This window comes from Schistocerca cancellata, chromosome 6 (assembly GCF_023864275.1).
Source record: "Schistocerca cancellata isolate TAMUIC-IGC-003103 chromosome 6, iqSchCanc2.1, whole genome shotgun sequence".
In the NCBI taxonomy this organism is placed as follows: Eukaryota; Metazoa; Arthropoda; class Insecta; order Orthoptera; family Acrididae; genus Schistocerca; species Schistocerca cancellata.
The window spans coordinates 576,731,010-577,006,186 of NC_064631.1; the positions used below are offsets into that span (position 1 = coordinate 576,731,010).

General features: G+C 39.3%; 2 protein-coding genes across 7 annotated transcripts; both read left to right on the forward strand.

Moving 5' to 3' along the window:
* The first annotated feature begins 4,074 nt into the window (after positions 1 to 4,074).
* On the forward strand, positions 4,075 to 129,397 carry LOC126190696 (putative methyltransferase DDB_G0268948). Of its 6 annotated transcripts, none has more exons than XM_049931158.1 (7): positions 4,075 to 4,385; positions 69,155 to 69,287; positions 97,130 to 97,287; positions 116,382 to 116,592; positions 117,982 to 118,097; positions 118,172 to 118,312; positions 129,233 to 129,397. In XM_049931158.1, the coding sequence occupies exons 2-7, from the start codon at positions 69,177 to 69,179 to the stop codon at positions 129,321 to 129,323; spliced, it is 828 nt and encodes a 275-aa protein (XP_049787115.1). In that variant the 5' UTR covers positions 4,075 to 4,385; positions 69,155 to 69,176; the 3' UTR covers positions 129,324 to 129,397. The 6 variants fall into 6 exon arrangements, with proteins under 6 accessions (XP_049787115.1, XP_049787114.1, XP_049787111.1 ...); XM_049931157.1 differs by having other exon boundaries at positions 4,373 to 4,510; XM_049931154.1 differs by lacking the exon at positions 4,075 to 4,385 and adding an exon at positions 4,470 to 4,626.
* A 70,277-nt stretch (positions 129,398 to 199,674) lies between these two features.
* On the forward strand, positions 199,675 to 222,458 carry LOC126191430 (tetratricopeptide repeat protein 19 homolog, mitochondrial). Its single transcript, XM_049932307.1, has 3 exons — positions 199,675 to 200,071; positions 200,162 to 200,424; positions 221,889 to 222,458. The coding sequence occupies exons 1-3, from the start codon at positions 199,811 to 199,813 to the stop codon at positions 222,394 to 222,396; spliced, it is 1,032 nt and encodes a 343-aa protein (XP_049788264.1). The 5' UTR covers positions 199,675 to 199,810; the 3' UTR covers positions 222,397 to 222,458.
* Positions 222,459 to 275,177: the final 52,719 nt, after the last annotated feature.

Consider the following 275,177-nt stretch of genomic DNA (forward strand, 5'->3'; position numbering starts at 1 on the left):
AAAGCAAATCATAATAAGCTACTGCTACGTCACGTTCTATAAACTCCAATCTCATGCGAAACCATCACCCACAGAGGCCACCCACACTGTGCACCACATGAACATTTTAAGTTAATAACAGTTTAACTAAAGCCCGGTCCACACGCAATGATCTGTCTGCGCAGACATCGGCGCAGATGTCTGTACATACAAAAGATCGGTGCAAATGTGGTGTGTTCACACGACACAAACCCCAATCTACTATTGCCCGCCATCTGTCGATGTAGAAAAGAAATATCAGTGGCAACCGACTACGCTCCCCGTAAACGTCAAAAATTTAATTCAGTTATTTTGAATTATAGAAATGGAGGAAGTTCTGTTGTGGTCTGTTTTCGCAACTTGTGTTGCAAAAAACATTCAGAGCAACCGCAGGAAACAGAGAAAGCGGTCAAAATGGTGTAGACAGTGGCTGCTAAAGCGAAAGCAGTTTTCTCACGTAAATTTACTGCGAGATTTGCAGGGCGAACCTTAAGAAAGCCAAGCAGATCAAAATACCATAACGATGGCTGGTATACTTGATCTACTCCTACACCAGATATTCTAGATTTCTGAACTTTGGATTACTCTTTTTTTTTAATTACTGTTTCTCTGTTTGCCTAGGCGTCAACTGCCTGCAATTTTTCAATTAGAGCATTTTCAGTTAGAGGTTTCTATACGAGGTGCATTCAAGTTTTAAGGCCTCCGATTTTTTTTCTCCGGACTGGAAAGAGATAGAAACATGCGCATTGTTTTAAAATGAGGCCGCGTTCATTGTCAATACGTCCGAGAGATGGCAGCACCATACGGCAGATGGAATTTTACCGCCAGCAGCGAGAATGAGAACTGTTTTAAATACTTAAAATGGCGACGTTTTCCTTACTTGAACAGCGTGCAATCATTCGTTTTCTGAATTTGCGTGGTGTGAAACCGATTGAAATTCATCGACAGTTGAAGGAGACATGTGGTGATGGAGTTATGGATGTGTCGAAAGTGCGTTCATTGGTGCGACAGTTTAATGAAGGCAGAACATCATGTAACAACAAACCGAAACAACCTCCGGCTCGCACAAGCCGGTCTGACGACATGATCGAGAAAGTGGAGAGAATTGTTTTGGGGGTTCGCCGAATGACTGTTGAACAGATCGCCTCCAGAGTTGGCATTTCTGTGGGTTCTGTGCACACAATCCTGCATGACGACCTGAAAATGCGAAAAGTGTCATCCAGGTGGGTGCCACGAATGCTGACAGACAACCACACGGCTGCCCGTGTGGCATGTTGCCAAGCAATGTTGACGCGCAACGACAGCATGAATGGGACTTTTCTTTTCTTTGGTTGTGACACTGGATGAGACGTGGATGCCATTTTTCAATCCAGAAACAAAGCGCCAGTCAGCTCAATGGAAGCACTCAGATTCACCGCCACCAAAAAAATTTCAGCTAACCGCCAGTGCTGAAAGAATGATGGTGTCCATGTTCCGGGACAGCGAGGGTGTAATCCTTACCCATTGCGTTCCAAAGAGCACTACGGTAACAGGTGCATCCTACGAAAATGTTTTGAAGAACAAATTCCTTCCTGCACTGCAACAAAAACGTCCGGGAAGGGCTGCGTCTGTGCTGTTTCACCGAGACAACGCACCCGCACATCGAGCTAACGTTACGCAACAGTTTCTTCGTGATAACAACTTTGAAGTGATTCCTCATGCTCCCTACTCACCTGACCTGGCTCCTAGTGACTTTTCGCTTTTTCCAACAATGAAAGACACTCTCCGTGGCCGCACATTCACCAGCCGTGCTGCTATTGCCTCAGCGATTTTCCAGTGGTCAAAACAGACTCCTAAAGAAGCCTTCGCCGCTGCCATGGAATCATAGCATCAGCGTTGTGAAAAATGTGTACGTCTGCAGGGCGATTACGTCGAGAAGTAACGCCAGTTTCATCGATTTCGGGTGAATAGTTAATTAGAAAAAAAATCGGAGGCCTTTAGAACTTGATTGCACCTCGTATATTCCAATGAATTCACTAACAAACTCTCGAGAACACTGACGAGTATCAGCCATTTAATGCCCTGTGCACACAAATACAAACATTAGACTGAGCAACCAGCTGTTGCGCCAGATTTGCGGCGATCTCCTGTCCACACGCTCCAACTGTTTGCGCAGATGTGGTTTGAACCCAAAGATTTGAGAGGTTTCGCTCAAACCTCAAACTCCAACTTTCAGGTTTGCACACACCTCAGGTCGGTGCAAATGTTCTGTCCACACGCAACGATCTGTCTGCGCAGATGTGATGTGCGCAGACATTTGCGTAGACAGATCGTTGCGTGTGGACGGGCCTTTAGATTGACTTGAAATCGCCTCAGCCTGAGTTAATCCGTTTGGTAGCTCGAGTTGACCCATCTCCAGATGGCACTACAAGTCCACCAGTGTATCTGGTGAACAATACTGATTAAATAAAGTGTGCCTGGCGTCTGTGAGATGCCGCGTGACCAGTCCAGGGTTAAATATTTAAGATATTGAGCTTAAGTTGACCTGTCCTATATTACAAGTACACACTCTGTACATAATGTAATCAAGTAGGCTCAAATAAAAATCAGTCAATCACTCAATGAAGTTTGTTTTGGTCATTAATAAACTTTATCGTTGTTGGTTTCTCAATTCCGATATTCTACTCTGTGTCTTTGTAACTGTACTGGTGTCTCATAACCTCACTTTACCATACAGTAGCAGGCTTAAGTGAACTGACCTGATGAGACAATCAGTGTGAATACACCCTGACATAACGGTGATGTCACGTAATGATTCGTTAACGAGTAGTGTGAATCGGCCAATTGTGTGGTCATGAAAATCAGCATTGGTTATTAAACGAAATAATACTGTGTTGTATATCAGGATTATTATGAACTCTCTAAAGGAGCCCTCACACGTTCAGTAAGATTGTCCTACTGTCAATGTATTGATCGTCTGAGGGCGTGTATAGAAGTACCGTCAATAATAGAAAAATTGACGTGCAGTACTGATGGACTTCAAAATATTCTCAGTGTTGTTAATACATACTAGATATGTAAGGCCAAATATTACGGTTTGAATTATTCTCCATTCAGATGCTGACAGAGCTTTAGAAACCAGCCACTCGGCGTTAGTGCACACCATTTTTTTTTTTTAATACGCTGCTGTGTATATCGTACCTCGGATTCATTTTTTAAGAAGTCTTTTAACACGAAAGAATGTCAATAGGCCTATGCAAGGGAAATCATTGGGTATACCACTTTAGGATGGTTAACGGAGGATTCCCTGTGACACTGCTTACTTCCATAATTTGAAAGTATAGTCTAGATTGGTGTAATACATTGTGGAAAAACTATGCCATTTCGAAAAAATACGTCATATATCTGCAGTGACTAAATAAGAGGTCTGCGTAATACACCTCAGTTTCGCCAAATTATCTGCTTCTCTGTTTTATTAACGCTAATAACTTGACGTACGCTGGAGAGCTCACCGGAAAATAATTTATGAAATCTTTCAGGTCTGTGGTTCTGACTTTAGTTTGTAGTGGCCGCGGCTAGCAGTTCTGTATAGTGTAGTGGGCGAGTGTTTGGCGCATGTGTCGTGACACGAGTGTTCGATTTCGCGCCAAATTATTTCCGCGACGACCGGCCAGAGCGCTGTTTTTTGTCTATAAACTCCGTGCCGTTACTCTTCGGTTGTAACAATTTATATGTTCCTGTATACCATAAGTTTAGTTCAGCGATTTTGCATATCCCTTAGTAACATGTCAACAAGAGGCTTATCCGTTCTCTCTCTCGACTTTGTGCAGCATTTAAACGACGTTCTGTATTACCACAGTCTAACATATGTTAGATTGTGGTATTACTTGAGACCAACGAGTTAAAATAATTTTAACTCGTTGCTTGAGACCTACGAACGAAGAAAGTCATTGTCATCCCAGCAAAGAATATATAGCTTATGCGTTCTTTACTTTTATGTAAACACTAAACAGGCTGGCTAAGGGGTTGGACTCCCCACACACCCGAAAGTGAGAAAATTAACACGTGACGTGTCGCTGTGTTGAGTTGGTTGTACAACGTCTTAACCTTGTAAACTCGCGTTGTCAGCTGACAGTTTTGTCAGTGTTTTTGATAGTGTGAGGTCGCTTCAATATATTGAAGTTTTGACAAACTAGAATTGTGAATAAATATTGAACGTGTGCAGGTTCCTTTTAAATTGACTACTTGTACGTCCGTCACGTAAAAAAGGACGTAACTGTACACTGAAACCGTGTTGCGAAAGTAATGACATGTTTCAGATATGCTTCGAATAATCTGTCAGGCGTAAGGGCCACGCGTTTAAGTACCATAAAACATTTAATCTCTCTGTAAGTCTATAAAAAGTACACGTACACTGTAGTAAACTGAGCAAATTCATTTGGCGGCTTCTGTTCAGAGCGACGATAGTCTGGGTTACGTAAAGAATTTACGTCACTTAAGAATCTTTATCAAGGTACGGCTTCAACTCCATTGAATTCAGAAAAGCAACGCGGACCTTGACGAATCACGTTGTAAAGTGTTGTCACTCCCGTTACATTGAAAACCAAACCTTAACATCGAACCAAAAAGGTTCGTCCATTTCAAATGTTACGGTCTTCATACTTCACGGAAGTATTGTTTCTTAATGTAATGTAAGTGTCTTTGCACCGAAAACTGAAATTCATTGGACTTTGATATTACCGCCACGTTACATGTTACAGCATTTCCTTCTAGTTTCAGTACTTTTCTAATGACCTATCTTGTGCCGCACTTCTTTGAATAATCGCATATTGTATGTTTTTGTATGCTCCTGCGCAGCTGCCTTCCTATTCTCGATTTCCCGGAAAGTTATGAATGCAACCCGTGTATTGGGAAAGTAGCGATACTTGCTAGATGGCGAATTTCCGAACAAGTTAAGGGCGTAAATCTAGTCGAGAATGCTTTTTTGCTACTATTTCATTTAGTGTGTTGCATAACATCTCATGCCACGCATGAATATCAGTTTATAACGTACTAGAAGATCCAGATGGGGAAGAAGTTTTTGTCGCTTAGAATTGCAACTGAAATTATATAAATTATACTTTAGGAAGGAGACGTTCGCCAGGCAGTAGTGTTAAACTGAAAAAACTGCAGTCGAAATTGTTTTGTATTTCTCCATACGCAGTATGTAGCTGTAGCTTTAAATATTATTCCAGCAAGTGTCTACAGAATGTGGTGTTTTGCCCGAATTTATTTAAAAAAAGGCAAACAATGGCCAACCCACTGATTTCGGAAGGGGAGAGTTCCTCGATTTGAAGGATACAGCCATTAGATTGCAGACCTGGTTTACATTGGTCAGTTTTTTGCTTGAGGTAATGATCCTCATTACTTTCTTTTGCAATAAAAGCTCATTCTTGCAGCCTGCAGAATGGCTCCGCAGTAACAGTCCATAGCTGATGTGGCTGTGGAACATTATGTAGTATTCTGTTAGTAGATCCTGTTGTGATATTTCGCTTTTTAGTTTCCTCAAGAGGTATAAAACCTGTGAGAGTTTGGAATGTACATGGTCAGTGTGTTGTTGCCAGATTACCTTGGCATCAACGAAAAATCCACAGAAGCTTAACAGCTGCTGTGTCACCCAGTGCTCCAGTATCACTGAGGTTGCGTATCATTCTCTGTGTTTTATCTTCAGTAATGTTCATCTTGCTTATGATAAACTAGGCCTTGACCTCACCGAATAGGACATCTGCTTGTTGAACAGCCCGAACTACATTGAGAACATAGTTATCATTTGCAAACTGCAAGGTATACTCATTGGAGACTGTGGCATTAACGAAAATCAAGAGCAACAGAGACCGATTATGGATCTGTGTGGCACACTGTGTTTTAACTTGATTTCACTTTAGACTGCTCCTGGCACCAATACAATCTGCCATCTGTTATTTAGGTAGGATTCGAGAGTTTGTAGAACAGCTCCCTCAGTGCCATATGATTTTAGCTTGCTGAGCAGGGCCTTAAGTGGGATACTATCAACTGCCTTGATAGGGACACAAGAGTATCAGTGCTACTGACTCCTCGTCTTCAAAACCCTGACTTGTATTTGTAACTTAGTTAAGTACTGCTGTTCTAGTTAACTTGCCCTTCAAAATCTATACTGCTTATCACAAAACAGGTTATTTCCTTCAAAACAACTTAACAGCTGATCTCGCATTATAGACTCCCATCACCTTAGGTAGCTCTGGTATTGTAGATACAGTCCTATAGTTTGACACTTCATGTGGGTTACCTTTTTTCATAAACTGGTAGCGGTACTTCAGGAAGTCTGGAAATTCTCCAGAATGGAGGCACTTCCTTGTTGCTATTGCCAGTGGGCGAGCAATTTCAAACATTACAGTTTAATGTAATTGGATAGATAGAAAATGTACACATTAGGCAGTGGTAGAACTCTCACACAAAAGGAGGTTATAGTTAGGCAAGCTTTCGGAGCCAGTGGCTCCTTCTTGAGGCAAAAGGTTTGGAGGGGAAGGAAGAGGGGTGAACGAAAAGGACTGGAGAGGTCAAGGAAAAAGGGGTGGATTTTGGGAAAGTCACCTGGAAGCGCAGGTAAGGGGAGACTTACCAGATGGGGCGAGAAGGAAAGACTGATTGTAGGGGACCACACCACTCAAGATTTGAAAACCTGAGAGCTTAAAGGTCGAAGACAGGGTTACATTAAAGACAGTTATTACTGCTTAAACATGGTGCACAAGTTAATAAGAGTGAAGAGCTAAGTGTATTGTATGTAACAGAGGTGGGAGGGGGTGGCAAAAAATAGCCAGGTAAGAAAATGAAAGATGTAGAAAATGAAAACAGAATGAAGAAAGGAGTAGTTACTGTGAAGAACTGCTGAGGTAGAAGACATTAACACAAGTTAAGGCCAGGCGGGCAGTGAGAACCAAGAACATGTAGTGATAGTTCCCACCTGTGGAGTTCCAAGAAAGTGGTGTCTGGGGAAGAATCCAGATGGCCCATTTGCTAAAACAGGTACCAAGGTCACAATTGTCGTGTTATAAAGCATGCTTTGTAACAGAATACTGTGTGTTGCCAGTATACGCCCTCTGCTTATGCCCATTCGTCTGAACTGATAATTTGGTGGTAGTCATGCCAATATAAAAGGCCGAACAGTGTTTACGTAACAGCTAGTATATGATGTGTCGTTTCACCGGTGGCTCTCTCTCTGATAGTATGCTTTTCATCGGTTAAAGGGCTGGTATAGGTGGTGGTAGGAGGGTGCATAGGGCAAGTCTTGCAGCATGGACGGTCACAGGGTTAGGAGCCTTGGTTCTCACCACCCACCTGGCCTTAATTTACGTTAATGTCTTCCACCTCAGCATTTCTTCGTAGCAACTACCTCTTTCTTCACTCGGACGTTTTAGTTTTCTATATCTTTCATTTTCTTATCTGTCTATTTTTTGCTGCCCCCTCCAATCTCTGTTACATACAATACACTTAGCTTTTCATCTTAATAATTCGTACACCATGTTAAGCAGTAATCTCTGTCTTGCATATTACCCTGTCTTCCACCTTTAAGAGCTCAGGTTTTCAAATATCATCCGGTGCAGTTCCCAACAATTATTCTTTCCTTCTCAATCTGAATGGTAACTCTCCCCTGACCCTCACTTCTAGCAGACTTTCTTGAAATACACCCGTTTTCGTAGACCTGTCCAGTCCTTTTCCTTCACTCCCTCTTCCTTCCTCTTTAACCCTCCTGCCTGAAGAAGGAGCCACTGGTTCTGAAAGCTTGTGTAATTATAACCTCCTTTTATGTGTGTGTTCTGCCACCACTTGGTGAGTAGATTTATTATCTATTCAGTTACATTACTTTGTAAAAAATTGATTGCTTTCATTATTATACAGACTATACTTTGTAATGTAGTATGGGATGTGCCATAAATACCTGGGATCCCTGAGTGTTTGTAGTTTTTACTTGTTTTATGCCTTTTGGATACTCTTTTTTCCACATTACGATGCTGCATTTGCTTCCAAATTTCACAGCAAATGCCGTATCTGTGCCAAATATAGGAGTTTTTTTGTACTGTGCTTTCTGCTGTGTTTAAAACATATTCATTAAATCTGGACTGCAAGAATTAGAGCAAGAGTTGGGCTTTCGCCTGTGTTCATTAACCAGGTACCACACTACCTTGCAAGGATAATGAGCTTTTTCAATAAATCTGAAATTGCTTTCTTTTTTTGCTTTCTCTACTTCTCTTCTGTACATCTTTTTGGTCTGTAAATAATTGTAGTATAGTCTTTTTGTTAATGTTAATACCTTCAGTGGCTTTGACTTTATCCTTTAATAGTTGTATTTCAGCTAATCTGGAGGTATACCCGCTCTTTGGTGTGACAGATTTCTCTGTGTATTTTGATTTGGCAATTCGGTACCTCGTGGGTTTTAGTGGAAAACTTTCATAAAATTTCGCTTTAAGAGTCTGGAAATTTGAATGCATCATTTGGTGCCAATACTTTAGACATTTGATGCTAATCTGTAAAAGACACTTTACTTATGGAATAATAATCATTTTTCTGTGTAATAACCCTAATTCCGATTATGTAATTTGAATGCCAACTGGAAATTTATTGTGTATGTATTGAGTTTGTCCATAGCTTCATGATTACAGCAGTTTTAGCTGCAAGCATAGGATCAATTACACTAACTTTGTAGTCTCAACTATTTAGGTTTGTGACAATTGTACCAAGGCAGACACCTCCTCTTGTCAGTTGATATTTTACCACAGATAGTCCATAGCTGCTTAATAAGTACATCAAAGTGCTCTCTTCGTCACTGCCTTCCCCCGTATGGATGTTGAAGTCTCCGTATAAGACAATTTTTGCTCCTAGAACCAGTAAATGACAAGAATAGCTTTCCAATTTGTTCAAAATTGCCATTTGGGAACAGTGCGTAGAAACAACAATTAAGTTAGTGTCTGGCAGCCTCAAAGTTGCCAAATCTAGATCGAAGTCCACACAGAAGTTATTTATGTCAATTTTCTGAGCACTGGGCTTACTATTTGCATACGCAGACACACTACCACGGATAGAAGTTTGTCTACACCATGGTCTCACTTCCTCAACACACAGTGATGATGTATCGAGTTTTGTTGTCAGGCACCGCTCATGTGCACTGGCTGTAACTAAGCCCATTTTTTCAGTGGTGACATTTCCTGTTCTACTGGAATATTCTTTGCCGTGGGAGTTTATCTCACTGGAGCACTGGGCATCATCTGGAATGAAAAACATCATAATGCTCTTGGGTCATACATTGCTGTCCATTATTTTATCTTGTATGTCGAAATGAACACAAAGATTGAAGCTGTTATTTAATTCCTTTGATTACAGTTTATCAACTATAAAATTGTTATGTGTTTTGTCAGAAGTTAGTTACAGAATCAGTTTTGGCTAGAACTAGACTCTCTTTTTTCCCCATACAGCATTCCATTTTCTTTGCCAGTAGTACCTATTATGACATTACTTCTATTTTTAGTACTGACATTTCCAAGAGTAGGCTTCAAAGTAGGCCATTCTGTTCACCAGCTTTCCTATTTTGTAGCACAGCCATGTATGACGGTTTATTTCCTTTTGCTGTGCCTGCAATGGTTTTGACCAATTTGTTTCTTCTGCCTCTCTACTTGTTGTTCACTTCCTGCAAGCCTGTATTTTTGCCTTCTATAGAGTTAATGTCCAGCAACTTTTTAACATCTGTATTCAGTTTGTTGTCATTGACAGATTTTGTGTTACTGACGCACTTGTTGTTTACGCTTGAAATGGTTGCCGCTGCAGAAATATCTGGATCTTCATCAGCATTTTTTCTTGGAAAATTACCACCTGATGATTTCGCAGATTGTTTACTAGCTACTGTTTTGATTGCTGCTTCTATGATGTCCCTCAGTCATAGAGTAGTGAGGTTTACCTGTTCAGTTTCACTCATCATATGTGGCTCATTATTTTATTTTCAACAACCTTTAAGCATTGTTTTTCCATGCTTCTTGAAGATCATTCAGAGGGCGTTTCTCGAAGACCCCTGAGAGGGCTCATGGCTCTTGTGTGAGTTTGTGTATGGCACACACAGACCCCGAGCTATTGTTGCACTTTCTTCCTTCCAGGGCTGCATTCACTTCCACGTTCCCCTCCCTATTTATTCTCACTCCGGAGATACGGAAGTGTCTAATCCGCCCATTTGCTTTGACCCATGACGTCACAAATATGGCGGAAACGACCATAAACCACGATTCCAATATGGCGCATATAAAGTCGTTACGTACACATTATGAAGACGAAAATACATCGAAAAATAAACACACACACGTTCCACAAAAAGCCTAATGACACTAATGGGACAAGCGTGGAAAATGGGGGTTTTTGGGTGGGGACAAACTAAATATAAACAAATTGAGACACCCACCCCCATACAAAACCTCGCAAAACGACGAAAAAAACTGACATCACAAAACTCCCCAAATACCACTCAACACAATATCATCTGGAATCGGACACTTCCCTTGACCTATATAGCTCAACAGCAGCTTCTGATCACAAAAATTGGGATCGAACACTTCCCTTGACCTATATAGCTCAACAGCAGCTCCCGATCCCATAAATTAGGATCAAACACTTCCCTTGACCTATATAGCTCAAAAACATCTCTCAATTCCAACTTTCACAGCCACACATTGGTATCGAACACTCCCCTTGACCTCTATAGCTCAACAGCAGCTCCCGATCCCATAAATTAGGATCCAACACTTCCCTTGATCTATGTAGCTCAAAAACATCTCCCAATACCAATACCAGCGTTCACAGCCACACATTGGGATCGAACACTTCCCTTGACCAATATAGCTCAAAAACGTCTCCCGGTACCTGTTCTTTACTCTTCCTGCCACTTCAGTGTTCCTTTTGCCTCTTTGTTTGCCCATTTTCCTTTCCCATTGACTGAACTATGATGTTTGTGTTGTTCCTCCATTAGTTTCTGTCACCTTAGATCGTGAGACCGATGACCTCACTGTTTGGTCCCTCATCTCCTCCCCCAATCATCTGACCAGTCAACGCTTCTTCACTTAGTGGCAACAACATTTCTAACCTACAGTTTGTGACAATCACAGAATCAAGTTTTTCTTTTATTTGTTTATAATGGTAAGTTGTTTCACTATTTAAGTAAGATTACTCACTATTGCAACTATGTCACCACCAACTTGCTGTCATGAACTCCATTAAGACCTCACATAAAGTATAATCTTAAATAAAGTCTCATATGATGCACAGGAATGTGTTGTAATATGAATTTTGCTGTAGAACTCTTTACCAGATACTTAAACAGCTAGCTATTTCATTGTTTTTCTGCAAAAGGAAGAAAAGACCATTTACTGCAGCTAATCATTCAGTAGATTTGTTTCTTTCTTGCTTAAAGCAATTCAGAACTCTGCACAATGGATTGCATTTCCCACTTTTCTCATGTGAGTGATAGTCAATGCTTTATTTCCTAGAAGGCTGTTATATGTAATAGTATTATCTGTGTATTACACAAGAGGCCAAATATTTCAAATTTAAGATCATTCGAATTTTGCTTAGTCTGTGCAGAAATAGCAGAAAGAAAGAATTCCACTTCTGTTAGTAAGAAATATTCAATGTAATAATTGTAGTGTTGAGCTATTAATGTGGACCAATTTATTATTTTTTTTCACTAAGCAGCAGTACAGCATGTGTGGTGCTCGAGAGAGAACTATGATAGACTTAGATTTGCTGTAAAGTCAGTCACGTCATAGAGTTATTTTAATTCAAATATAAGCACTTATCTGAACCTTACAGTATGGCTTTTTCTGAAATTTATATGTATTCTTGGAAAGTAGCTTAATAGCTACTCCAGAAAAGTCACCACTTTTCAAATGTTTTGTCTTTTGCTGTCCTCTATTATGCATCATATGGTCATACTGTTGAATGCTGCCACTGATAAGAATCCAATATTGACAATATAGTCAATTAAAATGGCAAACATATAACAGCTGCTTGGGGCACCAAACTGAGAGGGGCATTAGAGGTGCCCCTAGAGCAAAACCTGTATATTCGTACATCAAATTAACACTGAAAACAAACATTTTCCAAGGTCGTTAGACTTACATTTATTTTTAAAGGAATGGCAACTAATTTATGAGGGAGGAACACAAGGGGCTGGGGGGAAACCAAATGATGCGTTGCTTGTGTGACATAATTTAAGTGAGAGTGCCAAATTATATGTTGCTTGTATGGAAAAATGTTCTTGAACCAGCCCTGGACAGAAGAGATGCACTGCCCTAAGGCTTAACCACAAGTTTGAGTGTGATCATGACTGCTAGTTGTCTGATTGGAGTGAATCCTTTGCCTGCTCTTCCCCTTCGGTTTTAATAGTAGTATTATTTCTGCTTTGAAGTGACTGTTGGAGTGGGGTGAAGGGGAGAGGGGGGGGGGGGAGAGAGGGAAGTCAGATCAGGGCTCTTTGTAAGGGAAGGGTGATGTAACGATCATGGAAGATGCTGTCTTGTTTGTGGCATTATAAAAAATTTAAAATTAATTAAATAGCAGTCAGCTTGTGCTATAAAAAAGACAACAGTAGAAACAAGATATTATAAATGTTTTTTGTTATTGCCCTCTTGATACTAAGGCCAAATAACATTGGTATTGGTATGAGGCCTTTGAATAAATTAACAATAAAAACTTGAAGGTAGCAAAACTGGGCGTATAACATATGACTATTTCACAGTCTTCATCATACGTCGAAGATATATGCATTTTTAAAATAAAGCATTCTATTCTGTCTAAAATTTCAGCAGCAGTTACTTGATTTTTGTTTGTTTGTTTGTTAGTGGAGTCATTCTGTGTAAAATCATTCAGTCCATCTCATCCGTCATTTCAGATTTGAATGAAACTTGGCATATTTATTCAGTCCATACTGAATTTTTGCATTCTGTCTCTGTTTTCATTTTAAGGCACTACCAAGCCTGGAAGTTTTCCTGTTGTTAACATTACGATGGCACAAAATGACACTTGCTAACATTTTGAAAAGCAAATTAGCATTTTCTTTTTCTTTATTTATTTATTTATTTATTTGTACTTATCATCCAAACTGTGTGTATGAAATTTGGTGGTTATACACTTCATAGTATAAAGATTTTAAAAATAAGCAACTCTTATCTCTAAGTAAAACCATTATGAGAAAAAAGATGCATACTTACATCTTTTTTATTTTTTTTTTTAAAATCGCCATTACATTGAATACTGATAATACCAGTACCGCATAAAGGTAAAGAGACATGGACTATTACCTGGGAAAATAAAATTAGTAGGGATTTTCTTCCTTTATTATGTTTTTCCTGCTGTATAGGAAATTTTAGCTCATTCCTCATTCAGTTGTTTCATAAAATATGTTGTTAAAATGTCAGTAAAAATATATTTTTTGTACTTTCTCATTCTTTCCAATGTTGTATTATTTCTGGTTAAACATATTTTGTTTGAAAAACAAGTACCAGTAACAATTGGTGTAGTGTGGCATGTTGTTCATTCAGAATAACAGGTTACACTTCTTTCCCTCAAGCTGATGGAACATGTTCTTGTAGAAACATTGTTTAGGTAGTTAGTATGTAGATAACTTTCCACTGTGCACATGCTGGTTTAATGGGTGTACAAATGTGGAGGGAGACATGCAAGCACTGAATGTCACTGAGGTGCAACTGCGATTGAGTGTCTCCACCTTCTGTGAAGGGATCAGTTATTCTTTGACATTGTGGCTTGGTGATGTTTTGGAAGACAGAGAATAAGAGGTGCTGCCAACAGTGACAGCAACTGGAAAATAGTTGATAGTGGCTTCAAAGAAATGCCATTCTATTCTGTTTTAAGAGTCTGTTCAGAGATGTTCTGTTTTACTGATTAATAAGAGAGCTGTTCACCCAGCATTATAGTTGTTAAATTGGAGCAAGAGAAGAGTTGATGAAAGACATTTATGTCATTCAGCAGCTTGAATACTTTGAAGCTCTCATCCAGCCCTCAGCTCTCTGCAAGGATGGGAGGAAAGAAGATTAGGGTTTAACATCCCATCAACATCATTATCATTAGAGATGATCAGCCCTTTTCAGACAGAGGAAGAGTCACATGGCTTGGTGGCACAGCATAACAGGTTGCATCAAAAAAATTCAAGAGAGGTGACTGTACAAGGAAGTAATTAAGGTAAAAAGTATCCAAGATAACATCAAGGTGGCAGATTGTTTGGAAGAGAACATTGAAATTACATTCCATTGGCTAAAGGCATCCTAAATGTCAGAGCAATTGGTAACAGTTGTTTCTATTCAGAGAGGTGTGGCACAGGATTTACCTAGCTTCTGCAGAGCTGCCTATGTGACAATGCTTAATTGTGCTTGTTTTTGTTTGGTACTGGAGTTTTTGTGTGGAAAAGTTGTGTGTGTTATTAAGCATCCTTGATTGAGTTGTGTGACTGGTGAAGACTGAATTCACATGTTGCAGTAATAACTCTTTGTTTATTAATCTTGAACTAACCTCAGTATAGCTTTATTGGACGACAGTCCACACAAGAGTACAACTGAAAAATCCACCTTGACAACATACAGCAGGTGCCTACTGTGGTGAGGTCCACATTCATCGGATGTGGTTGTGAGCAGAGAGGTATCGTGGATGATCAACGGCATTGTACCACAAGATTGTGAGCTCTGGGCTGTTATGACAGAGGTCCAGGCACAGGAGTGACCGATGGATGTCCAGCAGCTGACGATCCTGGTAAATGCGCGAAATGGCGCTATCTGATGGTAGCAGCAGTGGCAGGTACTGTGGTCCAAAGCATAAAAGTGTGGGTGGCAGCAGTCAGTCCGGAGCCCAGAGCATAACTCACTGTCAAGGAGCTGAGCAACAACCTAAGTACTCATTGGCATAGGAACACAGTTGCGGAGTCAAATGGACATGTGACTGCATGGAAGCAAATAGGTGGCTGTGGCTGCGACACTGATTACAACAACCTGTGCACCATTCATTGGCATGGTTTGTGCCCACAGATTCTATTGTGGCTGCAGGAGGCTTGATGATAAACAGCCTAGCAAATGTTTTGTTGACAAACAACCTCCTGGGGTAAAGCTGGGCCCACACTTGGCACCTGGCCTTCAAATTACAGCCATGAGTGTGATGGCTGAATATGCAGGGCTCTAACCCCGCATATGCTACATTTTAGTTTCAGGTTTTACATACAGATATGGCTGTATATGTTTTTTGTTCTTCATTTCATGTTTGTCTGCTGTTGAATATAAGTACTCTAGAGCTTCTATCTCATTATATCTCAAATGAATGATGAAAAAATTACTACTTTTGTCATCAGAGCACTAATGTATAAAAAATTCTTTTTGCATCAAAACAATTAAGAGATATATTTATATATGTGAGATGATTCTCTGAATTATGAATTTGTATTTGCATTGTCCATCATCGAAGATAATTGCATCATGTGGATATCGACACAGACCACATGTCTCATAAAAACTTGCGCTAAAAAAAAGAATGACAGAAAATTAAGTAACTCATGTGAACAAGACATCAATGTATTTAAATTATGGACAGATAAAGATGAACTTTATTTCTAAAAAAAATGAAATTCTACAAAAAATGTTGTGACCCATACAAAAAAATATAAACCTGTTAAGAAAACAGTAAGAGTTATTCTCTCTACAACAGAACCTGGGTGCTTTTCTCTCAAACTGATTAAAACTATAATGAGGAGAAACATTTTATGCATCTTGTCATAAAACATTGTTTAATACCAATGATGATGATTACGGTATTGATGAATACTTTGAGGAGAGTGACAACACAGAAATGACACTCACAAGGAGTAGTGATGGATACTTTTAAATACTGTTTTCACATACCTAGTGTGCTCAGCTATGATATTATATGCCCTTATTGAGGACTGCAAAAAGGAGTATCCAAAAGTTAAACTTTAATACTTAGAGGAAAAATAAAATTGCTTGAAGTACAAGGAGGACAATAGAAGAGAAAGCTTGGTGCTTTATAACATAGGGAACAATTTTCACCAAGCTCCAAAGCAGTAGTAAATGCAGTTGGTATCCCCACAACACTGAACTGGTATTGACAAAAAATTTAACCCTTTCAGCCCCTCTGGCTACAATTGTGTACATTAGCTTTTAATGTGTCTTTTCTGCTACCCGTGGTCTAGGGGTAGCGTCTTTGATTCATAATCAAAACGTCTTTGGTCCTGGGTTCGATCCCCGCCACTGCCTAAATTTTGATAAATAATCAGCATTGGCGGCCGAAGACTTCCGGCGTAAGAAGTCAGCCTCATTCTGCCAACGGCCTTGTCAAAGAGGGCGGAGGAGCGGATAGAGGTTCAGGGCACTCTCTTGTCCTAGGGGTGGGAAATTGCCTCTAAAGGCGGAAGAATCAGCAATGATCAACGACATGAGGATGCAGAAGGCAATGAAAACCACTGCATTAAAGACACGTAACGTGTATCCACAGGACATGTGGCCTGTATTTGAAGAAGTGTCATGATGATCTCTCCATTGGCAAAAGATTCCGGAATAGTCCCCCATTCGGATCTCCGGGAGGGGACTGCCAAGGGGGAGGTTACCATGAGAAAAAGATTGAATAATCAACGAAAGGATAACGTTCTACAAGTCGGGGCGTGGAATGTCAGAAGCTTGAACGTGGTAGGGAAACTAGAAAATCTGCAAAGGGAAATGCAAAGGCTCAATCTAGATATAGTAGGGGTCAGTGAAGTGAAGTGGAAGGAAGACAAGGATTTCTGGTCAGATGAGTATCGGGTATTATCAACAGCAGCAGAAAATGGTATAACAGGTGTAGGATTCGTTATGAATAGGAAGGTAGGGCAGAGGATGTGTTACTGTGAACAGTTCAGTGACCGGGTTGTTGTAATCAGAATCGACAGCAGACCAACACCGACAACGATAGTTCAGGTATACATGCCGACGTCGCAAGCTGAAGATGAACAGATAGAGAAAGTGTATGAGGATATTGAAAGGGTAATGCAGTATGTAAAGGGGGACGAAAATCTAATAGTCATGGGCGACTGGAATGCAGTTGTAGGGGAAGGAGTAGAAGAAAAGGCTACAGGAGAATATGGGCTTGGGACAAGGAATGAAAGAGGAGAAAGACTAATTGAGTTCTGTAACAAGTTTCAGCTAGTAATAGCGAATACCCTGTTCAAGAATCACAAGAGGAGGAGGTATACTTGGAAAAGGCCGGGAGATACGGGAAGATTTCAATTAGATTACATCATGGTCAGACAGAGATTCCGAAATCAGATACTGGATTGTAAGGCATACCCAGGAGCAGATATAGACTCAGATCACAATATGGTAGTGATGAAGAGTAGGCTGAAGTTCAAGACATTAGTCAGGAAGAATCAATATGACAAAGAAGTGGGATACGGAAGTACTAAGGAATGACGAGATACGTTTGAAGTTCTCTAACGCTATAGATACAGCAATAAGGAATAGCACAGTAGGCAGTACAGTTGAAGAGGAATGGACATCTCTAAAAAGGGCCATCACAGAAGTTGGGAAGGAAAACATAGGTACAAAGAAGGTAGCTGTAAAGAAACCATGGTAACAGAAGAAATACTTCAGTTGATTGATGAAAGGAAGAAGTACAAACATGTTCCGGGAAAATCAGGAATACAGAAATACAAGTCGCTGAGGAATGAAATAAATAGGAAGTGCAGGGAAGCTAAGACGAAATGGCTGCAGGAAAAATGTGAAGACATCGAAAAAGATATGATTGTCGGAAAGACAGACACAGCATACAGGAAAGTCAAAACAACCTTTGGTGACATTAAAAGCAATGGTGGTAACATTAAGAGTGCAACGGGAATTCCACAGTTAAATGCAGCGGAGAGAGCAGATAGGTGGAAAGAATACATTGAAAGCCTCTATGAGGGTGACGATTTGTCTGATGTGATAGAAGAAGAAACAGGAGTCGATTTAGAAGAGATAGGGGATCCAATATTAGAATCGGAATTTAAAAGAGCTTTGGAGGACTTACGGTCAAATAAGGCAGAAGGGATAGATAACATTCCATCAGAATTTCTAAAATCATTGAGGGAAGTGGCAACAAAACGACTATTCACGTTGGTGTGTAGAATATATGAGTCTGGCGGTATACCATCTGACTTTCGGAAAAGCATCATCCACACAATTCCGAAGACGGCAAGAGCTGACAAGTGCGAGAATTATCGCACAATCAGCTTAACAGCTCATGCATCGAAGCTGCTTATAAGAATAATATACAGAAGAATGGAAAAGAAAATTGAGAATGCGTTAGGTGACGATCAGTTTGGCTTTAGGAAAAGTAAAGGGACGAGAGAGGCAATTCTGACGTTACGGCTAATAATGGAAGCAAGGCTAAAGAAAAATCAAGACACTTTCATAGGATTTGTCGACCTGGAAAAAGCGTTCGATAATATAAAATGGTGCAAGCTGTTCGAGATTCTGAAAAAAGTAGGGGTAAGCTATAGGGAGAGACAGGTCATATACAATATGTACAACAACCAAGAGGGAATAATAAGAGTGGACGATCAAGAACGAAGTGCTCGTATTAAGAAGGGTGTAAGGCAAGGCTGTAGCCTTTCGCCCCTACTCTTCAATCTGTACATCGAGGAAGCAATGATGGAAATAAAAGAAAGGTTCAGGAGTGGAATTAAAATACAAAGTGAAAGGATATCAATGATACGAATCGCTGGTGACATTGCTATCCTGAGTGAAAGTGAAGAAGAATTAAATGATCTGCTGAACGGAATGAACAGTCTAATGAGTACACAGTATGATTTGAGAGTAAATCGGAGAAAGACGAAGGTAATGAGAAGTAGTAGAAATCAGAACAGCGAGAAACTTAACATCAGGATTGAGGGTCACGAAGTCAATGAAGTTAAGGAATTCTGCTACCTAGGCAGTAAAATAACCAATGACAGATGGAGCAAGGAGGACATCACAAGCAGACTCGCTATGGCAAAAAAGGCATTTCTGGCCAAGAGAAGTCTACTAATATCAAATACCCGCCTTAATTTGAGGAAGAAATTTCTGAGGATGTACGTCTGGAGTACAGCATTGTATGGTAGTGACACATGGACTGTGGGAAAACCGGAACAGAAGAGAATCGAAGCATTTGAGATGTGGTGCTATAGACGAATGTTGAAAATTAGGTGGACTGATAAGGTAAGGAATGAGGAGGTGCTAAGTAGAATCGGAGAGGAAAGGAATATGTGGAAAACACTGATAAGGAGAAGGGACAGGATGATAGGACATCTGCTAAGACATGAGGGAATGACTTCCATGGTACTAGAGGGAGCTGTAGAGGGCAAAAACTGTAGAGGAAGACAGAGATTGGAATACGTCAAGCAAATAATTGAGGACATAGATTGCAAGTGCTACTCTGAGATGAAGAGGTTAGCACAGGAAAGGAATTCGTGGCGGGCTGCATCAAACCAGTCAGTAGACTGATGACAAAAAAAAAAAAAAAAACTGCAACAAAAATATTTTTTTCCCAATGGAAACTTGAGGTACATATTTATGAATGTTCAACCATTTCATCGTTTGCAAGTGCTGCCAACTGTTGGACATCACTAAGAAAATATCAGCAAGTCAATGTAGTAGTGCGCAGCAGCTCGTGTCCACAGAATACACAAATGTGGTTGGTTCACTATATTCCACTGCATAATTAGTTATTTTAGTTCTTAAAGTAAAGCCAAGTGTACAAAGTATGTTTTGATAATGGGTACATATTTTTATATAAATCTTGCATTTAAAATCATTAAAAAATCATGCAAGAGCATTACTACATGAAGAAAAGTTTCCTTCCTCCAGAAAAAATAGGTCTGAAAGGGTTAAATTACATTCAAAATTTCTGAATACTCAGCACAGCAAGCACAGAATCTTTTTAAAGAAAAGCATCTGTTAGTGAAACCAAGCCTGAAAAGAGAGAAGAAACTGCAACCTTAAGTAATTGATTTAGTCACAGTAAAGCCAACCAATGCTCTTAAATAGGCAAGGAGTCCCTTTACCAGTTTTTTGTTAAACACAGTTTCTTCAGGTCTAGTTCTCCTGAAGATTCTGTATCTTTTGCTTTCCAATGCCATGCATTTGAAGATTAGATGTGATGTAGTTTCTTCACCCTCATCACAGATCCTAAATTTAGGGTCTTCTTCCAGTACACCCTTTGTGTGTAGGTGTTTTTTGAAATTCCCATGGCTGGTCATCAGTCCAGTCATGAGTTGTATCTCTTTCCTGTTCAATCCCAGGACTACAGAGCTTCTTTTTAAACATGGCTGAGGCATCATTACCTTACCATTTTTTGTTTATGGAACTTGGTCCAATATTTTATGTGCTGTTTCCTAAGCCATTTCCATAGTTCTAGTTTGATCATTGCCTTGGTGATTGTCAGGACAAGTTCCAGTCCAGTAAATGGAGTTTTTGCCCCCATCCTGGCCAATATGTCATCTTGTTCATTGCCACAGATCCCTGAGTGGCTAGGGACCCACACAAGGTTTACCCTGTTGCTTCCCCCTAGCTCCACCAGAGCCCTGTGGCATTCTGCAATAACCTTAGATCGTGTTGCAGGAGCTGCTAGTGATTTCAGGGCTGCCTGGCTGTCTGAATAGATGTAGATGCTACAGTTCTTGTAGCACCTACACATGTTCTCCTCCACACATGCCCTGATTGCAGTAATTTCAGCTTGGAATACCAAGGCCAGTTTCCCTAGAGAGATGATGCCCTCCAGTCTTGGCTGAACCCAGTACACTCCTGCCCCAATGCCGCGGTCTGATTTTGCCCCATCGGTGAACCAAACAGTGTCCTCCGTACATCTCGAACTGTTTTTTCCCACTCCTCCCTGCTTCCAGTTGTTGTATTGTAAGGCTTGTCGAAGCAGTTGAGAGTTATTATACAGTTGGTCGGCATTTTGCCAGCCATTCCTATATTTACCTCACTCACTATCTTAGTGTGTAATTCTGGATATCCCAGTGAGATCCAATTTTTACCATTTTTAAGTCTGTATGCCCCAACTGCTGCCTCCATCTTGACCCAAAGATGTAGTGGAGGTATGTCCAGCATGGCTTCCAGCCCAGTGGTTGGTGTGCTGCTAATTCCGACTGTTATGGCTAAGCAGGCCAGTCTCTGCACCTTAGCAAGCTCCTTAGCTGCAACCTGCTGTACTATGTTCTTCCACCACACTACGGCCCTGTAAGAAATCCTAGGTCTAACCACCATGATGTATATCCAGTGCATACCTCTGGGGCTTAGGCCTTCTAGTACTCACTAGAGTACCTTTCGCCTTCGAGCAGATGCTGTTAATGTGAGGGGTCCATGTTAGTTGCTCATCTAGGGTTACCCCTATATATTTCACTATCCCCTTCACAGGTAGAGTTTCATCGAAGAGCTTCAGATTCCAACTTGAGTGTTGGCTATGCCTCTTTGTGAATGGCATCACAACATTCTTATTTTGGATTAAACCTATGATCCTGTTTAATGCACCAGTCTTGCACAGCATTTTATGAGGTATGAATGATTTGATAAACACAAGGAAAAATGCAACGAGAAAGAAAATTGTTAATTTTTGGCAGTTTACACAGAATTTTTTAAATTTTAAAAGTGAATGTCCAGAAACTAAATAGGTTTTCTAAATTTTGTCCTCTTTGCCCCAAGTGGTGTGTTTCAGCAGGTGGTAATGGTACCCATTCAGAACGTGTCTGCCCCATTTATTGCAACATAATTTTATTAATGAATGTAGTAGAATTTGAAGAAAACTATAAAGATCTCATAGAATTAATAGTATGCAAAAACCGAATCCCAGTGTGTATGTTACAGCACTGCATTGAGTGACCTCCAGGAGAAACTTTATTATGTTACCTAGAAAAAAAATATGAAAACTGTGGTGAAGATGAAACCAATTATTTTCAGCTGACAGAACACAAATATACTGCAAACATTTCGACTGTAGTTAGCACCTTTCATCTAAATAGAAAAAGAAAAGAAAAAACGCAAGTTCCACATTCTTTCATTGCCAAGTCTCAGTCAGAATATTACAAGACACTTAAAGTTTCATTTGATGGAAACATTGCTACAGTATCAATGGACGTAAGTGAAACTTACTCTTTCACTATACAAGACAAAGCCCAAAGATACCATTGGACATGACTCTTGCATTGTGCATTCCATTGTAATTAGTCTAAAAAATACTGAAGATGAAAGATTAGTTTAGTGTATTTGTGTTATATCTGATGATATGAAATATGACGTCTATATGGTCCACAAAATTCAAGAAACAGTAATGTGATTTATCAAAGGAACATACTCACATGTTAAAAAAAAATGGTTCAAATGGCTCTAAGCACTATGGGACTTAACAGCTATGGTCATCAGTCTCACATGTTAAAAAAGCTTCATTATTTTAGTGATGGATATGCAGACCAGTACAAAATAAATTTAATTTTATAAAGATGGAAAAAGAATTACAGTTAAAAGATTAGCATGAAAGGAAGATTTACAAAGTCTCTTGGAAATATTATCTGTGTCAAATTTGTTTCAGTTTCGTAACGTTAACATCACCAATGTTAAGTTCCATTTTGTGTCTGAAGAGCTGGTAAATTGGACGCATTCTGAGCTTGTAGAACTTCAAATATTTCCTTTGACAAGAAGTTTCCATAACTTTAAGCCGTCAGATCTTCTGCGGATCTTGGAAGCTAGGAGGACCAGTAGTGAAGCGGAGAACACCTTGAAATAGAACTTAATGAATAAATTGGCATCCTTTGTGGGAGAAGAAAATTTGATCCCATCAAGATATGTAGCTTGTAAATACTCCAGTCTGTGGGACTTTGGGATAATCACTGAACCAAACACAACAATACTTGAAGTGACATCATCATTTGTACAGAAGAATCTCCTGTTTCTTGGTGGCAACTCAGTGGAAGATGGAAGACAGCCTGTAAGAAGTATTAAGACTTTTTTGCACCCCAGAAGAAGGAGAAAGCCAACTCAACACCACGCCCAACCAGATCTCGCAGAAAGGAGCAGGAAATCAAGTAGGCCCCAAGTTTCAGAACTAAGTGCTGACCTTCTAGTGTTTCACCAAAATGTGCAGTCACTGACAAATAAAATTGATGGATTTCAAATACTGCTAGTAAATGAACTTGAAGATGTTTCAGTTCTGTCTTTAACTGAAAACTCGCTGCAGGAGGACATACTGAAAATGATATATCTTCCATACTTCTGCAAGAAAGCAAAAATGTATGGTGGCAACTGTGTCTATATTAAAAGTGGCATCACATTTGACCACTCAGTTCCCAGAAGACATTCCCAGAGAAAGAGCTATCTGGAAATATCAGGTCTTCAACTAGTAACTGAAAATACAGCCATAATTTGTTTTTACAGGATCCCCAACAGCGATGTGAACACAACTACAAAATTTAGAATATCTCCTCTATAGTTTTCAAAGAAAACAGATGTCAGATTATTTGTGTTGACTTTAATGTCATTTTTTCTGTGAAATCCAAGCAATAAACTGACATACTGAACCTCCTGTTGACATTTAACCTGAACCCTACAATAGAAATAGCAACATGTGTAACAAACATAACAATATACGAAATGTAAACTAGTGTACTCATAAAATCTAACCCACGAAGTTTCATCACAGGCTTTGAGAGATCACACTGCGCAAATAATTTCAATAAAAATATATCACCCTCTATACTCAAATAAATCATTAGTATTTACTGTTTGGAAATTCAGAGCACAAACCCCAAAACATAAATACATTTATTTATTTATTACACAACTAAACAGACATGGGAAGAGATATACACCTGTAGGAAGACAAATGAAAAATCCAATAAATACTTAAGCACCTCCCAGTCTTATTTTGAGCTGTGCTTCCCACTCAAAAAAAAGAAAAAATCATGAAAAATAATACAAAAGGTAGTAGTTGGCTCACTCCATACATAGAAGTTTCATTGAAGGAAAAAAGATTTCTCTATTGCATAGCCCAAAAAATCGAAACAGATACAAAATCTGTTGCTTATTTTAAAAGACACAAACAGATCTTAAATAAAATTTCCATAAGGCAAAAAAACTAAGAAAAAATAATTGCAGGAAAAAACTCTGAAAACAGAGACCAGCAAACAATCTAATTTGTATTATATCCAACATATGAAAAGGAAATACTAAATATTATGAAGGAATTAAAATCAAAATTTTCTTCTGGCATAGACAAACATTAAAAAATGTACAACAGTACTGACTATGTCCTTAGCTTATCTTTGCAACTCCTCATTTTGTAGTGGTATTTTTGCAGAATAAACTATAAATGGTGAAGGTAAGGCCTCTGCTCAAGAAGGGAGACACTATAAATGAAAAGAATTGGGGAAAAAGTATTTTAATACTTATTTCATTCACAGAAAAAAATATTTTTTTTTTATCAAGTATCCAACATTGATTCAGGAAGCACAAGTCAACAGAAGCTGCTCTTTTTATTGTTAATAAACTTTTGATTGCAATAGACCAGAATAAACATGTACTGGCAATATTACTGGACCTCTCAGAAGTCTTTGATGTGATAGTCCACAACTTACTGCATCAAAAATTGGACTAGGCAGGAATTGAGGGGTTGGCACACGATTTGTTGGCATCATACCTGAAAATCATAGAGGAGCTGGTAGAAATCATGTACTAGGAAGAAAGAAAACTCACAAAAATATATAAAATTTGCGAATGACAGAAATGAATCGATAGAAGTCAAAACTGTTGCAGTACCACAATATGGAATATGTAATTGCACCTCTCACATTGCAGAAAGGTTCACCACCAAGTATTCTTGTTAACGCAGAGAAAACTGTTGCAATACACCTTCATACCATACAAAACAACCATCCATTAACCCTCAATATAAATCTAGTTAATAAACAATCAGAACTGTAAACTCAACAAAATTTCTAGGAATATGGATTCAGGAAAACATGAGGTGGGTTACCCACATCAATTACATCAGCAAGAAGCTAAGCACAGTATGCTATGGCATAAAAATTCTTGCTTGGTCCACATAAAAAGAAACATTAAAAAATGTGCACTGTGTCCAAGCACAATAATTGCTGTGAAAAGGAATGATTTTTTGGGGCAACTCATCAAGAATCAAAAGCTGTTTCAGAGTCCAAAAGAGGATTGTAAGGACACCCAGAAACTCCTGCAATCCCATTCTAAAGTACTGCAGGTACTACCATTGCCATGCCTGTATGTTCATGAAGTAGCTGTGTACATAAAGAAAATTTCAGAGGCTAAAAACAACTTAGTAGGTGCAAGTCAAGCTGTCCACATGTGACACCAGGCAGATATTGGAATATCACAGTGAGTACGCAAACATAATTCTCAGACAAAATGGACCACCGCAAACATGCAAAAAACTGTACAATAAACTTCCCCGCCACATCAAGGGAGAGGAAAAAAAAAATATCAAAGTGGCTCTAAAAATTCACCTTTAAGAGGGACAGCTCCTCAGCCATGATGGCATTTATAAAACTTTTATTTAGAATGACCGGTTTTGGCAAACAGAGTTATCATCATATGATCTGTGATGGTGTACTTAAAGTGTAAAGCATATTGCATTATGAAAAGTGCATACATTTCATTAATATGATACAGCAAGACCATGATAATCTGGTACTCGATAATCCAACAGACCTGATAGTCTGGCACACATCAGAAATTTTTCTGTATTTTTAGCTCGGCATGGTTGGCAGTGGTGTTGGACAGTTTCAAGAAACATCTGCATCTGCAAATGAACCGAATGCATGTTCAGCAGTAGAATTTGACGAATAGATCAACGCTGACAGAAATTTAGCTATCGAAGAAGAGCTGACTGACGATGTGTTTTGACGAAGTGTGTTCAACCCACAGAAGGCACCAGAAATTGAGAGGGATGATGGAGTGCCTACAACTCATATCTCTTGCAATGAGGCTCTCAGAAGCCTTGCACATGTGAAATTCACTGAGAGCAGTGAACAATAAAACACTTCTGAAGTCATGAATCTGCACATCATACAAAACAACTTTTGTCAAAAAGGAACTCAATCCAAGACACAAGCATTCTGCATTTCTGTAATGTTCCAAAAATCTCAAAAGAAAATTTCTGATAAACCACCTGAGGTAAATACCAGTCTGACATATTCAAAGGTTTCGACGTCAGATATCTGTGCTATCCCTGAAGACTGTGATTCCAATTAAACTGTACCAAATTCTTGATAATAATTTTTATTAATTAGTCCGTTCCTTGTTTTCAATTTAGTGGTGCTTATTTTATTTCATGACTGACAGACAAAAAATTATTTATGTATATTGATCTTTATTAATACTTTGGGCCATACACTGATTTAATAGAGAAGTATAGTTTTCATCTTTTAATTCAATGTTTTTTACAGAAAAGCAATACATACATTCACTTTAGTCATACTGTAATCTCTCCTGTTGAGTTTAACAAATAACAGATTCTTGGTTTCATATATTAACCCTATAGGTTTTGCTTCTATGCCGTTTTTTAAAACATTTTTTAAAAAATGATCCTGATAATCTGCCATATTCGATGAACTAACATTTTCTGATCCCCAAGCATTCTGGTTTATGAGGGACGTACTGTACATAGATAAAATTTATATTACACATACCTCTGTACTGGTTAGTAAATTGGCCCCTTTGCAATATAAATGTACTCCACAAATTAATTAGCTAGGCAGTTGATGTAAGATGCATTGGTATGTCAAAGTTAAAACCAGTAGATACAATATGTTCAAAGTTTAAACCAATATTTACAAAATGTTTTGCCAAACGCATCCATCCCATATTACAGATTATGAAGTACGTTACTGATGCAGAATCGCTACGGAACTGACACACAGCGAAAGTCACTACAGAATATATTCACATTTAGCATCACTAGAGGTCGTTTGTGTATTCCTGTCATCATCAGTTGCAAATATTAATTTGTCAGGTTAATAAAAATGGGGTAACTGGTATACAATTACAGTATTTTTGTAGCAGATAGAAGCTAAAATATATTCTAAAAACAGCAGTAGATACGTAACCATATGGAGGTAAAACAGTAAGTTGAGAAAGACCACATGTGATTGTGATCTAAGTCGTATTTCAGAATCTTATTCTTATACGATGTTGATATAAGATAGAATGATCACACAGTAACATTTATTGACAATAAGCTTGCCCAGCGGAAAACTAGTTTATGAAAAGATTGCTCAGTATAGAGCCCCATATGTAGCTCATGATGTAGGTGACAAAGAGGCAATCCATTATTAAGCAATTTTAATGTCACTGTCCCCAGCACTATCCTGCAGTTGAAAAAACATCATAGGTGTTCATAAACACTACCCGCTAGATTGCCACATGATATGTAGCCCAAGGTCTGTGTATGGTTGTGGACTCTTAACAACCATTACATAGGGAAAATAATTAAAATCTCAAAACCAAAATAGTAATCTGACAGTGATAACAAAGGAATTTAATTAAAGACATTTAAAGATTTGGATAAAATAGGGATACAGTCATAAGTGTGAAGTGTAATTACACAGTATATTGCCTATGGATATAACCAAGGACAGAGCAGTGATGTAGGTACATAAAGATCACATCAAAATAAATAGCCTATTCATGATCTGGCTTAAGACAAATGAAATATGATGACATTCAATTCTAAGATAACGTGAAATGTCAAGTATTCAACCCAATCAATAGCTCCTGGTCTACATGTGGTGGCATTAAAAAAAAAAAAAAAAAAACCCACACACACACACTTCATAGGCCACAGAAAAATGATTACTCCACGCCTAATCCAGCTTAAGATTGGTGAAACAGGGTGATGTTCAGCTATAAAATAATATGAAATGTCAAGTAAACAATGCAGTCCGTAGCTCATAGTCTTCGTGTGATGACATTTGAAAAATGGAAAACTGCTATGTGGACTTCAGCATTTAATCATGCATTTTTTAGCTATGTTAGATGTGAAGGCTAATAAAAGAGGCTTAAAAATATTTCATGATATACTGTAGTTGCAAATTTTTGGCTTTAGCTCATTTTATGAGACTTTATGATAATACTGCTAAAATTTATTATTAAATGCTGAAGGCTACTTAGCAGCTTTCCATTTTTCAAGTGTCTTCACTTGTAGACAATGAGCTATGTATTGCATTACTTAGTTGGCGTTTTGCGTTACCTTATAGCAGAATGTCACCTTATTTCACTAATCTTAAGCTGGATTATGCATGGAGTAATCATTTTTCTGTGACCTATTTAGTGGCTTTGTTTATTGGTTTTAAGATGTCATAACACATAGACCATAGATTGACTACTTTATATTTCATGGTACCGCAGAGCTGAATGTCAGTAGTTTCACCTAACGTAAGCTGGGTCATGAATAGGCTGTTTATTTTGCTGTGACATCTATGTACCTACACCACAGATTTGTCATTGCTTATATCCAAGGGCAGTATACCATGTTATTACATCTCATACTTGTTACTATATCCCTGTTGTTATAACATCAAGTTTAACACATATAGCAAGACATGTGTACATGTTAGCATTCGAATGAGCACTGAGTCCCAGTCTAGCGGCTGCTGCTCGGCTGGCTGCTTAGGTGGCGCAGCTGCTGCATGGCTGGCAGACAGCGCCGCACATAGAGGACGCGCGTAATTGCGCGGCGGCGCTTTGAATGATCGGTGAGTCACAGCACTTTTCCCCACTTTGAAATTGTTGCACTGGTCTTGATGGAGGTGTCCTGGAGATGGCTAACGTCCATAGGCGTTGTTTGACTCGCCGTAAAGTCTCGAGGAGGAGGCTTCTCGTACGGACGGAAGTGTCCCCGATGATAACGGGTCGAGATGACAGGAGACGTAGGGGTCGAATCTGCTGGGGCCCCATGCACTAATCTGCCCGTTGCGGCAAGTCCAGTTGATATGACAGGAGATGTGGGCGATGTGTCGGCGTCCGTTGGAGGAGGAGGCGAGTAGATTTGCTCTGACAGAGGATGGTCATCCGGTTCCTACATGGGCACGTCTCCTGGTGGCGTCCGTTCTTGTGCTGACATTGCAATGATGGTGAGAGGGCTGCATTGTGAGTATTGAGAGATGCCAAGATCCCGAGTGTCAGGTAGAGCCAAAAGTGGTGTAACGGCATTCAGAACAGACGTTGCTGGCACACGAGGCCGAAGCTGGTCCGAATGATCACTGCAACACCCGTGTCCGTCTGGATTTCATACAGGCGTCTGCCACGGTGTCTTAAGATGCGGCCCGGGCTCCATTTTGGCCGCCTGCCATATCCCTGTACCCAGACGAGGTCGTCGGCGGTGAACCGGCCAAGTGAAGGTACCCGCGGCCGTGAGGTGGAAGGCCGCAGAAGATGAAGTAGCATGCGGGGCTGTCAGCCATGTCAGAGCTCAGCCGGGCTGTGGTCGCCCATGGGGGTGAAACGGTAAGATGCCAGAAACTGGAGAAGCGCATCATCAGCAGCAGAAGAAGTTAGAAGTTTCCGCATCTGAGCCTTAAATGTGCAGACCAGTCGTTCAGCCTCACCGTTGGATTGTGGATGGAGCAGCAGGGCCGTGACATGCATAACGCCGTGACGAGCACAAAAATCCACAAATTCGGAAGTGGCAAATTGCGGACCATTATCAGTAACAAGAGTAGAGGGGAGGCCTTCCAAAGAAAAAATGCGGGCGAGAGCAATGGTGGTTGCCGCGGTGGTAGGCGATGTGCAACGGACAATGAAAGGAAAGTTAGAGTAGGCGTCAATTACGAGGAGCCAATAAGTACCTAAAAAGGGTCCCGCAAAGTCAGCATGAATGCGCTCCCAGGGCTTCTCAGGCGAAGGCCACGGTGACAAAGATGACTTCGGGGCAGTGGCCTGTGACGCACAAGAGCCGCAGGCAGCGACTATGTGTGCTATTTCAGAGTCGATGCCAGGCCAGTACACATGACGGCACGCCAGAGATTTTGTGCGAGACACACCCCAGTGCCCTTGGTGAAGGAGGCACAAGACCAAAGCACGCAAAGACGCAGGTACCACAACACGCGGCGAAGCATTGTCAGTGGAGAGGAGGATAACACCATCCCTAGCCGTGAGGCGGTAGCGCAAAGCGTAGTAGTTCTGCAACGGTTCAGAAGTCTTAGCAGACGGGCAATCTGGCCAACCCTTCTGAATACAGTGTAAAACCCGGGAGAGGGTAGGGTCAGAACCCGTAGCAGACGCCAGCCTGTCCCCAGTGATGGGGAACCCGTCCACAACCCGCTGCTCGGCAACATCCAGGTGGAAACACAAAAGTTCGTCCTTATCGAATGCCTGATCAGGACCAATGGGAAGGTGAGACAGCATCAGCATTTGCATGTTGAGCCATTGGCCGGAAATGAATCTCATAATTGAAACGAGACAAGTAAAGAGCCCAACACTGGAGGCGGTGTGCAGCCTTGTCGGGAAGTGACGTTGATGGATGAAACAAGTAAACAAGTGGTTTGTGATCTGTAACAAGATGAAATTTTGAGCCATAGAGAAAAACACCAAAAGTATGAAGAGCATAAATAATGGCCAAAGCTTCTTTCTCAATTTGAGAATGCTTTTGTTGGGCATCTGTGAGCGTTTTGGAGGCATAAGCAATGGGTTGTTCCGAACCGTCAGAAAAACGGTGTGCAAGGTCTGCACCGACCCCGTATTGAGAGGCGTCTGTGGCAAGAACAAGATGTTGGCCAGGTCGATAAGTAGCCAGGCACAGGGCCTGTTTCAGCATAGTCTTCAATTTCTGGAAAGCTGCTTCGCATGACATGGACCAGTGAAAAGGCACGTTTTTATGCAACGGCTGAGCCACCGAAGCCGCAGACAGTAAAAACTTGTGATAGTATGCTATTTTCCCCAAGAAGGCCTGCAGTTCCTTAACAGATGTAGGCCGAGGAAGGGCATCGATCGCAGCGACAGTTTGCTGAAGCAGATGAATACCATCCCGAGAGAGTTGAAACCCCAAGTACGTGATAGATGCCTGAAAAAATTGTGATTTCTGAAGATTACACTTAAGACCGGCAGTCTGTAAGACATGAAAAAGTGTGCAGAGATTTTGAAGATGTTCTTCAGTGGTGGAGCCAGTGACAACAATGTCGTCCATGTAATTGATACACCCAGGGACAGGGAGCAATAATTGTTCCAAGAATCGCTGAAAGAGAGCAGGGGCGCTAGCAACCCCGAATGGCAAGCGTTGGTATTGATAGAGGCCGAAAGGCGTGTTAAAGACCAGAAGCTGCCGGGAAGCAGCGTCGAGAGGAAGTTGATGATAAGCTTCTGACAGGTCAATCTTAGAAAAATACTGGCCCCCAGCAAGTCTAGTGAACAGTTCTTCAGGATGGGGCATAGGGTAAGTGTCTACATCTACATCTACATCCATACTCCGCAAGCCACCTGACGGTGTGTGGCGGAGGGTACCTTCAGTACCTCTATCGGTTCTCCCTTCTATTCCAGTCTCGTATTGTTTGTGGAAAGAAGGATTGTCGGTATGCCTCTGTGTGGGCTCTAATCTCTCTGATTTTATCCTCATGGTCTCTTCGCGAGATATACGTAGGAGGGAGCAATATACTGCTTGACTCTTCGGTGAAGGTATGTTCTCGAAACTTTGACAAAAGCCCGTACCGAGCTACTGAGCGTCTCTCCTGCAGAGTCTTCCACTGGAGTTTATCTATCATCTCCGTAACGCTTTCGCGATTACTAAATGATCCTGTAACGAAGCGCGCTGCTCTCCGTTGGATCTTCTCTATGTCTTGTATCAACCCTATCTGGTACGGATCCCACACTGCTGAGCAGTATTCAAGCAGTGGGCGAACAAGCGTACTGTAACCTACTTCCTTTGTTTTCGGATTGCATTTCCTTAGGATTCTTCCAATGAATCTCAGTCTGGAATCTGCTTTACCGACAATCAACATTATATGATCATTCCATTTTAAATCACTCCTAATGCGTACTCCCAGATAATTTATGGTATTAACTGCTTCCAGTTGCTGACCTGCTATTTTGTAGCTAAATGATAAAGGATCTATCTTTCTGTGTATCCGCAGCACATTACACTTGTCTACATTGAGATTCAGTTGCCATTCCCTGCACCATGCGTCAATTCGCTGCAGATCCTCCTGCATTTCAGTACAATTTTCCATTGTTACAACCTCTCGATACACCACAGCATCATCTGCAAAAAGCCTCAGTGAACTTCCGATGTCATCCACCAGGTCATTTATGTATATTGTGAACAGCAACGGTCCTATGACACTCCCCTGCGGCACACCTGAAATTACTCTTACTTCGGAAGACTTCTCTCCATTGAGAATAACATGCTGCGTCCTGTTATCTAGGAACTCCTCAATCCAATCACACAATTGCTCTGATAGTCCATATGCTCTTACTTTGTTCAATAAACGACTGTGGGGAACTGTATCGAACGCCTTGCGGAAGTCAAGAAACACGGCATCTACCTGTGAACCCGCGTCTATGGCCCTCTGAGTCTCGTGGACGAATAGCGCGAGCTGGGTTTCACATGACCGTCTTTTTCGAAACCCATGCTGATTCCTACAGAGTAGATTTCTAGTCTCCAGAAAAGTCATTATACTCGAACACAATACGTGTTCCAAAATTCTACAACTGATCGACGTTAGAGATATAGGTCTATAGTTCTGCACATCTGTTCGACGTCCCTTCTTGAAAACGGGGATGACCTGTGCCCTTTTCCAATCCTTTGGAACGCTACGCTCTTCTAGAGACCTACGGTACACCGCTGCAAGAAGGGGGGCAAGTTCCTTCGCGTACTCTGTGTAAAATTGAACTGGTATCCCATCAGGTCCAGAGGCCTTCCCTCTTTTGAGCGATTTTAATTGCTTCTCTATCCCTCTGTCATCTATTTCGATATCTACCATATCGATGAGGCATTGAGCATTTACAGTGGCTTTGAAATCGCCACAGAGACGAATATCACCATTTGGCTTAGCAACGACAATGACAGGAGAGGACCACTCACTGGAAGTGACAGGAAGCAAGACCCCTGAAGTAGTGAGACAATCCAACTCCCGTTTTACCCGATCACGAAGGGCCACAGGAATGGGCCGAGCCCGAAAAAACTTAGGCCGAGCAGTGGGTTTGAGCGCGATATGAGCTTCAAAGTCGTTTGCACGGCCTAACCCAGGAGAAAAAAGGGACGAAAATGTCGTCGACAAGGAATCCAGTTGAGCATAAGGAATAGCATCAGAGACAATATTGACAGAGTCATCTATGGAGAACCCAAAAATGCGAAAGGCATCAAAACCAAAAAGATTTTCTGCATTGCTCTGGTCAACCACAAATATGGGAACAGTGCGAACGACGGATTTGTAAGATACCTCAGCATTAAACTGTCCAAGAGAGAAATCTTCTGTTTATTGTACGTCCGTAATTGCCGAGTGACAAGTGACAGGAGTGGAGAACCCAACTGAAGATACGTCTGAGAATTAATTATAGTGGCAGCAGAACCGGTATCCACTTGCATGCGAACATCTCGACCAAGGATTTGGACAGTGAGGAATAACTTCCCTGAAAGGGAAGAAGTGCAGTTGACAGACAACACAGAATCAGAATCAGTGTCATGTTCATGAACATCATGTATGCGGTCGGATTTGCAAACGGAAGACACATGACCTTTCTTTTTGCAATTGTGACACACAGCCCAATGTTGGGGACAATCCTCGCGTGAATGTTTCGTAAAACACCGCGGACATGAAGGACGTTGCCGGGGGTTTTGCTGCAGTTTCTTAGCAGGTTGTTTATGGCCAGGCCGAGGCTGCGTGTGGGAGCGCACCGCGGCCACGTCGGCCGGCGGAGACGTGCTGCACGCGTCGTCAACAGCGCACAGAGGTTGTATTTTCCCGACATCACCCCACGCCTCTATTTGCGCCCCAGCGGCGCGAGAAATTTCAAAAGACTGCGCAATGGAGAGAACTTCATCTAGAGTCGGATTCGCCAACTGAAGGGCACATTGCCGAACTTCTTTGTCGGGCGCTGACCAGATAATAGCATCCCGTTCCGTGGAATCGGCATAGGATTCTTTGTGAACGTCAGTAACAAATTGGCACTTTTGACTGAGGCCGTGAAGTTCAGCAGCCCAAGCGCGATAGGATTGATGGGGCTGTTTTTGACAATGATAAAAGGCAACACAAGAGGCTACCACATGCATTTGCTTTTGAAAATAGACAGACAGAAGTGAGCACATTTCAGCAAAGGACAAAGACGCAGGATCCTTCAAAGGAGCCAATTGTGACAACAACCGATACATTTGAGGTGAAATCCAGGAAAGGAACAGAGACTTACATGGTTGTTCGTCCGTGACATGAAATGCCAAGAAGTGCTGTCGAAGATGTTTTTCATAATCAGACCAGTCTTCCACCATCTCGTCGTAAAGAGGAAAAGGAGGTATAGCCAACGACGAGAAATGCCTCGCATTTGACGCCGCGACGAAATCACGAATTGCCGCTGTTAGAAGCGTTTGCTGTTCAAGGAGATTTTGCAATAGTTGCTCGACAGTAGCCATGGAACCCTGTGGGTCAATGGTAAAAAGGAAAAATCCCATCCTCATCGCCAATTGTTATAACGTCAAGTTTAACACATATATTTCAGAACGACACAACACATATAAGTCACAGAGTAAGTTGCCAAGCAAGACATGTGTACACGTTAGCATTCGAATGAGCACTGAGTCCCAGTCTAGCGGCTGCTGCTCGGCTGGCCGCTTAGGTGACACAGCTGCTGCATGGCTGGCAGACAGCGCCGCATGTAGAGGACACACGTAATTGCGCGGCGGCGCTTTGAATGATCGGCGAGTCACAACACCTGTTTTATTTAAATCTTGTAGTGTGAATTTTCTTTGTCACAGCTGTCATATTACTATTACTATTACATATTACTATTTTGATTTTGAGATTTTAGTGTTTTCTGTTTTTAATGGATGTTGAGAGTCCAAAATCATACATAAACCTCATGCTATGTATCATGTGGTATACTTGGCAGGTGGTGGTGCGCAGATGACCACCTATGGTATTTTTGCAACTGTGGGTGTGTGCTGAAGACAGAGATGTTAAAATTGCTTAATGAGGGGTTGCCTCTTCGTCACCTACATAATGAGCTTCATATGGGGCTCTGTACTGTGTAGCCTCATTGTCATCTAGTTTTCTGCTGTGCAAGCTTATTGTCAATAAATATCTCAGAGTGATTATTTTGTTTTATATCTGACACATCTGACACTGTACAAAGATAGGATTCTGAAACACAACTTAGGTTGTATTCTTAGTGATATGTTGTCTTTTTCAACTCACTGCTTTACCTCTATATGGTTACATATCTGCTTCTGTTTTTAGAAAATGCTTTAGCTTCTATCTGCTACAAAAAATTGTAATTGTATACCAATTACCAGATTTTTATTAAATTTAGATATTTATACTGCCAATTGACAAAGACATGAATATACAAGCGACTTCTAGCGGCACTAGACATCAACATGTTCTCTAGTGACTTTCACTGTATGTCAATTCAGTGGCACTCTTGCGCCAGTGGTATACTCCCAAATCTTTAATATGGGATGGATGCAGTGGGCAAAAACATTTTGCGAGTACTGGTTTGAACAATGAATATATTGTATATAATGGTTTTAAATTTGGATTGCCAATGCATCTTATGTCAGCTGCCCAGCTAATAAGAAAATGGAGTATGTTTATAGTGCAAAATGGCCACATGTATTAATCTGTACAGAGGTGTATGTAATAATAATTCAGTATATTTATTATATTAACGACATGTTTACTAGTTTACATAATGTAATATGTTCTACAATTTATGTACACTATTCATAGATCAGATGATGGTAACTCTGGTTACCAAAACTAGTCATTGTAAATAAAGATTTCACAAATGTGATCTTGGCTGAGAAGTTGTCTTTTTTCAAGATGAATATTTACATATCACCCCTTAGTACTCAGTGTGGCTCTAAAAACACTTTTGCGAGATAGGTGATATAACGTTGTAAGTGAATATCTGTTGCCATAAATTTAAATTATTTCTTTTTTTTCTATTATGTATCTAATATTGTTTTTGTTATCTTTTGTACTAGCCTATATATTAGATTGTACTATTATTTTAATGTATCACATTGCCATGCTTTACTGTACTGTATAACATGCTTAATATTATTTATGGTATTGAATCAATTTCACTGTAAAGTATTATGTATTTACAACTGTGTGTTGATGTACAAGATAAGCTACATCCTGTAAAAAGACAGGATGAATAGATATGTAATAAATGAATAAAAAACAAAGTTACTGTAGAGTTTATGTATCCTTGAGGACATCTGCTGCCGTTCCATTGGCTCAGATGAGAGGGTATTTGGTCTGTTTCAATTATTCAAAAACTTGATTTTGTTCCTGAAACATCAGTGGAAGATTATACCAGTCTTCAGATGAGCAAATATTCTCTATTCAGAAAAATGTTACTGTTGTAAATTATGTCTACTGTATTGAGTGTTTTCTTAAAAACGGAATTAACTTGAGCATCTTGTTTTTGGTTAAGCCCATTTCATGTATAAGTTTAATCATAAAGAATTTGAGTTTTGTCAAAAGTATATTGTTCAGGATGTTTTAAATTTCAACAGTTTATGATAGAGTCTCAAAAAAAATTAGAAACTATTATTTGTTATACAAGAAAAATAACAAATGAACAAAAAATCTCGTAATTTTATTTTACCAAGTGACAGCTCATGCTTCAAAGAGTATTTCGTATGAAAAAAAAAAAAAAATTAAAGATCTTACCTTTCTCTTTATGTGATGTTTGGTGTAATGATGAACCATGTTTTTTACAAAATAAAATACAAAAATGTAAATATACATTTTTTCCTGTCCTTGTGGTTTTGCTTAAAGGTACGAGTTATTTATTTTTACAAACCTTACACTGTAGAGTATATAATCAGCAAATTCCACATACTTTGGATAATAAATAGAAGAAAGTTGTAATTTATATTTCAAATATTAGCAAGTGCTGTGTGCCATCAGAGTGTTAAAAATGGTAAAATTCCAAACTTGGAAGGGCCGTAAAATGGAAACAGAGAGATAAAAAAATAAATTTGGTATGGTTGCTTATCTCTGTGGGGAGAATAAATAAGCCAAATTACATCTGAATCAGAGATGAAGGGTGATAAAAAAAATTTTTGGTGGAAAAGGCATGGAATGGCCCATTGATAAAACCTGCTTCTCAGTATTGTCTTTGTGACATGCACCATATATACGCTATCACAGCACTTAAAAGATATTGTATTGACTTACTGCTGACTTCTGAAAGCTTTCCATTCCAAGCACTGTTATATTGTTAATAAGGGAGAGAAATTCTGGTATCTTACCCTGAATGTTCCTGAATTCCACTGTAGGTGGCTTTTAATTCTCTTGCAGATGAACATGGGGCCTTGAGCCATTGTAGTACTCCTTCTTCTTTATATTGCAGTTTCCATCTTCCATTCTATTTCCCCACTCACTCTATCTTTGCCAGCTGTCTTGATGATAACCTGACTTTCACATCAGTCATGTCTTGGGTTATTCTCATGTCCTCTTATGTTACTTCTTATCTTTCTTAATGTCTTTTCGTCCCTATTGAGGTCTGAGCTCTGTTATTTTCTAAATTTCTCCGAATTGTGCAGGGAAACACACTTATTATATCTGCTTAAGTGTGACTGTCCTGATACCCATTTCTGGGGACACTACCTACCAAACCATAAACCTAATATGTTAGTAGCTAGTCTGTTGTAGGCATGCCACCATGAACCACATGTTTGTAGCCCCCTGATAATGCAGGGATTGCGCTACTGATATCTGCACTGTCGACATTGCATGCACGGCAAGGAGTAGTGCTCAAGTATTTGTGTTCCGTACCAGGTCAGATTAAAGGAAGACATTGAAGCAATTTAGAGATGGGTTGCTAGATTTGTCACTGGTAGGTTCGAACAACATGCAAGTGTTATGGATGTGCTTCAGGAATTCAAATGGGGATCTTTGGAGAGAAGGTGATGTTCTTTTCAATGAATACTATTGAGAAAATAGAGAGAAGAGCAGCACTTGAAACTGATTGCAGAATGATTCTACTGCCACCAACATACATTGCTCATAAGTAACATGAAGAGAAGATACATGAAATTAGGGCTCATACGGAGGCATATAGAAAGTCGTTTGCCCTTGCTTTATTTGTGAGTGGAACAGGAAGGGAAATGACTAGTAGTCGTATGGAACACCCTCTGCCACACCCTGTACAGTGAATTGCAGAGTATCGATGTAGGTGTAGATATAGAGCAAGTGTCAAACCCTATTCTGCCTCTGGGACTCCTGACAACACTCATTATACCATTTAGTTCTTGTCATGGCAGGATGGTATCCATGGAGTCAGTCCCCAATTGAAGTGGGTGACACCAGACTGGACAGCCTGCCATGAAGTAACTCAAACATGAAGCCCTTGCTCCAATGCGACGAAACCTCCTTGATGTGAGGCACAGTTGACCATTTTATCCTCCCCTATCTTACCAGCATCAGAAACCTAGAGACCCCATCCTCAGCTGGAGAAGCATTCTTCTACTCTGGTGTCACTGGGTAGAGGGTCCCGTTCAGGGGAATCCTTTCCTGAAACCATGCAGGCTTGCAGACCAGCACTGGTCATTGGCCTAAAGAACTGTAGGCTGTGGGTGGTAGAGCCATCCCATCTTCTTCTGACCCCAGTCTTAAACTGGGAATTTTCACAGACCTTTGAAATCTCAACAGTGTCAAAAGACAAGCCAATGTAAAATCCAAGATGAAGATGATTCTGGCGGGTCCGTGACCCCAGATTCTCCTGCTATACCTTAACTGAAACCTGCATTCCTCGGCATGTAACCACCATAGGTGCTGGTGAGTGAAGACTCTGAAACATAGTTTGATACTCTGGCCTATTCCTCATCGTCCCCTCTTCAGGCCCCCCCCCCCCCCCTTTTTCCATAGCAGTTATATAGTTTGACTGAATGGGTATTACTGTCACCTCCTTCAATTATGATGACTTCTGTCATGCTATCCTAAAATCTGTATTGTCCTATTGCCCTGATAGAAACCCATATTTCCAGTAAGAGTGAAACTCAGTTTGGACTATGATAACTGTAGGAACTGTACCAGCCCTGAGAGATTTCCTGCATAGTCATTCACACTCATTATAATGAATGGGTTCCCCTCTTAACATTGTTAGAGGTGGTTGCTGTGCAGATTCAAATGACCATTGCAGTCATAATTTGCAAAATTTACCTGCCGCTAGGCACTCATCCTCCTCCTTGGGGATTTTAATGAGCTTAACTCCTTCAGGGGAGTTCCAGGTAGTCTGGTAGGGTCTCCATAATGAACCTCCATGGCGACATATTCCCTACCTGTTTCAGCGCAGCACAGCACAGTACATGGTTCGTTCTTGACCAGTGATTTTACACTTTGCTTACCCAACTTATTTACCTTATTACAATGGGCTGCACATAATGATCTCTGACAGTGGTGTTCTAAACCACCCTCACTTCTTAGAACATAGATTGCTCTGCTCTGTCACCATTCTATAAGGTTTTTGTTTCATCACAATGGAATAGTAGATGCCGGGCATATGTTTCAATGACACGGTGAGCATTGCTAGATACAGTTCACTATTGTGAAGTAAGACTTGCCATCTGTGCTTTCCAAATGAGCTCAATGGACAGGCTTGTGCCAAAGCCTAGGATTCTACTCTTGGAATTTCAGTGTTACAAAGTACGACTCAACTGTGCCTCCACTGTCCACCAATTCCTTCCACCCGAACTATCATATTCTTTTTCCTCCACAGGAGTTATGAGCCCTGACACTGAACCTAGGGGCAGGCTTCCAAACTGTCATTTGAATGGGAAACCACCATAGAGGTCTTCTCCCCCCCCCCCCCCCTTCCTGCCCCCTGTTTTGACAGTACCCATTGGATCACCTCACATACCTGTCATTGGTGCATACTTAGACTATAGGTTTGGCTACATCTATCCCATGGCCATAATGTTTCTGTTTCTCTCATTGTCCACCAACACATTTTTCTCTATGGTACCTGTGAGTACTAAGGAGCCTAAATCGTCTATTCCAATGGCTCTAAATATTCTGGAAGTAATGGATGCACTTTCACATATACCAACAGTCAGGAATTACATTCTCTGCCAAGATACCTATAGGCTATTCTTGGTGGAACTGATGGCTATTGCCATAGCTGTCCATTTTATCAAGAAGAAAGACCACAACCAATTTTTGACATGATGTAATGAACAGTCTCCAAGCTATTAGTTATAGTGTCCACTATCCATGATCTTATACGTGATCTCGACCACATTTGCCAATCAGTTGTCTTCCTCTGTGGGTTCCCTGAGAATGAGATGGCCTTTTACCTAGCCCAGGAAGCAACCTTGTGACTTACTCTGCTCTACAAGTGTATCTACTCTACTAATTCATCTGGAACTGGGAATAGTGGGCTATCCCTCCCACTAACAAGCTATGTAAAAATAGGGGGACTTCTGCTGTGTGGTGCGTCCACCTTCCATATGTCTCAGAGGAAGACTACAACTTTATGACAGCTCTGTGTTGGGAATAATCAACTGACCAATGGATTCACCCTGCATAATGATCATCTTTTCCTCCCATCACAATCCCCCCACCTCCCCTTCCATTGTAGCTGTGGTGTTTTGCTGGCAGTTACTCACGTCCTGGTTTTACAATTTTTTTTTAGAGATTAGGTTTTATTTCCACCTTTAAGTAATTAATTACTTAATTAATGTATTTATTTATTTATTTAGCAGCTTATGATGTGCATCTATGGAGTAAGTTCAAGTACATATTTGCTTTGTCAGTTTTCCAATAAAATACATTACTTTTACTGATTATAACTATAGTTTTGCTAAGATAACTAATAAATTTTAGCCACAACATTTCTGGAAATTTACATCATAGTTACGAAATTTTAAAAACTGTAAACTGAATGGATTTTATGAGGCATACATAATCTACATACTTAAATTAAATAACATTTAATTGCAATAATTCTATATTATGGGTCCATCATTTTATATATACAGTATAATACAGTCATATGGCATATACATATTCTAGATCCCGTTTTATTTACATTTATAAAACATTTGACAGCAATAATACTGTAGAAAACAAAATATTTAGATAAAACAATGCTGTTAAGAAGTTAACACATTTTACATTTTCTCTTTACCTGTGTACATTTTTTTTAGTCTACTATGCCTGTTTGCTTCAGTAATTTTTGTTTGAAAGAAATTCTCTCATTGAATATAAGTGGGTTTCTAATATCAGTTGTTTGATTGACTGTTTAAACTTATCCTTCGATTTGGCATTAACAATGTGTGGTGGTAAAGAGCTGTACAACTTTACTGCCATATAACCACTGCTGCTCTCATATTGAGTTGTGTTATGCTGCGGAATTCTTCATTTCTTGGTGTTTCTGGTGTGCTGCTGGTGTACATCTTCAATTTTGTTGAATTTATCTTTATGATCCCAAGCACAGAGCAGAATTTTATATATGTACAAGCTGTAGAATGTTAGAATCGTATATTTTTTGAAAAGAGGCTTGCAACTACCTCTTGTTCTTTTGTTTCCTATTATTCTAATTGCTCTCTTTTGTAATTTGAATATTTTAATTGCCTCAGTTGAGTGGCCCCAGATTTGTATACCATAGTTCATTATAGCACCGAAGTATGGAAAAGTACGCCATGTGCACATCATCTTCAATTATTAGTGGCTTAATTTGTCTCAGAGCAAAAACAGCACTGCTAAGTTTACTGCTTATATTGGAAACATGATCTTTCCATCCTAAACAACTGTCCACCGGTGATCGCTAAAAATTTAGCACTTTCAACTACTCTTACATCTAGCTCTTGCAAATTTGTCACTTCACTTGTTTTTCTTTTGTTGTTCCTATATAGGATTTCATTAGTTTTCTCATTATTGAGAATTAACATATTCACTTCAAGCCAGTGGATGATCATTTCAACTGTTTGATTACTTTTACTTATGGCCTCCTGTAAGCTCGGTCTCACGGTTATGCTTGTTGTGTCATCTGCAAAGTGTGTCAATTCACTGTCTACATTACAAGGTAAATCATTTACATATACAAGGAAATGGAAGGGTCCTAGAATATTACCCTGTGGCACCCCATGTTTTATATCTTGTAGTTTTGATAGCTGTTTCCCTTGATTGTTTGACACTTCCACTACTTGTTTTCTGTTCTGCAGAAATGACTTTATGATATCAAGAGCAGTTCCTCTAATTCCATAGTGGTGTAACTTCATTATTAATATGTGGTGATTGACAAGATCAAAAGCTTTAGATAAGTCACAAAAAACACCAACTGGGATTTGGCCTTGATCTGGGCCTGCAGAGATTATATTAATAAGTTCAAATGCAGCTGACTCTGTAGATTTTTCCTTCTGGAACCCAAACTGTCTGCATTTATGATACAGTTTTTATCAAAAAATGCCATTAACCTAACAAATATTATTCTTTCTAAGATCTTTGACAAAATGGGAAGGAGGCTAACTGGTCTGTAATTATGTGGACACATGTGATCACCTTTTTTTGAATAGTGGTAGTACTCTGGCAATCTTCATTGTATCTGGGAAGATTCCTTTTTCGAGACATGAGATGACTAAGTGCAAGAGGGATTTAGCAATTTCGCTAGTAGTTAGCTTCAAAATTTTACTTGTCAGGCCATTTGTGTCTGTGGATGCTTTACGTTTTAGTTTCTCTACTATTTTTCTTATTTCTTGTTCAGCTGCTGGATACAGGTAACATATGTTACCCTTACCAGATCACTGGTGGGGCAGTTATGGAGTGAGTGCCTCTCATTGCGTAGTGAGCCTCAGGGTGGTAATGGTGGTGGTGGTGGTGGAGGGGGGGGGGGGGTATGATGGCTCTGTTATGATTGTTATGTCTGCTATCACCAGTGGTGTACGGCCAGTGTAGGAGATCGCTCCCCACACCATGATGCCGGGTGTTGGCCCTGTGTGCCTCGGTCGTATGCAGTCCTGATTGTGGCGCTCACCTGCACGGCGCCAAACACGCATACGACCATCCTGATTTATTCCTGCAAGGTGTTGGTTGAATGTTTTGTGTGGGAGTGGTGTCTCTACCATTACCATGTGCCATGGCATTATGACCAGTTGACCTTATCTGCATGTATATACACACTCCACAAGCCACCAAACGATGCGTGGCAGAGGATACCTTGAAGAACAACTAGTCGTTCTGTGATGAAGCAAGCTGGAATATTTTTACTTCCCCTCTTGTTTCGCCATCTGCCTCCATGAAATTCATTTTTTTCAGTTCTGACTAATTGCCATTGTCATAGTGAGTATATTCTGTATTTTCATAAAAGTGAAAGGTTGACCCTCAGTTTTAAAGAATATAACACCGGATCTAATTTTGTGCTTGGTTTTATGTATACAATTGATTTTCTAAATTATTTTCACAATTCCTAGTTAATGCTTTTGTTATAATGTGAAATCAGTAATTGTTTCGTAACTTAAATTCTATTGTTGACTTATAAACAAATATAGATTCCGTACCGATCATAAACATTTGGAGGAACAACTAATAGTATTCTTAAGGGATCTATTTGGCTCTATTTGAAAACATGTTAGCAAAGCCAGCTCTTAATTAATTCCAAAGTAATTACCACTTTTGTCAAAAGTATTGTTTGTGTAACTGTATCTGTTAATTTCATGATTTAAGCAAATAATTTGGCTTAACTCTTGTAGTAGAAGAAACTGTTAAAAAGACAGAATTTTTTGGTGTATTCAGTTAATTTAATGAGCTAAGTTTTAATTGTAATTTCTGTAAATTAAACTCCAAACAATGTGTAGTTTCAGTGCCTATTATTGTGATGATATATAAGGGCCTGAATTTTGGTCCCGAGACAGTCATTCCATGGCTGAGTTTCAGACAAGAAACCTGTTGGTTAGAGCAACAACAATGCATCAACTTAACCATGAAATAAGTGTTACACCAACAGGCCATGTGTTAAAGTAATGGCAGTGTCTGTTCAATTTATTTGGAAGACTGTGAAATGTGTGGTTAGGTTTTTACTGCTTGTAGATGTTCAACAGTAAATTATTGCAGCAGTATGTTGATGTTTGCCTGCCAACTATTAATTAGGCTTATCGAAAGTTAAACAATAGTTCAGTGGCCATATAACTGTGTATTATTCAGGGGTTGTGAACAGTGAAAGTAAAGAACTGTGAAATACTAATGTGCACTTTTCATCTACAGCATTTAAAGTAGTCAGTGTTGAACTTCCACCCCCCATCAATGAAGAAATAAAGCAGGTGAACGTCACATATGGTGCCCTGGGTGAGGACTCTTTTATGTGGGCACAATAAACTAGGACTTGCGAACTTTGACTGTGAACTCAAGCGGTTTACAGTGATTTAAATGGATGAGATGCAACATCCAATCAGCACTGGGGCTTCATGGCCACAGTATGACAGCAACCAATCAGTGAGCAGGTTCTATGGAAGCAGCCATTGAGTACAGGAGCAGCTAATCAGCACACAGGTGGACACATCTAAACAAGACACGTTGCCAAGAGAACTACACCTTGCAGCAGCCATGCAGATGACACATCAAGATGACAACCACAGCAGCAGTAGCAGCAGCAGATGAGTAAATAAGAATAATGTAATATCATAGCAAAACCCATTTTATATTAAGTGATACGTAATGAGTGGTCTTAATGAAAAATACAGTGTGATGGGAGACAAGGGACAACAGGAGACTGGTTCTGTAGTCAATGATAGTTATAAATCAGACATGAATGTAACTTTGAATGATGGGGACGAAAGTCCTATTGTAGATGAAATGACTAAAGCACTATCTAAATTGTGTGGTGATGTGAGTGAAATGGCTGAAAACAGTATTGAAGTGGGTGAGATCATTAAGGTCAAGGAGGTGGAACCTAGTATCGAAAGTCAGCTAGGGCAAAATTTTATGCAGATGGAAAAGTGGAAGCGATGTTAAGGCAAGTTATAAATAGTTTGAGTGCTATGTATACGAAAGAAGACATAGTAGGCTGGAGAAGAAAACTGATAGCATTAGAACTGACATAGTTAGCTCAAAGGATGAACTGAAGAAATAAATTAAAAAGGAGATTCAGGTAGTCAGCTCTAATCTTTCAGAATTAAATAACAAGGTTGAGGCAGTAGCTAAAGATTGTGATGAAAAGATAAAGAAAGTAGTACATAACACTGATGAGAAATTAACATTAATGAGTAGTAAATGTGTAGAAGAGAGAAAGAAGCTTTGTGATGACTATAGTAGGAGGGTAGAGTCTTCTGAAAAACAGTGTAAAGATGAAGTCAAAGCTGCCAGGAAATTTTGTGCTGGAAACCGATTTAAACTTGAGAACCAGATTGATCAGATTAAAAATGATTTTGAAACTGAGGTAGAAACCAAGTGTGCAGTAGTGGTAGAGGAAAAACTGGTAAAAGTAAATGAAAATGTAGATTCAAAATCAACTGAAATACAGAAAGAGATGCAAGAGATACAAGATCTAAAGCATAGAGTATGTAGTGTTCCAAACAGACCTTCATTTGCTAGTCATAAGTAACTTAATAATTTTGAACAATATGGGGAAGTGCATCTGCTGGATTTCATTAGGGAATTTAATGATTTGCCTGAAACATGGAATGACAAAGAGAAAATGTTGTTTGTGAGAGGTTTTTTGAAAGGGGATGCTTATAGATGGGTAGCTCTGGTAGCTGATAGCTGTACTTCATGGCAAAGCTTTGAGAAAGCATTTTTAGATGATATTTGTCCAAAGAGAAACAGCAGAGAATTTTGAGCGAATTTTGGGGAGGAGAGAGATTTGACTCTAGGAAGGGTACTGTGAAAGGTTTCTGTCAGCTTTGGATAAACAAACTGAAATATTTGGACAAAGAGCTACATAGTGAATGAATAATTATGGGTTTAGAAACTAAACTGCCTCAGAAAGTTAGATAATTGCTTGTACCTGCCCCTGTGGCTGAGGAGAACCACCTCCAAGGGAACTAATAACAGTGCATTTCCTTACTAACTGCCACTTGGACCTGTTGAAGGCCTGGACAACTTGTTGAGAAAATGTGTAGAAGTTCATTAAAGGTGTAAAAGTGATTGTGAAAAATACTAAATATTGGGCAAGTGAAATTTTCTGTCTAAAAAGTGAACTGCAATGTGCAGTGTAATTTAAGTTATTGCAACCCATGAGGATTAATTGTTTGAAGCATGACAGGGCGTATACCAAGTGGCATGTATCTTAGAATCTAATCGTTGTTTATCCAAGAAGGACATCACTTATGATGAAGATACCTATTTTTATTAAAAATATAACTTGTGTATATTATGTGCTATTGTACAATACACTATATCTAAATATTTTGTATGGGGATTTTCGTATGGCCAGTTCATATAAGTTGGAGTTTGAAAAACATATGTGCTTTAGTTTTTGATAAGATCTCTCTTTTTTTTGTGTGTGTGTGTAGATTTTTAACCCACTGTTTGCGGTCACTTGTGCTCGTTGAATTGCTCAGCTATTTGCAATATCTATCTGATCAATCCAATGAGGGAATGATGTGATGAAGCAAGCTGTGATATTTTTACTTCCCCTCTTGTTTTGTCATCTGTCTCCTTGAAATTAATTTTTTCATTTCTGACTAATTACCATTAACATACATGAGTATAATCTGCATTTTCATAAAAGAGAAAGATTGGCCCTCAGTTTTAAAGGATATAACACCATATCTAATTTTGTGCTTAGTTTTATATATGTAATTGATTTTCTAATTTATTTTGACAGTTCCTGGTTAACACTATTGTTATAGGGTGAAATAAGTAATTGTTTCGTAGGCCCGCCCGGTTGGCTGTGTGGTCTAACGCATGGCTTTCTGGGCGGGAAGGAGCGCCTGGTCCCTGGCACAAATCCGCCCAACAGATTTGTGTCAAGGTCCAGTGAACCGGTCAGTCTGTGGACGGTTTTTAGGTGGTTTTCCATCTGCCTTGGCAAATGTGGCTGGTTCCCCTTATTCTGCCTCAGTTACACTATGTTGGCAGTTGCTGCGCTAACAAGTTCTCCACGTACGCGTACGCCACCATTACTCTACCATGCAAATGTAGGGGTTACACTTGTCTGGTGTGAGACGTTCCCTTTGGGGGGGGGGGGGGGGGTGTCCACCCGGGACCAAACCGCGCAATAACCCTGGGTTCAGTGTGGGGCAGTGGAGGAGTGAAGTGGACTGTGGTAGTCGTGAGGTTGTAGACCACTGTGGCTGCGGCGGGGACGGAGCCTCTCCGTCGTTTCTAGGTCCCCGGTTAATATACAATACATATAATTGCTTCGTAATTTAAATTCTATTGTTGACTTATAACAAATATAAATTCTGTACTAATTATAAACATTTGGAGGAACAACTAATAGTATTCTTAAGGGATCTGTTTGGCTCTATTCGAAAACATGTTAGCAAAGCCAGCTCTTAATTAATTCCAAAGGAATTACCATTTTTGTCAAAAGTATTGTTTGCGTAACTGTATCTGTTAATTTCATGATTTAAATAAATTATTCAGCTTAACTCTTGTAATGGAAGGAACTGTTAAAAAGACAGAATTTTTCGGTGTATTCAGTTAATTTAATGATTTAAGTTTTAATTGTAATTACTGTAAATTAAACATCAAACAGTGTGTAGTTTCAGTGGCTATTATTGTGATGATATATTAGGGCCCGATTTTTGGTTCTGAGACTGTCATTCCACGGCCGAGTTTCAAATAAGAGACCTGTGTTGGTTAGAACAACAACAGTGCATCAACTTAAACGCTAAATAAGTGTTACACCAATAGGCCATGTGTTAAAGCAATGACAGAGTCTGTTCAATTTATCTGAAAGACTGTGAAATGTGTGTTTAGGTTTTTACTGCTTGTAGATGTTCAACAGTAAACATTGAAGCAGTATGTTGATGTTTCCCTGCAAACTACTAATGAGGCTTATCGAAAATTAAACAATGCTGCACTGGCCATATAACTGTGTATTATTTGGGGCTTGTGAACAGTAAAAGTAAAGAACTGTGAAACACAAATGTACCCTTGTCAGCTACATCATTTAAAGTAGTCAGTGTTGAACTTCCAGCCCCCATTTTTTAGCCAGTATTGCAGTGCAGTACATCGACACCGAGGACCATCAGTGAAGAAATAAAGCAGTTGAATGTCGCAATTCCGTTTCTAGTTTCACATGCACATAGAACATAGGGAAAAACAAATGCCTATATGCTTCATACAAGTCCTAGTTTCTTTTTGCTTGTCTTCAGAGTAGTCATACGGAAAGTTTGTCTGTAACTGTAAAATTATTCTGCAGCCAGCCACAATTCCAGTTCTCTAAATTATCTCAACAGTGTTTCACAAAAAGAACTTCATCTTACCTCCAATGATTCCCATTTGATTTCACAGAGCATTTCCATAATACTTGTGTGTTGATTGAACATACTGGTAAAAAATCTAGCAGCATGCCTTTGAATTGCTTTGATGTCTTCCTTTAATCCAACCTGTTGGGTATCCTGAACACTCAAGCAGTACCCAAGAATGGGCTGCATTAGTGTTCTATATGTGGTCTTCTTTATAAATGAGTTACAATACCTAGAATTCTCCAACTAAACCAAAGTCTACCATTCGCCTTACCCATGTCCAAATTTAGGTGCCCATTCCATTTGATATCACTTTCCAGCATTACGTATAGATATTTAATCAGCATGGCTGTGTCAAGCAGCACACTGCTGATAGTGTATTTAGACATTGCAGATTTGTTTTTTGTACTCGTCTGGATTAGCTTATATTCTTCTACATCACACCTATAGAAATACTGTATGAATCATCCTTTGTCCAACTATAATCACTTAACAATAACAACACTTTCCTGCTATCAGCAAACAACCACAGATTGCTGCTCACCCTGTCTACCAGATAATTTGTTTATCTAGAAAACGAGCAGTCATATCACACTTCTCTGGGGCACCACTAACAGTACCCTTGTCTCCGATGAACATTTGTCGTCCAGAACAACACATTGGGCTCTAAGAAGACTTCAAGCCATTAACATATCTGAGAAGCTATCCCATATACTCGGTCCTTTGTTGTCAGTCTGCAGTGGGACACTGTGTCAAATGCTTTTCAGAAATTAAAAAATATGGAACTTTCCCTTTGTCTTTCAACCAAGGGTTGCTGGATATCATGGGAGGAAAGAGCAATCAGAGTTTCACATGAATGATGCTTTAAATCCCTGCTGATTTTTGGACAGAAGGTTTTCTGTCCCAAGGAAATTTGTTCTATTTGAACTTCCAATATGCTCAAGAATTCTGCAGCAAAAAAGTATTAAGGATATTGGTCTGTAATTTTACAGATCCATTCTTTTATCCTTATATACAGGAGTCATCTACGCTTTTTTCTACCTGCTTTGGACTTTGTGTTACCCAGGAGATTTGCAATAAATGCAAGTTAAATAAGGGACCAGTGCTGGCAAGTACTCTTTCTCCTGAACTGGCAACTTGTTTTCAACTCCGTCAGTTGCTTCTCAATAGCAGGGATGCCTATTTCTATATCCTCGACATAGGAGTCTGTATGTCAGTCATATGATGGTGTGCCTTTATGATACCTTGCTTGAATGACTTTTTAAATGTGAAATTGAAAACTTCAGCATTACTTTTGCTGTCTTCTAGTGCCACATCAGACTGGTCAACAACTGACTGAATAGAAGCCTTCAACCCACTTGATGATTTAATGTGAGACTAAAATTATCTCAGGTTCTCAGCAAGATCTTTTGCTAATGTGTGACAGTGGAAATTGTTGTATGCTTTGTGCACTGACCTTTTTTGTAGGTGCGTTAATGTCTGCTAACTTTTACCTTTCAGCTTTCCATGTTCGTTTTTGATCCAGAATGCAGCTATCTCAGTTTCCTCAGCATTTTCCAAGTTCTGTTATTAAAAAAAGGTGGGGCTCTTTTGTTGTTGTTGTTGTTGTTGTTGTTGTGGTCGTGGTCTTCAGTCCTGAGACTGGTTTGATGCATCTCTCCATGCTACCTTATCCTGTGCAAGCTTCTTCATCTCCCAGTACTTACTGCAACCTCCATCCTTCTGAATCTGCTTAGTGAATTCATCTCTTGGTCTCCCTCTATGATTTTTACCCTCCACACTGCACTCCAATGCTAAATTTGTAATCCCTTGATGCCTCAGAACATGTCCTACCAACCGATCCCTTCTTCTAGTCAAGTTGTGCCGCAGGCTCCTCTTCTCCCCAATTCTATTCAATACCTCCTCATTAGTTATGTTCAGCATTCTTCTGTAGCACCACGTTTGAAAGCTTCTATTCTCTTCTTGTCCGTACTATTTATCATCTATGTTTCACATCCATACATGGCTACACTCCATAAAAATAGGCCTACTTTCAGAAACGACTTCCTGACACTTAAATCTATACTTGATGTTAACAAATTTCTCTTCTTCAGAAACGCTTTCCTTGCCATTGCCAGTCTACATTTTATATCCTCTCTACTTCGACCATCATCAGTTATTTTGCTCCCAAATAGCAAAACTCCTTTACTACTTTAAGTGTCTCATTTCCTAATCTAATTCCATCAGCATCACCTGAGTTAATTCGACTACATTCCATTATCCTCATTTTGCTTTTGTTGATGTTCATCTTATATCCTCCTTTCAAGACACTGTCCATTCTGTTCAACTGCTCTTCCAAGTCCTTTGCTGTCTTTGACAGAATTACAATGTCATCAGCGAACCTCAAAGCTTTTGTTTCTTCTCCATGGATTTTAATACCTACTCCGAATTTTTCTTTTGTTTCCTTTACTGCTTGCTCAATATACAGATTGAATAACATTGGGGAGAGGCTACAACCCTGTCTCACTCCCTTCCCAACCACTACTTCCCTTTCATGTCCCTCGACTCTTATAACTGCCATCTGGTTTCTGTACAAATAGTAAATAGCCTTTTGATCCCTGTATTTTACCCCTGCCACCTTCAGAATTTGAAAGAGAGTATTCCAGTCAACACTGTCAAAAGCTTTCTCTAAGTCTACAAATGCTAAAAATGTAGGTTAGCCTTTCCTTAATCTATCTTCTAAGATAAGTCATAGGATCAGTATTGCCTCATGTGATCCAATATTTCTACGGAACCCAAACTGATCTTCCCCGAGGTCGGCTTCTACCAGTTTTTCCATTCATCTGTAAAGAATTTGTGTTAGTATTTTGCAGCCGTGACTTATTAAACTGATAGTTCGGTAATTTTCACATCTTTCAACACCTGCTTTCTTTGAGATTGGAATTATTATATTCTTCTTGAAGTCTGAGGGTATTTCACCAGTCTCATACATCTTGCTTACCAGACGGTAGAGTTTTGAGTTTTGTCAGGACTGGCTCTCCCAAGGCTGTCAGTAGCTGTAATGGAATGTTGTCTACTCACAGGGCCTTGTTTCAACTTAGGTCTTTCAGTGCTCTGTCAAACTCTTCATGCAGTATCATATCTCCCATTTCATCTTTATATACATCCTCTTCCATTTCCATAATATAGACCCTCTGTATACTGCTTTCCCTTCTTTTCTTCGAACTAGGTTTTGTACCTTTTCCACACATACTTCTTCAGATGCAATTTACAGTTAATTTAAACTTTACCCATAATTCCTCTATGTCCATCACATTCGAACTGAATGATGTCCTTTCATTGGGTAAGAGGACACTAACAACTGCTTATCTGCTCTTTCCAGTGCAAAAATTTTCCTACCCTTCTTGGTGGATTTATCAACTTTAGTAATCATTGTTGCTATGGTGATATCATGATCAGTAATCCCTGTCTCTGGACAGACAGTATAGATAAGGTCAGGTCTGTTTGCAGCTACAGTATCAAAAATATTTTGATTGTGTGCAGGTTGTCAATCTAGCTACTCAACACAATATTCAGATGTGTTCAACACTACTTCAGAAGACTGACTGACTGTACCAGCCGCAATCAATCCATCGGCATCCCAGCCTGTATGTGTTAGGTTAAAGTTGCATCCAACTAAAGCTGCATGAATGGGGTACTTCTGCACTACTATATATAGACTTGTTTTTGCATGATTCTACAATGGTCATGAACAAATTGGGTGGCCAGTAGAAACATCTGATGATTAATTTGACTTCATCTAGACCATTTATTTGCATCCAGATAATTTTGCAGTCAGACTCAGCTGTGACCTAGACAAACACAACATTTTTGTTGATTGCAATGAACACTTCCCCTTCTCTGGTGTCTAACTTGTCTTTTCGATATATGTTCCATGATTTGTTACATATTTTGGGGCTTTATACTTCATATTTTCTCCAGTTTTCAGTTCCAAGTATAATTTGAGTGCAACAACTTTCCATATGGGTGGTAAAGTTGAGGACTTTGTTGTGAATGCCTCAGCAATTTATTGTTAAAATTTACCACTAGTTGAAGACAACAACTTTTCAGGGCTTGTTTTCTGAATGAGGGTCTGATGAGATTACAGTTTGGTCCCTTAACCTCCATACAAAAAACCATTCTCTAGCAGTTTAGTACTATGTACTTAGATTTTCTCTCTGCAGTGGTTGATTATCTCCCACTTAATTAATGTAGGTAGCTTACTTATCCATCAGAATGGTATTTCACAAGTATTCATTGGACTGACAGAGAGCTTTCTCCAACATAAAAAATCTCGTGTTAGAACCCAAGCAATTGCTTTCTACTCTCTTACGATAGAGCAACAATATAAGATCTTTGGCCAAATAATAGATGGGTACTACAGTGTTGCTCACAGTCAGATAACAAGGAACCCTATCATTGTGGATCTTTTGTAGGCACTGAAGGGAAGGAGTCCTAATAATACAGCTTTGAGGGGCACACTTCTTAAGGAGGCAGGTCTTACTCTGAGCCTTGTGACACTCAGAGTGCAACTATTAGACCTATTACATAGTTTTGATACAAAGTGTCCATCTATATGGGGAGGGCTTCTACTGCTTAAGTGATAGACAGTGTAACTTGAGGCCTGTGCTATCTGTTCAGCATAAGCAACTACACAATCTGTCTTTGTAAATCCATACTCATTCCTAATGCATTCCTGACACCTGAATCAATCAGTACTCTCTCAAGTCTCTCTTATATTACTACTTCATATTTCCTAGAGTTGAGTTGCAGAAAAATGTCCTTTGTACTCAGGTTTTGAGTTAGTAAAATGTCTGTAGAAGTAAAGTGATATATTTTATGGTCTGTATGTACTGGTTATTCTTGCTAAATAGTGTCTCACTGCAGAGTGCATGTGCCAAACAAGTACACATGCCTGCACACACACAAAAGCATATATGTGAGTGCAGCACCCCTTGTGCATGTGCCCCTGCCCTCATCCCTCCTCTCTCTCTCTCTCTCTCTCTCTCTCTCTCTCTCTCTCTCTCTCTCTCTCTCACACACACACACACACACGTGCGATTGTGCGTGTTCACCTCCTGTGGCACAGAGTGTCTTGTTGTCTGTGCATGTTCCACAGGTAGTGACTATGTGTCCACCTGTTCTGAATAATTACATATTTATAATACTCTCTCATATTGTATTCTACTGCTTATTGTACTGTCAGTGTTGGTTGCTCACTTGAATGTGGATAAATGAACTTCTGTTCTTAGTGACCACAGTACTGGTTGTGTCTAGCATTACAACACAACTGGGGATGAGTGTGATGTTCATTTCTGTGTGCTCATTGTATCTGGTTGTTTCATTGGTTCTCATGTCGATGGAGTAAGTGATCAAAACCCTCCTCAAGCAGCAGCAGCAGGCTATCACAAATTTGTCAGCTACGTTGGCTATGCACACTTCTAAGCTGTCAGCATAGCCGCCATCCTTTCCTCCTCTTATGATGAAGTGGCCAAAGACTGGGAGGCTTATGCGAAGGGGTTTCAGCTACGATTCCTCACTTTTGGTGTTGCTGATACGAACATGCTTAAGGCTTTTTTCCTTTCTTGGATTTACCCTTGGGTTTACCAGTTTTTGTGCCAGCTATTCCTGCTCCAGCAATGTGCATCATTTTGGTTTGACAAAATGTGCAAGTTGTAGTTCAGTTGCAGATGCATCTCATTGCACCATGTCCTGAGTCATACTGTTGTCATTAACAGCCCTTCCACACCTACCGGGCTTGGGCGGCTGAACTCCACAGCCTCATGTCAGTTTGTTACCAATGCTCACAATGACTCGTATTGATCTCTCTACTGATGTTATGACCCCTGACACCGCCATTCAGCTGGCTTCTGGCAAGGATGTGCATCAACATTCACTAGAGTCGAGGAATGTATTTTTGGCTGAAGTGTTGAATATTGCTAAATCTTTTGAGGTATCTTGTGCTGCTGAGGCTTGGAGTGACACTGCTGCAGTGGCTCCTATTTCTGGTTGGCAAGCATCACTTATTTATTGCTTGGGGGGAGTGGGGGAGGGGGGGGGGGGGAGGATGCCCTGACAGCCATACAAATGGGACCACCATGCCACACTGAACAGCAACATGTCAAACAACAACAACAGCAGCAGCAGTGGTCCCATCTTGTCCATACTGTTTCATGCAACATGGCAGGACCATGTGCCCTAAACACTGGGCAGCTTGAAACAACCATACGAAAAAAAAGGACATACAGTACCTGTGTGTCATTCTGAGCCTCCTTATGAGAACAAGGACAAGTCAACATGGATTTAGAAAATGTCCATGTGAAACACACTATCTATATAAACAATTTAGGAGACAGTCTGAGCAGCCACCTTAATTTATTTGCAGACGATGCTGTCGTTTATTGTCTAGTAAAGTCATTAGAAGATCAAAACAAATTACTAAACAATTTAGAAAAGATATATGTGTGGTGCAAAAATCAGCCATTGACCCTAAATAATGAAAAGTGTGAGATCATCCACATGAGTGCTAAAAGGAATCTGTTAAACTTCAGTTACATGATTAATCCGTCAAATCTAAAGGCCATTAATTCAACTAAATACCTAGAAATTTCAATTACAAACAACTTAAATTGGAAAGAACACACAGAAAATGTTGGAGGAAGATAAGCCAAAGACTGCATTTTATTGGCAGTACACTTAGAAGATGCAACAGATCTACTAAAGAGACTACCTAAACTACGCTACTCCTTTGGAGCACAGCTGCGCAGTGTGGAATCCTTACCAGATAGGATTAATGGAGTACATCGAGAAAGTTCAAAGAAGAACAACATGTTTTGTATTACCAAGAAACAGTGGAGAGAGTGTCATTGGCATGATGTGGGATTTGGATTGGGGATCATTAAAACAAAAGCGTTTTTTGTTGTGGTGGAATATTCTCACAAAATTTCAATCATCAACTTTCTCCTCTGAATGCAAAAATATTTTGTTAATACTGACCTAGACAGGGAGAAAATATCATCGTAATAAAATAAGGGAAATCAGAGCTCACACAGAAAGATATAGGTGTTCAATTTTTCTGCGCCTTGTTCAAAGTTGGAATAATAGAGTATTATTGTGAAGGTGAAGTTGGAATAATAGAGTATTATTGTGAAGGTGGTTCGATGAACCTTCTGCCAGGCAGTTAAGTGCGATTTGCAGAGTATCCATGTAGATGTATGTCTCCAGTGCTTATGAAAAATAACAAACTTTTTATTGAAGTGTGAATGATGGACAAAGCGCTCAGACTGCAAATGGGCAGGTGTGCTGTTATGACATTGCAAAACTCACAAACTTATGTGGACTTCGGATCTCCGTCATTATCTCAATGTTTGATGAATTACATTGAGCACCATATCTCAATGTTGGTACAATTTGTGGCTCTACCTATACCTCTGTGGTTTGTTCCTTGACTCTTCTGGCAGTGGATGATGCTGGCGGTGACAATTTGTTTGGTCTGGATGCTATCAATGCTTTTGGTTTTCCGTTGCAGAAGTGGTGCACCTTGTTTCCAACAGGGTCTTTTACCACCAATTAGATTCTCTCTGTTTTGAGTTCTTGTGTCTCTTTTTCAGATGGATTAGGTTGTGCCACTAATTTTATGGTCCATATTACCTTGAAACCTACAGTGTGGTCACACTTTTTCTGTACGTGCCCTATTCCAGTGGCTTTGCATGTTTAAGTGAAATACAGATTGGGGATGTTGACAGCCTATTACATCAAGTGAGTTCTCTATACCCCTCACGATTGTTAAAAAGCCAAATCGTCAGCTTCACCTCTGCGGTGACTTTAAAGTTCCCATTAATGCTCAGTCTATCACTAATACCTACTCTTTGCTCTGTCAGGACAATAAATTGACCAAACTCACCAAGGGTGAGATTTTTTCTCTAAAATTGATTTATCTGGAGCCTGTTTGCAAGTTCCACTGGATGAGAACTCTAAACAGCTCCTTGTGATTAACATGCCGTTCAGGTTTTACGAATATCAGTGGCTCCTATTTGGTGTGACTAGTACCCCTGCATTGTTTCAGCATTTTATGGAACAATTGACAATGTCTCTTCTGAGGTGCACAACTATCTCAGTGACATCGTCATGATGGGTGCATCCTTGGAAGAGCATGTACTCAACTTACGCTCCTTGTTCACGGTCTTAAATATTGCAGGGTTGAACTGCCACTTAGACAAGTCTCACTTTTTTCAACCATCCATTGTGTATTTGTGGTTTGACATTTCTCGGGGTGGTATAAAATCCTTAAGTCCTTAAAATCCTTAACCACAAGGCACTGGTTTCATTGTTTAAATCTTCTGCTTCATTGAGCAACAAGGCAGCACATCCCCTCCCACTGGGCCTTGTTTCTGTTTCATTACAACTATAAAATACATTTTTGGTCTTCCACACAGCTTGCCAATGCTGTTGCGGCTTCTGATGGGGCTGGATCCTACATTTGATCAAGATTTGCTCCTTGATTTCCACTTAGATATTGAGGTGCAACATGCAGTGGAAGGGCTTCCTATTATGGGCTTACGAATCACAGCTGCTGTTGTTGCTGATCCATTTTGGCACCAAGTTGTTCACCTAGTTCAGCATTATTGGCCAGACAGGCCTCTAGGTAGGGCTTCTGATCCTTAATATAACTACACTCCTGGAAATTGAAATAAGAACACCGTGAATTCATTGTCCCAGGAAGGGGAAACTTTATTGACACATTCCTGGGGTCAGATACATCACATGATCACACTGACAGAACCACAGGCACATAGACACAGGCAACAGAGCATGCACAATGTCGGCACTAGTACAGTGTATATCCACCTTTCGCAGCAATGCAGGCTGCTATTCTCCCATGGAGACGATCGTAGACATGCTGGATGTAGTCCTGTGGAACGGCTTGCCATGCCATTTCCACCTGGCGCCTCAGTTGGACCAGCGTTCGTGCTGGACGCGCAGACCGCGTGAGACGACGCTTCATCCAGTCTCAAACATGCTCAATGGGGGACAGATCCGGAGATCTTGCTGGCCAGGGTAGTTGACTTACACCTTCTAGAGCACGTTGGGTGGCACGGGATACATGCGGACGTGCATTGTCCTGTTGGAACAGCAAGTTCCCTTGCCGTTCTAGGAATGGTAGAACGATGGGTTCGATGACGGTTTGGATGTACCGTGCACTATTCAGTGTCCCCTCGACGATCACCAGTGGTGTACGGCCAGTGTAGGAGATCGCTCCCCACACCATGATGTCGGGTGTTGGCCCTGTGTGCCTCGGTCGTATGCAGTCCTGATTGTGGCGCTCACCTGCACGGCGCCAAACACGCATACGACCATCATTGGCAACAAGGCAGAAGCGACTCTCATCGCTGAAGACGACACGTCTCCATTCGTCCCTCCATTCACGCCTGTCGCGACACCACTGGAGGCGGGCTGCACGATGTTGGGGCGTGAGCGGAAGACTGCCTAACGGTGTGCGGGACCGTAGCCCAGCTTCATGGAGACGGTTGCGAATGGTCCTCGCCGATACCCCAGGAGCAACAGTGTCCCTAATTTGCTGGGAAGTGGCGGTGCGGTCCCCTACGGTCTTGGCGTGCATCCGTGCGTCGCTGCGGTCCGGTCCCAGGTCGACGGGCACGTGCACCTTCCACCGACCACTGGCGACAACATCGATATACTGTGGAGACCTCACGCCCCACGTGTTGAGCAATTCGGCGGTACGTCCACCCGGCCTCCCGCATGCCCACTATACGCCCTCGCTCAAAGTCCGTCAACTGCACATACGGTTCACGTCCACGCTGTCGCGGCATGCTACCAGTGTTAAAGACTGCGATGGAGCTCCGTATGCCACGGCAAACTGGCTGACACTGACGGCGGCGGCGCACAAATGCTGCGCAGCTAGCGCCATTCGACGGCCAACACCGCGGTTCCTGGTGTGTCCGCTGTGCCGTGCGTGTGATCATTGCTTGTACAGCCCTCTCGCAGTGTCCGGAGCAAGTATGGTGGGTCTGACACACCGGTGTCAATGTGTTCTTTTTTCCATTTCCAGGAGTGTATTTTTCCCTCTATCATCATCTGTCTTAGCTATGGACAGGCTGTCGCTCAAGGTTATGATCCTGACCACCATAGGGCGTGATGTGCTTCAGCTCCTACGTCTACGACATTTGGGGACAGCGGGGATCTCTCGTGCCAAGTCATTGGCCTGTCAACACATGTCTTGGCCCAGCATTGGCATTGACATTGTACCTCTTGTCGTGGCCTGCTCTCAGTGTGCTACACAATGAATGATGTCATAGGTGACACTCTCTCCTTGACCTGCACCACATCATCAATGGAAACTCATCTGTGTTGATCTGTGAGACCCGTCCTAAATTTTTACTGGTTGTTGGTTGTTGATGCTTTCTTGAAATTTCCATACATTATCAACTGCCCTTTTGCATCAATTGTGACTACAGTTTGTGCCCTCTGAAATTTTTTCTATTGGAGGACTGCCTAATATGCTTGTGATGGATGACAATCCACAGTTTGTGCCTCAGACCATCCTTGATTTCTGCACCTGTCAAGGCTTTTGCCACATAACTGCTCCTCATTTCCTCCCCAAATCTAATGGCAAAGTGGAGCAGCTCATCTGCACTTCAAGGTTCAGATGAAGAAATACGTTGCGGACTCTTCCACAGACAATGCCTTGACATGGTTCTTTATTTGCTACAGGTTTACACTGGTGGTGGGGATCGGAGACCAGCTGAGATGCTCCATGGTTGACAGCCCTATCACCTCATGCAACTGCTCATGCTGCCCTCCAACGTCTGTCAGCACAGCCCTAGTTGCAGTTCGCTCCTCTTTCTGTGATCTGGGCTTGGGGGCTTAGCCACTGACCAAAGTAGATCTCGGCCACATTTCACAGCTTCCGTGGTAGCTGCCTCTGTATAGTGTGCATCAGTGAGGGGTGATGGTGCACCACCCTGATCAGCCACCATGATCATGCCTGCCTCATGTGGTCGGCACCACGACCATCGGTGCAGTTCCACCACATTGAGGAGCCAGATGTCGAAGTGCTGTCAGTGCCCTTATTGTCAGTACTCCCTTATGGTACTTTGCAGAGGGCAGCCATCACATTTGTCTTTGGATGCACCACTTCTGCCCCTGATCACCAATTGAGACCCAGAATCTCCTTTTGCTGCCTCTCTCATACCACCTGTGGTACCCACTGCAGAGGCCCTGGTGCTCACACTGGCGTAGCAACTTTCCCTATGTAGGGAGGGGTGCTGTAGCCCTGTATGCAACATCTGGATACGTGCCACAGCCCCAGGCTGATGAAATGCCACACTTCAAATAGTCTGCCAACAGCAGCTGCAGGGGCCGGACACCAGAAGCTGCCTGCAGTGGTCAGAAGACTTGTGTGCACAGTGTGACACATGCCACACCACCTACCAGAGCCCTCCTCTACATAAACACAGCACATTTGGTGCACCATGTAAGATTGTGTTTTACTGCCTATTGCACAGTTTGTGTGTTGGTTGTTTACATGAATGTGGATAAATAAACTTTTGTTCTTAGTGGCCGAACTATTGGTTTTGTGTAGCATTATGAACTTGCATTAATTGTTCCAGCTTTTAAATTTATATTACTTAACTAAAATTTCATAGTTTCTCCTTTTAGTTATCTGTTAGTAGCAATTACTATGCTTAGGTTGCTAAATTTCTTCTAAGCATCATCACAGTGTGTATACATCTTGAAGATACTTGGAAATTATTCCACAAAAGCATACTTACAAATTTTCAAAAAGCAGTACTATGTAAGAACCTAGACACATTCTTCAGTTCCCCATGTATCAGTTTCATAGGGTCTGGGAAGACAAAATTAGCCTAATATGAGCAAGCAGAGAGGCATTTAAGCTTTCATTCTTAATGCTCTCCATACCTAGTTGAAATGGGAAGAATCCTTAACATATGGTACTGTGCTAAGTACCCTCTGCCATGCAGAGTATGTATGTAGATGTAGATATCAAGGCAGGTAATATGCAGAAGCAAAGAAAAATCAAATGAAAAGGGGCCATATGGCCATATCCTTGAAGATTTTCAGTATTTTATATAGTGCAGAAAGAAAAGGAGCTCTAATAATGTAGCCTAAAGGGGCACACTTCCAAGGTGAGGCATTTCGCACCCAGGAAAGTCCATTTGCAACCGTGCCATTGTGTGGGATACCAGTGCAGTGCTGCAATCTGCATGTGGTTAGAGAACCCAAAACTTTTTGCACTCATTAATTAAATCAATAGCAGAGTTGCGTATTAACTGTACATAATGCTGACCTCCTTATACTCTGTACAGACACAGTCCCACAGTGTATCTAAGTTTTGGGGACATGTTTTACATTGTGTGCACTTGTAGGTAAACAGTATACATAAGGATTCCTTGTAGGAGCGCTGTTCCACAAAAATGATGAATGGGAGAAAGAAAAATGTGATGAGCATAAAACTACAAATTCAACTCTGACTGAAGAAATTTGGAACCAGAAACTAAAGAAGTTGGTACTACACTAGAAGAAAGCAGGAAAACATTTGACCTTTTTTGTAGACAACACTCAATGTCTATTTCCACATAATTCATGGTATAATCTCGTGAAGTAAATGTGACAATGAAGAAACCCTAACACAATCTATGTCGCAGTACCAGCCTAGTTCAGGGGATATAGGGAAAATCTGAAGGGCAAAGAAACAATCACAGGCCTGAGGATCAATAATGTATTTTCAGTATCTGTATCCAGCAAACCAGAGGAGGGGGAAGGTGGGTTCTGAAGTGTCCTAATCAACAGGGATAGGTTTAGGGACAAATAATAAAATATACTGTGTGATAAAATGGATGTAGAGTTCCTATTCAGTTAGTTATTTGCATGCGCCATGAGTCATAATGGTGAAGTCTCACTATGAGCTGGAAAGAGTCAGTTTTACAGTTATAGAATAATATAAAATATGACAACCAGCTGATCAGTTAAATGGTTCCCTATACATATAGTGATTTATATTTCACGATGTTCAATATCTCTCTCTCTCTCTCTCTCTCTCTCTCTCTCTCCTCTCTCTCTGTCTTCTTCAAGAAGCTCTGGCATGGAGTAGTAGGAGTGGTCAAGCAGATATGATTTCAGGTTGTGTTTAAAGTTAATTATGTTATTTACTAGCTTTTCCCCAGCTGCTTCACCCGCATATGTGTTTGACACATATATTGAACACACCACCTCTTCCCTACTCTATGTCTACTTCTTCCACCCCATCCACCTCATTCTCCCTCCTCTTTCTATTCACCCTCCCCACTCTCCCTGTCTCTTCATCTCTTTCTCCTCCTCTTCATCCTTCACCTCTCTTTGTCCATTTACTCCTACCCCTCTCTCTTTCTATCTCTGCCTCCCCCTCTTTCTGTTCCACTCATCAACTCCCCTCAGCATCTTCTGCCTGCTTCATGCATCTCATCTTCCTCTTTCTCTGTCCATTTCCTCTTCTTCCTCACTCTGTACACCTTGTCTATCCGCCTCAACCTAGCCCCGACCATGCTCCTTGGCATGTATAGCCCCTGCAGTACAGTTCGATAAAGCACGTCGATACTACTTCCACAACATGCCTGTCATGAAGGGCAGGCTACACGCTCGGGCCTTGAAAATAATTTGCCCCCAACGTATATGTCACTGTGCGAAGCAGGTTGATAAAGCAGGCCAATACTAGACCAACACAACACACCTATCATGTAGGGCAGCACACATGTCGAGGCTGTAAAAGTTTTTCTTGCCACTGATATGTAGGCTGCCCCACGGTGCACATTAATTTGCATATCGGTGCTGTTCCCATACAACATGATTTTCATACTGGGCAGCCTATCTATACATCAGAGACTAGGGAAAAAATATGTTTTTGTCCATATTTCCAATCCTATTAGAGCTAGGAGTTTATAAACCATAAAGTGCTGATACTCATTATGCCTGCCGTTTCTTTGTCACATATGGTTTAAATTAATCCCAGGGTTTTGGAGGAGACCGTGGACACACACACACACACACACACACACACACACACACACACACAAACACTGTACTTTATATATGTATAACAGATCAAATTCTATAAATTCTTTACATCACTAAGTATGTGATAGAAGAGTTTTGTGGCTGAATACTTCCTCTTTTCTGTGCCACACTATGGCTGAGTGACAGCAGGTGTAAATAATTTCTCCAGTGACATGTTGGGCAATTCAGTTGCTTCCTTGTGCTCTTCATGCTGTTGCTAGATGACTGCAGTTTTTCAGATGTGTGTGGTGGAGATACATTGTCAGATGTATGTAGATACCTGTTGCCACCCTTACTGTGTGTTATCTGTGTGGAGTAGTCATAAAGTTTTAATTTCTCCCTGGAGAAAATAAAATTATGTAGTTAATTTTTTGTTTGCTTGCAGATAAATGTCTGCATATCTGATACTCTTTGACATCCCCTTGCCACAGTATCATAGCATGCCACTAGAGGAGCTAAAACAAAATTATGCAGTCCATTACCACTTTATTAATATGGATGTGGAGAAGGGATGTACCATTCTATTTTATCTCCTCAAGTGAAATACTACAGTACTGTGGTGTATGGACTTCTGTTTCACAACAGCAGACATGTACATTTGTAGTTAACACAGAGTGGGGAGGGGGGGGGGGGGATAAAAATGCAACTGAAATGAATAATAAGACACCAAAGTCATTCTGTCCACGTGGGTGGTGCCAAACTGTGGCCAAAAGACAGCTGGATCATTCAGATACTGGACATGCTGCCCATCGTAATATGCTTCACTTTAATGACTGCTTTACAGCCTGTGCCATCTGGATTCATCCCACCAACTCCAGCTTTTCTGAATGGTACAGGTGCATGCTCTCTCTACGACCTATCCTTCATTACTGTAACACCCATTGCCTTAACATTTGCTAGCCCCTGCCCTACATCTACCTATTCCCTTCCCTGTTCCCATTCCAGTACTACCCACACCTTCTTCCCACCAATGCACCTACATAGTTCTTTCTCCTCCTCTACTCCTCTCCTCTTCCTTTCACCCTCCTCTCTCAACCCCTCTCAGAAAAGCCTCCCGATGCTGAACCTAACAGCACTTTCCTGTCCCCATCATGTCCCAGCACTCTTTCACAGACAGCAGTAGTATGTTCACCCACCCCTACCCTCTCTACCTATCCCAGATCTCTTCCTTATCCCTATTACTCACCCCAGCTGGATTACTGCTCACATCAGATGAAGTTGCAGTTTGGCCCTAGTGCCTGCTGGAGACAGTGGCTCCATGTGTGTGTGTGTGTGTGTGTGTGTGTGTGTGTGTGTGTGTGTGTGTGTATTTCCTACTTCGGAAGAAGTACTTTGTTCAAAAGCTTCTGTATTTTAGCTTTCTGTTCCATTGTGCCTGTCTTTGATGCCTCTTCTACATGATGAATAGAAATCTATTCTTTCCATATTGTTGTTATTCCATCCTGGACTTTCCATTGTTTGAGTACATTATTCTAAAAGTTTCTTTCACAATAAAATGCATGTTATTGTAAAATATTAAGTCCAAGATCTTAAATTATAATACATATCTACTTTTATCTCTGTGAGCTCAACTTCTCCTTAGTATGAGAGGAAGTAGGCTCAAGTTTTTCCCACATATGAAAGGGGAACCACAACAGATATACTAGAATAACAGCAGTATCTCCATGGCCTTTATGTCAGCAAAAAGTTTGTAACTATTTGTGTGCAAGTGTACATGTGCAATGCACGCAATTGTATTTAGTATGTACAGTGCATAATAGTGAGATACGGAGGGTGGAAAAAAGTATTGAGACACCAAAAACACAACACATTACCATTCCTTAAATGGTGTAGGAAAAGTGTTGGTGATCAAAACAGCTTCCAATCGCTCCAGAATGGATAAATATGGGCCTTTGGTGTTTTTTAAGGGAATCTTATACCATTATTCCTGTAAAACAGTGGCAAGTTCCAGTAACAATGATGGATGTGGATAGTGACAACATACCCTTCTCTCCAAAATAGATCACAAATGCTCAGTAATACTGAGATCTGGTGACTGTGGTGGTGAGGGGTGATGTGACAATTCAGCCTTGTGTTCACAAAAACAGTCCTGGATGGTGCTTGCAAACAGGGTCGCTGTAGTTTTGAAACATAGAATCACCATTGAAAAACAAATATTGTATCAGGGCTGGACTTGATCAGTCAAAATGGTCACATAATTGTTGGCAGTAATTTGACCTTGCAGAGTAACCATGGGGCCCATGGAATACCATGATATGGCTGCCCAGACCTTAGCTGAACTCCCAGCATGTTCCACTCTTGGCAGCAAGCAGGCTGAATTGTAGACTTTGGACAGCATATGCCAGACATAAACTCTACCACAAGTTGGAAACAGAGTCGAATAAGACTCATCCATCCAAATGAATTTCCTCCTTTTCTCCATAGTCCACATTTCATGGCTTCTGTGCCATATTTCCTGATATGGGCATTTGGATCATTGATGTGTGGTTTTGGAATCCCAGCTCATCCTGCAATCCGCAGCTTGTGGTGCTCCCTTCATGTTGTTTTGGTGCTGACAGTATTCATGCATGCAACATTTAGTTCTCAGTGAATTTTGCAGCTGTTGCCTTTAATTTTTTGTGACAGTCCTCTTCAGTGACCATCAGTCATGAACACTCACCACACACTTTTGTCTGTGTTGACACTTATCGAAGATATTGTCCCTCTTGCCCTGTATAGCAGTATAATTCTTGAATATGGTACCTCCTGAACCAGCAAACACCTTGGCTATGAAAGCATCTGCCATGTGAACACCAGCAACTGGCCAAGTTCGAATCCAATTAGCTCTGATGTACTGCACTCACAGCTACACAGAACACTGTTCTGACTGTGACTGGCACTTGCAGTGTACAGAGGGCATTGCACATGTGTCATTCTTGGTAAAATACGACAGTGCCACTTGCAGCCTTGGCTAGCACCCTCATTTGTCTTCAAGTATGCATTTTTCACATTGTTTCCTTTTTTTCCAACTTCTGTAGGAGTGAATAGATGACTAACGTAACATTATTTCACCAGTATGAGCTTAATTGTCTATGTGTTTTTGTATATGAAAGACCCTTGTGCACAATATATGAGTTACTATTAAGCTAGACAAATAAGTAAATATATGCCTATACCTGTATGTATGAATTAGTTAACACTTGTAATATGTAAAGAGGAAATTGATTTGCCACTTGTCAGTTGAAGGAAATCTTTAGAAAGATGTAAATTTACTAACTTTCCAGTGTAGGGGCTTCACCTTGTCTTAGGAGGAAGTCATGATGGAAAAGATGATGATGAAGGTTACGGATACAGAATGTGTCACCCGGGACAATTTCTTTTCATCGTATATGCCACATTATTCTACCTCACAGTACAGTTCCTCTGAACTGCGCACATCAGAACTTCCTTTATGACATAAGCTTGATTTTCATCACCCATGTAGCCTCAATTTTCAGTAATTTGAATGGTCTTGAAGTTCTCTGGTCTCTCATTGTTTCTTTTCCTTGTCTTTTTTTTATGGTTTTCTTTATTTATCAGTCCATACCATGTTTCCTGCACTTAGGTTTTCTTCTCTTTGGCCCATTTATGAGATATTTTATCTCATCTCTGACTTTCCTACTGCCCCTCTGCCAGTATTTAAGACCTTAGCTTAGGTATTGAAATCTCGTTTAGTGCCAACACTTCCTTTTTCCCTCTCATCAAGTCCACTAAGTCACCCTTGTTCTGTGTTCCTGGTTGACTTTTCGTGTATACTTACAACTTGCTAGTCTCTCTTCCTTTAACCTTTTCTTTTCGTCAGCCAGAAGGAGAAGGACCCACTTCCAAATGCTAGCAACTTTATGTCCATTGTTTGTTTTCATCTGTTGAAGCTTAGTGAGTAGCTATTCTGTATCTACCTTATAAATATTTCCAGTTTGCTGTTCTGTTTCTTAGTTAACTTTTAACGATGTTATCTCTCTGTATTAAATTAACATTTTCAGTACCATAATAAAAATGATCTGTGGATGAATAAACAACCAACTTTTAAATAATTTTGTGCATGTCAAATTCCATTAAATATTTATTGAAATATATCTGAACTATAATTACTTACTTGTTATATTTCTGTATTTATCCATTATATTAGTTGTACGATTTTTTTAATGTGAATGTACAAACCTAAATCATGTTGTAAGACTGTAAAATTATTATGGGCAAATAAAGATGGTGATGATTATTAGTATTAATGTCATTATACACATAAGTGCAGGCTATCCGGACAATGTTTTTTTAATTTGCAGAGGCAAGGGAAGGAGGTTACATTTTAATGTGTACCAGAGTGTGCGGAATTCAGAGAAATAAGACCACATATGTAACAGCAAGGGGAAATTGGATAACAGATATGATGGTCTGTCCTGCTACATTTTTCTCCTCCCTTTTGAGGCACAATATTGTAGATCACTGAGAGTAAGAGTGGTTGAAGCAGGACAAGAAGTTGTCATCAGTTATGCCAATAACTGGCTGCAAATTTTCTCATTTCAACCATTGAGATCAGACAAGGCAATTCTAATGTGCATCCAAATACATTACAGCCCTGTGATGCATGAGTTCCTTCTCTGTTCCGAGGACATAACAATATGTGGTGCTTGTGATATACAAATTTTTTTATGCATATTTGAATTGAATGTATTCTTTTTTTTTTTTTTTTTTTTTTACATTGTGACAAAATGGCTTTAATTGATTTACCATGTAATATTCCTTCTATTTTAGGTGACAGTGATACAAATGTGATAAGTTTCTGTGCTGTCTCTGAGCTTTTATCTAAATTGCAATAATGGAAAATCTGGAGTGGAGTATAATATCCAAATGAGGATGGATTGCTACTCGCCAAATAGAGTAGGTGATGAGCAGTAGACAGGCAGGAAGGAGGAAAAGTTGCTTATTTTTTAGGGAAAGGTCTTGATCATAACTAAGAAACGTAATTCACACACACACACACACACACACACAGAGTCATTATTGTGTCTTAGTGTTGCCAACACTGAAGAATATCAAGTGTGGTGACACAATGATAAGAAAATGGACTTGAGTTCAGGAGGAAGGCAATTCAAATCCAAATCTGTATACCAAAATTTAAATTTTGTGTTGTTTCCCTAAATACAAGCTTGAGCTCCACTTGTAATCTTCCTTCCCTCATTATCATAAGAGATTGTAGTCTGTTCTCAGTGTGGCTCATCCGTTTGCTATGCTGCTGATCATGTAGAAAGATATTTCTGATTGTTGCTTTAGTGTTTTCTATCTGTGTATTAAGATTTTAACTATATTTTTAAGAAAGTGACGGAGATAGTAGTTTCAGTGTTGAGGATAAATATGTTTATGAATGTGAGACTGACAGAGAAGGATGGGTGGGCTTTTGACCAAGACTTTATCCTATCAGTTTCTGCACTTTAAAATTTTTAACCTCATTCATCGTGGAATTATTAGCAGAGGGTTAATAACTGCACTGTTGAGCCAACAAAGGCCACCAGCACCACTATCACCTCAAGCAATTTTTAGGTGGTACAGTAAGTCCACTGAATCCCTTCCCTGGCCATTTTATGATCACAAGCCATCAGGTTTGTAATATCCCATGAGTAGTCTAGTATGCTAACCATCATACTGTGACTGTGGTCATCATATAATGTGAATGTTTAGGAAGGTTTTGTGGGAGAAAAACAAAGAAATAAACAAAGAAAAGGTGGTAAAGTTGTCGAGGAAAGCAGGGAATGCAGGAAAACAAAGGAGAGAAAAAAGCAAGGGAAATAATAATCATTGTGAGTATGCTAAAATCTGTAAACTTATTTTAGATGTCCTATGTCAGAAGAAGAATATTTTACTGATGCTGTGAACATTTGTTAATGCCCTGTCATTGTCTTTGGTACATAGGCAACAAGTTCAACTATTAACATAGTTCTGAGACTGGGCAAGGTTACAGAGTAGGTAAGATATCAGGCTCTGTTCAGTCATGTTTGCTTCACATTTTCCACTCCTGTCTCCACTCCCTCCTACAACAGCCTCCTCACATCCATTCCTTCTGTAAATCAGTTCAGGCAGATTCTGTGATAGTTCCTTCATCAAGATTGTGGCACATTCCCTGCTCATTCTCTGTTTTTTGAGCTATTGCTCCGTCTCTTATCACCTCAATGTTAACAGAAAAACAATACAAGATTTGTGAGGCTGCATTGGTTATCAAAATCGCATATTGTTTTTTTCTGTAGACATGGGTCAATTATGAGAGTAGCCTGTGTGTAAAATGATCATCAAATATTATCAAATAATATTTTTATTTATCTGTTTTCTATTCTATTTATGCATGTACAGTACTTGTATATTTTTAAGATAAAACTGTAGAGAGTTAATATGATCAATTTATTTTCTTATTTCTCAACAGATTTGCAAGTTATTTTTGAGACATGAGTTATCAGTACTTTGAAATCCCTGATCATGCTATTGTTTATAACAAATTCAGACCAAGCACACCAAAGGAAATAGCAGAAAAAATTGTTGATTATCTGAAACAAGAGGTAGGTATGATTGTGTTTGTTTGTATCTTTATCAGAATGCTATATATGTGTGTGTTTTTCTGTTTGTTTTTGTATAATTTGGGGGTGGAGAGAGAGAGAGAGAGAGAGAGAGAGAGAGAGAGAGAGAGAGAGAGAGAGAGACCAGCATAAATTTCACTGTTGGAACAAATAATTACTTCATGTGGAAGACTGTAATTAGTTGCTTAGACCATATTTAATTCTGAACCACTAGACAGTAGATTGAGGGAGTAATGCATGTAGCTACTGTGGGAGCAAAAGCAGTTTAAAGAGACTTTAGGCATGCCATCAGTCTGGCAGTGAGAAACTGTGAGCAACCTCATTAACAAAGTTCTTGTAGACATAAATGAAAAAACTCTCCTATTGATATTTCTGTGGCTTCGACATTGGCTTCAAGGTAGATCGTAAAATAACATTACGAAATTCTGCAAGCTTCATGGCATTATTGCCCCAACGATGACAGATTACCTCAAAAACAGAAAATACACAGCCATGTCAACAAACTGCATAACAGGAACAAATTATATACTTACTGGACAAAATACCAAATTAGACAATGTCATTTCAAATACATGTAAATATGATAGTCACTTTGATGCCTGTGCCATCTGATCGCAATGGCATATTTATGGGACTGTCTGGCATTGAGAGTAATACCATGCTCTATCCGATCACCCTGATTTAGTTGAAAATGGTTTTCCCAAATTGGGTGATCATCATTCTCGTATCATTAAACATTTGGAGTATATTACATTTCTTGACATGTCTTTCCTAGTATAACGCTGAACATCTCCTACATCATTATAAAATGATCCATTGACTACTTAATTGTTGTTGTTGTTGTGGTCTTGAGTCCGAAGACTGGTTTGATGCAATTCTCCATGCTATTCTATCCTGTGCTAGCCTCTTCATCTCCATGTAACTAATGCAACCTACGTCCTCCTGAATCTGTTTACTGTATGGCTTTTTTTGGTCTCCCTCTACATTTTTTACCCCCATGCTTCCTTCCAGTACTAAGTTGATGATCCCTTGATGTCTCAGAATGTGTTCTACCAACTTATCCCTTCTTCTAGTCAGGTTGTGCCATAAATTTCTCTTCTCCCCAATTCTATTCAGTACCTCCTCATTAGTTAGGTGATTACCAATCTAATCTTCTGCATTCTTCTGTAGCTCCACATTTCAAAAGCCTCTATTCCCTTTTTGTCTATACTGTTTATTGTCCATGTTTAACTTCCATACATGGCTAAACTCCATACAAATTCTTTCAGAAAAGTCTTCCTGATGCTTAAGTCTATACTTGATGTTAACAAATTTCTCTTCAGAAACACTTTTCTTGCCATTGCCAATCTACATTTCATATCCTCTCTATTTCAGCCATCATTAATTATTTTGCTGCTCAAGTAGCAAAACTCATCTTCTGCTTTAAGTGTCTCATTTCCTAATCTGATTCTCTCAGCATGTTGTTGTTGTTGTTGTTGTTGTTGTTGTTGTTGAGGTCTTCAGGCCTGAGACTGGTTTGATGCAGCTCTCTATGCTACTCTATCCTGTGCAAGCTTCTTCATCTCCCAGTACGTACTGCAGCCTACATCCGTCTCTCAGCATCACCTGATTTAGTTCAACTACATTCCATTATTCTTATTTTGCTATTGTTGATGTTCATCTTATATGCTCCTTTCAAGATACTGTCCATTCTGTGAATTCTCAACTTTTCATGGTGTGAGAATAGTCCATTCTGTCCAGCTGTTCTTCCAAGTCCTTTGCTGTCTCTGATAGAATTACAATGTCATCGACAAACCTCAAAGTTTTTATTTCCTTTCCCTGGACCTTAATTACTACTTCAAATTTTTCTCTTGTTTCCTACTACTACTTTATTATATACAATACTATATGCAAACCAGGACATTGAGACTACTAACATATATGCACATAACAAATAGTGATCGAGGCTTGGATTATTTATTGGAGTTACATGCTCTTCCAGATTAGTCTCCTTGTGAAGCACTTTAAAATTTTTTGCATTTCTCAGTATGTATCTTTAAAGAATGCTTTCCTATCACAGATACCAAGAAAGCATACTGAGAAACAAAAGGAAGCAAGAGCACAATTAAATAATCTGTTCCTCCTTATGTAAACTTAAAATGATGTGCTCCAGAAGTTATGTACTAGTCAGTCAATACAAATACAGTTAGTATCATTACAATAAACATCAATTCATGCTGTAGATTTTGCTACCAAGATAGCAAACTACTCCAAAGTAGCTACTGATAAAATCTCTATAGCCAGGTCTACAATGGACTAAACTAATAAAATTCTCTCTCAGACCAAGATATTAAATACCTTTTCTCGAATATTAATACCAAGATACAACAAGCCTCTTTAACGGTCACTTTCTAAATGTAAGTGAGAGGCTCATTACAGCCAGCTCGAAAGAAAATCAGGACAGTCAATATCACAAGCCCTCAATCAATTTGACAACACTTTTAGGGAAACCAGAAAAATAAACTTAATTCTCCTAAAAGCAAAATTTGTCATCGGATTGACATTTCAAGTGAAATATGAAAAGCTTGTTCTTTTGAAATGGCTGCTGTGCTCAGCCATATATTTAATTCATCATTTTCATAAATTATATTTCCAGACAAAAGTATGCCATTACTAAACTCCTCTTTTAGGAAGATAGTTGGACAGATATTAATAGTTATCAAAAGATTTCACTGTTAGCTTCATATACAAAATTTCTGGAAAACCTAATATGTTTCAGAACAGTTGAGTATACCTGCAAATATAAAATTCTGAGTGAGCCATAGTTTGATTTCCAGAAGGGCCTCACCATTGAAGATGCCATCTTCCTGTTTCACTGACCATGTATTAAAATACCTGAATGACAAGATTCCACCTACAATGATCTGTTGTGATCTGTCTAAGGTATATGACTGTGCAGATCAAAATATTCTATTGTAGAAACTTGGAAAATCTATAACTTTCAAGGCACAGTGAGGAAGTGCTTTACTTCATATTTATCTGAAGGGAAGTGATGAGTCATGTTGGGTAGCTCATGCAGTTCTAATGATCAATCTTCCTCTGATTGGAGACAAAATACTACTGGGATTCCATGGGTTTCAGCTCTGGGAGCACTCCTGTTCTTGCTACATATAAATGACCTCCTATCTTACACTTATAAAGCATATGTACCTTTGATGACTGCACAACACAAAGTTTTACATCTCATTTGGATCCATCAACACTGATATTGGACTGTTGATGACTGGAAACACATCGCCTGATCGGATGAATCTCACTTCAAATTGTATCGAGTGGATGGATGCATAAGGGTATGGAGACAGCCTCATGAATCCATGGACCCTGCATGTCAGCAGGGGACTGTTCAAGCTGGTGGAGGCTCTGTAATGGTGTGGGGTGTGTGCAATTGGAGTGATATGGGTCCCCTGATATGGCTTCGACAGGTGACATGTAAGTAAGCATTCTGTCTGATTACAAGCAGCCATTCATGTCCATTGTGCACTCCAACGGACTTTGGCAATTCCAGCAGGACAGTGCGACACCCCACATGTCCAAAATTGCTACAGAGTGGCTCCAGGAACACTCTTCTGGGTTTAAACATTTTTGCTGGCCACCAAACTCCCGAGACATGAACATTATTGAGCATATCTGGGATGCCTCACAATGTGCTGTTCAGAAGAGATCTCCACCCTCTCATACTCTTACGGATTTATGGAGAGCCTTGCAGGATTCATGGTGTCATTTCCCTCCAGCGGTACTTCAGACATTAGTTGAGTCCATGCCACGTCATGTTGCTACACTTCTGCATGCTCATGGGGGCCCTACAAGATATTATGCAGGTCTACCAGTTTCTTTTTATCTTCAGTGTATATCCTTATTCACAGTCACTTCTCCTTTGAAGATATAGCCTACAAATAAATGTGTGGTTCATCAGTGGGCACTAATGTGGCATCATCCTACACCAACCTATTTGTGGGCTGTCTAGAGAAGTCATTCTTGTCCTCTCAGGATCCCAAACCCCTTACCTGAGGATGGCTGTACCAGTATCTCAGTCCACATCAGTCCTACTGACCACCAGCAATACCTTCATTTTGATAACTGCCACCTATTCCAGACTTAGAAGTCCCTTCCTAATACCCTAGCCACCAATGGCCATTGCATCTGTAGTGAAGACCAGCCTCTCTCCAAATATGCTAAGGGTCTTACTGAGGCCTTCAGAATCTGAAATTACCTTCATAATCATGCACAGAAACAGATCTCCCATGCCTTGTCTCTCCAGTCATCTACCACCTCCCAAAGTCCCACTGTCTAGCCACAAAGGAGCACTCCCTTCATGTCTCAGTACCATCCAGGACTGGAGCATCTGAATAAAATTCTCCACCAGGGTTTTTGACTACCTCTTGTTGCATACTGAAATGAGGAATATCCTACCCACTATACTCCACAGCCATCCTACAGTCATGTTCTGCTGCCCACTGAATCCCTGCTCCCAACTCATTGCCTCATGGCTCATATACCTGCAATAGGCCTAGATGCAAAACATCCTCCCACTACACCTCCTCCAGTACTCTGACTGGAATGTCCTATGCCATCAAAGTCAGTGCCACCTGTGAAAGTGGCCATGTGGTCTACAAACTAAGCTGCTACCACTGTGCTACTTTCTATGTGAGTATCACAACTAACAAGTTCTCTGTCCATATGAATATCCACTGCCCAACTGTGGCCAAGAGACAGCCGGACCACACAGTTTCTGAGCATGCTGTCCAGCACAAGGTGCTTTACTTCAACAACTGCTTCAAAGCTTGTGCATTTTGGGATCTTCCCAACAACACCAACCTTTTGGAACTGTGCAAGTGGGAACTCTCCCTGCAACTCACCGTTTGTTCCTGTAACCCCTCTGATTTCAACCTTCACTATCTCCTGTTTTCCAACTGTCTCTATCATTTTTCCTCTTCCCACTCCCATCCTGCACATGCCTTCTATCCCACCAGTGGAGCTGCATAGTCCTTTCCTCTTCTCTGCTTCACCCCTCTCCTCCCCCCCCCCCTCCCCCCCTCCAAATGATGCTACACCTAGCAGCCAACTATCCTGTTTCTGTCATGTCTCTTGGCATGCTTCCACAGGCAGTGATACTAGCCTATCCTCACTCTTATCCTCCTGTCCCTCTGTTGTGACTCGCCGATTATTCAAAGTGCCGCCGCGCAATTACGCACGTCCTCTACGTGCGGCGCTGTCTGCCAGCCAGGCAGCAGCTGCGCCACCTAAGCGGCCAGCCGAGCAGCGTCCGCTAGACTGAGACTCAGTGTTTAATCGAATGCCGACTTGTACACAGGTCGACTTACTCAGTGACTTATATGTGTTGTTGTGTTGTCCGAAATACATGTTAAATTTGAAGATATAAAACCCTCCTCTTGCCATCCTTTGCTTCTCCTCTTCTGTACCCCAATATCCACCCCAGCTAAGAATGCTGCTACCCCAGACGTGCTTGCAGCCTGGCCTTAGTGCCCTGAGATGACAGTTGCCTTGTGTATCTGAGTTATGAGTGTGTGTGTTTGTGGCAGGGCAGCTGAAAGAATAGAAGGAAAAAGGCTGTGGATGTGTTGGTGGAACAGAGGACTGTCTAGTGCTAGATTGGGAACAGGAAATGATAGGTGGGTGTAGGACAATGACTGACTATGGTTGAGGCCAGGAGGGTTACAGGAATGTAGGATATACTGTAGGGAGAGTTCCCATCTACACAATTCAGAAAAGCTGGTGTTGTTACAAAGGATCCAGATGGTGCAGGCTGTGAAGCAGTCATTAAAATGAAGAACATTGTGTTACACAGCATGCTCAGCAACGAGGGGGGGGGGGGGGGGGGGTCCGGTTGTTTCTTGGTCACAGTTTGCCAGTGGCCATTCATGTGGACAGACAGCTTGATGGCTGTCATCCCCATGTAGAATGCAGCACAGTAGTTGCAGCTTAACTTGTAGATCAAGTAATTGGATTCACAGGTAGCCCTGTCTCTGATGGGATAGTGATGCTTGTGAATGGACTAGAGTAGGTAGTGGTGGGAGGATTTATGGGACAGGTCTTGCATCTAGGTCTATCACAGGGATATGAGCCATGAAGCAAGGGTTTGGGAGCAGGGGCTGTGTAAAGATGGACAAGGATATTGTGTAGGTTTGGTTGGCAGCAAAATACCACTGTGTGTGGGAAGGTGGTGGGGGGAGGGGGGGATGATAGTGGGTAGGACATTCCTCATTACAGGGCACAGTGAGAGGTAGTCAAAACCCTGATGGAGAATGTGGTTTAGTTGTTCCAGTCCTCGGTGGTATTGAAACATGAGGGAAATGTTCCTCTGTGGCCAGACAGTGGGACTTGTGGGTGTTGGGGGTGACTGGAGAGATGAGGCATGGGAGATCTATTTCTGTACAAGGTTGTTAGGGTAACTACAATGTGCAAAAGGCTACACTGCCATAACCCTCCTGGCCTCAACCTTTGTCAGTTCGTTAGTCATTGTCCTAGACCCATCAGTCCCCTTCCTTGTTCCCACTTCAACACTACACAGCCCTCTATTCCATCAACACAGCCACAGTTTTTTTTATTTCTCTCCTTTTCCACCACCCCCAATGCCAGCCCTCCATATAACCTCCCAACTACACCTAGCTACCTTACTCTTTCTCCATCTCACCCCTGTGTGGTCCCACAAGCAACACTTTACTATCTCCCACCCCTACCTTTATATCCCTGCCCACCCCAGTCTTTTTGTTGCGCTTATCTGTCACTCAACATTTTGTTTGGTTACTCTATTAGTAAAGTACAGTTTAAAAGGACCTCAAGTGTTTACTGATTGCCATCTCCTCCTACTCCACTGATGAACTTCCCAGCAGAGGCAATAGATGTGAATGTTATTATGCAGTGATGTAATTAGTGTAACCAAGCCTGAAACAGTTTTTGTATTGACAATGGTTGGCTACAATAAACTCCAGATTCTTATTTCTCAATTAGAAAACAATTGAGGTTACCTTCCATTAGGAAAGTGGGTGCACTCAGCAACTGTTATGTGATTTATAAATTATAGAGCGCAGCAATCAGTTGACCTATTTTTTGCAGGTTTTATTAAGAAAAGTCCAGATTTCAGCTGGTGCCTAGGCATTATTAATGCGATTGGAGTGCATGTTAGTTCCATGTTATTCGGGCGTCAGTCACAGTTCTTTGAATAGTATTATTCAAAGAACTGTGACTGACACCCGAATAACAGGGAACTAACATGCATTGAGATTAGAAAATACTGCATTACTAATGGCTAGGCACTAGCTGAAAACTGGATTTGCGTAATAAAAACTGCCAAAAAAAAAAAAGGTTGACTGATTGCTGCGCTCTATAATTTATGGAAAACAATTGTAACTGACTTAAATAAAGAAACTGTAGTTTTCCAAACACGAAAAATGGAGTACTCAAGGAATTTGTATTGTGGTCTATTCTGCTTATTATCAAGGTGAATGATCTGAGTTGTGTTTTATCTTTCAAAGCAGTGATGTATAGTAATGATCCTACGTCTCGTTATATATATATATATATATATATATATATATATATATATATATATATATATATATATATAGTTATAATAGAAGGAAACATTCCACGAAGGAAAAATACACCTAAAAACAAAGATGATGTGACTTACCAAATGAAAGTGCTGGCAGGTCGACAGACACACAAACGAACACAAACATACACACAAAATCCAAGCTTTCGCAACAAACTGTTGCCTCATCAGGAAAGAGGGAAGGAGAGGGAAAGACGAAAGGATGTGGGTTTTAAGGGAGAGGGTAAGGAGTCATTCCAGTCCCGGGAGCGGAAAGACTTACCTTAGGGGGAAAAAAGGACGGGTATACACTCGCACACACACACATATCCATCCACACATATACAGACACAAGCAGACATGTCTGCTTGTGTCTGTATATGTGTGGATGGATATGTGTGTGTGTGCGAGTGTATACCCGTCCTTTTTTCCCCCTAAGGTAAGTCTTTCCGCTCCCGGGACTGGAATGACTCCTTACCCTCTCCCTTAAAACCCACATCCTTTCGTCTTTCCCTCTCCTTCCCTCTTTCCTGATGAGGCAACAGTTTGTTGCGAAAGCTTGGATTTTGTGTGTATGTTTGTGTTCGTTTGTGTGTCTGTCGACCTGCCAGCACTTTCATTTGGTAAGTCACATCATCTTTGTTTTTAGGTGTATATATATATATATATATATATATATATATATATATATATATATATATATATATATATATTTAAAAACAAAGATGATGTGACTTACCAAATGAAAGTGCTGGCAGGTCGACAGACACACAAACAAACACAAACATACACACAAAATTCAAGCTTTCACAACCAACGGTTGCCTCGTCAGGAAAGAGGGAAGGAGAAGGAAAGACAAAAGGATATGGGTTTTAAGGGAGAGGGTAAGGAGTCATTCCAATCCCGGGAGCGGAAAGACTTACCTTAGGGGGAAAAAAGGACAGGTATACACTCGCACACACACACATATCCATCCACACATACACAGACACAAGCAGACATTATATATATATATATATATATATAATAGAGGGAAACATTCCACGTGGGAAAAACATTTCTAAAAAGAAAGATGATGAGACCCACCAAACAAAAGCGCTGGCAGGTCGATAGACACACAAACAAACACAAACATACACACAAAATCCCAGCCCTCGCAAGCAATGGTTGCCTCGTCAGGAAAGAGGGAAGGAGAGGGAAAGTCAAAAGGATTTGGGTTTTAAGGGAGAGGGTAAGGAGTCATTCCAATCCCGGGAGCGGAAAGACTTACCTTAGGGGAAAAAAGGATGGGTATACACTCGCACACACACACATATCCATCCACACATATACAGGCACAAGCAGACATATATATATATATATATAAATGACTTTGATAGAGAAGTCATGTGACTGATTTCAGGCAACAAGTCAACTACAAACAACTGAGCGAGGTGGTGCAGTGGTTAGCACACTGGACTCGCATTCGGGAGGACGACGGTTCAATCCCATCTCCGGCCATCCTGATTTAGGTTTTCCGTGATTTCCCTAAATCGCTTCAGGCAAATGCCGGGATGGTTCCTTTGAAAGGGCATGGCCGATTTCCTTCCCATCCTTCCCCCACCCGAGCTTGCACTCCGTCTCTAATGACCTCGTTGTCGACGTTAAACACTAATCTCCTCCTCCTCAACTACAAACAACAGTAGAATGAGTATGTAATTTTCTTTGTGAAAGCTGAAGGTAAATATTGTGTTGACAAAGACTCTGTCATATTGTTATTTATCCATCCTGACACCAAACTGAACTGCACTCATAGGTAAAATCTTAAACAAACTGTAGTGTGTTGTACGTCATCAAAGATGTAGAGTTTTTTATTAATGGAAAACTTCTACTTCTTGGGTAATATGTCTTATCATGCACAAACATACTCTGTAGTATAGTGATTTGCAGTAACTTTGTCGGATCCAAAAAAGTTCTGCACTGGCAGAAGAAAGTCATCCAGTGAGCATATGATTCCAGTGTCACCACTTCTTGCAGAACATATTTAACTGAAAACAGAATTCTAACTGTCTTAAATCATGTACATTTTCAGATACTGTTGCCTGCTGAAGTCAGTTGGTGTGAGTGTTAAGCAAATCTAGAGACAGAAACTCCTTATATGGTACTGGGATTAATGTATCAAAAACACAAAATCTTTCTGCATGTTGGAAAATCTTTTTCCTAATGTCTTGAAATCCATCAAGCTGAATTCAGAATATCAAACAATTGACTGGTTTTGTTGGAGCCTGTCACACAATCATCTCTCTGTTATTGACCTATTTAAGTGATGCAATTAAAATACTGACTGAAAGCTTCAACTTCGTGATACCAAGTATTATCAGAGCAATAGCTCATTTGTTTGTCAGAAAATAGCCAAAATCATGATCTTCTAAAAGTCTCTAATGTGATCACAGAATATAAAATCAGCTAAAGTTGTTTGTCAGAGGACAGGGAATTTGACATAATAAGATACATATATGACTCTCTATAGATAATGCAAATGAATTTCCTTGACTTTTGACAGCAATCTATTGCTCAGTGTAACAACAAAGAATTCAAGAGTTCCAGTTCATTCCAATGTCCTTCGACATCTGAAAAGTGTTCAGTATGCTTTTGGACAGTCGACTAGTGAAGCTCTTATGAGCTTACTGGATATTAGACCAGCTTAGTGACTGGGTTCTTGACTCCCTAATGTACATGATGCAATGTCATTCTTAATTAGATGAAACGGTAAGATGTAAAAGTAATTTCAAGAAAATCTCAAGGGATTGTTGTTGGGCTATTACTGTGCAAAATATTTGTAAATGATTGCTAACACAAATCAAGAACAATAAGGGCTAAACAGGCAGAGTCATGAGGGAAACAATGGTGAATAACTCCTGTCTTGTATGCAACGGCTCTCCAACTTTAAACAACACCATCTCAAAAAACTCTCCACCCTGCTCACTTCCTAGTCCTGCCTTGGAGTAACATTGCCTACCACCTCTACAACAACCTCCAAACCTCCCCCATGTCCCCTCATAGCTGACAGACCCTGTCTTGCAGACTTACTACATTTACCCCACCCTCCAAAACTCCCTCCCATCACCACATAGAATCCAGAACCTGAAACACTGTCATGAACCTTTCCTCCAGTAACCTTATCCCCACAGGAATATCAGTCCTTTCCAAAGGCCTCAACTTTTGCCCCACTACCAAATTCAATCATACAGGACTTGTTAAACACCTTCTCCCCTTCTCCCAGTCCCTACAGTGGAAACAATTTTTCACCACAAACCCCCCCCCCCCTCCTCCCCCCAATCAGACTCAACAAAAGAACTATGTTGAACCGTGACACATTCAGTTCACTCCTCCATCCAACCATGATCCACCACCACTCCCCCAAATCACCCCCCGTTAACTTTCCAGAATTTCTTGACATCAAACCTTGCCTCACCATCATTCCCCAAATCCCTCAAAATGCAAAATAACCTTAAATCCTCAGAAAGAATCACAGTCCACCATCTGAAGACTGATCCTGACCTTATAATCTTACCTGCAGACAAAGGCTCCATCTGTTGTAACCGTGACTGTTCTGGTGGCGAGGTTGCTGAGAATGAAGCACGGCGGGACCAAATGGGAGCAGCCCGTGAACAACAAATGAATGGGAAAGGACAGACACGATCAACAATGGATGACCGAGTGAGACCTTATGATGACAACACGCAAGAAGCAACGGGATGACAAGAGACAACCAAACGAATCCACAGCATCCACTAGTAACGAAAACAAAGTACTGTAAGCATGCTGTATGTTGCCGAGATGTCAATAGACTCCATGAATTTCAGACTGCCTAGCTGAGTGAGAGGCAGGCACTTATATACAGGATATGGTCATTGCTGTTGGCTGCTGGGACCATGTGCTTCACTGTGGCACCCTCACATTAAACCAAAGCCAGGAATGTATGCAGCCACAGCTTACAGTGCGATGGCTGTAGAGACCTCTAGTGGTAATCGAGGCCCATGCCATCCGGCACAGATTCAAAACCCACAGCGCTCAGTACCAGACCACCACTGTTGTTTTGAGCTGCAAGGATTACCTGGAAGAAGGACTCTGCCAGCTGTCAGATACATCCATCTACAAACCTTGCCACAATGACCCTATTCCAGGAACCCAGCAGGATCTCATGTCACTCCTCGAATCCTTAGGCCCATCCCCCAAAGTCCATCTCTCTGCTCATTCCTACCACTCCGTGCACCTCTACCTTCTCCATGCTTCCTAAAGTCCATAAACTCAACCACCCAGGTTGCCCCATTGTGGTCAGTTACTGTGCCCTCACTTAGAGAATCTCTGCTCTCATAGACAAACACCTTCAACGTTTTACCCAGAACCTACCCTCCTGTATAAAAGATACCAACCAACTCTTCACTGTTCCTGTACCTTTACCACAAGGTGCCCTGCTTGTCACTGTTGATGCCCCAATGCCCAATTGTTTCCAAACCAGCAACCTCCTTCCTAGTCACCATGACCAACTATATCCTCACCCACAATTACTTCTCCTTTGAAGCCATTACCGACAAACAAATCTGGAGTACAGCTATGGGCACCTGCATGGCACCATCCTATGCCAGCCTATCCATGGGTCATCTTGAGGAATCTTTCCTAAACACCCAGAATCATAAACCCGTCTCCTAGTTCAGATTATTTGATGACACCTTTGCCATGTGAATCAAGGCTGAGGCCACCCTATCCACATTCCTCAAAAATCTCAACAGCTTTTACCCCATTTGCTTCACCTGATCCTACTCAACCCAACAAGCTACCTTCCTAGATGTTGACCTCCACCTCAAAGATGGTTACACCAGTAACTCTGTCCATATCAAACCTAGTAAACACCAGCAATAACTCCACTTTGACAGCTGCCAGGAAGTCCCTTCCATATAGTCTAGCCAACTGTGGTTGTCACATCTGCAGTGATGAGCAGTCCCTCTTGAAATATGCTGAGGGTTTCAGTGAAGCCTCCACAGATTGCAATTATCCTCCCAACCTTGTAAAAAAACAAATCTCCCATGACTTATCTTTCTAGTTTCCCACCACCTCCCAAAGTCTCACCACTTGGCCACAGAGGACCAATACCCTTGTAACTCAGTACCACCCAGGACTGGAGGAGCTGAATTACATACTTTGCCCAGGTTTTGACTACCTTTCATTGTGCCCTGAAATGAGAAATGTCCTGCCTACTACCCTTCCCACCCATTCCTTAGTGGTATTCCACTGTCCACTGAACCTACACTGTATACTTGTCCATCCTTACACAACCCATGCTCCCAACTCCTTATCTCATGTCTCATATCACTGTAATAGACCTAGATGCAAGACCTGTCCCATATGTCTTCCCACCACCACTGCCTACTCCAGTCTGGTCACAAACATCACCTATTCCACCAAAGGCAGAGCTGTCTGTGAAATGATTCATTTGATTTACAAGCTAAGCTGCAACCACTGTGCTGAATTCTATGTGGACATGACAACCAACAAGCTGTCTGTCTGCATGAATGGCTACCAACAAACTGTGGACACCAAACAAGTGGACCATCCTGTTGCTTAGCACGCTACCTAACACAACATCCTTCATTTCTATGACTGCTTCACAGCCTGTGCCATATGGATCCTTCTCACCACATCAGATTTTCTGAACGGCACAGGTCGGAACTTCCCCTGCAATATATCCTACATTCCCGTAACCTTCCTGGCCTCAACCTTCATTAGTCACTATCCTCAACCATCCAGCCCCTTGTCTGTTCTCATTCCAGCACTAAACAGCCCTCATTCCATCATCGCACCCAGTCTTTTTACTTGTCTCCTATTCCATTGCCCCTCTCCCCCTCCCCACCTCACCCCTGCCTGCTGTCTAACCTCCTGATTGCACGTACTTGCCCTACCCTCTCTTCACCCCTTCCCTGCCTGCTCCCCAGCAGCATTTCACTGTCCCCCACCCCTACCGTACTATCCCTCCCCCACCCCACGCCAACCTCCTCCATACCCCCACCCAATCGCCACTCCCTTCATGTACTGGTGCTGCTGCTCCCAGTGCGACTTCAGTTGCCAGAGACTGCACTCATGTGTGCGTGAGCTGCATTTCTGTGAGTGTGTGTTTGTCTGTCATCTATTTTTGATGAAGACCTTTCTGGGCAAAAGCTTATTTGTGACAGTCTTTTTGTTTCGCCTATTAGCAACTCAGCATCTCCGTTATGCAGTGCGTGACCACTTTTCTTTTCATAAGATTTTTACCAATTAAATACTTATACCATCATGAAAGTCATTCTCTACAGTAATTTTGCTTTTGACCAGTAGCAAAACATACCTACTGACTTGCTGCTGTTGTTAAGGGAATCTGCAATATCATCGACAAGGACAAAGATAGCTTTAACAGTTGATACAATCTTCTGGAAGCCAAATTGCCTTTTTTTTTATTAATTATAAAATCGTCAGTGTGTTTCACAATACTGACATGAAACGTTCTATTGAATGCTTTGGAAAATACAGTTAGAAGTGAAATTAGTTTTTACTAGTTTAAATTTATAGCAGCCACCCTTCTTTGGCAGTGTTTTTGTGATGATATAATTAACTGTTTCAGGGAACACCTCTTAATACAGTGTTATGTTAATGATGTGACACAATCCTCTACATACTTCACTAGTTCAGGTTTTCAATAGCGGCCTCAGGAGCTCAGTATTCGTTTGCTGGGTACAGGCTTGGCGACCCCAGGACCCTGCGCTGAGGACCGGTAAGTGCTGCCAGTCCTCCATCACTGTAAGCTCTTGGCATGCTTCAGTGACCAACACGTGGTCCGATCGTGGAACTTCGCGTGTCACAGGGAATGAGGATCTTGACTTAACTGCCCAGTTCATGAGTATGGTAAAAACCTCTATAAAAGGCCTCAATCTCAAGGTGTACTGGGACAGTAGGATTCATGGCATTTGAGGTAGACCCATCATTAGCGGGAAACCTTTGGTGAAGTTGCCATACCTGAGATGAAACCCTCAAAATTTCCTCTTCCTCCTCCTCCTCCTCCTCCCAGCAGAATGGGTGGTTTACTAGTGGGTACCAACACCCAATCACTCAAGAGGCATCATGGTATGAGTCCTGCTAAATGTGGATTTGTTCAAGTTAATTCAGTAAATGCTGCAAACCAGAATGTGTTTTTATAGTTAAAAGAAGAGAGGGAAGTTTTGAGAAAGTTTCACCATTTTACATTGAGAAGGGTTTAGAGGGCATAGCATGTATGTTAAAATCTGTCAAAAGATTGCGCAATGGGATGCTCATGATCAAAAAATTTGCTTCCCATTAAGCAACAAACGCGCAGAAAGCAAAAAACGTAGGGAGTATGCCACTGAAACTGAGCTACACATCACCTTGTGCTACAACAAAGTTGATGTGATGTGTAGGGATCTGGTGGACATTACCAAAGAAGAACTGAAACATGAATGGGCTGAAAATGGTACAGTCAATGTGCAAGATATCTTGAAGAGGGTGGATGGGAATCTGGTAAAATCCAATTCCTTTATCTTTACCTCCAATAGGACAAGACTCGCAGAGCATGTCAAGGCACATTTCCTTCATTTAAGTGTGCAGCCCTACATCCTCAACCCAATGCACTATTTTAAATGTCAGCACTTTGGGCACAACCCCTTAGGATGTAAGGGAGAAGCTACATGTAGCAAATGTGGTAATGCCACCCATGAAGGAGTTGGTTTGTAATGTAGCAAGTTATTACCAAATAACATTCATTGCAGTAAAGCATGCAGCCGTATTATAGCCCGGTGGCTGCAGGATTGTGTCTTCACTATGACTCACAGCGCAGCTGATGCTGCCAGCCATGAGAATGTTCTCAAGTAACATCTAATAGGAACGTAAATTCATACCCCCTATGAATCTAAATAAACCATAGTAATTATCATCTGATTTTGTTCAAACTTGGTACTCAGTCTTTTCTTATTAAGTAAAGGATCATGTAAAATTTTCAGACTTTTATCTCATAAAGTTCTGGAGATAGAGAAAATTATTTAAATGTCCAAAAGCCAACACTTATGTTTCAAAACTCAGTTAGGAACAATAGCAGTTTGTCTTTTATTATCATCTTAAGTCATAACCAGAATTCTCAGTGTATAGAATCACTTAATTGGAATTTTTCTTGTCAAAACTTTAATTACTCTGAATTTTGTAGTCTAAAAATCATTCAAAATCATTATCTGCTTATTATTTTGTTGTGTGAATACATGGGAGTGAATAAGAGAGTGTCTGTGGGACATACAAAAAAAACTTAATACTATTTTATGTAAAAACTTAAAATGATCTGTGGGGAATATAGTGTTGTAACCATGAAGCTGATGATGTATGTCGATGTGTGCTTGCTTTTGTAAGAGAGCAGCCAGAATAATAGTCAGAAGTGGAATAAGTTTCTAAATTAATTTGAAGATTATTTTGTTTTTTGGTCTATTTTATTAAATATTATATTAGAAACTGGCATTGGAATGACGTAAATGATTTTCTGATTAGTGACTGGCTCAGGCAAGTTTTGTTGTGAGAATGATCTAGAAGGATGATTCTGATTGGTCATCCAAACCATTAGCCAATCAGAATTAAGCTGTTCCTGCTTGCAGAAAGTTAGATAGGCATAGAGTGGGGTGGCATCGAGAGAGTCGCTCGCCAACCTTTGTACATGTAACATCATACTAAATGTTGCCGAGAAAGTTACTTGTAAAATGAAGAACTGTTGAGTTCATTGCTGATAGGAAGTGTCGTGACTTAGGCAGTTTAAGTTATGAACATTGTGTGGACAATTTAATTAATTAATTGATGTATTATGAGCGTGTGATATTTTGGTCCTAGAGAAATTCTGCATGGCCTATTCCGTATACTTTATGAAATACTTGGGCGAGCAATTCTAACTTTGAAGACCACTGATACAATCGAAGTTTCAATTCACTGTAGTAGTGGGTCAGTAACTGTCAGATCAAACATTAATCGGGTCAGACTGGTAGTTATTCTGGCTGCTTTTTTCGTGTGAGAACATTTTGTACAGAGTGTGAGATGGGAATAGTAGAGCAGTTAAAAATAGTAAATTTGGACCTGATCTCAAATTTATGTGCCTCCTTAAGAATAAAAACCAGTTTACTAAAATTTCCGAAGGCTTACTGCAGGTAAACTGCATTTACCCGTCACCCAAAATTTGTTAAATGAACTCGCAGGAACTGATTCGCAACTTATGTGCAACTTGAGTTATGCAGCCTCTGTGTGGTAGGTATTAGGTAGTGGTTTCATCAATGCTGCTTTACACGGCCTAGTGAGTATCTACTACTGCAGAGTGAAGGGACATCATAAGGAAGCCGTACTGAGGTAGGTGGACAATGAATGAGAGAGAATGTGCAATCGAGAAACGACGACAAAACCCTGCCCCGCCGCAGGTTGATCATCTCCTCCGAAGTGTGTGAATAGCTCTGGGGACCACCCTATCTGGAGTAGGGACTGTAGCATATATCTTGAAGAATGGAAATATAAGTGCTTAAAACTATGAAACACAACCTATATCTATGAGGCCATGCTGTCCCCAGTGCTTGTACATCATTTGCTTCAGCTCTTGAAAAGCCTGTTCAGAAAACCGATGCTGCTATGCGAATGGAGATTCCTGGTGTCAGCACTAGTACCTGCATTTATCAATGCGCTTGGGCTGCTGCAGCTATTCCGAAGACTGTAACATTAGAAAAGGTTGTGGTTGCCAACATTGCAGAGTTTTTTACCCCTCCCAAAGTTCAGTGTGGTTCACAATTGAGCAATGACACTACCAGTGCCACAGTTGTGGCTCTGAAGCCCCCCAGGCCAAAAAATCATAGGCAATGTATCAATCACTGACTGAGATGGAAAGTGAACAGTTTGATGATGTCAATGTTCTTCTGGATGATGTCTCTGATGGTTTATCTTCTGAACTAGTGGCAGTTGATGTCAACCTTGGGCCTCATCTCATCCCAAGACTGAGCCTCCGCGTGTTGTGGGCTCTCCTTCACCAGTGGAAAGACATGGTGAAAGTGCAACCACATGACAAATAGCTCCCCTGTTGCAATGGAACATTAATGAATTCAGGATACACGTGAAAGAACTAAAACTCCTAGCACAGGAAGGCTGCCTGTGCGTATGTGCAGGAAATGCATTTTAAAGTCCCTTGTGCCCCTGTAATATGGAGTTATACACTCCATCGCAATGATGACCAGACTGAGGAAAGGACTTAGGAAGGGGTTGCTTTGTTTGTCAATAACGAGCAACACTCCTCTTCCCTTCTCTTGGCTATTGACCTGCAGGCAATTGCAGTTGAAACTCGTGTATCAGAAGATTACTGTTCGTTCACTGTATTTACCTCTGCAAGATTCAATCAACTGTGAGAATCTCACAGATCTTATAGAAAAATTCCCTCATCCATTTCTCGTATGGGGAGACTTCAGTGCTTTTGGAGTTGGGTTTTGGAGAGCGTCATGCTGTCTCATACCATTCATTTGTCTACTGTTGCTGGGCCATTTTCAGCCATCGATCTCTCTTTCCACTCTCCAACTCTCGCAGATTCTGTTCAGTGGGAATTCATTGATGACCTTTATTCCAGTAACCATTTCCCACTGAGGACTCACCTCCTTCAGAGAGCACTCCGTGAAAGGATGCAGCAACGATGGTTGACTGGCAAAGCCAACTGCAAGCCATTCAGCCAGTTGGCTGTGTTTGAACACTGCAACAATATCCAGGAGTGGATGGACTACATCAAATGAGTGATTCAGCATGCACCTGGTGTCTCCATCCACAAGTCCTCTGGTTATCTTCATAGCCAGGGTCAGCCATGCAACTCTACGATGGTTTAAATAATGCCCAACAGTGGAAAACCTCACAGCCTGTTGAGTTGCAAGACCTGAGGCATTTGGCAGCAGCATGAAAGCCAATTCTCCTCAAATGTTTCAATTTAATATGGGAAAGAGGCCACTTTTCCTACTCATATAGAGAGGCCATGTTGATACCTCTCCTGAAACCAGATAAGAACCAAGTGTGTCCCAGTATTTATCAAAATGTCTCCTTATCCTTGGAATGAATGGTTAACTGCCCTCTGATCTGGATGTTAGGGACCAGCTAACTTCTTAGCCACTCTTAGTTTGGATTCTGGAGATTTCAATCCATGGTCGACAACCTGACCTGGCTAGAGGTGGCTATCCAGTAGGCTATCCTACATAACCATCACTGATAGGTGTATTTTTTGATATCAGTTAGGTATATGATGCTACTTGAAGACACAGTATTCTAGAGCAGCTCCAGCAGTAGGACTTCTGTGGCCACTTCCCCATCTTTATACAGTCTTTTCTGTCTAAGCACCTTCCTGAGTTGGTGTCGTGCTATCGAGTCATTTTGAGTAGTAGAACGATGATCCAGAGGGCAGTGTTTTAAGTGTTACTGTCTTTACCATAGCCATAAATAGTATCATATCTATGGCAAGGAGTCCTGTACAGTGCTGCTTATATGTGGACAACTTTGCAGTTTTCTGTCCCTCCCCCAGCATTGCAACAGCAACTCCTCAGTTGCAATGTACATTAACGTGGGTTGGGGAGGGGGTGGGCTGCAAAGATTTGTTTTACATTTTCTGTAGAAAAATGTGTGTGTGTGTGTGTGTGTGTTTTCACTTCAATCAGTCTTGTCATATTTTTAATGTACCTGACTTGCATATGTGGAATACCATTCTTCGTTTTAAAGTCTATGTGACATTTCTGTGCGTCATTTTTTACTCCGAACTATCATGATTACCACACCTAAAGGACCTGAAGGCAAGGTCCCAGAAGGCACTGACAATCTTAAAGTGTCTTAGCCACAGGTCCAGCAAAGCAGACAGGGCATGTCTGCTCCAGTTTTATAGGGCTTTCATGCGACTGTGGCTAGACTACAGGTGCATAGTGTATGGCTCAGAGAAACTTTGTAATCTGATGATTATTGGTGCTATCCAATGTGAGGGAATTAGACTGGCAATAGGCTCTTACAGGACCACCCCCATACCCAGTCTCCATGCTGAGGCTGAGGAACCACCATTTATCATCCAGCAGCAACTCCTCATGGTGCGTCAGGCCTGTTAATTTCTCGCTACTCCAAATTTACCAGCGTACCATTCCATAGCTCATCCAGCTATGAAATGCTCCTTTACCAATTGTCAATGGGCAACTAGACCATTTGGGATGATCCGCATGAAGTGTGAACTAGCATCACTTGGTATGGAGCAAGTTCAATCCCAATCCTGGTTTTTAACTGCCTGCCATCCTGATTACTGCAGAAGCCCAGAGAGATTTTAGATTTGGTGCGATGCAGTAGAGGTTGCACCCCTGCATATGTTTTTAGTAAATTGTTTTATGACATTTTAACTGAGCACCACAACTTTATAGTTGTATTTATGGATGGGTCTAAAATGAGGAATTCCATTGGTTGGTTTGTTGTTTTCCCTGATCATCTCCTCAAGCTCTAATTTCCTCACAAGTTTACTGTATTCAACACTGAATTGTATGTGTACTTGCAGGCACTGAAGCAGATGAGATGTGTTATGAGTGGTAAATTCGTTGTCCATTCAGTTTCCCTGAGTGCCCTTTGTTCTGTACAATGCTTGTACATGGCAGATAAAGTAGTCCAGAACATCCAGGATACCTTCCTCCAACTACAAAGGCTGGGTAAAGAGATGTCTTCCTACTGAGTGCCAGGACATGTGGGTATTGCAGGGAATAAATGGGCAGCTGTAGCAGCCTAGGAGACATGTTGAGATCCTTAGTTTGTTCAGTGTGCCATTCACCTGCATACTATCACCTTGTTGTTGAGGTATAGTCATACATCAGTCAGAGGAATGGGGCTAGAGTCGTGGACAATAAGCTGCACATAGTAAAGTTCACACCATAGCCATGACGTAACTCCTTTCAGCAATGCAAACAGGATGTGGTCCTTCTTACTCATCTTCGCATGACACATGGCTTCTTGCTCCGACGAGAAGACCATACAATGTGTGATGCTTGTGGTTTATGAATCACTGTGGACCACATTTTATTAGACTGCATTTTGTTTTCAGGCCAGAGGACAGTGTCAAATATGCCAACAGTTCTGCCCCCTATTTTCAGTGATGTTCAAATGAATGCGGTGAGAGTTTTAATATTTTATAATATGTCCAACTTGTTTCCTAAAATTTTAGGAAGATGTTCTTAATGTGTTAGCAGGGTGACTGGCTCACCCACGTTTTTTGTAAGTGATCAACCTGTCACATTTCCCTTTACCATTGTTTTAGCTCTTCTATAGCTTTACTTATGTCTTAATTCCAGGTAAAGTACCTTTTACACTTTCTCTGCTGTCTTAAGGCATATGAGATAGAGTGATTGTGTGAGTCAACACAAGTGAGGTGGGATTGAGTGTCATTTTGTAGGTTTACTCTTCACTGGTTGATAACATTTTTAACCATTTTATCCATGTTATTTCCTTTAATATTTGTAAGGGCACTGATAACCTCACTGTTCAGTACCTGTAAACTCCAAACACACACACATTTTCAGTAGCTTACTAGATATGTTGTCAATTCCAGAAGAATGTTTACTCTTTTGTGAAATCCCAGTTTTCTTCTCTTCCCTATTTGTTGGTGGAGATAACAGTAATTTTGTGAATAGTAATAGGGAGTTGATTCTTGAGGATATGTACTGGATGATTTTACCTAAAGTGCAGCTGCTCATGAAGGTCCACTGTGGGCTGTAATTGTTGTCAAAACTTGATAAATATGCTGATGTGTTAATGCGTAACTGATTTTTGTTGAAAAACAAATGACTTCCAGTTGTGGCTATGAGGAGCTGTACACTGTTTGTATGATGATAGGACATACGTGCTGTCATTTAATAAGCCATAACATGAGTGAACAATGTTGCTATCGAGAAGAGAGGCTGTGCGCTGTTAGTGAAACCTTTTTATGTTAACGGTAGTAATTATATTGCTACATTGAGAAATTATTGCTTACTGAATGCTATGAGAAGAGACTAAATGCCATTAAATGATTCAAAGGAGATTATAGTGAAGTTCAGAAACATAGGTGAGATTGGCATGGCACCTGGAAAAGACATGTCTTTTATCCCAGAGGAAGTTATGGAAGAGGTTGTTGTTGTTGTAACTGACCACACAGCACATGCCCTGGGTAGTGCTAGTACTTGTGCAGTGTCACAAGAATTGTTTATGCCATGGTCAGCAGTAGGGAAAGTGTTACGGTTTATTTTATACTAGTACCCCTGCAAAATCCAAGTGGTGCAGCAACTGAAATCTCATGATCTGCAGCAACGTTCTGAATTTTCTCTTCGGCTTTTGACACATATTGAAGTTTGTGTCCTCAGTGTTTTTCACAGTGGCATTAGTGGATAAAATCTTCTTGGTTTTCAAGGTGCATCAAGTCCAATAAAATTCTTGAGCTTTCGATTGCAAGCTCCACAATCACCATCACGAGTAAAACTACTGACTGCCACTATTTCCCGCTTACACAAGTATATCTGTGATTACGGCCACTGGCACAAATCAGAGAGAGCCGAAATGATGCATGCATGGAAGTCGAATTGGGCAGCTCATAGCATCTTTGACCCGCTGCGGGATCAAGTGATGTCAGATGGCATGAGGGGCCGGCACCATGTTTGAAACTGCCACTCCCACCCCCCTACAAGCATTAAGCATCCACCATTGCTTCCTTTCGGTATCCAAAGCCCTTACCCACACCCTACTTAGTGTGTAGCCTTGGTCTCTGTTGAAATTGTTGCTGTTCATTCTAATGTTGGTTGCCTCTTTTATAATAGAGTCCGAGTTTGTTGACATAAGAGCCAAGATGCTTGTGTTCTCAAACTATATTTTGTGTCCATTTTTGACGCAATGCTCAGCTATGGCTGACTTGTCGAGCTTCCTTTGCTCAATATGTCTCTTGTGCTCAGTACAATGCTCCGAAACTGTGCGAATCGTCTGGCCTATATAGCTGCTGCTGCACTCGTAAAGGACACAATACACACCAGTCACACAAAGAGCTATGTCATCTTTAATATGGCACAACATACCTCATATCTTGGGGACAGGCCACAACACTGGTCTCAATCCATGTCTCTGCAGTAGATGTCCTAACTTGCTGCTCATTGTCCCACAGTATGGCAGGAAAGCCACTGTCTTGGCTTCTGGTGCCAGTCCTGGCAGTCAGTAGTTTTACTCCTGATGACGATGGCAGAGCTAGCCATTGAAAGCTTGAGAATTTTATTGGAATTGACACAGCTTGAAAACAGAGAAGATTTTATACATATTGAAGTTGATGACAAATGACTGGGCAATATTCTGTGGAGAGACAGTGCAAATTTTACACTACAGGGTACAGTGAATACACAGAACTGCCAAATTTGGGGTTCTATCAAACCACATTTTGTGCACAAAGAACCATTGCACTCGCTACATGTGACTGTCTCGTGGATTCATGAGCATTTTTACTCTCAATCCATTGTTCTTTGAATTTAATTATAATCACCTGGTATTTCTTCACATGCAGGTGACGCAAAGCTTATCTGTTCAGTTACATTACAGAAGTGTTCATAGAATATCTTGGTAGTTTTTCTCATTGTCAATTTCATCATCATCAGTATTTAGAACAACATTTGGGGCCCTAGAAGGTGTTTAACCTGCCTTGCTTTTTACTACATTGCACACAGTTTTAACATTATTTCCAGAGTTATTAATTTTTCCCAATAAAACATATTTTAATATCACTTTATCAAGAATTTTATAATGTTTTTGGTGCAAGGAGAGTTTTGATGTTCATATTGCCAATCCAAAGAAAGAAATAATGTACAAAATCTTATTCCATTGGAAAACAGTGTCTTAAGTATGGTGTACCACAAGGCTCCACCATAGGATAATTTCTAACTTTTATCTTTTGTAGCAGAGTTAGAATCATATGTCCTATTTTCCCATAAAATAAGTACATTGAATTTGCCAGCCAATGTAAATGTGTTAATGAAAGGAACAACCAGAGAAGAGCTGCAGGTTGAAAATAAAATGTATATCAGGCTATGCACAATAAGATCTACCAACACACACACACACACACACACACACACACACACACACACACAGTGCTGGTAATCACAGTTCAAATAAAGCACCTACTAACTCTGAGTACCATCACTTATGGCCTGAAAATTCTTTCTGTGTGCATGCACAGCTAGAGAGGCAGTAAAAATATGTATTTTTGCAAAGAAGAATCATTATGTAAAATAGTGTAATCACTTGAGGAAACTCTACAGCCAATAAAACATAATTCATATTCCAAATGAGAATTTAAGAGCTGCAAAAGCTCTGGGAGACCATTATTTAAGAAACTCCATATCCTTCCATTACCATGCTTATATATTCATTAGGAAAATCATAGATAGTTGTAACAGTTTTGTATATGCAAACCAGAACATTCATTCTGGGGGCCACAGCACTAGAACAAAATGCTTAACAGCACCATGTATAATAACTGTTCATAACTGCTAGCTGCAAAAATAGTATTACAGCAGAGATGAATACCTTGCAATGTAAAGATTTATATCAACTTTGTTACTGAAAAAATGAAAAGATTTTATGTGTACAAATTGACAGCACCTTTTATAAACTATTTTAATTTGCTGTTGAAAGCTGTATAACTGTTGCCTGTGTGCTATACTGAAAGCTTGTGGGTAATTTATTAAAAATACCTCATAGAGCGGCATCATGAAGTTAATGAATCTGTAAACAAAAGGTTTCGAACACTAGGCATATTTTTTGATTTGACTAAGGCTTTCGATTGTGTTAATCACAAAATATTGCTCCATAAGTTGGACCATTATGGAATACGGGGAGTAGCTCACATTTGGTTCACCTCTTACTTTAACAACAGACAGCAAAAGTCATTATTCACAGTGTAGAGAATGTCTGTGATGGGGCGTCTGAGTGGAGTTCAGTGAAATGGGGTGTGCCCTAGGGATCAGTGTTGTGGCCACACATGTTTCTTACTTATATAAATGATATGCCCTCTAGTATTATGGGTAATTCTAAAATATTTCTGTTTGCTGATGACACTAGTTTGGTAGTAAAGGATGTTGTGTGCAACATTGGCTATGTTTCAAATAGTGCAAATTTTTTTTGTTCTCTATTTGTCTGTGTCACATGTAATGAAATAGGCTTTATAATGATGTCAAGATACATAAGAAGTTACTATACTAATTATTTTTTTACATTACAAGTACAAGTTATTTATGCTACATTAATCAGTTGTGCAGTATTGCAATCACCGACGTAAAACTCAATTTCTATGTTAGAAGTATCCAAGAATTCTGTAAGACTGTTGTATGGATTGTCTATTAACCCAGTATGGATTGTCTAGTGCAGTTCATGACATAAGTTCATGGCTTGTAGAAAATAATCTAATGTTAAATCACAGTAAGACTCAGTTTCTAACACAGAATTTAAAAAAACCTGACATTTGTATGTCACAGAATGGGCACTTATTTTCATTCACACATGTCATATGGTACTATATCTTGGGGTTAATATTCCCATTCTAAAAGGCTATTTCTGGCTCAGAAATGGGCAGTTCGGGCAATAAGTGGTGTAAGGGCACCAACCTCTTATTGACCCCTGCCCACTAGTCTGGTTATTTTAACATTGGATTCTCTCTCTCTCTCTCTCTCTCTCTCTCTCTCTCTTTTTAATCCACATGCTTTGAAATCGAAACTGAAGAGTTTCCTCATATGGCACTCCTTCTGTTCTGTTGAGGATTTCCTTTAAAAAATTAAGCTGATCTTATGTTATATTGTTGATTGTGTTTACTTAAGTTATGGCTTGACTTTTTTGGGTTCATAAACATTTTATTTTACTTGTGATTACTTTTATGTTGTAATTTCATGTACTGACATATTCCATGATTTTGGATATCTGCTCCTCAATTTGGTCGTATGGAACTATTCATGTAAATAAATAAATAAGTAATCTCCTTAAATATTATTGTGTATTTCACATGTGTTTATGATTTTACCATCCTCTCATTATCATATAACATGTCATCTCATTATGCAATATGTTCCCCTCTATGTTGTTTTTATCATACATTGACTTATTCGGCATCATTTTGTACTCATCACTGATCTTCAGCTCCAAGATGTCTGCAAACCCTCAACTCATTGATAATTCTTCTTGTGTCTGTAGAAGAATTCAGCTTCTACCAAAGCCAGTACTCATCAACTCTGATTTGTTGGAATATAATGTAATTGGATAGATAAAAAAATCTACTCACCAAGTGATGGCAGGAAAACACACACATAAAAAAGGTTTTACTTACACCACCTTTTGGAATCAGTGGCTCCTTCTTCCAGCAGAAGGGTTGAAGGGAAAGGAAGAGGAGTGAAGGAAAAGGTTTGGAGAGATTTAGGAAAAGTGGTAGAATTCGGAGAAGTCACACAGAATCCCGAGTCAGGAGAGACTTATTGGATGGGATGAGAAGGAAAGCTCTAAATGTAGAAATATGTAAGCTAATGTTGATGGATAGGAAAAGCAAACACGTAATGTTTTGATACATCACATCATTTACCTGAGTGTAATGTTGCAAAGTGATATGAAGTCAAGTCAGAGTGTGAGGATCATGGTAGGGAAGGCAAATAGTTATCTTTAGTTTATTGGGAGAATTTTAGGAAAGTGTGGTTCATCTGTAAAGCAGACCACATACAGGATAGTGGTGTGACCTATTCTTGAGTGCTGCTGGAGTGTTTGAGATCCACACCACGTTGGATTGAAGGAAGACATCAAGGCAGTTCAGAGTTGGCCTCCTATATTTGTTACCAGTAGGTTTGAACTACACACAAGTATTACAGGGGTGCCTCAGGAATTCAAATGGGTTTTGAAATTTTAAACATTTGAGTAGCTGTGATCCAGCAACCACATGCTATTTAATTACAGGATGTATATACAGCCACTTCAGTTGCACAAAATTTTGTCAATTGACCATGGTTTCAACTGCGCTAGGGCAATCTTCATCAGAATAAAGAATTACTTTTGCTCAGACATTTTAAACGATGTTGTGATTACATGTATTCCATGCAACAGTCTTCATCAGAATAAAAAGTTATCTTTGCTCAGACATTTTAAACCATGGTGTGATTATATGTATCCAGTGTAACTTTTTATTCTGATGAAGAGTGCCCTAGTGCAATCGAAACCATGGTCAACTGACAAAATTTTATGCAACCGAAGTGGCTGTATATACGTTCTGTAATCAAATTGGTATCCCTGGAGGTAAGGCAACATTCTTTTCAAGAACACAGTGAAAAAATTTAGAGAACCTGCATTTGAAGCTGACTACAGAACGATTCTACTGCTACCAGCATACATTCCACATAAGGACTGCAAAGGTAACATACAAGAAATTGTGGTTTGTATGGAGGCATAGAGACAGTTGTTTTTCCTTTGCTCTGTTTGTGAGTAGAATAGCAAAGGAAATAACTAGTAGTGGCTTGTGGTGTATGTATGTAGATGTAGATAGGTCCATTTTGATTGATTATGTTATACAAACATTTTAAAACTGCATAATAATGAATAATAAATAATAAATGGATATTCTTACTCATCCAATTGGACTCAGTGTGGTAGAATGTCGTCATTCCAACAGTTTTGTAAATCATGTTCAGAGTTAGTGAAACATTTTGTTACTCATTAAAGTTTGTATACAATTTCATCTAAAGTGCAGAAACACATGAGATGTTAAAAAAAAATAAAGTGATGATTTGCCAGCAACATTATAATACATACTGGAAACAGTTGCAAAAATATTTAATCTCAGTATACTCTTGTCTCAGTCATTATACTTTTGTTTATTTATCTGTATATTCTTACTTCTGCAGTGGAGAAAATTATGTTTCCTAATAGTCCCAGACGAAATAGATGGAAGATATATTTGATAATGGAAAATCCTGTGTGGAATATAAATAAAGAAGACAGCAAAGATAATCATTCATAATACATTTAGGGCATCAAGTGGTCAACAGACATACAAAAGAGATTGAAAACTTCAATTTCTGTTGACCACTCTTTGATACATCTATACAGTGGGTACTATTTCTCATGTTAGTGACTGCTGTTATTACTCTTGTTAATTTTGTTATTTTATTATTTGTAGGTTACTGATTTAGCTCTGGCTGTAGATGTGGGCTGTGGTTCAGGTCAAAGTACTGAAGTACTGGCACCATATTTCCAAACAGTCATTGGGATTGATCCAAGTGAAACTCAGATTGTTGAAGCCCAAAAGAACAATACCATCCCAAACATTGTTTACAGGTATGGCTGTTGTTAATTACAAAAGTTTCTGTTAATCTGAAATATAACTTTAAAGCGAAAGGCCATTAGTGCTGCAGTACAAGCTTGGTAAAGTTGGGGAAAGAACTCCTATTTGTTTATTTGCAAAGGAATCATCTTTACATCAAGGAATTTTGAACATATTTGTCATCTTCATCATGCTATTTTGTATTGTTATAACAGTTGTGTTAGGATGTTTGGCTAAGAAAATTGAATGTCATGTTGTTGTTGTTGTGGTCTTCAGTCCTGAGACTGGTTTGATGCAGCTCTCCATGCTACTCTATCCTGTGCAAGCTTCTTCATCTCCCAGTATCTACTGCAACCTACATCCTTCTGAATCTGCTTAATGTATTCATCTCTTGGTCTCCCTCTACAATTTTTACCCTCCACACTGCCCTCCAATGCTAAATTTGTGATCCCTTGATGCCTCAAAACATGTCCTACCAACCGATCCCGTCTTCTAGTCAAGTTGTGCCACAAACTTCTCTTCTCCCCAATCCTATTCAATACCTCCTCATTAGTTATGTGATCTACCCACCTTATCTTCAGCATTCTTCTGTAGCACCACATTTCGAATGCTTCTATTCTCTTCTTGTCCAAACTAGTTATCGTCCATGTTTCACTTCCATACATGGCTACACTCCATACAAATACTTTCAGAAACGACTTCCTGACACTTAAATCTATACTCGATGTTAACAAATTCCTCTTCTTGAGAAACGCTTTCCTTGCCATTGCCAGTCTACATTTTATATCCTCTCTACTTCGACCATCATCGGTTATTTTACTCCCTAAATAGCAAAACTCCTTTACTACTTTAAGTTTCTCATTTCCTAATCTAATTCCCTCAGCATCACCCGACTTAATTTGACTACATTCCATTATCCTCGTTTTGCTTTTGTTGATGTTCATCTTATATCCTCCTTTCAAGACACTGTCCATTCCGTTCAACTGCTCTTCCAAGTCCTTTGCTGTCTCTGACAGAATTACAATGTCATCGGCGAACCTCAAAGTTTTTACTTCTTCTCCATGGATTTTAATACCTACTCCGAATTTTTCTTTTGTTTCCTTTACTGCTTGCTCAATATACAGATTGAATAACATCGGGGAGAGGCTACAACCCTGTCTTACTCCTTTCCCAACCACTGCTTCCCTTTCATGCCCCTCGACTCTTATAACTGCCATCTGGTTTCTGTACAAACTGTTAATAGCCTTTCGCTCCCTGTATTTTACCCCTGCCACCTTCAGAATTTGAAAGAGAGTATTCCAGTTAACATTGTCAAAAGCTTTCTCTAAGTCTACAAATGCTAGAAACGTAGGTTTGCCTTTCCTTAATCTTTCTTCTAAGATAAGTCGTAAGGTCAGTATTGCCTCACATGTTCCAACATTTCTACGGAATCCAAACTGATCTTCCCCGAGGTCGGCTTCTACCAGTTTTTCCATTCGTCTGTAAAGAATTCGCGTTAGTATTTTGCAGCTGTGACTTATTAAACTGATAGTTCGGTAATTTTCACATCTGTCAACATCTGCTTTCTTTGGGATTTGAATTATTATATTCTTCTTGAAGTCTGAGGGTATTTCGCCTGTCTCATACATCGTGCTCACCAGATGGTAGAATTTTGTCATGACTGGCTCTCCCGAGGCCATCAGTAGTTCAAATGGAATGTTGTCTACTCCGGGGGCCTTGTTTCGACTCAGGTCTTTCAGTGCTCTGTCAAACTCTTCATGCAGTATCTTATCTCCCATTTCATCTTCATCTACATCCTCTTCCATTTCCATAATATTGTCCTCAAGTACATCGCCCTTGTATAAACCCTCTATATACTACTTCCACCTTTCTGCCTTCCCTTCTTTGCTTAGAACTGGGTTGCCATCTGAGCTCTTGATATTCATACAAGTGGTTCTCTTCTCTCCAAAGGTCTCTTTAATTTTCCTGTAGGCAGTATCTATCTTACCCCTAGTGAGACAAGCCTCTCCATCCTTACATTTGTCCTCTAGCCATCCCTGCTTAGCCATTTTGCACTTCCTGTCGATCTCATTTTTGAGACGTTTGTATTCCTTTTTGCCTGCTTCTTTTACTGCATTTTTGTATTTTCTCCTTTCATCAATTAAATTCAATATTTCTTCTGTTACCCAAGGATTTCTATTAGCCCTCGTCTTTTTACCTAATTGATCCTCTGCTGCCTTCACTACTTCATCCCTCAGAGCTACCCATTCTTCTTCTACTGTATTTCTTTCCCCCATTCCTGTCAATTGTTCCCTTATGCTCTCCCTGAAACTCTCTACAACCTCTGGTTCTTTCAGTTTATCCAGGTCCCATCTCCTTAAATTCCCACCTTTTTGCAGTTTCTTCAGTTTCAATCTGCAGTTCATAACCAATAGATTGTGGTCAGAATCCACATCTGCCCCAGGAAATGTCTTACAATTTAAAACCTGGTTCCTAAATCTCTGTCTTACCATTATATAATCTATCTGATACCTACTAGTATCTCCAGGATTCTTCCAGGTATACAACCTTCTTTTATGATTCTTGAACCAAGTGTTGGCTATGATTAAGTTATGCTCTGTGCAAAATTCTACAAGGCGGCTTCCTCTTTCATTCCTTCCCCCCAATCCATATTCATCTACTATGTTTCCTTCTCTCCCTTTTCCTACTGACGAATTCCAGTCACCCATGACTATTAAATTTTCGTCTCCTTTCACTACCTGAATAATTTCTTTTATCTCGCCATACCTTTCATCTATTTCTTCATCATCTGCAGAGGTAGTTGGCATATAAACTTGTACTACTGTAGTAGGCATGGGCTTTGTGTCTATCTTGGCCACAATAATGCGTTCACTATGCTGTTTGTAGTAGCTAACCCGCACTTCTATTTTTTTATTCATTATTAAACCTACTCCTGCATTACCCCTATTTGATTTTGTATTTATAACCCTGTAATCACCTGACCAAAAGTCTTGTTCCTCCTGCCACCGAACTTCACTAATTCCCACTATATCTAACTTTAACCTATCCATTTCCCTTTTTAAATTTTCTAACCTACCTGCCCGATTAAGGGATCTGACATTCCACGCTCCGATCCGTAGAATGCCAGTTTTCTTTCTCCTGATAACGACGTCCTCCTGAGTAGTCCCCGCCCGGAGATCCGAATGGGGGACTATTTTACCTCCGGAATATTTTACCCAAGAGGACGCCATCGTCATTTAATCATACAGTAGAGCTGCATGTCCTCGGGAAAAATTACGGCTGTAGTTTCCCCTTGCTTTCAGCCGTTCGCAGTACCAGCACAGCAAGGCCGTTTTGGTTGATGTTACAAGGCCAGATCAGTCAATCATCCAGACTGTTGCCCCTGCAACTACTGAAAAGGCTGCTGCCCCTCTTCAGGAACCACATGTTTGTCTGGCCTCTCAACAGATACCCCTCCGTTGTGGTTGCACCTACGGTACGGCCATCTGTATCGCTGAGGCACGCAAGCCTCCCCACCAGCGGCAAGGTCCATGGTCCAATGTCATAGAAATTTTAAATATTTTATTACAGAATTGTTGAAAAGGAGAAAATTGTTAATCCAACAAGCAGAAAATACATTTAAAAATGATGATATTTGTACCAAATAAATTCCAAGAAAATAGTTTTTATGGTACATTTTTATCAATGCCAATATCTTTATTTTTGGCACATCACAGATCAGGTTTATGATGTATAGTGCACCTTGCAACAAGACACCTAAAAAATCTAAATGCATGTTAACACCAACACAGAGAGAAGAGATTCCATCTCCCTGATGTAATGCTCCCACTACTGCCCCACTTTGTACTACATATATATCTTCTTCACAGCCGGTTGGTGTGGCCGAGTGGTTCTCTAACCGAGCGAGGTGGCGCAGTGGTTAGCACACTGGACTCGCATTCGGGAGGACGACGGTTCAATCCCGTCTCCGGCCATCCTGATTTAGGTTTTCCGTGATTTCCCTAAATCGCTTCAGGCAAATGCCGGGATGGTTCCTTTGAAAGGGCACGGCCGATTTCCTTCCCCATCCTTCCCTCAACCGAGCTTGGGCTCCGTCTCTAATGACCTCGTTGTCGATGGGACGTTAAACACTAATCTCCTCCTCCTCCTCCTCCGAGTGGTTCTAGGCGCTTCAGTCTGGAACTACGCGACCACTACGGTCGCAGGTACGAATCCTGCCTCGGGCGTGTGTGTGTGTGATGCCCTTAGGTTAGTTAGGTTTAAGTAGTTCTAAGTTCTAGGGGACTGATGACCTCAGATGTTAAATCCCATAGTGCTCAGAATCATTTTCTTCTTCACATGTTGTGGACAGTGAACTTTATTTTTGAAGGTAGATTCGTAGGTAGTTTCCATGATGATAAAGAACTGCTTCATCCCTCATTGTAGCACAAGCAGTTCAAATGAAGCACAACAAAATGAAGTGTAGCAGTAACTATGGTTACTACAATGCTACTGCAAACAGTATGTTTGATCCCCAGTGTTGGGACGGCATTGATAGAAAATACTATAAGCTCGAAATCTTGTCTTCCACTACCCCAAACACAATATGAGTCATAGCCAGGATAGTATCTGCCAAGGCTTACAGTGGATTCACAGCCAATGACTTAAATCGTCATCTTCCAAAAAAGCTATACTATGCAATTCCTGGTTAATAAAAATGATGTACAGATTGCCAAAATAGAGATAAATGGGCACACATTGAATGAAACTTCATGTGAAGTTCCTAGACATCCTAAACATGCATAAATGAACCAAAAAGCTCAGTTCTTTATGTGTTACATTTAAAAATCTCCCTAATTGTATTGCCTTGATGGACCTTGCCGTTGCTGGGGAGGCTTGCGTGCCTCAGCGATACAGATAGCCGTACCGTATGTGCAACAACAACGGAGGGGTATCTGCTGAGAGGCCAGACAATCATGTGGTTCCTGAAGAGGGGCAGCAGCCTTTTCAGTAGTTGCAGGGGCAACAGTCTGGATGATTGACTGATCTGGCCTTGTAACACTAACCAAAATGGCCTTGCTGTGCTGGTACTGGAACGGGTAAAAGCAAGGGGAAACTACAGCCGTAATTTTTCCCAAAGGCATGCAGCTTTACTGTATGGTTAAATGATGATGGCGTCCTCTTGGGTAAAATATTCCGGAGGTAAAATAGTCCCCCATTTGGATCTCTTGGCGGAGACAACTCAAGAGGACGTCATTATCAGAAGAAAGAAAACTGGCATTCTACAGATCGGAGCGTGGAATGTCAGATCACTTAATCGGGCAGGTAGGTTAGAAAATTTAAAATGGTGAGTTGATAGATTAAAGTTAGACATATTGGGAATTAGTGAAGTTCGGTTGCAGGAGGAACAAGACTTTTGGTCAGGTGAATACAGGGTTATAAATACAAAATCAAATAGGGGTAATGCAGGAGTAGGTTTAATAATGAATAAAAAATAGGAGTGCAGGTAAGCTACTACACACAGCATAGTGAGTGCATTATTGTGGCCAAGATAGACAAGAAGCCCATGCCTACTACAGTAGTACAAGTTTATATGCCAACTAGCTCTGCAGGTGATGGAGAAATTGAAGAAATGTGTGATGAAATAAAAGAAATTATTCAGGTAGTGAAGGGAGACGAAAATTTAATAGTCATGGGTGACTGGAATTCAGTAGTAGGAAAAGGGAGAGAAGGAAATGTAGTAGGTGAATATGGATTGGGGGGAATAAATGAAAGAGGAAGCCGCCTGGTAGAATTTTGCACAGAGCACAACTTAATCATAGCTAACATTTGGTTCAAGAATCATAAAAGAAAGTTGTATACATGAAGAAGCCTGGAGATACAGACAGGTTTCAGATAGATTATATAATGGCAAGACAGATATTTAGGAACCAGGTTTTAAATTGTAAGACATTTCCAGGGGCAGATATGGACTCTGACCACAATCTATTGGTTATGAACTGTAGATTAAAACTGAAGAAACTGCAAAAAGGTGGGAATTTAAGGAGATGGGATGTGGATAAACTGACTAAACCAGAGGTTGTACAGAGTTTCAGGGAGAGCATAAGGGAACAACTGACACACATGGGGGAAAGAAATACAGTAGAAGAAGAATGGGTAGCTTTGACGGATGAAATGTGAAGGTAGCAGAGGATCAAGTAGGTAAAAAGACGAGGGCTACTAGGAATCCTTGGGTAACAGAAGAAATATTGAAGTTAACTGATGAAAGGAGAAAATATAAAAACGCAGTAAATCAACCAAGCAACTAGGAATACAAACATCTCAAAAATGAGATCGACAGGAAGTGCAAAATGGCTAAGCAGGGATGGCTAGAGGACAAATGTAAGGATGTAGAGGCTTATCTCACCAGGGGTAAGATAGATACTGCCTACAGGAAAATTAAAGAGACCTTTGGAGAAAAGAGAACCACTTGTATCAATATCAAGAGCTCAGATGGAAACCCAGTTCTAAGCAAAGAAGGGAAAGCAGAAAGGTGGAAGGAGTATATAGAGGGCCTATACAAGGGCGATGTTCTTGAGGACAATATTATGGAAATGGAAGAAGATATAGATGAAGATGAAATGGGAGATATGATACTGCATGAAGAGTTTGACAGAGCACTGAAAGATCTGAGTCAAAACAAGGCCCCAGGAGTAGACAACATTCCATTAGAACTACTGACAGCCTTGGGAGAGCCAGTCCTGACAAAACTCTACCATCAGGTGAGCAAGATATATGAGACAGGGGAAATACCCTCAGACTTCAAGAAGAATATAATAATTCCAATCCCAAAGAAAGCAGGTGTTGACAGATGCGAAAATTACCGAACTATCAGCTTAATAAGTCACGCCTGTAAAATACTAACGCAAATTCTTTACAGACAAACGAAAAAACTAGTAGAAGCTGACCTCAGGGAAGATCAGTTTGGATTCCGTAGAAATATTGGAACATGTGAGGCAATACTGACCCTATGACTTATCTTAGAAGCTAGATCAAGGAAATGCAAACCTACATTTCTAGCATTTGTAGACTTAGAGAAAGCTTGTTGACAATGTTGACTGGAATACTCTCTTTCAAATTCTGAAGGTGGCAGGGGTAAAATACAGGGAGCGAAAGGCTATTTACAATTTGTACAGAAACCAGATGGCAGTTATAAGAGTCGAGGGGCATGAAAGGGAAGCAGCGGTTGGGAAGGGAGTGAGACAGGGTTGTAGCCTCTCCCCAATGTTATTAAATCTGTATATTGAGCAAGCAGTAAAGGAAACAAAAAAATAATTTGGAGTAGGTATTAAAATCCATAGAGAAGAAATAAAAACTTTGAGGTTCGCCGATGACATTGTAATTCTGTCAGAGACAGCAAAGGACTTGGAAGAGCAGTTGAATGGAATGGATAGTGTCTTGAAAGGAGGATATAAGATGAACATCAACAAAAGCAAAACGAGGATAATGGAATGTAGTCAAATTAAGTCAGGTGATGCTGAGGGAATTAGATTAGGAAATGAGACACTTAAAGTAGTAAGGGAGTTTTGCTATTTGGGGAGCAAAATAACTGATGATGGTCGAAGTAGAGAGAATATAAAATGGAGACTGGCAATGGCAAGGAAAGCGTTTCTGTAGAAGAGAAATTTGTTAACATTGAATGTAGTTTTAAGTGTCAGGAAGTCGTTTCTGAATGTATTTATATGGAGTGTAGCTATGTATGGAAGTGAAACATGGACGCTAAATAGTTTGGACAAGAAGAGAATAGAAGCGTTTAAAATGTGGTGCTACAGAAGAATGCTGAAGATTAGATGAGTAGATCACATAACTAATGAGGAGGTATTGAATAGAATTGGGGAGAAGAGGAGTTTGTGGTACAACTTGACTAGAAGAAGGGACCGGTTGGTAGGACATGTTATGAAGTATCAAGGGATCACAAATTTAGCATTGGAGGGCAGCGTGTAGGGTAAAAATTGTAGAGGGAGACCAAGAGATGAATACACTAAGCAGATTCAGAAGGATGTAGGTTGCAGTAGTTACTTGGAGATGAAGAAGCTTGCACAGGATAGAGTAGCATGGAGAGCTGCATCAAACCAGTCTCAGGACTGAAGACCACAACAACAACAACATCCTCTAGCATAATATTCAGTTGCGCCCTTCTTCCTCCTGCCCCCCTCCCCCCACCACCATCACCCACCCACTTTCGCAGTCTTGATGGTCTCACTCTCCACTATTCACTGTCTCTCAAGCCTCTCTGTTCTTTCTGAGCCCCTGTCTGTACTCCTGATCCCACCCCTAACCCTATCTGCCTATCTGCACACCCTTCCCCCATCCTAACGGATTGCTCCCCACTTTCACATTATTAGCAACATTAATGTTTGTATTTGTGTTTCAATTTTTTTTAAACTCTGGTTTTCTGAAAATTGGTTACTGTGGCTTCTACATATTTAGTTGCAAACATTCTGTAACTTGAAATGCCACATAATACAATTTCAACTATTTCTTGATTTCACACTATGTATGGATTGACTTTTCTTTGCTTTTCACTACAACCAAATCTTCAATGTGGTAAGTTACAAGTTTATTTGAAGTGTCATATTGCTTCTTCTGCTCAGCTGCCTTTTCCATCTGCTTCCTAGCAGTCATGTCTCTTTGCTGATGTCATCTCCTGTCCCGGGAGGTATTCAGTGCAGTCACCTCAAGCAGGGATATGCCTGTTGCAATACTCTTATTACTGTTCAGTTCATCTGCAAAATAAGGAAATTGTTCCACGCAACTGGCATACTTCGAACTTGTGTAAGACCAAAATAACTGAACAATTTTCCGCATGTAGTGCTGAGTTGGATTGTTAGCCAGGTGATGTACAGATATTTGTACATATTTGATGCCGTGTTTTGCTATAAATGCCTCCCATGTGGTTGAAATGAACTACGGTCCATTGTCAGATAAGATCCTAGCTAGCCTGGCAACATTGCAAATGTAATCGTTTTCAAGTTCATCAGTGGGGCAAGCAACTTGATATATTTTGGGAACACTTGTCCATTAAAATGACATACCAAAACTTTGGGAAGTAGTCCAAATAAATCCATGGCTAACAGTTCACTTGCCTTGTTGGGGGTGCTTGCTTCCCATTGAGTTCACTGTTATCAATTTGTATGACAAGTCTTTGAGTGGGTATTTGAAATCATCTACCCAACTAGGACTGTGTGATAATATCTCTACATAATTACACAACATGCTGTTTAGTTTGTCACATTGTGATAGATATGTTTTATTGATCCTCTTTATGCACACAAAGCTCCTCACATTCTTCATGCATAGTAATTATGTGGGCTACCTGTGCCTCACCTCTTAATACTTCTTTGGATTGTATTCATTTGTAGCTTCAACCACTGTCAAATTGGAAATATCTTTTTCTATATTTCAATGAAAATAATCAATTATTGATAAATAATGTAAATGGACAGATAAAAAATCTACTCACAAAGTGGCGGCAGGGGAAAACACACACACACACACACACACACACACACACACACACACACACACACACAAAGAGTTTAATACTTACAAGCTTTTGGAGCCAGTGGCTCCTTCTTCTTTCAGAAGAGTTGAAGGGAAGGAGGAGCAATGAAGGAAAAGGACTGGAGAGGTTTAGGGAAAGGGGTGCAGTTCAGAAAAGTCACCCAGAACCCCGTGTCAAGGGGAGACTTACCGGATGGGATGAGAAGAAAACAAGCTGTTACGTAAACACTGTTCGGCCTTTCACATCAGCATGACTGCCATCCAGTTATCAGTCAGGATGAATGGACATAGGCAGAGGGTGTATATAGGCAACACACAATATCCTGTTGCAGAGCATGCTGTACAACAAGACAATCGTGACCTTGGTGCCCGTTTCACATGTGCCATCTGGATTCTTCCCCCAGACACCAGTTTCTCAGAGTTCTGCAGGTCGAAGTTAGCACTACAACATGTCCTTGGTTCTCACACACACCTGGCCTTAATTTATGTTAATTCCTTCTGTCTCAGCATTTCTTCACAGTAACTACTCCTTTCTTCATTTTATTTTAGTTTTCTATATCTTTCATTTTCTGATTTGACTATTTTTTCCAGCTCCCCTCCCATCTCTGTTATATACAACACACTTAGTTTTTCACTCTTATTAACTCATGCACAATGTTTTAGTAGTAATCTCTGTCATGCATATTACCCTGCCATCCGTACTTAAGCTCTCAGGTTTTCAAATCTCATCCGGTGCAATCCCCAACAATCAGTCTTTCCTTCTCATACCGTCCAGTAATTCTCCCCTTGCCCAGGGTTCTGGGTGACTTTTTGGAACTGTAACTCTTTCCCTAAACCTCTACAGTCCTTTTCATTCACCCTCTTCCTTTCCCTTCAAGTCTTCTGCCAGCAGTCCCCAAAATCAGTCTTTCCTTCTTATTCCGTTGGCTAAATCTCCGGTGACCTGGGGTTCCCGGTGACTTTTATGAACTGCACCCCTTTCCCTAAACCTCTCCAGTCCTTTCCCTTCACTCCTGTTCCTTCCCCTTCAACTCTTCTGCCAGAAGAAGGAGTCACTGGCGTCAAAATATTGTAAAGTTTTGTGTGTTTGTTCCCCTGTCACTGCTTGGTGAGTAGATTTTTTATCTATCCTTTTTCTATATTTTGTATTTCTTTGATAGTGCATCAAAAATTGGTATATAAAATTATGTCATTCACTTGATGTGGGACAATTAGATAACCTGTATTAAAATCACAAACATCACTTTAATTCTAATAATGTCCCTCACTCGCATCTCCTGTTGCTGTATTTATCCCCCTCACACCATGAAACATCACAGGTTTTTGTTCCTTTATACTTCACATAAAGGATTCTGTTAAAGATAACACACAACTGCCAGAGTCCAGAAATGCCATATCTTTACCTCATTTATCTTAATTTTGATGAATGGTTGTACATTCCATAAATATCATTGCCTACAACAGTTTATGTATCTCTTCATCATCACAGAACAATTTATAGAAAATCTTGGTCCCTGCTTCACACTTATGTTGCTCCAACTTCCTTGCTACTCAGAACTCATTCTGCTCCCACCAAGCTGGGATAAGCAATTTGTTCATAGCCACATGACTTCAACCAACTGAATTCATGTTCTTCAATAACACAACCAGCTAGAATCTATGTTACAGTCCAAAGATGTGAGGGTCACTTCACTCCACAGAAACAAAAGTGCAAATACCTTCTTCTGTGGTGTCAAATGCAGGGGCTACAAAATCTGAATTAACATGAAATACATTATTTTCAAGTTCTGATCCTTACAGTGACCCACCATTAACTGTCCCTGTCACCTTTCCCATTAACTACATGCATTAACAGTCTCTGGCTGACATACGTGACTCTATCCTGTCAACTTCAAGCATCAATTCTGTAACCTGCCTTCCAATGGGTGTGCCTTCAGCTCCGCCACTTTTCATTGCACAGTGGACAATATCACTCACATTAACATTACCGTCAATACTGCATCCCATCTTTTTCAATGTCTCCTTAGACCTGATTTTTACATCAGTTAGTTTCATTCCCCTCTCTGCTTTAGGAAAACAAATTTCCACACTAATTGCTTCCATCCAGTTCTCACAAACATATTCTGAATTATTAAATAGCCCATCAGTCTGAGAAACATCTTTAAAATTACAACCATTTTGTACTGATTTCTTCACTCTCCAATGCACATGATTTATCCAGACTTCCCAGAATAGCTTGTTAGTCAAAATTGCGTCAATAGCATATGCCTGCGCTGGTTGCACACTTCTGCACTTATCCTTTTCATAATCCTTTTTCTCATTGGTTTATTAATCCATTTCAGTTCTAAAAATGCAGAAAATATTAGTTTTTCAACTGCCAGTGCCTGTGATTGTCATCATTTTCTTTCACACTTGTTTCCCAGACTGTTACTGTTACTGCCAGTAGACTATGTATTGAAATTCTCTCTCCTCCATGGAGAATTGGATGGGCTGTGTTCACAGCTATTGTGCACTGGAACTGCCTGATTATTCACACATCAGCACATGTCGTTCTCACTACACCCATTACTCTTATGTCTGCTCAGAGTATATATTTCTGTTAAGGCACCATGTTCATATGCATCTGATTTTCTTTTCCATACAAAATTATTTTATAGTGGCCTGACAATTCCTACATAAAGCCCCATTTAAGAGCTAATTTTGCAGGTGAGTCTGCCTCACATCATCTTAAAACTTAAGTTTAAAACACCTCATATAAGCCTTATCATCTATAAATTTGTCAGCATTCTAGTTTACCCACAACAAAGTAATGCCATGTTAAATTTATCAGCATTCTCATTTGCCCATGACAAAGCAATGTCATGCAGGGACCACTTCATTTATCTTATTTTTGCTGCAGCAGACATCTCTGCAGCAAAATTATCATTACAAGCAGCAAGATGATATCTATCCTGTTACATATTTGCCATTCTCGAGCGGACAAAACATAGTACCAAGAAAGTTATCACCTGACTCAATTGTCCTGACTGACTGCATTATATTTAATAATGGATGAGTTGCTTCACTCTCATATGTCATTACTAAGAACTGCTCAGCTCCTCTGACCCACAAACACTTACTTAGTAATTGCACCCCCACAATCTCTGCCTGTAGGCAGCTCTGGAAACCAAGTTACAAATACATTTATGCTATCAGTGTAATATTTATCTGTTCTGTCATCTGGGCTATCTCTGAAATGTGGAACTGCTGCTGGCTGGATGTCAGCTGCTTCTGTCACACTCTTCAGTGTCTTTGTATCACTCAAACACATCATACCTGACTTCCGGCATTCACTACACAATTGCTACACAATATGCTACCACTCATAAGCCCCCATGCAAGAGACTTCAACTTAACCTGTGGTGGAGCACTGTGAGATAACCTTACCTCAGCCCAGAGACTCCCCAAATGGAAGCTAAACCCTTTCTGTGAAACATTTAAAGGCCTATGACATCAGTGTTCTCAAATCAGTATACGTAACAAATATGAATGTGTTTTGACTGTGCATGGCGTGATATAGCTCTACAACCCACTATTGCAGCCCTGTGGTGACTATACGATATGGTAGCCCTCCACCTCCTATTCGTGAAGAAGGTTTCAGATAGCAACTGCAATGTTATGAGTTTCAAAAGGGCACATTTCACCAAAAAGGCTTCTTGTGGGAAGGCAATGCAACAGTCAGGAGTCGAGTGCTGGAGTGGCCAAGACTGGCCAGGACCTTGTAGAATATTCCAGTAAATTATAGAATCTTCCAGAACGTTTGAGAATGTTCCAGAATCTTCCAGAAGGTTCAAGAATGTTCCAGAAAGTTATAGAATCTTCAACAAGGTTCAGGAATGTTCTGGAATTCTCCTGAATGTTTAAGAATGTTCTTGAATATTCTTGATGTTCTATAAAGAAAAGAGTAAGTAAGTGACAGAGTACTTTATTCCAAATTAGGATTTTATTGAATACCTAAGAGTATGTTTTAGTATTCAAGTGTATTTTTGCTTGTGAAATAGAGTCTTTTTGAGTATTCAAGAGTATTTTTATTGTGAAATATTAACATTCTTAAGATTTCTTTGAATATTCACATGTACAATGTTCTCGGGTATTCTTGAGTGATCTGGTATGTTTTCAGAAAACAAATTAAACTAAAGACCAAGCAAAGGATCTTGTTCAGACTGGTAGAACTTTATTGGGGTTTGGACTAGTCAATAAGCCCTAAGACAGAGTGTGGTTCTGCAGTCTTAGTGATGGGTCTTGCACTGCTGTACATATGCCTTAATAACAGCACCAGCCACCATAAGTAGGTTTCATCAGGCAAGCACTAATTACATACACAGAGTTTGGCATTTATTGCATAAATAAGTTAAAAATGTATGGTAATTTAGTGTAAAATGCCAATAACCAAGTCCTGGCTATGTATTAATTCATCAGTGATGTTAATTCACCATCTGCAAAAGTGCATCATGAAATAGAACTATCATTCAGTCAGCAAGACCCTCAGCATATTTGGAGAGGGACTGCTCATCACAGTGGATGTGACAACTGTGGATGGCTAGGTGTGTGGAATGGTTGCAGCAGTTGAAATAGATGTATTGTTGGTGCCTAGTAGGTTTGATGTGAATAGAGAAACTGCTGGAACACTCCATGAGTGGAGGTCATTAGAAGGAAAGTAAATTGTTGCGCTGATGAGTATCAGGTGAAGCAAACGTTTAAATATGTGTTGAAGTTCTCAAGGAATGTGGGTAGGATGTCCTCACATTCAGTCTGGATCATGAAGATGCCATTAGTGAATTGGAACCAGGTGAGGGGTTTTGCTTAGGATTCTGGGTTGCTAGGAAGGATCCCTCTGGATGGCCCACGAATTGACCGGCATAGGTCGGTACCATGAGAGTGCCCATAGTTCTACCACAGACTTGTTTATAGGTTATACCTTCAAAGTAAAAGTAATAACGAGTGAGGATATAGTTGGTCATGGTGGCAGGGAGGAAGTTGTGGGTTTGAAGTCAGTCTGCCACTGAGAAAGGTACTGTTCTATGATGACAAGTTCATGGGCATTGGAGATGTTGGTATAGAGGGAAGTGACAGTGACAGTGATGAGCAGGGTGTTGGGTGGTAAAGGGAAAGCAACTGTGGAGAATTGCTGGAGGAAATGTTTAAGGCATTTTCTATAAAAAGCTAGGTTACAGGTAATACGCTGAAGATGTTTGACAACAAGGGTGGCGCAGTATCCATCCAATGGGGTGTCCTGAGTGGTTGGTATTATATATTTTAGGAATCATGTAGAAGGAAGGAGTCCAGGGAGTGGTGAGTCAAACTTCCTTCTCACACCCAGCACTTTTTATGATTTAAGCAATGTCTTGGTCTTACATTTCCAGAAAAAAAAAACTTTTATGACTTTAGAGATAATGGCCTTAATCTATTAAAATCTTATTTACAGAAATGTAAGCAGTTTGTCTGTGTTGTCAAAGAAGAATCCAGTGTAGTATATGTTAAAGTAAATATTCCACAGGGATCTTTGCTGGGCACGTTTTTGTTTCTTATAGTGATTAATAACCTGCCCTTGCTGTTGTCATGCCCCTCTAGTGGTGTGTCTCCATTTATTTCAAATTAACATTTCAGTGCATGGTGGATAGGAATTATTAACTCACATCTACATATTTAATAATAATGATTTTAAAAAAATGAAAAAAAGACATCTAAATGTTCATCATGTAGCCACATGTACAAATTAATTTGTTATGTGAATGTTAGATGACTAGTTCCACATCGTTGTTGTTGTTGTTGTGGTCTTCAGTCCTGAGACTGGTTTGATGCAGCTCTCCATGCTACTCTATCCTGTGCAAGCTTCTTCATCTCCCAGTACTTACTGCAACCTACATCCTTCTGAATCTGCTTAGTGTATTCATCTCTTGGTCTCCCTCTACAATTTTTACCCTCCACGCTGCACTCCAATGCTAAATTTGTAATCCCTTGATGCCTCAGAACATGTCTTACCAACCGGTCCCTTCTTCTTGTCAATTTGTGCCACAAACTCCTCTTCTCCCCAACTCTATTCAATACCTCCTCATTAGTTATGTGATCTAGTCATCTAATCATCAGCATTCTTCTGTAGCACCACAATTCAAAAGCTTCTATTCTCTTCTTGTCCAAACTATTTATCGTCCATGTTTCACTTCCATACATGGCTACACTCCATACAAATACTTTCAGAAACGACTTCCTGACACTTAAAACTATACACGATGTTAACAAATTTCTCTTCTTCAGAAATGCTTTCCTTGCCATTGCCAGTCTCCATTTTATATCCTCTCTACTTCGACCATCATCAGTTATTTAGCTCCTCCCCAAATAGCAAAACTCCTTTACTACTTTAAGTTTCTCATTTCCTAATCTAATTCCCTCAGCATCACCCGACTTAATTCAACTACATTCCATTATCCTTGTTTTGCTTTTGTTGATGTTCATCTTATATCCTCCTTTCAAGACACTGTCCATTCCATTCAACTGCTCTTCCAAGTTCTTTGCTGTCTCTGACAGAATTACAATGTCATCAGTGAACCTCAAAGTTTTTATTTCTTCTCCATGGATTTTAATACCTAATCCGAATTTTTCTTTTGTTTCCTTTACTGCTTGCTCAATATACAGATTGAATAACATTGGGGAGAGGCTACAACCCTGTCTCACTCCCTTCCCAACTGCTGCTTCCCTTTCATGCCCCTCGACTCTTATAACTGCCATCTGGTTGCTGCACAAATTGTAAATAGCCTTTCGCTCGCTGTATTTTACCCCTGCCACCTTCAGAATTTGAAAGAGAGTATTCCAGTCAACATTGTCTAAAGCTTTCTCTAAGTCTACAAATGCTAGACCGTAGGTTTGCCTTTCCTTAATCTATTTTCTAAGATAAGTCGTAGGGTCAGTATTGCCTCACATGTTCCAACACTTCTACGGATTCCAAACTGATCTTCGCTGAGATCGGCTTCTACCAGTTTTTCCATTCATCTGTAAAGAATTCGTGTTAGTATTTTGCAGCTGTGACTTATTAAACTGATATTCATACAAGTGGCTCTCTTTTCTCCAAAGATCTCATTAATTTTTCTGTAGGCAGTATCTATCTCACCCCTAGTGAGATAAGCCTCTTCATCCTTACATTTGTCCTCTAGCCATCCCTGCTTAGCCATTTTGCACTTCCTGTTGATCTGATTTTTGAGACGTTTGTATTCCTTTTTGCCTGCTTCATTTACTGCATTTTTATGTTTCCTCTTTTCATCAATTAAATTCAGTATTTCTTCTGTTACCCAAGGATTTCTACTAGCCCTCGTCTTTTTACCTACTTGATCCTCTGCTGCCTTCACTACTTCATCCCTCAGAGCTACCCATTCTTCTTCTATTGTATTTCTTTCCCCCTTTCCTGTAAATTGTTTCCTTGTGCTCTCCCTGAAACTTTGTACAACCTCTGGTTGAGTCAGTTTATCCAGGTCCCATCTCCTTAAATTCCCACCTTTTTGCAGTTTCTTCAGTTTTAATCTACAGTTCATAACCAATAGATTGTAGTCAGAGTCCATATCTGCCCCTGGAAATGTCTTACAATTTAAAACCTGGTTCCTAAATCACTGTCTTACCATTATATAATCTATCTGATACCTTCTAGTATTTCCAGGAGTCTTTCATGTATACAACCTTCTTTTATGATTCCTGAACCACGTGTTAGCTATGATTAAGTTATGCTCTGTGCAGAATTCTACTAGGCGGCTTCCTCTTTCATTTCTTACCCCCAATCCATATTCACCTACTATGTTTCCTTCTCTCCCTTTTTCTACTCTGAATTCTAGTCACCCATGAGTATTAAATTTTCGTCTCACTTTACTACCTGAATAATTTCTTTAATCTCATCATACATTTTATCAATTTCTTCATCATCTGCAGAGCTAGTTGGCATATAAACTTGTACTACTGTAGTAGGCGTGGGCCTCGTTTCTATCTTGGCCACAATAATGTGTTCACTAAGATGTTTGTAGTAGCTTACCCGCACTCCTATTTTCCTATTCATTATTAAACCTACTCCTGCATTACCCATATTTGATTTTGTGTTTATAACCCTGTATTCACCTGACCAAAAGTCTTGTTCCTCCTGCCACCGAACTTCACTAATTCCCACTATATCTAATTTTAACCTATCCATTTCCCTTTTTAAATTTTCTAACTTACCTGCCCAATTAAGGGATCTGACATTCCGTGGTCCGATCTGTAGCATGCCAGTTTTCGTTCTCCTGATAACGACGTCCTCTTGAGTAGTCCCCACCCGGAGATCCGAATGGGGGACTATTTTACCTCCGGAATATTTTACCCAAGAGAATGCCATCATCATTTAACCATACAGTAAAGCTGCATGCCCTCGCGAAAAATTACGGCTGTAGTTTCCCCTTGCTTTCAGCCATTCGCAGTACCAGCACGGCAAGGCCGTTTTGGTTAGTGTTACAAGGTCAGATCAGTCAATCATCCAGAGTGTTGCCCCTGCAACTACTGAAAAGGCTGCTGCTCCTCTTCAGGAATCACATGTTTGTCTGGCCTCTCAACAGATACCCCTCTGTTGTGGTTGCACCTACAGTACGGCCATCTGTATCGCTGAGGCACGTAAGCCTCCCCACCAACGGCAAGGTCCATGGTTCATAGACATCATTGTAACTAGTTCTGCAAATGATCCATGCAACATGAAACTAGCTAACTAACTACATAACTCTTAATGTCACAATAACCTCTGCATATAAACATTACAAATTTTTAACATTTTCAGTTCTTTTAAAAACATTTAAAATTATTCCTTTCTTCCTATAAGTGGTTTCAGGAGTACATATTTGGTTAAAAATTAAAATTGTATCCACTACACTATTGTATTGGCAGCAGCCACAGACACTGGCACAACAGACAGGAAAACAGGATACATGAACACATATTGAACACTGATGGTGTGTGTCAAGTACATTCAGCAATAGTTGCTAAGTTGACCTCGTGTATGAAAGTCAGTTGTACTAAGCACAGACAGTTTGAATGTATATTGTAAGAATAGAACAAAACTTTTATATATTTCACTGGAATTATTTTACAATTGTGTGATAAAGACACAAGTATGTCATAGTCATTGTAATGAACTTCTGTGACCTTTACATATGGGATGCTAGAGAAATTCTGTATATTTCAATGTTTTATATTTATACTTTCACGAATGATGTATTTTTTGGACTAGGCAGTGTTTCAATAATAAATGGACTCATTCTCATTCCAAACTAGTTACCATTAAAGAATATATTTGCAACTGTGACAGGAAACTAAACAAAAAATGAAGTTGGCAGTCCTTTATGCCAACACAATGTTCGAGTTAGACAAATAAAATTATAATTATAATTGTTATTTACTCCTGAAGTTTATTTTGATAGTACACAGCGTTTCAATTTTCACTTCGGTTTTATGTTGCTGTAACCATTGTAGAATTTTGAAAGATTGCTTGTCTTAGTATTTAAAAAGTTGAAAGAGTCATATTTTAAATTCCAATCCTTTTTTAAAGGGTGGGCTCAGCAGAGAAAATACTAAGTCCATCTGGTAGTGTTCAACTTGTAACAGCAGGGCAGTCATGTCACTGGTTTGATATGAAAAAGTTTTATGCTGAAGTGGAGAGGCTCTTGGTACCTGGAGGAGTTCTAGCTATATATGGCTACTTTTTGCCAAGGCCACATTTCCCAGGAAAGTCAGAAGACTTATGCAGTGTTGTAGACAAGGTGAGAATTCTGTTATTTAGTGTTTCTGTCCTCGGTGCACACTGCGCAGCAAAATGTATCAGTTTTTTGAAACCCTCTATTTGTCTCCCATTGGAATACATAAGTTTGAAATTTGGCTCAAAGGTGCCAATAACCTTCCCCTGTAAATGTGAAAAGCATAGTGCCCCGTGATGTCACCCTCAGGCTCATGACAGTTCAAACACAGCTCAGAAGGTCATGTGAGGTGTATTCTGGCCAATGCCCTGTGGATATGTCACATGATGGAAAGGTTGTTACACTGGCTCTTGCCCACATTTCACTGATTCTTGTGACACCTCTGCTACGTAGCTCAATACTGCGACACCCAGCTTTGAAATCAAATAGTTTTTGTATGGGTGGTGAGGAAAACATTTCACACACACCACCTCTCAGAACTGGCACAAAAGCCCTTAGGAGGTAGTGTAAAAGTCAGTAAAACCACCCCTTTCCCTGGGATGTTGATTCCCACACATTTTGCAGTTGAAAACGACAATTTGCAATGCATTGAGAAATGGGGCAACATTCTTGATAACTTTTAACTTTGTTGAGAGTGCCCCTCCCCCCACCCCCACCCCCACCCCCACCCCCACCCCCCTCCATGGACAATCCAACCCTGCTCTAAGGACAGCATGGGGTTATATTCCATTGAACATGATCTGACCTCTTGGAGTAAAGCGCAATTGCAACATCTGGTCTGGTATTCAGGATGGAACCAGTAGGTTCTGTTCATAACCATTTGATGAAATTTGAATGTGATCTGAAGCAGCAATGGTTGCTTATGCTTTTTTGGCCCTCCTGTTTCACACCATCCTGTCGCATGATCACAGAGGGGTGCAACATTGACAAATGAATGAATAAAATGGCAAATGCCCCCTCTAAGACACCACAGCTTGACAATACCATCTGTGCTAACCACACAGTTAAGCTGATCTTGTTAAAAATGTACCTGTCAAAAACTTTGACACTTATTTAACTGAGTGGTGCCTTGGAGTTGCTCTAGCTTCTGAGGACAGGCAACCCCATCTAAGGGTTATCGAAGGAGTTGCCTGCTAGTTCATTTAATCACATGACATCTCGCAAGGTATGACTTACTGCGACAAGAAATTACTCCCATTGAGCTAATTTCCTCTTTCCTGTGAATATTTTGATGAGGCTGTGACCATCTTACAATGAACTATATGAGAATGAGTCACAACATCCTACTGCATTATGTTTTATTTTTATCTTGACAATATTCAACTAATTACTAATTAGTGTGAGTATTTAGAGAATGATGATGTACTGAACTGCATGAGAACAATTCTCAATACCCTATTGCATTACATAAAATTTTATTTTGGTCAATGTGAATTAAACTCTTATAATTTTCAGTTTTACAGTGATGTTCTGGGGAAATATGTGCTTCCAGAGAGTAAGAAAGTATACATTGACAATTACAAAGGAGGTGATTTTATGCATTTTCCATTCACAAAACAACCAGTTATGAGGTGAATTTTTATCTAAGACTGTATGTGTTGTGTATAATATCCAACTGTTTTGTTGATGACCTCTTTTTACTTAGGGATGAATCTGTCACGACTGAAACTGATGCTACTGTTGCTGATCTTGTGGGATATATAAGCAGTTGGTCAGCATTTCAGAATTATGTGAAACTGGAAGGAAAGACCCAGGGAACAATGGTCCTTCAGAAATTTGAAAAAGAGTAAGTATTTAAATGTCGTAATGTCAATGTCTGTAAGTAAGTGAGCATAAACACGCATCCACACCTTGGTTTACAATGTCAGTTTGGTTTATAGGCATTATTATTCCATTTTCAACACCACTACTAAAAGTTGGAGATTAGTGATGCACACATATTTCCTGTTGCAGCTGTTATATATATTCAGAATTAATCTGAAGCTTTGTTACTGAATGTAACACTGAATTAACTTTTTTGACTGATTAGCACTCTGTGTGTACTGGAACAGGGCACAAATGTGGGCTGTGGTCTTACTAACTGCTCTATTGAGGTATGTCTCATACTCCAAACCCAAAGCATCAACCAGCCAATGCCTTTGTCCTAGCCTTTCTCCGAAGACACCCAAACAGGAAAGAAGTCAACAATCAATCGCAATTCGGTGTGTACTTGATTGTAGATGAATTCAGCTGCAGTATAGCTCTTGTCAGTGCATATGAAGTGAATCATGTAGACTTAGCAGGCTTGTAAGTGAACATCTAATAATACATGCATTTAGTAGCCTCTGGAGTTTATATGACTCACATCATATGCACTGATAACAGCACCTGATAGCTGAAATCTAGATCTGCAATCAGGTGCACATTGAATTGTGATTGATTGCTGACTTCTTCCAGTCTGAATTACATCACAGCCACTGTGCGCAAAATTTCTGATGGACTCCAGCCTGATCCAAAGACACTCTCTTGAACACATATGGTTTTTCCTGAGTGGCTCTCTTGATAAGAGTGACGTGTCTAAAAGGAAAGGCTCTGGCCACAAGTCCTAGTCTAGTTAACAGTTTTGAATTGCTGGAGTTTATTGCTACTTCAGTTAATGTTAATCAGAAAAGTATAAACTTAATTGTGACTGTTGTTGTTGTTGTTGACTTCAGTCCTGAGACTGGTTTGATGCAGCTCTCCATGCTACTCTATCCTGTGCAAGCTGGTACTTACTGCAACCTACATCCTTCTGAATCTGCTTAGTGTATTCATCTCTTGGTCTCCCTCTACGATTTTTACCCTCCAAGCTGCCCTCCAATGCTAAATTTGTGATCCCTTGATACTTCATAACATGTCCTACCAACCAGTCCCTTCTTCTAGTCAAGTTGTACCACAAACTCCTCTTCTCCCCAATTCTATTCAATACCTCCTCATTAGTTATGTGATCTACTCATCTAATCTTCAGCATTCTTCTGTAGCACCACATTTTAAACGCTTCTATTCTCTTCTTGTCCAAACCATTTAGCGTCCATGTTTCACTTCCATACATAGCTACACTCCATATAAATACATTCAGAAACGACTTCCTGACACTTAAAACTATATTCGATGTTAACAAATTTCTCTTCTTCAGAAACGCTTTCCTTGCCATTGCCAGTCTCCATTTTATATTCTCTCTACTTTGACCATCATCAGTTATTTTGCTTCCCAAATAGCAAAACTCCATTACTACTTTAAGTGTCTCATTTCCTAATCTAATTCCCTCAGCATCACCCGACTTAATTCAACAACATTCCATTATCCTCGTTTTGCTTTTGTTGATGTTCATCTTATATCCTCCTTTCAAGACACTGTCCATTCTGTTCAACTGCTTTTCCAAGTCCTTTGCTGTCTCTGACAGAATTACAATGTCATCGGCAAACCTCAATGTTTATATTTTTTCTCCATGGACTTTAATACCTACTCCAAATTTTTCTTTTGTTTCCTTTACTGCTTGCTCAATATACAGATTGAATAACATTAGGGAGAGGCTACAACCCTGTCTCACTCCCTTCCCAACTGCTGCTTCCCTTTCATGCCCCTTGACTCTTATAACTGCCATCTGGTTTCTGTACAAATTGTAAATATTCTTCTTGAAGTCTGAGGGAATTTCACCTGTCTCATGCATCTTGCTCACCAGATGGTAGAGTTTTGTCAGGACTGGCTCTCCTAAGGCCTTCAGTAGTTCCAATGGAATGTTGTCTACTCCCGGGGCTTTGTTTTGACTCAGGTCTTTCAGTGCTCTGTCAAACTCTTCCCGCAGTATCGTATCTCCCATTTCATCTTCATCTACATCCTTGTGACTAGATGGAAAAATTTGATTGGTATGCAAGCATTTGTGAGAGAAAAAAATCATAGTTCACTTCTGAGCTTGAGAACCCAGGGATACATAGACATATGAACCTGCAGTTATAGCAGCAATGCATTGAAGGTTTTTGTTCTTTTTCAGAGTAGAAAAGAAATTTACATGGATAGATTACAACACCCTTATAATGCTGTGGCATTTGTGATACAAAGGACTGAGAGGGTGATGAGGAAAGGAGGAGGACTCAGAAAAATACATCCTTTTCAATGATGCCCACATTATAGTAAGGCAGTTGGTCATGAACACAAAGATATCGATATGCATTTTAAATTGTCACAAACTCACAGCTTTGCATTATTTGGAAATGCTGTAGACAGTGGAACTGCAGAGACATAGAACAAAGAGGTAGAAAATAATAATACTCACAGAAAACAGAGAACTGAAACCATGAATTATTAATAATACTGAAATTTTATGATTAATAGCATAATACTTTGATACATATGACAAGATGTAAAATTTATAGTAATGGAAAATGCATAAAATAAAAATGTGTTAATTAATCTGATCGTAATCTACAGAAATGAAGAAAAATTCATAGAAAGTGTTATCTTTGCAGTGATAAATCTGAGGGGCAGAGAAGGGGTTCATTGATGTATTTCCATAAGGTTGGATCATATGTCTGCTACTGTTCACACTTGTAAATTATGCTCCATTTAATGTACTACAAGCAGAATCTGCATACAGATGGCAGAGGTAGTATAACTAGTCATAACAGTTACATCATCAAAACAATAACATTTTTTAAAGACTTATGAAGTAGTTTTCTGCAAATTGTCCCTGCCTTTACTGTAAGGAATCATACTCAGTTTCCTACATAAATGGCTGCATCAGAAATTATACATCTATCAAAATGACAGTGAAAAAATTGTTGAGCAACAACAAAAATTCATGTCATTCTTTAACATTATACATGTTACAAGTTTGTAAATGAAATCCATCATGGAAAAGAAAGAGTTTTCACTTTTTTTGCGTTTTAAATGTGAGAAAGATTCAGTGACATTATCAAAATTCATGAGAGGGTTTTTTACACCTCTTGAGTTCTGAAATAGTGTCAGGAGATGATGCTACCCTAGCTGCACTAAGTCTTTGAAGATCCTTAAATATTAGTGTGCTGTCCAAAATTCGGATAATCTGCTGTGACTTAGCTATAAAACCAATAGGCAATGGTTTGTCTGGCCATGATGCTCAAATGTCAACAGTAAAATATGCTGAGCAGTTAGGTGCAGATCATAGAAGTAAACTATTGTATTTTAGAATCATAAAAAATGACTTAATAATTGAGTTTAGAGAGAAATTACAGAAAGACAACTGGGGAGAAATTTATGAAGCAGACAGTGTAGATGGAAAATTTAACTCTTCCTTAAACATTCTTCTACATCACTCCCTAATTAAGATGACAAAATACCTTCAATGTTTGAAACTCTGCTACATCCATCATTGTAAAATCCTGAACTGTGTTATGCTCCAAAAATTAAACACTTTAAGAATGAAATGAAAATGCTTTGTAATGGAAAACAAACAAAAATGGTAATCCAAATGAAACTGAGCTCTCAGAAAATAGCTCAAGCAGGATTGGTGATATGTTGAATGATTAGTTCCTCACAGTAGCAGCAAACGTTGCACCTACTAGTAAACAAACATTTATAGCTTCCATGCATTACTTGTGCAATCACTTGCATGCACCACCAACAGACTTTTGTTTCAAAAGTACAAACCATAAGCAGATTACAAAATTCATTAAGCCACTAGAAAGTAGTAATTTTGGTCGATTGATTGCACTTCTGGCTGAATCCTCAGATCTTGCATTGATTTGATTTGTTACTATTAAGTTATCTTTGTAATAACATGGGTATATTTCTTGACAGACATAAGTATACCATAGTAACACACATCTATAAAACTCTAGTTAAAGATCCAGTTCACTCCTGCCAATCTTTTCCAACTTCTTTTTTTATAAAGTGACATATGATAGATTACTGGGCATTTAAATAAGTAGTACTTGTTAAGTGCTTCTCATTTAGGCTTTCTGAAATGATTCACCACAGAGAAAGGAATACAAGACCTCAAAAGTGAAGTCCTTGTGGAACAAAATGAGAAAAATTATGATGTTGGTAAATTTTGTAACCTTGCCAAATCCTCTGATTGTGCTGATCACAAAATTCTACTTGTCAATCTAAAGGATTATGGCATTAATGACATCCCTCTGTCATGGATTCAGTATTATCTCCATAATGGAAAACAGAGGGTCTCACTGACTGTGTCATGTCATAGCAGTGGAACTAACCTTAAAATGGGGGAACCTAGCAAATGATGTCCCACAAGATTGGCACTGAGCTCTCTCCTGTTTTTAACCTACAGGATGATCTTTCAATTACTTTTAAAGAGTGATTCAAAAACTATAATGTTTACTGATGACAAGCTCAACCTTAGCAGGCACAGCTCAGATAAAAGCTGAACAAGCCTGCAAGTGGTTCAGAGCAAGGATTCACCTTGCCTATTGCAGCAAAACACATGCCATGACATCCAAAGTGAATAAATTCACACCTATTTCTCATGACACATAGCATCTCATTGAGCAGCCTACACTGATGCATTTGTCTGTTAGGTGGTGCAGTATTTTCTGCTGTGCTGATGTTTGCTTAATGCAGACTGGATTTTTCACAATGCTGCTGTACAGCTGCCATGTTTCATAGAGCATATGTTCATGATGTCCACAGAGAAACTAATTCTTTCTCAAGCTGTTTTGAGGAAACTGTTTGGTTAAAAAAAGGTGATTTCACATCTTGCAGTCTTCCATCCTCACATACTAAAATTATTTTTAAAGTTGAAAGTAGTCATATCTAGTTCCAGTAAAAACTAAATGGGTTTTATGTAGTAGACGTATGTTACCCCATGCAGCACTGAAAGCTGCAGATATAGACTATCGCATATTTACTTTTGCGATAGATATTTCATATTTTTGTCAGCAGTGAGAAATTTTTATTCACAAGACAATACCTACAAGGTTTTATTTGCAATAATATGTTAAAATCAAATTAAAGTAAGAATAAGTGCAAACATGTCTAATAATGTTCAGTATTTAATGTGACAGGAATGAGTGGCTTTCTTTCTTTGAGTGATATTAATAGACAGGGACAAGTACAACTTTTTCTTTTATTGAATTTATTTATGCGAAATAAATTCAACTTTGGACTTAGTGATGAGTGAGAAATTTGAGGTGTCACAAGGTAATGACCAGTGATTCAGGATAATTCATATTCTATTTTTCAGTGTGATTAATGGTATTTTAAATCAAAGAAAATGATGAAAGGCCATTCTGAATTAAATATAAAAGTGTTTTTGATCCAGATGAACCTGAACACATGCCTTTAGTAATGGTAGCTTTTTAAAGGTATGTCATGCCCCTACCTACTTGTTTTTCTGCATATGTCTTTAACTTTAATTGATAAATTTTTTAGCTTACCCCAGCTGTTTTTCATATGAGGCATAAACATCTTTCCTATGAGTGATTACATCTTTCTACTTCTTCTTCTTCTACTACTACTACTACTACTACTATTACTACTACTACTATTACAATTAATAATGTTATTTCTTCCATCCATAGAGTATTTCATTCCTAGCATTTCAATTTTTCTCCTCAGCTGTAGGCCTATGTGTTTTTGTGGACATCTAGGATCTTGAAATGTTGAGTCAGCATATTTTTCTGTCTTCAGCGTGTTCACTACTATATTTATTTTCACTTACTGTCGCTTCTCAGGAATCAGTAGTACTGGCATTTTTCACCGTGACAAAGACGCCTTACAGTGACTCCGGAATTGGTATATTCCACACTTTTTTTCCACTGTGATTCCAATAGAAATAATGATCTGAACTCAATATATAGAAATATTTGTCACGATGCTTATTTTAATGTCTCCTGACAAAATTGTACTTTACTATAATTATTTTGAACTCATATTATTCTTATGTATGTAAAAAAAAAATCATCTTTAACACTTTCAGGACTGAGCAGCCAGTGTGTAGCTCAGTTGACAGACAGTTTTAGTTTTTGGGAATTTTGTGTGACAGGTTCTAATGCACAGAATATTAGTCAGCTGTATTTCATTTGAAAGAGGGGTCTTTTCTCTATGACCTGCTGCAAAGAAACATAGACTTACATCTGTGTCCATTTTATTACATGGGAATGAAAAGGTTGTTTCTGCAGCAACAAAACGGTTTTTGGCTTTCGTTTTCTAAATGGAGATAGAATTTGTTGGTCCTAAAAGTAAAACTTTTTGATTGTGTAGTTTTTTTATTGAAAATCACCTAGTTTCATTTGAAAAATTTTGGAGCATTTTGGGGGAAAAAAAAGAGTTCTGCATTACATTCTTCCCATAGTGCCTGGTATCTTTTCTTGCTATTTTCTCAGATTTTGCCTTGCTTTGTTCTGGATGAGCCATACTTCTTCTCAGAATACATATTGACATTTCTGTAGGCAAAATCAATTTAGGGTAATGTTTTTCACTAAGTTTGTACGCAAGTGAGCTATTGTGAGTCCCAAGTTGATTCAGCCACGGCTCCTGTGTTCATCAAAGACAGTGCCAGTTCAGCGACAAATTCAACAAGATGCTTACTTGTAGGCCTCAACTTGTTATATAAAACATACAAATTTACAATCCACCCTGATGAAAAAAGTATTTCTGCCACCATTTTATTTGCTTCGCCTCAAAATGGTAGTAGCCCTTTAGCTGGTAGGTAGCTGTGGTCCATACCAGCCTTGTTTTTACTATAATCCAAAATTCAGGGAAATTTCATCTCCTCCATCTTCCCTAATTTTGTTCTGACACTGACATTTGATGCAGTCATTTTGAATTTTGTTGTCAAAGGAATACATTCCTAGTGTTCTCCTGATCCACAAACAGCAAATAGTTTCATAAGTGAAATGAAAGACTTTTTTTTCCAACTTCTGTGCAATTGATTGTTAACAAGCCTTTTTTCTATTTTTCAGTTGTAAGGCCATCTAAAAGAAATAAAAATTGGGTAGCTGACAACAATTGATGCCATTTGTACAGTGTTTGATATCTTGAGGCATGGCATGTGGCAATAAAGGGGAATGTGAACAACACAAAGAAAGTTACACACAGTGTTTTCTGTATTTGTTTTCCACAAATATGAGTGCAACGAGATGCCATTTGTGTCTTTTCATGGTAGTAGAAGCATCATAACATATTTTTATACAGAGGTCAGATGTAAGAAAAAAGTTGGAATACATTTACAAAGCTGAAAAGCAGCTGACCTACATTACTCATCTTCTTTCAGTATAATGTGTGCAATATAGGAGCTATGTCACTTATTTCCAAAGTGTTAACTCAATTTTTCATATATAGGTAATGGAAGTGTGCGTTTAAATCCCCCATTACTATCATATTCTTCCTTCCCATCTGCTTCTGCATTTCCTTTTCAAACTCTTTCTTCTCCTCAGAAGTGCAACCCACCTGTGGTGCATACACTTGTATGACCTCTGTGGTTGTCCCCTTGAGTGATATTTTGGTCTTCATCATCCTCTCACTTATTCTCTTCATTTCCTCTTTTAATCCATCTCTTACTACTATTCCGACTCCATTTCTCCTTCCCTCCTCATTTCCACTCCAGTACAGTTGGTAGTCTTTTCTCAGTTCTCTCCTTCTTTCTCCTTTCTATCTCATTTCAGCTAACCCAAATAGGTCTAACTTCCTTCTTTCCATCATGTCCACCATTCCTCCACATTTCCAGTCAATGTTTGTGTATTTAATGTTCCAAATCTTAGTCCTTGTTTATAGCCAGTTAGTCGTTAATTAAATCTGTCCTTTCTGAGGCCCATTCTATTTTTGAAAGCAGAAATCATAATCCACAACTGGCTAAGAGAAGACAAGGCTGCAAAAGTGTGCTTGGACCAGGGGATTGGTGCTGCTGAAATGAGGAAGGTGAAAGACTATTGGAGTTCTGTTAAAGGAATGGCTTGCTTGGTTGGGAACTCTTGGTTCAGGAAAAGAGAGAGCCACAAGATTACCTGGTACAGTCAAGACTTAAAGAGGAAGTCGATAGTTGACTGCGTCCTGTGTGATAGTGAGATGAATAGGAACATCATTGACATTAAGGTTTCACTATCAGAGTCCTTGGATAGCGACCACCATTTGCTGGTAATGAACCTGAGAGGGACTAAGGATAATAAAGGGACAGAAAACCAGGAAAGATGTATAAGGGCATATAAGTTGAAGGAGGAAGAAAGCAGGCTATATTACCTACAAGTAGTAAAGGAAAGCATCCCAAAGGATGAACCAAAAACAGTAGAAGAGGAATGGGGTAGATTCAAGGGAACATTAGTAAGTGCGGTGGAAGCAATATGTGGGAGGACAAGCAACAAAAAGAGATGGAAAGAAACACCCTGGTGGAATGATAAAACAAAGGATATAGTACAAAAAAAGAATAGAGCCTTTAGGGTACGGTTCCAGGAGAGAACAGTAGAGATGAGAAGAGTACCAGGCAAGAAAGAAAGAAACAAAAAGAGTGGTAGCAGAGGAAAGAAGAAAGTGGATGGAACAGTGGACCAGAATGATGGAGGCGGATAGTGAAGGTTCAAAATAGGTGTTATATGGGATGATTAAAAGTAAGAGGAAGAACGGTGTGACAGATTATGCTCGAATAGTGAACAGAAGTGGACTAGATGTAGAGAATAAGGAGGAACTCACACCAGGTCTGGATTAGCTAAATGTTGAGATGGTGAGAGCAGCAGGAGAGGTAGGGATACTATAGCTATACTGAGTAATGAAAATTGTGTGGAGACCGAAGATGACCCCAGAAGACTGGAAGAAGGGAATAATTGTCCCGATCTTCAAGAAGGGAAATAGAAAAGAGTGCAAGAACTATCAGGGGATAACATTGATGAGTCACTGTGCAAAGATTTTTGAGAAAATTTTGGAAGCACGAATTCGGGCAAAATTAGAAGGAAGAATGAGGGAAGAGCAACATGGCTACAGAACAGGAAGGCCCACGATGGATCTAATTTTTGCTTTAAGACAACTACAGGAACAGCACTATGAATATGGAATAGATCTACTAATGTCCTTCCTGGACATTGAAAAAGCGTATGACAGTGTACGTAGAAGCAAAGTGTGGAAAGCCCTGGAGGACAGAGGAGTAGCAAAACAGATTATTTAGAGGATAAGGGAAATGTACCATGGAAGTGTGAGCAGTGTGAAAGTGGGAGGAGGGAGATCAGCTTGGACTGAACAGAAGAATGGCTTGAGGCAGGGAAGTGCACTTTCACCATTACTCTTCATTGTAGTGATGGATGATATAATGAGTGCAGTAGCACAAGTAATTCATGAAAGTAAGATGAAAGCTATAGTGTTTGCAAATGATCTGATGATATGGGGCAGTAAGGAGGAGGAAGTTCAAGAGCAGTTGGACATTGGGAATGAACAGTACAAGAACATGGGATGAAATTATGAAATTTAGTATAAGTAAGAGTGAGATGATTATCACAACAAGAAAGAAGGAGCGAGGAACAACTGGAATAACAGTTGGTGAGGAATGATTGAGGAGAGTGGAGAGTTTCAAGTACCTAGGAAGCCTGATACAGGAAGATGGAAAAAACAACAGAGAAATAAATGAGTGGGGGAGAAAAGCAGAAGCATTTTGGAAGAGTGTCAGAAGCCTGATATGGAGCAAGGATGTACCCCAAATCAGTAAAAAGGTTATATACCGGTCATACTATGTCACAATCCTGACATATGCATCAGAAACCTCAGTTATGAAAGGAACAGAGAAAAGCAAAGTACAAGCTAGTGAGATGAAATTCTTGAGAAACAGTATTGGAGTGACAAAGGTAGACAGGTTAAGAAATGAGAGGATCAGAGAGTTAATGAAGGTGGAACCGTTACAGGAGGAGGTAGAGAAATCAAGGCTGAGATGGTATGGACATGTTAAGAGAATGGAGGAGAAGAGGATACCCAGGAGGATACATGAGATGAAACTGGGAGGAAAGAGACCAAGAGGAAGACTGAGAGACAGATGTGTGAAAGGAGTAGAGGAATACGTCCAGAAAAAAAGGAGAAGACTGGAACAAGGTGAAGATGGAGAGATGGTGGCAAGACAGAAGACAATGGAGAGGCTTATGTTCCATTCAGACCTGGCCAGAGTCTGGAAACTGTCCAAGATGATGATGATGATGAGGTAAGGGAAGTGGAGGGCATTGGCGATCCAACGTGGCTTAAACTGACATTAGGTGTACAGGTCTGTAAACAGCAGCCTCAGTATGACTGATGCTTGTAGATGCCACAGTCAAATGGTAATATGTGCTGTTATAACTATGCTGAGTCTACATCATTACCCATAACAGCATGTAATTGTACAATTGGCATTTTCTACAACTGTGGCATGGTTGATGATAACTGTACTGTTAGCTGAAATCTAGATCTGTCTTGAAATACAACTTATAGTACAACCAATGTGATGCTGACCTTCTTTCTGTCCTGGATTACATTATCGTCCTGTGGCACAATTATTCCCATGGAATTAAACCTGACTTTTTCAATTGCTTGACATGTGCTCTTAAATATTGTAATTTACATAATCTCTTTGAAGTGTGCAGAAGAAACTAAAAATTGCTCTGTTTCAGAAGCATTGCAAGAATCTTCCATGACTCTGCATCTAGCACTTGAAAAGTTGTTTTATTTGTACTTAAATAATAACAAAAGTGGAATTATTAATTTTTCAGAGTTACTTGTAACTATATTTCATGTGTTTTGTTTATAGGGTTATGAATATTCTGAATGCAACATCTGCTCCTGCTGAAACAAGAATAACCATAAAATATAAATATTTTCTTATTATGGGAAGAAAATGAACAATTTCATAGGAATTGTAGCTTTTGTATCCTACTATGTGCCAAATAAAATGATACAATAAGTGTTGAAAAAATTGTATGTGGTTGTTGTTTGTACCCATTGTGTAACTGAATTCAATAAAAGTTCACCATATTGGGATATTACTTTATGGAAATAAGCTTAGCATTAAAACTTCCAGAATAACTTGTTTACTAATGAGCCAAAACATGATGACCACTGCCTACTGTGAGACTGAATGCAAACTTGTAGTGATGCGAGCTGTGACACAGTAAGAAAAATATGTAAGAAGAGAAAAGATGGATGGAGAATCCTTCTGATGCCAACATGGGCCACAAACTGAGAAATCCAGTAACATAAGTGACTGGCAAAGGGCAAATTTTTAGGGCCCAGCACCTGGAATTATAATATCTTGAAACAGTGAAGATGGTTATCTGTTCTCTGGCTGCTGTTGTGAGATAGTGAAACTATGAGTATGTGACAAGGTCTTGGACACCTCTTCACAAAATGTGAATGTGGAGGTTGGGGGCTTGCCAACTCTGCAAACAAGGATAGGCAGTGATCTGTGGCATGGTATCATTGAGACTGGACCTTGGATCAATACAGATGTGTCAACTAGTCAAATTAATCACATTTCACATGACACCTGGTTGATAAGCCATCATGCAGGTGGACCACTATTTCACATGTTCGTTTGACCATGGACTCATGCCATAGGAAACAGAATTACATGATGGTGTACTGTAACTGGAGTTCCATTGGATCTGTGGCATAATTGAAGGCATCATTATGTGACAATTACTGTGAGACACTTGCATCCCTTCACGATTTGCCTTTCCCTACGGCAATGGCATCTCCTAGCAAGAAGAAGTCACAAGGACAGAATTGTGCTACAGCATTTTGAGGAGCTTTATAGCAAAACTGACCACCAAATTTCCTTCATTTAAACCTAATGGAACACGTCTGTGACATTACAAGTCACCAATTCCAGGCCCACAAACCACCGGCCCATAATTTATGGGAATTGCATGATCTGTGTGTAAACATCTGCTGACAATTACCTCCAAAAATCTACCGAAGACTTGTCAAATCTATGTGATGTAGCATCACTGCTGTGTTGCATTCCAAAGGTGGACAAATCTGCTATTAATGGTTTGAGTCATCAGTCTATATCACTATTAGCATGTTTCAAATTACACACATTATGAATTCAGTCTCTCCCTTCCTTGCTCCCCAGCCTCTCTCTCTCTATTTCTTTTTTTTTATCTATGTATCCATCTGTCTGTCTGTCTATCTAATCTATCTATCTATCTATCTATCTATCTGTCTATCTTATCCCTTCCAGCAGATTGGACTGAAATCGGGTCCAAGCTGTTGGAGATGGCAGTCGTGTATACTTGAGGTAAGTTTGCTTGGGTGAATGTGTGTGACTTTTCTTTTCTGAAGAAGGCTTTGGCTGAAAACTAAACATGTAACAGTCTTTTTGTTGCAACTGTCTGCAACTCAACATATCATCCTTAAGGTATATAGCAATCTATCTTTTCCATAATATTGTTGAAATTTAACATAATTTTTTTTGTACTCATCTGTAGGAACTCAAATTGTTATCGTTTAGGGTCAGTTGCCACTTTCTGCACAATTTAGATATCTTGTGTAAATCATTTTGCAATTGTTTTTGATCTTCTGATGACTTTACTAGATGGTAAACAACAGCATCATCTGCAAACAATCTAAGAGAGCTGCTCAGATTGTTCCCTAAATAGTTTACACAGCTTAGGAACAGCAGAGAACCTATAACACTTCCTTGGTGAACTACAGATATCACTTAGGTTTCTCTAGATGACTTCCTGTCATTTACTAACCTTCCTGAAAGTAAATCGTGAATCCAGTTTCACAGTTGAGGTGATACCCCTAGAAATGCAATTTGATTGAAAGTTGTTTGTGTGGTATGGTATCAAAAGCCTCCTGGAAATCTAGAAATAAGGAATGAATTTGGAGTCCTGTCAGTAGCACTCATTATTTCATGTGGATGAAGAGCCAGCTGTGTATCGCAAGAATAATATTTTCTGAATCTGTGCTGGTTACATGTCAATAGATTGTATTTCATAATGTTGGAACACAGCATATGTTGCAAAACTCTATCACAAATTCGACAATGGTATTGACCTGAATTCAGCAGATTACTTCTATTTCCATTCTTGTGGATTGATGTGACATATCCATCCGCATATACACAGATATGTGTGTGTGTGCGAATGTATACCTGTCCTTTTTTCCCCCTAAGGTAAGTCTTTCCGCTCCCGGGATTGGAATGACTCCTTACCCTCTCCCTTAAAACCCAAATCCTTTTGTCTTTCCCTCTCCTTCCCTCTTTCCTGATGAGGCAATCGTTGGTTGCGAAAGCTAGAATTTTGTGTGTATGTTTGTGTTTGTTTGTGTGTCTATCGACCTGCCAGCGCTTTTGTTTGGTAAGTCTCATCATCTTTCTATTTAGATATATTTTTCCCACGTGGAATGTTTCCCTCTATTATAAGCAATGGTATATGATTGATGAAACTGGACATATTTCTCCAGCATCTTCTGATTTCTTAAGTGACTTAAGTTGATTCTCCACACCAAGAGCATCTGCTTCAACATTACTCATATACTGTGGATTCGAATTCTAGAATACTTACAGTATTATCTTTGGCCATGGAATTTCAGAAAACTCTGTTTAGTTACTCTCCTTGTGGTGCTGTTTCCAGTAACATTACAATTGCCATCACATAGTGAAGTGTTTCTTGCCACTAGTATAATTTACATATGACCAGAATCTTTTTAGGTTTTTTTGCTGCTTCTGCTACAGTGTCCTGACCTGTCTTGTGTACCATGAAGGATTTGTTCCACTTCTTATTTATTTACTTGGTATAAAACTTTCAATGCCATCATCGCTATTTCTTTGAGCTGAAGCCATATTTGTTCTGCACTTACATAGTTAGTGTGGAAGAAATGGCGAGTGTGTCTTTATCTGTTATTTAAATAGATATATTTCCATCTACTTTTTGTAGATTTAGATGTTAAAGTATTAAATCTTGCTACAACAATCTTGTAGTAACTAATTCCTATATCCATCATGATGCTCTCTATTGCCTCAGCATTGTTGTTGCTAAGAGGCCTAATACGTTACTGTTGCCATTAACACTTTGTTTGGGCTCCTGAGCTAACAGCTCCAAATAATTGTTGGAGAAGGCATTTAGTACAATTTTTGACAATGTTTGGTGCCTCCCACCAACTTTCGACATGTTGAGGAGGATTACCGGGTTGGTTGCACCAATAATCACACCCATTTAGCAATAGCCTCTCAAGAGTACTCCGTACTGCGGGGCAGGGAAAGGAGGGGGGGGGGGGGGGTGACTATGGTGTTGGCAGGGGTGGTCCATGGTCCGCGGGAGCCAGACCACGGTCAGTTCGACAGCGTCGTCGGGGAGCTGTGAGGGTAGATGTCGTGAAGGTTGCGTGTTCATATCACGTCGGGTTCACCAGTGAGGAGGATTACTGGGTTGGTTGCACCAATAATCACACCCATTTAGCAATAGTTCATTTATTAACCTTAACACATACAAGGATCACAAAGAACTGAACTGAACATGACGGAACAGCCAAAGATAATGCTTAGAGTCCAAAGATGAATGCATATCGATGTTGGTGTTGATTTCATCGGCGCCACAACGTATTTTTGTCCACATATTGAGGGTAGATTGTGGCCACCGCCAACTAGAATTGTATGAACTGAAATGAGACTCAAATTTTACTTTCATCTTTCAGTAACTATATCATATGATTCAGCAGTTTGGTAAAAGGAACCAATTACTAATTTATTCCAGTTATTGAGTATAACCTCTACCCATACAATGGGTATCCATTTCTGTTTCACCTTTAACAGTAATGAAGACCTACCTTGAGACCAGAGAAAGATTAATGAAAAGCTATACTTGGAACACAGCCATGTTCAGGTGCAAAACATAATTAATGGAGATGACAAAAAAGAAACATATGGATGTCTTAAAATGTGGTGTTACTATATGCACACTCTAAGAATACACTCAGGAAAATGGCTGATGAGATTAGATGTTTCAACAAAAATCAGCAACTAGTATTGAGTGATATCTGATTGCTTCCAAATTTAGCTAGCATATGAGATTGAAATAACCTTATTTATTGAATTATTAGAACAATTAAACACAGTGTTGTCATCTAGCTTAAGTTTGTAGCTAGCGGAATGGAATCAGTACCAGTTAACATCATTCGATTTCTACTAGTTCAGCTACTCCGATTTGTATGTGTATATATAGAAGGAGAAAATGTTTTTATAACAATACACAGCCTTATGCATTTGTCCCAGAAACATGAAATTTTGAGTGAATATCCATTACGTTAAGTAGTCACCTAATAAGAAAATATTACAACATTCAACCCTATTCACAATTCAATACACAGACTAAACATTGGTCCTAGAAACATGCAATTTGGAAGTGACATTTATTGTTTACTTTAGGCATCCACCAAGAAAACATTTATCAAAACTCAACCCCTATGTTAATAAAATGTGAATTAAAAATTTCTTTACACATTTTGCAACACAGAGAACTAATAGACACTCGGTTTGCCTATATATGCCTTAGATAAAGGCAATCTGAACAGCAACAAATGTAAACAATAGGTATTAATGGAACAAGAATAGCAATTCCCCTCCCCCCCCCCAAATGGTAAAGAACATTGTTGACAAATATGTATTGTATAAAGCCTAGCATACAACATATACCAATAACATACATCATCCTGAGTGTGTGTGTGTGTGTGTTTTATTTTGTTCAATTTGCATTCAGTACCTTTCACTGATCATCTTCTTTGCCATCAGAAGACTTTAACCATCAGATGCAGAAACAGGTATGTGAATATCTGGAGCATTTAACAGATGTAGTGTTCAATAAAGGGCAATCTGAAAAGGTCTAACTTTTGCAATTGTACTTTGTATATGACTACACAAATACCTACTCTTTTTTCTCACTGTCTATCCATGATAAACCAGCCAACTATGCCAGCAACTGATTCCTGTAAAAACTGGTGGAATGCACAGCCCTTTCTTTAACTTCCATTATGAAGCACAGGCATACAGCTAGAGAGAGAGAAAGTATAAAGGATGAACCTGAGCTCCACTGACAGAATTTCAGGAGTTGTTCAGGAATGTTTTCTTTGTATACTGCTATGAAGGAAATGTAGTGTCCAGCGATTCTTTATGGAGTAATTGCATTTCATCTAATCTCAAACTCCCATTTATCTTTGCAACTGTACCGCACTGAAACTATCTGTACAACAATTTAAATGTCAATAGACACACTATTTTTCTTGTTTGGAAACAAACTTGTTCCATACATTCATGATACTTACCATTGACAACAGTGATGGCCACTTTACTCTCTGCCCTTAATCTTACATTCAGTGCTGCTCAATTCTCTCCTGTATTTGTGTTTCCAGTAGTGTTAGTTGTATGTTGCACAGCATTATGGATAAGTTACTGACGAAGAGTTGGCTCATAAGCACCTTGTGTATTGGTTTGCTGAAGGCATGGGAGAATGCCACAACAACATTTTGCTGAGCAGTTTCTGCAGCAATAGCAACCTGTTGCAGTACTTCTGCATCTGTAACTTTTGCAACTTGTAAATGTCTTTCCTACATCCACAGCAAAGATTGTGGCCACTTACTGCAAAGAACAGGCATACCAGGCTTTTCCCCAGACTCCATCCTCTTTTTGCTTTTGCTGGACAGAACACTTCTGAGGAAGGTCCAAAATATATAACTATCACATCATTTCAGGAACAGATTTGTTTAACCATATTTCATCACCAGTAACAATGTTAAATACTGCTTTTAACAGCCCAGAATCAGTTTTTTTCTGGCAGATACCAGAATCCAATTCCACAAAATTCTTTCCATATTTTCATTTTATGCAGGTCGTTTCACAGTGGTCAAGCAAGTTGTCTTAGAAAACTCCAGTATGTGGATTGATCAAAGAGACACATTATGCCTTTAAGCACACAACTGACACCATCGTGATTTAGTTGATTGTTGGCATCATAAGAAGGGGATGAGTTTCTTTCAGCCTGCTAAAAGGAAGATTGGTCATTTAGAAGACAGCTTTGGAAAATATCAGCAGATGTGTGGTGGCAACTGCCACATTTCTGTTCATCATGTATTTGAAACAGGAGATCAATTAAGAGTCCAGTGCTATCTTTCATTAGTTTTCCATTCCATTATCTTGTAATTCTTCTTAGCTTTCACTGAGGATAGCAATGTCATCAGTGAATCTTATCATTGATATCCTTTCACTTTGAATTTCAATTCCACTCTTTATTTTTGACATTTCTTCTGCAATGTATAGATTGAATAGTGGGGGCAAAATACTATGTCCCTGTGTTACAAACTTTTTAATCCAGGCATTTCATTCTTGGCCTTCCACTCTTATCGTTCCCCTATGGCACCTGTACATATTGTATATTTCCCATCTTTCCCTAACTTACGCCTATTTTTCTTGGAATTTTGAACATCTTACACCATTTGACACTGCTGAACTCTTTTTTTTCCAGATTGACAAATTCTATGAATGCATCTTGATTCTTCTCTAGTCTCGCTTCCATTATCAACCTCAGTGCCAGACAACCAAGCCTAAAGTCAAATCGACCATCATCTAATACATCCTCAATTTCCTTTTCCATTCTTCTGTACATTATTCTTATCAGCAACTTGGATGCATGATCTTTTAAGCTGATTGTGCAATAATTCTCACACTTGTTGGCTCTTGCAATTTTTGGGACTGTGTGGATGATGTTTCTCTGAAAGTTATTCATACATTCTACACACCATCATGAAAAGCCGTTTTGATGCCACTTCCCCCAAAGATTTTAGAATTTTTGATGGCATGTTCTCTGTGACTTCAGCTTTATTTGATCTTAAGTCTTCCAAAGCTCTTTTAAATTCTGATTTTAATACTGGGTCCCCTTTCTCTTCTACACTGATTCCTGTTTCTTCTTGTATCACATAATCAGACAAGTCTTCCCACCACATAGAGGCCTTCAGTGTACTCTTTCCACCAGTCCACTCTCTCCTTTGCATTTAACAGTGGAATTCTCATTGCACTTGTGGCACCGATGAGGTCAACACCAGCATCGATATGCGTTCATCTTTGGAATCTGAGCATTGTCTTTGCACTCTGAGCATTGTCTTTGGGCTGTTCCGCCATATTCAGTTCTTTGTGAGCCTTGCATATGTTTAGGTGAATAAATGAACTACTGCTAAATGGGTGTTGTTTGCTGTAACCAACCGAAACTCACTCCTCACTGGTGACCCCGAGTTGTAACATCTTCCGTTTTCGCCGTTTTACTGTGTCCGCGACCTCCACGTCTGTTATTTTTGCATGTATTACATTGACACAGCATTCGAACAATGACTTCAGCCCAGTGCCTAACGCCGGATTTTCTGATCGACATGCATCGTGTTGCGGGCGATGTACATCCACCAGGACTGCAACACGATGTCTCTCACTCGACGATTCCGCCGGACGTTTTCGAGCCTGCAGCAATAAGTGAGGTTAGGAGTGTGCATGACTCCGGCTATCAAACGCCTTTGTTCCTGCCACATGTGCCCTCCCACATCGACTGTGCAGTTACCTCTTATGGATCTCCATGCAGTGCGGAACCAATGCCGATTTCTGCAAATGCTTCGTTGGACAACCTACTACTGCCAGGACAACTATTTGCTACGCCGAAATCCATGCAGTACCATGCGGATACCTGCCATGTGGCTGGAACTGCTTCGTCCACAGGTCAACCTCCCCAGCATCCGACCATGCCCGCACCTGCCTCGGTTCAGCATCAGCACACTCCTTCCTACTTCCTCCTCGTCCTGCAACAGGAACAATTACTTGTTATCTGTGCCTGACCCCCACCTCCATCCCACTGTTACGCCTCAGTGTTTCATACCACGACATTCACCTTATTTGCACACCATTTTGAGTGGAGTGATGAGGAACAGTGAACATTCACACACCCCATCCCATGTTCGACATCATTTCCCACACTGTGCTTCTGGACAGCCCGCACCTCCGCAGCCTGTTTGCAACAAAGGTGGCCCTGGCACTGGTCATACGTCAAGCTTTCCGCGGACTAACACACATTCACAAACTTTGAACTTTTGCTCACTCGTCGCCCCCTCACCGGCTCCAGTCGAGCTTCCACTACCATTCTCGGCACATCTCGGTGCCTCATCCGCGTCGGTCTTCCGGTACGTGTCAATCTGAACACACCCACAACATGTTGAGCTTTCGCAACTGCAATCGACACATTACGGTGTCTCACCTGTGTCGGCCTTCTGCGTCGTGACGGATCGCGCTCAACCACAACATGTCACCTTTACGCTACCCCCCGGACAGCCGTCGTTGCCACATCCCCTGGAGGCACACTCTACTGGCATACTACAGCAAGAACAGCTCGATTCAGGCAGTGGCACGGCGAACTCAACTCAACCTGTTCTTCCGAACATTCTACAATGCTTACCGACGCTGCCGCTGTTTAATCCCGACAGAGCTACAACCTGGTTCAAAATTGTGGACGAAGTGTTCGACCATTACAAACTTGATGAGTCAACCAGGTTTCTGTGCCTCATCACCCACCTGCACGACCAGGAGGACTTGATTGCTGACCTGGTCAATGCCCTGGACTCATCTACCTGGTACACTCTAACCAAAATGACAGTTCTACGTTGGCTTGCATGCTCAACTGAGGCAGCAATACGGCAAGTGCTCCACATCAAGCAACTAGGCAACGACAAATCTTCCCAGCTCTGGAGACGGCTACGTGCCCTGGTCAGCGCCGATGTACTCTCTGACACAGCTCTCCTCGCCATCTGGTCAGATAAACTATCTCCTCACATCCGCATTGCTCTGGCTGAAAGGTCTCCTGAACCTGTCAGGCAAAGAATGACAATTGTTGACAAGCTACACGATGCATCACTGCTCTGTTTCGCCAGCCACTGCCTACCTGACAAGTCTCAGGTTCAGGATCATCGTCCTGTGGCCGGACACGGCTGGGGCCGTATTGTGTCAACCGTTCAGCAGTAAACAAGCAACTGGGACGTCACTGGCTCTGCCCACAATCACGCTCCCTCCTGCAACCGAACCTGCTGTGGCCTCTGAACCTCGGCCACCGCCACTGGCAACGAACGTTCCGCAGGAAATGCAACTGCACTACCCGTACTGTTACTTCCACACACGGTTTGGTGAGGTGACACAGAACTGCAGACCACTCTGCTACTTCCCAAACGCCAGTCGTAGGTAGGTCCGGGTGCCGCCTCCTGAGCACAACCCCCCAGTGCTCCATTCTGTCCGGGAACGACCAGATAATTGCGGACAACTTTACATTAAAGACATTTCATCGGGATACCTTTTCCTAGTGGACACCGGCGCCGATGTTTCGCTACTGCGTACGTCCTTAGTGTCGTCGAACATCCGCCCTCATCATACTTTACTGCAAGCCGTGAATTCAACTAAACTAAAATGCTCAGTTTCAACTTCCCACGTCATCTCACTCTCCGCAAACTGCAAACTCGAGTGGACTTTTTTAGTGTGCGAAATTGACGAAGCTATACTAGGCATTGACTTCTTGCGACACCACAAACTTTCACCGGACCTAGTGCAAAACACTAGTTTCATCATCCGTCCATGACTCACTTCCCCTGTGCTCTGTCGAGCAAACCCCACCCCCCCATGACACATCGGTCTGGGCTCATCTCACCCATACATGCTCGTCTCTGTCGACGACATAACAAGAAACCACGCACAATTGCATTGTCGAGCTTAAACATGTCGCTCGCCTATGCAAGGAAAACTTCGAGCTCTCGCTCCAGCTCCACGAAACACAGCTCCTGCTCTCTGATGCAGCTAAGGAATTTCAGACACTACAGCAAGGACAAAGCAAGGTCAATAAGTGCGACGAATCTGCTTGCAGTCCCAGCAATCGAGCCTCCATGTGTTTTTCCCCCGTTACCCCTCGCAACTGTGCCAGCAAGACTGCCATAATATGTACTGACAGTTCCACAGGGCCACACCCTTCTAACACGGCAGCCTTTGACACTCGGCCGGACACAAGTGCACATGCGCGATGAACGTCACTTGTTCCTGAACTGACGGCTCCTATCCCGCCCCTCGTGGACAGCACCTCAAACCATGCAACTTCAGCTCCTGCGCTCCGCCATGCGACCACCACTGACAACACAAACAGTGCACTCGCGCCAAGCATTTTGCCCACGACCGTGCTGCCTGTGCCTGCACAGTATACATGTAGATGTGAATACGAGAATATTACCACTGTTTCTTGTGTTGTAGTTATGAATATAATCATTAGCAAACAGGATACACTTATATATGTACAGGCTTGACAGGCTTATTATTTTCAACTGAACAAAGTTTCTTAAAGATGCAGATAGCCCTCACTGCTGTTTTCTGCATCCTAAAGATTTTTTTGCTGGAGGGCTGAGTTTCCCCAGAAGATTAGCTCATACTGCAGCACTGAATGAAAGTACACTACGTGTAATATGTTTGAATCACTGTTGACCTGCTTGCACTTTATTTTAGCACACAAAGCGCATAACAAGCTTTTCAGACTTTTGTTTCAAGAGTTGATAGTCCCATTTTAAATTGCTTTGTAGTCATATTCCTAGAATGTAAGTTTCACAAACTTATTTCAGTAACATATTGTCATGATATGGTATTGTATCAAATTCTTATAAAAGAGAAGAAGAATGCAAATTTAAACAGATAGTTGTTTTCCTGTATTTATTATCATCTAATTTTTTAACCAGTTAGTAACCAGAGACATTGAAATATCTATTGCTCATTCCATAAACTTTTGTATGTAGCTGTTATTAAAATGTTGGTTTCATCTGCAAATATTTTTTTTCCTTTCTTAAATAAAGTCATTTACATCATCATGATATAGAAGAACCATATATTGAGGCGAACAAATACAGCATTTGTTATACTATGTTTCTGTATTGGTAATTCAAAGTAAATGTTGGCAACAGTGATATTTAATTGCCATCTAGGTCAGTCATAAAGCCTGTGACAATCAGTTTATTTGTCACCAATTCTGCTGCTCAGATGTAGTTTACTTTGAAAGGTTATGTTGTGCAGTTTTTAAAGCACTGGAAATATGCTCACTAAAGAGCTGAATTTCTTCTAAAAGGTAAGGACTATATTTATGATCAATAACTTGTTACCGTTATTCCAAATTTGACAAAGATTTTGCTAAAAAATAATAATTAAGAAAAATGGTTTTGTACTGAGCAAAGCTACACACCTCATCCCATTCAACCTCAGTTCCACTTAATTCAATTTTTTCTGGTTTTCCAGCTAGAATAAGATGCCCACATTTCACAAGAGACTCACTTGGACAAAACCTTTGAATCACTTGGACAAAACCTTCGAATCAGTACAATGCTCATCAGCATAGCATAGATAAAGCCAAAAATAAAGTGAAATTTGGAAAATTAACTTTGTATGCTACTTCATAAAATCATCACATACACGAGATGAAGGTATTTCAGAAATACAGAAATGTCCACTAAAAGTCTCTTGTTGGGCAGACAACTTAGAGTCCCATGGAATTGTCTATTTTGAAAAGTAGGTCTTATTAATTTGCTGCAGTAAAATACACTATAGTATTCATACCTAGCCCTTGACAGTATCTAAACAAACAGGTTGATTATACGTTTGTATGTTTATTTATTAGCCATTCAGCATGTTTACCATGCAATTGGCTTCATCAAAATAATTTTACATATTCATAAAAGTATAGTTGTTACTAATTTTTACATTATACATTATGCATATATATACACAAACATCTTTTTATTAGTTAATAATTTGGATTTTACACACATAATAATTTTACATATACACACAAATACATAATAATAAACTTCTACTGAGCAATGTGGCGCAGGTGTTAGCACACTGGACTCGCATTCGGGAGGACGATGGCTCGAACCTGTGTCTGGCCAACCAGATTTAGGTTTTCTGTGATTTCCCTAAATTGCTTCAGGCAAATGTTGGGATGGTTCCTTTGAAAGGGCACCGCTGACTTCCTTCCCCATCCCTCCCAAATCCGAAGGGACTGAAGACCTTGCTGTTTGGTCCCCTCTCCCGAATCAACCAACCAACCATAAACTTCTTACTAATCAGAAGATTTCAGTAATAATCATTATACAGTTTACATTGAAGAATTAATTATACAGTTTTACACATTTAGTTAATGATAGTTACATTATTTCATTGTTTATACATTACTTCCAAATTACTTCCAAGATATTCTTCAACTGCGCTATTTTTAAACCATGTGTCTAATACCTCCTTAAATTTAAAAAAAGGGTGAGGGTTTTGACTGATTGTGGCATTTTATTATATAACTTTAGACTTAGGTGTTTGTGACTGTTGTGTTTTAGTGACAGCCTAGAATATGGTATACCAAGCATGCAGTTGTTTCTAGTGCTGTGCAAATGTAAATTCATTCTCTGTGTAAATTGGTGTATATTTTCTTTTACATATATTAAGCAGTTATACATATAGAGACTTGGGAGGGTCATTATGTTTAAGAGGCTGAAGTGCGACAGGTTTCTCTTGGACCTAATCCTTATAAGTTGTTAAACAGTTACCATAGGTAATTACGATATCAGTACCAGTAACAGTAGTACAGGTACTATGTACAGTCAAAACATCTCTAAGCCTAGTGTACCACTCTGTAATTAAATTATCAAATAAGACAAACATAACATGTTATTTAAACTATTCTGACCCACTGCCCCATCCGCAATAATATCATGCTTCTCAGAGAATGCAGTGTTCCATTAACATACAAGGATTTGCATGTTGTTCTTAAAGGATTTTTGGACAAGCAAGGGAGGACCAAAGGAAGTTCAAAAATAATTTTACAGGTGAGCATTGGGTCTTTTCCTGTCTGATGAGAAACAAAGAGCAGCTTAGCTCAAGAACGAGCAAAAATATCAAAGGGTCCAGAGCAGGTATTTCTGCACAAACAATAAATGATTATTTGGCAACCTTCACAAAACTTTTAGTGTGTGGAGTCTTCAGCATCGTAAACTATGATGAAACAAATTTAACTGGTGATCCAGGAAGCAAAATAAACAAATTTGCAAAACCTGTAATGACCTTGATGTTTGCATGAAGCAGTGATGGTAAATTGTTATTGACTTTTGTTGTATACAAAGCTGAAAATATGTATGATGCTTGGCACTTTGGAGGGTCTAAGGGCACACATTACGGGTGATGAAGAATGGCCAGTTCTACCAAAAGCATTTTGAGGACTGGTATACTTTACAATAACTTGCCTTACCTGCAGAAACAGCAGCAACCAAGAATTCTTATTGGTGACAATCTCTCAAGCCATTTTTCTGAGGCCTTTTTGACATCTTGTGGAGATAAGTGAGTCATATTTACAATGCTTCCCAAACACACAACTCATCTGGAGTCACTAGACACGATCCTTTTTAAACTTTTGGAAAGGAAGTGGAGGTCGCTCTTTCAAACGTGGTGAAATAAGGGTAACCAAGGCTCTCTGATTAAGATCCATTCTCTATCAATGCTGAAAAAAGTCGTTAAGAGCTGAGTGAAAGCTGCTGGTACAACAGTATGGCTGCATTCGGAAAAACAGACGTTGTCCTGTTGGACCACCAAGAAATATTGAATCAACGATGAAATCAATGCAAATCCTGTTGAAATTGAAGAAAAAGTGTATGATTCTGTAAAAGGTTTGCGCCTGGTATTAGATTATGGAAAAGAAAAGCTGAGAGCAAAAACCAGGCAGAAGGAAAAACTCCAGGTTGAACCAGGAAGAAGTGTCAAGAATGGTAGAGAGGATGAACCAGAATCAGAAAAAGATTTTGGAAATTTTGAATAAACTGGGTATTTGGTCACATCATTGTAAACTATTGCCATGAAGAGTACCACCGCAAGTTGGTCGAAGTGTCAGCATTTTAGTTGTTTTTCTTGTTTACAGTGACATGGCCCAATAACCAAAATTATTTTATCCAAAATGATATCAGCCATGGAAATCTATGAACATATACAATATTTGGAAATATCTCATGGCAGCAATGAAGAATACTTTATGGATACCTCAGAAGAAAGTGATAAGGAAACTGAATTAGTGAGCCAACCCCAGAAGTAGATTATATGGCTCTCAATATAAGAAACAAATAACAAAAAGAGACAAGCTGTATTGTCTCATGTGTTTTGGAAACCAGCAGTGGTTGTAAGAGGACAATAGATGTAACTTTTCTGAAACAGTGCAGATGCCATAAACTCACTTTTGTATGGCCAGAAATCAAGGAATCGAACATTGTGTAACCTCATGAGGTTATCACATGGCTTCCAAAGCCAGAGACTCTTCCCTATGGTCACTTTTATTCGCTGTGGTCGCCTTTCACCCCCAAAAAATATTTTCTAAGATTTTTGTAAATAAAATTGTTACTAACGACATACTGTGTGCCTCAGTTTGCCCCAACATTGGTAGAACATGAGACAGTGGTCATTTCATAAGTTATATCACATTACCCACTTACCTGGGGTGAATTGATATGTACAAGGATTTAAAAAAATAGATAAAGAAAATTTAAAAAATAATTGCATGGGTAGAGAGTCCTGAGATACATCTAATAACCCATTATAAATCTATTAATTTTTTCAGTCTTTGTTAATGTGTTTTCAATTTACAAATTGTATTGCTTCACCCCCTTTTATAGGAACAGTAGAGGTCCCAGGAAAGTGCCATGTAATAATCTGTTCTCAACAGGTGATTTATTAGACAGATGTGTTGTTGTTGTAAAGATATTTTCTTTAATGTTGTGATGCCTCAATGTCACCATTTACTGCCCGTCTTCTAGGTAAGCTCTTATGCACCAATCAGTGTATTCCTCTGCACTATTTTGGGCTGATCTTTGAATAAGGAACTGATGGTCAATTACAGGAACTGATGTTTTTGACAGTTCTATAAAAAAAACCCAGTACCTAGTGTGGTCAATGTTATCCAGAGATTTATAGAAAGCTTCTAAGTACTCACATGTAGCTATTAATATGGATCGGAATATACTAAATGCATGCTGATTTAGTGATACTTATGATTTTTTTGTAATGCAGCTTTAAAACCTATTACAGAAAACTGTTTCAAATATTTGGAGGAAGCACTGAGTTGGGGTACTGGATGATTGTTATTTATATTTTCAGTGTTCCCATTATTGAATGGAGGAGTGAGTTTAGCTGTTTCTAAGCTACTGACGATAGTTGATAAGGACATGTTCACTTCGTACATTAGTGGTGTCATTGTATAATCAGATAACTTTGTAATAAATAATCAGGCACACCATCCACCCCTCATGAATATTTGTTTTTGAGCGACCTTATTATTTGGTTTATCTCTACCTCTGTGACTTCCTGAAGCAACACAGATTCATAAGTACCATTTAAATAATTTGGTAGGTCCATAGGACTGCTTGCATACTGATTCTGGATTAAGTGATGTGCTTTATTACTAAAGTACACATTAAATTTATCAGCTTCTGCTTTTGGATCTGAGAGTTCATTAATTTCTATGAAGTAATAAAAAAATAATGCCTCCTCTTTTTTTCTCCTTAAATAAAGTTTGAAAAATTCGAATGTGGCACTATTCCTCAGTGTTTCTTCTCCAATCCACTGTGTTACCAGACGCCAGTACTGCAGTTGCTTGCAGAACAGCTGACATCGATGTTTGTATTTGCCAGTGTTATGTGATGGAATTCCTGAATGCAGAAGGAGAAACAGACATTCCCATTAATGAAAAGCTGAAAAATGTGTGTGGTGATATAAAACAGTGGATATCAGTGCTGTTGGATGATGGGTTTTTGGAGACTGAGATTATAGTTATTCTTCTTAGGAATGTGCTTATTCTTACACTGGGTAACTATTGTTTTTCAGAGTGTATATTTTTTTAATTTGTTTGTTGTGGGCTAAATACAGAGCTATTCATGTTTCTCGAGGGAAGATTTTACTTGTAAATAACACTTCTCCAAAGCCATTAACTCCCAATTCCTTCCTGTGCCAAGCAATAAAGTATTTGTCCATTCCTGTAAGAGAGTTGATATTTTGTACGTCAGCCAGACGAAGCCTCAATTTGCGTTGTAATGACAGCTAGCCTGACAACTGGTGATCCAATATGATTTAGCCTGCACTACAGTACAGGAGAACTCATGTTAGTGAACCAAGCTTTCTACCATGACTGATAAACTGGATGTGACAGAATCGTTGGTTTCCAAAATTTCCATATGTTTATTGCCTTTCTAGCACACGTCCCTGTGCTGTGATTTGTGCAAGTGGAAGCCAGTTACCATTATGTGGGGACTGCAATGGATTTGCAGAAGTGGTGAGACAACTAGACCATTGGTATGATGCTGAAGTTGAAGATATGATAACCATGCCCTCTACGACAAACTCCTATGAGAACCTGAAGATGGAACTGATTCGTAGAGTCTACATCTCAAAAAGAGTACATAAGGCAAGTTTTAATTCAGGAAGCTATCAGTGACTAGAAGCCATCACCGTATCTAAGGCACTTGAAGAATGAGGTTTACACGCAACAACTTGTACCTGCATTATGGAGTAGTTGAGGCCTTGATAACGTCTGTGCTCCAATGGCTTTGGAAGCAGGACCATGCATTTTACCACTTTGGAATATACACTCTTGTTAAAAGGCAGACCAAAACTGTGGAAATGGATGGAGATTAAATTGAGAAGATATAGATTAATTGCCAGTGTTGTGGTTCGCAATCTATGTAGTTGAATTTGCATCCCTTGACAAAAATAAATAAATAAGCAGCATTGCTTTTTGACTGACACTTGTATTTGCAAATATTTTCTTAATATGACTGCCCTGTGCCAGTTTCTGATCTGATACCTTTCTGTACAGCTTTTGTCATATTTTTTTGTATTTGAAATGTAGCTATCATTATTACTTCTTTTGGTCTCTTTCTTTACGTTGCTGAACATTTGGTTATATTTTTTCCAAATAATTTTTAAATTCTGTCGTAATATTATTGTGTTTGATTAAAGAGTAGAGAATTTTTTCTTTCTATATTGCCTTCTGTTATCCAAATCCAATACTTGATTTTGGCTACCTCAATTCTTCTCATTTACATTGGAAATGGTAAATGAATATAATGGAAACATATATTGTGGAAACTGTCGAACATGCTATTTACTTCGGTATCTTTACAAGTCAGTCCACAGCCCTAAGTCTATGGTTTTACCATTGCATAGAAATATCTGACGGCGCGAGGATTGCGTTCTGCACATAATTGTCAACATTAATGCCGTGGGCACACGGGATGAGTTTGCTAAAGTTAACGTGGCGCTCTAAGAGTTATGTGACATCTTTTCGCGCTATGTCACGTCGAGAAGCCATTCCATCACGTGAAATACGAAATAAGTTTTGTGATATTTCGGCAATGTGGCTCGTAAAGTAGAACCATTAAGAAGCAAGCACGCTGTCTACGTCACACACAGATTGTTCCGCCAAAGCTGGCATTGTCACGTTCTCTCTCGACAACGCTGTTTGTTTAAGAATGCCAATTCACATTGGTCGTCACATCATGCCACATCAAAACATATATCACAGATAGTGGTGGGCAGGAAATCGCGTATCTGTTAGAAATCACAGTGACTGAGAAGTCACAGATATCACAGTAGCAACTTTACAGAATCTAACTGCGATTTCAGTCACAGTTAGCAGTCGCAAGTAGTATTTCATATTCAAAGACGTGAGCCATCTATTGCTCGAATTTAGCACTGCTTTCTGCGATTTCAGTGACAAGTCGCAACTAAGAGTCGCAAGTAGCAACTAAAAAGCGCGGTTAACAGTGGCATCTGTTGGCCAAAGTTCGTACTACGTCCATCTCTTCAATACGGTATCGGGTCTAACTGCGATTTCCGTGACAAATCGTAACTAAGAGTCGCAAGTAGCAACTAGAAAGCGCGGTTAACAGTGCCATCTTTTGGCCAAAGTTCGTACTACGTCCACCTCTGCTATGCGGTATCAAGTCTAACTGCGATTTCCGTGACAAGTCGCAACTAAGAGTCGCAAGTAGCAACTAGAAAGCGCGGTTAACAGTGCCATCTTTTGGCCAAAGTTCGTACTACGTCCATCTCTGCTATGCGGTATCAAGTCTAACTGCGATTTCCGTGACAAGTCGCAACTAAGAGTCGCAAGTAGCAACTAAAAAGCGCAGTTAGCACTGCCATCTGTTGAGCAAAGTTCATACTACGCTATTCGCTACCGAGTCAAACTGCGATTTCCGTGACAAGTCGCAACTAAGAGTCGCAAGTAACAACTAAAAAGCGCAGTTAGCACTGCCATCTGTTGAGCAAAGTTCATACTACGCTATTCGCTACCGAGTCAAACTGCGATTTCTGTGACAAATCGCAACTAAGAGTCGCAAGTAGCAACTAGAAAGCGCGGTTAACAGTGCCATCTTTTGGCCAAAGTTCGTACTACGTCCATCTCTGCTATGCGGTATCAAGTCTAACTGCGATTTCCGTGACAAGTCGCAACTAAGAGTCGCAAGTAGCAACTAAAAAGCGCAGTTAGCACTGCCATCTGTTGAGCAAAGTTCATACTACGCTATTCGCTACCGAGTCAAACTGCGATTTCCGTGACAAGTCGCAACTAAGAGTCGCAAGTAGCAACTAAAAAGCGCAGTTAGCACTGCCATCTGTTGAGCAAAGTTCATACTACGCTATTCGCTACCGAGTCAAACTGCGATTTCTGTGACAAATCGCAACTAAGAGTCGCAAGTAGCAACTAAAAAGCGCAGTTAACATACTTTTCCTAGTGTCATCTGTTGACCGACGTACGTACTTCGTTATGAGAGCCTTGTGCCTCACGAGTTCGATGTGCTGTGTGTGCATATGAAGGGCTTATTTCAATAGTGGTACAAGTCCATTTTTGTTCATTTTGAGATACAGAGTCGTAAAGTTAAATGAGCGCTGACAAATCTGCATTTGAGATACCAGAAATATTCAAGCATATGGCTTCTTGCTAGAGATGAACCTTTATTTGTGTTTGTTTGGATCACTAATTTCAGACGCATTATAGACAGAAAAGTGGAGGTGATGGACTTGTACCACTATTGAAATAAGCCCTTCATATTATATGACGACATGCACATTCAGCATCAGTTATGGTTGGTCAAATACTGCTGTGACTCTGAATGTATTATATTAATAAGAAACAACATTGCCTTTTTCTCCTGAAAATATCAAGTAACGTAACAAATGTGTTTGATTCTGCTTCCAATATGACAGTTTTGGTTAATACTCCACATGCCTACAGGACTTTGTAGTGTTAACACAGCAGAACTCAGACATCTGTATAAGTGTAGAGAAATGAAAACAGTCATATGAATGCCTCACTTTTGTTCCGACACAGTTCAAGACTCAGGAGAAAAGTTTTACACCTGGTGTTCTACATGGCAACTTCACACACAAGAACTTTTTGCCTACACTACTACCACCTACATAAGTAAGCTTTTCCTGTGTTACTTTCAAGTAATGCATTTAAGCTATTCCTGATTTAACTGGAAGATCTGTACTTCCCACTTTCATATCAACAGCCTCAAAATGCATATTGTAGACTTCGGGATAAGTTACAGGTCAGTGTCACACCAAGATTGTGGTGAAAGGGGGGGGGGGGGGGCGGCATGTCACTCTCGAACAAGTGTTTACCAATAAGTAAGTGGCGGAAAATTATGGGTATAGGGCGGCTTAAACATGTGGAAAATGAGATTTTTATTATTCACTCACTGTATTTGACATTTATTATTCCTTTAAAATCGCACAACAACTTCAATAAAACACAGTTTAATCATTCGCACACTTATTTCACAATTATTTCACTTTTAAACTGCAAATCCTCTAAGAACTGTCTTGAATCTTCACTAGTCTCTCTCAAAAACAGCCTTGATGTGGATAGATACGTACAGCAACCAGTAATCAGAGTCAGAACTGTGTTTGCAAAAACACAAGGATTATTAAACAATTTTTGCTGTCATTAATTACTGGCAATATAATTGACAGAGTAGATTGCTAATATTTGCTATAATGAATATCACATTTGCAAGAACGATCACACTGAAGTAATTACGTCCATCGAAACGCTTAGAAACTAACCTCTCGTCTGACGAAAACGGTCTAAAGACGCAGTGGCAATTTCTTCAGATCTGTTGACAATGATATTTTGAGTTATCACTTTACTGAGTGACTGAAATGTAGTTCAGGTACCTGTGAACATAACAATATGTTACAATTCATTTTCTAAATACGAACTATTACGGTACTGTATGTCTACTTACATATTAATTACACTATTAATATTTTCACAGTTGTTTCTTTAATACAAAATTAAAGCCAACGGAAGAAAAAACGTAAAACATACTTGCCAAAGACAGGTTTGTTGAGATGCAATTTTCTGTGTTGACAGATGTAACTTTCTCATACGGTGGTAAGTCGTAGAAATCGCAGGAATCACAGAAATCGCAGAAGTAGCAGAAGTCACAGAAATCGCAGAAGTAGCAGAAATCGCGGAAGTAGCAGAAATCGCAGAAATAGCAGTGGCGGAGGGATACACGACATATGTTCCTTAACTGCGACAAATCACAGTTAAGAATCACAGATACTCAAAAGTAGCATTCACAGAAATCACTGATATCGGAAAATCGCAGTTTAGCCCATCAATAATCACAGAGCATTTCAAATGGCGGCATTCAAACAGGCCATCAACGGAATGTCAAGTCACGTCACAGCACGTCAAGGTTTCTCGGGAAGAAAGTTTTAACATTATCGTCTGCTAACACCGTAAGTTGTCTTATTTTTACCTCATTTACTTTTGTTATGGTAGTGGATTTTGCGCTTTTGTTTCTTTGTAATGTTTGTTTTCTTACTATTTTATTTTGTTTTCATGGTAAGTTACAAATGCTCCATGTCCGCTTGGCCTTTTCTCCACTGTGTGTTCTTATACAAGAAGGTTGGATATCTGAAAAGTGAAACATTGTTTAGATTGTACGATAACAGAACAGAGCTGAAGTTTACAATGTACACAAACAAGAACATAAGCTGACGAAGCAGTTTCCGATACGTGACATTTTAAGTTAAAAGCTCCGTTTTAATGAAGGAAAAATACAATTGTTTATCACATTATTAGCTGCGTAAGAAAAAAACATAATGGATAAAGTAAACAGGCTCCGTTTATTCCTTCAAGGTATGTCCACACGATGCCTCTTTCGACGTGTGTAATCGCGGACGCAAGGGAATAAAAGTTCATGCACAAAAATTTGTGGAGGTAGCCATTTATGCTTGGGCATTCTATACCTTGCCTTATTGCTCAAGCAGTATGTTATGAAGACGTTCTCTTCTTGGGAACTTGTGTTTCGTTTATTACGATGAAGTAGCGAAAGGAAAAAAAAAAATCGAAAAGAAGACTGAAGGTAAAAAAATTACATAACCAATATAGGGAAGAGAAATACAAAGAGATAACGTTTTGTCTCCAAATTTCAGAGGTCAAAACGAGATTTTAGATTTTCTACTTGAGAAACTGCAGTAATGAGGTTGGCAAAAAAAAATGTTGTTACCTAGTAACTATATATTCGCTTGAATTATTTATTACTCGTAGCAAAACAAAGTATTTCGACTCGATCAAATTTGTAGATTTATGTAGCACCCGTATCATCACATTCATGATATTGGACTTGTCAAGGTACAGAGCAGTATTGTCATGTAGAAGAAGGTGTGATTAGATGAATGGCGAACACTAACTTCACTTAACGAAGGTTTATTCAGCACTTGAACATACAAGAGCGTGGAGTGAACTGCCTCCGGCCAGAACACAAAAAGTATATATACAGCTACAGAACATTCCAGTACAATGATTCTAGACATATGTGGATGCTTCTGAAATGTACTCGAACCGAATATAGAAATTAAAATTGTACAGTCCAGGTGACTTGCACCAGTATCATAACCACTACACCACAGTGCCATTCAGCTTTTTCTGCGACATTTCTTCCTCCTTAAGAGAAAATTGCCTCGCTGTTACGTCCTCCTAGTATGGGAACGAGTCATTGGTACTGCATACTCCGACTCCTGATGACTAACTCTCGAGCTGGCCGGTGTGGCCGTGCGGTTAAAGGCGCCTCAGTCTGGAACCGCGTGACCGCTACGGTCGCAGGTTCGAATCCTGCCTCGGGCATGGATGTGTGTGATGTCCTTAGGTTAGTTAGGTTTATTTAGTTCTAAGTTCTAGGCGACTGATGACCTCAGAAGTTAAGTCGCATAGTGCTCAGAGCCCTTTGACTAACTCTCGCTCTGGCGGTAATCTTCTTAGAACTTTTTGCAGCTATACTCTTCGTCACCTTTCCTCTTGTTACCTGTTGCTGGAGCTACGAATGTACCCTGGGTTGCAGTATCCTTATAGGGCTTCATTCAAAGGACGTAGACTGTATCTCTGATCTTTCGTTGTCTTGTGTCAGGGTCGAAATCTTCAACTTCATAAGTAACATCAGACAACTGTCTTACAACCATATAAGGTCCAAAGTAGCCCCTGAGGAGCTACTCAGAGAGTCCAACCTTCCGAACAGGAGTGATGATCCAGACGAGGTCACGAGGCTGGTAGACAACAGGGCGGTGGTTCGCGCCATATCTTCGGCGAACGTTTTCTTGAGCCTGCAGCATGCGGAGTTGAGCTAACTGCCGAGTTTCGTCAGCTCTGGTTACCACCTGGCCGATGTAGTCGTCATCCACGTCATCAGGATGTAACGGAAACACAGTGTCCATCGTTGTAGTCGCCTCATGCACATGCACCGGGAAAAATGGCAAAAATCCTGTGGTGTCTTGTTTGGCGGTATTGTAGGCAAACGCCACGAAAGGTAGCACCTCATCCCAGTTGCTCTGCTCAACATTGACGAACACTGATAGCATGTTGGCCAAGGTCTTATTAAGGTGTTCAGTTAATCCGTTAGTTTGCCGATGGTAGGCAGTAATGTTGCACCGATGGTTTATTTCTGTCACAAGACTCGATTGAAAAACTTTCCCTCAATCCGTAATTAACGACCTTGGGGTACCGTGTTTTAATATAATGTCTTCCACGATGAATTTGGCTACCTCGGATGCTTTGGCTGTTTTCACGGCTTTTATAATGGCATAGTGTGTCAGATAACCAGTGCAAACAATAATCCATCTATTGCCACAAGCAGACGTTGGAAATCGTCCGAGGAGGTCAATCCCAACACGCTGGAAACGCGTTTCGGCTGGTGGAATTGGTATGAGTCGGCCAGGTGGATTCTGAGGAACTGCCTTTCTCCTCTGGCACTCTCAACAGTGCGACACATAGTGATGGATACTCCTAAATAAACCTGGCCAGAAAAATCTCTTTCAGAATTCATCGTATGTCTTAATAAATCCTAAATTTCTGGCCTCATGTGAGTCATGGAATTTCTGTAGAACATGTAAGCGCATGTGCTTAGGTATCACTGATAGCCACCTCTTTCCAAACAGATCATTTTGCAAAGTAATCCATTAACTACCTCATATTGTCCTTTCACATCCTCTGACCGATTTAAGGCAAGCATAATTTGAGATATCTTGGCATCCTTCTTCTGTGCAGCAGAGAGAACCTGGAGTGCAGCGAGACAGTCACTATCTTCATCTAAGTCTTGATGGTGTTGTACAGGGTTTCTTGAGAGACAGTCGGCATTTTGGTGTTTTCTTCCACTTTTGTACCTATGGTAATGTCATACTCTTGAAGACGTAGTGCCCACCTAGCGAATCATCCTGGTGGATACTTAAGACCTGTCAACCAACAAAGTCAATGATGGTCTGTAACAACTGTGATTTGCGTTCCATAGAGATACTGTCGAAATTTGCACATGACCCAGATCACAGCAAGACATTCTCTTTCTGTAGTTGAGTAGTTTCTCCCGGCTTTTGTCCTAGAAGCACAGGCTATAACCTTCTCTTTTCCATACGAAAATCTGCACCAGAACAACACCGATCCCATACCTGCTGGAATCTGTGTGTAGTTCTTTAGGTGCTCTCTCATCATACAGACCAAGTACAGGGTCAGTTGTCAGAGCTTTTCGCAGCACATTGAAAGAATCTTATTGAGCGCCACCCCATATAAGTTTAAAATCAGCTTTTAACAACTCTTGGAGTGGCCTGGCTTTGATACAAAAGTCTTTGATAAAACGACAATAATAAGAACATAATCTGAGGAAGCTTCTCACATCTATAATACTTTTAGGAATAGGAAATTCCGTTACAGATTTCACCTTTTCTGGGTCTGGCCGCACACCTTCGTTTGATATAAGGTGTTCAAGTGTTTTGATTTCTTTTGCTCCAAAGAGACACTTTCTTGGATTAAGTTTCAGTTCGCGTTGTTGGAGACACTTAAGAACGGCCTCCAGTCTTTTTATATGTTCATCAAATGTCTCTGAGATCACTATAATGTCATCTAAATAACAAAGACACATCGTCCACTTCAGGTGCCTTAGAAGATCATCCATTATTCGTTCAAAAGTTACTGGTGCGTACACAAACCAAACGGCACTACCTTAAACTCATACAGGCCCTCAGGGGTGATGAATGTAGTTTTCTCATGATCAGCCTCATCTACTTCTATTTGCTAGTATCCCGAGTACATGTCCATGGTTTAGAGAAACTTAGCCACCTTCAGACAATCTAGTGTATTGTCAGTTCGTGGAAGGGGGATAACCGTCCTTTTTAGTTATCTTATTAAGCTTCCTGTAATCGACACAAAAGCGCCAACTGCCATCCTTCTTCCTGATGAGGACCACTGGTGACGACCACAGGCTCTGCGAAGGCTGAATAATGTCATTCTTCATCATTTTCTCTACCTCATCGCGAATTATTCGACGTTATGTTGCTGACACACTGTATGCTCCCTGGTTTATTGGCTGATTATCTCCAGTGCTAATCTAGTGCTTCTCTGTCTATTTGGCTAATTTAGTCTTCACCTGTGGATTGAAGCATTCAGAGAACTCTTGAAGAATGGCAAGTAGCTTCTTCTGTTGTTCCTTAATGAGATCTGGTGATAGTCGAACTAGAAGATCTTGTTTCGTAGTGGTAGTGCTAATTTCGCCCACAGACCCAGCATGGTAGGTTTCTATGACTCTCAGCTGTTCTTCACATAATGGCTCAGCATTTGCTACGTACATGCGTCTTGGAAGGATCCGCAGTTCTCAGCGACAGTTAACTATCCACAATTTACTGAATCCGTTCTTAAACGAGACGCAGAGACTGGGGTGACCAAGTTATTCCTCAGTGGTATGCTTCTCTTACATTCCCATACATGATCCATGGGTTGATGCATGGCATGACATGTGACAGTTACATTTCTAGCATTGACTGCAGGAATGATCACTTCATCTGGCACACATAGTCTCCACACACTCGGATGCGCATCTTCCTGTTCACATTATCTCATCTGGTCTAGCATAATCTTCGAACGACCAGAATCTGTAATTGCTCGAGCAGCTTTCAAAAAGCACAATCCAAGAATGACGTCATGACTATACACTTGTAAGACGATGAATTCTAAGGGCTGGGTATGGCTACTTATACCCACACGAATGGTACATCTTCCTGTAGGTTTTACATATTTCCCGTTAGCCAATGGTACTTCTCCGAAATGACTGAATATGATGCTCCAGAGACCACAAGAGCTTGGGCTGGTTGGCTATCCATGAGGATATCAACGTAGTTTCCTATCATTTTTGTAGTGGTTGTTGGCATAGGATTTTTCTCCTTGGCGGTTGAAATGTAACAGTTTAATCGAAAGCTATTTAAATACGTAAATTTTAACCATAAACAATAATTTCTGAGATAGAGGTGTATGGAAATGTGTACTTGTGAAAAAGTTATGAAGAAAACAATCACGGAATCTTAATTACACTAATGTGTAGATGTCCATTAATTGGTAGGAACATTTTCTGTGATATGAATCTTCTGTAATTAGTAAATATAACAAGTGTATTGTTAACATTTGATACCTAAGTGTTTATACACACTACAATTAATATAGAGACTAGAATTCACTCATGTGTTTAATATATTAGAATCAAGGTAATCATTGAGATATGTCATTTGTTTTAGACTCAGAGTTTTAATTGTTAATTAATCAGAAATGTTTCTAAACAATGTTGACGATTGTTCAGCATTGTTAAGAACGTATATAAATAGTTACAGCCATGTTGGCAGTGGGAGTCTGTACTCTGAGTGTGTTTAGACAGGAAACATGTAGCTTATTGTGCATAATTTATTTCATTATTGTAAGTATGTTACAACTTATTTCAGATTTGGCAAGATGCTTTTAATTAATGTAAGATTATAATAAATGTTCAGTGGAAACAAAAAACGGGATTAATTATTTAAAAAATAACTTTATAGCTATTTTTTTTCAGTTACTGTTCGAGAATTTCTGCTGGGACAGATTGCCAGATTCTGTAAACTAATCTGGTATTTTATTTCAGAGTTAACCCACTTGTTGAAATAATATTCCATTTTTTTGAGAACAGGACAAAACAGAACGTGAGTAACACTACAAAGGACTTGATGATACTTAAGTGAAAACGCAAAGTGTAGAACCAAGTACAAAATTTATTTGACTTTTTACTCTTGGAAATTGTTTTTTTTCTGCATTGTCATTATGGAGGATAATAGAGAGGTTAACAACAATAGGGAAGTTGATGATAATGGGGAGGTTAATGGAAACTAGCGAAACAGCGTAGATATTAATGATAATAATGTAGTTAATTGGGACAATGAAATCGGAGAGGGTAGTGACCAAAGTAGTGTGTGTTCACACTTTCGTGGGGTTGAACCTAATGTGTACGCCTTGGACAGGTTAGTTCAGCTTATGGAAGAACAAAAACGGTCAATTGAGGAGCATAGAATCACTCTTGATCAAAAGCTTGATTCGATCGATAAAAAATTAGACAAACAAGGAACCCAAATTTGCGAGACAAAAGAGAGTTTAGAAATATGCTGGGAAAAAGTACAAGAAAATTCCAGAAATGTGTCGACTATAGAAGGGGTAATTATCACCTTGACACAGGAACACCAAAAATTTGAAGAGAGGCTAAATTCCACGGAAAATTTCGAGAAAGTTGCTACTGTAGAGAACATTTGCTATCTCAAATGATGACAGCCGCAAATCATTCTAACGAAAAATTTCTCAGGAGGTTGCAACCTCTTTTTGCAATGTGGCGGTGGCAAACCCAAGGCTCCGAGCTGGTGTGACTCTTTCCTTTTCAGGTCATGTCCTCTCTTACTTTTCTGTACAAACTCATCCTCTTCCACTTTCTGATCCGACAAATAGTTAGAGACTGGATGCCAAAAGGAACTGGTGCACATATTTTATACTAAGCAAGCTGCCTTTTTCTGGTTATCTGGATACGAGTACAAACTTTGGGCAGATTTAATAAGGTGTGGTTTAATAATACAATGAGAGAATGAATCTTGAGGAGAGTTGGTTTAATATTTACTTATGATGACTGTACAGTTATTCTCATTATGTTGATAAAATTATGATCTCATTGTGGTGATGATTTTATGAAAAGCTGAGAAAATGTTTAGAATTGGTGTGAAGTTTACTTAAGATATCTGTGCTGTTATAGTGACAATTTATTACTTTACAACTGAGATGTGATTACAATTAGGTTAGACAGTTTGTAGCCTTATATATGTGTTCTCATTTGGTTTGACCTATTACTATGCCTATGATGTGAGTCACTGGATAGACGTTGATTCCCTATCAAGTATGAAAATACTTTATGTCGTAATCTTATCCTTAACATGTATTAGATCTACTGTGTAATTGGAAAAAGGAACAATTCCCAGAAAAAATTATTATGTTTAAATTACTAGGATGGCTCTGTCTGTGGAGCATAAAGAAAATGGAATTTTATGTTGGAGTTAGTTATTGGGACAGAAGTGTTTTGATTCCCAGGATTTAAGAGTCACACAATTTTATTTTCATGTTATTTCTACTGCTTCAATGACCATTATGAACAAACCATTGGTAGTCTTATTTAATTATTCTTTTGCCATCTTAATACTATAAGATATGTTTGCAACATGTCTGATATCTGTATCTGTCATGCTATCTCCTTAGTATAGATAGGAGGTGTTCTTTGTCAATGTCTACACATATCTGAACTGTCCAATACTGCTGTATGTTGCAGCAAGTCAATGCTTTTCAATATATACAAATGTTAGCTTACTATCTGATTCTTAATGAAAACTGGTTAAATTTCTCCAATATCTTATTGGAAATAGTCTAATGACCACTAACGATTCATATGTAATGAGTAGCAAAGGAAAAACTAAAGATTGAGGGTTCGAATTCACGATATAGTTATGGTTCTTGCAGACGTCTTCTTTCAATTGAAGACTAGTTGATTCATTAATACGTAATTGATGAGGAAATATATATATATATATTTACCATACCTTTAGAGTGGCTGAACTGATTATTTTACTCCTAATATTAACCCATTCATATTTAACCACTAGTACTTTACCCTTTACCTTAACCTATGTTGGAATATATCTTACCTGTGCCCAATTTTATTTATTGTCTGATCTGATGTTGCTACATTATGTCTAATGTGGTGATGACCAACGAGAAATCTGTCAACTAATTGTTGAGCAGTATGTATTCTGGAAGTAACCTGCTGGTATTTAATTTACCAATGTAAATCTGATTCTACGGTGGCATGTGGCCATGGTGGCTCTCAGTCTCTACGAGAAGATGCTGAAAAATTTGGGATGACGACCTTCAAGCTACAAGAACAAGGTGCCTTTGACTATTATTGTGGGCAAATCCCTTAACCTGTCCTTCTGGTTTCCTGACCTGAAATATTCATGTCAGTTGAGTTTCTCTAAAGTCGGAGTTTGACATGTAAAGAAATGAGGAAGTTTGGTCCTACAAGTGGTACAGTCATTATGTCTATGTGCATTTCTACAGTTGAAAACTGACATAATTTTTCCATGAAAATCGGTGTCTGAAAGGCTAAAAATTACTGTTTCTTGTTCATTGCTTGACAACTACCTTTACATGAAAAGATGCATACTATATCATCTGTTTAATCTTGTCTATCTAGACTTAATACGGTGATATACTGTTACATGCAATATGGTTCTGAGTAATCACTTATTATAAATGCTCTATTCCTTTCAAAATAAACGCACTTACTGTAATTAGATCTACAACTTACAGGCACAAAATTAGAAGTAGTGACATATTGACATATATTACATCATGATGTGCTGTCACATGCAACCTAATTCTCTGTAATTATTCTTTATCTACGAGGTAAACTGCTTTCTTGTGGCATACAGCCAACCCCAGCAATTATCAACAGCAACATCATAATTATAATTAATTCTATCACTCTGCTAACTACTATTTATTTATACATACTGCCACTTGATATATATATATATATATATATATATATATATATATATATATATATATATATATATATATAGTCTTTGCCTTCTATAAAATTTTGTAACATTATAAATACATAAAATATGTCCTTGAACTTATTCCAGTAACTTTATTTGTTTTCTCAGATCTGCTTCCTGCTTACTTTTGAATGTGTATCAAAAAATTTTCTTTTCTCATTACCACACTTGACTCTGTGTGTTTAGGAAATATATTGAGGTATATGAAAGTACTTCCCATAATGTGAACATTGTAACATTTGGATGAACTGCCCAATGAGGCAGTTGACTTTGTTCATTTTTTGATATGAGATATGCTGTAATGCGATACATTTGGCTACCTTATTTCTATATTATTATGTTTATATACTAATTTATGTTTGAGCAGCAACATATATCAGAGGAACACAGTAATTTAGTACCTTGCTTTAGTAATTTTCATATATATGTCTCAGATATGTCATAGGTTTCAATATTTTATGTTTATGTAATTGATTATGTTTGATCAAACCCAGATACTAGAGGGACTGCTTATAAGACAGCTGGTAGGATCTAGCATTTGTTACTTGGTTAAGCAATACAGCATTATATTTGTCATTTACTCTGTCCAGCAGAATGCTATTTGTTCACCCTTCGTTGATCAATCGTTAGGGAGTGTTGGGCTTAATTTTGGGGGACTGGGAAGGTGAAGCTGTGGCAAGTCCGTTTTGCAGGGAATGCCGAACACTCTTCTCCCTATGGCGGCACAGAGAAGTACTGGAACAATGGGGGTCCTGGTAGGGTGGTAGGGGTTTTCCTGTCTTTGGGGTCTGTCGTCTTTTCTTCTTCGACTCCAACACTACGAACCTTCTATTTCATTTCTTACTTCTCTTTAGAGTACCAAGCTATCCTTCCCCCTGTCCACATATGTATGTCTCTATTGCTGAGACTCTTCTAATTTACCATGTCAGCTTTAATAAGCGACTAAAAACCTTCTTTATTGGAGGATCTGGGGAACAAGCTAGCATTTCATAGTTATTATATATAACTATGCTGTCACATTATTTCTTTATGTCTGATTTTGTTGTATGTTGTCACCAAATTGGTAAACATTTATTTATCTATTTATTTTGCTACATACCAGCATGCAAAGTTGTGAACACTTACTAATGTTTTTTTTTAATATCGTGAGAAATGACTTACTTACAAATGTTCGTTAAATATTTTGAGGAATGGCTCACTTACTAATGTTTGTTAAATATCATGAGGAATGGTTCACTTACTAATATTTGTAATTACTAACTTTTTTTAACTATCATGAGGAATGGCTCACTTATCACTACTCTCTATATTTATCAATGTCTAAGTTTGTTGCATGTAATTTTTTTCCTTTTGCTATATACCAGAACTCGAAATCGTGACCACTCACTTATAGACAAGTATGCTTTGTAACTATATTGTCGACAGGAATGACTATTCTCCATTACATAATTATGTTTCATTTGTTATGCTGTTCTATTTCATTTCTTACTTCTAATCAGGGTATAAAGCTATTCCTCCCCCTGTCAACATGCCTATACATCTATTGCTCAGATCATTCTAATTTACTGTGTCAACACTTATCATTGTTGACTAAAGCCTATTTTATAGGAGAATTCGGGAAACAAGCTAGTATTTGTGCACTATTGAAGATACTGAATTTACTGAAGTTTGTTACATATCTTGCACTATTGCACTATTGAAGATACTGAATTTACTTAAATTTGTTACATATCTTCAATAGTGCAGAAATACTAGCTTGTTTCCCGAATTCTCCTATAAAATAGGCTTTAGTCAACAACGATAAGTGTTGACACAGTAAATTAGAATGATCTCAGCAATAGATAATGCTGAAACCAATTTATCAATGTATAAAACCTATTCATATTATTGTCATGATATATCTGCCACTTATGAACCACTTACCAATGTATAATTGTTATGATGTATGTGTCACTTATGTACCAATTTTCCAATGGATAATGCTCAACCATAAATCTCGTGATGTATCTATCACTTATGAACCAATTACCAATGTATAATTTTCAACCATATAATTGTCATGATGTACCAATTTTTAATGATTATTCATTTATCTTGTATTCACACCTAAGTGGTTATTGTTAGCACTTACTGTGACGGGGAAAGCAATAACTGTGTTGTGTAAATATTCCTGAAAAAAAATACATTAAATAATGTTTGAATGATTATAAAGGTGGAAAAGTGGCATTGGAAGTGTCCTGACAAATGAAAAATGGAAAGATTGGACAATGGTCAGACGTTACATTTTATATATGTAGGGTGAATTATGTTAACTGTTGAGTAACTGTACTCCAAGAATTTACTTGTAGTATATTATTCAATACTACATGTAAATGTCAATATAAATTGCAGAGAATAGTGTCATAGCACATAAAAAATTTAGTGCTAGTATGATTTTAGTGATATGTAATCAAAGAACAAGTTAAAATTACAATATGAGATTTAAGACAGGAAATGTTTAAGTGTGAACAGTTCGAACTTTGCTAAACTGCACTATTCTATTTAAAGCAATCAATTACACAATATATATGATGGTCATAAGAAGTGGAGTATGAGCCATATTTCAGGTTTTGCAATGAAGAACTTCCGACCAGCAGAGATCTACAGTGTACTTCAGTTCAGTGCTCTTCATTGCACATTGAGGCGACTGAACACTTTGTTATATTATGTTCTAATACTTGGTATACTTGCCAAAGATAGGTGGCGGCTAAATACGAACTAATATGGATTTAGAGTATTGTAGTATCTGATACTAGCATTTATTCCACAATATGTCGAAAATATTGAGAAAGGGCTATACACACCAGTGTCTCCATTGCTCTCAGGAGAACCTGGAGGATCTAATGACAGACATAAATATACAGAAACAAGGCCAATTTAGCTAACTTCCAATAGATAATTTTTCTGATTGAAATAGCTTTACCTCACATTTATGTTGTAATTCATGCTGCACACAAATCCTGCGAATTAACTTGTTCTTTCTTTGTTCTATTAATTAATATTTTGTTTAATCTAGTTGAATCTGATACAAAATAATTTATGATAATTTTACATATTTGGTTGTACATATTTTTCGCATATTGTTTGTTCATCCAATTGATTATAAGATGAGGACTGTTACATAGATGTGTCAGAAAAGGTTTTGTTCAACTTTCAGTTGCACAAATCCTTTTGGGGTTGTAGAACGTAACAGTCGAATCAAAACCTATTTAAACACATAAATTTTAACCATAAACAGTAATTTCTGACATAGAGGTGTATGGAAATGTGTACTTGCGAAAAAGTTATGAAGAAAACAATCACAGAATCTTAATTACACTAATGTGTAGAAGTCCATTAATTGGTAGGAACATTTTATATGATATGAATCTTCTGTAATTAGTAAATATAACAAATGTATTGTTAACATTTGATACCTAAGCGTTTATACACACTATAATTAGCATAGAGACTAGAATTCACTCATGTGTTTAATATATAAGAATCAATGTAATCATTGAAATATAGCATTTGTTTTGGGATGAGAGTTTTAATTGTTAATTAATCAAAAATGTTTCTAAACAATGCCGAGGATTGTTTGGGATTGTTAAGAAAGTATAAATAGTTACAGCCATGTTGGCAGTGGGAGTCTGTACTCTGAGTGTGTTTAGATAGAAAGCATGTACCTTGTTGTGCATAATTTATTTCATTATTGTAAGTATGTTACAACTTATTTCAGGTTTGACAAGATGCTTTTAATTAATGTAAGATTATAATAAATGTTCAGTGGAAACAAAAAACAGGATTAATTATTTAAAAAATAACTTTATAGTTATTTTTTTACCTTTACTGTTCCAGAACTTGTGCTGCTACAGATTGCCAGATATGATGAGTAAAACAACCCCTAAGAATGTTATACAGCCTCACCTCCAAGAATGGTCACACCCTTTAGTTATCCAGGTTGCGGCGGCTAGGTGATCGGGAGGAGCTTCCAAACGGCGGTGGAGACCTTGATCGACGTGTTAGGGAGCGGAGTTTCTAAATGGCCTTGGAGACCTTGATCAACGTGTTGGGGAGCGTCCTCTCCAGTGGCTAGATTGCGGCGATGGTGACCTATGTCGTCCTGCACCCACATCTTGTTCACCTTTGTCGTCCCAAATGGCTCTGAGCACTATGGGACTCAACATCTTAGGTCATAAGTCCCCTAGAACTTAGAACTACTTAAACCTAACTAACCTAAGGACATCACACACATCCAAGCCCGAGGCAGGATTCGAACCTGCGACCGTAGCGGTCCCGCGGTTCCGGACTGCAGCGCCAGAACCGCTAGACCACCGCGGCCGGCCTTGTCGTCCCAGAGTTGATGTCAGCTAAGATCGGTCTGCTGTATTCTGGCGCGTGCGTCATCAAATATCCGCCACCTTTCTCGACAATAGCGCACCACATGTCCCGGCTGTCCGCAGTGGAAACATTCTGGTTGGTTATCCTGAGTTCTCCAGATGTCAGTCTTCCTTGGTGCCCAAACAGGTTCCTCATGCGGCGTTGTAGGAACGTAACTTCGCCTGGCTCTCGACTTTTTCAACGTTTTAAGGGGAAATAAAGGACGAGAGATTGGGTTCAATGTCTATTCCACTTCCTCCCGTATGACCTCTTGAAGTGTTTCGGGTTTTTACTCGCCGTGCAATCCGAGTGCTTTCTGAACTTCCTCTCTCTTCATCTGACGAAGAACACTTGTGAAATCAGTTGCTCCCTCCATCTCAGACATCGATACAACGTTTGGAAGCCGTTCAAACTTCTTGCATGTAATTCTCTTTTGATGCATTGTGTCCATATACTGGCACCATTTTATGAAGTTGTCTGCTATCGAAACATCATTCAGGAGTAGGGCTTGATACATGTCCTCAGAAACCCCCTTCATGGAATGTGCAACCTTATCTTCCTCCTTCATTCTAGGATCCAGTATCTTACACAGCTCCAAAACGTCTTGAATGTAGGATGCTGTAGTTCCTCCTGGACGCTGTGCCCTGCACTTAAAAGTTAATCTTCAGCCTTGCACTTCTGTCGTTGTGTTTCACCGAAATACATGCGCAGTTCCGCCTGGAATACTTCCCAGCTTGTGAACTTCTCGTTGTTCCCGTACTGTTGCTTGGCAGTGCCCTCCAAGTAGAAAAATACGTTAGCCAAAAGCACAGTGTCATCCCATTTGTTAAATTTGGCTATACGCTCATATACCTTCAGCTACTTGTTTGCATCTTGGCAATATTTACCAGAAAACATAGAAGGATGTCTCATGTGGTGGCACACAGTTGCTGTCATCGTAACGTACTCTTCTTTTGTCTCTGATAGATTGCGATTTGTTGAATATGGCTCGAACTCGGGTTTCTCGCTACGTAAACGGCGGCTCTGTCGTTGCCTGATGGGAGCCATTGTGTCGTCGATAAGGTGTGCTATCACAATCTCCAGTACTCGGCGCCTACACCAGAATAATGTCACGGAGAAAAAGGTGTCATTAGATGAATGACGAACGCAGACTACACGTAACAAATGTTTATACAGCACTTGAACATACAAGAGTGTGGAGCGAACTGCCTCCATCCAGAGCACATATAGTAGATATGCAGCTACAGAACATTTCAGTACAATGATTCTTGACATTTGTGAACACTTCTGGAAGGTACTCGAACCGAATATAGAAGTTAAAATTGTACAGTCCAGGTGAGTTTTGAACTCGCGATCATCCATGCAACAGTTTAGTATAATAACCGCGACATCACGGTGTTACTCAGCTTTTTCTGCGATAGTGTAAAGTAATACATATTTACATCATGTACAAAATCTTGTCTGGTATCAACACATCTTTGTAACAAAACGTTGTTGTCCTTAATTTGATTATAAAATTATATACGTACATACAGATAGCATAAAAGCTAGTGAAACCCCTTGGTTGATTTTACTAAGACTATTAAATACCCGTACTTTAGTTAACCAGGCTTAGTAAGATATGGCAGAAAAGGTAGGTGCGTAATTAGATACATACATGAATGAAAGAAGTTTGGTTTTATGTAGGAATGGTTGATAGTTATGAATTTTAGTTTAGAGAGTTATAAAGCAGACCTACAGATTTGAGCAAAATTCCAGGTATTCACTAATACTGTAGAAGCTGTTGTTTATTAGTAGGTTTTTTAGTCCTTTTTTGAATGTATTAATTTTGGTATTTTTTTGATGCAGGTCTGGCAATGCACTGTACAGAATATTTGGTTTGTAAACAGCACTGTCCTGATATATTGATTTTCTGTACACATATCTATGATAGGCATTGTTGCTCCTTCTTTGATAATTGTGGATCTCACAATTCAAAGCTGAAACTTGATGGTTTTTAACGAAGAAGATGCTTTCAAATATAAATATAGATAGTAAGGTCATGATTTTTCATTCCTTAAAGGTATTTCTACATGGTGCTCTGTAAGCAACATTACTTATTAATCTTACAGCTTTCGTTTGGAGGTTAAAAGACTGCTTTGCAATTCTCCAGAACACTACACCATACTACAAAAGACTATGCATGTATGTGTAATAAGCACTTAACACTGTTTCGATATTGCAGCAATCTTTAAGCACTCTTAATATGTAATAGTACTTGCGTAAATTTTTGTGATGCATTTCTACATGTTTTTCCGATCTTAGATGCTCATCCACCAACAATCCTTAAAAATTTATGTGTTTCTTTTGCTGAATTTTGCTATTCGATAATGTGAATTTTACATTGGTCCTGTTGTTGTTCCTTATATGGTTAAAGTTCATCCGTACAGTTTTCTTGTCATTGACAACTGGACAGTTTGCAGTGATTCAAAAATTTCTGTATAAATTCTAGAACCACTCTGCCTTCTACCGTCTCGAACACACGATATTCTGGATATGAGTGTGGGATGGTAGAATCCTACCTTCTGCACATCACATGTTTGAGTGTGCAGGTTTAAAATCAGTCGCGTGAAGAAAGTAGACGCGGTGGTTGTATGACACCTACAAGTACCTGTTAGGCAATCCATAGATGTTTTAGCGAATGTGTAAGGAAGAACCATGGAGCTTATATGCAGCTCTGTGCTTATTGCGTCACTGACTATTGTTATTAAAACAAGAACAGTTGAAAAAGTACTCTTATAGACTCTTGACACAACCTTGTTAGAGACAAGACTCTTCTTTATGATTCATGTTAACAAAGGTCATGGTATCCAAGCCAACTTTGTTTTAACTGTCGTTCAATTTGTTTCTAACGTCCGACTGTACGAGACACTGGCAGGAAGTTACATATTCATGTGGAAAGTGAGATTTTTATTGTGTATGGAGGTCAATTTATGGTTAGTTGACGAAAATTAGTTTGTATTTCCACTTATTTCATATGCAGAAAGAGTCTAAAAATTCCTGTATCTAGCCTTATTTGATGGAGAAGAAGTCAAGATGATTTCCATCAGCCGGCTATTCAGTAAAGAAGAGTGGCTGCAAATTCCAAGTAAGTCATCTTGTAAAGTAACGGAAGGTGGTTTGGAGGAATAAGCCGATATAACTCAGATCCACACTCACACTTTAAGTCGTCAGAATGTTAGAACGATCCCCCCTCCCCTCAGATCGAACACACGATATTTTATACATAATCATTATGCAAATAATATCACTTGTAACAAGATTTCATATCTTAACAGTACGCATCTCTTACATATGTATATATATGTATATTTCCTTTCAATAACAATTCTCTGTCCCCTCTTGAACAATCTTTCGCTTACTGTTTCTCTACTCTTTCCTTATTTTACTTTGCTATTAAGACACAAGCATTTACTCGTGGTTTTAGTCAGCTTTACTAATATTTAGGAATTGTGAGGACTCTTTTTCTTTTCTTTATTTCCTTTTTTTTTACAATCGTAAATTCAGTCGTTTGTGACACTTGAGTAAACTATTTCCTATTCTTATCTTTTGCACTACCTTTTTCCTATATGTACTATTTTCATTATTTGTAGCTTCGAGGAACTCTGGACGAAATGAAAGTCTTCTTTTTACTCTCATTTAGTTCTACGAAACATAATAATGCTAGTCGTTCATAGAATTCACACTCCTCAGAATAATCCCTATAAAATTTGTGACTTTTGCCACAATACTGTTCCCTTCTCGTAGGATCAGCACCTATTCCTTGCTTGTGGATTGACCTTCTGAGAGCACTTCCTCTTTCCATTCTGGTAGGTGCACCCCTTACAAAACATCCCTATTTTTTATGCCACAGATCGTCCTATCTCCACGTACGTACGCCAGCCCTTTAGGCTTAGTGAATGCCAGGTACGCCCCTCTTATCCTTTCTGAGTACGCCTCATGGTTCATTACACTAGTATATATTTCTATGTATACTATAATTATCTTCTGGTAAAGATATAAATCTGTTTTAATCTTCGCATTCATTCTTTAATATATCATTTACTCCCTAGATTCCTTCTCTACTTATCAGCTTCTATATTTTTAACAGATACTATCTCTACATATACTATTTATGTCCCACTATACTTCAGTTCGTTAGAGTACTTATTACGCTGACATCTCTTAATGATCAACATGACTGATTCTACTCCTACTTTCGTTTTCTTTCTTTGGTCACCCCTCTCTCTTATTTATCTGTTACTCATTATTACTTTATAGTTGTTCGTTATGTATATGCACCTCTTCTTATGTATATTCGGTGTAGAACCGTCATAGCTTCCTATATATGTGCGCACATATATGTACACACATATGTACACACATTTTCCCTACAGTACCTGGCAGTTCTGACATCGTGACAGGCTTCCTCTTATGTGATTTAATGTTTGCGTATCTGTGGATTTGTGTTCATGTAGTCTGATTCTTTGGCCTTTATTTCTATAGATAAGATTTAGGTTTTTAGTAACCACGGAAAGAAGGAAGGACCTTGGCGATAGAAGTTTGTGAATATGGAAAGAGGGGAAAGATAGACAGGTCCTCAAATGAGAAATAACAAATGAAAAAACTGATATGGATGCTGCGATCGAAGAAGAGAAAGAAGACAGCCCCAAAGACAGTAAACCCTTCCCACCCCTCTTACTTAGGATTCCTACCCCTCAGGTACATGAGTGAGATGCCAGAAGAGGTTTGGTGTTTAAATGTCTCTTACAGAACGGAATTGTCCCACCTTCACACTTTGAGGTCCTCCAAGGAAATCCTAGCAACCCTATGGAAATGGCAAATTATGAAAAATCAGGCACATTTGTTTGTTCGGGTTGTGTGAAATGTATGACGTGTGTTTTGCGTTAATCATTATTTATCTGTTGTTGTGAATAATGCGCTTAACTACAATGCCCACCCCTTTCAAAATTTATACAAACCCTCCCATCTATGTCACATCTTAAGAAAGGTATAAAATACTCTATACAAAATAGAAAATCTATACACTTCTTATGTATATTCGGTGTAGAACTGTCATAGCTTCCTATATATGTGCGCACATATATGTACACACATATGTACACACATTTTCCCTACAGTACCTGGCAGTTCTGACATCGTGACAGGCTTCCTCTTATGTGATTTAATGTTTGCGTATCTGTGGATTTGTGTTCATGTAGTCTGATTCTTTGGCCTTTATTTCTATAGATAAGATTTAGGTTTTTAGTAACCACGGAAAGAAGGAAGGACCTTGGCGATAGAAGTTTGTGAATATGGAAAGAGGGGAAAGATAGACAGGTCCTCAAATGAGAAATAACAAATGAAAAAACTGATATGGATGCTGCGATCGAAGAAGAGAAAGAAGACAGCCCCAAAGACAGTAAACCCTTCCCACCCCTCTTACTTAGGATTCCTACCCCTCAGGTACATAAGTGAGATGCCAGAAGAGGTTTGGTGTTTAAATGTCTCTTATAGAACGGAATTGTCCCACCTTCACACTTTGAGGTCCTCCAAGGAAATCCTAGCAACCCTATGGAAATGGCAAATTATGAAAAATCAGGCACATTTGTTTGTTCGGGTTGTTTGAAATGTATGACGTGTGTTTTGCGTTAATCATTATTTATCTGTTGTTGTGAATAATGCGCTTAACTACAATGCCCACCCCTTTCAAAATTTATACAAACCCTCCCATCTATGTCACATCTTAAGAAAGGTATAAAATACTCTATACAAAATAGAAAATCTATACACTTCTTATGTATATTCGGTGTAGAACTGTCATAGCTTCCTATAAATGTGCGCACATATATGTACACACATATGTACACACATTTTCCCTACAGTACCTGGCAGTTCTGACATCGTGACAGGCTTCCTCTTATGTGATTTAATGTTTGCGTATCTGTGGATTTGTGTTCATGTAGTCTGATTCTTTGGCCTTTATTTCTATAGATAAGATTTAGGTTTTTAGTAACCACGGAAAGAAGGAAGGACCTTGGCGATAGAAGTTTGTGAATATGGAAAGAGGGGAAAGATAGACAGGTCCTCAAATGAGAAATAACAAATGAAAAAACTGATATGGATGCTGCGATCGAAGAAGAGAAAGAAGACAGCCCCAAAGACAGTAAACCCTTCCCACCCCTCTTACTTAGGATTCCTACCCCTCAGGTACATGAGTGAGATGCCAGAAGAGGTTTGGTGTTTAAATGTCTCTTACAGAACGGAATTGTCCCACCTTCACACTTTGAGGTCCTCCAAGGAAATCCTAGCAACCCTATGGAAATGGCAAATTATGAAAAATCAGGCACATTTGTTTGTTCGGGTTGTGTGAAATGTATGACGTGTGTTTTGCGTTAATCATTATTTATCTGTTGTTGTGAATAATGCGCTTAACTACAATGCCCACCCCTTTCAAAATTTATACAAACCCTCCCATCTATGTCACATCTTAAGAAAGGTATAAAATACTCTATACAAAATAGAAAATCTATACACTTCTTATGTATATTCGGTGTAGAACTGTCATAGCTTCCTATATATGTGCGCACATATATGTACACACATATGTACACACATTTTCCCTACAGTACCTGGCAGTTCTGACATCGTGACAGGCTTCCTCTTATGTGATTTAATGTTTGCGTATCTGTGGATTTGTGTTCATGTAGTCTGATTCTTTGGCCTTTATTTCTATAGATAAGATTTAGGTTTTTAGTAACCACGGAAAGAAGGAAGGACCTTGGCGATAGAAGTTTGTGAATATGGAAAGAGGGGAAAGATAGACAGGTCCTCAAATGAGAAATAACAAATGAAAAAACTGATATGGATGCTGCGATCGAAGAAGAGAAAGAAGACAGCCCCAAAGACAGTAAACCCTTCCCACCCCTCTTACTTAGGATTCCTACCCCTCAGGTACATGAGTGAGATGCCAGAAGAGGTTTGGTGTTTAAATGTCTCTTACAGAACGGAATTGTCCCACCTTCACACTTTGAGGTCCTCCAAGGAAATCCTAGCAACCCTATGGAAATGGCAAATTATGAAAAATCAGGCACATTTGTTTGTTCGGGTTGTTTGAAATGTATGACGTGTGTTTTGCGTTAATCATTATTTATCTGTTGTTGTGAATAATGCGCTTAACTACAATGCCCACCCCTTTCAAAATTTATACAAACCCTCCCATCTATGTCACATCTTAAGAAAGGTATAAAATACTCTATACAAAATAGAAAATCTATACACTATGGTATAACTGTTGTGCAGCTAGTCACATCTTATTATGTTTTCGACAAATATAATACTCCATTTAGTGTATTTCGTCTAGATATCACTTTTTTCTATGATTTTCTTAAGTTGTTCTATATTTCATAGCCGTATCTGGCTTTCTAAGCAGTAAGATTACAGAATAGTTATAGATTTTAAAGAAATTCGGTGCAGGATCCGACAGTCATTACTCCACCTGTTAACTTAGAATGTTAATGTCCCTGGGGCATATGCAATTTTACATCCTTTACATTGTATTTCCCTTCTTTTTTTTTTTGCAAAATGCCAAACGAAATATTTCCTTATAGTACTCGAAGTATTATTATAATATTTTGGGTCCTATAGATCTGATATTACATTTTCTTGCGCACTAGCAGACCGATAGTTCTCTTTAAATTTCCTTTGAAAATCTTCTCAAGAGGAAAAATTCTCAATATTTACTGTTCCCCATTCTGAGACTTCCCCTAGAAGGTATCCCACAGCAAATTCGATCTTCTAGCAATCTTTCCAATTTTTTGGCAAAGCTTGGTTAAATCTTTTTAAGAAATGGGTCGGTGTACATCTCTGTCTGGCTTAAATTTAGGGAATTGTCTAGATAACCCTGAATTAGCTTCCCATTGCAAATCAGTCACTGCTTCACTAATTAACACAACCCTAGGTGAAGTTACCCTTTGTGATTACTTTGTCTTGGAGAAGCTTAATTTCTCTCTACAGGTCGTCCAAACCCCTCCTGGTATCATTAAGTTTAGAGGAAGGAATAGGCGCCACGTTCCTGGATGTTATTCTCTCACTAACCTTTCGATCTATGATTTCTCCAAATGGTTCCTCAAAATTAATTACATTTATAATATTGGAGTTAGCTATTTTCTCTTTGATATTCCTTTCTACATTATCTACCCATTTAATAACACCTGTAATTTACAGGTGAATTAATTCATTATGCTTATCTACACTCTCTTTCAAAGTATTCATCCCCTGTCTTACATAATTATATTCAATATTGTACTTGTTTTCAAAAGATCCTAACTTCAATAAGTTCTGATTCTACATTATTATATTTGTTCTCAATGTCAAGTTCTAACATTTTCGATAAATCATGAAAGTGTCATTCTGTTTCTGACTAAACTTAGTAAACATAAGATTTATATGAGTGGTCAAAGAATGTGTCAATTCGTTCTTTAAATCTGCTTTTAAATTCTCTACTTTAGTACTTATGATGTTGAGTTCAGTCTCAAAGCAAACATGCCTCTGCATAGATTACTAAATCCTTTGCTTTGAGAGACAACTTGGGCATTGAGTATTTAACTGAGAATTTATCAAGTCTAATTCTTTACTTAGAATCGCACTATGAGCATTTAATTGAGAATTTAATGAGTTAACTTAAGACTCTGCGCTTTGATTAAATTTATCAACTCAGCCCAGTCAGGAACTTCTTTTCTAATCTTCATGGCTGTAGCTGGGTCTTGAGATTCCCCAACCTGTTGTATATTTTCCATACTTTTATATGCCTTAGCTCTTATAAGCATTTAAAACTAACTATAAATATGATAATTACACAATAACAGTTCACTCAACAGTATCTCGTACAACTTCATACTAAAGTAATCAAGGTTTGTTTCACGCTCAGCCGGCGTAGAATTCTAGCTGCGTAGGTGAACGGATGTGGAGACAGGTCAGCACTGGTGAGCTGCAGCTGGTGCCGGCGGTGTCAGATGTATGTTGGTTTCCACGTCTGTGTCCCCACGATGTATGTGAGAGCTGTATAGTCACCACACTGGATCTTCTTGGCTGAAGAGTTTATGCGTACCTCTTCTTAGACAAATACGTCGGAATCTTAAAATTCCTGCTTTCGCGGCCCTTTCACACAGGTTGCCACATTCCAACGTTCTTTACCGAATAGCTGGCTGCTGGAAAACTCTTGACTTCTTCTCCATCGAATAACGCTAGGTACAGGAATTTTTAGACTCTTTCTACTTATCAAATAAGTAGACATACAGACTTTACTTTTCGTCAACTAACGATGTATTTGACCTCCATACACAATAAAAATCTCACTTTCCACATCAATATGTAACTTCCTGAATGTCTCTCATACAGTCAAATGTTAGAAACAAATAGAATTAGAGCTGAAAAAAGTTGGCTTGCATACCATAACCTTTCTTAACATGAATCATAAAATGAGTCTTGCCTCTAACAAGGTTGCGCCAATAGTCTACAAGAGTACCTTTTCAACTGTTCTTGTTTTAATAACAATAGTCAATGACACAATAAGCACAGAGCTGCATATAAACTCCATGGTTCTTCCTTACACACTCACTAAAACGTCTATGGATTGCCTGACAGGTACTTGTCAGTACCATCCAATGGCCATGTCTACTTTCTTCCCACAACTGATTTTAAACCTGCACACGCAAACATGTGACACACAGAAGTTACGATTCTATCATCCCACACTCATATCCAGAATATCATGTGTTCGACACAGTAGAAGGCTAAGTGATTCCAGAATTTACACAGAAATTCTCGAATCACTGCAAGTAATCTTTAAACCATTTTTCTGCCATTTTTGCTGTTTTGTCGATTTTTTGCTATATCTCATAATTATTCTTCTCTTTTATAATGAAGCTGGTATTATCAGCAAACAATATAGTATCAGATGTTGAAAACGGTTGTGGTAGGTCATTAATAAAAATAAAGAATAACAATGGCCCCAAAACCCAGCCCTGGGGCACCTCATAGTTAACTCTTTTATATTCAGAATGGTACACATATCCATCCTGAAAATCTATACACTCTGTTTCCATTCAGTTAAATATGACTTGAACCACTCATAGGAAATACCATGGACACAATTACTATGCAGTTGTAACAGCAGTACATTATGATTTATACACTCCTGGAAATTGAAATAAGAACACCGTGAATTCATTGTCCCAGGAAGGGGAAACTTTATTGACACATTCCTGGGGTCAGATACATCACATGATCACACTGACAGAACCACAGGCACATAGACACAGGCAACAGAGCATGCACAATGTCGGCACTAGTACAGTGTATATCCACCTTTCGCAGCAATGCAGGTTGCTATTCTCCCATGGAGACGATCGTAGAGATGCTGGATGTAGTCCTGTGGAACGGCTTGCCATGCCATTTCCACCTGGCGCCTCAGTTGGACCAGCGTTCGTGCTGGACGTGCAGACCGCGTGAGACGACGCTTCATCCAGTCCCAAACATGCTCAATGGGGGACAGATCCGGAGATCTTGCTGGCCAGGGTAGTTGACTTACACCTTCTAGAGCACGTTGGGTGGCACGGGATACATGCGGACGTGCATTGTCCTGTTGGAACAGCAAGTTCCCTTGCCGGTCTAGGAATGATAGAACGATGGGTTCGATGACGGTTTGGATGTACCGTGCACTATTCAGTGTCCCCTCGATGATCACCAGTGGTGTACGGCCAGTGTAGGAGATCGCTCCCCACACCATGATGCCGGGTGTTGGCCCTGTGTGCCTCGGTCGTATGCAGTCCTGATTGTGGCGCTCACCTGCACGGCGCCAAACACGCATACGACCATCATTGGCACCAAGGCAGGAGCGACTCTCATCGCTGAAGACGACACGTCTCCATTCGTCCCTCCATTCATGCCTGTCGCGACACCACTGGAGGCGGGCTGCATGATGTTGGGGCGTGAGTGGAAGACGGCCTAACGGTGTGCAGGACCGTAGCCCAGCTTCATGGAGACGGTTGCGAATGGTCCTCGCCGATACCCCAGGAGTAACAGTGTCCCTAATTTGCTGGGAAGTGGCGGTGCGGTCCCCTACGGCACTGCGTAGGATCCTACGGTCTTGGCGTGCATCCGTGCGTCGCTGCGGTCCGGTCCCAGGTCGACGGGTACGTGCACCTTCCGCCGACTCCTGGCGACAACATCGATGTACTGTGGAGACCTCACGCCCCACGTGTTGAGCAATTCGGCGGCACGTCCACCCGGCCTCCCGCATGCCCACTATACGCCCTCGCTCAAAGTCCGTCAACTGCACATACGGTTCACGTCCATGCTGTCGCGGCATGCTACCAGTGTTAAAGACTGCGATGGAGCTCTGTATGCCACGGCAAACTGGCTGACACTGACGGCGGCGGTGCACAAATGCTGCGCAGCTAGCGCCATTCGACTGCCAACACCGCGGTTCCTGGTGTGTCCGCTGTGCCGTGCGTGTGATCATTGCTTGTACAGCCCTCTTGCAGTGTCTGGAGCAAGTATGGTGGGTCTGACACACCGGTGTCAATGTGTTCTTTTTTCCATTTCCAGGAGTGTAAGATCAAATCCTTTAGAAAGGTCCAAAAACAGCTCACAGATCAGTTCCCTGTCCTCAATAGCTTTGTAAACAAATTTTAAGAAACTGAAGAGAGCCGTTTGTGTAGAGTTGCCTTTTCTGAAACCATTCTATACACTTCCAAGAATTTATTTTTGTTTAGGAAGTCTAGAAATCTGTCATACATTATTCTTTCAATTATTTTCGAAGATACAGATAACAATGATAGTGGTTGGAAATTTTTAATTTCGAACTTGTCACCACCTTTATAAACTGGAATTACTTTGACTGTTTAAATTTACTTGGAAACACACCAGTTTCAAAGGAATCATTGATTATGTCCACAAGTTGAAGACAACATTATTTGTACTATATTTAACAATTTTGTCAGGGATACCATCAAATCTGCAGGTTATTTTATTCTTTAATTTGCTGATAGCCATTTGTACTTCTTTGGGTGTTACAAAATATAGGTACATTATCCTTTCATTTACTGGAGTAATTACCTTTTTTTGGATTATATTTAGAGGTGATCAGGTTTTGGGCTACATGAACATAATGATCCTGATCGTGATCATTAAATATATTAACTATTAGAAGTGGATCATCAACAATTTCATTTCTGTGTTTTATGGTGATTTTATTACTTGCATTTTCATGTTTGCCTGTATTATTATTAATAACTTTCCTCATAGATTTCATATTGTTGTTACTCTTTCTGATATATGAATCATTGTGCTTCTTTTTTGTAGCAACTATAGCTTCCATGTGCTTTTTCCTACAACACTTTACATATGGTTTCAAGATAGTATTTTGCTTTGTACACATATATTGCATTCTAAGACTTTCTGGTGTCTCTTTGATTTCACTTGTGATCTATGAATCTGTTTTTTGTTCATTTTCATTCTCTTCAGAGGGATTGAAATATCATAACAGTATTTATAATTTGACAAGAACGTGTTGAATTTTATATCTACAGAACTACTGATTTCCTTGTCCCACTTTACATTTTTTAACATTATATTAGAGACAATAATGCTGTTATCATTAATTAATCTTCTCTCAATATATCTCCTGTTGTCACTTTTCCTATGAGATTTTTCTCGAGCCAATATATTGGGTTGATGATCAGAGAAACCTATATCTAATACCTCACATTTAAAGACACATTTTGATTGTCAATGAATATTTGGTCTATAGTACTTTCACTTTTGCTGCTGTATCTGGTAGTATCTTCTACACACGTCCATATTCTACGTTTTTAGTAGATTAACAAGTTTCTGTCCTTTTTTACAGGTGTCCTTGAAATTAACATTAACTATTTAGGTAGTCCAGAAGAATTTCCACATTTTCAGAGAACTATTCAAAATTGCCGGATTTGGACCTATATATACACGCAATTATAATTTTAGCTCTGTTAGTTCATATAAACTACATTCAAAATCTGTTTCGATACAGCAGACGTTTTAAACCTAATTTCCTTTCATTTAATATCTGTTCTTACATATATACATGTTCCACCCCCTCTGTATGTTTGCCTGCAAATGCTGCTGACCAGTTGGAAGTCTGAACTCCATACTGCACATTTTTGTGTTTCTTGCAGCCAGTCTTCATTTAGAAATCTCCTTCAATGAACCATTCAAAAGGACCTCTAGCTCATATAGCTTACTGGTTAGGCCCTGTACATTATGATATAGGAGAGTTAAAAAATTACTCAGTTCTATTAGAGATATATGATTTTCACCTCATGGGAGTCCTGGATTTCTTCTTGGTTGTTTTCTTCTGCAGCGGATTTGGCCATAAGAAATCGTTCGTATGTTGTTTGCTTGCTAATTTGTGCCTGGTTCCTCGTCATGATCTCTATTTTTTAACTTCTGTCCACTCTGGTACAGCTTCCACCTCAGTCTTTTTACATGGTGAAATTGTCTTCTGTGCTGGTTTTCTGCCATTTGTTTGTTCCACTGAAGGCTTATTTACTGTTAACCTTCGGTTTCTTCTTCTGTTATTTTCATATACTCTGGTGGTATTGTCTTCTATGTTGCGCCCTTGTCACTTGTTCGTTCCCTAGTATGCATATTTGCTGTTAATTTTTCGATTTCGCTTTCTGTTATTTGCCTGTATTCTAAGAATACAGTTTCAGTGAGTGACTGCTGTTCCTGTTGCAAGCAGTTAACAGAGATCAGTGACGGTATGGTGGGCTGAATCCTGGCTGAATGATAAAGGTTCCTGCATAGTTTTTCTTTCTCTTTCAGCACCAAATGTTGCGTATGCTTCGTATAATCAGTCCTCCTTAAAAACAGATTAACATCCAATACCTTAGCGTCGCTGTACTAGGCAACATATTCCATCAAGGACGTGTTCATTTTGTATATTTTGTCGTTCCAGTCCGCCCTCTCAAATCTGTATGGTACTGTACACAGAATCACTTTATGTTCGTAGTTTTTATGAGTAGCATATTCACAGTGCGTTGGTAATCCTTGATATCTGATTCTACATGATTTTTTCCAGCCAGAACAATAACACAGTCAAATAAACTGAAGTCCTTTACTTTCTTTCTATGTTATTAACAAAATATTTCAATTTTGCGTTTGGTTGGACAATGGATGTCGCAAAATACCTTGGTGGTAGTGTTTGATTTCATAATCTAGGGCAGTGTCGACCATGACTATCAGGTAGAAATTAAATCTTGCGCCTTGTGCCTCCACCCTTTCCAGTATTTAAAACTTTCTTGTAGCTGTCGTTGTTTATTTTACAGGAGTTACTAAACACACTTGTTCTTGATAATGCAAGAGCACTTTGTTTACTTTTGGAGTTTTTGTAATTTACCATAGATAACACATCACAGCCGTTGCTCTGCACTAAATTTACGCGGCTTTCTCATATTTTTTTCTGTTTCCCTCACCCTGTGAACTGTTTATGCACGTATCTTTTGTCAACTTATCGGCATAAGTCGGGTTTTGTTTCGTCGTTCTCTGCATCAACATCAGCTCACAGTTATCGAATGGAAGTTTACTAATATTCACTTTCAGTTGACTGATCATAAGTTGTAATTTAGAAACACGGTCGTTTAGCTTCGATATTTCACTTTTATATTGTACACACACTGTCTTCTTACCAGCAAAATTGGCACTTTTTTGACGAGATACACGATAGACTTTTACACGGGCCGCCATCTTGAACTAATGTGGAATAGTTGTAATTAATTATTTGATTGTTTTATACCTCTTTTTACTATAGAAAATCCCTAAAATTGTAATTATCAGCATATTTTTGTTCCAATACAATGTTACAATTTGTGCTTAGAAACATTTATAAGAACTGTCCTCATGTATAATTATGACTTGCTTCATATCCGCGTAACTCTCTTGCATAATGGGTCAACAGAAAACAAATAACTAAATAAAAATAAAAGTGATTATTCTTGAAACTTAGAAATACTTTAGGTAGGTTCTTAGTCAGTGCGGAATTTTCCTTGGAAAAATGAAGTTGGCTGTGGTTGCCCACCTTAAAAAACAATATTATGTGAAGATTAACTTACTTTCAATACATCATTTTATTTCATCATACATAGGTTAATGTCCTCAGACTTGACGAATTTTGGAACTCCGTAGACCCCCGAATCCACTAGAATAGAGGTTGTCATTTTCAGTTTCGTATATTTTTTTTGTATCATTAGTGCACTTCATATTTATTTTGTGTAGTTTGTTGAGAAGCTACACATATCCCATCACGTTTTTTGTTCAAATGTCAGGCTCCTCAGTTGTACTTTTATGCAACCATAGCATGATTATTTGTTCAGTTTTCATATAAACTTTTCATGAATTTTTTGCTTATTATTCGCAGTTTTTCTACTTCATAACTTACGGTATCTTATTTTTAACAGAAATATGACTGGGGATTAATCCATTAAATTTCGGGCATGCAGCCGCGCAAATAAAATTTCTTCTACTGATATTTCGGCCGCGTATCGTCCGGCCATCTTCAGAGCGAGTCACAAGACTGATGACAAGGTGCCAAGCGCGGCCTTATATGCTCCACCGCGGCGGTACTGCGCATGCGGGTCACAGATGCTGCGCCGCCTGTGGCGAAAGCGTACGGACGTTCGATGTGCTTATCGATGTTTGATCGGCGGCGATGACACGGTGACGACTTCTCTGCAATTTAATTAGTCCAAGAGCCGGATTCCATGCTTTGTCCAAATTGAAACCTTTATCTCTGTTTATTAAATTGTTGGCTAATCGAATTTCTATGGCTTCCTTGAATACAGAATCCCAAAAAGAAGAGGTGGATGTTAAAATCTTCACATCACTGTAATTCATGGAATGACCCGTATCAATACAGTGTTCGGCCACAGCTGACTTGTCTGGTTGTAATAGGCGTGTGTATCTTCGGTGCTCCACACACCTTTCATGAATGGTGCGTGTTGTTTGACCTATGTATGACTGCTCACAATTTCCGCAAGGAATCTGGTACACACCCGCCTTACGAAGCAATAAATCGTCCTTTACAGAGCCGAGTAAAGCCGCAATCTTCGTGGGGGGCCGGAAGATCACCTTAACACAGTGTTTCTCTAGAATACGGCCTATCTTTGAAGAAAGAGCACCCACATAAGGCAGAAACGCCCTAGATCTGAAGAAATTACTATCTTCTTCCGCATCGTATACCTTCTTTTTAGGTTTTACATCGAATGCTCTACGAATTTGTTGCGGAGAATATCCATTCGATTTAAAGATACTCTTGAGGTATGTTAGCTCTCCTTGTAAATTGTCTTCATCGGATACACAGTGCGCCCGATGCACTAAGGTCTTAAGGACACCCATGCTCTGAGAAGGGTGATGGCAGCTGCTGGCATGAAGGTATAGATTTGTATGCGTTGGTTTCCGATGTACGGCATGTCCTAATGTGCCATCACTTTTACGGCGAACGACAACATCCAGAAAGGGGAGGCACCCGTCTTTTTCTATTTCCATGGTAAATTTAATGCTAGCATGGATAGAATTCAAATGCTGAAGAAATCGATGTAATTCATCCATACCATGGGGCCATACCACGAATGTGTCGTCCACGTACCTCCAGAAAACCGTGGGTTTAAAACATGCTGAGTCCAGTGCCTTGTCCTCGAAGTCTTCCATGAATAAATTAGCTACCAGAGGGGAGAGGGGGCTTCCCATGGCAACACCGTCAATTTGCTCATAAAATTCACCATCAAACTGAAAATAAGATGATAAAAGCACATGTTCAAATAAGGCCGTAATGTTCTTATCAAAATGTTGGTTGATAAGAGCTAAAGAGTCCATTAAAGGTACCTTGGTGTATAATGATACTACGTCAAAACTAACAAGAACATCCATACCATTTAGCCTGACATTGCTAAGTCTCTGAATAAAATCCATAGAATTACGAATGTGATGACTACATTTTCCTACCAATGGTTTTAATAAGGAAGCTAAATATTTGGCAGAAAAATATGTTGGTGAACCAATAGTGCTCGTTATAGGTCTCATAGACAAGTCCTCTAGACGCTCATCCTTACCCATCTTGTGAACTTTAGGAAGACCATAAAATCTCGGTGGTACTGCACCTCGTACTTTTAAACTTCTTATGACTTCCTTCGGTAGTGATGAAGCGTTCAGCAAGGCAGCAGTCCTTATTGTCACCTTGTTAGTAGGATCTTTGTTAATCTTCCGGTATGCACCAGAACTAAGTAGACCACATATCATACGCGGCCGAAATATCAGTAGAAGAAATTTTATTTGCGCGGCTGCATGCCCGAAATTTAATGGATTATTCATTACGCCGCGAGAAGTTGAAAATGCACATGACTGGGGATTTTTTATCAATTACGTGATGCTCAATTATCAATTACGTAATTTATCAATTACGTGATGCATCTCTAATTTTTATTCTAATCTTGAGAAGTGCCATTCCACACTATTTTTTGTCTGTAATCATCTATTAACTTAAGTATGCTTCCATTGGAGTCAACTGACATTATTCCACATAAACCACTTAACAATATAACCTCAACACATTACACAAGCACATATGGGCCCAGTTCCACGTCGTCTGCTAAAAGGTGTAAAAATTATCACTGAAGTCTGGTAGCAATGCGTTTTAAGGCCCCCAAAACGATCAAACATTTTGCCAAACTTAGCTATGCTTGTCAAATGTTTGACTGTGTACGGTGCAGTTTGACGTGTTTGCAACTATAGATCGTGTTTGGGGGAAACTTTGATTGACAGAGAGTTTGATAAGATGGCAGACGTTTTTGTGTTGACATTTCGCCGCATATTTTTTGTGAAATTTTTTTTATTACGATTTATCTTTCTTTATCATGAGTTTTCACTACTATGAAAACTATGATCAAGTATAAAAGGAAAATAACACTAACAACTATAAAAATGTTAGCGATGCCACATCTTTCTCAGCCATGTATTACGCATGAAGAGGTTAAGAACGAAATCATTATTTTACACATACAGTGACATATAAGCGGAGTGAAATGAAATAAAAGAAATTGAAGTTCTCTGGTTCTTACACGGACGATGTGGGCTGTATGTTACCACGTTGCGGCGTTTTAATGACCTGTCAGTCGAGCATGAAGCGAATAAATTTTCGCGTACATGAGTATTCTTTATCAGTGTGAGAGTGAAGGAACACTAAAAAAGTTATCAAACGTTTCACTGTCCATCTGCAAAAATTTGATGTAATCATCAGGTTCTGAGTGAAATATTTCCATAACAGGTTAGTTGGTTGGTTCAGAGAATGAAGGGACCAAACTACAGGGTCATCAGCCCCTTCCATTAACAATTTTTCCAGATGCATATTTCTCTCTTTAAACAATTCCCTGAACCAGTATCTTGTATTCTCCTTCTTTAAACACATTGCCAGAGGCATTGTTAGAAACGTTTATCTACATTTGTAGCCATTCCAACTAGTGCCAAAATACAGCATACACGAAACGTGTCTGTTTCAAAAGTATGGCTAAACTGACAAGCTATCTTAATACATGAGTGTGCTTGTTTGACACGTCCATGGCTAGACTAGAGTGAACTTGACAGGCAAATTAGCTCTCTTAGGAGGGACTTAATAAGTTTTAAAAAGTTTCACTATCCATTGGAAAACAGTTGATGTAATCATCAGATTCTGAGATAAATATTTCGCGTAGCATATTTTTATGGGTAAATCTCTTATTTTATATCTTTCTCTGGACCAGAGTCTAGTTTCTTTTCTTTTTCTTTAAAAACAGTACCAAACTCAATGCCAAGACTGCTCTGTCTGCATTTGTGGAATTACTCACTACCATCAAAATACACATGCCCACGAACTGTGTCTACTTCAAAGTGAGGTTAAACTGATAACCACTGCTTGAATGTGTGCGGGCTTGCTTGGAAAATTTGTGGATTGGTAATAGCGATTTTGTCAAATACGTTTGATCGTTTATGAGGCTTTTACGCAGGATCTCCATTTCGAAGAAGTTTTGCATGCACAAATACATATGCATAATTTTGCTGTTGGAAATACGTGTGCACAAAGTTGAACACGAAAAAGGCAATTTGTGGACGCACTTTTATAGCTATTGCGTGATGTATTTGTATATGTATATTTTCCTAACACATAAATGTCAGTGTTTTGAAATGTTATGTCACTTCTCAGCACTTTAACCAAGCAAAACTGATCAAGAGCATACATTCTCTAGAATTCTTTGGCCATTAATAAACTTTGTCGTTGTTAGTTCCTCAATACCGATACTATGACTCTCTGCATCGGCGATGGTGACTCCTAATTTCATTTTCGCCGTTCAGAATTGGGCTGCGTGAATTGAAATGACGTGATGGACAGTGTAAATACATGCTGATGTGATGGTGACATCATGTCATACCTGTGCATTTTGCTCTTCAGAGTTAAGAGCCAAGTTTATTGTAGATATAAATGGAAATGGTACCTGCAAAACCCTTATATACCAATTCTGTGGCATCTGTGAAAGAGTGGCATTCGACAGTTATAGGACGCAATATAGACAAACCTACACTCTCTTGAGATCACATGACCACAGTGGTAGTATAAATGTTGACAACACAGATCAGTAACTGAATGTTCACTCCAGAGATGTTTCTACTCTGTGGGTTTTACCATAGAAAAGAAACATCTCTGGAGTGAGCATTGCATTCTGCATACGTTGTCAACATTAAGGCATGTCCACATGATACCTCTTTCATCATGCACAATCGCAAACACACGGTAATAAAAGGGTCATCATCATCATCATCATTTAAGACTGATTATGCCTTTCAGCGTTCAGTCTGGAGCTTAGCACCCTTATAAAATTCCTCCATGATCCCCTATTCAGTGCTAACATTGGTGCCTCTTCTGATGTTAAACCTGTTACTTCAAAATCATTCTTAACCGAATCCAGGTACCTTCTCCTTGGTCTGCCCCGACTCCTCCTACCCTCTACTGCTGAACCCATGAGTCTCTTGGGTAACCTTGCTTCTCCCATGCGTGTAACATGACCCCACCATCTAAGCCTGTTCGCCCTGACTGCTACATCTACAGAGTTCATTCCCAGATTTTCTTTGATTTCCTCATTGTGGACACCCTCCTGCCATTGTTTCCATATACCAGTACCTGCAATCATCGTAGCTACTTTCATATCCATAACCTCAACCTTGTTGATAAGGTAACCTGAATCCACCCAGCTTTCGCTCCCATACAACAAAGTTGGTCGAAAGATTGAACGGTGCACAGATAACTTAGTCTTGGTACTGACTTCCTTCTTGCAGAAGAGAGTAGATCGTAGCTGAGCGCTCACTGCATTAGCTTTGCTACACCTGGCTTCCAGTTCTTTCACTATGTTGCCATCCTGTGAGAATATGCATCCTAAGTACTTGAAACCGTCCACCTTTTCTAACTTTGTTCCTCCTAGTTGGCACTCAATCCGTTTATATTTCTTTCCCACTGGCATTACTTTCGTTTTGGAGATGCTAATCTTCATACCATAGTCCTTACATTTCTGATCTAGCTCTGAAATATTACTTTGCAAACTTTCAATCGAATCTGCCATCACAACTAAGTCATCCGCATATGCAAGACTGCTTATTTTGTGTTCACATATCTTAATCTCACCCAGCCAGTCTATTGTTTTCAACATATGATCCATAAATAATATGAACAACAGTGGAGACAGGTTGCAGCCTTGTCTTATCCCTGAAACTACTCTGAACCATGAACTCAATTTACCGTCAACTCTAACTGCTGCCTGACTATCCTTTAATTGCTTGCAAAAGTTTGCCTTCTATTCCATAATCTCGTAGAACAGACAATAAGGGTATGTAGAAAAATTTGTGGAGAGAGCACATGTGCACATGGGAGTTCTCATGTCCACACATTGCCTCACTGTACAATTAGTTTACTTTGAATCCCCTTCTTTGCTTGGGAGCTTGTGTTAAGTTTATTGCGATGAAAAGGCGTCAGAAAAAGGATATGCACAACTGACTATAGGTAAAGAAGTATATAAAAACATAGATACGTTTTGTCTGCATATTTTAGGAGGAGGTCACAATGAGATTTTAGATTCTCTGCGTGAGAAACTGCAGCGATAAGGCTGGCAATAAAATTTTGTCATCTAATAAGTATATACTCGTTTGGATAATTTATTCCTCATTTCAATACAAAGTATCTCAATTCTATCAAACTGGTAAATTGTACTGTGAAATAATTGTAATTTATTATTTGATTGTTTTATACCTCTTTTCACTGTAGGAAATGCCTGAGCTTTTAATTATTGGCATATTTCGCTTCTATATAATGCTACAATTTGTATCTATTAGCATCTGTAAGAATTGTTCTCATCTGTACTTATGACTCGTTCAATATCAATGCATTTTTTGTTGTTTTGTGATAAGTTCCTACAGCACCAAACTGCTGAGTTCGTCAGTCCCTAGGCTTGCACACTACTTAATCAAACTTAAACTACCTTACGCTAAGGACAATGTGTACACCCATGCCTGAGAGAGGACTCGAACCGCCGATGGTGGGAGCTGTGGGAACTATGGCAAGGCACCTCAGATTGTGCGGCTAACCTGCAAGGCCCATGAAATTCTGTTGCATACTGGATCAACAGAACACGAATAAATAAATAAAAGAATTATTATTCCTGAAACTGAGAAATAATCAACGAACGTATGTAGTTGTTGTATGTCGGTTAATTTACTTTCAGTGCATCATATGTATTTAATAATGAAATATGATATGCAGAATAATATCCTTAGACCCTAAAAATTTGGAATTTTCATAGACGCCAGAATGCAGTAGAACTGAGGTTTATTTTCAGTTCCATAATTTTTTGCATCATCAGTATGCTTTATTTCTGTTTTTAGTGGTTTCTTGAGGAGCTACAAATACCTCATAATTTCTTTGGTTCAGATGTAAGGCTTTTAAGTCGCCATACCATGAGTATTCGTCCACAGTTTTCATGTATGTACACGTTTCATAAATTTTTCACTTATTCTTCTCAGTTTTCCTACTTCAAAACTTACGACGGCTTATTCTTTACATTAACATATACAGAGACGTTTCATCTAATATGTGATGCTTAGTGCAACACATCTCGATTTTTTATTCAAATAATCTTCAGAAGTAGCATTCAACACACCTTTCTTCTTTGTCTGTAATCATATATTGTCATAAATGTGCTTCCTTTGGAGTCAACAGACATTACTGCACATGAATCGCTTTACAGCATTACGTCAACGCACAACACAATGGGTTGCAGCTGCCTGTCGTCTGCTAAAATGCGCGAAGATTCCCACCGAAGATGGGTAGCAATGCACCTTACGCATGATCTCGCTGATGAAAATTAATGTAAATGGGCAAAATTGAACACAAAAAAGATATAGTGTGAATGTCCCTTTAAACTACAGTCTGGTTTAACAGTCGCAACACTAAGTATCGTTTTTGTTATCCTGACGATAGCAGTGCGACCACCAAGCGACACTTCTGAATACAATTTCGGATGAGAGGGAACACTAAGGTTTATATTGATTTGTAACATTGTTTTTACAACAAGGGGTGTATGTCATATAAGAAAACCGGCAGTAAAAAAAATACACCCCATTTGGGATTATTTAGTTTCTTAAGGACCCAGTGAGATACAAAATGGTGCATTACAAGACAGTGTATTTCTGTTGATCTTGGGACACAAAGAAATTTTATGAGTATTGTCGTTTTCTTTTAATAATAAAAACTGGTAGTAAACGCCAGTAGACCCAACCTTTTAGAAAAAGATGACTTATGTCCATCCAACAAAGCAGAGTTTTGTTCACTTCACTTCCAGCCAAATTAGAGAATGTGGAATGTAGGAAACACAAATGGAATGAAATGCCTACCTTATTTAAGACACCACAACTATAACTTAGAAGAAAACCACACAGACGTTATAATAAATGGTAAAACGCAATAAAACTGTTTCCCAATACAGGAGAAAACATTTCAATAAGTGTTGATAAATCTGAGCCACAGATGGTAAGAATATTACACATGTTCACTTTTATGCAAAGGTAATTTCACTTGAAAAATATTCGTGTATTAGTAAGCCAGTGAAATGTAAGATTGGGCAAATCATTATGCTCCATAAAAAATGTTTGACTGTCAAGGAAATTGCCTATTATAATAACAACAGACAGAACAGAAATATATGCTTCTCGTGTGTGAAATGTGTTTATATTTTCTTTCTTTCAGCGGAATAAGCTGCAAATGTAGACGTATTTGGAAGTATTTTTCTCATGAATGAGTTGTTGCTTCTGTCAATGGATCAATGTGATTCAGCTATTTTTTCATGTATTTCATGATAATCCATGTCTCTTGGTTACTTACTAAAGCGGGGCAGGCAAAAATATAATAACTTTTCCATTAACTAAGTAGAAAATAATTGAAAACGGACATTTTTCTTATGATGCATGTGACTGCTTTCTCACCACCTGGAGAGCTAGTGTCGCCCCAGCTGTCAAACAGTACCAGCAACAACTTTCGCACCAGAGAGTGTCTTGACTATATTTATTAGATAGTGGTTAGACCGCGAGTGGCATGTGATCTTGAGATGACACTAATTGTTTGTGTTTGTGGCAGTGCTCAAAACATGTAATATTACATGTGTTTGGTCCCTTTTTTACCGTTAGTTTACTCATAACAGCAATGGAGAATTACGAAGTTGCTAGAGGTGCAAAGAGAAATACACATAAGGAGAAAAAGTTGGTGTTGTACGAATACTTTGATGTACTGATACTGTCCTGTGCTGTTTTGGATGCATTTTTAACAATTATTTTAAATGTATTATTATGTATACAAAATGTGTAGGATTGTCGAGGGAATCTTTGATCTTCTGTAGCAATCATTTCTTGGTGTTCGTACACATAAAAGGTAGGAAACTCACAGCTCGAAAAATAGCCTATTCTTTTGACAGTGGTGATTCTCAAAAAGGACTGGTAGAAGATAGGCTTTTTCCTGTTCTGCTAGATCACACTTGCATAATGTATGGTCAATTTGTCTGTTTTTGTTGGAATTATGTAATACATTTATATCTGATATGAGAAAGTTCCAGAACATCGTTCTAGAATAAGTTATATCGAGTATGTTCGAGAAGTATCGATTGTGGTGACAGCTATGTTTGTGTATATATGTGTGAGTGATGAGGCGCAATAGACAGTCTTCGTGCGTCTATTGTAAAGTTAACATGTGTATATTTTAATAAAGTATTTTATAAGTAAAAGTGTGAACATGATTGTAAACATGGTAGCAGAGCGTGGTTGTTGAAAAGAAAAGTAGAAGTTAAATATTATATTGTGGCCGTCGAGTGTTATTCAGAAAGTTCGACATGGCTGATATAACTATTCCTGTATTTGATGGACGTCTTGAAGGAAGAGGACCAGGCAGTTGAATACGTTAAAAGTAAGATTCAATTATTGAATGCAAAAACTGGAAATGAAGAGGTAAAATCAAATGCATTTCACACAGAAAGAAAATTGAATTCAAGAAATCAGGAGCAAGTATGTTATCGATGCGGCAAAGCAGGTCACTTCAAACGTGATTGTAACCAGGGAAGAACAAGTAACAGAGGCACATGGCATTGTGGAGTACATTTTCAAAGCAGCGACAGAGGTAATGGAAATATGCAGCGTGGAGGCTATAGCAATGTACAGCGTGGAAATTACGGCAACATGCAGCGTGGAGGTTATGGCAGCAGGCAACGTGGTCGAGGAGAGCAGCATGGTTTTAGCAGCGGTCGGTATCACAGCAAGCAAGGTTACCATCAGAGTGATCATGGTATGAGTAGTTTTATAACAGAGGTTAATTCTATGATAGGTCAAAATAAAACAGTAGAATCAAGTAACAACAATCAAATTCAAATCAATTGGTTATTAGACAGTGGCTGTACTGATCATGTTATTAATAATGAGGAATATTTTTCTAAGAGTATAACTTTAAAACAACCTATAAATGTAAAAATTGCTGATGGAAAAATTTTGCAAGCTACTAAAGTTGGTAATGTAATTAGTAATTTTCCTGTCTATGATCAAATGGTTCCAATTAATATGCGAAATGTTTTCTTTGTAAAAAAACTTGATCAGTTATGCTAAAATTACAGATTATCACAAAATTGTATCGGTAGGGAATAATGCTAAAATTTTTGATAAAGCTAATGGATTGACTGCGATTGCATGGAAAGAGGGTCGGTTGTATAAAATGAGTAGTACTATTAATAAAGGAGAAGTTAATGTTATAAGTAAAGACAATAATATGACAGCAAAGGAAAAATGGCACCGCATTTTGGGACATGTTAATTTCAATTATCTAAATACTTTATGTAAACATCAATTGTTAGATGGGGTTCCTTCAGAACTAGAATCAGAATTTATGAAATGTAAAATCTGTATCGAAAACAAAATGCATAATGTTCCTTTTAAAAATAATAGAACCAAAGCAAAAGAAATCTTAGAAATTGTTCACACAGATCTAAATGGGCCTCACTCAACTACTGGAATGCATGGGGAAAAATATTTTCTTTCTTTCATTGATGATTACAGTAAGGCAGCTCGTGTTTACACCATAAAATCTAAAGATCAAGTATACAAATGTTTTGTAGAGTATATTAATGAAGTTGAGAATCTCAGTGGGGAAACTGTTAAATAGATAAGATGTGACAATGGGAAGGAATATTTAAATGAAAATGTCTATGAATTTGTGAGACAAAAAGGAATTGTATTGAATGCTTGTCCACTTTATGTGCATGAGCTTAATGGTACTGCTGAAAGGTATAACAGATCCATCATGGACATGTCACCGTGTCTGCTAGCCGAAGCACGAGTAGACACGAGATTTTGGCCTGAAGTGGTTTGTGCAGCAGCGTACCTCAAAAACAGAACTTTAGCTAATACCATTGAAAAGAAAACTCCTTATGAGATATTACTGGGGAAAAGACCTAATGTTAATCATTTGAAGTTGTATGAGAGTAGATTTTTTGTAAGAGTACCTGAGCAACTGAGAAAGTCGAAATGGGATAGGAAAGCCGATTTGGGGGTTTTAATGGGTTATTGTGAAGTAGGCTACAGAGTGCTAATAAATAATAAGATAGTTGTTGCTCGACATGTGGACATTGTTGAAAGTGGTGTTAAGTGTATTGGGTTTAAAGATTATGATTCAGTAAGCGAATATTCTAGTGATTCTGAACATGAAAGTATAGAAAATGAAACTGAACTGATAGAAAAACAGAAGGAAATTGAGAAAAATGAAAAGCTTTCTGATAATCATGAATCAGAGAAAGTACTTGAGTTGAGGAGATCATCTAGAGAAAGAAAACCAAAAATATTAAATGATTATGTTTACAGCAATTTTATTTATGTAAACTTTTGCAGTGCAAATAGTCCGGAAAGCTTTGAGGAGGCGATTAACAGCGCCGAATCAAATTATTGGGAAAAAGCGATGAATAAGGAAATTGATTGTTTGAACAAAAACAAAACATGGGAATTAGTAGATAAACCAGTTGATAAAGAAGCCATTGATGTAAAGTGGGTTTTCACAAAGAAATCAGAAAGTGTTTACAAAGCAAGGTTAGTTGTCAGGGGGTTTCAACAAAAAGAAATCGTTGAGGATATTTATTCTCCAGTAACCAATATGCAAACATTAAAGATTTTGTTGTCATACTGTTGTCAAGAAGGTTTGGTTATAGAACAAATGGACGTAGAGACTGCGTTTCTAAATTGTAAAGTTTTATCTGAAGTTTATGTAAAGCAGCCAAGAGGATATGATGATGGTACGGATAGAGTCTGTAAATCGTATAAAGCATTGTATGGTTTGCGAGAAAGCTCACGAGCTTGGTACAATTGTCTTGACGAGTTTTTAAGAAGTTTAGTTTTTAAAAGGAGTAAATATGATTATTGTCTTTATGTATTGTGAGATGGAGATGTCTTGATTTATTTGATTATTTTTGTCGACGATTTGCTCATTTGCTGTGTGAGAAAAGAAAAAATTGTTAAGATTAAGAACTTATTGTCAAAGCGATTTAATATGAAAGATTTAGGTGAGGTAAAATGATATCTTGGCATCGATATTAATTATGATTATGAAACAAGAGTTATGAGTTTGAGTCAAGAAAAATACATTGATTCGTTAGCTGCGAAATATAAAATTGAAGATTCGATCTTCTACAAAACTCCAATGGAAGTAAATTTAAAGTTAGAACCAGCGTATGAAGATTGTAATGACGTTAGATATAGAAACTTGATAGGTGCACTCTTGTACATAAGTTCGGGTACTAGACCAGATATTAGCTATAGTGTGAATTACTTGAGCAGATTCCAAAGTTGTTACAGTAGTACTCATTTTAAATATGCTTTGAGAATTTTGAAATATTTATATTTAACGAAAGATTTGAAATTAAACTATTGTAGGAATGAAAGTGCTGAGATATTAGATTGTTTTGTGGATTCAGATTGGGCAGGTGATAGTGTGGATAGAAAGTCAACTTCTGGTTATGTAATTAGATTATTTGGTAATGTTGTATTTTGGAAGTAAAGAAAACAAGCGAGTGTCACAAAGGCTTCAACTTTCGCAGAATATGTAGCATTGTCTGAAGCTGTAAGCGAGGTGAAACTTGTACATGATATTTTAGACATTTTTAATGTTAAATTTGAAAAACCTATTGTCATATATGAAGATAATTCAGGAGCATTAAATATAGCGAAGTTTGGTAATTTTACAAAGAATTCAAAATATATAGAAGTGCATTACCATTTTGTGAATGAGTATTATTTACAGGGACTCATTGATATTGTTAAAGTAGATTCAAATGAAAATGTTGCAGATATATTCACAAAGTCGTTATGTAAAGAAAAATTCATTAAAATTAGGAATATGTTAAACATCGCGATATAAATGTAAGGAGGCGTGTTAGAATTATGTAATACATTTATATCAGATATGAGAAAGTTCCAGAACATCGTTCTAGAATAAGTTATATCGAGTATGTTCGAGAAGTATCGATTGTGGTGACAGCTATGTTTGTGTATATATCTGTGAGTGATGAGGCGCAATAGACAGTCTTCGTGCGTCTATTGTAAAGTTAACATGTGTATATTTTAATAAAGTATTTTATAAGTAAAAGTGTGAACATGATTCAAAACAGTTTTAAACTGAAATATGCTTCCATATGTTAATACGTAACATGAAAAAACAGTTTCGTGTTTGATTCAAAATCAAAATATTCGTGAAATATTCCACTCATGGTTGGATAGCATGTTTTGCAGAACTGTGTGTGTGTGTGTGTGTGTGTGTGAGAGAGAGAGAGAGAGAGAGAGAGAGAGAGAGAGAGAGAGAGAGAGGGAGGGAGGGAGAGAGAGAGAGAGGGAGAGAGAGAGAGAGAGAGAGGGAGGGAGGGAGAGAATTGGAGACAAGAAGGAAGCTCAGTAAACACTAATGTCAATATGAAATGAAGATCTGTGAAGTATATGAGAGTTGAACAATACATCATGGTCTCCCAAGTGAAATATATCTAAACACATTTTCTGCACAAGTCTGATACTCTTCCTTTATTTATTTTTAGTACAACACTGGCATCCTCACACATTGGCTGTATACTCTGTTTTGCGTGTTAGTCAATAAGAAATCAACAAGTTGAGTGTGAACCATAATAATAAGGACAAATATCTGACACACTCTCTGTAATCAAAGTAAATTCAGCTGCCTATTTGATTAATAGGCATAAACATTAGTACATAAGACGCCACCAAATTCCTTCACGTATGTCATTATTCACTTCCCTTCATGCTGTTACATAGTCTATGCCTGAACAGATGACACTAAGGACCCAAAATAAATGGTATGGAGGCAACTGTACTGTAAATTCACGCTATCTTCAGTGAAGGGGGGGGGGGATAGGGCAAGAAGAGAGTGAGAAGTGTCATATATGTTTTTATGTTTGGGATATATTTGGCTTTACGGTGAATTTAACGAGCGATCTGATTCTTCCCAGTTCTACTTAGTCTGTAATGTAGTGGGAATATGTACATTAAATGCGCTAAATAAATATGTCATGCAGGCCGCTGTGGCCGAGTGGCTCTAGGCGCTTCAGTCTGGAACCACGCTGCTGTTACGGTTGCAGGTTTGAATCCTGACTCGGGCATGGATGTGTGTGATGTCCTTCGGTTGGTTAGGTTTGAGTAGTTCTAAGTCTAGGGGACTGATGGCCTCAGATGTTAAGTCCCATAGTGCTTAGAGCCATTTGAACAATTTTTGAAATATGTCAAAGTATTATTGTGAAGCAAAATTGTGCTCTATTCTATGAGAAAGAGGAAAATAAATATACAAAAACTGGAGAAAAAAGAACGAAAAGCCAGGTGGTATAATCGCTAATCTGCAGGAAATCTAGTATTTCACTTTGAAATTCACTGGCTTGCTAAAAGCCGTTTTCCAATGTGTGTGATAGGAAAAATGTACCACATTAGACTCGGTAATACGATAAAATTCGGTTTAAAATCCAAAGAGAGTGGTGGCTCTCCCAGATATCAATAAATGAGTGCAGTTGGACTATGACACGTGGAAAAAAAGCAAAAGTGCCCCTATATTTTTTTCTTCAAACATGGAGTCTGGATTATTCCAGGTATAAAATTCAAATTTTTATCATGTTAACGAAGTGTCTATACCAAATTCATAGCACCTACAAAGAGAATTTGTTTGTACTAGTGATGACGCAAAATCTGTTGTGCGCACCAGAATGCTCACTTCAGAGAAATTTCTACTCTATTAGTCTTACAAAAGTCGCCAACTGATAGCATAAAAATAAATATTTTGATGTTGTCATCACTGAACTCTCTGTTCAATTATTTTTATTTTTGGCCCACATTTCCTGTCTGTGTTTGGATCAGCTGTCAAAAGCTGAGTTTCATGGTCATTGTATCCCATATTTGTAATGATGTTGTTATACTTAAATTTGGTAGTCCCTTGACTTACTTTCAGCAGCTGGAACAAGCGACATGGGGCGACAGCGAATATATATAATACAGCCATCTTGTATCTGCAAAGCTCTTATTTTCGCTGTTCAGTTAACGTATACAATATCATATACACAGCCTCCACCCATGAACCATGGGGGGAGCCATTGGTGGGGAGGCTTGCGTGCTTCAGCTATACAGATAGCCGTACCATAGGTGCAACCACAACGGAGGGATATCTGTTGAGAGGCCAGACAAACATGTGGTTCCTGAAAAGGGGCAGCAGCCTTTTCAGTAGTTGAAGGGGCAATAGTCTGGATGATTGACTGATCTGGCCTTGCTGTGCTGGTACTGTGAATGGCTGAAAGCAAGGGGAAACTACACCCGTAATTTTTCCCGAGAGCATGCAGCTTCACTGTATGCTTAAATGACGATGGCGTCCTCTTGGGTAAAATATTCTGGAGGTAAAATAAGCCCCCATTCGGATCTCCGGGTGGGGACTACACAGGAGGACGTCGTTATCAGGAGAAAGAAAACTGGCGTTCTACGGATCAGAGTGTGGAGTGTCAGATACCTTAATCGGGCAGGTAGGTTAGAAAATTTAAAAAGGGAAATGGATAGGTTAAACTAAGATATAGTGGGAATTAGTGAAGTACGGTGACAGGAGGAAAAAGACTTCAGGTCAGGTGAATACAGGGTTATAAATTCAAAATCAAATAGGGATAATGCAGGAGCAGGTTTAATAACGAATAAAAATAGTAGTGCAGGTAAGCTGCTACAAACAGCATAGTGAATGCATTATTGTGGCCAAGATAGACACGAAGCCCATGCCTACCACAGTAGTACAAGTTTATATGCCAACTAGCTCCGTAGATGATGAAGAAACTGATGAAATGCATGATGACATAAAAGAAATAATTCGGCTAGTGAAAGGAGACGAAAATTTAATAGTCATGGGTGACTGGAATTCGGTAGTAGGAAAAGGGAGAGAAGGAAACGTAGTAGGTGAATATGGATTTGGGGGAATAAATGAAAGAGGAAGCCGCCTGGTAGAATTTTGCACAGAGCACAACTTAATCATAGCTAACACTTGGTTCAAGAATCATGAAAGAAGGTTGTATACATGGAAGAGGCCTGGAGATTCTAGAAGGCTTCAGATAGATTATATAATGCTAAGACAGAGATTTAGGAACCAGGTTTTAAATTGTAAGACATTTCCAGGGGCAGGTGTGGACTCTGACCCCAATCTGTTGGTTATGAACTGTACATTAAAAATTAAGAAACTATAAAAAGTTGGGAATTTAAGGAGATGGGACCTGGATAAACTGACAGAACCAGAGGTTGTGGAGAGTTTCAGGGAGGGCGTTAGGGAATGATTGACAAGAATGGGGGAAACAAATACAGTAGATGAAGAATGGGTAGGTTTGAGAGATGAAATAGTGAAGGCAGCAGAGGATCAAGAAGGTAAGAAGATGAGGGCTAGTAGAAATCATTGGGTAACTGAACAAATATTGAATTTAATTGATGAAAAGAGAAAATATAAAAATGCAGTAAATGAAGCAGGCAAAAAGGAATACAAACATCTCAAAAATGAGACCGACAGGAAGTGCAAAATGGGTAAGTAGGGATGGCTAGAGGAGAATGTAAGGATGTAGAGGGATATCTATCTAGGGATAAGATAGATACTGCCTACAGGAGAATTAAAGAGACTTTTGGAGAAAAGATAACCACTTGTACAAATATGAAGAGCTCAGATGGAAACCCAGTTCTAAGCAAAGAAGGAAAGCAGAAAGGTGGAAGGAGTATATAGAGTGTCTATACAAGGGCGATGTTCTTGAGGACAATATTATGGAAACGGAAGAAGATGTAGATGAAGATGAAATGGGAGATACGATACTGCATGAAGAGTTCGACAGAGCACTGAAAGACCTGAGTCGAAACAAGTCCTCATGTGTCGACAATATTTCATCAGAACTACTGACAGCCTTGGGAGAGCCAGTCCTGACAAAACTCTACCATCTGGTGAGCACGATATATGAGACAGGCGAAATACCCTCAGACTTCAAGAAGAATATAATAATTCCAATCCCAAAGAAAGCAGGTGTTGCCATATGTGAAAGTTACCGAACTATCAGTTTAATAAGCTACAGCTGCAACTACTAACGAGAATTCTTTAGACGGATGGAAAAACTAGTAGAAGCTGACCTCGGGGAAGATCAGTTTGGATTTCGTAGGAATATTGGAACACGCGAGGCAATACTGACCCTTCGACTTATCTTAGAAGATAAATTAAGGAGAGCCAAACCTACGTTTCTAGCATTTGTAGACTTAGAAAATGCTTTTGACGATGTTGACTGGAATAATCTCTTTCAAATTCTGAAGGTGGCAGGGGTAAAATACAGGGAGCGAAAGGCTATTTACAATTTGTACAGAAACCAAATGGCAGTTATAAGAGTCGGGGGGCATGAAAGGGGGCAGTGGTTGGGAAGGTAGTGAGACAGGGTTGTAGCCTATCCCCGATGTTATTCAATCTGTATATTGAGCATACAGTAAAGAAAGCGAAAGAAAAATTCGGAGTAGGAATTAAAATCCATGGAGAAAAAATAAAAACTTTGAGATTCGTCGATGACATTGTAATTCTGTCAGAGACAGCAAAAGACCTGGAAGAGCAGTTGAATGGAATGGACGGTGTACTGAAAGGAGGAAATAAGATGAACATCAACAAAAGTAAAAGGAGGATAATGGAATGTAGTCGAATTAAATCGGGTGATGCTGAGGAATTAGATTAGCAAATGACACACTTAAAGTGGTAGATGAGTTTTGCTATTTGGGGAGCAAAATAACTGATGATGGTCGAAGTAGAGAGGATATAAAATGTAGACTGGCTATGATTTACGGAATATTTGAATTACCTTTTTGTCTCCAAGAGTTTGTGTAATATCAGAAGACAGAGATGTTTCTAAAAATGATTTTAAAATAAGTTCAAATTGGGATAAAAATCACGAATCCAGCCGCAAGCTACAACACATTTATGAAGAAACACTTATGAGGTTGGATGAAACAGCAGCTTACCACGTTGATATCAAAGGAATATAAACATAGAGATTCACACGTAAGACGCACAGACATGTGCCTCTACGTACAAAAGGGATCGACGCCCCATTTGTCGTTCCATAGGCCTACTGTGTTTCGGTCTTTGTCGCCTCTTGCCACTAGTATGACCTTCATCTTTATATTACTCTAAGTGTGACAAGCAACTGCCAAATAATGGGAGAAATATACAGTGTAGAGTCCTCAAAGCCAATAACACTATCATAAGTGCTGTCAGATGTTAAATTTGTCATTAGAGACATTTCATCCAGACGGTCCATAAGTAAAAATTATCAATATACCATACATATTCACTAGTTTATCGATATCGCAGAATTGACGTAACTTATGCTTTAAAAGGTAGAATATATTGTCACTCATCTCACATTTTATTTGTATGCCTTCCATGTATCTCTGTAATGTATGCACTGATGGAAGCATAAAACATTCAGACAAAACCTGGATGTCTGAGTGCTGTAATAAAATAAATTTTGAGCAGACAGCTCATTTTCGTCTTTCCATGTTGCAGCATGTCTCTCCTTCAGTGGCATTCTAATCTGGTTTAACAACAATTCAAGGATGTCTGTTTTTAAATATCAGGATCTTATGGTCTTCAAAATTGTTTGTCCTTCTTTACTTGATTCTTCTGATACAGTTTCTGTTGCTATCTGTACTTAAAACGATAGGCACTTTCCCAGTCCAGTCATACACTCCTGGAAATTGAAATAAGAACACAGTGAATTCATTGTCCCAGGAAGGGGAAACTTTATTGACACATTCCTGGGGTCAGATACATCACATGATCATACTGACAGAACCACAGGCACATAGACACAGGCAACAGAGCATGCACAATGTCGGCACTAGTACAGTGTATATCCACCTTTCGCAGCAATGCAGGCTGCTATTCTCCCATGGAGACGATCGTAGAGATGCTGGATGTAGTCCTGTGGAACGGCTTGCCATGCCATTTCCACCTGGCGCCTCAGTTGGACCAACGTTCGTGCTGGACGTGCAGACCGCGTGAGACGACGCTTCATCCAGTCCCAAACATGCTCAATGGGGGACAGATCCGGAGATCTTGCTGGCCAGGGTAGTTGACTTACACCTTCTAGAGCACATTGGGTGGCACGGGATACATGCGGACGTGCATTGTCCTGTTGGAACAGCAAGTTCCCTTGCCGGTCTAGGAATGGTAGAACGATGGGTTTGATGACGGTTTGGATGTACCGTGCACTATTCAGTGTCCCCTCGACGGTCACCAGTGGTGTACGGCCAGTGTAGGAGATCGCTCCCCACACCATGATGCCGGGTGTTGGCCCTGTGTGCCTCGGTCGTATGCAGTCCTGATTGTGGCGCTCACCTGCACGGCGCCAAACACGCATACGACCATCATTGGCACCAAGGCAGAAGCGACCCTCATCGCTGAAGACGACACGTCTCCATTCGTCCCTCCATTCACGCCTGTCGCGACACCACTGGAGGCGGGCTGCACGATGTTGGGGCGTGAGCGGAAGACGGCCTAACGGTGTGCGGGACCGTAGCCCAGCTTCATGGAGACGGTTGCGAATGGTCCTCGCCGATACCCCAGGAGCAACAGTGTCCCTAATTTGCTGGGAAGTGGCGGTGCGGTCCCCTACAGCACTGCGTAGGATCCTACGGTCTTGGCGTGCATCCGTGCGTCGCTGCGGTCCGGTCCCAGGTCGATGGGCACGTCCACCTTCCGCCGACTACTGGCGACAACATCGATGTACTGTGGAGACCTCACGCCCCACGTGTTGAGCAATTCGGCGGTACGTCCACCCGGCCTCCCGCATGCCCACTATACGCCCTCGCTCAAAGTCCGTCAACTGCACATACGGTTCACGTCCACGCTGTCGCGGCATGCTACCAGTGTTAAAGACTGCGATGGAGCTCCGAATGCCACGGCAAACTGGCTGACACTGACGGCGGCGGTGCACAAATGCTGCGCAGCTAGCGCCATTCGACGGCCAACACCGCGGTTCCTGGTGTGTCCGCTGTGCCGTGCGTGTGATCATTGCTTGTACAGCCCTCTCGCAGTGTCCGGAGCAAGTATGGTGGGTCTGACACACCGGTGTCAATGTGTTCTTTTTTCCATTTCCAGGAGTGTAGTTTTGCACGAAGTCTAGCGATGTGCACATCCTGATGCTTCACACGCTTTTGCAGGGTACGAGTAACTGCACTTAATCTAACCACTTCATTGTCAAAGCAGGCCTGTGTTGACGATTCAGATGAATTAGGCACTGATTTGAACTGAGTTAAACTGGCTACTTTTGTGACATAGGACTGTTTAACAGCTTATACGGATTGCCGAACCTTTGTAGCAATTTCCTCTATGTCGTTAGTTGAGGTGGCTTATGTGGGATATCAAACAGTGTGGGTTACTGCATTCAACACGAGTTTGTTATTGCCCACACTCATGAACTGGTTTTGTTCGAAGTGTAAATGAACAAAACTTAACATTATATAAAAAGATAAACAGGGTCTTTTTTCATAATTTCTTCTCGCTGGCCATTCACTAGCCATTTCCTGCTATTAAAACGAAACATTAATCACCAATACTCATGTAGTTTGCCAGCGAATCCTGACGATAGAGTTTAGTAACATGGTGGTGTATACTTCTCAGGGTCCTTAGGAATCATGCAAAAAGACAGATGAGGTTTCTTCTTGTTGTTGTTACTGCAATTTATTGCGCTATAGACGCTCCAGTTTGTAAAAACCATTGTGCAAACCAAAATAAACAATTATTCTTTTCCGCTTTTACATTACGTGCCGAACTCAACTGTTACTGGCTGCTTGGCAGCTGCAGTAGGTAACAAAATTGAGCCGAAGTGTTAGACTGTTCGTAGACTGTGGTTTGCACTTTCCGCAAGCGCTTTTGCGCTAGTCTGTTTATACCTCCTTGGTTAGTACATCGCTGTACCCCTGAAAATGAAGCTATCTTCATGTTTGGGTGTTATTTTATTCTGCTGCCAGGAGGGAGGGGGGGTGGCTAGATGAGACGTTTTTATCTTCAAGCTTGTGTTCATTGAGATCGTAGGTTTGGGTGGGTACTACTACAACTACTGGGTACTATAGTGCTTTGGGTCTTGGGAGTGGGTTCGTTAGATCAAAGTTTGACACTGTGGTTAGTAGTACCGTGCGAAGTAGTAGTAGACGTCCAAGAGATGTAGGCATCTGCTAAGTTAAAAGATGTATCGTCTGACGCGAATAGCATTTCAGGTTGAGCGCAAATGGTTATCATCGTCAAAGCTATGTAAAAAGCGATTCAATGCATCTAGGCGTGACTACAGTACGAAATTAAATACATCGTTTGTGACTGAACACGAGTATCGAAACCGAAGTGAAAACTTCCCTTCGCTGTTGGTATGGGGTGGCTTGTTTTCATTTTTCCAAAGCAAGGAGGAACCCGAATTAATACAAACTATCAAACGAGCAATTTTATTAATGCAGGTGTGCATCATGCGCGATACTTCGCTCACGACCAGCTTTTGTACAGTGTTCCGCACTTAGAAATTTGTTATGACATTTCTTTCTTTACAGAAAGACGAAATGAAAAAGGCAGAGCAGATGCTTCATATTGCATTAAAACTTGCTCAAGAACAACAGAACGAAGATGGTATTGTATATGTACTGGATCTTATGGCAAATTTGGCGTATGATATGAATGAGCACGATAAAGCACATAAATTATTTGTTAGCGTTATGCAGCATCTTTTCAGAAAAGGTGTGCAGCAGGATGACAATAAAATCATTCATATAAGCCTGAAACTTGCTGACAATTACCATAAACAGGGAGAAAAAAGGTAAATGCTGAGATTAGCCTACCAAATACAGGCCAATAGTGGAGAGATGGAGATGTTAATTTTTAAAGATTTGTCGACGTTTTACGTATCTTATTCCAAGTTACATAATGTACTTGCCAGTGATTTCATCAAAAGGACATGCAATCGTTATGTTACCTGGTGGTATCAAATGTTAACTAATAAAAAAGAAAAGATTGGCATGATTTCTTACGTGCTAAAAACTATTAATCTCACCACATTAATGGATGATTACATCCCCCACCCCTGAATCTTGACATCTTAATCACATGTTTTACCTTCACAGTGTTTCCTATATGTTGCTTGGTAGCTCTTTCAGGCATCTTAGTCCATTTTTTAATACACATACCTAGTTGGTGTTTAGATTAGATTAATGAGTCATTCCATAGACCCATAAAAGAGGGAATCCTCCTGGATGTGGAACATGTCGGATAAACACATTACAAAAATATAATTAGAAAAACTTGAGTTTCATTAATTTTAATGATCCTCAGTCAGAAAGCAGTAAAATTATGTACATGAATTAAATTTAAACTTCTAATATTTACAGATTTAATACTTACATCTGCTTTCATTAAATCCATCATTCAGACATTTGCTAGTTTCTTGGCAATTACAACCAAGTATCGTCAAAAATTAAAGTAAATTATTCATTTCAATGATCCTCAGTTAAGAACAGTCAGATTAAGTACAAGGTTTAAAATTGAACTTCCACTGTTTAAAGACTTAAGACTTAGATCTGCTTTCCATACAGCCGTCATTCACACAGTAGATAGTTACTTGGCTGTCATAACCAAGTATTGTCAAAAATTAAAGTATATTAAATTTTCATTAAAATGGTCTACTGCACTTGTTGAGAAACTCATGATGGAATAGAAGGAGTTGGCCACGAAAAATTCTTTTAAATTATGTTTAAATTGTGCCTTGTCTGAAACTAAACTCTTAATGGTTGCTTGTTTCGGTTACAGCATTTTATTTGTAATTTATGTAGGTGCACTCATGTTGGGTTCCTCCTATAATCCTGATAATTCTTTGTTTGGGTCCTCACTCCAGTGACCATTTAGTTTGGTTTCAGTTGACTTTCATGGTAAATGGGAAAGTTACTTGTGTCATTTTGCCTTCCTTCTGATTATTAGATGGGCACAGCCAGAAAATGAGGTTCTGTGCTCAGTTTACAAGCAGAGCACCAGACACTGGGAATCATGGGTCTTATTGCAATACAGATTCCCAGGAAATGACTTGATAGTACTGTAGTGATTTAATAGCAACATTGGAAAGTGTTAGATTGCAAAGCAGATCTTACTTATATGCCATATAAAATATTAACCACATAATAACAGTTTGTCTTCAAAGTCATAGATACTATTTATATTGTAAGTTATTGTGTCTCAAGAACACAGTAAAAATTAAAGGGGAAGCAAAATAAATATTTCTAGATCTATTCATCTGATTTTAAGGGTGTTTAATTCCTGAAATACAACCTGATTATTAGGAAAGAACTTTAATCATATCTGAAGGAAAATTCACTATGAACTATAAAGTCATGAGACAATTTCTGTCCTGTACTTACCTTCTGGAGGTGAAATGTTAAGTACTGCTGATGAGAGAGACATGAAAGTATATGGTACTATCGTACCTTTTGGACCTATTATTTCCTTCGTCATGGATGAGAGGAGGACTGGCTAAAGATGGTAAGAAGGAAGAGTGGGTAACTTGAGACTCCAGGATGAGAGTCTTCTCCCTGAGGAATGGATAATAGAGCTGGAAGCTAACATAATTTCATATACTTTCTCAGAGATTTTTCCTCCTGAAGATAAGTAAACCTACTGGTCAGCATTTCATTATTTTATTAATATTAGGAAAGAAGTAACTTGTTAAAACAGTGGAGGCTTGGCTTACATAAGTACAACGTATTATAGATATGATTGATTACAGCTTCACTTCAAGCTGAAGCACTCAGTGATGGACAGGTCTGTAGTAAGTACAGACAAATGTTTCTTCTGTCATTTCGAATCTGGCATTTCTCCAAAGTTGATAGTTTGGATTTATAAATGTGTACACACTCTTCCATCTGCAGGTGGAACTTTTGTGAAAGGGTGAAAATAGTGATGGAGGCCATTGGTAGAGTTTATGGAGAGGGATTGCTTAATTATAATAGTAGTAATATTAAATACCATAGCAGTAATTTACACAGTATCGTATAGTCTGCTGAATTCATAAAATATTTTCTTGATATAATAGAGATAATTTTCATGAATTTGTCAAACTGCATAAAAGTTTTGAATGTATGGATACAGTGTGCCCTATTTACAGATGCAAATACAATACAGTTTTCAGGTTTCACTTCAGTTCAAATTTATTAATACACGTGGACTGTGTTACAGTTTATTACTTTTTAATAGCCTTAAATTTGTTGCAAATTTGGAAACATCATATTTTATACAATGAAACTTAAAATGTGATCAGGAGAAGTATGGAAAAAATGCAATTGTAATTTAGTAGGCTACTGACTTACTGTTAATGGCATAAATTTCTTGTTTGGATAAAAGGCATAGCACCCTTCTTATGTATGAAATACATTTGGGGTCAAAATGAAAACTAAATAGAATTAAAATCGTGATATATGCAGATTGGTAGTGGTACAGAGCTGGAAGGAAATTTAACAGACAAGGTAACATATATTGAAGGCATCTTGAAAAAGAATAGTAAGACTTGTTTTAACAATGAACAAAAAATATTCCATTGAAATCATAAAAGTCTTGTGATAAAACACAGCAACACCCACTACAAAATGCTCAATGCTATGGTGTACAGGAAGGTGTCACCACTGAGTAATGGTAGAAAGATACAAGATGACTCTGACAAAATTTCTACTTGGTATGATGAGTGGCAGCTTGCTCTAAATGTAGAAAAATGTAAGTTAACGCAGATGAGTGGGAAGAACAAACCCGTAATGTTTGAATACAGCATCAGTAATGTGCTGCCTTACAGTCATGACAGTTAAATAATAAAATAGTAACTCTCCACAATGTGGTAGTCCTAAAACATATTAGAATTTCCAGTAATAGTAGGTGACAAGTAACAATAGACACAAATGTAAAACTAATTAAAAGTAAATGCTGTGCAGAGGACCTGCCGGGCCCATCGGTGCTGATTGATCGCCTCTGCCAGTGGTGTCATTTTATGCAGTGTGGAGGGGTGTGAGGTCAGTACACTGCTCTTCCAGCTACCATCAGTTTTCATGACCTGGAGCCAATACTACTCGGTCAAGTAGCTCCTCTATTGGCCTCACAAGACTGAGTGATCGCTGTTCAAATCCTCCCACCAACAAAAAATCCCTGGCAGTACAAGGAATCAAACTTGGGTCCTACTTATGGCAGTCAGCTGTGCTGATCCCTCAGCTATGAAGGTGGGCAAACACAATTGTAGGAAGGGGAAAAAAAAGAGCCGTCGTGATGTAGAAAATTAGACATATAGATTGTGATAATTTATTTAAGAATATAACAACACATTACATTACATCTACATACATACAACGCAAGACACTGTACGGTACATGGCAGAGGGCACATTGGGCAACTACTTGCTACTTCCTTTCATGTTCCAGTCGCAAAAGGAGTGAGGGAAAAATAATTGTCTATATGCATTTGTACGAGCACTAATTTCTCTTTTCTTATCTTTGTGGTCATTACGTGAAATTTATTTTGGCGGCAGTGGAATTGCTCTGCAGTTAGCCTCAAGTGCTGGTTCTCTAAATTTTCTCAGTTGTGCCTAATGAAAAGAATGTTGTCTTCCCTCTAGGGATTCCCATTTGACTTCGTAAAGCATCTCTGTAATACTTGCACATTGATCAAACCTATCGGTAACAAATCTAGGAGCAAGCCTTTGAATTGCTTCGATGTCTTCCTTTAATCTGATCTGGTGGAGATCCGAAACACTGAAGCAGTATTCAAGAATAGCGTCCTATGTGTGATCTCCTTTACAGATGAACCACACTTCCCAAATTCTCCCAATAAACTGAAGTCCATCATTCGCCTAACCTACAACCGTTCTTCTGTTTTCGTTTCTTTTCATATCGCAGTGGATAAGACTGGTACATTATTGTTCATACTGGCACATTATTATCAAAATACTCTTTTGGACTGTAGAAGCAGTGATCAACTGATCAGCTTTGAACCCTGCTATGTTGTTTATTGACTGCATTTTACTTGGTAGTTTCCTAAATATATTTTTTCCAAGGAGTAGAACTCCATTTTCGCAGAGCTTAGTTTTTGTATGGTGCATATGGAGATCCATTTTCTTGCTTATGTTGTGTGTGTGTGTGTACCTGTTCATTTTTGAGGAAGAGTGCGGGATTTTCAGTTGTGTATTGCTGTATGAATACAATAGTTTCATATATATATGAAGGCATGGAAGTGGAGAATTTGCAGTTTTCTGAAGAGTGGCTTACAAGATTTTTTGTATTTGGCATCTTGTACGATTCTTATGATTCTTTTTTAGATTCTATATAGCTCGATTGTGTTTGGAGAAACTCCCCAGAAAATGACTCCATACTTCAGGAATGATTGGACACTTGGCATAGTACACACTTTTCAGGCAGTCTTTGCTACAGCAGCTTTCAAGGATTCTTATCACTCAGCATGAGGTGTTCAATTTTTTGCTGGGATTGTTAATGTGATTTCCCCACCTGACATTATCCTGGATCCAAGCCTGAGAAACTTTGTCAGGGCAACTCTATTTACAGCTTTGTTTGGCAACTGGCAATTTATAGTTTGTGGAACCTTTTCCTTGATGTTATGGAAATTGATTGCTACAGTTTTTCCTTATTGTATGTGAAACATTCTGCTATCCTATCCAGTGTCTTTGTTATGTTTTCTTGTGGTTTTCTGATTTTGCTGTAATGAGAAAGCGCGCGTCGTCAGCAAACCGGTAAGCATTTTGTTGGTCATTTTCATGTAGGAGGAACTTGGGGATCATGATATTTGATGTCTTGGTAATCTGAGTAAGGGATTGTGATTTTGTTGCAGTCAGTGTGTTGTATTTCCACTATTTGTTTCCATACGCATAGGTATGACTTGACCCCGTCATGAGGTGTGCCTCTGATGCCTAGTTGGTTTCATTTCTGTAGAGGGCCTCATGATCTTTAATATCAAATGCTTCTGACAGGTCAAGGCATACACCAGTGATATATTCACAACTTTCCACTTTCTGGTAAACTTCACTCAGGAATTCATAGATAGTACTGTTGGTTGAGTGGTTCTTCCTATACCTGTGTTGTGCTGTGGATAAGATTTGATATTTAAAACTAACACTAACAAGAATATGACAAACTATGCTGAATCAAACAAAAAATCAGAAGTGCCTTCTACAATATGTGAAAAACTATAAAGAAAATTGGAAACAATTGAAAACTATAAGTTCATGATGAAAATAAAACAAACTTACATACTATGAAGATAACATTTCATCTATGTTGTCATAAAATTTCTGTAAAGGCTGGAAACACACACAGTTAACAGGAAATATTAGCATTTTTGTGGAGAAAATGGAATGCTCCCTAAATGAAGTAGGTGCAATAAAATAAGAGGTTATAGTTTGTGGAGTCCTTCTCAGTAAATGTAAACAAAAAGCTACTGTAGCCAGCCTCATCTGACTGTCACAGCAAGCATTGCAATGAACATAAAAAAAGCAACCAGCCTTGAACCAAATTCTGATTTACAGAGAGAAACTTAAGTGGTCCATAAAAGTTTACAATCAGGGTTCAGTGGTCATTAAATCTTAGCACTTACTGTTAAAGGAGTGCAAGTAAAAAATAAAATATGAAAGATCAAATTCAGGAATTTCAACTAGGTTAATGTAAATCTCTTAAATTATTATTACATAGTGTAGAATAGCCTGCTGCCCATGGAACTGAAAATCTGGCTACAAAACTCAATATAAATATATATGTAGGAAAACTAGTGCAGCATTTTGATATTACAATCCCCCTCAGAAAAGGTATTTAACTGCCCAAATAGTAAAACTCATCTACAACTTGTAGTGACTCATTTCCTAATATAATTCCTTCAGCATCACTTTATTTAATTTGACTTCATTCCATTACCCTTATTTTACTGTTCATGATGTTCATCTAAATAACCTTCTACATCTACATCATGCTCATTAAGCCACCCAGTGTTGTGTGGCCACCAACTGATCCCCCGTAATCTTTTCCACTTGTGAATGGCACTTGTGGGGTGTCTCTGTATTGGCTCTAATTTCTCTAATTTTTGTATCATGTCATTATGTGAGATGAATGTATGTGAGAGGAAGTAATATGTTGTTTGACCCATCTCAGGAAGTGCTTTCTCAAAATTTCAATAGTAATCCTGTCCATGATGTACAATACCTCTCTTATAAATTGTGCCAACAGAATTTTTTGAGCATATTGGTAATGCTCTCGCACTAACTAAATGATCCTGTGACAAAATGCACTGCTCTTTGTTGGATCTTCTCTATCTCTTCTATCAGCCCTGTTTGGAAAGGATTCCATATTGATGAACAATACTCAAGAATCAGTTGACCAAATGCCTTATAAGCCACTTACTTTGTGGATGAGTTACATTTCATTGAGATCATTCCTACGAATCTCATTCTGGCATCTGCTTTTCCTACAATGTGTTTTATGTGGTCATTCCACTTAAGGTCGATCTGGATTGTTACTCCTAGATATTTTATGGTAAACACTTTTTCCAACAGTTTCTCATCAATAGTGTAGCTGTACGGCAGTGGCTTTTGTATTCTATGTATATGCAATATGTTACATTTATTAACATTCATGGTCAACTGCCAGAGCCTGCACCATGCATCAGTCCTCTGCAGGTCTTTCTGGAAATTGATACTATCATGTGCCATAGCTGCTTTGTTACAGACAACTGCATCATCTGCGAACAATGTAAATGAGCATCTGATACTTTCTACAACTATACACTGTTAACGAAAAGGGTCCTATCACACTTCCTTGGGGTACTCTGGAACATGGGATGCACATGTCGATTTTCTTCCATTATTGGTGATGTGTTGAGTTCTATCCCCAAGGAAGTTTTGAATCGAGTCTTACATCTGGTCTGATACTCAATAAGCTCATTTTTTTTCACTAGAAGGCAGTGTGAGATGGTGTCAAATGCCTTTCTGAAGTCAAGGAACAGGGCATCATCCTGAGTGCTGTTGTTTACAACACTATGGATCTCAGAGAGGAACAGAGCAAGCTGATTTTCGCAAGATCTCGGTTTGCAGAATCCATGTTGATTTTTATACAGCAGATTTTCTTTCTCCAGAAAATCCTAATTTTTTAGTGTAAAACACCTTCCATAACACTACAAAAGATTGATGTCAACAATATGTGTCTATAATTGTGTGCATCTGTCCTGCGGTCTCTCTTGAAAATGGGAATGACCTGCACTTCTTTCCAATTGCTAGGTGCCCTTTGTTGCTCTGGCTATGTACAATAAATTGCTGCTAGAAGGGGAGCAATCTCTTTTGTGTAATCTTTTTAGAAACTTATATGTACCTCATCTGGTCCTGATGCCTTTCCATTACTAAGCAGTTGCCGCTTTCCTTTTCCATCGTCGGTTATCTCAGTATCTGCCATATCGACTTCGGTGCAATGACTGAAACGAGGGACTGTTTTATGATCTTCCATGGTGAAACAGTTTCAAGACTGAATTAATTATTTTGACCTTGACTCTGTTATCTTCTGTTTAGGTGCCAGTATGATCTCTTGAGTGAATGAATAGATGATTTTGAAGTGCTTACTGATTTTACACAAGACCAAAATCTCTCGGGGTTTTCACTCTGCTCAATTGTCAAAATTTTATTTTCAAAATCATTGAAAGCATCTCTCACTGCTCTCCTTACACTTATTTTTGCCTCGTTCTGCATGTGTTTGTCAGCTTCAGCCAAGACAGTATCCATTCTGTTCAACTGCTCTTCCATATATTTTGCCCCTCATAACAGAATTATATTGTTAATGACAAATCTCAAAGTTTTTATTTCTTCTCCGTGAACTTTAATTCCCTCTCAAGATTGCTCCTCGGTTTCCTTTACTAATGCTCAATGTACAGATGGGGATGGACTACAATCCTGTCTCACTCCTTTCACAACCACCGCATCCTTTTCAAGCCCTTTGACCCATATAACTGCAGTCTGTTTTCTGCACAAGTTGAAAACAACCTTCCTCTCCTTCTATTTTACCCCTGCTACCGCCAAAATTTCAGTTAGTGCATTCCAGTCAACATTTTCAAAAGCTTTCTCTCAATCAAGAAATGCCATAATCATAGGTTTGCCTTGCTGTAACCTACCTTCTACGATAAGTCATAAGTTAAGTGGTGTCTCATGTATTCTTACATTTCACTGGAACCCAAACTGATCAGCTTCTACCAGTTTTTTTCCGTTCTTCTGTTAATAACTTGTGTCAGTATTTTGCAAGCATGACTTATTAAACTTATAATTTGGTAATATTCACACCTGCCAGCACATGCCCTCATTCGACTTGGAATTATCACATTTTTCTTGAAGTGAGAGGGAGTTCGTGTCTCTTATATATCTTGCAAACTGAACACATGAGTTTTGTCAAGACTGGCACCCCCAAAGACCTCAATAATTCTGAGGGAATATCATCTACTCCTAGGTACTTGTTTTGATGTAGGCTTTTCAATGCTCTATCAGATTCTTCTTGCAGTATCATACTCCCAACTCCTTTTCATCTACTTCTTCCATCCTTTGTATAGTATTGCATTTGAATTCATTTCCCTTGTACAGCACTTGTATGTATCCCTTCCACTTTTCAGCTTTCCTTTCCTTGCTTAGTACTGGCTTGAGATTGAGCTCTTGTATTCATACAGTTGCTTCTCTTTTCTCCAAATGTCTCTCTAATTTTCTTACAGGCAGCATCTATCTTTCCTCTAGTTATGCATGCTTCTTCATCCTTGCATTTCATCTGTCTAATTGAATAGACGTCTCTATTTCTGTCTGCTGCATGTTTATAATTTTTCCCTTTTTTTCACTTAGATTCAGTATCTCATGCGCTATCCAAGGATTTCTACTGGATTTTGCTTTCCTGCCTATTCAATCCTCTGCTGACTTCACTGTTTCATCTTGTAAGGCTATCCATTCATTTTCTGTTGTGTTCCTTACCTATGTTTTGGTCAATCATTGCCTAATTCTCTCTTTTAAGTTCTCAACGACCTTTAGTTATTTCAGCTTATGTAGGCCCCAGCTCCTGAATTTTGTACCTTTTTGCAATTTCTTCACTTTAATCTGCACTTTACAACCAACACATTATGATCAGAGTCCACATCTGCCCCAGAAAATATTTTGCACTTAAAATCGGATTTCAAAGTCTCTGTTTTACCGTTATGTAATTAGGTCTCTCCAGATATACAGCCTTCTTTCATGATTCTAAACCAAGTATTAACAATGATTAAATTATGCTCTGTGTAGATTTCTACCATGCGGCTTCCTATTTTATATTCTGGGGATCTGCAGCTGTTGAAAGGCATGATGTTGAGAAGAATTCAGCTGACAACTGGTAAAATTCTTGTTTTACGGATACACAAGCACTCCTAGTTGAGATAATATTATTCAGTGAATATTGTGACTTTATATTGTCGAATGAAGTGTTCCTTGTTTCAAAATTTGGGTGCATTCATGTGACAGCAGTGCAACCTGGGGTTGGAAAAGGGTGAAGCAGTCCACAAAGGCGACTAAAGTGATCTCGTGAATCTGTCATAAAGGAATCCCTTGAGTGCGAGGTCTCAAAAGGCCAATGATGTTTATGGCATTTGACACCCAACATATTGTCTACCATAAAACCACAATATTGTCTGCTAATGGCAACAGAGGGGAGGACTGGAGTTGTCCAATGGTGAGCACAGCACTAGGCTTCATGGTGAACTGCTTAGTCAACGAGTAACTCACAACAGTGCTACAGTGTTAGTGGTATTGACACAAAGCATAGCAATGGTAATAATAAACAAAGCAAACATTGCTTTATATCTACAAGAATAGTTGCCAAAGTTGACATGTTGTCAGAAAGGAACTGAAGGAATTTCGCAGAGTGAGAAAGAAGTGGCAGATGAAGTATTAGCATTTCTGCAAGGTGAGTCAGTCAGATGTGTGTGCCGTATACACTCATCTGTGTGGACAATGTACATGAGGAGTGCAGTCATAACAAAATGTGCTTAACAAGTGAAACTGATAGTGAAACAGGTATCGAGCCCAGTAGTTCATCATCCTTGTTGAACAGGTAGTCACAAATCCCGTCTCCAGTGAAACATAGTCAAGAACAACAACTGTTCAAGGAGCAGGAACTAAACATAATTATGTACATGGGAGATCTACCACAGCCTAGTAAAAGGCAATATGAACATGTACTGCTTAAGAAAAACTATGGATATTCAATGGCGCACAGGGCACACTTGGTACAAAAACTGGCGTTTGCATGTTTCAAGGCCGCTCGATACAATTACATGGTGTGCATGACAGTGACCTGCTACGTTATGCACATCAAATGGCATGCAACATAGATTACAGTGATGTCAAGGGAAGCAGTGGATGTTTGCATAACTTCAAACCACAGCAAACTGTGGAATCGACCCAAAAATTTGTAAATGAGATAAACATACTTATTCCATCATTCAGTAATGAATTTGTTTTCAACTCTGACCAGTCAAAATTTGAAAAGGGAACGCCTGTGAACGGACCCCTGGAAATTAGAGGTACCAAGAGATTGTATTAATGTCACTAACATCAATGTCTTAATGCATTCATATACAATTATGCCGATTTGCTGCAAAGTTATTTATTGTGCTGGAAGAAGTTGGAGGTGCTCTGCCTCATATGATTCTTTCTCATGTGCGTGATATTCCAAGGGCAGTAGGGAATATTGATGTCACAGCAAGCAAGAGTGGGAACATGGGAGTAAGAGAACTACTACTATGATACAAGCATGGCTTTTGACCAGTAGCTGGCAAAACTTGCTTTTGCTTGATTCCTTGTCTGCATATAGAAATCATACTCCTTTAGAGCAAACTGTCCCTCCTGAAAAGTGTGTGTTATTGCATTTCATACTACCTGGAACCATTCAACAAATTCAGCCTTTGGATGTTTGTTTTTTCCATGCTTATAATACATATTGTAGCACTATCTGCAGCTGTGGCTTAAAGGATAGCCAGTTTCACGATAAGCTCCACAACAGACTGTTTTCACAGTTGGTTGCATGGAGTCACATTCCATCAGTTCTCATCACTCCATTATACCAATATGATTCTATATGCATTCTTTAATAGTGGATACCTAACTGAATGTTTTGCAGAGTTCATAACTCCCAAGGAGTTCGCCGTCAATCTTGACAGTGCGAACCTTTGTAATCACTGTGAAAGGCCATTTTTCATTCAGTGTTCATGACGCCAGTTAATGGTTCATTTTTTGAACATTTCTTGTATGTTAACAGTGTCCATTTTGTGGATTATAATACATACATCCCATAAAAGTTTGATTGCTGAATGTCCCCCAACACTCATTTTCTGTCGTCCTCCTGATGCACGTGTTGAGTCATTAGCACCTAATTTTTTTCCTGTCATTACTGTTAACACTTACAAATGAGCCTCACTGAAGGCTGAACTTGTGACTTCGCCCTCAGTGGATTCCCTGTTAGACACATGTGCGGGCTGCTTCTACCCTCCCCAACACTGGGTCGCCCTGCCATCACACTGATGCAGCCAGATTTTAAAATAGTGGATCCTTCATTCACCAATATAGTGACAATATTCACTGAATAATATATCTTGACTAGGATCAATGGTCACACCTATGACCTTTTAACATTTTTGCATCTGATGGTGCAGCTTTAGGCCACAAACTGGTTGTGTATCAATAAAACAAGTTTTACCAGCTGTCAGTGGAATTCTCTGTATCATCATGCAAGTAATACTTTGTGTCCCGTAACTATATCAGTAATTTCTTTTGTCTCATCATATGGTCTTTCCATTTCAGCATCTTTGGCAGTGTTAGCTGGCATATAAACTTGTACTGTTGTGGTTTGGGAGGATTTTAACATTAAGAGTGGAGAAGGCTACAAATGTAGTGGAAGAACAAAGTGGCGTTTGAAGAGGCAGGTCATGTTTGGATAACATCTTTACCCTAAGACAAATAATGGAGAAGAGAGTGGAAAGGGATCTAAGCTGTCATTTGGTCCTCATAGTTCGTGAGAAAACATATGATACATTGCCACTAAAGATATTGTTCAAGTTGCTGCCATCAAGGGAATTCCCAAAAATTTATGTAACAAGTATTACAAACATCTGCAAGTCAGCAGAATGTGTCATTAAAGATGGTAAAGAAATTTCTTGGAAGTCCTTCAGAATAACTAAATGACTAAAACGAAGTTGCACCCTGCCTCCCATACTCTTCAAAATTTACATGCAGAAGGCAAAACTATATAACTTTATACTGAAACATTATTTTTTCACGAATCAGAGCTATAAGAACAAATGCACACACAAAGTTTCATTGAAAGGTTCTATTAACTACACCAAAACCATCCACAGGAAGGAGTCATCCATGTAAATATTAGTGTCAGACCATACTTTTATTGAGAATTAATGATACTTAGTTTGTATTTATGCAGTCTCGCAGAACAGTGCCATGTTGTAAGGTTCTTGATGGCATTTACTGAACATGGTGAATGAATGTAGAAAAACTTTCAGTAAAGGACCTTCAGTTGTTAACATGTACAAGCAAACAGCATTGTTCTTTGTACATCTTCAGTCTTCATGAGAGAATTCAGCCAAATGGTAACCTTCCACTAGTCCTTTCTGCAAGAGAGAGATGTATGGTGGAAAGTACAAATACAAAGAAATGGCTCAGGGAACAGACTGGAATGGACGATGTAATTATGGTTGTGACATAAATGAAATTGTGGTTGGGGTTCCACAAACTATAAATTGCCAGTTGCCAAACAAAGCTGTAAATGATTAGATGGTGAATGGATTAAGGAAGTTCTTTCATGGATCTCAAATAATAGGAGGAGATTGAAATGATGTAGTGGAAGGTGAGTACATGACTTGGAAAAACATACAGGAGCAACTTGGATGAGTATTGCTGAAGACCATAGTGCATGGAAAATTCTGTATGAGGCATTCACCCAGCAGTGGGTGTAAAATGGCTGGTAATTCATTATGATAACTGTTGTGATTGGTCCTATATTTAGTGTGGAATTAGTAGTAGAAATAGTGACAGCATATATATTAAAAACCATATTAGCTGTAACAGAAAAAACTATAGCTTATATTTGTTAATGGAAAGTAGAATATCGGTGATCTCTAGCAGGCAGAGTGATGTTATTTTATTATGTTGCTGGTGGCAAGCTGCTGTAGGCCATAATTTTAGTTTGGTATCATTGTTTTTGCAAACAGTATACATTTAATATATGGTAAACACACCAAGCTAGGATATTACTTTCCCTGTCGAACATCACAAATAATTTTTGCAATTTTTCCTGCATTCTTTAGACTGGCATGAACTGTTGTACCCCATATTTATATTACAGAGTCAAAATTTGATAAGAACAATGTACAGTATGAATATGTGAAGACATAGATGTTCTTATAGTGTTTGCTAATCGTGTTTACGGCAAATATGCTTTTAGTCAGCTTACAGGCCAAAGGACCTATACGCATGTTTGATGTCAGAATCTCCTGCTGTGCTGTTTCTGAAACTTTTTATCCAGATTTCTTTTTAATTACAGTCTTTATGTCATTTGCAATTAGATGGCTTTAATTGAAATACTGGACTACTTCATTTCTGGAACTGTTGTAAAAAAGTTAAGTCAGCTATAATCGTTGTGTTTGCACATAGTGGCTGTGGTATCTGTATACAATTCTTTTGAAGTTGGGAGAACACAAAAAAGGGAGAAAGTGGTGTATCAATTTTAAACGACACAAATAGTCTCCTGTTGCTTATTTAAGATTTTTTTGACTTGTAACTAGTTTCTTTAATTGCTAGTTTTCATAGCTTATCAAGCAACATTGTAATGGTGACAGTACTCAAATGCTTTTTCTAGGTCAAAGAACACTCCAATAATGTACACTGTTCATAATGACAACTAACATCTCGATTATTGTCAATGCTACAACTACGAATGTTGACTTGTATTTCATAAAGTCATTCTGATTTTTTAATATTAAGTTGTATTTGCTTAGAAACTTCATTTGTTCTGTGTTAATAACTTCTTCAATTGTTTTAGCAAATAAAGGTAAAATGAAAATTAGTTGGTAGTTTTCAGTTTTAGATTTATCACTATTGGTGTACTTAGGTATTTCTGACATACATGGGAAATTGCCATTATGCTGAAGATATGCTGAAGATATGGCTCATGAAAAGTTTGTTCTTTTTAATGCCTTTAATGGTTAGCCCCTTATAGCCTTCAAGATTTTTAATAATCTGTTGTTATTTTATTGTTGTTTCTTGAAGCCAAGTATATGCAGTATTTAACAAAAATGTAATTTTACCTTTACTGGAGATTGTTGAAGCGGTCATAGATAGATTTTCTAATAAAAAGAAATATTCATTAGAAACATTTGCAATCCAATATTTTTATTTCATGATATGCAAATATGCTTTTAGGCAGCTTACAGGCCAAAGAATCTACACACATGTCCGATGCCGGAATCTCCTGCTGTGCTTTTTCTGAAACTCTTTATTCAGATTTTTTAAAATTACAGTCTTTGTGTCATTTGCAATTAGACAGTTTTCATTGAAATATTGGACTATTTCATTTATGGCACTGTTGTAAAAATATCAAGTCAGTTATAACCGTTGTGTTTACACATAGTGGCTGTTGTATCTGCATACAATTCTCTTAAAGTTGGGAGAGTCAAATTTGTCACATGTCTACATGCACTTGATTACTCTGCGGTTCACACATAAGTGTGCGGTAGAGGTTGCATGAAACCACTTTCAGACTATTCCTCTACTGTTCGACTCTCAAATAGTAGAATAGCAAAAACACCTTAAATCTTTCTGTGCAATCTCTGATTTCTCTTATTTTATTATGATGGTCATTTTGCCCTGGGATTCAGTAAATATTTTGGAATTCAGAGGTGAAAAATGTTGTTGTCATGATTTCTTGCCATCTACTTCTTTACTGATTTCATCTATCAAGAAGATAAATCAGTCTAGGCTGAGGTCAAAAGGTAACATTGATGTTTTCTATTACAATGTAATTGCTACATTGCACAGTGACTTCTAGTGTGCCACCACATTTTCTGCTGAAAGCAAACGAAAAATATCATGAAGATGGACTGAATTATGTTTAATAACTCATTTGAATGTTAGGATGCTTTGACTTTCTGGGTTTTTAATACAATTTTCGTATTACCAGGACTTGGATATGGCCCTTGTTTTGGTTTTGCAAACTTCTCATTGGTATCCTCAAATACATAAGAAGATATATATGATCACAGTACACATATGAGCCAAGGCACTGTGATCAATGCCAATTGTGAGAGTGAATGTCACCTGTGGCATTGCAGGCATGTAATACATTAAGGAAAATTCACTGAAAGAAAAACAAATTGGAACACCAAAAAATAGTTATTGTGGTGTAATGAAATTTTGGCAATAAATTTTTCTAGGTAACACATTTAAGTGATTAACAATGCAAGTTTATAAGCTAATGTAAGCATAAGATAACCATTGCAAATCCGAAATGTCGGTACATTAATAACTGGTGTAAATACCAGAATGTTGAATGCAAGCATGCAGATGTTCATGCATTGTGTTGTACAAGTGCAAGGTGTCAGTTTGTGGGATGGAGTTCCTTGCCTGTTGCACTTGGTCAGTCAATACAGGGCAGTTGATGCTGTTTGTGGGTGACGCTGGAGTCCTATATGTGCTCATTTGGAGACAGATCTGAAGATCAAGCAGGCGACCGTAACATGTTGACTTCCTGTAGAGCATGTTGGGTTACAACAGTGCTATGAGGATGAGTGTTACATTGTTGGAAAACACTCCCTGGAATGCTGTTTGTGAATGGCAGCACAATAGATCGAATCACCAGAATGACATATTAATTTACAGTCAGTGTGCACGGGATAACTGTGAGAGTGTTCCTGCTGTCATATGACATCACACCCCAGACCATAACTCCACGTGCAGATCCAGTGTGTCTAGCACACTGACAAGTTGACTGCAGACCCTCAGTTGGCCTCCTCCTAACCAACACACAGCCATAACTGGCACCGAGGCAGAACCAGATTTCATCAGAAAACACAACAGACCTCCACTCTGCCATCCAATGAGCTCCCACTTAACACCACTGAATTCACAAATGGTTTGAGGTCAATGGAATGACTGCTACAGGGCATCTGGCTCAGAAGTATACTTGAAGCAACCAATTTGTAACCATTCATTGTGTCACTGCTGTGTCAGTTGCTGCTCAGATTGCTGCTGCAGATGTAGTATGGTGCACCAGAGCCATATGTCGAACATAATGGTCTTTCTTCTCAGTAGTGGCACATGGCCATCCGGAGCCCAGTCTTCTTGCGACCATACATTCTCGGGACCACAGTTGCCAGCAGTTATGTACAGTAGTTACATCCCTGCCAAGTCTTTCTGCAGTATCACAGAAGGAACATACAGCTTCTCATAGACCTTCAACACAACCTCATTCAGACTCAGTGAGGAGCCTATAATGGCATCTTTGTTGCCTTAGAGGAGTGGTTCCCAACAGGTGGTCCGTGGACCCCCAGAGGTCCACGAGCTATGCCAGAGTGGTCCGCAAGATGCTATTAGAATAAAAAATATATTTCAAAGGCAAAGATTTTCAGCAATAATCAAAAAATTTAACAATAACAATGATGGCTAACTTGAAAAAGTTTTAAGCTCAATATTTTTTCAATAATGAATATGCCAATGTTTTTTTCTAAATACTAAAAGTAGAAAATGTATAAAAAGACTCTTAATTTGGCTTTTTTAGGTACTTGATACTGTGATATGACAAGGTACCAATCATACTCGATGAGGGGGTCCTCAAGAAAATTTTGTTGGGGACCCATGCCTTAGAGTGATTCTTGACTGACATCAACTCACCATGTCCAATCTCAAAGGTGACCATTATGGTGCATGTTTAATGCAAACCTGATATGAATCCTCATAGTGGTGCTCCTAATGCTACTCTGATGCATCTGGCACAAAATTTGGATAGACATCATATTTCAGATGTATAAACATGCCTACCAACTTTTGTTCATGTCGCGCAACTCCTTATTGGTGTTGAGGTTTCTTTTTCCACCAGCACAGCAGAGATGAATGGGGAATCACTGTAGTGATGATCTGAACTACAAATGGGGAATTTATTGACATAAGAAATTTTGACAAAATATATATTATTATGGACCAGCATTGCAAATGAGCATTTTGGAGATGGTGAAGAAAGTTGGCTGTTTGTTGCTACTGTTTTGAGAATCTATGTTATGTGGTTGAAGGATGGTGAGACCATGAGTAGATGACAGGGTATTGGATGCTCTCACCTTATCACAGAACATGGAGGTTGGAGACTTGTCCACTCCGTAAAGCAGGATAAGCAACAATGTATGGAAGATCTGACAGAGTACAGTGCTGGTTCGGGCACTAGTGTATCAGAGCACACATTTCAGTGCCAATGTTGAACATGAGGCTCCACAGCAGATGACCCCGACATGTCCCCATGATGATCCAACATCACCATCATCATCATCATCAATTTAGCAGTCATGGGTTATCAAGATTGGACTGTGGATCAGTGAAAATCTCTCTCTGGTCAGAGGAATCACATTTCTCACTACCCCATGTCAGTGATCATGTCTGGACAAGTCATTCACATGAAATGTTGCTGAAAGTGTGAACTGTACCTGGATGCAAACTGGTGGGTAATATCCTGCTGTGTGGAACATTCGTCTTTGCTCCTGTAGGATCTGTGGAAGTAATTGAAGACACCATGACATCTGTGGACTACATGTGTCTTTTCATGCTTGACGTCTTTCCCGGTGGTGACATCAACCTCCAACAGATAACTGTCTGTGTCACAAGGCCATAATCATGCCATAGTTGTTTAAGGAGCAAGATAGTGAACTCGCACTAATGTCTTGGCTACCAAATTCGTGTGATTTTTAACCCAATGGAAAACATCTGGCACACTATCTAGTAACAATTCTGCACCCACATAGGACTGGCCCATAATTTACAGGAGCACTGTTATCTAAGTGTAGATATCTGGTGCTACCTATCTCTGGAAACCTACCAAGGACTTATCAAATCAATGCCATGCAAAATCGATGCTGTTTTGCTTTCCAAATGTGGACTAGCATTCTGTCAGGCAGGTGGTCATAATGTTTTGGCTCATTGTTACATGTAGGTTATATGTTGATCACTCCCTGAGGTGTAGTTTTTCCTTCACTTGTTTATATTTGTTCAAGTGCACTTCATATACAGAATGTATTGTTGCCAAATCTTCTTTTATTATGTAATTTCCTTTTCCTGTGACATAAGTGAATACATTACATTAACTTAGAATGTTTTTGTCGAGGAGCTTGAAACATGTTCATTATTGTCACTGATCTCTGCTTTTTATGTATGTATGATTTGCATTCACACATTTACCATGATACAAGCCTTGCATTCGTTCTATAGAACCTCACTTAATACTTCCTGAAGCACTTATTACTAAAGTAATTACACTGAAGTGCCAAAGAAACTGGTATAGTGATGCTTATTCAAATACAGAGATATGTAAACAGGCAGAAAATGGCGCTGTGGTCAGCAAGACCTATATAAGGCAACAAGTGTCTGGCACAGTTGTTAGATCGGTTACTGTTGCTACAATGGCAGGTTATCAAAATTTAAGTGAATTTGAACGTGGTATTATAGTCAGCGCATGAGCAATGGTACACAGCATCTCCGAGGTAGCGATGAAGTGGGGATTTTCCCATACAACCGTTTCATGAGTGTACCGTAAACGTCAGGAATCCAGTAAAATGTCAACTCTTAGACATCGCTGCAGCTGGAAAAAGATCCTGCAAGAACGGGACCAACAATGACTAAAGAAAATTGTTCAGCGTGACAGAAGTGCAACCCTTCCACAGATTGCAGCAGATTTCAATTATGGGCCAGCAACAATGGTCAGCATATGAATCATTCAACAAAACATCATCAATACAGGCTTTCGTAGCTGAAGGCCCACTCGTGTACCCTTGATGATGGTATGAAACAAAGCTTTACACCTGGCCTGGACCTGTCAACACTGACATTTGACTGTTGATGACTGGAAACATGTTGCCTGGTTGGACAAGTCTCATTTTAAATTGTATCAAGTGGATGGACGTGTATGGATGTGGAGACAACCTCATAAATCCATGGACTCTGCATATCAGCAGGGGACTGTTCAAACTGGTGGAGACTGTAATGGTGTAGGGCGTGTGCAGTTGGAGTGATATGGGACCCCTGATACATCTAGGTACGACTCTGATGGGTGACACATACGTAAGCATCCTGTCTGATCACCTGCATCCATTCATGTCCATTGTGCACTCCGACGGACTTGGGCAATTCCAGCAGGACAATGCGACAACTCTCACATCCAGAATTGCTACATAGTGACTCCAGGAACACTCTTAAGTGTTTAAACACTTCTGCTGGCCGCCGAGCTCCCCAGACCAGACATGAACATTATTGAACATATCCAGGATTCCTTGCAACATGCTGTTCAGAAGAGATATCCACACCCTTGTACTACTATGGATTTATGGACAGCCATGCAGGATTTATAGTGTCAGTTCCCTCCAGCACTACTTCAGATATTAGTTAAGTCCATGCCATGTCATGTTGCAGCACTTCTGTGTGCTTGCGGGGGCTTTATACGATATTAGGCAGGTGTACCAGTTTCTTTGGCTCTTCATTGTATTTCATAATAACAAAATTGAGATTTTTTTTAGAACGCTCTTAAATGCCACTCTACAACCAAAGCCCAGAAAGTCAAAGCTTCCTAACATGCAAATGAGTTACTAAACATATGTATGTCCTTACATCCAAATGAGTTACTAAACATATGTATGTCCTAACATCCAAATGAGTTACTAAACATATGTATGTCCTAACATCCAAATGAGTTACTAAACATACCAGTCAATCTTCATTCCTTTTTTGCTTTACTTCAACTGAAAATGGGGTAGTAGTCATTGGCCTGTTGAACTGAAATGCCTGCTGGAGGAAACAGATTTAGATGGCTGTCGGGTGGTATGAAACTCCAGTACCTGGAAATGGTTGCAGTTGCCTAGGTAGCACCACCTGTAATTCCTCACATGGATCCTCTGGCCTATGGTTTATGTCACAACAGAGATAAATATGTCCAGGTGATCTTCTTACTTTTGTTGTACACAGTTGCCATCTGGACTGTCCCCAGATTGTGTTTATTAGCTTATTGCAATGTCATGGTGTCTTGTGTGGTTCTTCAGAATTTGTTTGCTTGTTGTTCACTTGTCCATCTCATGTTGCCATTTTCAACATCTCGTCTAGGTTGCTTTTCGTGTGTTTCTTTTTGTTAGGCTTTGGATGTGTCACTCGTCATTGACTTCCAGCTCATGTTGTTTCTTCTGTCTGAGATTCTTCCACCTTGAAACTCCATATTGAAACACTGTTTAAGGGGAAAGGGAAACAAAGGCAGCCCAAACTATGTTTGGATGAACAATCCAGTCCACGTGAAATGCAGAATTTGAAGTAAGATATGAGTGTGAGCTTCAAATGGGATCAGATTTCTAACATAAAGTTAGTATGAATTTTCTTTTAGTATGAATTTACTTTTTGGAATGTATTATTACTAAGTAACTCTTCTTGGGTTCACGTAATGTACTGATTCCCCCCCCCCCCCCCCCTCCCCCTTATTCTAAAAGTGTTATGCTTAAAATGGGAATTTCTTGCTTCTGTTTTAATCAAGGGATGATTAAAATGAAAATGCATTGTTGTTTTACATTTTTCAGGCAAATACAGTAACATTAATTTTCAGAAGATTCAAATGACTTCATGTTAAATTTGTTTTTTAGTCAGTGTTGAAATTCAGGCTTGCCATAGTCTTATGTAGTGAAGGAAAAATATTGTTTGCATAAATGCCCAGTTATTTATCATATGTAAACTGTGCTATCATATCAAGGTTACTTGAAAGCTGAAGCAAATGTGTGCACTGCTTGATTGTTTTATTGGATGGTTTGCAAGCAAAAATGATTGTTAGTAAGCTTAATTAGATTGTGAGTGTAGGAGGGTAGAGATGGGCATATGTTGTGTACTATAAGATTTGTGTTTTATGTTGCTATTATTTATCTCACTCTTGTTATTTTGTGTTCCTCTTGTAATTACTAAGACTTAGCTTTACCTTTCAGGAAAGCTGAAGAAGGGTTTAAATTTTGTCTTGAAAATCTTGAAAATAAACTCAATTCAGGAGTTCAAGATGAAGATACATTGCTGCTACTTGCAATGACTCTGGATTGGTATGCACAGTTTGTTTTTAAGTCAGGGCGATATAAAGATGCACAGAATCTTATGAAGAGAGCATATGACTTGTCTGTTAGCATCAATGGTGAGACCAGTGAGCAAGTTGTTGTTTTATTAAATGACCTTGGTACGGTTAGTTGCCTCCAAGGAGATTTAGATGCTGCTTTGAAATATCTGAAGCAGGCTACTGCTATAGGAGAAAAATTTCCTGATATGCTTGAATTGGGATCAATTTACATTAATTTGGGTTTTGTTTATTTGAAAAAACAAATGTTTGATGAAGCCAAACGTGCTTGTGTGTATGCCAGAGAACAAGGACGCAGATTGAAGAATAAAGAGGTTGAAGATGTAGCGGAGCAGTGTTTGCAGAAAATTAAGCTGCCTGAAAAAGTATGAGTTGGTGAATTTTATGTGTGATTTGGAATGTATATTATGTAGTAAAACACTTTTCTGTTTTACTCTGCTGTTTCTTTTCTTGTAAAGAAAGATAACCTATTTCATATTTAAAATAATGCAAAAGATAAAATATAATGTTCTTCAGTAGAATCTTGCGTGGCACTGAGCAGGTACAAAATACTATAATGGCTACTGCAACTGAACGTGGCTCTTTGAATTAGCGTATCTTATATTTGTTTTTGGACCTGTTGTGGACACTCCATATTAGTAATGTACTTGTTGTGTTAAAACAGGAATTAAGGTAATGTACTGGAAGATTAGCGTACTCTTTTATTGCCTTTTGAAATGCTGTGCTGTAATTGCAACTTGACCTATAAACTTGTTGTCGGTATAGTAGTCCATAGTATTTAGCAGATATTAGCTGGTTTGTGTCCTACTTTTGTTTTGTTTCCTTGAGCTAGTCGCCTGTTCTTTTATATTCGGCTTCTTGTATTCGTATCTGGACGAGTAATTGGGTTCAGGTATCTTTTTGGAATCCATGGCTGGTGAGAAATAACCATATGTAGGCCTACTCATCTTTAATAGCATTTTTCAGAGTTTCCCAGCAAAGTTTGTGTTATAAGACTGCAGATGGAGAAATAATAACCTGCATCCAAGCACAATTCAGTTTCAGTATTCAGTTTATTCACCATTGACCACTTACAGCGGAATAGGTCTGAACATTAAATATACAATTAACAATAACTTTACAGTAAAGTTTTTACAATTTAATTCCACTTCTTTTAGGAATATTCTTATATACTAATGTCAATGATTATTTCATAATATTCTGTTATCTTATAAAATGGGTGTTTGAGTAACCAGTCATAAATCTTACATTTGAAAATATTATTGGTCAGTGACTGAGCAGATGCTGGAAGTTTATTGAAGAGTTTTAAACTCATTATTTTGTGTGAGTTTGCAATCTTTGCGAGTCTGTGTCTTGGTATGTCGAAGTCCAGTTTGCCTCTGGTGTTGAGGGGATGTATGTTCTCTCTGGTCTCGAACTCATTTAAGTTGCTTTTGACATAAAGCAGTGCTGTGTAGATGTATAGATTCACAACAGTTAATATCATATGCTTGATAAAGAGGGGGCAGCAGTGTTCCTCGGGCTTAACTTTGCTCATTATTCTGATTACTTTTTTTTAAATTTTCAGAATTTCACACAACTATTGATCAGTTAGCGTCAAGGGATGTGAAACTGAGGGGGGGAAAGAGAGATTCACAATTTGTGCTGTGGTTTGACGCTGTTAGTGAGCCCATTTTTTGAGAAACTGTTTCCTTTGCTTCGACAAGACCACTCATGTTTCTGTACAGTATTCGTATGTTTCTGAGTGACTTAGAAGAATAATTCCAGCATTCAGAATGCTCCCACTAATATTGAACCCTTTCATCAGTCATTTAAGTGAGTGTTGTTGCAGTAGGGAAACATTCTTGAAAACTAATGTGTCATATCCCTAAAAGAGGAGTTCTTGGAATCACCTGTAACTACTGATTGCACTACTTCATGAAGCTGCATTAAAGGGAGGAAACTATTTTATTAACAGATGCCACGTTCCATGATAAAGAATGAGATGGCACATTGTACCTCATATTGAAATGAAATACTCAGAAACAAGTGTTTTTTGAATGGCTTTAATAGTCTGAATAATCTGATAATAATTTTCTTCTACAGTTGAGAAGACAGAATAAATATTAAACAAAATGTGATGTTTTAAGTAAAGTGTGCACTATCAGTAAATACTGAGCTTTCAAAAAGACAGAGGTAGCTGTTAATTCCATTATAATGGGAATATTAAAACAAGTGATGTTCTTCTTTGAAAACCAATCGCTGTATTGTGGAAAATCAGGTAATGTGTGCTGCAACTCACAGAGGTATCTAAAACCATCCATGTAAGATTATGGCATGAAAGTTCATTCATCACTGCAACTCTCCAGAGCTTTTACTGACTCTGGTCTCAGTGGCTTCTGTGTCATATAAATACACACATCAAAAAAAGTTTTGCATCACCTCGGTTCCCAGAACTCCTGAAGACAGACATTGACTGTGCATATTGTATCACAGACACAGTCCCTTCAGAGATGTCACTAAACCCGCCCAAAGATGTAAACAACCAAGCATGAGCAGCACCTATTAGATGGAGGGGGTCCGACAGCCGATCAGTTTCAGTCATTCCACCAGGAATGAGGTACACATCTCATGTTGTCTGTAGTGCAACCATGCCTAGACGGCCAATACCGCGGTTCGATCGCGTCCGTGTTGTTACTTTGTGCCAGGAAGGGCTCTCAACAAGGGAAGTGTCCAGGTATTTTGGAGTGAACCAAAGCGATGTTGTTCGGACATAGAGGAGATACAGAGAGACAGGAACTGTCGATGACATGCAGGACTACTACTGCAGTGCATGTCTGCTACCTAAAATTCACTCCTGGTTAGGAAATCATAAATGTCACAAAAGCAGTTTACTTCCCTGTTTCTGTGTCTGTCTCAGTCAGCTACTGCTGCCTGACTGGCAGTTGACCCTAAATAATGAAAAGTGTGAGGTCATCCACATGAGTGCTAAAAGGAACTCGTTAAACTTCGGTTACACGATAAATCAGTCTAATCTAAAAGCCGTAAATTCAACTAAATACCTAGGTATTACAATTACAAACAACTTAAATTGGAAGGTACACATAGAAAATATTGTGGGGAAGGCCAACCAAAGACTACATTTTATTGGCAGGACACTTAGAAAATGTAACAGACCTACTAAGGAGACTGCCTACACTTCGTTTGTCCGTCCTCTTTTAGAATACAGCTGTGCAGTGTGGGATCTTTACCAGATAGGACTGACGAGTTACATCGAAAAAGTTCAAAGGAAGGCAGCACGTTTTGTATTATTGCGAAATATGGGAGAGAGCATCACAGAAATGATACAGGATTTGGGTTGGAAATTATTAAAAGAAAGGCGTTTTTCGTTGCGACGGAATCTTCTCACGAAATTCCAATCACCAACTTTCTCCTCTGAATGCAAAAATATTTTGTTGACACTGACCTACATAGGGAGGAATGGTCACCTAGATAAAATAAAGGAAAATCAGAGCTCATACGGAAAGATATAGGTGTTAATTCTTTCCGCGCGCTATAAGAGATTGGAATAATAGAGAATTGTGAAGGTGGTTTGATGAACCCTCTGCCAGGCACTTAAATGTGATTTGCAGAGTATCCATGTAGATGTAGATGTAGATATGGATTATGGCTTGGAGGAACCCTGACAGCAATGCCACCATGTTGAATAATGTTTTTCGTGCAGCCACAGGACGTGGTGTTACTGTGCGCAATAGGCTGCATGATGCGCAACTTCACTCCCGACGTCCAAGGTGAGGTCCATATTTGCAATCATGACACCAAGCAGCGCAGTACAGATGGTCCCAACAACATGCTGAATGGACTGCTCAGGATTGGCATCATGTTCTCTTCACCGATGAGTGTCGCATATGCCTTCAACCGGACAATCGTTGGAGATGTGTTTGGAGGCATCCTGGTCAGGCTGAACGCCTTAGACGCACTGTCCAGCAAGTGCAGTAAGGTGGAGGTTCCCTGCTGTTTTGGAGTGGCATTATGTGGGGCTGACGTATGCTGCTGGTGGTCATGGAAGGCGCTGTAACGGCTGTACGATACGTGAATGCCATCCTCCGACTGATAGTGCAACCATATCAGCAGCGTATTGGTGAGGCATTCATCTTCATGGACAACAATTCATGCTGCCATCATGCACATCTTGTGAATGATGTCCTAAAGTGGCCTGCATGTTCTCCAGACATAAACCCTATTGTTGCACATGCCTGGGATAGACTGAAAAGTACTGTTTATGGACTACATAACCTACCAACCACTCTGAGGGATCTATGCCAAATCGCCATTGAGGAGTGGTACAATCTGGACCAATAGTGCCGTGATGAACTTGCGGATAGTACGACACGACGAATACAGGCGTGCATCAATGCAAGAGGACATGCTACTGGGTATTAGAGGTACTGGTGTGTACAGCAATCTGGACCACCACATCTGATGATCTCGCAGTATGGTGGTGTTACATAAAATGTGTGGTTTTCATGAGCAATAAAAAGTATGGAAATGATGTTTATGTTGACCTCTATTCCAATTTTATGTACTGGTCCGGAACTCTCAGAACTGAGGTGATGCAAAACTTTTTTTGGTGTGTGTATAAAAGCAAAGACTGTAGAAAGGTCTTGAAGGTGCATTAAGCTTCTGCAGGTGTGACAATGAGCATGGCCACCATATTTGGGAGAAAGAGATTGGTGAGTAATTTTGAAGAATTAAGAGGGGTGTTGAATATAGTAAAAAATTATTTAAAAAGGAAATTATATTATATTGTATTGCAGAATATAGCTAGTATCCTTTGTATTTTGCAGATCATAATAAAAATTTCAGGAGAATTCATCAGTCAACAATGGTTTTTCTTGAATAGCTTAACCAGCAATATTAATGTTAAATAGTCGAATATTACCAGATGTTGTATTTTGGAACCCACGCAAAACCATGTTTGCTTTCTTATTCAGGAAGACTGGTCCCTGAGAGGCACAGAGGTTGTTCATTTTGTGGATGTATGCAGTTTATCACCTCATTCAAAATTGTTGTGTTAATTGTGCAGTTGATCCAGTGACTTAATTTGTGGACTCCTCTTTTGTGGTTCTTATATTAATTATGCCTGTTTTCAATAACTTAAGCTGCCACATGGTGCGCTTCAAGATTACCCCACATTTCTTCATTGCATGATTTCGTAAGTAGTATCACCACTTAAATTACTTAAAATTTGTTAACTCCTTTTCTCACCATGAATCAAGTTGTACTCCTGTGAATTACCTGTTCTGTGAACTAAGCCTCAAATGCCTAATCATTCTGTTTATCTGGCATTGGTCTGTAGTATCCTTTATATTTACTGTACTTCCTAACTCTTTTATTTTACTTCTGATCTGTCACCTTGATGGATAATGTAATCCAGCTACTCAAGATAGAGGGTGTGGCACATGAAACTGGCCCATCATAAGCAACAATAATGTTCCAGTGTAAGTACACGTGTCAATAATAATGGAAAATGAGAATGCCGAAAAAACAGTCACACATAAACTAACCATTTCCTATGGGTACTGACACTGTGTGGAACTTTTTTGTTACCTAAGGCAGCTGCACCTACAGCCAATGAAACCAGTTGAGAAAAAGGCCTTGTTGTGTGAAGCCGGGTTAATGTGAATGTGTGATGATTCCGTATTTGTTACCCGAGTGTGTTGCCATTGTTGAGAATCGATTCAAAATTCTCCAAGGAACAGACCACCACCTGCCTGCACACCTGAATTAAAGAGGCAGGTGCAGGATATTATGACGAGAAGTCCTCGTAAGTCACCCAGGAGACTGAGTCAACAGGTTCATGCAAATGAGAAGTTGCAGACATGTTTTAAGGGGACTTTAGTTAAAACCGTACCAGATAAGTGTTGTGCAAGAACTGAAAGAGCCTGACCTGCAGAAGAGAGTGCATTTCTGTTCACGGCTGTTGAGAAAAGTTGTCAGTAGTGTCATGGACTCACTAAGGCTGGGTTAATCTTGAGTGATGAGGCATGGTTCCACCTGTCAGGGTTCACAAATTCTCAAAACAACCAATATTGGTTGACAGAAAATCCAACATGCAATCCACCATGTACCCTTCATAATGAGAAGATTGGTGTTTGATGTGGCATTTCTGCCACATGTGTTATGGGGTCCATATTCTTTGAGAAGAGAGTGAACAGTGACGTGTAATTGAGAACCCTGGAGGAGTTGTATTCAAACTTGACACAAGAGGAGCGACTGTTATGTTTATTTCAGCTGAATGGTGCAACATGCCACACATCAGCTGCATTGTTGTCCTGTGTGCATGAGATGTTTACACCAGAGAGGGCAATCAGCAAAGGCATGTGGCCTCCTCAGCCATGAGACTTGTACAGTTGTGACTTTTATTTGTGGGGATTTTTAGAGTGAAGAGTATATGAAACAAATCCACACACAATTGGAGAACTCAAGACCAGGATCCAGGATGTCATCAATAGCATCACAACACAAGAACTTACAAGGGTATATATGAGTCTCTTCAAGTGTGTTCACACGTGTGCTGAAATGGGTGGAGGGCACTTTCAGCAAGTACTGTGAAGGTGAGTAATCATATTCAGTACATTACATTTCAGTCTATGTTCATGTGTTGACTTTACGAGCCATTTTTATGTGCTGCACCCTGCACTTCTTCCTATAAAGAACCAAATATTTCACGTAATTACTGTTATAACATAGGTTGTGTATATTAAATCCAAGGGACAGAAACTCAGTTGAGTAATTTGAAAAATTGAGCATTGATGGTAGGTAATCAAGATATTTTGTTGCTTCTGACAAATAGTGTTCTTTATCAGCACCTCTGACATTATAGCCTAAAAGTATGTGTTAACTACAGAGAGGTAACAAAAACACCTAGAAAGTGTTCAGTATGGTAGCCATTTGTCACGTATCAAACATCGGTAAGGTATCTAACTTTTTCTGCATGTAACACAGTGTGTCATGAGCAGTACAAGCAATGAAGTCATCGTCCTCCATGCTAACCAACCTGAATGGTGGTAGCCCCCCAATCACGCAGGGATCACACTATTGGTGCCTGTGATAAATCTCTACATGTACACCAAGGAGTATGTGCCCATCATGATTGGGGCACATGGACTCAGAGCAATGGATTACTGGCCAGGTAGCTGTTGCTGAGACTGGGTGGCATCTGTGCTGAGAGCCCCATTCGTAGTGGGTAGCACTGTGGTGGATGAGCCGCAAACAAAGTGGATGAGTTATCTCCCGCTGTTGGCCATACGGCCCCAGCAGTTTCTATAGAAGGAAAGCCCTCTTTTAATGCAGAGATATGTGCCCCTAAAATGTTTCCTCCCTGGCTACACTGTGAGAGGAACATAGGGTTAAATGGCAAGCAGAAAAATACCCCCCCCCCCCCCCACTCCCTAAATACTTAATTTGCACAAGACCTGATTCAGGACTCCTTCTTGGCCACAAAGCCCATACTGTTGGTGAAGAACTTAGAACACAAGTTTGGGAAAGTTGCAGCCATCTCTAAAATGAAAAGTGTGTTCAATTTGATCAAAACATCATCCCTGCCCTGTCATGGGCACTGCTTGCTTGTAACAGGCTGTGTGGTGTACAGGTGACTGTTATTCCCCATAATAATCTAAATATGGTTCAGGGCAATATTTTCCACCGAGACCTGCTCTTGCAATCTGATGATGAGCTATGCATCAACTTGAAGTGATGGGGTGCACAGTTTGTCGGTCATGAACATAGGGGGATAAAGTACAATAGGGTCACTACTGGCATCTTCATCTTGGTCTTTGATGGTGATTCACTGCCTGAAAAGATCATGGTGATGGGATACCAATGTGATGTGAAACTGTATGTTCCTTCCTCTATGCAATGCTGCAAGTGCTTGAAATTGAGGGCACATGTCTTTGCGTTGCAACACTAGCTCCATCTGTAGAGACTGTGAATGAGCACTGCATTCAAACAGTCCTTATGACCCTCCCCCTCATCTGACTCATGAAAAGGACTATTCTACCTGCTCACCAGACTGCACTGTTTTCCAGAGAGAGAAGAAATTACAAGAATACAAGTCTCTGGACAAACTAACCTATCAAGAGCTATGACAATGTTGCTGCCTTTGGCGAGGATACTCCCACCCGTTACAACTCCTACAGTAGGCCTTCAGGGTCAATCAACCATGCCTGCCCTCCTGATGCTTGGGGCCTCCCTTCCTGTTGCTTCTCTCTCACCTACTTTGGGATTCATGGCTTCCCAACCACCAGGGACATTGATCCCCACCATGCAGTCAGAGACAAACTATATCCTTCTGGCATCTCTCACCAACAAGGGGTCCCTCAGGACACTTTCTTCCAAGGTTTCTGCTGGTCTACAACTGGACACCAGCCAGTGGCTAAAGGAGCCACAGGCTGTTGGTTGCGGGGCTTTGCAATCATCATCTTTACCTGAAAATGATTCAGAGAAGCCCTTACAATTATGAAAATTCTCTAAGCAGAGGAAAGAAAAAAGTCCTTCAATCAGAAGGACATTCTTGTGGCCCCAACACCACCAGATCCTCCCTGTACCATTCCTGTGGCCAAGGCAGAGATTCCAGTAGCCCATGAGGTCCCAGTTTGCACACCACAATGGAACCCAGAACCTATGTGTATTGATGCCGTAGCACCTCAACCAGTGACAACAGGTGACCCTAAGATGTAACCTGACTCCTTGGTCCGTTCATGGCCTCACTGTACATTGACAACATTATTCGGAACTACTGCGGTTTTTTCCAACATGTGGCTGAACTATGACATCTTTTAAGCACTTCTCCTGCCTTCTGCATTGTTCTTTAGGGCACTTGGTTTCCAGCAACACCGACCCTGGCCCTTCTTGAATACTGGCAGGCAATGGTTGCTGGTCTTATACTCACATGGGACATACTGAACTGTACTCCTTGCTGGATGGCTTTAGTGTCTTCGCTGCAGATGTGGTAGCCATCTCTCATGCTCTCGAGCAGAGGTTCCCAAACTGGTGGGCGCGCCCCCCTGGTGGGCGTGATGATGTTGCAAGGGGGGCGCAGGTGGAGTTAGTGGTATAAACCTAATATTTCTTTTTAATATAGATATTTTAATAAAAATGAATGTGCAGACATTAATGATAGATTATGGTGCTAAATGCAATCGTTTGGCGTCCCACTTCCCGCAATTCTATCTCAATAACCTATCCTAGAACATACAGCTTTTGAAGATCACATTTAGAATGTCACACACAGAAACCATCAAAATTACAAAGGCGATATGCGTTAATTCTAATATATCAGATTTGTAAACAACTTACTTCTGACAATTGGAAAACAGAAAAGTCAGGTATTAACTATTCCGTACATTTGTACACATGAACTGAACATAATCATGTTATAACTTTTAGCTGTAGTAGGCTATGTTCATCAGAGTAATAATCACTTATACTGCGTAACTGCAAAAATGTCGTTTTATTATCCTGTCAACCCGCAGATCCCCATGTGATGCGATTACAGTGACTTTAACAGACTGTATATGCTTCAAATGAACTGGTGGGTTCGTAATTTGGACGCCAGGGTTATACCCTTTGTAACCAGAAAAATGTGCACGACGTGAATGCGAAACTAGTACAAGTGTTCGTTCTGAGCAGAGTACTTCACGCCGTTCTCGAAACATTGTCGTGAGTGCTAACAATGAAACATAACCCAGCTAGGTAGACAATGAAGTCCATTAGTGAGGCTATATATATATATTTTTTTCGAACGGTCAGTACCACAGCTCTTTCATTCGGATTACTTGTCTGACAAAACAGTTATTTTTCATCTGCCTTTTTGAAATACGGCATAATTTCGTTTGAAATTAGTGTACGCTCTTTGCTGCGACAGTGGCTTCTTTTGGTACGATTACAGAGATAACTGCTTGGCACTGTGCACAGTTTCCAGCGAGATGTGAGGTGTATCCATGACCTTACGTAATTACTATGAAATTTGACAACCAATTCATTGATGTTATCTCAAAACTTATAACGTTTCGTTTATAAGTAACGAAAGATAGGGGCACAAAAACGATTTTCGCATAAAACCCCAGGCTGCACTGCTTAGAACAGCACTGCAGAACAGGTAGCAAATTCTTAGGGTGGCTGTGGGCTGTTTCCGCCCTAATCCGGGAGAAGCCCGTTTCTCCCAGCAAGAGCCCTGCTCGGCCACCAGGTCGCAGACATACAGTGCACTGAGTACCTGCGCTGTGGCTGGGCTTCCCCGTTCTTCGCCCCACTCCTCACAGGCAGTCATCTGAGGTGCCGACAGATGACAGTAGCTTTCCTTTATTTCAGTTGGTTGCTTGCAGTTGTTGACACATCTGATGTATTGGATTTTGCTGAAATCGCGTTGAATCTTTCACAGTTGTGCCTCAGTAAAATCAGTGTTAGTGCAAAATTATACTGTTAACTTCTTTTTTTCTTTTTACTTCACCACGAGTGTCGTGAAAAAACGTAAATATAATGATGATTATATCAAATACGGTTTTGCTTCTATACAAAAAAATGGTGTTGACCAGCCGCAATGTGTTATTTGCTATGAGGTATTGAGAAATGATTCCATGAGACCTTCTCGTCTGGAATGCCATTTCTGGGCAAAGCATGGTGCATTGAAAGAGAAGCCAAAGGAATTTTTTGCTGCAAAATGTGAAAATTTGAAACGGATGAAGTTGGACACTGCTGGATCCTTCGCTCAGACATCAGAAAAGGTACTGGAAGCCTCGTATGAGTTACCGCTACTTATTTCAAGGACCAAGAAAAGTCATATTATCGGAGAGACACTAGTCAAACCCTGTTTGTTGAAAGCTGTTGATATTTTTCTTGGGTCAGAAAGTAAACAACAACTTTCACAAGTATCGCTTTCTGACAATACTGTAAAACGTCGGATTGATGATATGGCCGAAGACATACAAAATCAATTAGTTACGGCCGTCAAACAATCGCAGTTTTTTTGCAATACAGTTAGACGAGAGTACCGACGTTGCAAATTGTTGCCAGCTGCTAGCTTTCGTTCGCTATATAGAAAATGAAGCAATTAAAGAAGAGTTGCTGTTTTCTACAGAGTTAAAGACAGCTTCAAAAACAATTCATATAATGGCAGCCATCTCTGAATTCTTTTGTAAAAATGAGTTATCATGGCAGAAACTGATAGGCGATATGGCGCCCCATCAATGCTTGGATGGCGCTCAGGATTCATGCAGATGGTCAGAGAAAAAAACCCTAGTGTTACTGCTATCCACTGTGTAATACACCGTCAAGCATTGGCAGCTAAGACACTTCCAAAGGAACTCAATGATGTCTTGAAATTGTGCATCAAAATCGTGAATCATATTAAAAAGAGTGCGTTAAATTCCAGGTTATTTACGGCTCTTTGTGAAGACTTGGGAGCAGAGTATAAAACACTTTTATTTCATACAGAAGTACGCTGGCTCTCAGAAGAAAATATGCTAGGAAGATTATTTGAACTTCGAGACGAAGTGATGCAGTTTTTGGAAAATAACAAACAAACTCAATTATATGTGGAATTTAGAAAGCCCAGTGTTCATGCTGCATTGGCATATCTGTCAGATATTTTCAAATCTTTAAACACATTGAATTTGAAATTACAAGGTGGAGAGTCAAACATAATTTTTCATCGCGATGCCATCAAAGCGTTTACTGATAAGTTGCAACTATGGAAACGTAAAATTTTAGCCTGCAATTATTCCTGCTTTCCCAGATTGTTTGGAATCCTGGAAGAAGCCCGATTTCACAACGATTTTAAGGATACTGATACTAAGAGTAAAATATCGAACCATTTGCAGCACCTCATTGATGAATTCGAACGATACTTCCCTAACAGTTGTGATGATAAAATTGATTAAGGTTAGCGATGGATCCATTTCACGTTGACGTGGATGTGTTGTCAGACACACTACAAGAGGAAGTCTTAGAAATTAAAAATGATTCTGCAGCGAAGTATGACTTTGAGAAGATGGATAAGCCTTTATTTTGGGTGAAATATCTCACGGTGTGTCCCAGCACAGCAGAACAAGCACTGAAACTGTATTTACCATTTTCAAGCACTTATTTGTGCGAAAGAGCATTTTCAGCAGTAGTGGCGATAAAAAATAAGCTTAGAAGCAAACTCAGTGTTGCCAGTGATTTACGTTGCGCAGTTTCTACTATTCAGCCAAGAATTCAAAATCTTGTAAAAAATATGCAAGCTCATCCTTCACATTGATTTATTTGTTTGTTTCTTGCCATATGGGTGTGGAAATAATATTTTTATAATAAATACATCACATTATAAGAGAACTTGTTATTTTTCTCCTAATTATCCTTACATGTAGGTAATACTGTAAAATTATAAAAAACTATTTCGAAAAAACAATATAAAATAAACATAGTGAATCTGATTTAAATATAAATACTGCGTGTGATCCTTATGGATTCTGATGTTACGTGTGGTATGTTATTTCAACTAATAATAGTATTTCGTCTGGATGAAGACACAGCGAAAGTTTATCCTAGATATGGCAAGTGAAGAGTAGTCCTAAAATCGTATACTGGTTAAGAAATGGTGTGCAGCAAGGGAATGTAATCAAGGTAAGGAAGTTGTTTTATTCATATTTTTTAAAGTTCTGTGCAGTCTGCAAAATTATTTCGTAAAACTTATTTTTTGTCTGGTTCTGAGAACTGGGCGTTTGTCGCCGTTCGGTAACTGTTGTCGTTGACATAAATGCCAACCTATGCGCAATGACAATGGGGAGCACTACAGGCGTACAAATCAGTGATGTTCGTTAACACCCTGACTGAGTGACTATTTTTGATAATGAGCGAAAGTAATAAGCTGCACTCAACTTAAAATAATGGCCCGCATCCACTAATCTGCAAAGGTCGCAAATATTTTTCCTTGTTTACCAAGGACTTTCTTTACTTTAGGAGTGGCTTATAATCACTAGACCAGACTGATGACGTAATAACTGCAACTCGATACATTAACAGCCCACTATGTAACATGACGTCACCATCACAAATTTTTCAATAGTTTCTCGATAATTAATAAAAATCTCTATATTTTTTTAGGGGGGGGGGGGCACGGAAGTTTTCTTTTCGGCAGAAGGGGGGTGTGACAAACAAAAGTTTGCGAACCTCTGCTCTAGAGCATATCCATTCCTTCACCGGTGGGTCCTTTCCAATCTGCAGCAACTTCTTGAGCAGTCTACAAACTCTCAACCAGTGTTACCCTTATCATCCCATGGTCACTGCTATCCAGGGTTCCCTGTATGCACTTGAACAATGTGGACACTCAGTGCCGTTCATATGAACCCCAGGCTATGTTGGGATCTTGGGAAATGAACTTGCTGATAGCCTGGCCAAACTAGCTTTCAGTAAACCTATTCTTGTGATCAATATTCTGGAAACAGACCTCCAATCAATATTATGCCATCAAGGTTTCAGAATCTGGAATATGGGATGGCTCACTCTGACTTCACTAGACAAACTGCAGGTGATAAAAGAGTCTATGAATCCATGGAACACCTCCATGCAGGCCTATAGCAAGGACTCTAGCGTCCTTTGTCAGTTCCATATCAACCTTTCTCATATGCATCAATTTCTTGAGCAATTTGCAATTTCTCGACCAGTGTTACCTTCACCATCCCTTGGTCATTGCTATCCAGGGTTCCCTGTATGCACTTGAACAATGTGGACACTCAGTGGCATTCATCTGGACCCCGGGCTGGCTGACTCATGGTCATCTCCATTGTGAGGACCCACATCACTGTTGTGCTTCCTGTTTCATGATAGTCCACATTTTGCTGGACTGTCCCAAACTAACTAGGCTTTAATCTCCCTGACTCGCTACCTCTGGTATTAGAAGACAGTGCCTCAGCAGCTGACTTAGTTTTACAATTTACTCATGAAGGAGACTTTTACCACTCAACTCGAGGGAGGGCCACTTAACCTTATCGGTCCACTGAGGGGTTGACAGAACACTTTGCCTTCTCTGCCCAGACTGGGCTGCAGCTGTCTGGGCTTGTGGTCTAGCCCAGTCCTCACCGTACACCTGCTCTTTTACTCTTCTCCCCCCCCCCCCTCCCCCCCCTGACTTGGTCTGTCAGACTTGTTCATCTTTTGTCTCTTTGTGCTTCTCTTGCCCTGTTTGTGTTGCTAGTCTTTCCTAAGCAGTTACTGAGTGTGGTACCCCTGCTAAGTGGTGGGGGTTGGGGGAAGTACATCTCCTCATTGCACACTGCTTCCAGGGACTTGTGGGTGCTTGCTAGATAGGGCATATCGCCAGCCTTTCCTCCTATGTCTTCCTTTTCTTTTTTTTTTTGTCCCTTATCTGGACTCTGTTGGCCTTTGGTAGATTTTGGGGTTTTTTCCCCCTGGGTTTTGTGCAGCCATGTAGAACTGTCTGTCTGAGGAAAAAGGGGCTGATGACGACGTAGTTTGGCCCCATGTGCATAGTTCATAGGTGCTGGTACTGTGAAGAATCTAAGTGGAAGCTGTTTAAGTCATTGGGGTTGTGGTGTTGTTGATGTGTGAGATGTACAAATGTGTTTATGGAGCTTTCTGAGTTTAGATGTCAATGTCGAGTAAGTTACATTAGACAGCGTAGAATACCTGCAAGGAGTGAGGTGGGTAAGAGGAAACAGACCTCCCCCAACTCTTTCTGCCTTGTGGCTGCCTTTGGTCAGTAGTATTGGCCATTTGAAAAATATTGCCGTACTAGTTGACTTTATGTCAGCCTTGCTGTGTCCTGTTTCACTGTTTGTTATGTAAGCTCTTCAGTTTTCTTTCATACTAGGTTATATTTTCTAGTTATTTATTTTTATTGTTGTTTCTCATTTGCAAAGTAAAGTGCTTGATTCAGCGACTGGTGAAATAGTAATCACTGAATTTAATTCTTCCATCCCTGTTACATCTTCAGAATGCAGAAAGAGGAAAGAAGTTTCATAGTGAGAGCAGGAGAATAATAAGAAATAATACAAGGGTTGGAACTTTAATAGTGGCAACTGTTTATTTACAGCCCATACAAAAAAGATATGTGTTTCAAAGTTTTACTGACCTTCAAAGTAGTCACCAGCATTGTGTATAACCCATTGCCAGCGATGTGGAAGTCGTAGGATACTCTTAGCAGTGCCAGTTGTGTTGACAGTTCGAGCAGCGTGGTCTGTTGCCTGACAAATTTGTAGCACTTCTGAAATGAGTGTCATGAAGTGTTTCCATCAGTTTAGAAACTGACTTGAACTTACAAGGGATTAAGTCAGGGGAGCGCAGTAGGTGGTATAGCACGTAGCAATCCCGTCAGTCAAACAATTCAGTAACAGCTCGCACTGTACATGCTTAAGCATTGTCCTGCAAAATGATGATCAGGTCCTGCAGAAAGTGTCATCACTTCTGTCTCTATGCTGCTCATTTTTCGAACACAACCTATGACTAGCTTAGAGATAGAAGTGATGACACTTTCTGCAGGACCTGACCATCATTTTGCAGGACAATGCTCAAGCATGTACAGTGCGAGCCATTACTGATTTGTTTGACTGATGGGGCTGCTAAGTGCTATACCACCTACTGCACTCCCCTGACTTAAGCCCTTGTGAGTTCAACTCGATTTCTAAACTGAAGGAAACACTTTGTGGCATTCGCTTCAGAACTGCTGAACATTGGGCAATAGACTGTGCTGCTCGAACTGTCAACACAAATGGCACTGCTAACAGTATCCTACAACTTCTACATCGCTGGCAATGGGTTACGCACGATGCTGGTGATTACTTTGATGGTCAGTAAAACTTTGAAACAAGTATCTATTTTGTACAAGCTGTAAACAAATAGTTGCCACTATTAAAGTTCCAACCCTCGTATAAACTCATGTGATTAGTAAGCTAGAGCAGGAAATTTTAAATACATGGTGAAATCAAGTAGTCTGCGAGCTCTCAGTTGTACTGGTAGAACTATTATCAATAACTGGGATAGAGAGTGTTATTGTTGGTAAATCTCTTCTTTATATCTCTCATAAAAAGCATTCAAGTCCTGAACAATACAAGTTTCACTGTGATAATTTTGACATAAGAAATTTCTGCTTAATGGACAAGAGAGAGGTTCAAGGGTGGGACTGTCAGTGCAACAGAGCTGGTTTTTAGAGCTGGAAAAGCTAGAAGGGGTTATCATGAACAAATGAATGCTACCATATTGATTTTGAGAAATGGATGCAGGAAAAATTGCTCCTCAGTCTACTCAAAGGTATTATTATAATTGTTGACAATGGTCCTTATCATAGTACGCAAGAAAACAAAGTGCCCTCACAACATGCCATCTAAATCAGTATAATTAACTGCCTGCAAAATATCAGTATACCACACAGTGAAAACATAAAGAAGTTCAAACTATCTGAGCTGATTCAAAAGTTTAAAATAATAAAAAGAGCTACCAGTTTGACGAATTAATTGAAAGTCATGCACATTCAGTTTTACTGTTATCCACATATATGATATGTGTGAACTGAATGCCGTAGAGATGTCCTGGGTTTAAATTTTAAAAAAATGTGTGGGAGCACAACTGAACATGATACATTTCTTTAGAGAAGATGCAACAATTGACAAAGACTGTAGAAGCATCTATGACGGCAACTGACTGGGAGAAATTTGATGAATACATCATTAAAACAAACAATATGTTTTGGGAAATAGACAAGTTAATAGATGAAACTGTAAATGAAATAGTCATAAATTTAGAAAGGGTGGGCTCTGACAACAGTCTGGCTTTGGATAAACATAACATTTGGGTGCAAGAAGCTGAGAGTGTGAAGGAGGAGATGGTTTCAGACGACAGGCTTATGTTTTGAAGAGCTGCTAGTAATCACGTTGTACTTGTTGGTTGGGATTGTAGTGGTAGCAATCAACAGCAGTAGATGTGATCAGTGACAATGGTGGAGTTTCTGCTTTGTTCCTGATACAAAACCTTTACTGAATTATCACATTTGACTCAGATTAAGTGAGCAAACTGGTAGTCTCCCTCCGATACGCTAGCCACCCACCCCCAGTCTCCCTCTGTGTGTGTGTGTGTGTGTGTGTGTGTGTGTGTGTGTTTTGGTGAATTTTACTCTAGCGTGTCAACTGATAAAATCCGAAATCTAGCAAGTTTTCTTTCTTTTGAGTGTGCCTAATTGACAACTCAACATTTTTGCTTTTTGGTGAGTGGTCTTCTTTAATTGTAAAGTATTTATTAAGTGAAATCAACAATACCAAAAGTATACATGTCTGCCATGTGCTTCACGTTTTAGTATTATTTTCCTTGTGGTGTGCTCTGTATCTTATCCAGGGTCAGACTTGTGAATCAGGGCATGGAGACACTCTGTTGACTGATGTCTTGTTTTTCTCCTCCTCCTCCTCCTCCTCCTCTGTCTCCCCATTCTTTCCTTCCTCCCTTCGCTCTTTCTCCCCTCCCTTCCCTCACCCTTTGTGTTTATCATTGCAGTTTTCATGCAGACATATGCATGTGACTGACAGCTTTTCACGTGAACTACTGTAAATAGTCTTAAAGCACTAAAAGTAGAAAATATTATACACAATGCATTATTCCTTACCTTTGAGGAAATGCTTTGTTTCTGTTTAGTATAGGCTGTGACATGGAAGGTAAATGATCAGCATGAATGGAAATTTGTAACAAAGTAATGTCTTCAAAATTGTTAGACTCCTACAGTGAAAAGAAAGATAATGTGGAGTCTGTGTCATATCATCATGATAGCTTCACTTAGATCTGCGATTTCATGCAGGCATTATATTGCTTATCATAGAGCACAATTTTTAGATATGTGAAACATGTCATGCTGTTAATTAATAGGAATAAGTAGCCATAAAAACTAAACTGGGTCATTCCATGTCAAATCAACCAATTGGTTGGTTTTTGAGTTTCAAGGGTTTAAAAATAAAAAAAACCTCTGTTTTTGATCAATTGATGATTGTTTTAAAATGCTGTAGCTCAAAAACTATACAACCTAGAGAGCTCAAACTTTCACCATTGTTTCCCCTCTAAAAATTCCCTTCAATTTGATATGTAACACGACTATGCTACCTAAATCTGAAAATTTAAAACTACTCCAAAAAAAATTTTTTTGAAATTTCCAAAATACGTACCCTCGGAATTTTTTTTATAAAAATTATGTTTGTTGTCCAGTCTAACTGACTACATGCATGCAAAATTTCAAGATGGGATCTCAATGGGTTCTTGTATAAAATAATATTTTACTACCGCAATACACACTAGTGAGGTGAAAAGCAGACTATTTCTAGTCTATGAATACTAAGGTTGGCCTATGTAATTCTAACAAACTTAAATTATTATGTTAGCCTTTTTATGCTACATTTCCCTCTTATTGTTTGTTAATTCATTAAATGATATAGTGTTGTTTTAATTTAATGTTCATGATTCTTTTAACTATGCATCAGAAGGTAGTGAACACATTTTAATTGGTAATATACATGTTACAAGTTAAAATTTTGAATAAAGCCACTCACCTTCATCCTTAGTTGTAAATGGCAGAAATTATCTTTTTCTTGGTTTTCCAGTGTTATTTGAAATCATTTACAACAAGCTCCTTATATTACAAATTGGCATATAAGTAATTTCACTTGGGATAAAGATTAACTTGTTGATATTTTCATGGATAGAACTGTATTTCTAATACTAATTGGTATTTACAAAGTTAATACACATGGTATTTATAAAACTTAGTGTTTGGTGAGGGTAGGTGTAACATAATTTAAATGTGCTTCTCTTGTGATCTTTTAAGATATTTTTCCAAAGCAAGAGAAGACAACTTCATTTCTTTAGCACTTAAAGTATAGGTTCTTCCTGTAGCTGTTGTTGGATTCGCTGTTTGTAAAAGAGTGTTTCCTGGGACATCTAATAAATCTCTTGGTTGTGGATAGTAAAAAGACTGGGCTGGACCCTTTGGGTGTAAAAAATGTATTCGGTACATGTCATTGTATTTTTCTTCAATGCATCCTGGCCACCAAGAGTCATCATATGCTACTGTCACAAAACCAGCAGCAATCTTTTCAATATGTGGCAGTGTTATTTGGTTCTGTGTTGTCACGTATTCAAGAGACTCATCCAGACTAAAATGATAAGGGTTGACAGTAATTTGACTCTCTCTGCAGGATTTATATGAGTGAGACTTTTGTGTTCCCACAATCGCTTTTGATTCACTAAACCGAGGAAGTAAGTATTCTTCAGTCAGTTCATAGTCCTCTGTTGTGCAATATTCAAAGTCAATGTTTTTTTATGTTTTCCATGGCAAATACATTTTATGCAAACACAAATTAAGGAAGTTTTTCTTATTTTTATATTGTGCAGCACTGCCATCAGAAAAATGTGTAATCTTTTTAAGTGCAAAAGGCAAGGTTTGCTTTATGATTTCTAGCAGTTTTTTCTGGAATACATAGAAAGCGATTATATTATGTTTCAGGCAATCTGATATGAAAACACACTGTAGATGTTTTAGTTTTCCCTCCCATTTATAATATATGATGAAAGGATGCAGTTTAGCTTGGGTGGTAGTCCAGTGCAATGATTGTATTTCATTTTGTACTATGAACGAGTCGTTTTCTGCAAAATCACAGTTGCCTACTACATGGCCTTCAGTTAAATTTTCCTTGATTTCGCTGTAGTATTCTTTCTGCCGACTAGCTATAAATGAATGATTTTTTACCTTCATTAGGGTGTCCAAACACTCATCCATAAAGTCATCAGTACTTTTTACTACAGTTTCCATCAAACACCTATCTACAGTTACCCACTTTTTGTACATAATTTCATCAATCATATCATCAGTGAATTTTGCATTCAATAGATCTTTAAGTCTAGAGACATTAGGACATTCTTTACAAATATCCATAAAACATTGTTGCGATGGTGGATTTCACATCATCTTGACTAGGCAGGAATGATAAGATTTCAAAGCATTTTTATCTCCATCCAAAACAAAATATTGCATCTTAGCACAATTCATCATTAGCTTAATGTTTTCATGTAAGGTACACACACACAAACAGTACGTGTGCCACTTCTTCCAGCCAGGATGCAGTTCCTTGGTCTTAATTCACAAAACTTGGAAAACCCAATTTTGTTTGCAGGGATCTTTATCTTAAATGATTGGTATATTTCTTGCAAATTTGCCAACACTAGCCTCTTTTGAACCTGGATCTTTCCATCTTTATTTCTTATGGTCACACAATCTTTTTTTCCTGGGCAACATTCTACTAACATTGTCAGAATTGTACAGTCTTTTACACAGTCAACAATATTCTCATTTAGAGTTCTTCCAGGTTTAGGATTAGGATTTGACAAAATTTCTTCCTCTTTTACTAACAGTTTTACTGCACGAGCCACGTAGTTTGTCACTCCAAATTCTTCTTCTATTTTCTGACAGCTCCAACTCATAGGTAAGATAGACAAAATTATCATGTTTTCACTTCTTTTTGTTGTTTGAGCAAACTTTTCTTTTAACTGTTGAATAATCTCTGATTCATCTTCGGAATGTTCAGTAATAACTTCTTCAGAACTCGATTCTGGTAGTGAGTTCTTTTCTAAGCTAGAATTTATTTTATCAAGTTTTTTCTTTGTGTAGGTAGGCACAGCAAACTTTTTCTTCTTTAATGGTGACTCACCAATGAGTTCCAGTGACTTGTTCAAATAGTCTACTGAAGATTGAGGATCAATAAAAGAAAGGTAGGACTGAGGTTTCGGATTGGGAGAGAGGTTTGGAGGAAAGGTTAACTACTGAATTAGAGTGTTACAGTCTAGGTCTTCGTGGCAAACGAATCTGCTCCAGTCCGGAATCCCTGAACCATTACACCAACAACCTGATAACAGCTTTCGCATCCCGCAACTACCCTCCCAACCTGGTACAGAAGCAAATAACCAGAGCCACTTCCTCACCCCCTCAAACCCAGAACCTCCCACAGAAGAACCACAAAAGTGCCCCACTTGTGACAGGATACTTTCCGCGACTGGACCAGACTCTGAATGTGGCTCTCCAGCAGGGATACGACTTCCTCAAATCCTGCCCTGAAATGAGATCCATCCTTCATGACATCCTCCCCACTCCACCAAGAGTGTCTTTCCGCCATCCACCTAACCTTCGTAACCTCTTAATTCATCCCTATGAAATCCCCAAACCACCTTCCCTACCCTCTGGCTCCTACCCTTGTAACCGTCCCCAGTGTAAAACCTGTCCCCTGCACCCTCCCACCACCACTTACTCCAGTCCTGTAACCCGGAAGGTGTACACGATCAAAGGCAGAGCCATTTGTGAAAGCACCCACGTGATTTACCAACTGACCTGCCTACACTGTGACGCATTCTATGTGGGAATGACCAGCAACAAACTGTCCATTCGCATGAATGGACACAGGCAGACAGTGTTTGTTGGTAATGAGGATCAGCCTGTGGCTAAACATGCCTTGGTGCATGGCCAGGACATCTTGGCACAGTGTTACGCCATCCGGGTTATCTGGATACTTCCCACTAACACCAACCTATCCGAACTCCGGAGATGGGAACTTGCCCTTCAATATATCCTCTCTTCCCATTATCCACCAGGCCTCAATCTCCGCTAATTTCAAGTTGCTGCCACTCATACCTCACCTGTCATTCAACAACATCTTTGCCTCTGCACTTCTGCCTCGACTGACATCTCTACCCAAACTCTTTGCCTTTTAATATGTCTGCTTGTGTCTGTATATGTGTGGATGGATATGTGTGTGTGTGTGTGAGTGTATACCCGTCCTTTTTTCCCCCTAAGGTAAGTCTTTCCGCTCCCAGGATTGGAATGACTCCTTACCCTCTCCCTTAAAACCCACATCCTTTTGTCTTTCCCTCTCCTTCCCTCTTTCCTGACGAAGCAGCCGTTGGTTGTGAAAGCTAGAATTTTGTGTGTATGTTTGTGTTTGTTTGTGTGTCTATCGACCTGCCAGCGCTTTTGTTTGGTAAGTCTCATCATCTTTGTATATATATATATATTTAAAAAGAAAGATGATGAGACTTACCAAACAAAAGCGCTGGCAGGTCGATAGACACACAAACAAACACAAACATACACACAAAATTCTAGCTTTCGCAACCAACGGTTGCCTCGTCAGGTTATATATATATATATATATATATATATATAGAAGGAAACATTCCACGTGGGAAAAAATATATCTAAAAACAAAGATGATTTGACTTACCAAACGAAAGCGCTGGCACGTCGATAGACACACAAACAAACACAAACATACACACAAAATTCTAGCTTTCGCAACCAACGGTTGCCTCGTCAGGAAAGAGGGAAGGAGAGGGAAAGATGAAAGGATTTGGGTTTTAAGGGAGAGGGTAAGGAGTCATTCCAATCCCGGGAGCGGAAAGACTTACCTTAGGGGGAGAAAAGGACGGGTATACACTCGCACGCACGCACGCACACACACACACACACACACACACACACACACACACACACACACACACATCCATCCACACATATACAGGCACAAGCAGACATATACAGAGGCAAGAGTTAATGTAGGGTTGAGGCCCCAATTGCGGCCACATTAATGACATGTTTTTAGGTTTTATCATGTTTAACTTGTAGGAAATGAAAATATAATACTTAATCTTACCTCTCAATAAATTAAGTTTCTTCTGATGCTTTGTACAACATGTAGAATACAAAAAACAAACAGATTGTGTGTTGCTTAAAGAAAAACACTACATAACTCAACTTCTGCAACACAGATCTTTTCATTAAATTGTGACTTCAGACAAGACCAAAAAAAGAAATGTTTCTATAGACAATTGAATAGCACATTTCATATTGCTTATTATAGTCTATGGTAGGACTGGCTGGTATTCCAAAGGAGCTTAAAATTTCACCCGTTACATCAAGGTGGCAATAAGTGGGGTAGTGGCCAAAATTAGAGCCTTGACCTTATATGAAAATCTCACATTTTTTTATAATAAAAAGTGAATGTCGTATAAAATCAAAGCTTCTTAAGTTGTTATATTTTACTCTCGCATTAAAATATTATTTAATGAATTAACAAACAAACAAGAAGAGGGTAATGTTGCATAAAAAGGCTAACATAATAATTTAAGTTTGTTAGAATTACATAGGCCTACCTTAGTATTCATAGCCTAGAAATAGTCTGCTTTTCACCTCTCTAGTGTGTATTGCAGTAGTAAAATATTATTTTATACAAGAACCCATTGAGATCCCATCTTGAAATTTTGCATGCATGTAGTCACTTAGACTGGACAACACGCATAATTTCTATAAAAAAAATCCAAGGGTACATATTTTGGAAATTTCAAAAAATGTTTTTTTTGGAATAGTTTAAAATTTTCAGATTAGTCTTGTTACATATCAAATTGAAGGGAATATTTAGAGAGAAACAGTGATGCAAGTTTGAGATCTCCAGGTTGTATAGTTTTTGAGCTACAGCATTTTAAAACAATCATCGATTGATCAAAAACAGAGGTTTTTTTATTTTTAAACCCTTGAAACTCAAAAACCAAAGGTCAGAAAAATTTGAAATTTCAAATGTAAACTAGTGTTAGTGGGTACATTACCTGAAAAAAAATATTCATCGAAATCTGAGATATCAAGGTCCAGACTGTTAGTTGATTTGAGATGGAATGACCCAACTATATTAACATTTAATTATCATTAATAATAATCTGCTAAACAGTTTGTTTTTAAGTTGCTATAATTAAACATAATAAGCTGAAAAGATGTTAATTTTCCATATCTGTTATATCGTATTCTCCTTTCTATTATAATCTTCCCCAGCTGCATCACTGGGACGAGCAGATTCAGCAAATAAACAGAGACCCTGTGTCATGTACGACAAATAGCAGTAGAAATGGAATCAGTATTCAATTTTCTGTGCTGACAGAATAATGACCGAAAGAGAGAAGCTGATAACACAAAATATGCTGCCACAAACGAAATACTGCAGCACACTAGGTGTGACTTTTGGTTGTTCTTCACTGTGCATGTAACTGGACTTCTATTGCAATACCAATACTATAAAATTATGTAACGAGAAATTTCTCTGTGGTTTGTGGTTATTCCCACCACCCGGTTAACTTATTGTCCTGATTACAGTTTATTTCAAATTGGTGATGCCATAAACTTTTGCTTTGTTGTGAAAAAACAGCTTTCACAGCAATGCTTCCTTTCGGTAAGTGCAAAATTCCTGTATTATGCTTCCTGAGAGGGAGAGGGAGAGAGAGAGAGAGAGAGAGAGAGAGAGAGAGAGAGAGAGAGAGAGAGTCTCAAACATGTCAATCTGTTAAATGCATTTGGTGAACTTTACTTGCGCACTTAATGGCAAATGTGACATGAAGACAGCAAAAGCTCTCATAACTTAACCATTCTTCCACCCATGAAGAGAACTAAAAAAGAAACCTTAGCTTTAAGATGAGCTGTGTGGAGTAATATGGAGAGTTCTTGTTGTGAAACAGTCACAGGCAGAAAATATCTGGAACACTTGTACCCCAATGTACTGGCTATCAACAATTCTAAAAAAATCAATGACCAGTGGCAGAAATAGCACAATATCTTTAAGATGCTGCCAGTTCAGTTTCTTCAGCATCTCTGTGAAACTCTCCCACTGATCAGACAAACCTGTGACTATTCATGCTGTGCTTCTCTGTATTTGTTCAATATCCCCTGTTATCCCTACTGGGTACAGGTCCCACACAGTTGAGCAGTATTCTAGGATGTGTCGCACAAGTGAGTTTTGAGCAATCATCTGTTTGAATTTCCCCAGCATTCTACCAATAAACCGAAGTCTACCACCTACCTTACCCGTGACTGAGCCTCTGTGCTGATTCCATTTTATATCCTTACGAAGTGTTACACACAGGTATTTGTATGAGCTAACAGATTCCATCTGTGACACATTGATATTGTGTGAAGATGGTATCTGTTCTTTCACACGTCCAAAAGAACAGATAACATTGGTGGTCTTACAGCTCTCGAAGAATAAAATTACAATGAAATCCATACCATTAGCTGCTTACAGGCATTGATAAATATCAATGGAGACAGTTGAAAATGTGTGTCCTGATCAGGACTTGAACCCGAGATCTCCTGCTTATATGGCAGACACACTATCCGATTGAGCCACCGAGGACACAGAGGATAGTGCGACTGCAGGGACTTATCTCTGGCATGCTCCCTGCGAGACCCACAGTTCCAACTTACTGTCCACACACTACATTTGTAGTGCCCCTGCCCATCATACTCATTACTCAAGGCAGTCAATCTACTGATTTCCATAAGAGTTTGAGCAATGTGAGTGCATCTGCACTGAAGAAGATCATTGGCAGGCAAGCCTTATTTATATGAAGTTGTTATCTGCTTACAGGCATTGATAAATATCTATGGGGACAGTTGAAAATGTGTGTCCTGACCGGGACTTGAACCCGAGATCTCTTGCTTATATGGCAGACACACTATCCGACTGAGCCACAGAGGACACAGAGAATAGTGCGACTGCAGGGACTTATCTCTGGCATGCTCCCTGCGAGAACCACAGTTCCAACTTACTGTCCACACACTACATTTGTAGTGCATCTGTGCTGAAGAAGATCATTGGCAGGCAAGCCTTATTTATATGAAGTTGGTATCTGTTCTTTCGGACACTGCAAATGTAGTGTGTGGACAGTAATTTGGAACTGTGGGTCTCACAGGGAGCGTGCCAGAGATACTGTATTTACTCGAATCTACGCTGCACCTTTTTTCCGGTTTTTGTAATCCAAAAAGCCGCCTGCGGCTTAGAATCGAGTGCAAAGCACGTGGAAGTTCTGAAAAATGTTGGTGGGTGCCGCCACAACTAACTTCTGCCGTCGAATACATGTAGCGGTACACAGGCATGCTTTGTAGGCACAAAGATAAATACTGGCGCCAAAACCTCCGCGTCATAAACAAAAAAAAAGGTGGAAGACGAGCTTTTTTTCTCCGCCTGCATTTTCATATATTATCCAACGAAGTAAATACAAATTCCGTATTGTTCATCTTCGAATGTAGCAGAATTTCAATGTACTACGAAAATCCGACATGCAAGACTGACTGGGATGTTTGTCAATATGGCCAACTCTACTTTCTGAATTTTTTCCTACCTTTGAGAAGAGATGGTTGCTAATAGGAACCTGATGAAATGTGAATCACATGCAGTATTCTCTTCACCGTAAGGTCAGAAATGAAGCAAGGCAACTGACTAGATTTTTAATTCTAAGATGACCTTAATTTCTGTGCAGAATTTGATGTACTAAAGAAGCGGCCGCAAAGATTTTCAAACGGAGAAACATTTTCGCCTAACTCTCATTCAGAACATGTTCTATCATACGCAGTCTATTATTTGGTTCTTGTTGATCATTATTGAAGAAAGCAGCAGTGTAAGTAACAACAAATAGCAGTCTCTTGCCATTGTTTCGCTAATGAGACGATTACTCTCTCTTTTTTTTAAATTGTAAGCGGCGGTAGCGTGCACAAAAGCATGCCATGCCACGAGCGGCGACAGGCCGTAAACACACACTATCAGAAGGCGGCAAACAATGCGTGACACAGTACAGTAATGCATTTTCAGCTTAGAGTGACGCAAACACCTATAACAAAGAAAACAGCACTTATCAGATCAAAGCAAAATAAGCAATCGATTCAAACCAGACGAAGCACGTGAAAAAGGAAGGGTACCCGTATAAATACGGATGGAGCGCCTGACGCATAGCAATGGCTACCTGGCAAAGCTTAACTGCTAAGCTTACGACTCGAACCAAACTACTGTAGCTGTATCGTCATTCATTCGACCTAAATTGTGTCTCATATTACAATGGACCAACTTTGTTTCGATTTGGAGGTGCGGCCTAAAACTTTACTCTCCCCTTGAATTTCGAATCTCAAATTTCCGGTGCGGCTTAGATTAGGGAATTTTTTTTCCTTTATTTCGAGTCTCATTTTTCAGGTGCGGCTTAGATTTGAGTGCGGCTTAGATTCGAGTAAATACGGTAAGTCCCTGCAGTTGCACTATACTCTGTGTCCTCGGTGGCCCAGTCAGATAGAGTGTCTGCCATGTAAGTAGGAGATCCCGGGATCGAGTCCCGGTCAGGGCACACATTTTCAACTGTCCCTGATGATATTTGTCAGTGCCTGTAAGCAGCTAATGGTCTGGATTTCATTGTAATTTGATTGATATTATAGTCATAGGATACTACATTTTTCATTTTTGAAATGCATAATTTTATATTTCTGAACATTTAAAGCAAGTTGCCAAACTTTTCACTACTTTGAAATCTTATCAAAATCTGACTGAATATTTAAGCAGCTTGTTTCAGGCAGTACTTCAGTATAGATAACTGCATCATCTAAAAAAATCTGAGGTTAGTATTAATATTGTCCGCAAGGTCATTAGTGTGGTACCATTGACTGATACCACCCCACTGGCATCCCACACCTGGTATTGGCAACACAAGTTTCTGTCAGATGCCGATAGTGGTCGTGCGAGATCTGGTGGACCCGGTGGAACATACCTGCTGAGCCACACCTCTGGTGGCTCTGTAGCCTGAGTACCCTCTGCCGTCGCAATATAGGATGGTCAGCAGCAGCCGCACAGCCCATTCTCAACGAGGTATAGCTGAGTCGCATTGGAATTGCCACCAAGATGCATCCCAGTTATGGCCCTGACTGTCACTTGCGCATTAGTTAAGGGAGCCTCTCCCCTCCAATGGTCTTTTTGCTATTGTATCAGCTGGACTGTATTGCTGCATCTTCCTTTGTAAAAAGTCTTCTTACACTTGGAGAAAGCTAGCAGTTAAGTAAAGCTTCTGTATGGTGTATTTCCTTGTTCAGTAATCATTTCTGCTCCTGTCCAGCTTTTTTACAACAGCAGCTGCTGCACCACTCTTTAGCCCTCCTTTCCTCAATGGTTGTGCTTGAAGTGCTACACGTCAGTTAATATAAAATGTGAACAACAAATGCTTGGAACACACTCAAAATTACTGCTACATCTGATGATGACTCTCCAAGGAAGATAACTTGCTGTGTCTTCCCTAGCAAAAATTTCTCAGTCCAGTCACAAATTTTGCTTGATACCCCATATCACTGTACTTTCGATGATAAGTGTAGATGTGGTACCGAGTTAAATGCTTTTCGGAAATTGAGAAATACTGCATCGACCTAACTACCTTGATCCAAAGCTTTCAGTATGTCATGTGAGAAAAGTGCAAATAGCATTTTGTATAATCAGTTTTCAGAATCTGTGCTGGTTGGTGTGGAGGAGATCATTCTGTCCAAGATATTATGTCTAAGCTCAGAGTCGATGTCAAGGACATTGGATACTAGTTTTGTGGATCACTTGTACTACCCTTCTTGTAAGTGAATGTGACCTGTGCTTTCTTCCAGCCACTGGGCACAATTTTTTGTTTGAGGGATCTATGACAGATTATATATAGTTAAAAGGGGGAAAATTGAGTATAGGATATGATAGAAATTCCATCAGGCCCTGGAGTTTAGTTCAGTTTTAATGATTTCAGGTCAGCATTTTCATAGTCCAAGTCATTGTGCATATCATCACCTGTCTTGCATCAATTGTCTAGGCAAATACCCAGTGTGGTTTAAGGCAACAATCCTTAAACTAGGGTCTGTGAGATTTTTAAGTGGCCTGCAGCTACACCTAAAAATAATGACAGCTACCTTAAGCTATTACAAAAACAGTGGAATAAAAACCTTTCTTGTGCAGATCATATTACTGCTTTTCAAAATATTCACCTTTAAAAATTGCTACAGTTTTTCATGCATTCCAGTCGATTATGGGAACATTTTTTCCTTTCTGAAGTTGCCAGTATCTCAGAATATGGCTTTGGATGAATTCAACAGTTCTTGATATCATAAAAGTTGCTGTCCACAGTTTTTTTTTGTTTGAATAAGGGAATAAAAGCAGGTTTTTTGGCACTTCATCAAGTGGATGTAGCTTTTGAGTTTAATTTGTTGTTTTTCTTCAACAGGTAGTAAATTTTCTGACCTGCTATGTGGCACCTAGCATTGTGCTGATGAGTGATGCGACTATTCTGTTTTTCTTCTTTGTTTCCCTTTTTTCCTAATTTCATTTACGACTTTTGGCAAACAAATTGTTGTGTACCATTCAGCATTAGCTGTTCTTTATTTCTCAAAGCAGTGGTTACAACATGTCCATTGCAACCAAAGAAATAAGTGATCATTGTGCAAAATTGTTACTGGTTTCATTTTATCTTGAAACACCTTCATAAACAACTGCTGCTTAGTTTCTGGCTCATACAAATGTGTCCAAGTTTTGTCTTCCGTTGCAGTGTCATATACAGATTTTACATCTGCTCAGTTGAATTTTTTCATCATTTCCATACCCCATCTACCATGATCTTGTTTTTTAGCTTGGCATCAAATTGTGCAGAATCACTTGGGAACAGATCTTTTTCACATCGAAATATTCATGCAAAATTGAAAGTACTGCAACCCTTGATATACCTGTGGATGCTTGTATCTGAGGGTAAGTCACATGCCAACCTTCTTCAATCATTTTGGACATGGGGTCAATGTTTTTGGGAACAACGCTAACTGATTTTGATCAATGCACATTAAATTCATACCTGATGGTAGCACAGCTATGACAGAATTTTGTAAACCAATTGTTAAACAGCCTTTTCTGAAAGTGATTGATTATAAAAAGTTGAACAATGTGGTTTGAGACATTGTTGTTGAGTCAAGTCTTTCCTAAAATTGTACAAATCACGTCTTTTTTTTCTTTTTTTTTTTTCTTTTTTTTTGCAACACTGTTTCTTTGAAAGCTCACTCTAAAGAAATTACTTAACCAATTACTGAGCTGTCATTGTTTTAACAATAACAAATTACAACTTTTAAAACATTAGTAACATTGCATCTCAATAGGACCATATAGGGGTAATGTGTAAAAACTTAATAACTTAATAGGTCACCATTATTGTCACTGTCTTCGCTAACAAATCTTTGAGAAATTATTTTAAAATCTGGTTTCTACTAACATCATTGGGAGGTCAACATAAGTTGTAATACTTAACAGAAGAATTCTCTCTCCATGCCCTTGTGGTGCTTTTGAATGTTTTGTTTGTATACACAGATCTGTGAACAGGCAATACAACATGTTGTTTTTATTGAGATTTTGTGACTGACTTTATTACTTCACCTGACTTCTAAATTTTACTTATTTTTTGGGCATATTCTTACTTTTAAACTTATTAAAACTGAGTCTGTAAGAAGAAAAGTACACAGTATACTGTAACATAGCTACAGAAGATGGCCGTGAGTGTAGAAGTGTGTGAATCTAACTTGAGAAATAGTTATAGTTATGCTGTTAAAAAGGGAGTTTGTAAGAATTGTAACACTGAAATAACAACGCTAAAAGAACGAATTGCTAGCTTACAATTCATAGTCAGTTCCTTAAGAAGCGATATTGACTCACTCAAGAAAGAAAATCGGGATCTGCGATCGAAGCCAACACTAAGTGAAGTGATGCAAGACAAAAGTAATATATCGTCCGAGTGGGTAAAAGTGCCATACAAAAATAGTGTTCCAACTACAAAAAGAACAACAAAGTCTGCTAAAACTGTCACATTTTCGGAGAATCACAAATATCATGTTTTGCAAACAAGTGACTGTGATAACGACTCTCCAAATGATCGTGAACTTGAAAAAGTCAGTGAACTGAAAATGAATAGCGTTTTTTCAAATAATGTCAACAACAAACACAGATCATCAGGGAAAAAGAGTAGTGTACTATTACTAACAGACAGTCATGGCAGGGTCCCGGGTTCGATTCCCGGCGGGGTCAGGGATTTTCACCTGCCTCGAGATGACTGGGTGTTTGTGTTGTCCTCATCATTTCATCATCATCCAGGAAAGTGGCGAAATTGGACTGAGCAAAGGTTGGGAAATTGTACGGGCGCTGATAACCACGCAGTTGAGCGCCCCACAAACCAAACATCATCATCATCATCAGTCATGGCAGGAATCTATCCAGCATGCCCCGTGAGAAAAATCGCGACATAGCAGTGACTAGTGTAGTGAAACCGGGAGCACGATGTAAAAATGTTGTGGACCTTAACTCTCAGACGAAATTAATACAAGAAAATGACTTTATCGTCTGTATAATGGGTTCAAACGATGTGGCAAAAAATGAAGCAGAGATTTGCGTGAAAATGCTACAGAATTTTCTACAGGCTAATAAATGCAGAAACACAGTAGTTCCCACACTTCCTCATAGGCATGATCTGATTTATAGTTCGTGTGTAAACAAAGTAATTCGGAAAACAAACATTAAAATAAGGAAACTGTGTTCTCAATACACTAAGTGCGATGTACTGGATATAAGCAAGCTGCATGGAAATCTGCACACCAAGCATGGAATGCATTTGAACTATGAAGGGAAAAGATTTGTTTGTGATCGTGTTAGTGAAATAATCAAAGAAAGACTTGTAAGGGATAGAACAATTTATCAGCTTCCTGAACATCCTTCCAACAGCGAGGAAAACAAGATAAACAAGAAAAAAGAACGAAAATACAACACGTTCCTAATTTAAACTAGAGGTATGTGATGCTGTAAATATGATTTCCAATTACCAAATCGTGGGCCTATTAACACATGAACTTAATGATATCTCAGTGTTATGCATTTCTGAGCACTGGCTTAATCCAGAATACGAAAATAAACAAATTTGTCTTGGCTGCTTACTACTGCAGGAAAAACAGCAAGCAGGGTGGGGTAGCAGTTTACACAAAGGATAATGTAGATTTTATTATACTACCTGACTTAACTATGGCAAATGTCGAAAAGGATTATGAAATTGCAGCTATAAAAATTACTCAGTTCAACTTGGTTATTGCTACAGTTTACCAATCACCGTCCGGGAATTTTGAACTTTTCTTGAACAAAATGGAGTCATTGCTAAATGAAGTAAATAAAATGGATTGTGAATTGATAATCTGTGGTGACTTCAATATTGACTTCCTCACGAATAGTGGAAATAGGGAGACCATTTTGAACCTTGCAAAGTCCTACAATTTAAAGGCTGAAGTAAAAGCAGCTACCCGAGTATCAGAAACTTGTCAAACAGCTCTTGATCAGTTTCTAGTAAAGAAGAGTTTACACAACACCTCACTAAAAATTTTCAATGCAGGTTTTAGTAATCATCTTGCTCAAATATTAAGCATAAAAGTACAAAGCAGTATTATTAACAACATGTCTTTTAGAACAGCATATCGAAGCTATAATCAGCATAATGTGAACTACTTCAACAACTTATTACAGAAAGAAAAATGGCTAGAAGTGTACAAAATGAACGATATAAATGAAAAATTCAACACTTTCATTGATACATTAACCCATTTCTCTGAACTTGCATTCCCACTGAAAACATTAACCATACGGGGAAACTCTAGAACAAACAGCTGGATCACAAAGGGAATAAGGGTTTCATGCCAGAAGAAATATGTAACTCAAAAAATTCCTCACCTGTAGTACGCGCATACTATAAAAAATACTCCAAAATATTAAGAAAAGTAATAAAAGCAGCAAAAATAATGCATAATGATGAAATCATTTTTAATTCAGCTAATAAATCAAAGGCTATGTGGAGCGTTATAAAAAAAGAATGTGGAAAATACAGACAACCTTGGAAAGATATAACAGTCACATAAAAATAAAAAAGTAACAAACCCCTTAGAAGTAGCCAACACATTTAACAACTTTTTCACAGGTGTTGCTGAAAATATGTTACAATCAAACTTTAAGAGCATTGAGGCAAATGAATATAAAATAAGTGCATGTAGAGGATCAATGTACATCAGTTCTGTTTCACAAGATGAAGTAGCTAAAGCAATAAAAGGACTAAAAAATTCCAAATCGGCAGGTATGTTAAAGAAGAGCGCATCAAACCTAATTGAAGTACTCACACATTTATGCGACTGCGGCACTTTCCCTGATGTGTTAAAAACATCAAAAGTTATTCCTGTATATAAAAAAGGGGATAAAGACAATGTAAATAACTACAGACCCATCACAGTTTCCTCCTGCATCTCTAAAGTACTGGAAAAAGTTATGTATGAGAAACTTATGAAATTTATAAATAAAAGCAGCATCCTATGTAATGAACAACATGGATTCAGAAATAAGAGGTCAACGACAACTGCTGTCTATGAGTGCATCAATTCCATCCTAAACCTGATGGACAAAAAACAGGAAACAATAGGAGTCTTTATTGACTTGTCAAAAGCTTTTGACATGGTGGACCATAAAATTCTGCTATCAAAGCTAGAAATATATGGTATTCGAGGTCTGTCCAACAAGTGGATCAGTGGATCAGTTCCTTCCTGATAAATCGTATGCAGGCAGTGTGCGTCAAGCACACAAATATTGAACTAAAAACTGTATCTAATCACTTATCTGACTATAAACAAATAAAATATGGTGTACCCCAAGGATCCGTATTGGGACCCCTTCTGTTTCTTCTGTACATAAATGATCTAAGCTTAAATATTGATGCACACAAATCAATCATATTTGCAGATGACACTACGATTCTACTAAAAGGAGACGACGACGAACAGTTACAGCAGACAGTAAACACGGTCACGAAACAACTTAGCAGCTGGGCACAGAGTAATCAGCTTGTAATAAACAGTAAGAAAACCGTTGAGTCATGAGAGGAGTGCTTCTTTGTGGCCAGACAGTGGGTATATGGAGAGTTGGTAGTTACTGGGGAGACAAGGCATGGGAAATGAACTGTTCATTAAAAACGGCATGAAATTTTTACTCTTTTTTTCACAATTAGTGAGTGTGTCTAAAAGAAATTAGAAACTTGCTTGGATTTTCACTACCTAGTCCAGGTTCTAATGCAACTATTGAAACAGTGTTCAGTAATTAAAGCTTTGTGGACAGATAAAAAAAAAGAAAAGAAGAACCAAACTCAAGTTAGAAACAGTAAAAACTCTGACAGTGATAAAAACCACATATATTAACATCCATTCTGTGGGCTTCTACAGTTTCATACTTAGCGAAAACAAATGTCTATAGCAAATGCAAACCACTAAAAAGTACTAATCAAGTACCAGCGATCCTATACCATCCTCTTCAGGGCAATATTTGTGAAATTTGTGTTATATTTACAGCCAGACATATATGCAATACTGCTGTTAACCTCTCACCGATGGCACAATACACTATGTAGAAATAAATTATTGTTATTAAGAGTACACTAATGTTAATTTTATCATAACCTGATTTCAACTCATTTGTCCAGAATTTTTCTGTGTCTTCTTAAAAATGTCTTGAATTTGATTAAAATTGTATGGGAAATCCAAACATAATTTAGAAGGATATTGAGGAATAAAAGTCATGTCCAATACTGAATACAATAGTACCGTAAAAACAACACATAATGACATAAGCTTGGCATCAGATATTTAATTTATTAAGATCTTGCTGGGCATCACATCCACAAGAACTGGAAATATTAAGAAAATGTGCATTTCAGGGAGTATGAGGAAGGGTACTAAAGACCATAGTGAGTGTTGGTGGTTGAACTCAGTCTGAAGTATCGTGCAAAAAACGGAAACAGCTATACTGTGTACTTAGCAGCACACCGTTAATCAATCACATTGAGAAAACCTGAGAGATCACATCACTTCACCCTACGAGGAGGAGATGTTCCACAATGTACGCACTTTGCTATGAAGGAAGATCAAATTCTCAGTAAGCTGACCTTCCTCATAAGGTGTCCATATGAACAAGCTGTACATGTGTTCAACAAGGTCAAACATTACATTAAAACACCAGTGGCAAATTGGATTATGCACTGTCCAAGCCTGGTACTAGTATGAGAGAGAATTTGTGACACTGAATGAATGCTAGGCATCACTTCAAAAGAGCTGTCTCCATCTTTACACATCAACTACACTCTATGCAGATTTTTGGGAATCTATCGATGATAGAATACAGTGACAATCAGAATCAATGCAAATGAATACATCTGCTTGCCAGAAAACAAAATTTGGTCATTTACAGGTAAACCAAAACAAGATACAGGGAACTGTACATTAATCAATCTCACTTATAAACACCTGGATGAAAATACAGAAAAGACCCTTACTAAAATCCTAAATTTTGCACCCACTCCAAAAATGCTCCTCGTAGTAGATTACGTTTATTATGTGGACCATGCTGCAGCTTCGCTCCCACCAGAAGCAGTTTCAGTTTTTCACCAGAAAAGTTGTAGAGCACTTACAAAGATGCCAGTGCTAAGATCAAACATCTCTAAGAAAGAAATAGTAGTACTGCAAAATTATAAGGCAACTGTAATTCTTCTAGCCAACAATGGCATCACTAGAATAAGAAGATTCTTGATGTTGTGTATGATATTGCTTCTGACAGACAGAGAGATGTCATTCTTAGAAATAAATCAAGAGGAAGATGATAACCCTTCTGAATGAGTAAGGTTAGCCACATAACCTCATTTAGAGTCTTTAACACAAGCAGGATGCCACCATGATTATATGGCTTTCCTAAGGTACATAAAAAAGACATTTCTCTAGGACCCATAGTTAGTAATATTGGTGCACATAACTACCAGCCAGCAAAATACCTGAAAAACATCCTCAGCAAATACATGGAGAAATACAAATGCTATAATCATAACTAAACACTTTGTATACCACTTCAGTCAACTGTGGCTCCAGGGTACGGGTATTATGGCCAGCTCTGTTGATGTCTCCCTCTTTATGAGAATCTCACTGAATTGTTGGAACTAATTGCAGAGACATTAGACTGCTGTTTCACTGAAATTTTCAGGCACATTGAGACATCAACTTATTTCTTGTTCAGTGGAAAACATTAAGAGCAAACCAATAGCATAGCAGTGAGTAGTCCATTATTACCTGTCATAATGAACCTTTATGGGAACACTTTCAAATAAAGGCAATAGAATCCACTAAGTTCAAACTAATGCATTTCTATCAACACATTTGTGTGTTGGCCGGCCACATGGAACAAAAAAGGTTGAAGAGTTCCTGGAACATTTAAACTTTATCTGCCCTAATACAAAATGCATGATGGAACATGGGAGGGTTAACTACCTTCTTTCACCCCGTTAATTAAGAGGAAACCACATGGTTTGCTGGGTCATAGTGTACAAGTCTGTTCAAAAAATTCTGGAACTTTCTTAATTTCAGGCCAATGGTGTATCAGAGTGCCTGGTTTTCATGTGTAACTGCTGGAAGTTTTGTTGTATGTCTGGTAGTTATTGTTCAGTGCTGTATTGAGTAGAACGTTGTGTTGCACAGTTTGCAAATTTCCAGCAAAGTTAGAGGAGCAACTTGTCTGAATTAAATTGTTTGTGAAACTCAAGAAAACCTTTACAGAGGCATGACAAATGATGCAGGAAGCCTACGGTGATAAGTGCTTAAGGCACTGTCGGTGTTACGAATGGTTCACATGGTTTGAAAATGGCTGGAAAGAAGTTAAAGATGACCCTCATTCAGGACGCCTTTGACGTCTACCAATGACGCTCATGTCAGGAATGTCAACAAAATTGTGCATACCAATTGAAGACTGACTGTCCAAGAGATTGCAGAAGAATGTATCTTTTCAGTTGGATCATATCATGAATCCTGACACGGCATTTTGGATTGCATCGTGTTGCCACCAAGTTCGTCCCATGGCTCGAGTCAAGACCAGACAGATATTTGCCTCACTGGATCACGCAAATGAGAACGGGTTGTTCCTTAAGAGAATCATAGCTGGTGATGAGACATGAGTCTATGGTTACAATGTTGAGACCAAGGTTCAGTCTCCACAATGGGTCAGGAAAGGATTTCCAAGATAAAAAAAAGCTCGTCAGGTCAGGTCAAATGTCAAAGCCATGCTGATAGTTTTCTTTGACTTTGAAGGATTAGTTCATCATGAATTCATACCACAGGGACAAACTGTTAAGCGATGGTACTATCAAGGTGTGCTGCAATGCCTGTGAGAAAATGTGAGAAGGAAATGGCCTGAAATGTGGTGAGACAATTCATGGCTCTTGCATCATGACAACACACCTGCACATTCATCCTTATTGGTACGTGACTACTGCACAAAAAACGAAATCACTGTGCTGCCTCATCCTCCGTACTTTCCAGATCTGGCCCCTGCAGACTTCTTTTTATTTCCAAAATTGAAAACACTGTTAGAAATATAAGGATTTGCAACTGTAGACAAGATAAAAGAAAATTTGCAGACGGTTCTTAGAGCAATCCAGCAAGAGGCATACCAAAACTGCTTCAGGACGTGAAAATCACCTTGAGATAGTATTTTGAAGGAGACAATGCACAATAAGTAAAAGGTAAGCATAGAAAAATTTTGTGGGCAAAGTTCTGTAATTTTTTGAATGGAGCTCGTATATGTAGAAAATCCACACTCACTGATTTCTGTTCCACACTTTGAGCCATCACAACCTGTCACAGGGAAATTCAGTGCCAAAGACTGGTTCATAGAGCTCGAACACATTCAGAGTAGTATTTCACTGAGGAATTACAAAACCTATGAGTAGTGTTCCAAAAGAATGGCCATTGTAGTCAAATATCAAGAATATCCCAGAAAGAGGTTGAGACCGTCTTCATCTACATGTACACTCTCCAAACCACTGTGAAGTGCATGACAGAGGATATGTCCCATTGTACCAGGTTGTTATGGTTTTGCCCCATTTCTGTCTTCCTATGGAGAATGGGAAATGCTTGTTTAAATGACCCTATAGATGTTGTAATTAATCTAATATTTTCCTCATGGTCCATACAGGGGCATGTAGGGGGTTGTACATTCCTAGAGTCATCACTTAAAGCCAGTTCTCTGGTGACACTACAACTGAAGCTTTTCTGGTGAAATTTCATTGGCTGCTTGAAAAGCTCAGTAAAGGAAAAAGATAGTAATAGCTGCTGACTTCAATATTAATATCAGGGTTGGAAGCAATGATGTGTCCAAATTCACTGACTTAATGAAATACTTTGGCTTCAAAATAAACTTTATACAACCTACTAGAGTAAACACATGGTCAACTACCTGTGTTGATAATTCTAACAAGTTATGTATTTGAAGATGTTTATAAATTTGACTTAGATTTAGGAATCTCTAACCACTCTGCATTATTCATTGAACTACCAAAATTAACAAAGAAATTTCATGTAGCAAAAGCCACAGGAAAAAGAAATTCAATGAAAAAAATTCAATTACATTTAGAAACAAGTTAATAGAGGTTGAATGGCCTTACAACAGGTGTATTTTGAGTAATAGTAACTTTAACAGTTTTTAAGTAGCTTTCTTGAAATATTTAATGAAACTTTTCCATTTAGAACCACATATAACAAAACGACTAATAAACTTAAATGGATAACTAACAGATGTTATACTGATATAATAGAAGGAAACATTCCACGAAGGAAAAATATATTTAAAAACAAAGATGATGTGACTTACCAAATGAAAGTGCTGGCAGGTCGACAGACACACAAACAAACACAAACATACACACAAAATCCAAGCTTTCGCAACCAACGGTTGCCTCGTCAGGAAAGAGGGAAGGAGAAGGAAAGACAAAAGGATATGGGTTTTAAGGGAGAGGGTAAGGAGTCATTCCAATCCCGGGAGCGGAAAGACTTACCTTAGGGGGAAAAAAGGACAGGTATACACTCGCACACACACACATATCCATCCACACATACACAGACACAAGCAGACATTTGTAAAGGCCAATGTCTGCTTGTGTCTGTGTATGTGTGGATGGATATGTGTGTGTGTGCGAGTGTATACCTGTCCTTTTTTCCCCCTAAGGTAAGTCTTTCCGCTCCCGGGATTGGAATGACTCCTTACCCTCCCCCTTAAAACCCATATCCTTTTGTCTTTCCTTCTCCTTCCCTCTTTCCTGACGAGGCAACCGTTGGTTGCGAAAGCTTGGATTTTGTGTGTATGTTTGTGTTTGTTTGTGTGTCTGTCGACCTGCCAGCACTTTCATTTGGTAAGTCACATCATCTTTGTTTTTAAATATATAGATGTTATACTGAGTATGTCTGTCATTGTAAATCTATATTTTAATAAGTTGTGAAGGCAGCCAAACAAAAGACAAACAGAGTTTCTTGGTACAATGCAAAAGTAAAACAAAAGTAGCGTGGTCTATTATCAAATCAGAGTTAGGTATTAGAGTTAGTAGTAATGAAATATCTAGTTTTAAAGTAGATGACAGCTTTGTTGTAAGACCAGCTCAAATATCAGTGCATTTAAATGAGTTCTTCATAAATGTAGCAAAGTCAGACATTGACAAATCAGAGTAAAGTAAATCCATTTGCACTCAACCGAGAAGCTAAGCATCCTAAGGATTTTAAAAAAATCACAATAAAGGATGTGAAAATGTTATGTTATCATTAAAAAATAAAAATGTTGCTGGGTGGGATGGGATACCCATTACAGTGGTTAAAACAGTGTGTGACATAATAGCACCGTCCCTGGATCCTTTCCTGAAGTTTTGAAGTATGCTTAAGTCAGATCTCTGTTCAGGAAAGTGTCGAGGGAAAACATGGCGAGCTATTGCCCTATTTCTATTATTCCTGTCCTGTCAAAAGTGTTAGAGAAAGTAACTGCAAACCAGATCAAAAATTTTATTGTAAGAAATGATATTATCATAAGTAACCAATTTGGATTTCAACCAAGAAAAAACACTGTGGATACAGTGAATAACGTTATTGAAAAGATATGCAAATCATTGGATCAGAGGAGTAAAGTTGCAGGTATCTCTTGTGATCACACACAAGCATTTGACCCCGTGAACAATGACTTGCTTATTTACAAATTAGACAAATACAGGATCAAGGATAATGCTCTAAATTGGCTCCCATAACACTTCCACAACAGAAAACAAATGGTACTATCACTTTAGATGAAGTGAATTATTATTCTAAATGGAGTATAGTATCACAAGGTGTGCCTCAAGGCTCCATTTTGGCGCCAGTGCTGTTCCAATTCTATGTACATGACTTACCCATAAATATAAACTGCCCTCAGTTCTGTTTACAGATGAGACTCCTGTTTTAATTGAAGAGTGTGATGCAGAAAAAATTCCAAGCTCCATCATAAACATACTGGATACTTTAGAAAACTGATTCCAGTAAAATGAATTGAAAATGAACATTGCAAAAATCCGTATGGTACATTTCAGAACCAAACAATCAAAATATGTGGAACTTAAAATATTAAAAAAAACAATCAATTTATGGCAGAAGTTGACATGACCAAATTCCTTGGACTAAATGTGGACAAGAACGTAAGCTTCCTATTTTTTATATATATATCCTAACTCTTCCCTCCTTAGACATTTATGAAATTATAATTTTCTTACACAACAGAGAAAAATTATTTAAGGAGCATCATTTTAACCAGACATATAACATGAGAAATAAAATTAATTTTATGCTACCCAAACACCAGTCGAAATTGTATGTACTCCACAGTATATGGGGATGACAACATACACTACTGGCCATTAAAATTGCTACCCCACAAAGATGATGTACCACAGACGTGAAATTTAACCGACTGGTAGTCAATACAAATGGCATACTGGGAACAAGCGTACCATATGGAACTTTAGCCAAGAGTCCTGTTGTCTCTGCTATACTCCACGTTCTCCAACAAAGTATATTTGCATCTGGAAATGCTTCAAGGCCACCATAATCACAGTGATTGCCCCACACTACAGCAAGTGTGAGCCATGTACTACCTCCAAACAGAGCCTGTACATCACACGTGAAGTTCAGACGGAGGCCTCGAAACACATTCGGGCCTCCAATTAATTGTTGCTTATTGAACTGTCCAGCCAGATCAATGTCTATTGCCTTCAAAGCACGATACACAGGAACACTGTGCCGCACGCGACATGGCCGAGGAATTGCTGTGGCACGTTAATACAAGTAAACGTAGCAAGCCAACGCCCAGCGAGACACCCAGAGCTAAGCGTCTGCACTCCACGACGTTCGCCAGGCGAATGACGCTCTGTGCTGCGGCACAGCTGCAGCCGGCGGCAGCGCGCCGGAAGTCCCGATAAGGCGCGCCGAGTTATCGCGCGCCATTGCGCAACCGGAAGTTAATTTTCCAGCAACACGGGCCTAGTAATACTAGGGCCCGTGTTGCCCGGATTTGAATGCCCGCCACGATTCGTACTGCGTGCCACAGGCTAGCCAGCCAATCAGAAGGCGCGCAGCACCCTACAACGTGCTGACATGAGGAAAGTTTCCAACCGATTTCTCATACACAAACAGCAGTTGACCGGCGTTGCCTGGTGAAACGTTGTTGTGATGCCTCGTGTAAGGAGGAGAAATGCGTACCATCACATTTCCAACTTTGTTAAAGGTTGGATTGTAGCCTATCGTGATTGTGGTTTATCATATCGTGACATTGCTGCTCACGTTGGTCGAGATCCAATGACTGTTAGCAGAATATAGAATCTGTGGGTTCAGGAGGGTAATATGGAACGCCGTGCTGGATCCCAATGACATCGTATCACTAGCAGTCGAGATGACAGGCATCTTTTCCACATGGCTGTAACGGATCGTGCAGCCACGTCTTGATCCCTGAGTCAACAGATGGGGATGTTTCCAAGACAACAACCATCTGCATGAACAGTTTGACGACATTTGCAGCAGCATGGACTATCAGCTCGGAGACCATGGCGGCATTTACCCTTGACGCCTGCGATGGTGTACTCAACAATGAACGTGGGTGCAAGAATGGCGAAACGTCATTTTTTCAGATGAATCCATGTTCTGTTTACAGCATTCGTGTTTGGCACCATCGCAGTGAACGCACATTGGAAGTGTGTATTCATCATCGCCATACTGGCGTATCACCCAGCGTGATGGTATGGGGTGCCATTGGTTACACATCTCGGTCACCTCTCGTTCGCATTGACGGCGCTTTGAACAGTGGACGTTACATTTCAGATGTGTTACAACCCGTGGCTCTACCCTTCATTCGATCCCTGCGAAACCCTACATTTCAGCAGGATAATGCACGACCACATGTTGCACGTCCTGTATGGACCTTTCTGGATACAGAAAATGTTCGACTGCTGCCCTGACCAGCACATTCTCCAGATCTCTCACCAATTGTAAACGTCTGGTCAATGGTGGCCGAACAACTGGCTCGTCACAATATGCCAGTCACTACTCTTGATGAACTGTGATATCGTGTTGAAGTGCATGGGCAACTGTACCTGTACACACCATCCAAGCTCTGTTTGACTCAATGCCCAGACATATCAAGGCCATTATTACGCCCAGAGGTGGTTGTTCTGGGTACTGATTCTCAGGATCTATGCACCCAAATTATGTGAAAATGTAATCACAAGTCAGTTCTAGTATATTTGTCCAATGAATACCCGTTATCATATGCATTTCTTCTTGGTGTAGCAATTTTAATGGCGAGTAGTGTGTAACAAGTTAATGGGCAAAAATATGAAGCTAGAAATTTTAAAAATGAGGCTACAGCATATTCTGTGGGAGAAATGCTACTATTCAATAGATGAATTCATAGAGGATGAAATGGTAATTTGAGCAAGGGGTAATTGAGTGTTAGATTTTATTGTATGTATATATAACAGAACTGTATTATTATTATTTCTTTACTTTCTCAGACGTTAAATCTGGTTAAAAATGGGAAGTGATGCGGACCTTGATCAAGCGTCGCTTCCTTTTAACTGTACGGTATATGCTATATTGCATTTAGGAACTTTCGGGTAATTGAACATGTATCAATAATTACGGATTTCTGTAATTGTATATATAAGTTTGGATGTAGCTGTATTGTATTGATGTACTGGTGGATATTGTGTGGTATGACTCCTGTAGTTGATAGTATAATTGGTATAATGTCAACTTTATCCTGATGCCACATGTTCTTGACTTCCTCAGCCAGTTGGATGTATTTTTCAATTTTTTCTCCTGTTTTCTTTTGTATATTTGTTGTATTGGGTATGGATATTTCGATTAGTTGTGTTAATTTCTTCTTTTTATTGGTGAGTATGATGTCAGGTTTATTATGTGGTGTTGTTTTATCTGTTATAATGGTTCTGTTCCAGTATAATTTGTATTCATCATTCTCCAGTACATTTTGTGGTGCATACTTGTATGTGGGAACGTGTTGTTTTATAAGTTTATGTTGTAAGGCAAGCTGTTGATGTATTATTTTTGCTACATTGTCATGTCTTCTGGGGTATTCTGTATTTGCTAGTATTGTACATCCACTTGTGATGTGATCTACTGTTTCTATTTGTTGTTTGCAAAGTCTGCATTTATCTGTTGTGGTATTGGGACCTTTAATAATATGCTTGCTGTAATATCTGGTGTTTATTGTTTGATCCTGTATTGCAATCATGAATCCCTCCGTCTCACTGTATATATTGCCTTTTCTTAGCCATGTGTTGGATGTGTCTTGATCAATGTGTGGCTGTGTTAGATGATACGGGTGCTTGCCATGTAGTGTTTTCTTTTTCCAATTTACTTTCTTCGTATCTGTTGATGTTACGTGATCTAAAGGGTTGTAGAGGTGGTTATGAAATTGCAGTGGTGTAGCCGATGTATTTATATGAGTGATTGGGTTGTGTATTTTGCTAGTTTCTGCTCGTTCTAGAAAGAATTTTCTTAAATTATCTACCTGTCCATAATGTAGGTTTTTTATGTCGATGAATCCCCTTCCTCCTTCCTTTCTGCTTAATGTGAATCTTTCTGTTGCTGAATGTATGTGATGTATTCTATATTTGTCGCATTGTGAACGTGTAAGTGTATTGAGTGCTTCTACGTCTGTGTTACTCCATTTCACTACTCCAAATGAGTAGGTCAATATTGGTATAGTATAAGTATTTATAGCTTTTGTCTTGTTTCTTGCTGTCAATTCTGTTTTCAGTATTTTTGTTACTCTTTGTCTATATTTTTCTTTTAGTTCTTCTTTAATATTTGTATTATCTATTCCTAATTTTTGTCTGTATCCTAGATATTTATAGGCATCTGTTTTTTCCATCGCTTCTATGGAGTCACTGTGGTTATTCAATATGTAATCTTCTTGTTTAGTGTGTTTTCCCTTGACTATGCTATTTTTCTTTCATTTGTCTGTTCCAAAAGCCATATTTATATCATTGCTGAATACTTCTGTTATCTTTAGTAATTGGTTGAGTTGTTGATTTGTTGCTGCCAGTAGTTTTAGATCATCCATGTATAGCAAATGTGTGATTTTGTGTGGATATGTTCCAGTAATATTGTATCCATAATTTGTATTATTTAGCATGTTGGATAGTGGGTTCAGAGCAAGACAGAACCAGAAAGGACTTAATGAGTCTCCTTGGTATATTCCACGCTTAATCTGTATTGGCTGTGATGTGATGTTATCTGAATTTGTTTGGATATTAAGTGTGGTTTTCCAGTTTTTCATTACTATGTTTAGAAACTGTATCAATTTAGGATCTACTCTGTATATTTCCAATATCTGTAGTAACCATGAGTGGGGTACACTATCAAAGCTTTTTGGTAATCAAGGTATGCGTAGTGTAGCGACCTTTGTTTAGTTTTAGCTTGATATGTCACCTCTGTATCTATTATCAGTTGCTCTTTACATCCTCGTGCTCCTTTGCAGCAGCCTTTTTGTTCTTCATTTATAATTTTGTTCTGTGTTGTATGTGTCATTAATTTCTGTGTAATGACTGAAGTTAATATTTTGTAGATTGTTGGTAGGCATGTTATGGGGCGATATTTAGCTGGGTTTGCTGTGTCTGCTTGATCTTTAGGTTTCAGATAGGTTATTCCATGTGCAAGTGTATCAGGGAATGTGTATGGGTCTGCAATGTAACTGTTAAATAATTTAGTTAGATGTGAATGTGTTGAGGTGAACTTCTTTAGCCAGTAATTTGCTATTTTATCATTTCCAGGGGCTTTCCAATTGTGTGTAGAATTAATTGCTCGGGTGACTTCATGTTGCAAAATTATCACTTCAGGCATTTGTGGTATCATCTTGTATGTGTCTGTTTCTGCTTGTATCCACCGTGCATGCCTGTTATGTTGTATCGGGTTTGACCATATGTTGCTCCAGAAGTGTTCCATGTCTGTTATGTTTGGTGGATTGTCTATTTTAATGTGTGTGTTATCTATTGTTTAGTAAAATCTCTTTTGGTTTGTGTTGAATGTTTGGTTTTGTTTCCTTGTATTTTCACTTTTTTTGTATCTTCTAAGTCGTTTGGCCAAATTTTGTAATTTCTGCTTCTTTTCATCTAATTGCTCTATTGCTTCTTGTTGTGAGATTTTACCTAACCTTTTTCGTTTTTTGTCTGATATTTCATTTCTTATAAATTGTGTTAACTGTCCGATGTCTTTTCTCAGTTCTTCTATTTTGTGTTGCCATGCTGGTTTTGTGGGTTTCTTGTGTGTGTTGGTTTGTTCTGATCTCTGCCTAGTGTGTATATTTAGTGTAGTGAGTGCTCCAATATAAACCAGTAGTTGTAACTCTTCCATAGTTGTATTTTCATTTATTTTGTTGTGTATGATTGTGTTGATAGTTTTTATTGTTGTTTCGACTTGTGGGTTATTTGGCAGTCTATGCAAGAATGGTCTAATGTCTGTATTTGTGTCTTTGTATTCTATATATGTCAGCTGAAATTTCTCTTCTATATCTAACACGTGTGTCTCTTCGTGTTCTATTTGTGCTTGTTCTGGTGGCTGTCTTAAGATTTAGTTTTCCTCTGATTGTTTAATTGATGCGTGTTGGTATTTGTTTGTTTGCTCTGGGATGTTTGAGTCCATTACTGTATTTTCTTCTTCTTCTGATTGCACATTATTTTGTTCCAGTATTTGTTGTACTTGTTGTTTGATGTTTTCTAATTCTGAGTGGGGTATCCTGTTATTTTTGATTATTACACGGATCTGATCAGCTAGTCGTTGTTCTGTTAAAAATTTTAATTCCGGGTATCTGGTAATAAATGTTGTGTATACTTGTGATCTGTATCCAGTTGTGTTGGTTCCTAGGTTTGTTGCTTGGTAATAACAGAACATGAGGTGTCGATTAACTTCATCTGACCATCTCATCCTCTGTCTTTGTTTTCCTTCTAGGGTGGTTGCAGGAAGCATATCCTGCAAAACACCTCTATTTGGATTTAAATAATTTTCCAGTTGGCTAGCAGTGTCGTTACCATTGTGGGCGGGCATAGGGTTCAAGCGTCGTCCCCGACCATGACGGCGCTTGTCCGAGGCTTCTTTAGTTCTGTCCTGAACCAAGTAATCACACTAATAGGGGGGTTAGCCCTATTAGTGGTTTGTTCTTTTCGTCGCGTTTTACGACTGGCAGAACATATTATTATTATTATTATTATTATTATTATTATTATTATTATTATTATTATGTTGAATCAAATGATTTAGATTATGTACATTATGAAACAAATAAACCACAATTCAGAAACAATGTAAGTAGGCTTTCTCAGGATAGTTTACGTCAACCTTCAGTAGTCTGCCAGTTTAGTTTCTTCAGCATCTCTGTAATCCTCTCCCACAGATCAAACAAACCTGTGACCATTCATGCTTCTTTCCTCTGTATACATTCTATACCCCCTCTTAGTCCTATTTCGTATGGGTTCCATACACTTAGCAATATTTTAGAATAAGTGAGTGTATGTGATCCTTCCATTACATATCCATATAAGGTATTACATCCAAGTATTTGTATGAGTTGACTGGATTCCAACTGTGCTTTATTAATTTTACAGTCATAGGATACTACATGCTCTGTTTTGTGAAACGCACAGTTTTACATTTCTGAACATTTAAAGCAAGTTGCCAATCTTTGCAGCACTTTGAATTCTTATAAAGACCTGAGTGAACATTTATGTAGCTTGTTTCAGACAGTATTTCATTACAAATAATTGCATCATGTGCAAAAAATCTAAGAAATTATTGTTAACATTCCTGTAATGTCATTAATATACAACATGAGCAGCAAAGGTCCCAACACATTTCTGTGCAGCACACCCAAAGCTACTTCTACAAGTGTTGATGACTCTCCATGCAAGAATTTGCTGCAGCCTCCCAACCAAAACATCCTCAATCCAGTCAAAAATTTCACTTTATATGCCATATGATTGTACTTTTGATTATAAATGTAGATGTGGTACTGATTGAAAGAGGAGCCAAGTATCAATTATCTACATTATGTTGGCATATTATCCAGGAAGGTTAATAGACTCGTACATAAACATGGCATCCAATGTATTTGGCTCCTAGCAATGAAGATAAATGGTCTTCTTTGTAATGTTAAAGAAAAATTAGACCTCCAAAAGCTGGATACGTACTGCATTTCATGAAATTGTGGCACGTTGTATGTGAAAAAGATTATTAGAATGGTCAAGGAGAGATGCAAGGAACATCAAAATATACCAAACTAAAACAACCAAGCAAATCAGCTGTTGCATAACACTGTCTTGAATAGAATAATGGAGTGAAATACAAAGAGAAATAACATGGTGCAAACACCAGGTTTCTGGGACTTCATAATTAAGGGGCTTGGGGCAGCCACCCATCGCAGTCAGTTCTCAATAGCGGTGCAAGTTCAACAATAGTTCACAATATGCTTGGAATTCAGGCAGGTAATACACATAACAGCACGACCTGCAACACCCACAGAAGATGAGTGGGCTGATTCACACATGCACATGTTGAACCTTATTCTGTGCATTTGTTTGTTAGGAATACTATTAATAAAACTCACAGAATAATTCTTTTAATACCATATACGTTAATACACTACATCAGTGAAAGCAAGCTTCAAAGTGTAAGTGAGGTAAGGAAATATAGTTTTTCTTTAAAATTTCTCAATTATTTTAAAGGGAGCAAGTGAAGTTAAAAATATCCCATTAACAAAATTCTACAATTAGCTAATCCAGAGAACAAACAATATGATCAAAACAGGAAATTCAGATCAATCTTAATGTCTAAAAACAAAGATGATGTGACTTACCAAACGAAAGTGCTGGCACGTCGATAGACACACAAACAAACACAAACATACACACAAAATTCTAGCTTTCGCAACCAACGGTTGCCTCGTCAGGAAAGAGGGAAGGAGAGGGAAAGACGAAAGGATTTGGGTTTTAAGGGAGAGGGTAAGGAGTCATTCCAATCCCGGGAGCGGAAAGACTTACCTTAGGGGGAAAAAAGGACGGGTATACACTCGTACACACACACACACACACACACACACACACACACACACACACACACACAACCATCCACACATATACAGACACAAGCAGACATATACAGAGGCAAAGAGTTTGGGCAGAGATGTCAGTCGAGGCGGAAAAGTGTGTGTGTGCGAGTGTATACCCGTCCTTTTTTCCCTCTAAGGTATGTCTTCTCGCTCCCGGGATTGGAATGACTCCTTACCCTCTCTCTTAAAACCCAAATCCTTTCGTGGGTGCCACACTGAGGGTTCCATACAAGGCCACTTCCTGAGAGTCACCCCATTTGAACTTGCATCCCTTTGTTTTCCATAAGTTCAGAGGAGTGGCCTTGTGGGCAAATTCCAGAATACATTTTTGGGAAAAGTTTGCCATACTGACAAACTTTGCCCCAGCTTTAATGTTCGTGAATGAGGGACTGACAAAATAGTTTTACCCTCTCTGGATTGATGACCATGCCCTCAGGAGAAACTACATGCCACAAAAACTGCGTCTGAGGGCAGCTGAACTTGACCTTCTCTTCGCTGACCGTTAATCACGATTCCCACAGTCTCCTCAAAAGCTCTCTTAAATGCCCCAGGTGTTCTTCCATATGCCAACTGTAAATAACTAAGTCATCAAAATAATGATAAATTAATCTGAATTTAATGTCAGAAAATATCCTAACCATGGGCTGTGATGATACAGCAGCTCCTGTGGACAAACCAAAAGGTACTCAAGTAAACTCAAACAAATTTCAGTCGGTTGTGAAGGCTGTGAGCGTTCTGGAATTCTCCACTAATGGGCTCTTGTCATAGGCTTGGTTAAAATCCAGTGTGGTAAAAACTCTAGCCCCTTTAAACCAAGCAGAAAAGGAATGCAAATTCTGAAGTGGGATGGGACATAACACTATCTTCTTGTTTAAGTCCTGATAATCAAATACTGGATGGCTGCTTCCATCAGATTTAGGGACAAAGAAAACCAGGAAGCATATCCTGCAAAACACCTCTATTTGGATTTAAATCATTTTCCAGTTGGCTAGCAGTGTCGTTACCATTGTGGGCGGGCATAGGGTTCATAGTGAGTTGAATGGGCAAATGACTTTCTGACTTAAAAGTTTGTCAATAATCACCGTAAATCCTTGGGAATCTTCCTCCTATACTCCATATCGAAATACTGCATCTCAACTTTGATCATCACGTTGTTAGAGCCTGAATCCCGACTATTTTTCACTCCACTAGCACCCTCTTCAATGGTCTTGATCAGTCTAATCCTTTCACATTGACAGAAGCTAATGTTAGGGTTAGGACGACACTTGAAAGACAAATGACTGTTGGTCCAGTTAATTAATAGCCCAACCTTCCTTATAAAATCAGCTCCAGAATGCAAAGTGTGTATAAGTTAGCAATCAATCTAACTTTGAATTTCCATGAAAAGCCAGTGATGCTGATCTTTGCCGACACGGTTCCCTTAATGCCAATGTGTGTATTATTGGCCACTGTGTAACTACCTTCCTTGACTTCCAGTGCTTCCCATTTACAAATGTGCTTATTTTCCTCAAACCAGGCCTCACCAATGGTGCTATTGACAATACCCATGTCCAGTAGGGCACAAATCAACTTACTGTTAACATAGCAGCAAACAAAATGCAGCACCCATTTGTCCTCACTACAGACGCCACAAATCTTACCCTCTTTCTGATGCTTCCTTTTGCTTGTCCTACCTATTTCATCTAGTCAGAACAGCTTTTGTCCTTTGGCCCTTTGCCAACAATTCTTGCTAATATGACCTCCTTTCATGCAGTTAAAGCTTATAATCCCCCCTCCTCGATTATCTATAAACTCTCTTAGTTCTCTAGAAACTTCAAATGGATTTCCTACCAGCAGCCTTTCCCTTGCTTCCTTCCCCTTGTTCTCCAATCAAGTGGAGGCTTTAACATGTCTTACCCATCTGTCCAGTTTCTGATAATCATAGGGCACTTCTCCAAAATTGCATGCTGTTTATCTTCATGTACTAACCCACTTAAAATGTGTTATACCAATTGGGCTTCAATGTATCCCAAACACACAATCTCCACAGTTTCCTTCACACTCTTAACATACTCCCATATTAACTCACTACTCCCACATTCTCTCCCATAGTTCTCATGAACTAAATTATGCAATGCTCTGGGTTGAATTAACTCCTCTGCCATCCTCCTGCAGAAATAATTAAAACTGGAATGCTGATTAATTGCTGCTTGAACCAACTGCAATAAATCATCTGTACCTCAACTGCGATCACATGCAACAGCTGTTGATCAGGAACACCCAAAACCTTGGCTTTGTTCTGCAATTCTGCTATCAAATGAGCTAACCCCAACACTTGTGTATTGGTATCCACTTCCCAGTTCCTTGTTCCCACAACAAATCCTTCGAAGGATTGGGGAGCTTAGCAAATAATATTGCTGGATGGATAATTTTTCAGTATCACCTGGCTGTCAGTCTCCTCCCCTCTTAGTCACATTTTCAACATCAGCCCAGCAACCACTGATTAATTTCATTAATTTGTTTCTCTTACTCAGCAACCTTAGATAGAGTTTTGCCACTAAGTGCCACCCAGTCAAAATTATTTAACCTATTCCGGTAATGTTCCACACACTCTCACACATGCCAATGTCAGTAAACAAGTTCCTGTGGGCCTGGAATCTCCAATATCTCAACAGATGGCTGAACTTAACATTCTCTTGATCCAATGGCAGAGTTACAGTCAGTTTATCCATAACCATGGTTAACTGCTAAATGAAACCAGTAACAGTTCCTTTGCATCCTTACAAACCTCTAATTTGTTAGTTGTGGAGTAGCTCCTCCTTTCTCAAACAAGCAGTGTCAAGTACATTGTGTGCGGCCATATTGAAAGACTGTATTGAATTATAAACATGCTAACCTGTGTGAAAATAGCCCAGAGAACCATGCTAACTGCTACCAATATGCCAGTTGTAAACTTACAATTTGGCATATAAAAAGGAAAAAAATAAATAAATAAAAAAATACATTAAAAGTGTGGAGCGTTGGATTGGAATGTTTCACACACATAGATTAGTCCTTATTCTGTTCATTTACTCATAGGCAATGCTCTTACCAAAACTCACAAAACAATGCTTTTAATGCCACATACATTAATGCACTACCTCAATGAGAGCACTCTTCAAAATTTACTTACGATAAAGAATTACAGTTTTTCATTAAAATTCTCAGTTCTTTTAAAGGGAACAAGTGAAGTTAAGAATAGCCCATTAACAAAATACTACTACTAGTTAATTCAGAGAACAAACAATATTATCAAAACTGAAAATTCAGTTCCATCTCAATGTATCTCCCACTTACCCGGAAGTTACCAAATTAAACTGTATCTTGATATTTCTTTGTTAAACAAAAAATTAAATTAATCTTAATTGCCTTGAACCAGTGGAACACTTTTGATGAAGGCTTTATCGAAGGTGTAAGCAACAGTCACAGAATAACAGGGAATATCCATAGACATGCCCTCATGTAACAAACCAGTTCAGTTGTAAGCAGTCAGACAAGATGTGACAAAACGAGCAGCTTGGTCAATGTTTTGAGTGCTATAAGAAGGTGAAAGCCATCATGACCAGGCAAACATCTTGTGTATCTACTAAAATTGCCAAGTCTGCCTACTGTTGAGGTACAGCAAATATAAGGACATTTCTAGAACTAGTGGAAGACCTAAACACAAATTATTAACATATACATGCATTGTCATCTTCAGCAGTTATTAAAGTTTAAATGTTTGTTTATTTATGTGGCATGAAAACAAATTGTTAAATTATTTATAATTTTAATTAAACTGTGATAAAACAGAATTTGGCACACAAACACTTATTTAGCATCATCATGTTGGAATTGACATTGTAATTGTGACAGAGACAGCAAAGGACTTGGAAGAGCTGTTGAAGGGAATGGACAGTATCTTGAAAGGAGGATATAAGATGAACATCAACAAAAGCAAAACAAGAATAATGGAATGTAGTCAAATTAAGTCGGGTGATGCTGAGGGAATTAGATTAGGAAATGAGACACTTAAAGTAGAAAAGGAGTTTGCTATTTGGGGAGCAAAATAACTGATGATGGTTGAAGTAGAGAGGATATAAAATGCAGACTGGCAATGGCAAGAAAAGCGTTTCTAAAGAAGAGAAATTTGTTAACATCGAGTATAGATTTAAGTGCCAGGAAGTTGTTTCTGAAAGTGTTTGTATGGAGTGTAGCCATGTATGGAAGTGAAACATGGATGATAAATAGTTTGGACAAGAAGAGGATAGAAGCTTTCGAAATGTGTTGTTACAGAAGAATGCTGAAGATTAGATGGGTAGATCACATAACTAATGAGGAAGTATTGAATAGAATTGGGGAGAAGAGGAGTTTGTGGCACAACTTGACTAGAAGAAGGGATCGGTTGGTAGGACATGTTCTGAGGCATCAAGGGATCACCAATTTAGTACTGGAGGGCAGCGTGGAGGGTAAAAATCATAGAGGGAGACCAAGTGATGAATACACTAAGCAGATTCAGAAGGATGTAGGCTGCAGTAGGTACTGGGAGAGGAAGAAGCTTGCACAGGATAGAGTAGCATGGAGAGCTGCATCAAACCAGTCTCAGGACTGAAGATCACAACAACAACATGTTGAGATTGTAATAGAGATTAAGATGCTACAATTTATGCAAATACTATTTGTTATGTTCATACAAATATTAAGAAATGTGCTTTGAATCTTATAGTGCCACAGCAATAAGA

Bases quoted from the DNA above. Each gene is read 5' to 3' on its own strand.
- LOC126190696 (XM_049931158.1), top strand. From the start codon at position 69,177: ATGAGTTATCAGTACTTTGAAATCCCTGATCATGCTATTGTTTATAAC. The intron at 97,288-116,381 runs GTATGGCTGTTG...CCTTTTTTAAAG, and splicing joins ATCCCAAACATTGTTTACAG to GGTGGGCTCAGCAGAGAAAA. The intron at 116,593-117,981 runs GTGAGAATTCTG...TATAATTTTCAG, and splicing joins TATGCAGTGTTGTAGACAAG to TTTTACAGTGATGTTCTGGG.
- LOC126191430 (XM_049932307.1), top strand. From the start codon at position 199,811: ATGTATCGTCTGACGCGAATAGCATTTCAGGTTGAGCGCAAATGGTTA. The intron at 200,072-200,161 runs GTGTGCATCATG...CTTTCTTTACAG, and splicing joins GAGCAATTTTATTAATGCAG to AAAGACGAAATGAAAAAGGC. The intron at 200,425-221,888 runs GTAAATGCTGAG...TTTACCTTTCAG, and splicing joins CATAAACAGGGAGAAAAAAG to GAAAGCTGAAGAAGGGTTTA.